At 41.9% G+C, this 273154-nt stretch overlaps 10 protein-coding genes and 1 long non-coding RNA gene across 48 annotated transcripts; 5 read left to right on the forward strand and 6 right to left on the reverse strand.

Moving 5' to 3' along the window:
- The first annotated feature begins 7675 nt into the window (after positions 1 to 7675).
- Positions 7676 to 26686, forward strand: LOC125902443 (complement C1q-like protein 2). Of its 5 annotated transcripts, none has more exons than XM_049598777.1 (3): positions 7676 to 7978; positions 21542 to 21664; positions 24071 to 24366. In XM_049598777.1, the coding sequence occupies exons 1-3, from the start codon at positions 7810 to 7812 to the stop codon at positions 24349 to 24351; spliced, it is 573 nt and encodes a 190-aa protein (XP_049454734.1). In that variant the 5' UTR covers positions 7676 to 7809; the 3' UTR covers positions 24352 to 24366. The 5 variants fall into 5 exon arrangements, with proteins under 5 accessions (XP_049454734.1, XP_049454731.1, XP_049454733.1 ...); XM_049598774.1 differs by lacking the exons at positions 21542 to 21664; positions 24071 to 24366 and adding exons at positions 13590 to 13712; positions 21777 to 22204 and having other exon boundaries at positions 7754 to 7978; XM_049598776.1 differs by lacking the exons at positions 21542 to 21664; positions 24071 to 24366 and adding exons at positions 13590 to 13712; positions 26391 to 26686 and having other exon boundaries at positions 7755 to 7978.
- A 10561-nt stretch (positions 26687 to 37247) lies between these two features.
- Positions 37248 to 41199, reverse strand: LOC125902406 (ras-related protein Rap-2b-like). Its single transcript, XM_049598717.1, has one exon. The coding sequence runs from the start codon at positions 40854 to 40856 to the stop codon at positions 40308 to 40310; it is 549 nt and encodes a 182-aa protein (XP_049454674.1). The 5' UTR covers positions 40857 to 41199; the 3' UTR covers positions 37248 to 40307.
- A 7063-nt stretch (positions 41200 to 48262) lies between these two features.
- On the reverse strand, positions 48263 to 105845 carry LOC125902371 (muscleblind-like protein 1). 28 transcript variants are annotated; one of them, XM_049598652.1, is made up of 14 exons: positions 105723 to 105845; positions 97775 to 98019; positions 96262 to 96421; positions 82317 to 83288; positions 61332 to 61547; positions 60916 to 61140; positions 58245 to 58484; positions 57168 to 57221; positions 55795 to 55948; positions 54866 to 54901; positions 53143 to 53231; positions 52724 to 52768; positions 51960 to 52031; positions 48263 to 51803 (listed from the first exon to the last, which is right to left on the reverse strand). In XM_049598652.1, the coding sequence occupies exons 4-13, from the start codon at positions 82491 to 82493 to the stop codon at positions 51975 to 51977; spliced, it is 1293 nt and encodes a 430-aa protein (XP_049454609.1). In that variant the 5' UTR covers positions 82494 to 83288; positions 96262 to 96421; positions 97775 to 98019; positions 105723 to 105845; the 3' UTR covers positions 48263 to 51803; positions 51960 to 51974. The 28 variants fall into 28 exon arrangements, with proteins under 28 accessions (XP_049454609.1, XP_049454610.1, XP_049454611.1 ...); XM_049598653.1 differs by lacking the exon at positions 96262 to 96421; XM_049598654.1 differs by lacking the exons at positions 96262 to 96421; positions 97775 to 98019; positions 105723 to 105845 and adding an exon at positions 95633 to 95769.
- Positions 105290 to 106068, forward strand: LOC125902376 (uncharacterized). The gene is made up of 2 exons (XR_007451088.1): positions 105290 to 105515; positions 105756 to 106068. It is a non-coding gene; the product is annotated as an uncharacterized LOC125902376 (long non-coding RNA).
- A 227-nt stretch (positions 106069 to 106295) lies between these two features.
- On the forward strand, positions 106296 to 118016 carry LOC125902368 (cullin-3-B-like). Its single transcript, XM_049598644.1, has 16 exons — positions 106296 to 106561; positions 109149 to 109346; positions 110709 to 110822; positions 112371 to 112531; positions 113211 to 113325; positions 113421 to 113649; positions 113741 to 113886; positions 114833 to 115009; positions 115127 to 115297; positions 115423 to 115530; positions 115756 to 115880; positions 116109 to 116205; positions 116327 to 116461; positions 116615 to 116801; positions 117142 to 117287; positions 117418 to 118016. Exons 1-16 carry the CDS (start codon positions 106502 to 106504, stop codon positions 117547 to 117549), a joined length of 2301 nt encoding a protein of 766 aa, XP_049454601.1. The 5' UTR covers positions 106296 to 106501; the 3' UTR covers positions 117550 to 118016.
- A 348-nt stretch (positions 118017 to 118364) lies between these two features.
- LOC125902373 (dehydrogenase/reductase SDR family member 12-like) lies at positions 118365 to 125705 on the reverse strand. Its single transcript, XM_049598679.1, has 10 exons — positions 125369 to 125705; positions 124154 to 124287; positions 123997 to 124079; positions 123821 to 123916; positions 122902 to 122983; positions 122576 to 122637; positions 122331 to 122435; positions 122027 to 122117; positions 120101 to 120238; positions 118365 to 119967 (listed from the first exon to the last, which is right to left on the reverse strand). The coding sequence occupies exons 1-10, from the start codon at positions 125422 to 125424 to the stop codon at positions 119810 to 119812; spliced, it is 1005 nt and encodes a 334-aa protein (XP_049454636.1). The 5' UTR covers positions 125425 to 125705; the 3' UTR covers positions 118365 to 119809.
- Positions 125706 to 125750: 45 nt separating this feature from the next.
- ap1s3b (adaptor related protein complex 1 subunit sigma 3b) lies at positions 125751 to 133367 on the forward strand. Of its 3 annotated transcripts, none has more exons than XR_007451087.1 (6): positions 125751 to 125911; positions 128805 to 128983; positions 129673 to 129781; positions 131597 to 131734; positions 132464 to 132575; positions 132681 to 133367. XR_007451087.1 is itself a non-coding variant. In XM_049598680.1 (6 exons), exons 1-5 carry the CDS (start codon positions 125909 to 125911, stop codon positions 132503 to 132505), a joined length of 471 nt encoding a protein of 156 aa, XP_049454637.1. In that variant the 5' UTR covers positions 125751 to 125908; the 3' UTR covers positions 132506 to 132525; positions 132681 to 133367. The 3 variants fall into 3 exon arrangements, 2 of the variants coding, with proteins under 2 accessions (XP_049454637.1, XP_049454638.1); XM_049598680.1 differs by having other exon boundaries at positions 132464 to 132525; XM_049598681.1 differs by lacking the exon at positions 132464 to 132575.
- A 1735-nt stretch (positions 133368 to 135102) lies between these two features.
- Positions 135103 to 138394, reverse strand: scg2b (secretogranin II b). 2 transcript variants are annotated; one of them, XM_049598646.1, is made up of 2 exons: positions 138299 to 138394; positions 135103 to 137783 (listed from the first exon to the last, which is right to left on the reverse strand). In XM_049598646.1, exon 2 carries the CDS (start codon positions 137764 to 137766, stop codon positions 135958 to 135960), a length of 1809 nt encoding a protein of 602 aa, XP_049454603.1. In that variant the 5' UTR covers positions 137767 to 137783; positions 138299 to 138394; the 3' UTR covers positions 135103 to 135957. The 2 variants fall into 2 exon arrangements, with proteins under 2 accessions (XP_049454603.1, XP_049454604.1); XM_049598647.1 differs by lacking the exon at positions 138299 to 138394 and adding an exon at positions 137888 to 137971.
- Positions 138395 to 157813: 19419 nt separating this feature from the next.
- Positions 157814 to 172698, reverse strand: acsl3b (acyl-CoA synthetase long chain family member 3b). Its single transcript, XM_049598645.1, has 15 exons — positions 172498 to 172698; positions 167910 to 168383; positions 166027 to 166204; positions 165821 to 165930; positions 165514 to 165652; positions 163877 to 164027; positions 163310 to 163433; positions 160979 to 161050; positions 160748 to 160887; positions 160239 to 160411; positions 159747 to 159821; positions 159475 to 159666; positions 159272 to 159386; positions 158952 to 159109; positions 157814 to 158402 (listed from the first exon to the last, which is right to left on the reverse strand). The coding sequence occupies exons 2-15, from the start codon at positions 168258 to 168260 to the stop codon at positions 158245 to 158247; spliced, it is 2136 nt and encodes a 711-aa protein (XP_049454602.1). The 5' UTR covers positions 168261 to 168383; positions 172498 to 172698; the 3' UTR covers positions 157814 to 158244.
- An 83-nt stretch (positions 172699 to 172781) lies between these two features.
- On the forward strand, positions 172782 to 214432 carry pax3a (paired box 3a). Of its 4 annotated transcripts, none has more exons than XM_049597917.1 (11): positions 172782 to 172906; positions 177251 to 177330; positions 178952 to 179028; positions 192096 to 192331; positions 192718 to 192847; positions 193106 to 193249; positions 202391 to 202590; positions 203187 to 203352; positions 205753 to 205973; positions 210678 to 210941; positions 213200 to 214432. In XM_049597917.1, the coding sequence occupies exons 4-11, from the start codon at positions 192194 to 192196 to the stop codon at positions 213215 to 213217; spliced, it is 1281 nt and encodes a 426-aa protein (XP_049453874.1). In that variant the 5' UTR covers positions 172782 to 172906; positions 177251 to 177330; positions 178952 to 179028; positions 192096 to 192193; the 3' UTR covers positions 213218 to 214432. The 4 variants fall into 4 exon arrangements, with proteins under 4 accessions (XP_049453874.1, XP_049453876.1, XP_049453875.1 ...); XM_049597918.1 differs by having other exon boundaries at positions 172906 to 173028; XM_049597919.1 differs by lacking the exon at positions 178952 to 179028.
- LOC125901906 (E3 ubiquitin-protein ligase RNF186-like) lies at positions 180807 to 189477 on the reverse strand. The gene has a single exon (XM_049597921.1). The coding sequence runs from the start codon at positions 181738 to 181740 to the stop codon at positions 181096 to 181098; it is 645 nt and encodes a 214-aa protein (XP_049453878.1). The 5' UTR covers positions 181741 to 189477; the 3' UTR covers positions 180807 to 181095.
- Positions 214433 to 273154: the final 58722 nt, after the last annotated feature.

Genomic DNA, 273154 nt, shown 5'->3' on the forward strand with positions numbered 1-273154 from the left:
GACAGACCCTTGAGATGCAGCATCTCATTTCCAAGGGGTTCTCTAGGCACAAATACAAAACAAAAACATACAGACAAAACTGTACTACATAAACTACAGATACACAGATGCAGATATCTCACTCACCATCTCCCACCCACACCCCCGGCCTTCAGCTGTTACACAAGAAAAACTGGGGTTGGATACAGTGACCTTGGATAGTTTCATAGTAGTTTTCACGACGACTTCAAAACATCTTTTGCACAAAGGAGTAAATTTCATCAAGCTTTGGCTGCTGTTACAGCCCGACTCAAAGGCTGTGACAAAAAGGGAGATCAGACGAGTAAATAAAAAGTCCAAAGCATATTTACAAAAAGCATAAACTATCCAAACACCAAAGAAACCAAAGGCTCTCAACAAAGCAGAAATACCACAACTAAAACGTCACCTATGTACAAGCATAGCCTCTCATTCAGCCAGCCAATCTCTCCACCCAACCCAGCGACTCTGGCGCCTGCAGCAGCTTTAAGAGCGGCAGAGGAGAGAGATGGTACCCAAAGGGACTACAAAGAACAATGTGCATCTCAAGAGCAAAAATGGTTTTGATAAAGCATCAGCCACAATATTTCCTGAGCCTTTAATGTGGCGAACATCCAAACAGTTTGACTGCAGGAACAAAAACCAACACATCAATCTGCACTTTTGGCAACACAAGGAATGAAGAAAACTTAATAGATTAAAGTCTGTGTAGACCAACAGAGGGACACTACGTCGGCAAATTTGGTCTTTAAAGAGACTTACATTTCCAGACCTCAGACCCCTACAGCCAACACAAATTGGCTACCTTTGCCCTTTATTTCAGCATCCTCCTCACTTTGACCTGTCACCCAGTCTCACCTCAGCAACCTTGGATCCATAGGAGCAAATTAAAAGGGAGGCTGGAGCAGATCACAGGGAAGGATAAGAAAACAAAAGCATGTGACAGCAATGGCAAAAAGATCTCTCCACAATTAACCGTTTAGGATCTAAGGTTTAAGCACACCCAACCCAGCTTAACCATTAGGGATATACAGGTATCAAACTTTTTTTTGGTCAGTCAGAATGCTACATGTCCACTTACTGACCCAGAAACACTTTAAAAGTTAAACACAGTACCAGAGTTCAAGTGTCCCTCCAAGTCGTCTGCAGCTAGATAAAGCAGTAATGTACAAAATGCCTTGCCTTTTCAGAATAAAAGCTACCCAAAACACACTGAACTGGAAATACACACAAGCACTTGAAAGTAGCACCAAAATGGTCCCTGCTTTAAATCTTTCCAGATGTACACAACAAAGAGGAGACCAAAGCTTCAACAAAACTCACCCAACCAAGGCATGAACTTAAGTTTCCACCAGAAATGCTCTCAACTCAACATTGAAAGGTAAGCAGCTCACTGTAATATAACCTCCAGTTTTCAATGTCCCAAGAAATGAGGGCACCAGATCATCCTGAGGTGTCATTTGACACCAAACCATGATCAAGGAAAAAAATCAGTTCCTAGCATCTGCACTCTTTTGCACAATGCACAGAATGTAGTGTGTTCAACATGAATATGACAAGAATGAACCTCACCTGCCCAAAATATGTGCAAAACCCAATCTGGAAAAAAGAAAAAGAAATGATCACATCAACATTTGAACCCAGAGCTGAAACAGCCCATCTGGCCAAAACATCATGGCAGCCAACAGTCTTACCATAAACCCCCCCATCCTCCCAAGCCTAACTCAAAGGCTGTGACAAAAATGGAGACCAGACAACTTTTTTTTTTTTTTAATTAAAAAAAAAAAAAAAAAAAGGTAAAAGCCTTGTTTAAAAGGCCTAATTTAGACTGCCATGTTTATGTTTGGTTATTTGGCATATCCGCATTGTATCCAGATTTATGTCAAGAAGTCTGGGTAGCAAAAAAATGCATGAAGAGTGATTTTTGCAAATCTGATCCTAATCAGATTTGGAGGTGGTTTCTGAAACTTGACCAGCATTATGTCTCCTCATCTTGGCCCTTTGCCCCCCTGTGTGAAATCTCATGTTTAAAATCTTGGAGACATATTTGATTTGGGATTGAGGTTTGACAAACAAATCAAGTCATGGAATTCAGTTTCATGCAGCTGCGTACAATCCCCAAACTCAGATCAACTCTCTCTACCTCTGACCTGGAGAAAGCCATCCATGCCTTCATATCCTCCCGCCAGGATTATTGCAACTCCTTATATTTTAGTATTTTGGTCAACGAGTCCAAAATGTAGCAGCAAAAGTTTGAACAAGTTCAGAAAAGAGGGAGCACATTACCCTCATTTAGATACTTTTTTAGATTCCATTGTTTGCCTACAAAGTGTTAAATGGCCTTGCCCCCTCTTACATCATAACTGAGATAATCTGACCAAAGACATCTGCCTGTCCCAAGATCCAGGACTAATTAAGTGAATAAAGAGAAAAAGACAAGTGGACTTGGACCAACTGTGTTAAATAAGCCCAAGTCCAATGATCTTTTTCTCTTCCTGGGTTCACAGTGTTGTTTGTTCCAAAAACAGCATCCATCCCACTTCCTGAAAATTATGACATTTCAGAAACTGTCGGGGAAAAAAAGTCATTTTTTAAAATGCCATATCTGAGCTCACTCTTTCTGCGTTGCTATGACAGTAAGCTCAAATGTTAGCTCTCAGTGTTTTTTCAATGCACCTGCTGTATGTACATGTTGCGAGGCTGAAGGAACTTTAAATTTGGATAAAATGTTATAAAACCGACAATGCCACCTAGGATAAAAAGAGCCTAGGAGTCTGTTAAAACATCTGTGCAGGTTCTTGGAATCAGATGAGCAGAGTTAAAAAAAACCACAGTCAAGGGCAACAATTTAACAGTTTATTTTTAAAAAAGAATTTAAGAAACCCCGGCCCAAAGTCACTCGTGGTCGTCTTCCCCGTCCTCTCTGTCCTCCTCCACAAAGTCCTGAGGCTGCAGACAGGAGTCCTTAAGGATTACAAAAAAACAAATGCAATCACTTTAGTGTCCACAAGTCATAAATAAGAGACACCCAGTCTAATAAGTCGGCTGTTGGTCTAATGGTAGTACTTCTTATTCCACAACACGTTGTAGAACACACTCAGTTGCACACAGCAAATTAAGAACCACTTGGGTAATAACAGAGCCGGCCCAAGGCATAAGCGAACTAAGCACCTGCTTACGGCCCCGTGACCACTAGGGGGTCCCCAAAAGCAATTAACTTCAAAAAAGAAAAAATAGATTTTTTTCCCCATGTGTGAGTGATGATTCATATATTATCAAATGTACGTTGTTGTACAAAAAGGCAATATTATGTTAACAGAGTGTAGTTTCCTACTGCCTCTCTGCTCTAAATGTCAGAGCTCTGCTAGTAACGTGTGCATCCAGCCCTGCAGTGCGCATCCAAGGAGCTAGGAGCAGGTGGAAGGCCTAATAATGTTGCAACAAAGGACATGCCCTTCAGGGGCAGAAGAAAGAAAAATGTAACGTTTGGTGTCAAGGAGATTTTGAAAAGTTTCCTCAAATTAGGAAACTCCCTAATTATTGCTGATATTTTGTTCCAACTACGTTAGCCTATAATAGCAAATTAGCTAGCTAATGTTAGTTCAAAACTAGAGAAATTTCTCTTTTAACTGGTAGGTTAGATAGCTTACTATTCAAGCTAACGTTTTTGTGTTTGTGTAATAGCGTAGCCTACTTTGAATAATTCTTGGTGTATATATTCTGGGTCACTTTTTGCATCAAAACGTTTTTGATAACAACGTTTGATAGCAAATGTTTAATAACAACTAACATTACGTGGTGACGTTTGCAAGCAATATGTTTTTGCATGAATGAATTAACTTAGTTAACTTATAGTTTGAGATATGTTGTTTGCTGCAGCGCATAGCAATTTATGTGAGTAAATAAACATATTCCTTTTACATCAACTCCCTATTATGCTCATAAGTTATATGAAACTTTCCCAGGAGCACTGTTAAAAGTATTTTGGAGGAGGCACTGGCTCAGCCCAGGGGCAGTTCACCTCCTCAGGCTCAGCCAAGGCTATGTAGAAGCAAAAAAGTCAAGGTCTCGAGCCGTGCCAGAAAGCTCGCGACCTCGCTCTTCCCCTCCCAAACGGACTTTCTTTGTCTTCCATTAGATATCAAAAACTCAAATACTCAGAGGTCAAAAAAATCACTGGAGACACGTAGAATCAGATGCAACTGAGTTTAATGTGCTCGCAGGCAACAAACACATCACAACTCAATGAGTCAAGCTCCGGAGCGAGACTGAAGTTTCTTTGTTTGCGCTCGCTCTTTTATCGTAGAATTTCTGCTGAGTCATCTCTTTCCCTTAATCCTTCCCACTTGGCTCTGATCGTAACGATATCCCACCTCTGCTGAGTCACTTTTTTCCCACCATAATGGTGTCATATTTCTTCTGAGTAATGTTTTTCCTAGATCTAAGACCGCCTCCTCTTACTAGGGTCATTCTCAGGACAAGCTGTAATTCCCCTAATTTTCCACTAGTGTTTTCTGAACCCATCCTCATGCTATTTTTAGAAATGATTCACAGTGAGTCCTAGGTACTTCTCCACCACAATGCTTAAGTGCTCAGTGAGTGTGTGTGTCATAAGAATACATGAAATATGTGTAATTTGTCAGTTGCACAGATTATATTGCTTCAACACATATCTTTTAAAGGTCAACTAAAAGGTACAGTATATGTCTTCAGTAAATCAGTACATTACACTACAGCTAATGAATCAGGTGAGGGAAAAACCGTCACCATATATATTTAATTTCTAGTCAAATTATCTCATTAAGATATACTAATATAAGATATAATCATATGACAAGGGACATGTTTTTCATCTTAGGTCCACCTCCATCCTCTGACCCATCCACTGTGCCCACTGTCTCCTCTGTGTCTGTTGCAACCTCAGCTCTACCTGGTAAGTTATCAACACAACAGCCTTTGTAATTGCTCACTGTACTGCAGAACATTCTGAGATGAATCATTTTTAACATAAGATATAATCATATGAAAGGGGACATGTTTTAGACAAATGGATATTATTTCAAAACTTCTCAAGCAATTTTCAGTTGTTCCACGGGCAGATTGTTTTCTTATTACAAGCAATAGCCGTACTATTTTACTTAGAAAATGAGCAGCATAATTTTCAAATGTAATATGACATCTAACATGACCAGCTTTTGTTGTTGTTTTTCATCTTAGGTCCATCTCCATCCTTTGCTCCATCCACTGTGCCCACTGTCCCCTCTGTGTTGCAGTTTATTTAAAACAAAAAATAAAGCAGATTGTGTTTACAGTAAATGACTGGTTTATTTTGTTACTTTTTGTTGGCCTCGATGACATTTGATATCTCACTTAGTACTATATCACTTTGAATATTAAGTATAAATCAACCCCCGGCTGCTCTTGTAGCTGAATTTGCTACCATTTCAGATTAAAAACCATCGATGGGTAAAACATGCCAGGCTGCTCTTTGAGGTTGTATGTGTTGATTCTCTGTGTGATAAAAAAAATAGGACACGCACATCCCCGAAGCCCACTGGGTTGGGTGCTGGATCACAAAGTATCAAAAGCATGAAAAAAGAAAAAGAATAAAGCGATCCGCACACCAAAAGAGCTCCCGGGAGCTCTTTTGGTGTGCGGATCGCTTTATTCTGTGTGGCCAGTAGGGGGAGCTGCTGACTTTGCCAAATATTTATTGAAAGATTTTTCAGCAAGTTTGCAAATCTGTTGTCTGTTTCCATGGCCTTAATCACTGTGGATTACCATCTAACTACAACAGAAAGTTCTCACATCTAGTTTTACATGTGTATCCGTAATGACAGAGTAGAACATGAAATAAAGTAGGTGTGTGAATGATCAATAATCAGTATTACTGGCAGTAATAGAGGGCCCCAAAATCAAATTTTGCTTAGGGCCCCATGGAGGCTTGGGCCAGCCCTGGGTAATAAATATAAGTTAAATATGTTCAATCCACCCACCCCACAGCACTCAGTGTCACCCACAAGCGTGTTGTTTATAAGTTTTACAGACCAAGAATAACCAAGACTAGATAGCAACTATGGCCTCGATAGTGCAAGGTGTCTCATTAAATGGTCCGAAGTGATCTCAATAAAAGCTCACTGTAGCGGCTAAGCCTAACACTTAAAGCCACTGAGGGGCTGCATAGACAGGCTAAAAACTTAATCGATGCGCTTGCTACTGTACGACTATAACTTGTGTCTAATGAAACGAACAGCGTCTGGCTACGCGTCTTCATTGGATGGTTTCTTTATTTCTCACCGTCTCCAGGATCTTCAATAACGTGCAAGAATCCATTAACTACAGATAAAGTCAATATTTATTTCACCAAACAAACAAGAAAACGTGACGGAGCACCTGTCAGAAAGTTCCTACTTATGTAGGAAGTTACACCCAACACAATGAGGACCCCTGCTGGCTCAATTTGGTGCTAACATACATTCACATAAAAATGGCCCAGACGCTCACTAAAAAGTCCCCACAGTTAAAAAGGCAATGCACAAAGTTAAAATGCCTGGTTAAATGAGTATGGAGGGTACTTAGCTGCAAGAGGGGTGCATCGCGACCACACCCCTGTATTATCCCACGTTGCTTCCCCTTCAATCCAGTCGACAATGAGGCTTATTCTCCCCGGTCGTGTTGTCCCGCTTCGCGCGTCACTTCTCAGGCCTGGCACCACGTCCCCGCTTAGCGTCCTGCTAGCTTCCTGGAGGTATTCGTACGGCGGTGGTGATCCCCTTTCCGCTGGTCTGCTCCGAGTCGCCACTCCCGCTGCGTGGTGTCTCTCTGCGTGGCGTCTCCCCTGCTGTCTGCTCTGCCACTGCTTAAACCATTTTGTCAGAGGCTGCTGCACACCTGGCGTCAATGCTGCTGATTGTTGCTGGAGGACGTGAGCAGTCCAGGGCCAGTTGGATAAAAACTACTAAAACCCACTAAAAAACAATTACACAACACAGCACTCACATACAGCCAATTCTAGTTGCAGTCCACTTAGTTTTTCTCTGGAAACATTTCCTTAAAGCAAATAATGAAATGATAACAGAAACTGGGATGGTACATGTATTTGAACAGGATGTTTTTGCGCTGTGCACAGGAGCTTTTTTAAGGGGAGTCTTCACATACGAAAAGAAAACTTACTACCAACACAATGAGCCAGGTGACTGTACTATTTGTCATAGAAGTGATGTAAATCAGCAGGAAATAGCTCAGTGCGCAAGGTCACATCACTCATCACACACATCACTCATTCACAGGCCTAAGCACTTCTGCTCCTCTACATTTCAAGGTGAAATATTGTTCTTCTAAATTCACTGTGATCATGGAAATATTATTGACTGGGCCTACCGTACAGGCTAAAGGGCCCAAGGTGTGAGTGGGACCCACCCTAAAAAATTAAGATTTGATATACAAAACATACAAAGAGCTAAAATATGATGTTTTGTTATAAAATACACAGCTTGAACAATTTCAATGCTGGACTTATGCTTCTGACATTTATTATTTGTACAGTGTGGCTCTACCACTTTTACCTCAGTGACGGACCAGAATACTTACTCCACCTCTGATTTGTTGTAAGAGATCAACAAAAAAAATATTAATACAGTTTCTAAGGAAGATCTCGTGGCACCTTGAGAAACAGGTTTTTTATCCTGCTAAATGCAAAGTCATGTCCGCCTCGACACTGTATATAAAGCAACTAGCTGGTCAAATAAAACATAACTGCTCATCACCCATTCAAGACAAGCAGAAGTGAAGATGAAGACTTCAGTGGCTACGCTGGCTTTATGCCTCCTCTACCTGCCTGTGGCCGAGGCTGTCCACGCTCATATCCTAGGCCATCCCTGTGACCACAGGATTCAAGACCTGGTGACCAGAGTGACAAAAGCTGAAAAACAACTTGAGCTTCTGAAACAAGAGAATGCAGGTAATAACACTAAGATATTTTTTCTCATTTCATTTTCGTGTCGTATCTTTTTCAGAAAGAGACCTGAGAACAAGAAACATTCTTAATCAGACAACCACACAACCAGCTTACAAAATCAACACCAAAAAAGCCAGATATATTCCATATAGGAAGCCAAACTTGATTTTTAATTTCTGAGTCAAAAGTCAAATATAAATCTTTGTTTTTATAAGATTTCATTTACTTTTTCAAGTATATACAACATACAAAACAACAAAAACAAAGACCTGCAATCTTATCAACAAATAAAACAAAACAAAACAAACCACAACACACATATCAGATAGACAAGCCCAACATCAGTATCTTTATGAATGATCAAGTTAAATCACTTAAATTCCATTCCTCTCTATCGAGTATCACCATCCTTTCCCAACTGAAATATCCACAACGGTACTGTCCTTTAAATTATTATGTCCTGTATTATTCATGTTTTTACAATTAAACCAAACATCGACAAAAGTAAACAATAATCAAATAAATATAAAGTGCTTACTGTTTTTATATACCCAAGGCTTGTATTATTTCTCCCCATATGATTTCAAATTGAGTTAATTTGTTATTTTCAATGGCTATTGTCTTTTCCATGTTCAAATAATAACACATCTCTTTTTTCCAGTGTAATAACATAGGAGGGTATGTGGATTTCCAATGTTTAAGTATCAATTTCTTCAATACAATTGATGAGAAAAGAATAATCCATCTCTGTGGGTACCTCACTGTATCCTGTAACATATCTTAAAATATACAGGCTGATGGATTGAAATTAAAGTTCACCCCCAATACTTCTGATAACCAATATTCCATATCAAACCAGACCTTATTACTTTTGCTACAGTCCCAAAAAGCATGAATCAACGTATCAATGTAAGTCTCATTTAAAACAGTTCCCCGATATACTACTATCATATTTATTAACTTTATCTCTTGTACAGTAGGTCCTGGACATTATTGCATGTATTGGATTAAACGCAATTTTCATTAGCCGTAATACCTGTTGTTAAATTCCAACATTCCCTCCATCTTATATTAATATCATTTCTTTTTAGATCTTGGTTCCATGAATGTATTCTAGTTTGCAAAGTGTCTACAGAATAGGATTTCTGCAGGATTCTATAAACTTTACCTGTAAATTTATTACCTGTTTCTGAATCAAATATAATTTCTTCCAGATTGCTCTCCAAATGCAGGTAAATCAAAAGTTTGAAACAGACTTCTAAGTTGCATATATCTAAAGAACTCTACAGTAGACGGATCAAATTTGTTTTGCATGTCTTTCCAGGAGCTAAATTTGTTACCAGTCATTAAATCACTAAGTTTCTATCCCTCTATCCTTCCATGTAGACCAGCTTAATGGTAAATTTAAATTTCTTACTATAAAATTGGCAGAACTAATGTTGGCATCCTTTGAAAATATATAAGTAAAAAGATTTTGAGGATAAACTTGTGCATTTTCAAAATGAATCCATTGTTCTGCTATTGTATTTTTGACTACATGTCGTAGATAAAATGCTTGAGTGGCAAGATGATATAATTCTAAATCTGGGAGATTAAAACCGCCTTCTGACTTTGGAAGATGTAAAACCTTCCTTTTAACTCTATGATTTTTGTTTGCCCATATGAAGTCTGTAATAATGGAATAAGCTTTTTTAAAGAATACTTTCGGTGGGGTAATTGGTACTGTCGAAAATAGAAATAGGAATTTTGGAAGCCACGTCACTTTAAATACATTGATTCTTCCCGTCAAGTTTATTGGAAGATTCATCCATTTACTCAGTTCAGATTTCATATTATTGAGTGATGAAATAAAATTTTCTTTATATATCCGTTGCTTGTCGTCACTTATTACACATCCTAAATATTTAATACTTGTGGTGCACTTAAATGATTGTTTTAAATCTTGCGATATGTTTTTATGCTTCCCTACCACTATTATTTCTGTTTTTCCCATATTAATTCTGTAACCTGAGACTGATGAATATTCAGAAATAATTTTAAGCAAAGGAGGTATAGACTTTTCAACGTTGGTTAAATACAACAAAAGATCATCTGCAAATAAGTTAATTTTATACTGTTGTTCTCCTATATTAACACCTGTAACTTATGGATTTTGGTCTATAGGTCTATAGTCTGAAGGGGACTCTCCAGACTTACCTGGTTTTAATATAACAGAGATTGTAGTTTGATACATAGATCTAGGAAGGACTGGATATTTTTGACATGTTTCTTGTCATTTGAATGAATAAGGGAGCCAATTTGCTCCAAAAAGTTGAGTAAAATTCAACATGAAATCCGTCCATTCCTGGTGCTTTCTTGAGTGCAAATGTTTTAATTGTTTGTATTATTTCAGCCTTGGATATTTTAATTGCCCTTTTTTATCTTGAGGGAGTTGTTTTAATTGTATTGTGTCTAAGAAAGAACTTGGATCTGATGAATGTTTTTTTCCTGATTTATATAGATTTACATAGAAGGATTTAAAAGTGTCATTAATGAGTTTGTTTTTCCTGATCAATGCATTTGAATCCTTATCTTTCAAAATTATAGTTGATTTGGCTTGTATCTGTTTTATTAAAGCTGCTAAGTGCTTACCCGGTTTAATTGCCATTAAATAAAAAGCTTTATTTGAATTAAATCTGTAGTTATTGGCCCGCTTTACCAGTAATAATTCATAATCTTGTTTGAGTTCAGACAATTTACCTTCAGACTCTTGTAAAGATTTTTTATGGGACTTTTCTAAAGCTGCACTCTCTCTCTCTTTTTCTTTGATTTGTAAATCTAATTCATTCTTTTTCTTTGCTGAGAAGGAAATAATCATTCCTCTAATATATGCTTTAAAAGCATCCCAAATTATTTCCGGGGTTGGTTTATCCTTTTGTTCTCCCTCCACATTTGTAGTAATGAAGTCATCTATTATGTCATTCACAAATCTATTCATTCTCCAAATTCGATCACTTTGTCTGTTTTCTGTTGGCACCACATAACGTGATACTGGAGAATGATATGAAATAACAATTTCATGAATTTTTGAGCCCAGTATATTATTGAGTGCAGATCTTGAAATGAAAATGTAGTCAGTTCTTGAATAACTTTTCTTGCTTTGCAAATAATACGTATAATCTTTTGTTGTTGGGAATAATAATCTCCATGCATCCTCTAAATTGTTTGATGAAATAAATTTTTTCAGCCTATTTTGAGGGTCTTTAAAACTTCCTTTTTTAAAACTATGCTGGTCGAGTTTATCGAATGTATGATTAAGATCCCCTCCTAGAATTATAGTCCCTGTCTGAGTGTTATCTAATATGTTCTGAATTTTATCTAGAAATATTAAATTTGCTCCTGGAGGTACATACAAAGCTATTAATGTAACCATATAAAGTACAAGTTCAAACAAGAAAACGGCCATCTTGGTCTTTATGTAATGATATCAATGAAAAAGGTATATTTTTATTGATCAAAAGACCTACTCCCCTACTGTTGCTGCAGTAGGTGGCATCGTAAGCCTCTCCCACCCAGTCTCTCTTTAAATATTCAATTTCACCCTTTTAAAATGTTTCCCTGTTTATGTTGTTGATTTTTGCAGAAATTGTTTTCATTTATTTATTGTTTTTATTTAATTTTCTCTATACTACATTTATTGTTAGTACCCCAATAAATCTATGCAGATTCCTCGTATGTGAAAACCTCCTTGGAAAGAAACCAGACTCTGACTCTGAACATGAGTCAGATTCAAGTGGCAGAAGTCCCAAAAACTGCAGTTCATCAAATGGCCACTTGAGCCTGGCTCCAAAACACATGAAATTTCCACAGACTCCCATGTTTAAAAAGCCCAGTTTTCTAATACCCGTTAACATTCTATTGGGGCTCAAAAGCTACACATATTTAAAGGCGGGAGCGCTGGAGTGACAGGCTGTCTGCGAGGTGTCACGCACTCTGTGAGTCAGATCTACCCCTTGCTCATCTGACAGCTGCACCCTCACATCCAACTTTGGTCACTGCTAGTTCCAGAAAAACCAAGATGGCGACAGTCAAAATGCCAAACTTGAGTCGTCAAAGTGGCAGTCTACAGGCCAACTGGTGATGTCAAGGTAGCTGGCATAGTAGTATGTAGTCAGATCTGGTTTGGGATAAAGCCAAAAGAATTTTGCATTTGCTTAAATGTGTGAGAGATCGTTATGTGTATAATGATTCCTCTCACACCTAATTTCCACAATCACCACCTCATGGGTCAGAGTTTCCCTAAATGTATGCACATTTCTTCATAAAGTCTTTCTTTATGAATCCCACTTTAGGCTTAGAAAGTGGTGTACGCACATTTCAAGCCCTTCCTTGTGTGTACACAATGGTTATAAATGAGGCCCCTGGTGATTTAAACCATTAGAGACATTGAATAAGGCACTTCACACACATTGTTTGTCCATTGAGTTTAAGGAGGTTCATTTATTGTGGTATGCATGCCATCTCTTTAGAGCTACAACTGAAGAAAAAATCTGAGGTGTTTTGGTAAGTAACTACTGGATCAAATAGGACTCTATACCCTCTTTCCTCTTTCTCAGTTGTACCTGCCTGCCCTCTTGTGGACAGACAAGGATATAGCAGCTATATCCAAGAAAACATTCAGTTTAAATCCTCATATTAAGCCTCAAGAGCCTGAAGTCTGATGAAGTTAGAATTGTAGATTACTATATATGTTTTTGTCCAGAAAAGAAACAGAAGCCTTTCAAAAACAATCATGAAGATGAAAGTGGATGCATGTATGCACACACACACACACACACACACACACACACACACACACACACACACACACTCATTCACAGACCCAAGTGTACGAGCATAATATAGGCTGAAAATGGAGATTAGATGTTGGGTGAATGTGTGGGAGCTGACAGCACCTCTGTGTGTCTGCCATGTCCTCCCACTCAATGTGAGAAGCAGAGCATTTAGTCTATTTCAGTCTGTGGATATGTGAGGTCTTTTCTTCACTGTTCCCTCCAAGACCATAGTGATTCATCTACACTTGTACACAGTCTGACTCCTGCAGGCAGCAAGGCAACGCTTCTAGAAAAATCTGACCCTCAAAGTGGAAGGCCACTGCCGTCAATCACGTGCAAATGCCTTCACTCACCCTCAAAGATCGGCATCTGTCACGTTTTACTGTGGCAAATATGTGTCTGTATCATGCTGTCTTATCTTTCTTGTGTCCTTCTACATCGTTATTGTTTTATATCTTGTTTTTCTGTTCTTATCTTAGAGCTACCATGATAGATAGATAAGATAAGATCTTTATTGTCTTCCTTAGAAGAAATTTGTTTTGGACCTTGAGGTGCCACCATTAAAGTAATAAAAGAATAAATGTTCAGAAAACAATATTAAAAAAAAAACTTCCTCTTACCCAAAGTGATAAGTGGTTAGATAGGAAAAATGTTTGTTCTGGTCCATCAGAGACGAAGAAAACAGCCTTTTATTTTGTATATTTTAAAGGGTATCTCCTGGATATAAAGCACAGTGGGGAGAGCTGACCAACACAAACACAATATTATAATAACTCCTCATTTTCATGTGATCTCTCAAGGTAAGCGGGTGGCATTTGGAGCAACTCTCGGCATTGTTGGACATCGTGGACCTTTTAATGCTGCGATCACACTGACCTACAAGAATGTGTACGCAAACACAGGCGCATACAACCCTGCAACAGGTAAACTTACTACTATATATATTAATAAAGTCTTTTCAGGGACCCTTTTAAGTTTGTTAAAGGATTGTTCAGCCAGGAAAAGGGAGGGCAGCTTAAAGCAGAAAGGTTAGAGGTTGAAGAATATTTGAGAAACACATATTCAGATTTGGAGAAGAATAGGATAGTAGGTTTCCCACCTGATATCCCTCCATTAGGAGGGATAGAGCATGAGATGGATGTCAGGCCACCTAGGTGGAAGGAAGTTCAGGAGGTGGTCAGGCGTGCAAAGGCTTCTTCGGCCCCAGGGCCTAATGGAGTCCCCTACCGGGTTTATAAAAATGCGCCTGATATCCTTAAATTTTTGTGGAAACAGCTAAGAATAGTTTGGGAAAAACAAATTATACGAAGAGCATGGCGTAGGGCAGGGGGTGTCCTCATTCCTAAGGAGAAGGAGTCTGTGGACCGTAGCCAATTCCGGATGATTTCTCTCTTGAATGTGGAGGGGAAGATTTTCTTTAGTGTAGTAGCGCAGAGACTAGCTAGTTACTTAGAAAGGAATAGCTTAATAGATACCATGGTGCAGAAGGCAGGAATACCAGGTTTTTCAGGGTGTTTAGAGCATACTAGCATGATCTGGCACCAGATTCAGGCAGCGAAGAGTATTTTTAGATCTTGCAAATGTGTTTGGTTCAGTTCCGCACAGCCTCATTTGGAGTGCGTTTGACTACTTCAGAGTGCCACAGGTAGTTGTTAACTTAGTGAAAGCATATTTTCAGGATATTAGGTTGTGTCTAAGTACAGCAGGTTTCACAACAGGTTGGCAGAGGCTAGAAATAGGCATCATGGCAGGGTGTACAATTTCTCCGTTAGCATTTACTATGGCAATGGAAGTAATCATCAGGGCTTCTAAGTGGGTGGTAGGTGGAGAGACGGCAGAATGGGTTGCATCTTCCACCAGTTAGGGCTTACACGGATGACATGACACTGGTGACCACAACAATGCCATGTACAAAGAGGCTACTAGAGAAGGTAAATAAGAACCTCAAGTGGGCCAGCATGAAAATCAAGCCTAGTAAATCTAGAAGCATCTCGATATGTAGAGGGAAATTAAGTGATAGGAAGTTTGTCATAGATGATGAGGACATCCCAACAATTAGGGAAAAGTCAGTAAAGAGCTTAGGTAGGTTGTACAATGTAGAGTTGAATGATAAGGAACAGGTGGTGAAATTTAGAAAAGATGTGGCTGAAGGATTGGATAGAATAGATAAATCAGAACTTCCAGGAAAGTTGAAGTTGTGGTGTTTGCAATTTGGGCTATATCCTAGGTTAATGTGGCCATTGTCAATTTATGAAATCCCAATATCTGTTGTGGAGAGAATTGAAAGGTTGGTTAGCTCCTACATTAGGAAGTGGTTGGGCGCTCCTAGGTGCCTAAGTAGTGTTGCATTGTATGGAAAAGGGATACTTCAGCTGCCAGTATCTAGTTTAACAGAGGAATTTAAATGTACCAAGGTAAGGACAGAGCTCTTGTTATCTGGGAGTAAGGATGTGGAGAGTTAGGAGTGTGGTTCCAAATCCAACCAAGGGGAGGAAGTGGAACCCAAGATCGGCAGTTCAGGAGGCAGAGGCAGCTCTTAGACATGCAGAGATTGTAGGTAATGTTCAGTTTGGCCGGGGAGGCCTGGGGCTTGGCTCAGGTAAACCGGTATGGAATACAGCAGGCCTCAAAGATAAAAGAAAGCTGGTTGTAGAACAGATACGCAGACAGGAAGAGATAGTAAGGGGTGCAAAGGTAGTGGCCCAGGCTAAACAGGGACAGTGGTTGAATTGGGAAAGTGTAGAGAAGAGGAAGCTTAGTTGGAGGGACCTGTGGAGTATGGAGGAGAATCGTGTTAGATTCCTGATAGGGGCTACATACGATGTGTTACCAACCCCCCAGAACCTAAAACTGTGGGTAAATGAGGACCCATCATGCCCATTGTGTTCACGTACTGCAACTTTAAAGCATATTTTGTCAGGCTGCAAAGTTAGCTTGTCACAAGGCCGATATACATGGCGACATAATCAGGTGTTGAAATGTTTAGCTGCAGGCATCGAAGGGAAACAAAGACAGGTGAATTCAGAAGGTGATAAGGATAGGAGCTTAGTAATTCAGTTTGTCCGTGAGGGAGAGAAATACAGAAGGGATAAGTTAGTGAGGAGGCAAGGGTGTGGCCGCCTAGAAGGTGCTTGTGATTGGGAAATGCAAGTAGATTTAGGGGGAAAGCTTGTTGTTCCTCAGGAAATAGTCTGTACCAGGCAGAGGCCTGACTTAGTGTTGTGGTCAGTGAGTCAACAGATAGTTTATTTCATTGAGCTGACAGTTCCTTGGGAAGACTCAGTGGAAGAAGCATATGAAAGAAAAAAGCTTAGATATGCAGACTTAGGAGCAGAAGCTGAGCAGCGAGGATGGAAGACTAGGATTTGTCCAGTGGAAGTGGGGTGTAGGGGATTCATAGCAAGATCAGCTGTCTCACTCCTGGGGGAACTCGGAGTGCGGGGACAGAGTTTGAGGAAGACAGTGAGGGAAATGTCAGATGAAGCAATTAAATGCAGCCAGTTTATCTATTACAGAAGAAATAATGTCAGCTGGGGGCCAGCAGGGGGAACTACTAAGCAGGGCACATAACTCCTTGAGATCAGGTGGAGAGATCCACTTCCTGTCAGGAGAAATCCAGGAAGAGGAAGTATTTAAGTGTGGGAGTGGCCTATTGGAATCCATTTTGTTTGAGGCCATGCGGCAAGGTGAGTGTGCTTGCTGATCCTGTAAGTCCAGTTAGCTCCTTTAACTTTAGCTTATATTGTAGTTATGCTATGTAGCGTGTGAAATAGAGTATGGTGAATGTGACAGGAAAGCTAGTATCAGCATTGCTTCTGCCTGGAGCTCGCATGTACGGAGCCTGGGTTTGGTTGAAGATGGCAGTGCTGTTTGGGCTGAGAAAGCCATGTGTAAGTAAGGAGGAAATCCAGGAAGAGGAAGGTTATTTAAGTGTGGGAGTGGCCTATCTGAATCCATTTTGTTTGAGACCATGCTGCAAGGTGAGTGTGTTTGCTGATCCTGTGAGTTCATTTATCTCCTTTAACTTTAGCTTACATTGTAGTTATGCTATGTAGCGTGTGAAATAGAGTATGGTGAATGTGCTAGTAAAGGTAGCATCAGCATTGCTTCTGCCTGGAGCTCGCATAAACGGAGCCTGGGTTTGGTTGAAGGTGGCAGTGCTGTTTGGGCTGAGATCACTGTCTAGCCTCCTGGAGGTATCATTGTTGTGAGGGCTCGTCTTGGGGAGGTAGACTGTACAGCCTAACCCGGCGGGGGAGTGTGATAGCCTAACAAGGCTTCCTTCCCTGGGTCTACCTCCTCTGTGGTAGTATAGGTAAGGTAAAGGAGGTTGTTCGGTTAGTGTGGGGAGCAGTGAGACCTGGCATTAGGGGAGTGTCTCTGGGATGCCAGAGATCACTGTCTAGCCTCCTGCAGGTGTCGTGGGACCAACTAGACGACACACCGGTGAAAGGAGGTTCCCACCCGATGACCCCAAAGACATGTTAGTTATCACTGCTCACTGGTCTGTATAGTTAAGCCTTGCCATAATAGCTTGTCGTAGGGCTTAGGAGGTTATTCACTGAGTGCTGATCCCTTTTTATTTATTTATTTATTTATTTTTTTAGAGCACAAACTTCTTGTGTTTATTTGAATTGAATGACTCTCAATAAAATGGTGATGTTACTCTCTTTGTTGATCATCCTCAGGTATTTTCACTGCTCCAGTCAGAGGAATCTATTACTTCAGCTTCTCTGGACATCACCTATCCACTAGAACAATGGCGCTGCAACTGATGAAGAATGGAGTACACATGGTGTCTGTGTGGAACCATGCAGCTGGAAACCGCTACGAGACAGCAACCAATGGCATGACTCTACAGCTTGAAGTGGGAGACCAGGTGTACATGAGACTCCTGGGAAACACCTGGATTTTTGACAATGATGCGAAGCTCAGCACCTTCACTGGTCATTTGTTGTTCTCTCTGTGAGATCAGTAAAGTTCAAAGTAGGAGGAGAGTTGAGGAGAGGTCAGCCACATGACTCATATATTATTGTTGCAGGTGGTGGTAATGATAAAAATACAAATCAAATAATCAATAGCATGGGATGAACAGCTACTCAAAATATTCGTGTGTGTTTAAAGCTTCATTGATCAGCTTTAAGCCTCTAATAGGCAGCAGCCACTCTGTCATCTTCTCTGTTAGCAACTTTAAAAAATGTGACAATGAAAATATAATGCATGTTAAGAGGAATCCCTGTCATAATTGTGTCCATTGAAAACTGTATATCCATTGATATGAATCATTAAATCATTAAAATCATTCATGCAAACAGTCATGTCCTCTTCATTATCATTTTGATATGAGCTACAATCATGACATACCGTAAGTGTTACTCAAATGCAAAACCAGAGTTTGTATTTTCACTTGTTTATTCCGAAATAATTAAGCTGAGATTTTGAGAAGAACACTTATTTGCCTTCTAAGATGGGACCACAAACACACATACCAACAAAATAACCTAATTGGCTGAGCCCTCATTTGTCACCTGAGGTAGCAGCACAAACCAAAATGCGCCAAATCAACACACAGTCTTCATCTTGCAAACATGGTGAGTTTGATCCTGAACAAGCCCCCTCTTGTTACAGCCTGAATCAAAGGCTGTGACACAAAGGGAGACCAGACGACTACAGAAAAAGGTAATAGAATTTTTTACTCTACAAAAGCAGAAATGAATAAAACAACACCAAAGTAACCAAAGGCTGTCGTAAGGCTGTCTGGAGAGAGGTGATCTCCCCCAGAGAGAAGGAGGGCCTGATGTAAGAGAACACACTGGGCCCAGGTGTGGCTCATTCAGATGATGACCCTTCTTTCAGCTCCAGAACAGCACACAGGAAAAGGGACACTTAGGCCTTGTTTGGACTGCCAACCCAAATGTTTGGTTTTTTTTGGCACATCCAGATTGTATCCAGATTTATGTCAGGAAAGAGGTGGTTTGAAACAATTTCTACAGATGTGTTGCAGTCCAGATGCTCTGGCCGCTCAAATGGGATTTCAGAGTGTCACTTTGAACAACAACATCAAAGAAGAGCGGGAAGAGCTGAACAGATCCGCGCTGCTACTAGCAGAGCAATAAAGAGGACAACATGAGGAACAACAGTCTGAGGATACACGCCAAAAAAAGAAAAAAAAAAAGACTGTAGTGCAAAATGACGGACCTTCGTCTCACCATCACCAACATCACCATCATCACCAACACCTACATTACTATGCAGTTACTGATGCCTATGTTGTAACCATAGCAGCCCATGCAGAAAGGTTTTTCATGTATGAACACACATATCAGATCTCATACTTGCAAATAACAGAGTGGACAGTCTAGCTTCAAGATCTGATTCAAGAAAAACAAATCTGATTTGCCTGCAGTTTGAACATAGCCTTCGTGCACGGGGGGAGGATGGTCATACTCCAAAGGTAATAGCTGGATCAATATTTTGTACTAATTGTACTGACATACTTAGTATTTTCATGGGAACTGCTGACAATAAGGACATACAGAGATATTCAGCCTGCCTTGTCTTTTAAGTGAAGAAAAACATTGAAAACTGTAGATACAAATCAAAGGGTTGTGGCTAAGGCAGTCGCCAAAGCAAAAACCCAGGTGTGGGAGGAGTTCAGGGAGGCTGTGAAAAGGATTCTCGATTGGCCTTAAAGAAGTTCTGCAAACCATGAGATGACTCAGGAAAGGAAAGCAGGGGTTGTCTGTGTGTTCAACAGGGAAGGTGAATTGCTCACCTGGACTAGGGATATTGTCGAGAGGTGGAAAGAGCATTTTGAGGAACTCCTGAACCCAAGCAACACGTCCTCTGCGGAGGAGGTAGAGTCTGAAGACTCGGAGGAAGCGTCACCTGTTTCCCTGGCAGAGGTTGCTGAGGTAGTCAAAAAGATCCTCAGAGGCAGGGTGCCAGGTGTGAATGAGATTTGTCTTGAGATGCGGAGGGCTCTGGACATTGCTAGGCTGTCTTGACTGACACACCTTTTCAGTGTTGTGTAGAAGTCAGGTACAGTGCCAATGCAGACTGGGCTGGTGGTTCCCATTTTAAAAAAGGGAACCAAAGGGTGTGCTCCAGTTATCGGGCTGTCATACTGCTCAGCCCCCCTGGGACAGTTCATGCCAGGGTGCTAGAGAGGAGACTCTGACTGATTGTCAAACCTCAGATTCAGGAGGAGCAATGCTGATTCTGTCCTGGCCATGGAACAATGAAACAGCTCTTTATTCTGTTTTGAAGGGCTGCCGGACGGGTCATGGGAGTTTTGTGGACTTGGAGAAGGCTTACGACCACATCCCCCAGGGAGTCCTGTGGGAGATACTGCAGGAACCTGAAGTATTAGGGTCATTGCTATGAGATATCTGGTCTTTGTATGACCAAAGTGAGAGCTGTGTCTGCATACTCAGAACAAAGTCTCAGCACAAAACAGTTTCAGTGGGCGTCGGCCTCCACCAGGGTTGTCCTTTGTCATGATTCTGTCTGCGATTTTGACGGACAGGATCTCAAAGTGCAGCCATGGGGATGAGAGTGTGTGGAGACCTCAGCATTGCATCTCTGCTGTTTGCAGATGATATGGTTCTGTTGGCTTCATCAGACCATGACCTTCAGCACCCAGTGGGGGGGTTTGCAGCCGAGTGCGAAATGGTTGGGATGAGAGTCAATACCTCCAAGTCTAAGGCCACAGTTCTCTGCTGGAAAACAAAATTAGTTTCCCCCGTAGGGTTGTTGGGCTCAGCCTCAGAGATAGGTCATGGAGCTCAGATATCCTGAGGGTACTCAGAGTAGAGCTGCTAATCTTTGGTATCAAAAGGAACCACTTGAGGTGGTTTGGGCATTTGATAAGGATGCCTCCTGGATGCCTCCTGTTAGAGGTTTTCTGGGCACGTCTCACAGGCAGGAGGCCCTGAGGTAGACCTGGAACACACTGGAGGGATTATATTTGTCATCTGGCCTGGAACCCATTGGGATCCCCCAGGAGGAGCTAGAAGACATTGCTGGGAAGAGGGACATCTAGAATACCTTGCTCAGCTTGCTGCATCCACAACCTGGCTTTGGATAAGTGGATGAAAATGGATGAAATCTATGGTTTTGTTGACCAAGGGTGATAAAACAATAACCAACAACACCTTTGGCCTGCTACTTACTTATCATTGATAAGAGTTTGTTTTTTTGTCCTGAAGCAGAAGAAAACACCCTTTGCCTTTCTGATAAATTCACGGGTATTTCCTTCTTCGTATGGTATATAAAGCATCGTGAGGAGCTAATCAAGACAGACAGAAGTGAAAGATGAAGACCTCCGTGGCTGTGTTGACTTTATCCCTCCTCTACCTTAGCATGGCTGAGGTGCAGCAACGGGATCACCGAGCAGAAGAGGGCAATAGCACAGAGATTCCCACTATCAAGCCAGCTTGTCTGTGTGCTGGTGACGTAACAGGGGTCCAGAAAAACTCTTGCCAACTTGTTGTCATGTTAAGAGAGCTGGAGGCCAAACTGAAAAACACTGAGAAACACTTAGAGGATCTGAGGGGAGAGCTCCAAGGTAAGAACATACAGTAACTAAACTATAGGTTTTAAGTATGTCTTGGGGTATGTATCATTTCCCATGTTTTCAGTGTGGTTCAGGTTTAGTTGACTTTAAATGCAAATGGGAAAAGTATGCTTTAAAAAAACAGACAAAAACAAAACTTTATAATAACTCTTTGATTCCATGTAGCCTCTCAAGGTAAGCGGGTGGCATTTGGAGCATCTATCAGCAGTGTTGGAAATGTTGGACCTTTTAATGTTGAGATCACACTGACCTACAAGAATGTGTTCGCAAACACAGGCTCATACAACCCTGCAACAGGTAAAGTTACCACAATGATGTGTATTCATACATGAATGGATTAATTTGGTAAATAAATACTGTCTGGATACTACTCAAATCAAATGGAACTCTCTTTGTTGACCATCCTCAGGTATTTTCACTGCTCCAGTCAGAGGAATCTATTACTTCAGCTTCTCTGGACATAATGTATCATCTAGACCAATGGGGTTACGCCTGATGAAAAATGGAGTGCAAATGGTTACTGTGTACAACCATGTGGCTGGAAACCGCTATGAGACAGCAACCAATGGCATGACTCTACAGCTTGAAGTGGGAGACCAGGTGTACATGAGACTCCGGGCAAACACCTGGATTTTTGACAATGGTAATAACCACAGCACCTTCATTGGTCATTTGTTGTTCCCTCTGTGAGATCGATAAAGTTCAAAGTAGGCCTTAAGGAGAGGTCAGCCACATGACTCAGACCATGGCTGTGTTAATACAGGTGGTGGTAATGTTACAATATGAAATGGAGAGACAAATCAAATAATCAATAACATGGGATGAACAATATTCAGGGCGACAATTACTAATTTTTTGTGTGTGTTTAAAGCTTCATTGATCAGTTTTAGGCCTCTAATAGGCAGCAGCCACTCTGTCATCTTCTCTGTTAGCTGTTTGCTGCCAGGCAGATAGTGTGGAGTGGGTTTATCTTTATTGCTGGAAGTGTTAATGATCGTAGCTCAGAAAACTTTAAATAATGTAACAATGACAAAATAATGTATCTGTGTTTACTGAAAACTGTATATTCATTGATATGTTTGCCTTTGTAATGTGTTTTATTAATAAAGCTACTCTGACTCCAGCCTGACAAACACTGTCATCATTACAAAAATGCAAACAGGCATTTCCTTTTCATTCTCATTTGATATGAGCTGAAATCATGGCATGCTGTAAGTGCAATGCAAATGCAAAACCAACCATTTTCACTTATTTATTCCTAAATAATTAGTTTGACATTTTGAGAAATGCACTTATTTGTTTCCTTACTTGGGTGACAAGATTGTGTGTTGAGTACAGATCTAGAGCTAGAAGTGATTAGCTTAGCTTAAAGACTGGGAAAAGGGGAAACAGTTGGCCACTTAGCCCAAAGTCCAAAGGTAACACAAGTACAAGAAGTAGTTACAGCACTTGACTCCTTGTAAATCTAAACCTTGTCATTTTTACATTTCTGTTTGAGAACTAATTAACCACAGGAGATACAACCTGTTCATCTTTGAGTTTTATAGTTGCTAGTAGGCTAATCAGTGAGAGTGACTCAAAGTAAACAACAGTGCCTGTGTTAATTGTATTGAAGTCACTCAGTGTAACAGTGTGGCTCATTGATGGTTTTCAAATAGTGTTTGGACAACGATGGATGTCTGTTGCACAGAGGAATAAAAGACAATAGTTGTCAGTAGATTCAGTTCATTGCTGATGTCAGTCTCCTCATGGGGATTGCTCACAATAACAAAAATATAAAGTTTTGCAGCTTACCTTATCTTTTAAGTGAACAAAAGAAGACTGTTAATACATATCTATGAGCTTGTTGACCAAGGGTGATAAAACAATAATCAAAACATGCCAGATACTTACCAATCATATTCTTGATAAGACTCCTTTTGTTCTGGTCCATCACAACAGAAAAAAACAGCCTTTGTTTTCTGCTGAATTCACGGGTATTTCCTTCTTCGTATGGTATATAAAGCATCGTGAGGAGCTGATCAAGACAGACAGAAGTGAAAGATGAAGACCTCCGTGGCTGTGTTGACTTTATCCCTCCTCTACCTTAGCATGGCTGAGGTGCAGCAGCGGGATCACCGAGCAGAAGAGGGCAATAGCACAGAGATTCCCACTATCAAGCCAGCTTGTCTGTGTGCTGGTGACGTAACAGGGAGCCAGTCAAACTATTGCCAACTTGTTGTCATGTTAAGAGAGCTGGAGGCCAAACTGAAAAACACTGAGAAACACTTAGAGGATCTGAGGGGAGAGGTCCAAGGTGAGAACATACAGTAACTAAACTATAGGTTTTAAGAATGTCTTTATGTCATTATGTTTTCAGTGTGGTTCAGGTTTAGTTGTCTTTAAATGCAAATGGGAAAAGTATGCTTTCAAAAAACAGACAAAAAAAACCTTTATAATAACTCTTTGATTTCATGTAGCCTCTCAAGGTAAGCGGGTAGCGTTTGGAGCATCTATCGGCAATGTTGGAAATGTTGGACCTTTTAATGTTGCGATCACACTGACCTACAAGAATGTGTTCGCAAACACAGGCTCATACAACCCTGCAACAGGTAAAGTTACCACAGTGATGTGTATTCATACATGAATGGATTAATTTGGTAAATAAATACTGTCTGGATACTACTCAAATCAAATGGAACTCTCTTTGTTGACCATCCTCAGGTATTTTCACTGCTCCAGTCAGAGGAATCTATTACTTCAGCTTCTCTGGACATAATATATCCACTAGAACAATGGGGCTGCAACTGATGAAGAATGGAGTACACATGGTGTCTGTGTGGAACCATGCAGCTGGAAACCGCTATGAGACAGCAACCAATGGCATGACTCTACAGCTTGAAGTGGGAGACCAGGTGTACATGAGACTCTGGGGAAACACCTGGATTTTTGACAATGGTAATAACCACAGCACCTTCACTGGTCATTTGTTGTTCCCTCTGTGAGAGCAATAAAGTTCAAAGTAGGCCTTAAGGAGAGGTCAGCCACATGACTCAGACCATGGCTGTGTTAATACAGGTGGTGGTAATGTTACAATATGAAATGGAGAGTCAAATCAAATAATCAATAACATGGGATGAACAATATTCAGGGCGACAATTACTCATTTTTTTGTGTGTGTTTAAAGCTTCATTGATCAGTTTTAGGCCTCTAATAGGCAGCAGCCACTCTGTCATCTTCTCTGTTAGCTGTTTGCTGCCAGGCAGATAGTGTGGAGTGGGTTTATCTTTATTGCTGGAAGTGTTAATGATCGTAGCTCAGAAAACTTTAAATAATGTAACAATGACAAAATAATGTATGTTAAGAGGAATCCCTGTCATATCTGTGTTTACTGAAAACTGTATATTCATTGATATGTTTGCCTTTGTAATGTGTTTTATTAATAAAGCTACTCTGACTCCAGCCTGACAAACACTGTCATCATTACAAAAATGCAAACAGGCATTTCCTTTTCATTTTCATTTGATATGAGCTGAAATCATGGCATGCTGTAAGTGCAATGCAAATGCAAAACCAACCATTTTCACTTATTTATTCCTAAATAATTAGTTTGACATTTTGAGAAATGCACTTATTTGTTTCCTTACTTGGGTGACAAGATTGTGTGTTGAGTACAGATCTAGAGCTAGAAGTGATTAGCTTAGCTTAAAGACTGGGAAAAGGGGAAACAGTTGGCGCCACTTAGCCCAAAGTCCAAAGGTAACACAAGTACAAGAAGTAGTTACAGCACTTGACTCCTTGTAAATCTAAACCTTGTCATTTTTACATTTCTGTTTGAGAACTAATTAACCACAGGAGATACAACCTGTTCATCTTTGAGCTTTATAGTTGCTAGTAGGCTAATCAGTGAGAGTGACTCAAAGTAAACAACAGTGCCTGTGTTAATTGTATTGAAGTCACTCAGTGTAACAGTGTAGCTCATTGATGGTTTTCAAATAGTGTTTGGACAACGATGGATGTCTGTTGCACAGAGGAATAAAAGACAATAGTTGTCAATAGATTCAGTTCATTGCTGATGTCAGTCTCCTCATGGGGATTGCTCACAATAACAAAAATATAAAGTTTTGCAGCTTACCTTATCTTTTAAGTGAACAAAAGAAGACTGTTAATACATATCTATGAGCTTGTTGACCAAGGGTGATAAAACAATAATCAAAACATGCCAGATACTTACCAATCATATTCTTGATAAGACTCCTTTTGTTCTGGTCCATCACAACAGAAAAAAACAGCCTTTGTTTTCTGCTGAATTCAAGGTTATTTCCTTCTTCGTATGGTATATAAAGCATCGTGAGGAGCTGATCAAGACAGACAGAAGTGAAAGATGAAGACCTCCGTGGCTGTGTTGACTTTATCCCTCCTCTACCTTAGCATGGCTGAGGTGCAGCAGCGGGATCACCGAGCAGAAGAGGGCAATAGCACAGGAAATCCTACTATCAAGCCAGCTTGTCTGTGTGCTGGTGACGTAACAGGGAGCCTGTCAAACTATTGCCAACTTGTTGTCATGTTAAGAGAGCTGGAGGCCAAACTGAAAAACACTGAGAAACACTTAGAGGATCTGAGGGGAGAGGTCCAAGGTGAGAACATACAGTAACTAAACTATAGGTTTTAAGAATGTCTTTATGTCATTATGTTTTCAGTGTGGTTCAGGTTTAGTTGTCTTTAAATGCAAATGGGAAAAGTATGCTTTAAAAAAACAGACAAAAAAAAACTTTATAATAACTCTTTGATTTCATGTAGCCTCTCAAGGTAAGCGGGTGGCATTTGGAGCATCTATCGGCAATGTTGGAAATGTTGGACCTTTTAATGTTGAAATCACACTGACCTACAAGAATGTGTTCGCAAACACAGGCTCATACAACCCTGCAACAGGTAAAGTTACCACAGTGATGTGTATTCATACATGAATGGATTAATTTGGTAAATAAATACTGTCTGGATACTACTCAAATCAGATGTAACTCTCTTTGTTGACCATCCTCAGGTATTTTCACTGCTCCAGTCAGAGGAATCTATTACTTCAGCTTCTCTGGACAAAATATATCATCTAGAACAATGGGGCTGCAACTGATGAAGAATGGAGTACACATGGTGTCTGTGTACAACCATGTGGCTGGAAACCGCTATGAGACAGCAACCAATGGCATGACTCTACAGCTTGAAGTGGGAGACCAGGTGTACATGAGACTCCGGGCAAACACCTGGATTTTTGACAATGGTAATAACCACAGCACCTTCATTGGTTATTTGTTGTTCCCTCTGTGAAAGATATGAAGTTCAAAGTAGGCCTTAAGGAGAGGTCAGCCACATGACTCAGACCATGGCTGTGTTAATACAGGTGGTGGTAATGTTACAATATGAAATGGAGAGACAAATCAAATAATCAATAACATGGGATGAACAATATTCAGGGCGACAATTACAAATTTTTTGTGTGTGTTTAAAGCTTCATTGATCAGTTTTAGGCCTCTAATAGGCAGCAGCCACTCTGTCATCTTCTCTGTTAGCTGTTTGCTGCCAGGCAGATAGTGCGGAGTGGGTTTATCTTTATTGCTGGAAGTGTTAATGATCGTAGCTCAGAAAACTTTAAATAATGTAACAATGACAAAATAATGCATGTTAAGAGGAATCCCTGTCATATCTGTGTTTACTGAAAACTGTATATTCATTGATATGTTTGCCTTTGTAATGTGTTTTATTAATAAAGCTACTCTGACTCCAGCCTGACAAAATGCTTTCATTAAAAACATGAAAACTGCAATTTTATTTTCATTTCATATGAGCTAAAGTCATGACACAATTGTGATTCAACAGCAAAAACCACAGTTTGCATTTTAACTGATTAACTCTTGAGCTTTGACAAAAAAAGGGGGGAAAAGTTAGTTTGGCACAATGTCTGAAATAATGTGAAATAATATGGTTAGAATTCAGTTCAATTCAATTTTATTTATAAAGCCCAATATTAAATATTAATATAAACCAAAAAATTAACTCATTGTTTTAAGGGTGGGGGTGTTACAGCTGTATGTGTTCTGTGCTGCTGTCCCCTTTTCCCCATTGTACATCTGCCCAGGTGTACTGCATTACTTAATGACCTCCTGGTATGGAGGAGGTGATTAGGAGCTCCTGTGCCAGCAGCAGAGGAGAGAGGCCTCTGGTCCTGCTGCTGTTAATAAATCCCATGGATCTAAGTCTTTTAAGGTGTCTTACATGGTTATTTTTGGTCAGTGGTGGCGTTCTGTTCGTCCCATAGGGCCACCAAAGAGTGGGGCGTAACAAAGCTCATATTCTTTTTTAGTGGGACTGACTCAAAGTCACCCAGTGCGACAGTGTGTTGTATAGTACCAAGAGAACTGGACCCAAAAGCTTGACTGACACATGAGGAATGAAGGACAGGCACAGACTATGCCCAAGAGGAATAAATGACATCAGGCTTTGGCTGCAGAGACATTAGATATGAGTTGGATTAATTAATTTTTGATGTACATCAATCAGCCAAAACATTAAAACCACCTACAGGTGAAGTGAATAATAATAATAATTTTATTACAATGCAATGTTCTGCTGGGAAAACTTAGATCCTGGCATTTATGTGGTTGTCATCTGACGCACTCCACCCACCCAAACACTGTGTCAGACCAAGTGCACCCATCATGGCAGCAGCACTCCTCAATGGCAGTGGTTCCCCAGCAGGACAATGCGTTGTGCCACACCACAAAAACTGCTCAGGAATGACCCGAGGAACGTGACAAGACTCAAGACTTTGACCTTGGGTTCATCCCAATATCCCTCCTCGAGTCCTCTAGCCTCGATCACTTGACCCAGAAATCAGTTGAGACTCGCCATCTTAGGACATCTCAATTTGTCAAATTCACTCTGAGGAGTCAAGGAGTCAATAGCCCCTTTTACACTGCCAGATTTTTTGCGAATGTTGGGCCGTTTTACCGGCAAGTTGCAAGCGTTTAGACACACAGACCCGGATTGGCGAGTTGATCTGAGGTGCCCAATTTTCTACCTCATAGGGTAGACATATTGACAGAACCTTTTTGGTTTAAAAAGAACAATGGCGGCCTTCCGCCACTGGAGGAGGTGTTGATGACTTGTGGGAGGAGCTGTTGATGACGCCGCACGTGCAACCCACTGGCGGTGGATAAACATGATAGCAGGAATGAGCAGCTAGTACTGATAGCAAGAGGGAAACACAAACCTGACACTGTAAAGATGAGCAACTAGGAATTGCGCACCCTCTTTGCCCTCACAAATGAAGAGGCCGTTAACCATCAGATGACGGGAATGGTGAAGGACGGGCCAACTTATGAGAGAATCGCTGAAGGACTGACCAGCCACGGCTTACCCTGGAGCAAGGTGCAAGTCATTAGTCATATGTCACAGTTTACGTCACACACTGAACTGCACGTTTTGCAGTCCCCCCCCAATTTCCTGAAAAAGGCACATTCTGTATAAACAAAAGTAGGTAGGCGGCATTTTGCTGCACTCCCCGATTTTGTTTTTATACTGCCAATGCTGAAAAAAGACTGATTGGGCTTTCCTGCAAATTTGCACAATTCCTATCTAAAAAGGGCTAAGGAGAGAGGAGGCTTTCAGAGGAGAGGGATGCGAGCATAAATATATAAAATATACCATATCCAGCCTGTCTTATCTTTTCAGTGAACAAAAAAATAAGATTGTAAATACAAAGCTATGGGTTTGTTGAACAAGGGTGAAAAAAAAAGAATTTGTTTGCTCTGGTCCATCAGAGCAGAAGAAAACACCCTTTGCTCTTCTGGCTTTATATATAAAGCACTGTGAGGAGAGCTGATCAGAACAGACAGAAGTGAAAGATGAAGACCTCCGTGGCTGTGTTGACTTTATTCCTCCTCTACCTTAGAGCTGCTGAGGTGCACCAGCTGGATCACCAGACCGGACAGGGCAACACCTCGAAGATTTCCACCATCGAGGCAGCTTGTCTGTGTGCTGGTGACGTAACAGGGAGCCAGGCAAACTATTGCCAACTTGTTGTCATGTTAAGAGAGCTGGAGGCCAAACTGAAAAACACTGAGAGGCACTTAGAGGATCTGAGGGGAGAGGTCCAAGGTGAGAACATACAGTAACTACACAATACGTTTTAATTATGTCTTGGAGCAGGTATCATTGACATTGTCTTCAGTTTGGCTCAGGTTTAGTTATCTTTAAAAGCACATGTGAGAGGGATGCTTTCAGGGCAGCTTTCTGTCAGAAATCTTTTCATTTTAACCCAAACTATGATCTTTCCTAAACCTAACCATGAAATGTAAACTTCTCTCAACAACTCCTCATTTTCATGTAGCCTCTCAAGGTAAGCGGGTGGCATTTGGAGCAACTATCAGCAATGCTGGAAACATCGGACCTTTTAACACTGACATCACCCTGACCTACAAAAATGTGTACTCAAACACAGGCTCATACAACCCTGCAACAGGTAAACTCACCATAACCAAATACTATCTTTGACTCTGGATACAATGTAAAGCAAAACATATGTAACTCTCTGTCAATCATCCTCAGGTATTTTCACTGCTCCAGTCAGAGGAGTCTATTACTTCAGCTTCTCTGGCCATAACATATCATCTAAAGCAATGGGGCTGCAACTGATGAAGAATGGAGTACACACGGTTACTGTGGTCAACCACCCAGCTGGAAACCGCCACGAGACAGCAACCAATGGCATGACTCTACAGCTTGAAGTGGGAGACCAGGTGTACGTGAAACTCAGCCAAAACACCTGGATTTTTGATAATGAAAATAACCACAGCAGCTTCATTGGTTATTTGTTGTTCCCTCTGTAAGTGAAAGGGGAATGTAGTGCTTGCTCCATAAACTGATGAGTATATCCAACATACTCATTTTATCTCTCATGTGGTTGCCAGCAATTCCAGAGAGCAGCTTCATTGGTTATTTGTTGTTCCCTCTGTAAGTGAAAGGGGAATGTAGTGCTTGCTCCATAAACTGATGAGTATATCCAACATACTCATTTTATCTCTCATGTGGTTGCCAGCAATTCCAGAGAAAAGTATCTGGAACTTTAGTAGCTAGACGCTTGACTGTGTTTGCAAGACACTCCGTAATTTTGTCTGTTAGCTGGTTGGTGCTGGGCAGATGATGTAGAGCGGGATTTTAGAGCTTCATTGTTAGGAAATGGTTGCCTTTAAGTGTTTAAGACAGCTGCTTGGGAAATTTGAATCATGAATTGCTTTTGTTTATTGTTTACTGATATCATGTTTGCAGCTATCAAGTGTTTTTATGAATAAAGCTACTCTGACTCCAGCCTGAAAAAATGCTGCCATCATTTAAAAACTGCAGACTGCCATTTCCTTTTCATTTAATATGAGCTAAAATCATGACATAATTGTAATATAACCAGTTTGCTTAATATATTAGCTTTATAAATGTATGTCCGATTCACACTCAATGAAAATGTAAATGTAGTCATAGTGGTTTGCAGTAGGGATGTCCTAGTCTCGCCACCAGACAATCAGAGATCTCCCTCTTCTGATAGTCTGGGGACACTACTTTCTAAAGTGTGTTTAACACACCGGCAAAAACGGCCGGCAACAAAACAATGCCTCTTGCATTTTTGAAAAGAACACGCCTTCTCGGAAATGTGTGCTCCCCCTTTTCTTGTCCGCAAGGAAACAAACACACAGAGAGCTTGAAAATGGATGCCGAGAGATTAAACTCCGTTTTATCAAATGTGTGCTCATCCGTGAAGAAAATATTTTTTCCAGGGGATTTCTTAGTTACAACATGATAGAGCTAACTGGAGTAGTTTCATGTCGTATCCGACAACGGGAGGCTTTTAACAGATGACGTCCTGATGTTAGCTTTGCTGCTGCTGTTAGCTGTCCCTGTCAGCTGCAGCCTGATGCTTTGTAGACATGGTGATTTCCCAAAACTGAATAAATACCACACATAGCAACACAAAGCTGCTTTGCTAGCTCAATCATGTTGTGACCAAGATATCCGCTGGAAAAAATAATTTTTTAATCACGTTCATTTTTCCCACTGAAGTCAATGGACTGAGGACCTGCTGTTAGTCTCCTAAAGGGGCGTGGTGGTCGCGAACCCCACGTGACACTGATACAGGAAACTGACTCGCAGTGGACCGTCTTGGTTTATCCACCATCTTTGATTGCATAGACCTCCATGTTAAAATGCCCAACTTTACAGCACAAATAAACATGTTTACAGCCTGGTACCAAAACGGCTTTGACTTCTATAGCTGATTTCAACATTCATCACAACTGTACAGGGGGTGAGTTGGTTTATAATTCACTACTTTACATTTTAATAAGGCCCAAAATTATGCATGTTCAAGGGCAGGGCCTCTTGAGTGACAGACTGTCTGTGAGGCGTCGCTGCAATCTGAGAGGCCAATCCAGAGCGTGGGTACCTGATCTGAACCTGAGGGGACCCGATGGGACCCTTTGAAACCCGACAGGTCGTGTCGGGTTCAGATAACAAATCAGAAATTTTGCTTGTGCTCGGTTCGATTTCGGCCCAATTGATATTTGTTGTGCTATGGCCTATTCAAGTGCTGGAATGCTGTGCGTAACAGCAGCCTTTTGATGGTCATTTACACACTGTGCATGTGTGATCACGGTAAACTGACAAGCTGTAACCATGACAACAATAACTATGTCAGGTAACAAACTGCGTCGGGCTCGGGTCGGGTTCGGACTTAGAAATCAGAAAATCTGTCGTGGTTGGGACGGGATCGGTTATAATTGTCTCTGACTCAGGTCGGGTTCGGTCAGGAACATGCAGCCCGAACCACACTCTAGTCTCATCCACCCCTTGCTCCCACTCCAGCCTCTTGTCCAAATATGGTCACCAAGATGGCTCCAAAAAAGCAAGATGGTGTTGGCCAAATTGGCAAACTGGAGGCCTCAAAATGGCAGTCCACAAACCAATGGGTGGTGTCACAGTAGCTATGTCCATTATTATATACATTCTATGGCAGTGTGTGTGTGTTGTCAGCTGTCACATTGGTTTGAGTCGACGTGCTTCAGTGGCTCAACACCAACAGAGGCGTGAAAACTCTTCAGTAGACGGTGTTGTATAGGAGGAAGTATCTGCAGTGGTTGGAAGGTGGAGGTGTTCTGAGAAAAATTATCTAATCTCTTTGAATGTTACAGTCTGTGTCTCAGACTCTGGGTCCAAACAGTTCATAGACTACTGTGAATTAGTGTCATATGATCCCACTAGCTTCTTTGCTCAAGTCAAATTATATGGAGCCACTGCATGCACCGCAGCCACACAAGTGACACTATTCATCCTTTTTCCCACCGTGTCACTCTCCTTCATTTTCTAATAAAGATTTCACATCAAAGGACATACTTCTCGGAGAGTTACAGGACTGTGGTGAGGTCCTGTGTCACGGGCACCCGAGGGAGGACGGGCTGTGACAGATGATGCAAATCGTTTATTTCTAAATGGTTAAGAGGAACTGCGTGTCTGTTTCAACATATCATAGATCTGAGAGTGAAGTTACCGCAACACAGGAAGCACTCTATCATCCACCCTTCCTTTACCCCATACGCTTAAAAAGCCCAACGTATCAGTACGCTGCAGCTGACTGATTTGCATGCAATGAAATGCTTGTGTAGAATGGGTTATAGGCAAGAGAGGCTTCAGACTAAACAGGTTAAATGTTGCAGGAGATAAGCTGAACGGAAAATTGCTTTTAACTGACATGTATTACACATGTTGTACTATGCCAGGCAGATTGTGAAATTCAGGATGAACAGTGAGGTTTGTGTAATATTGCAGTAAGCAGAGGATGCTGACAGATGTTAGGCAAAACCTCCAGCTGCGAAAACTGTATTCTGCTCTAATGCTAAATCTCAGCACAACAGAGCAATGTGCAATAAATACACAAGCACTTTAGCACTTAGATTCTTACAGGTTCTTTGTCAAACCACTGTATTGTCAAAGTCAAATATAGGCAGCACTCTGGGGGACAACAACCTAGCAGGGACAGAAAAACAGAGATCTGTAATTAATGACCATGCACACGGGACCTCCAGAACTCTATGTCACCAATAAACTCTGCTCAGTAACACAAAAATTCAACCCTCAAAACTAATCAACTTTCTATTAAACAAAGCTGCTTCCAGAAACAGCCCTCTTACCAAACTCATCTGTCTTCCTACAAACTAGATACCAGAGCAAAAACACAACACATTAGAGCACACAGCCAAAACCAGCACACAGCTAAACCAAATCACCTAATCAGCAAGTACAATCAAGGATGTGCCTGCTGTTACCAAAGGTACGAACACACTTACCAACAAATCAACCTGAGTGGACAGGCGCTCAATTGTCACATGAGGTAGCAACACAACTACACTGGGCCAAATAACCACAAAGCCTCAACCTCATCTTACCAACACAGTGATTTTCAGCTTCAGATGAGCCCCCACCTGTTACAACCTGGCTCCTAGGCTGCAACAAGGATGGGAAACGAGACGAGTTCACAAAAAGTTAAAAACACAGACACACAGAGCCAGATTGGCGAGCTGATCCGAGGTGCCCGATTTTCCGCCACGTAGGGGTAGACATATTGGCAGAACCTTTTTGGTTTATAGAGAACGAGGCGCCCTTCCGCCACAAGAGGGGCTGTTGATGACGCCACACGTGCGAGCCACTGGCGGTGGATAGACAGGAAACAGCTGATAGCAGGAATGAGCAGCTAGTAGCAAGAGGGAAACGCAAACCTGACAGACACTGTAAAGATGAGCAACTGGGGAGACAAGGAATTGCGCGCCCTCCTTGCCCTCGCAAATGAAGTCAAGTGATGGGAATGGTGACGAATGGGCCAACTTATCGCCCAAGGACTGACCAGCCGCGGCTTCCCTCCCACGTCACTGTTTATGTCACACGCTGAGCCACACATTTTGTCATCCCCCATTGCCCCGAAAAAAACACCAGAGAGATCGACCCAATCGATTAGTAGACGACCCACTGTACCTCCGAGCCACAGCTGCCCCTGGGGTCTAACTGCCAAAGAACTTTTCACCATTCGTCTTTATTGTGCACTATGTTAGAAATTAAGTCTCTTCTGACTGAACTTTTCTCACCTAGCACCACTGGACTCGCTGAAGTTACAGCTCAGCCGAGGAGGAAGCTATTTAAGGTTAAATCTCACGCTGTCACGAGCGCGAGCCTCTCGTCCATGAATAGATGCACGCTTCCTTCTGCACAGTGATATGGTTGGCTGGTGTAGTTCAGTAGAAAGAAAATGGTTCCTACATGAAACTGGTCACAACAAGGTCTGTGGATTATCTTCAGTAACCTGGTCACGATTATTGGAAAGACAAGCATTGCTGTTGAGTTTTTCAAATGTATTTTTCTTAATACTAAACAATGTTTGCCTGTGGTTGGACGAAGGCAGAGTGATGATTGACTTTATTTTATATTTTATGTTTGTCATTGTAAATAGTTTTATCTGTAGTTTAGTAGATTGAACGTAGTAACTCATCTGTTGAGTTGTGGTGATATAGTTGAAGGTTTGGTGTCACTGGTGGTTTGGGTGATTTTCTTTTGGAAAATGGGTTTATTTTATGTGTAGTTTTGGTCATCCACAGGCCTATACATTGATGCGACACACCCCCTGCAGCAAGACACTCAAACTTCTAATTGTTTTTATAAAAGTGCTGTCAGGGACTCTAAATTTAATAAAAGCCTGTTATGGCATTTTGACCCACACTGACTGTTGGCTTTGTTATTTAAGGTCACCTGTAGTTAGATCAAAGTGAGCTGGGGTGTTGCATACAGTTGATATCTCTACCACACACCAAAACAATCTGGACTGATAAATAGCACTACAGGTAACAGAATAAAAAAGGGATTTTTTTAAATCTATTTTGGTGTGAACTGTACCTTAAATATGTTTTCATGTTGTTTTTTGTGATGTTTACTATGTGAAGCAACAGACTGTAGCACTGTGGCCAAGGCAAATCCCCTCAGGGCCAGTTAAGTTTACTCTCTTTTAAATGCAGTCCTGCAAACGGACAAATGTACTTCATCAGGATCATGTTTTAGTATCTGCATACACTGTAAAACTAATACTGCTGTGGCTGGTTAAGATGGTTGCTTTTATTCATTTATTCATTTTCAATAACCACTTATCCAGTTGAGGGTCGTGGGGGGGCTGGAGCCTATCCCAGCTGACACTGGGTGAGAGGCAGGGTACACCCTGGACAGGTCACCAGACTATCACAGGGCTGACACATAGAGACAGACAACCATTCACACTCACACCTACGGCCAATTTGGAGTCACCTGCATGTCTTTGGACTGTGGGAGGAAGCCGGAGTACCCAAAGGAAACCCACGCTGACAGGGAGAGAACATGCAAACTCCACACAGAACGGACTCCCCCACCCTAGATCCGAATCAGGAACCCTCTTGCTGTGAGGCAACAGTGCTAACCACTGCACCACTATGCCACCCCTGGTTGGTTCTGACTAACATATATTGAGTTAGGTGGCTCACTATATAAATCTGTATTAAATCTGTGTACATTTGTATTCATGTTTTACACATTTGCACAGAATATTGGAGAGCTTTAACACTTTAAGGGGGGGGTGAGTAACAAGCACATTTCCCTCTGAAATGTAGTAGCAGAAAACATAAATGCTCAAAAAATCAGTAAGCACTGACAGTCACACTGCTCTTGCTCACTCTACTCATTTAGTTACGTAGTGTTTTACATCTGTGAAGCAAAGTGAACACTTTTACTTGATAGTATCTGAAACCAGTAGCTAAGCAACGAGCTCAGTTTGACACATCTATCTTACAGTTTCTTTTGTGCTCTGTTCCCTTTTTTATCTTAAAAAATGAAAATGATCCACGTGTCCTCGGATACTGCAGGATTTTTGCTTGTTTTTGTGATGACGACCAAATGTTTGACACATAATAGTTAAAGTTAGCATGAGCTTTGCATGTGATTCCTACCTATCTGCATGTTACAACAGCCACTATTACTTTGTTTAGCTTCTTGTGTGTGTGGATGAGAAGCTTCATCCATTTTAAAGGTGGTACAGTTTTCCAATCAGAAAGACACGAAGGCCTCCTACTTAAATTAACCATTAAAATAACATGCGCTGTATAAAGCTGGGGTAATTTGCTGTGATATTAGACTTGGACATAGTTGCTCGTAAAATTCCAGTCATCTCTTAAAGGAGATGAATGAATTACCGCACAGTGCTTACGAATTGTAGCTTCGATAACCAGACAGTTGTAGCTACTGCAGATAGCCAACATGAAAACAAAGTAAGCATTGCTGGACGCATTGAAGCAACCCTTTCACATCGGACCTGAATGGTATGAGCATGTCCTGAGACTGAATTCGGTAATCTGACCTTGAATCTCTGTGGTTAGAGGCATGCTTGAGGCAAGCAGCTCATTGGCCGGTCTGAGGAGTGGCTTACCAAATACCAGTCTACAGTATGTATGGCTGATTTAATTTGGCTGCAAACAGAAAAAGCCCTCTCTGTCCTCTGCTACGCAGCCTAGAAAACATGCGGCGGGAAGAGGGGAAACGGCTCTCCCCAGCAAAACACACTTACTGGAAACCCTACCCACTACCCAAACAACTGGACTGAGGAGTGTTTTATTCACATGGGCCATGATCACTTACTTAATCATACTAGCAAGGTGTTGAGTGCGATTTATCCTCAAACAGTAAACATTTAAAACCTGCAAGTCTTTAAGTTTTTGTAAACAAGTGTCAAATATGGCGTCCAGTGCAGTGCTGCGTTTATTACCACGATATCTAAATACCAAGAAAAGCCCAACCCAATCACCAGACTATCATACATTTGGACATTTCATATGTTGTGGATATGTTGAAACTTTATGTTTCTTTACATTTCAGTTTTCAATTTTATGTTGTGACAATGCTGTGGTTGACATTTGGTTAGTTTTATACACAACACCCAACTGTTGAGGGTTAAGAAAAGTTCAAATTTCACAACTGGAGATGTCCTGACTTCTCTCACAAGGTACCTGGTTTGAGGCCACAGACATGATTGGAAATGTCCCAACATCTTGTTAAAAAATATCTACTTTTATCGCCACAAATGCGTCTGGAAACGTCCTGACATCTCATACAGGATACCCGGTTTTAATGCCACAAACATGATTTGAAATGTCCTGATGTCTCATTAAAAAAATACCCTGTTTTATCCCCACAAACACAGCTGGAGAGGTGCAGCTGTCTTGTTAAAAAACTGGTTTAGTGTCACAAATACAGCTGGAAAGGTCCCAACGTTTTGTTAAAAAATAGCTGGTTTTATCACCACAAACACGTCTGGCAATGTCCTGACATTTCTTACGAGATGCCAGGATTTAATGCCACAAACATGATTGGAACTGTCCTGATAAAAAATGCCCGATTTTCTCATCACGAACATGACTGGAAATGTCCCGATGTCCCGTTAAAAAATACCCTGTTTTATCACCACAAACACGTCTGGATATGTCCTTTTGTCTGATTAAAAAAATCCCTACTTTTATTGGCACAAACACATCCGGAAATGTCCTGACATCTCTTAAAACATAGCCAGTTTTAATGCCACAAACATGACTGGAAATGTCTCGACGTCCTGTTAAAAAACACCTCGTTTTATCGGCACAAACACGGCTGGAAATGTCCTGACGTCTCATCAAAAATACCCACATTTGTTGTCTCGAACAGCAGTCTGCTGTTTGGCAGCTGTCTTGCCTTGCTGTCACTTAATCTAAGCTATGTCTCTTTAGAAACTGATATGATACATAAGAAATGCACAAATGAAACATATTTGTGGTTGCAGAAACGAACAATGCCAACGTGTAATTCTGGCGAGGGGGGTGGAGAAGCCACAGCGTGTCTGACACAATAGAAGACTAATCAACTGTCAACTAATCTATTTTTTTTTTAAATTAACTGATAAGTGTATAAGAAGTCCAAAAAGTACTGCAAAAATGTGCATCACAAGTGTCAAGGTGACGTCTTTAAACTTGTTTTGTGTGAAACCCAAAGATGTTAAACAGAGAAAAGCAGTAAATTCTCACATTGGTGAACCTGCAACTGCAAAAAATGTTGAAGTTTTTCCTTCAAATATTATTTAAAGGAATACTTCACCCTCAAAACGACCATTTGTATATCAGTTAGTCATAATGTTCTACCTTTCATTTGTGAAATAGCTTTGTTTTTCTTGCAACTATATGAAAACATCCCTAAAAAAACACAGTACTGGAGTCTGGGTTTAAAGAGAGCATAGAAACGTTTTAAATAGTGTTGTTTTGGGAAGTACGATAGGACACATGAGACTTGGATTAAACTGCACTAATTGTGTGAGAATTTGTAAACGGACGCTTTGATATAGTTTCGCTGGTCCCCGATCAATCATTAAATAAAAATGCTCGCCCTTTTCCGTGGAGGCATGAGAGATAAACAAAGTTCTCTCCACAAACTCAAAGTAACACATTGTGACTAACTGATTTACAAATGGTCATTTTGTGGACGAAGTTTTCCTTTAAACTAACACACTGACAGCTAAGTTAGTGGATCAGTTAATGGACTACTTGTTTGAACATTTCAAATTGTTTAAAGGGACAATCACATTCAAAGTACCCCAAAATGTAGACACTTTATGTTACCAGCAGAGACAAGCACAGCACACAGCGTTACGTAAAATGCATTTTGTATTACAAGTCTTTCAAACTGACAGGTGGATGGCAGCAGATTTCGTCCAAAGGGAGAATTACAATTACGTCAAGTCAAAAATGTCACTTGTTTTTTTTTTTTTTTTTACAAAAGAAAAACCTCTAGATAATACAGACAAACATGGCTTGCCATTCACTGAACCAAAATCCTAGTAGGTTAAAGTTACTCTGTTGTTCACGTCGGACTAGTACCTCGAGAAACGGCCTGAATCTGACCCTGAAACAGCAGGTTTGATACAAGCTCGGCTTCCTGACAGTAAAATAGGAAGAGGCTCTTCCCACTCTGACACCAAACGAAACTAGAATGTTCACTGAAAACTGCTAAAAAGTTCTGATTGCCATCAAGACGCACTGCAGAGGAAGTAGGGCTCATCAGTTGGCACAGTCACAGGAGTTTTCTTAGGGAAGGCACTTGACATGGGGGTCGTGGGGGTTCCCCATGCAGCGACAGAAATGCACTAAGGTCCTCGTTTTGTGCACACTGAGGAGGGACATCGTCAGCTAAGTGCAAGTTCCATGATAAATCCACTTTCACCAGCCCGGAGAGGGGAAAAGAACAGAAATATAAAGTCGTAACACAACTCCAACACAGTCCACAAATACAGTATCTCTGCGCCTCTGGGGTCACACTTGAGCTTTTGGGGAAATAAATCATGGGGATCTGATTTGAGTAACCTGTGCAAGGCTTGAGCGGTGATTGATACGTTTATGAGCGATATTTAAGCGCCTCCTGCCCTTTCATTTCAGCACAAAAAGACCCTAGAGGTGCCCTAGAAGCACCGCCACCTCCCCAACACAGATGGACCCAGCCCAGAAGATAAACAGTACAACAAATTAAACCGCAAAAAAAAAAAAACAACAACCAGAGAAGAGGTGTCTCTTAGGTTTCACAATAAGACATTCCCATTGAGGCACATTTCCAGAGAAGTGTCATATACAAAGCTATAAAAAAATCCCAAAACATTCAAGTACTTTGTCATGTAAACACTTTTCCAGACTATAATACATAATCGATTGTTGTCGTCGTCGATTTGTGTTTGTGTGCAACAATAAGACAACAGTGTGAGGAGAGAGAATAGTTTTGCAAAAAGCCTGCAGGACAAGTTAGAAGCTCAAATTCAGCCCGGATGCACTGTTTGACTATGTGTGTTTTAGAGCAGGACACATGAGCAGCACTGGTCGCCACCACTGGGAACAGTGGAATAGTTCATCTGTCTGACTATCTCTGCAAACAGCTCATCCACTGATCCTTTATTTTTGGCTGAGGTTTCCATAAACGGGCAGTTCCAGTCCTGGGCCAGCGCCTTGCCTTCCCCGGAAGACACCTCTCTCTCCCCCTCCAGGTCCACCTTGTTTCCCACCAGGATCATGGGCACCCTCTCGTATCTCTTCACCCGGATGATCTGGTCTCTCATGGGCTTGATGTCCTGGAAGCTCTGCTGGTTCACCAGGCTGTAAACCAAAATAAAGCCCTGGCCGTTCTTGATGTACAGGTCTCGCATGGAGGCGAACTGCTCGGTCCCCGCCGTGTCCAGGATCTCCAGCACGGACGGAGAGGAGTCCACCTCGATCTCCTTCCTGTAGAAATCCTCTATCGTGGGGTCGTACTTCTCGATGAAGGAGCCCGTCACGAACTGGACCGTCAGCGCGGATTTCCCGACTCCACCCGACCCCAAAACAACCACTTTGTACTCCCTCATGACTAAGGGGTAAAAAAAAAATAGGCAGACACCTCCTTTTTTTTTCCAGCGACGAAGCCTGCTCTGCTCCCACCCGCTGACCAGCCCCGATGTTTTCAAACCCAGCAGGCTGGGAAGGCTGCGCTCTCGCTCGGATAGGAGTCAAATCCCACGCCGGCAAATCCTCCTAACCTGCTGTGGAGCGCAGATCCGAGGAGAATGACCGCTCCTGGACATTAGCGTGGAAAATTAAAGCACATTTTGATGGCGCTGTATTGTGCAACGCTGCTGGGAAGCGTGATCGCTCCTCTCCTCTTGCATGGCGTTTCCTGCCCACATCCTCAGCGCGTCAAAAGCCGAGGCTCAGTTCCGTTTTCTTAAAGGAGCCGTCACCCGAAACCCTCAGTCACAGCCGTCAGATGACCGCACAGATACTGCAGCTGTGTGCATGTCTGACTGCGGCCCGGCCTGCTGACCTCTGTCCTCATGTAGCCTGCTTCCTGTGTGCACCAAAGGTCACTGCTCTCAGCCGACAGCATGTCCCTGTAGTTATGATCATTAGAGAGCATGTATGAGGTCATTCTGTAACCAATCTGCATATGTCATCGTTTCTTCACAGCATGGGCAGGGGAGTAGCACCAAATTCTGGGCCCTGTGCATAAGCAGTCTCTGTGCCCCCCCTCCAGCCTTCCTCTCTTGATCCATGTCACTCCCATCCAGCTTTTTTTTAATTATTATTATTTAACAAATTCTTTTTCTTTCTTGGAACTAGGGGTGTTCCTGGCGACTAATTTCCTGTCGAAAATTATAATTAAGGCCAGTTGACTAGTTTAAAGTGCAACTTGCAGGTTATTTTTTTTTTTTAAAAATATATACATAATCTTGTCTGAACATTGCCATATGAGAAGTTAATTCAGAATTTATTATGGTTTAAACGACATAAGGGCACAAATTCAGAGGAAAAAGTGGCTCTTTTTTAGCTCCTCTTCTAAAAACACTTTTTTCCCCCACATCGCCTGATACTACGTCACGAGAGGGACTCTGCGTCCTTGACCCTGCCTCTGTCCAATGCGCAGTAGTAGGTGGTAGTGAGTCTGAGCAGTAGTAGACTTGTGAGCTAGTATTTTTTCGGTTGTTAACAGTGCATTTCACCATTTGTGATTATGCCGAATTATTGTGTTTGTGCAGGTTGCACAAACTCGAATCTGTCAGGACATCGAGTCCATCATTTCCCGGACAGAAAAAGGAGTGGAGTTAGTTTTCGTGCCTGGGTGCATTTTGTGCAGGTGAAGAGGCGCAATTTCACGACTTCATCTGTGACCAAAAACGTGGTCGTGTGCAGCGCTCATTTTGGACAGGAGTATTATGTTCCTGGCGGAGCCTGCCCACCCTCACACATACCCCCGAGGCACGGCGTGGTCTCTTGGACGCCTAGCAGGCTCGTAATTATAAGCCTGTGGGCCGTCGTATGCATATGAATGTACATTTTCAACCTCTTCAGTCTCAAAACTAGTGCTGGGATCCATGTTTATTAATGTTACACTCAATCAAACTCAGCTGGACTCCCTTATGCTACATCACTTCCGGTTAGTGGGTTTTTAGATACGGAAGCAAAAACGACCCCAAAGTCACTGTAGTGTGTATATGTTTTTGTTTTAATCGAGTTTCTACATTATTTTCCTACACATTTATTCACCATGGTCTCCAACCTGCAAGTTGGGCTTTAAACGAAGGATTATTCTTAAGTACTTGAACATATAAAAAATATTGTGAACATTAAGAGCCCTTTGAAGCCACAGTCTTCAACAACCATGTTGGATTTTAAATGCCGCTGAAGTACGAGACACATTGCGCCGTGCGGTATGAATGTGAACATGACGGCAACTCAAAAGTTAACCACCAAAATAACATCTAAAATAAATAAATTGCCTCTGAAATGTGGCGCACATTGAAACTTGCAGGTTATCCGACAGAAATGATAGCAATTCACTTTAAAGTTCATAAAACAAATAAATTCTAATTAAATTTCAGCTGAAATGAGAGGCATTTTGCGCTGTGCAGTATGAATGTAAACCCTGCACATTATCTGATAACAACTCACTGAAGTTAACAAATAATATAACCCTAGCATTTTAAGTCTTGTGTGTGATTTATCCTGGCTTCATATGAGCAGAGGAAATCTCTGCTTGTCTCTAGGCTAATTTATACAACGTAAAATGCCATAGGCTTGTGCTAATAACATTAGCATGTTGTATTTGTTTGGAAAACGTGTTTAGTAGAAGACAGTTGTTTTGTCAGTGAACCTTGTGAGCTGTAATGGAGCAAAATTTTGCAACGTTACCTTTGTTAAATTTTCACATAGCTATAGGTGAACTTCAACAACGTAGCCAGCAGTCGGTGTGGGTCAAAATGCCATAATGGGCTAATAATAAATTCAGGGTCCCTAACAGCACCGTTATAAAAGCAATTAAAAGTCAGAGTGTCTTGCTACAGGGGCTGTGGCGCACCAATCTAGAGGCCAGTGCACTGGAAGTATACTATCTGTGGATAACCACAACTACACACAAAATAAACCCCTTTTCCAACAGAAAATCACCCAAATGAACTCCCACAGCATCAGCTACTCTCGTAACCGGAGGCCAACACCAACTGCAGCACCAAAAGATAAAACCATATGTTAATAAGTTCAATATACTTATTATATACTCAATATACAGCTAAAATAATTTACAATGAAAAACATAAAACATAAAATATAAAATAAATGTCAATCATCACTTCGTCCAACCACAGGCAAACATTGTTTAGTATTAAAAACACTCATACCTTTCCTCTGCCACTTTCCCTGGACTGTTAGGACCCTTTACAAAAACAATAAGCTGTTGGCAGACCCATATTTTGTAATTTTGTAATAAAAAATACAACTTCAATATTTACACTAAAAATACTTCAGGGTGTGTTTGCTACCGTCACAATGAAATCTATGTAAAACACAAGGTCTGTTCAGCTCACCAGGCAAGCATGTGCACAGGAGTGCTCACAGATCAAGAATGAAGCTCTCACACCTGTGCTCCATGAGCCTCTCAAGTCAGGTGCTCTCACCTTGATTAGCCAGATTTCTCCTGGGTCCTAGTCATATAAAACCAGGGACAACAGCAACATTTAACAAAAGTAACATTACAAAATACGGCTCCATTACAGCTCACAAGGTTCACTGACAAAACAACTGTCTTATACTAAACATGTTTTCCAAACAAGTATAGCATGCTAACATTATTAGCACAAGCCTATGGCATTTTACACTGTATAAATTAGCCTAGCGAGTCTTTACATTATTGTTTCTTACTTGTGAAATTAAAGTAAATAAAAGCTTTGTTTCCACTGAGGGAAATGGTTTCTCGTTATGACATTAAATATTTGCAACAAAACCACACTTTTCATCCAGGCTTCTCGAGAGCTCTCCTCCCATTTGGCCCTGGGTAATCAGTCCCACTTTCCCCCCCACTATGACACCCCTGCACATGGGCTACTGGTGGAGGAGGTACTCAGACCTTTTCCTTTTGTTAAAGTAGAAATAGTTTAATTTTATTTATTGTATTTGATATAGACACCATTGTTGCACTAGACTTGCTCATTTCTGCACAGGAATCTCATGCACTCAGTTGTAGCAAAATGCTGATCTGCAACACTTGCTCACAGGAGGCTTTTTAAAAAAGTTAAAATAGTAAAAAGAAAGAAACATCCACAAGTACATAGCCTACACAAAAATACACCCACAAACTGGCAAGGACACATTCACAAACACACAGAGATATGTCCACACAAAATACAAACTACTGTTGTGTCTGCTGTAACATTAAGTGTGAGAACAATGCTGCTTCTCTTTCAGCCACGATTTAACACCTCTATTAAAAATATTGTGTTACATTGCAGTTCAGTTGGTAGACAGTACCAAAGTTTTACTCACTGTAATACTGTAGTATAGAAGTGCTCCTTTAAAATCCATTGCACTGAAAATGTAAACGGATCAAAAGCAGAACCCATAATGCAGATAAATGGCCCCTGTACTGTGTGTGCCTGCTATTCTGCTGTCTGTTGAGCTAATTATAGCTAATTTTATATACTGTTGGGTAGTTGAATCCATGACATATTTTGCATCACATTTTATAAGATATTTATTTTGTGTGTAAAATCTTGATATGTACAAATTAATGTCGAAGACTAAAGTATAATAAATAATATTGCCTGTGAATTGTAATGAAGTAAAGATATGTTTTAATCTGCAATTACAGATGTGCTCAAAGATATAGATCAAAACCTTGACGGACATTAACCCTTTCCTCAGTGAAAATATATTTCTATTTAATACTTGTTTTATTCACAGGTTTCCAACTTATCAAACGTCCTCCTACAACCAGACGGACCCTGCATCAGTTTCATTGTAACTGCATTTCAAGAGCATTTTCCATGTTATATTTAAATTGTTGCTGAATAAATACAGATTTAATGTAGCATGTGTCACATGATCTTCTTTATTTTTTAAGTGGAAGCTGTAAAATGTGTTAATGTGACTACGCATGTAACTTGTAAATGTTTTTTCATTTACTATTTTAAGACGTTGATTGAACAGTTACATTTAGACAACACATTCTCACTCCGACCTCGTCACATATTGACATTTGGTCATGGACTTTCCATGTGCAAATACGAAGTCCAAGGTACCCTGGGTGTGTTGGTTGTTGGCGCTCTGGGACACCATGTCAAGTTCTGCCTGTTACATGTGTTGTGTTCTTTCAAAATACACTTCTGTTTTCACGGGAAATTTACCATTTACACACAGTCTCTTTCAAAATAAAAGCACTACGTTGGCACAACAACGTAAATTGACATTTTTTTCTTCCAGTAACAAAAACATGTGGTTAGATTTGGGGATAAAAGAGCAGGGTTTGACTTTATAATCTTACAGGAGGTGAACAGCGCTCTCTTGGGTGAAAGTTGGTGTTTCTTGGACCCATCCGCCACCCCTCCCACAGTCCCACACCAGTCGAACTTTCGCCGCCTTAACTTTCATTTTTCCCTGACGCCACCGGGCGCCGTTAAACTATGACAGCAACCAGCCGCCTATCATGCTGACGTCAGAGGACACCTTTTTTCGTTGGTTTCTGATGCTGCAAGTAACTGCCCATGACTTAAGAGTGAGACCGGGTTTGTTTAAATCACATTTCACTGGGATTTGCAATATTGACTTTCACCTGAGAAATTTGGACGTGATTTCTTAGTTCGGCTTCAAAATGACAACAGACTATTACTTCTCTATTCAAATTTCACTATTGCAGATCTCGGTAAAATATGATATAAATGTATACGTTCACGTCTTTAAATAGTTGGTGAAAAACGTTGAACCATTTCTGAATGTCTTTTTACTGGTGACCCGCACTATTTAATGTACGTTGCATTCCTCTACTGACATGGGCAAAATGTTTTTTATCTTAATTTTTTCTTTCTTTGACGAGGGTAGGTGAGAATTGGTTGGCAATTTTGGGCCTGAGACAACCTTGGTTTACGTCTGGATTACAGCCTGGCAAACACAACTGACAGTATGAATAAGATACACATGCCTGCTGAACCTTATACATGCTGTGTTGGACTTATAACACCTGTCAGCAGCTTTAACATAATACCCATCATTTATTTTATTATTTATATTTTCAACTGTGCAATTCTGACTTACTTGTGCAATAATTAGACTGTGCAATACTCTGGTATTATTACAGCATTTATACTGTACATTTCAACTAATATTTAATTCTTATACAATCTCACATTCATAATTAACACACTTATAAATCCCATTTCTCAGCATTTTCTCTGTGGTTATATTTAGTGGTACAATGCACACATTTTTACATATTTCTTATTTTTCTATTTTCTCTCTATGAATAAGATTGTATTATATATATATATATATATATATATATATATATATATATATATATATATATATACATAAAAGAGCAACAGCAACACACAATTTTCCCACCAGGAATCAAAGTATTCCTGATTCTCACCCTTATGTCTCACACGCAGTACAAGGGAAGGCATATTGTGAGTTCGTGTGGACCTCATTTAACCTTTTTATTATCACTTCTGACCCACATATTGCACGCAATGTCATTCAAACTGCCTTAAGCACAATGAATTTGACCTTGCACATCTGTCACACATCAGTCTCTGTGGAGCTGCTCCAATCTGTACCCTCAAGGTGACGACAGTTGTTCACGAGTTTGTCGCTCAGATAGTGTCACATACGACGTCCTAGATTCTCCCCTTCTCATATGAATAAGATTGAATATAATGGGAAATAAACACCTGCATGAGGGCATCAATGTTTATGTGTTAATAAATATTAAAGGGACAGTTCACCCCAAAATCAAAAATTCATATTCTTCCTCTTACCTGTAGTGCTATTTATCAGTCTAGGTTGTTTTGGTGTGAGCTGCCAAGTGTCGGAGATATTGGCCATAGAGATGTCTGCCTTCTCTCCAATATAATGGAACTAGATGGCACTCGGCTTGGGGAGCTCAAAGCACCAAATAATAGATTGTAAAAAAACTCAACACTCAACTCTTTCCAGAAATCATGACCTGGTTACTCAAGATGATCCGCAGACCTTGTTGTGAGCAGTTTCATTCAGGAACTACTGTCTTTCTACTGAACTTCACCTGCGACTGTATCGCCGTGCAGAAGGAAGTGTGCATCTACTCATGGACGAGGGGTTTGGCTCGTGCAACATGTGAACATTAAAGGTGTCCTCATCGGCTGAGCTGTAACGTTAGCTAGCTCAGTGGTGCTGGGTAAGCTAGCAGTAGATGCAAACTTCCTTATAAGAAAATAGTTCCTGAATGAAACTGCTCACAACAAGGTCTGTATTTCTTTAGCGCTTTGAGCACCACAGGCCAGGTGCCATCATGTTCAACTATACTGGAGAGAAGTCAGACATCTCTACGGCTGATCTCTCCAACACTTGGCAACTCACACCAAAACAATCTAGACTGATAAATGGCACTACAGATAAGAGGAAGAATATGTATTTTTGATTTTGGGCTGAACTGTTTTGTGTAGCTCGTGACAAAGTTTTGATTTGCAGGTATTGATTTGTTGAGGGCCTCAAAATTGTTTCATTCTACTGCTGTGGTATGATTATCTAACCACTGTCAGCTGTGTGACCGATTTGCTCAACCTAATGGTGTAGCGTGATCACCTAATCATCATCAGGTGTGTAACACAGGTGTGGTCCATATGACAGCTCAGTGTACCTGTGTCTCAATATGCTTGTTGAAACATCATCAAATAAAGAAATGGATATGGAGCCAGAGTGCGGGACACCTCACACATCAGCACACACAGACACAGTGACCACACACCTGTTGCATGAGCAAATCAAATATTGTTTTATTCAGATTTCAGATTCAGATTCAGAGTCAATTATGGCAACAATAAAATGTGCATAAACAAATCTGAAGACAGAATAGTACATTATTGTGTGGCAACTGTTAGCAAATACATAACTGGTGGTTGCACTTACAAGTAAAAAGCAGTCAAAGCGTTACATGTGCCCCCAGCAGGGAAGAGAAACCATGGCTCCAGCCAGGAGACTGAACATCTGGTTTGGAGAAAATGGTGCTTTGGTTCTGTAGCAACTAAACACAGCAGCCGCGAGTCAAAAACACGTTGACCAGTTTGACTGTTACATTCATGTCAAAGACTAATTTGCCAAATATGCATTTGGTGTGGTGAGCCTTCACCTGCTGAGTGCACAGCTATGATAGCAGGAACAACTTTCCGTGAGTCAGTGTCGACTGTAATTATATGGCTATGAGAAAGTATCTGGGGTGGATGAGTGCTAATATTTGATCATTCTATAAATAACATGTTTGCTTGGAAAATATTTTTTTTATCACACAAGAGTAAGATGACTTGTTTTTGAAGTATTATTTCTCCCCACTGTGGATGTTATCTACTGTATTTGAAATAAAAAACATATCTCACTGTGTATTCTGTAATCTGAATGTGTTATCGTTCTTTACATAACTACGCAGTTTATTTTGTTTACATGTTTGTACTTTTACATGCAGTCAAATCAAACTATAATAGAAGACAAATTTTTTGAAAGTTTTATGTACCATGGGAGCAGCAATACTGCATGACCAAGTCTAACAAATGATATATGGATATTATTGGATATGTCATCCCACAGGAGGGGTGGAGTTAGCATGACACGGGGATATCTATTCCCCAACGACATTCCCTGGCAATACTAGCCACTGATAAAATAAGACAAAAAGCGCATAGCTTTCTCTGAATGCATTGGCCAAGAAACTAGTGCCCTTCTTTGCAAGCAATTTTTTTAGCTGGTCTTCTAATTTAAGAATTTAAATTAATCTAACAAAATTCCTTATAATTATAGATCTTTTTTTATTCAAAATAATATCTCAATATGATACACATTTTTTTCTCTGTTCATTTGACTATATACAGAAGTGCAAAAAGTCAACCTTCGTCCCTTAGGTTAGAACTCATCATCTGCAGCATTTCGGACCTCTCCAGTCTGGAGAAGTCTTCGCTTTCTCCCTCCTAATCTCACTACTATCCACCAAACATCCAAAGACCCGTCAATCTCACTGCTCGTTTTGGCCTGACATTCAGGGCAAACTTAAGAAATATTCAAACAAAAGTACATATCTTTTTTTTTGAAATGGATACAGTAGAAAATAATTTTACTCTAAAACATGGACAATCTATATCTCAATACAATATATTTTCAAACATGATCTCGACATGTTACAAGGAAAATTTTAAGTTGGTTAAAACATTAGTTTTTCTGTTTGTCTGCTCAGAGATGCTGCGGTGGCAGCAAATTAATTGATCTCATTCCTTGTATCAAAAAAGTTTTTCATCAACAAAATTAACTGATAATGTAACATCATCTGAAAAAAGACATCCAGCTATATGAATGAAGTGAATATTTAAAACTGACTCAACACATTATCATTTATATGGTTTGAAAAAGTTATGAATGTCATATTACCTCAAAATCTACAACGGCTATATCAATGTTGTCAAGTAATATATAGTAAGGCAAAAAAAAGAAAAATCTACAACTACATACCTCAAATAGATTCAAATCCTTAAGTAGTACATAACACAGAAGTTCAATGAAATTTAAGAGAGTAATTGTTACTTTTACATAGAGAGAAAGAACATAAAAAGATCATAAGCGGCATGTGAGAGAACTATAAAACATCATTGGTGTTCTTTACCTGCATGGTGATTGAAAGTACATTTGATTGGGCTGGGACCCATTAATTGTAATCTAAGGCTTCTTTAGGTACATTACAATCGGTAAAGACACACTACACACCTCTGTGAGAACACAAAAGGGATGTGATCATAAAATTGACAGATGAATGAAAGGTAATAAACATGTTTCCTTAGTTAAGCCTCGTGGGAGATGCTTCTGTAACCCTTTGTGAAGATGATTGAGAGGAAAACTGTGCTTTGGTTTCTGTAGTCAGATCTACAAGTGAATGAGAACCTTCGCGCTTTGCTCGGAAACACAAACACACAACGTGTCGCATTGCCTCAAAAGCGAAAGTTCATTCAGGATGAAATTAAAACAGGGTGACCAGACAGACAATCATTCAAGTGCACATGTGGTTTTCAATGACCTAATAGACCTTTGGGCCTGTTGTTTTTAAATTCCCATCGATACATGGCTCAACAGTGCTTCTTGGAGACACAGTTTTAGAGTTGCTCCTCTTTAAAAGACGGAGAACAAGGTAACGCAATGTCAATTGAAGCTACACCCTCTACTTCACCAGGCTTTAGAGTCAATGGACTTGAGCAACAACTTAATTCCAAAACACAAACAACACTAGTCTACGAGAAGAGGTATGACAAACTTTAGAAAAAACCCTCCATTTTTGATTTGAAAAGAAAAAACAAACAAAATTAAAAACAAAAATTTGGCAAGAACCCCACTTCTAAAACTGATTAATTAGAGAAAAGTAAAAAAAAAAAAAGAAATCAAAACAAAACACTCACAATGGAGATTCTGAAACCAAAACAATACAAAAAGAGCCATACAAAACTTTTACCTTCGGTAAACAAATAACACTGCTGAGATAACACTCTGGTTTTAGCTGTATGGCCTTGATGGCACATGACAAGGTGAGAAAAGCTAGCCTGGCTGTGCTTTCAAGGTACACAGGTATGTTGGTTTACCCAGAACATTCATATGTCCAAGACCCTCATTTCAACATCTAGTTTCACTAGTAGCCATTAAAAAAAAAAAAAAAAAAACCCAACACAATACTGTACATGCCTAATTCTTTTGGCGAATAAAATTCCTGTTAAAATCATTGTGCCTTTCAGATTTCAATTCAAATTCAAGGTGCGTGTTTGCATTATACTTGTAAACTATGAAATATGGCTATCAATTAAAAACAAAATAAAGCAGAACAAATAAAAAAGGAAAGACAGATCTTGGTCTAACAACGTACCAGCACTGGATGTTGCTGTTATGCAACCACGCTCTTGACCTTCTGTGCGTGCGGTAATGATAATAATTAGAACAAATTGAGTGCTATGATTTAGTCAGACACAGAGGTGTTATGTGAACGCTTCCCCGCAGAGGGAGAGACACACTGACCCCGGCACCAAGATATCCTCCTCTCTCAGCTGGACGTTGAATTTGACAACAAATCCCTCTTGACGTTGATATGTGGGGAGATGGCACAGATCATGTGTTGCACCCTTGATGTTTACACGTGTGATGAGACCATCGTCGTGGACCGGCTAAGAGATGGCAGACCCTCCTTGTCGTCCCATTGCTTGACATTCTGAAGGTTATGTACATAAAGGCTGAACTCTTTTGGCTTGGACGGTGCCAGCACACATTCATTTGATCTGTAAGACATGATGGATTTCTCTTCAGTAAAAAAAAAAATGCATTAAAGCTTGTGTTGTACTTTGTGTACACGAACTGCAGCTAAAATTTTTCACTCAAAAGAAGCAAACTTTGTAATGAATGGAGGGAATGTGAGGATTGAAATAGGAACTCACTGTTCTTGAGAGGAACTACATTTGAGTCAAGTACTTGTGACTACTCAGATGATCTGCAGATATTATTGGAATCTGGGGGTAGAAAACAGACAGGGATCAAATGAAGCATCCCGAACCGAAAACACTCAAAGCGGATGTTGGCTGGCAACACAAAACACAGATCAACACATTTTAACCACATCCTCTCACATTAAGAGTTCATTACTGAAAGATGGAAAAAATAGAAAAAGCAATTTGGCTACAGTTTCAGTTGTGACATGTCATTAAGAATCAACTTCTGCACAGCAGGGTGGGGAAGAGGAGGGTTGAAGGGAGGGAGGAGATGAGGTGGGGCGGAGGGAAACTGTCAGTGAGGTGGCTCCCCCATGCAAATCTAAGTCCTCCATGTTGTTGACCTGCACACCTCAGTAAAATGCAGAAAACTGGTCCTGGATCAAGGCTAGTAACATGATGATTCATCCTACATTTTCACAAGTTTCTCCCTGGTATTGTGAAATTGTGCAATGTAACTAGCTGCTTACAAAACGCCTTCAACAGAACTGAAAGCAGAAGGTTGCAAATCTTGTTTGACTGTAATAATAATGAATATGTCCAGCTTTAAAACACGAGGAACATGGTAAAGCTTTGCTTTACAAGCTGGGAGCAGCAGCGAAAAAAAGAAGAAAAAAAAAAAAGCCAAGCACCAAAGGGCACAGATAGCGACTTTTGCACAAGCTGTGCGAATGGCTCTAAAAATTTTGGGAAAAAAACTACCTCATACATACCAATTGCATGTATTCGTTGGTAGTCAACTTTGATAAGGAAGAGTCCTCAAAATGGGAAAGGACAAAAATCGAGGTTACAATGAGGACAAACATTAAATGCAGTACAGTATGTTTTTTTCAGAAAGACAGATAGATCTGAGAAATGTATGAATATTGTGGTTAGAGTTAAAACTTGTCACAGCATGATATGTGTTTACATGTTGGACTCTAGTGTAGGCCAACAAGAGGGAGTACCGCCTTTTACCCAACCCACCCCTCGCTGTGAGACACAAGCATCCCCAGATCATCCATGAGCATTGAAAGACAGAGATGAGTGAGAGACAGACAGAGAGACAGACAGAGAGATAGACAGAGAGTAAGAGAGAGAGACATAGAGAGATACAGAGAGAGATAGAGTCTAAGGCGGTAAAGGTGCAAACCTGATTGGTGGAGGCAGTTGCGAAGGGGCTTGTGGCAGATGTGGTGGCTGCAGACACAGTGGCTGGAGTACCACCGTGCATCATGGGAACTTTTTTGGAGGGAAAATCATGTAAGCAAAAATACACGGAGGAGCAGTGTAGCCACATACACACCAGGCAAATGAGGGAAGGAGAAGGAGCAAGAGAGGGGGGGGAAGTCAGCGAGGGATTCGATTTAACTGGTTCCCTTTCTTCCCTCTGCCAACTCTGATAACAAGTCTTGTGATCTGAGAACTTGATGTGACACAGTGTAGTTGCCACAGCAGCAGCAGCAGCAGCGACTTACTTCCACATTTCTGTGTTTTATTTATAATAAAATGACCAACACTGTACTTTCTTGGTAAACTCAAAATGAGTGCAAACTTTAAAAAGTTCTACAGTAAACAATATAAATAAAAGTGCTGTCACATGAGTCTTTAAAGGGATAGTTAAGATCTTCTGAGATGGGGTTGTGTGAGGGACTTACCCATAGTCAGTGTATTTACAGAAGCAGGCTCGAGTGCTGATATGAAAGCTTAGCAATGCACTGCTATGGGTCATGGGTCAGCAACAAAACATATTTTAGCCCCCTAAATAGAGTCCCACCTAAAAGAAATCTATATCAGTTTAAGTGTGCGCTATGTCAAAAATATTTTCACTGCTTTACTGTGCCGGCAGACAGTTATTTCCAACGGGGAACTGAAGCTGTAACATCACTCTCTTCACAGCCAGATTGACAGTGATTTAACACTGCTGAACACAGGAGCTGCTTGTCTACCTCTGCCTCGATCAGTTATTTTGTTTGTGTTATTGTGTGACTTTGGCATTTAAAAGGGTTAGTTCAGACTCACCGAAGTCACACAATAACACAAACTAACTCACTAATCGAGGCAGAGGTAGACCAGCAGCTCCTGTGTTCAGCGATGTTAAATCACTGTTTTTCTCAATGGAGTCTGGTTGGTATGACGAGAGCATAGATGTGAACTGAAGACATTAACGGGCTGTCTGCTGCAAGCTAAAGTGGAGAAAATATTCTAAATACAGCATACACTTGAATTGTTATTTATTTTTTTCGGTGGGATTTTTTTTAAGTGGCTCAATACTGTATGTTTTGCTGCTGCCCCCACAGCAGGACACTCCTGCCCCTTCTCCAAACTGGGGGCATGCTGACAGAAATCTACTGTGTGTAATACACTGACTATGGATAAATATTCCATAAAACCCCACTTTAAAAAATCAGAACTATCCCTTTAAGGCAGAGAAGATAAGGGGGAAGGTTATAATTGAACTCCCTCCATTTTTAAAACCTTTTTTGAAGGATTTCAATAGGTGTCAGGTTAGACCAGCCAAAAGCCAAGTTAAGAGTGAGCATGAGAACGACAGTGGTCAAGCAATATATAGTAGGTGTACACAGAGAAATTAACAGTATTATATATCAGTTAAATTGATTATGAACAACATTAGCTGTCATACAGGTTATAAACAACATTTAAATGTCACAATATTTGTCTTTCCTTATGTGGACTCTTGCTTATGCTTCAAATCACAAAAAGTATCTTCACGCAACCAAAACAGCGACTCTCAGGTCACCAAAATCTGGCTATAAGTACAAAACAGTAAATCTGGCAGCAGGGGTCAATTTTGATGACGTGCGAGTCACAGACATGAAGTTACAGACAACTGAAGAAGGAAAGCTGGAACCTACCAACGCTGGCTGCAGGTGTCATGCACAATATTGAGCCTGCCCATCATGCAGTGCAACAGGAAGTGGATTGGATAGGGAAGAGAAATCAAAACAGCCCGTCACAAGGTTCGTTAGAGTGAGGGGGGAGAGATAAGGTGGGAAAAAAAAGGTTAATATCTCTTGGACACAGTCATCAGTGATTGGAAAAAGGCGAAGTGGTGAACTCATCGTATCTGTTAATCAAATGAGAGTGAGAATCTGAACTTTTGTCTCAAGTGCATTGCATATGAATGTGTAATAGAGTGATAGTGCGGTTGAGATTGTAACTATCAGGTATTAAACATTATATACACACTCTAGACAGAAGTGCGGAGAGCAGCAGATGTGTACAGAAGCCGGACTCTGCAGCCTGCTGTTTGGCGCCATTAACCAACCCATCCAGCCCCGTTCATCCCAGCCCAAGCCAAAGCCCCAGCAATGGTTTCTCATCAAAATATGAGTAATCACACCATGAACACTTTAACCTGACAAACTATAACTAAGTTCTGTCCTTCCTCTCAAACATTCATGCCTTCCTCATTCAGCCTGCAGGTGGAGCAGGTAGCTATGTGGAGTTTTAATAAAGCATTAGTACACAAAACACAGTCTAATCTATCTGAACAACTAGTGGCCATGCAGTGCCATACAAAGCATAATGCAAACATTTGTTGAAGCATTCTAACTGCACTTTGAGACCCAAACTCTGACTGGCCTAGAATGAAGTCTTTAATGGTGTGTGTCTATATTTGTAAGTCTACTCTATCTGAAGACAAAAATAGTCCACAACCAAACTGCTCTGTACTGCAATCTACCACGTTGCCCAACCCCAGACAGGCAGGAGCCAGGTTAGACTGATCCAGGCATCCTCTGGGCGGTCAGAGCACTAGTGGCGGTTGCTTTGGGAGCCATACCTGATGGGAGGAAAGCAGCCTGTTGCTGAAACTGCATGCTGGCCAGGGCCTGTTGGTACTGGAGCATGCCGGTGTTAAACACGGCAGAGGCCCCGTTGGCCTTCTCCAGGGCTGCCCGCTTGGGCAGGGGAGCCATGACACTAGGGGCGATGCCCTGCCCAGCCAGACGGAGGGAGGTCAGTGAGAAAGAAAAAAAAAAAAAAAAAAAAAGCAGAGATAGAAAGAAAGAGAGAAAGGTGCGTGGAAAACAGAGAGAGAAAGAGAGAGAGAGGGTGTGTTGGAAAGAGGCAAAAACGGGAAAGAAAACAAAAAAGGTACATACGTTAGAGGACATCATATAAACAGCATCACAACATCCTTGTGTGTACAACAACAACAACAACAATATCATCATATCATCAGTAGCAAGCAAGCAGCAGTCTGACACAAGTACTACACAAGCAGGAGCATGGTGCCTACTGGAGCTACTGGCTAACAAGCATTCATATATTCATTATTTCATCAGGAAGCTTACTTGGATTATTAACTTTGTACTCTTAGGACTGACTAAATGCAACATGAGCAAGCATTAACTATTAAAACAATAAGGCTGCTAACAGGAGGTGGAACAGGTAGGAAGCACAGAGAGAGGGAGGCTGCACTGCTAGCTCCATGATAAACTGTGTAAGCCATGTTTAAGTGATGGTTCACTCTCAGACAAGTGTCAAAAATGGTCTCAGGCCAAAGGACTTGAGTCAAATGTTAAAACGTATTTTTTTCGGGTGTGAATATTTACACCGTAAAGCGCTCTGTGTGTGGGTTTTATCTTGACATGAGGCCATCCTTGAGGTCTGAATATCTGTGACAAGATCTGATGATGGAGTGAACTATCATTTGAACTATAATCATCTGTTATGGTGGGATCACTCCCGTATGGTTTTAAAGACTGTTCCTCTTAGCCCCACCCTTATCCATCTGACATGCACTAGCGACACAGACATGCACACATTTGGTTGAGCTGCTCCACAACACTGACCACTGACTTGGACGTAAGACTGAAGCCATGCCACCATTATAAAAGCTCTACTTCCCTAGCCCTCGCTGACTTTTGTTAAATAGGCTACAGGTGATGAATTGATTGTGGCTCCTGATCACAAATTCTGCATTTAAATTCGTGTTTGAGGTGATTTCTTCGTAGTCGTTTGGTGCTGGATGCAACCTGAGCCCAGAAAGCCACAATCATTTTATCACGGGCAATAATGACAGATCAACAGGAGGAAAAAACAGACATTGCACTGAGACAACGACAAACAAAAATAGCTAGGTATCTTTGGTTAAAACACTGCTCTACAACAAAGCCACATGCCAAGCTAAAAGGTGAAAGGTCATAGTACCAGGTCAAAGGTTGCGTCGAGGGGTCGCTTCAGTGATTTGACAGCCGACTGAGTCTTAATTAGCAGGCAGCGAGCACATGATGGCAATGGGCCAATGGGGTTCAAGCGCATTAACATAAACCAGCAAGCAGAGGTGCATCATGGGGGCAGCAGTGCAGTTTGGGTATAGGTGAGAAAAAACAAAAACAAATAAAAAACAAATCATTGGAATGCAATATACAAGGGGATAACAGGACTAAGGCATGCACAGTGTGGACACTAGATCTACTGCTCAACAGTTAAAATGATCATCAATAATCAATGATAACTACCAATCTACATTAGTTATTGTCACACAGAGATGGATGAATATAGCGGTGAGAATATTATTCAATCATTTCTTTTTCAGTGGGTCTCAGTTATCGTATATATCAGACAGAAAATTACATGGAAGCACAATTCACAGGTTTCTGTTTCACTGTGCACATCATAGTCAGTGTCACATGACAATAAAGCTCTCAGCCTCGCTATGTCAATAAAAGCATATAGAAAACAACAGACAAGTGTGGCTGAACAAATATTCACAGGTGCTGTTACTGCGAGACAGCACAATGAGTTGTTTTTTATAATGTCAAGAGGAAGAGAAGTAAAAGATCGGAAGTACAGGAACAAAGGTGTCACAAATAAGACCTGGCCGTCAGAGAGAGACAGAGAGAGGAACTGCTCCTCTGCTTGTGGTCTTGGATGAGATGAACAAGGAACATGGCTTTTTTTGTTCCAGATCAGAAAAGAGACAAGCTAATTGAGAGTAAAGCACCATCGTCCGATCCTCCTTCATATCATCCTGCTGTGAGCAGATTTTACCCAAACCAAGTTGCACCTTTACAATTTGACGTGGCAAAAGCAGAACTGAAACAGCTAAATAACACCAACCAGGAAGGTGAGACACTTTCAAACAATAATATGAGCCACAAAACATATTTCCTACTGGGTGACTGAACTTATAGTAGCCCTGATATAAATGTAAGAACTAAATTGCTCCTTAAGCGTGGTGTTTGTGTGTGAATGAGTGTGGCCACAGTTGTACAGACTGCTCACCATGGCCGCGGCGGCTGTGGCCTGGTTCACCTGGTGCTGGGCTGCCTTAATTTTGGCCTGCAGATGGGCCGGCGGGTGGAAGTACTTGCACTTTTCCCGAGAGCATCGACCCTTGATGTAGTCCATGCACACGGTGACGGTGTTGTCGTTGGTGTCTATCATGGTGCTGTCTGCGGGGTGGGCGAAGCGACAGTCGTTCTCCCCCCGAGAACAGTTGCCCCTCTGATATTCCCGACACACCTGGAAACAAGAGGAGAGGAAGGGCGTCAGGAGAAGACCTGAAGTTACCTACCAGCATGTGGATACAACACAAGATCAGTCCCCACTGAGACAGGATGGATTACTGAACAGGCCTACTGGGCACAGGCCCAAGGGCCCAAACTGTCAGGGGCTTCCCTGGCCTTCACCTTTAATATGTCACTCAAATCAACACATACTGACCAGGAAGAGACTCAAACTGACCACAAAGAGTTCAAAAATATAAGAAATTACCTCAAAGATACAAAATGACCCCAGATACAAAAATGACCCTAAGGAGACAAAAAATGACCCTAAAGAGACAAAAATAACCCCAAAGAAACACTAAATGACTCTAAAGAGACAAAAATAACCCTAAAGACACACAAAATGACTCAAAAGAGATAAACATATCCTCAGAGAGACACAAAATTACTCCAAAGAGAGAAAATATAACCTCAGAGACAAAATGACTTCAAAGAGACACAAAATCACCTCAAAGAGACAATAGATGAACTTCAAAGAGACACAAAATCATCCAAAAGAGTCAAAAACAACCTCAAAGGGACACAAACTGACTCCAAAGAGGAGACAAAACAACCTCAAAATGGTACAAAATGACCCCAAAGAGTCAAGAAATAACCTTGAAGAGACGCAAAACTACCCCCGAGACAATAATAACCTCAAAGATACAAAAATCACCTCAAAGAGACATAAAATCACCCAAAAGAGTCAAAAATGACCCCAAAGAGACAAAAAAACCCTCAAAGACATACAAAACAACAACAAGAAAGAGGTAAAATCACTGCAAACTATGTGTATCTTGCTCCTGTGTAGAAGAGGTGGTAGGGCCTTTAGCAGATCTGTACCCAGGGGCCAATTATTCTACAATCTGCCTCATTTATAAAATATTTCCTGCATTGTGCATTTGCGTCGTTATGTAGAATACATCAAGTATGACTCATCAAGCCTTCACTCTGTCACAATAGAGAGTTACAAACATCCATTAAGCTTAAAAATGCATGAGATCTGCAGTCCAATAGATAGATTAAAATGCTTTGCAGGGTCACATTCCTCTCGCTGTGTATGCCATTTTCTATGCCATCCTCTGTGCTGTAGTCTTTCACACCGACCATGAGATCTGCACAGATACATACACACTGTACTTCCTGTTTAACTAGAACTGTGAAATGTTGAGTTCCTGTGCTTGGTCCTGAATAAACATCACACTAAAGAAGGTGCTGCAGCTTTAGCACAGGAATAAAATGCCATGATAATGTTTTTTTTAATAAAGACCAATGATGTGTTTGTCGGAGCTGTGAGTCTCAGACATGTTTCAAAGTCTATATGTGAGACACCAGAGGGCAGCACCTTCCTTTATATTACATGTATCATGAATGCATGGGTACCGGTTACCTCCTATTCACCCTGCTTTTCTGCAGTGTGTCAGCAGTGTGTGGTTGACAGATAAATGTGTGCTTTTTAATTTTACTGACATAATTTAAAAGAGGAAACCTGTTCTACATCAGGTACACTCTGCTGAACACACACAACTGATTTTTGATGATGTACAATATTTCTGAGTTGACCCTGATTCTTTTTTTTGTGAACAAGTGATATTGAGATATTTCCAGCGCAGCAACAACAAAGTTTTATTTTGGTGGAGGTCTCAAAAGGCTTTTTTATAGACTCAACACTTGGCCATGGCAGAGGAGGACGACACAGTAATTTCTGTGCTGACAGTAGCCTTGATAGACCTCAATGCAATGCTGGCGCACCGAATGTTATGCTTTGAGTGGGAGTTACGGTTTTACTTGACTAGAAAGAACGTGTTTCTTTGCTGTTGCTGTACTATTGCCGGTGCTGTGGAAATCGTCACTGCTCTCTCTACTCAAATAAATATTCAACAAGTTCAGGCTCATCTCTGGTGCTTGTCTAATGGTGTTTTGTGAAGCGTACGGTGTGAAAGCACAAACTGTACTAGAACTAGATGAGGCAGATTAAGTGGGAGTGGGTTCATGGAAAAAAAGTAAACAAGTCTTAATTACAAATCATCTCTTGGAATTCACTTGGCATCATGAGCTGGTGAAAAATTACAGCTTATGAGCTTCTGACGGTTTTATTTGCATTTCCCTTTAATTAGCTCCTACTTTACATAATGGTACCTGCTATTAATATTACAATTCAGTTTCTGAAACAATTTATGCACGTCCAATAAGGGGTGCCGTTATTCTTATGCTTGTTAAACAACTTGTTAACAACACTTGTCTTGTTTACAGGCTCATTATCATCCTGGGCGACTCCACTCCCACTAAGAAACACATCATGAAGTAGATTTTATTAGTTTTCCTGGAACTCTTAGGGGGAGTAGGTTGATTCTATGCTCCATAAAATGTTGAGGAAACCAGGTTCTTTTCATCAGTGTGTCTCTTACCTCAAGTCTATCTGTTCTCAGCAGTTTCTGGGCCGCAGCAGCGGCAGCGTTCGGGACTTGGCTGACGGTGGGGCTGGAGGCCATGAGGACAGGGGTGCTGGGCATGATCTCCTGGGGCATCAGGCCTGGTGACACAGGGCTCAGGTAGGGATTAAAGGCTGCGGCTGCAGCTGCTGCTGCTGCACTGGCATTGGTGGCCAGGCCTGGCGTCATTGAGAACATGGGCTGGAAGAGCGCAAACAACAAGCAACGGAATTAAAATACTACGGATAAAATGTACACATAAACCACAAGCTGTGAGCTCTCTGTATGGGAATAGAGACGGACTGACGGGGGACAAATCAAAAGACGGCAAGAGCCACGCACACAGTGAGGGAGCTGTATATGTGTGAGCCTTTACATGTATGTGGTCTCACCGTGGGCAGTAGCTGTGGTATGTTCATACGTGTGTGTCCTCTCACCATAGGTGGTAGCTGCGTGCCAGGCATCATGGCGTTGGCGAGCTGCATCTGTTGAGCGAGCATGGCCATGTTCTTCTGCTGGATCAAGTTGTTCCTGCCATTGATCTCCAGCTGGGTCTTTAGGTGGGGAGGAGGGTGCAGGTACTTGCAGTTCTCTCTGGAACAACGGCCCTGAAGTGACAAAATGGGGCAACAGAGTGAGAATGACACGTATACTGCATTGGCTGTATTCACACAGGAAACATGGTAACCATCAAATTAATGGACAAGTATATGTTAACACTACTGGGGTGAAGTTCTTTTGGGAGCATCTTAGATACAAACATCACTGACAGAGGATGTTTGTGGGTTTGTGAAGTTCACCTGAGCTTGTGAAAAGAATACTTCATCCTTGTAAACACTATTGAGGAAACTGTGACACTGTATGCTAGGATGTAAGTGAAAAATGTACTGTGATTTGACCTTGTAACACCCATGACGACCTTAGGTTCTTTGTTTCTTACAGAAAAACAAAGTAACAAAGAAAAAAGAATGCTTCATCCCCAAATGATCATTTATACGCCAATTACTCGCCCCACGTTATGTTGAATTTGTAAAGAAATTTTGTTTTTCCTTGCATGCCTCTACAGTGAACGAAGAATCCAAAAAGGCAAACATTCTTAATAAACTGAAGTCATAGGGGACCACTAGATCACAACATCCATTTACAAAATCTCGCACAACTCATGCAGTATAATCCAAGTCTCATCTAGCCAGTCGTATGCTCAGTACTTTCAAAACACATGCGTTTTCACTACAACATTACCATTTAAAACATGTCTGCAAAAACAGAGCATCCACACGAGTTGTCCTTGTGTTTTAAATAACACCATTTTAAGAAAAACGCACGTATTTGGGAACTACTGAGCATACGACTATATGAGTTGTGTGAGTTTGATGTTTTGATATAGTTTTGCTGTTGTTAATCGCAGACCCCCTCTACTTCAATTTATGAAGCTCTTTTTTTCATGTTTGGATTCTTCACTCACCCAAATTCAGTGTAACACAGAGTGAGGATTTAACATACAAATGGTAATTTGGGGGGTGAAGTATTCTTTTAAGCCATGGATGGCAATGTTGGTCCGAAACGTCTCAACAAATGTAGCAAATGCTAGCATGCAAACCTGCTAAACTAAGATAGTGAACATGATAAATGGACTTAAATTTTTATAGTGCGTTTGCAGTCTTCTCACCACTCAAAGTGCTTTTATACTTCCCATTCACTCACATTCACACACTGGCGGCCAAGGTTACCATTCAAGGTGCCAACTGCTAAACATCAGTTAAGCATTCACACACTCACAAGTCAGGGTTCAGTATCTTGCCCAAGGATACTTTGACATGCGGTCAAACCGCCGATCTTCCAATAAGAGAACAACCTGAGCCACAGCAACCCACACCTGCTAAACATCAGCCTGTTACTGCTGTCACTCACGTTAGCATTTAGTTCAAACCAGCATTGTTCCCACATCTATGGCATGGCCTTTCTCATCTCATCGTACTCCAACAGTCTGTGCTATCCCTCAGTACTGACTAATTAAAACAGCATATTGAGCATTAAGACATTACATTATGAAAATGGCAAACAGTCACGTTGTTGTTACGTGCAACATCTTAACATCTGAAATGGTGTAAATGCTCAATGTCAGACACTCTAATTCTCATTAGGCCCGGGCTGAGTCTTGCACTAATTGTTAATGGCTTGCTATTTCTGTTAGTCCCAGCAGGGACAAGTGTACGTGTGTGTGTTTGTGTGTGTGCTAACCCCAGTAGGTCGTGACAGACACTGTTGCTGCTCTCCAGACGTCCATCTTAGCTACATGTCTAAGTAACGCTATAAATACCGTCCCCTCATATGATCCGTGTATATATTGTATCAGCGGTCACCCGGAGGTCACACTTCAGAGTCTTCGAATAATTATCTCAGACAGGGATCCCTTTTTGCTGCCTGCTGTGAGTATCCAATTATACCTTCAGTCTGGAGAGGAGGAGTCTACGAAGATGTCTGACACACACACACACACGCACATTCTCATGCAAGCAAGAATGCGTATACGTCGGGGGTCATGTTCGGATAACAGGTGGCAGACACACGTCACGCAAACACAAGACAAACACACACACACAAACATATCCACAGTTTAAGAAAGACGTGTATTTACTTTCAGCCCTGCGGCACAGCTGACTGTGGCAGCCTGTGCTTTCCCTCACTGACAGAGCCGTGCCCACTGGGATTCATCCCTATACCCCGTCATGACTTCATTCCCCTTTCCCATCTCCTTCACTTTCACTGACACTGGAGCACCGGACAGGTGCGAGGGGAAGGGGGTGGGGGATAAGGAGCAGAGAGAGGGGGACACTTCGCTGGAGGGGGGAGGGGGCTCTTAAATATTTTTGTTATGTCCACTTATCTGAAGTTGCTATCTCAAGTTCTCATTGGAGCTCCTTTTAAAGTGATTCACTGAGGATTGTGTTGCACAAGGCAGGTGACAGTAATGCAGAATCCATGGAGCGGGACCACAGCCATGTCTCCTCCTACTCTGTGTGCCTGTTATCTTTCCTACTGTCTCAGTTACAGAGGGGAGAGCACAGATGAAGAGTTTGTCATGGGTCTGCTTCCATGTGATAGCTCGGGCGAAGAGTTAACTGATGTGAGATATTACGTCCTACTTTTAGATGATAGTGGAGGTCTATATTCAAACTCCTCAACGACGTGAAGCAGGAGGTATTTTCCTTTGATGGAGTATCAAACAAAAGACAAAGCGCACACAGACACATATATATGGCTATAAAAATGGCACATCTGGATTTAATGACCCCAGTGTGAGTGATACACCTTCAGTGAATCAGAGACACAAGCAGATATGGAATATATCACAGTTTTTTGTGAAGAATGGAATAAGGCTGTGACGATAACCGCATCACAGCAATGCCGCGGTCACGTTTTTTTTGTCATTTTTTAAAGTCGATATAATACAGTCACTGAAAGATGCACTACATTGGCCCCTCTTTCCGCAGTCACTACTTTGTAGCCTTGCTCAATGTCTAGTCCACAGCAATATCACATCACAAGTGCTAGCCTATCAACACAGAATACTGCTGTGCCACAGGCGGCAAAGATGGAGACTGGAGCTGCTCTGGTCAGTGAGTGGACTCGGAACTGTGTGCAGGATGTAAAGCCTCGATTTTAGCAATATTGTAAGTTGAGTTCAAGTTACACTGTGCGACATGGATATGAAAAATTAGGTCCAACATCAAGTCTGATGTATGCCGAGTGTACAATGACAGCGCCTACTGAATCGCAGGCTACAACGTACGTCCATCGATGTTAACACGCAAGAACAAAACTTCATCATCCATCTACGCCGCTGCAATAGTAAGGGAAACATGAAAATAAGTATGAATCAAGCCCGTCAAGCTCATTATAGTGGCATTTATGTTTCTAGAAAAAAGTCTGAAGAAGAAGAAGAAGAATAGAAGATATTACAGAGGTTGTAATGACCATCACAATCTCTCACACTAGCATGTAATAGCATGTAATTTCAGCTGAATGAGTCCAAGAACTGCAAGAGGAGGAAGAGGGAGTGAGACTGTGCCTGGATGCAGGCAAGAAACCAGATTATTAAAGTTTGGAAAAATGCAACGCAGGGACAGTACGATCGCTTTTTCATCGTGGTAAGAAAAAAGCCGTACTGTCACAGCCTGAGTATGAAATGAATAATGTTTATAAAACTTACAAACCTATACAAAAGGAGAATTTATGTTCACTGTTAAAAGATTAAAGTAAAATTCAACAGAAGCATAACTTTCCATGCTGAGGTGAAGGTCTCCCGTTAACTTCCAAGAATGACCATGAGCTGAGCTGGCATTCAGAGGAATTCTGACACTGACAACACTCAGAGGTGTGCGCGAGTGTGTGTGTGTGTGTGTGTGTGGAAAGTGGGCGAGTGTGTTGCACATGTGTGTGAGCAGAGAGGAGCTGAAAGCAGGTTCTAATAGCACTCATCCAGAGAGTGACAATGGCATGCAGCGAGGGGAGGGTGAGAGCGTGTGGAGCGAGTGTGTGTTTGCGTTACGTGAGTTTGTGTGTGTGTGTGTGTGTGTGTGTGTGTGTGTGTGTGTGTGCAGAAGGGGCTGCAGAGGCATGGAGGATCATGTTGCGTTCACCCCGCATGACCCGGCCCATCGACCGCCACATTTACAACTGCAGCAGTTACTGTGTGGGTTAAGGTGGGAGTGCAGTGTTTGAGAAAGAAACACGTGGCTTTGACTTTAGCACATTTGCCGTTTTGTCGAATCACGGAAAGAAAGATAGCATCGACTAACACCGGCAGCCATTTTGAATAAAGAATCAGGTCCCAGAAGAGGAAACGTCAAGCTGCATAAGTGGAAGAGGGAGAGAGACATAGTGAGTCTGTAGCGAGAGCCGGGCTGCGTCAGGGAAATTTTAGAACTTGCAGAAGAAGTGATTAGTGTGGGTCAACGCATGCAGCGAGCAGAGAGAGAAAGAAATGGAGATGCAGACGGAGAGAAGGAGAAGAAAGACGCTGCCTCTCTCACATCATGTTTGTGGCTGTTACTGTGACATCAGTGGCCTTGAGGAGCAGCTAGAGACGGTGTCCACGGCAACAGAGCAGCCAGACACTCCTGCTGTAACCACACAGTGATTCCTGGAATCTTCCCCATCGCTGGCAGATACAGGAACTCAGCAAAGAAAATACTACAGATACAACCGACCCTGAAACTGCAACTAATCCAGGAGAAGAGGGCGTCCAATCATCACCTCTCTCTGTCCTGCTGTGTCCTGGCCGTTTTTTTGTGTCTGTGCTGCTCATACAACCATCACGAAAAAGCTGATTCTCACTGCAGATAAATGATAAAGACATCATCTTTAACATCTCTTATCGCTGACTGGCTTTTTTGTCTCAATCAGGGTTTCAAAACTGGAACATAGAATTACATTATCTCATTAGGCAAACACAATTTAAGGGTAATTATGCAGATAGAAAATTGGATGTGCTACAGAGACCCATAGAAGGTTTAAAATCGTATTTTTCATGGCACTGTGAGAAAATACCTGATGAGAATGTGATTAATAGTGAATAAACTGATTTGTCACTGCTGTGTGATTATGCCAGAAATGAGGAAAACAACAAAGTGAGCAGGTTCAGAGCGATTCATCCACATCATTAGTTGATTCCCCGTGTCACTGCAGGTTGATGAGCAGAGAGTTGTTACATATTTATCTTCATCAACCAAACAGTGGCGCTCACAGATTTTTTTTCATAGGGGTGGCCACATGGAGCCACTGAAAATCTTCAGAATCAGAAAGCCAGAAGTGAATTTCAGAAATTTGATTCTGCTGTTGAAATGCAAAGGCTGAAAACTCTGTCAGTGTGCAAAATACTTTGATTTCTCATTTTTCAGTTTATAGACTAATACAGGTACAGTTAACATTTTGAGCCCCACAACAATCCTGTTTTAATGTGTTATGTATCTACATGCTAGGTGATTAATTGTTCTTCAAATAGGCTGGTATTACTTTTCCATATAAGGACAAATATGCAGCTTTAATTTAAAGGAGACTATTGATGGTAAGGAACAAAACATTTACTGGGAACAAGCCCTCTCAAGTTTGTACCCGTACCCGTGAGTACAACCAATTTTCATCCAGATATCTTGAGGTGAGAGTTCAACGGACATGAACACAGCCATGCCAGTGGTTCCCTCACCAAAATTTAACCCAAATTTGGTGCGTTACTTAGCCCCCTCCCTAACAAAGCCATGCCGACGAGGCTGTTACCAATGGATGCCTTGGGTTGTCTAGTTTCACAACATACAACTCCCTTTGGGCCAACTTAAAAAATATGTGCGCCACCGTTTTGTAAGTACAGTTTCATCAGCCTCTAATTATTTTCACCAGGAGGGACCAGTGGGGGGGCTATGGAGACCCATAGAAGGATGAAAACCTAATTTTTCATAGCACAGTGAGAAAAAAGCTGATGAGAATGTAAATAAACAGATCTGTCATTGCTCTGTGCCAAAACATCACCTGTGGATGTGCCAATAAATAGCACTTAAGGGAGCCAGAGTGTGTGGAATTTTTAAAAATTGTTTCTGTGCTTATGCCAGGAATTGGAAATAAGTTTTGGAGCAATTTGTCCACGTCATTATGTGATTCCTCGCTGTCAGTGCAGGCTGACCCTGAGCATTTGTATCATGGTGGTCATGGCCCTCCCTGGTCCCCCCTTCGGGACGCCACTGCATCCAAAGTGTGTGTCAGGAATGTTTTTTTAAGAGCTGCTACCATGCTAAGCATGACAACAAGTATTTCATTATAATAGATCCTGACCACGTTGTTTTGGTTTGTTTTATGATGTGCTGTTAAAAGGGTAGGTGTTATTAGCTGTAGCCTCAGCTGGCACCTTTTTCAGACTGCAGAAGTGTCTAAGTTAGGTTAATTTACTTTACTGTAATGTTTTGCATTGTACTATTTAAGTATCTGGCATTTTCTGTGAGAGGCTGTGACTTTATCTACATGAATTTGTAGATTAATACATTATGTTCTTATTACTTTATGCAGTATGAAATAAATTCTAAATTCTTAAATTCTTTTTGTTTCATCAAGGGCCACAATTCCAAAATGACAAAACTAAAATACATTAGAGAGAGCAACATACATACATTACTAACTATTGATTACTGATAAGTGTTTCAGATCACATTTTATAAAATACTGTACTTAGTATTTGCTTGTCATATATACTTATGATAACAGAAGTGCGGATGATGGATCACAAAAAATAACTTCATGTAACAACTTGATATATATTTTTTACAGCTATTTAAAAAGGTCATTAAGGATGAATCCAATTTATTATCAAGCTCTTTAAAAATGTAATGATATATACTGTGTTGTTATATTTCCAACTCTTTAGCAAAGCAAGCCTTGCTTTTCTCCGGCTGCACAAGTGAACTTCCCCTCCTCCTTTAAGTTCAGTCCAGGCTGTGTTTTGTATTATTAGTGGGGGTCTGTGTTTCTCCTGGTGAGATCAGACTTGCTAAACTCCAGGCAGAACAGGGAACAATAATCCCACTGGCTACCGTGCAGTCTGATTGATGATAAGTTGTAATAACATGTCCCACCCTGATCGCTCTCTCCTCTAACCCTCTGCCTCTCGCTTGTAGACACACACCCTGCTTTTGTGACTATGCGGGATTTAAACAAACAATGAACCAATGTGTAAAGAATGCTGGGTGGGGCTGCATCCCATCCTTTTGAGGAGAAGAGATGAGGCATGCAGCAAGATGTGTTCATGCGCATGTGTGTGCAAGAGAGGGAGAGTGAGGCAGTGGAAAGGTGAAGAAAAACTTGCCTCTACTTAAGGGTCAGAGTAAAATACGCCCAATACACCAGTGGTTCTCAGCGTTTTTGACATGCAACCCCTCAGTACTGTCAGTTTATAGAGCGCTGAATGACTGAAGGCCAAAATACCTTTTTTGTTCTGCACCTACACTTTGACCCATCCAGACCTCTCGGGTGGTCCAGTACAGGACTGTTTACTGACCTCAGGGTTAAAACAGAACATGGAGAAACATCTCAGATTGTTTTATTTGAATAATTCCTAGAGGTCTGAAGAGGTAGGGCTGCCTAGCTTTTCATATAAACACAAAAATTAAACAAAAAAGTAACTCAATTTTGTATAGCAGACATATAGTATTTTTTCTTTCCTGTCTTGTAAAATGTCTCAAGACCCCTCAGACCTATCTTATGGCGATCAATCTAAATTTCCTATGGGCTTCAAAGTTCAAATTCTCACTTGGAAAATCATTTTTGTCACACTAATATACAGCTAGTGTTTGTCTGTTTAATATCACTAATCTGAAGCATCGCCTCTGCATATGTGAACTGAATGTCATAATGTTGATCATATCACGCAGTTACAATGTATCCAAACCTACTTTCCCTCTTATGTTTGATGCCCCCGTGTTGTGGTGCCATGTTCGGGTGTGAGACTCAATTGTGCTGCTTTGTGGTGTGAAGCTACCCTGTTCTCTGCCCTGCGTTCCAGTGACTTCTGTCTAAACATACGCAAGAGATGAAAGCCCTTTCTCCTTGCACACACTGTGAATGAAGCTTTGTTTTGCTGGAGAGCAGCAGAGACTCAAAGGGCCGAACTCGGCGGTTGGTCTCTTTGTCTACTGTGCGCTCAGATATGGCATGAAATATAAAACATATCAAGCCAGTCAATAATCTGACGATGTGCAGATCGTCTTTACATTGCACCGGAATTTCCTGAGAGGTCAGTGAGGCAGCATGCAAATCACTGGGCCGAGAATATTCAGACGTGCTGGCGTGGTCTTACTGTTTGTGTGTTTGCAAGTATTGAGCCACCAAAAGCAAGGAGCAATTCACAATCGATAACACCCTTTTACAGTAAGGTACAATTGATTTTCTTTTTGTTTTTAGCCACTTAATTCTGCATTAAATTAGCAGTAAAGTTTTTAAAGAGGGCAAAGAAGACATTAGAGATCTGCACAGTCTTAACATGATGCGGCGTTGCATCTCGCTGTGACTTGCATTTCTATATCAGACCATGAACGCACATTCATACCCTTGTGATTATGTCTCTATATCTCCCTGCTGGGACTCAGTGTACACTGTGATCCATGCTGCACAGCTTAGTGGTCAGGGAGTTTATGTGACCTGTGGAGCTTATTGAGATATGGAGGAGGGAGGGAGTGTTAATCTATGATAATAGTTACAGTATGCCCCCGATGACGCATTACCACCCTCACCAAACAACGACGGAGAGAAAAGGATTATAGGCTACGACACACAGACCACACAGAGAGTGATAAGGTCAGCCAAATAAATGTACGATTCTGTGGACGGAAAGTTTGAGTGGATTTTTTAAGTTTTCGGACATAATTTAAAGAAATGCTGCGCAAACTGGAGATGACAGTTAATGTTCCAGTATAAATACACATATGCATTAGACACAGTGGTAGCCAGACAAACCTCACTATTTATATAGACACAAACAGAGAGACACACACACAGCAATGAGTTATTCACACTTGAGAGGGTGTTGGTTCTCAGAAATGCCTCAGGTCAGATGTCACGTACACAGGAGCCCTGGATCCAAACTTAGACCTCTCTGTTTTTCTCCTGACATGCCCCCCTCTCTTGCTATCTCTTTATATCTTATCACACAAACACGCTTTCATGTGACTTTATTTACACCGCTGTTTTCTCCAGTCTCTGTTCAATGCAGCGCTGCCTCTCCTCCCGTTAGGGCTAACAAGGTTAGTTCCGTACTTTTCATTATCAGTAATAACAGAGCAATCTCGCAGGTATCGATTTGAGCTGCAGCACTTTATGAAAGCCATCCGGTACTCGCAGCGTGAGTGTGTGAGGAGGCCTGGGAACGTTCATTTAATCATCTCCGAGCTCCACTTCCCAGTGGGAGAGAGAAAGAGGAGTCATTGCGCAGAAATCACAAGGTCCGGGTGGCGGCGAGGCGTCAGTAACGACACTATTGTTTCTGAAATGACTGAGGTGTGCGCTTTCTCAGTGTCTGGGGGCCTCTCTGGCTAAGGATCAAAGTCTGACATGTATCTCAATCAGCCATTTCGAAACTTGAAAGATGAGTAATCTGGTGACATGCAATACTAATGATTAAACACTGCTTGCTTGTACCTTAGCAGAACATCTACATTAACAGCAAATGAACTTATATGACTCCCCACCACATGGACATTAATAGTGTATTTATTAAAGTCATTAAAGCTACTAATATGCTTTAAGATGAGGATTAGGCTGCCATAACAACCCTACATTGCACTACGAATCACATTTGTTAGACAGATAAGAAAAAAGGAAAAAGAAAAGTGATCATATAAATCAAAAGTAACACAGGCACACAGAATAAAAAAAATCTTTTGACCAAGATAAGAAAAGTGTACTGTATGCCTTCCCGATCTTTCTCATCTCTTTCATGCAGACTACACCCTTGTTTCCACCTCTTCCGAGTGGCAGCTTAGCAATGCATCTAAAAAACTTCAAAAGCTGAGAGAAAGTTTAGAGGCATGTCACTACTCCTTTTCTCTTTTATACGCTGTTCTTTGATCCCGCCCGTCTGTTCTCCCTCTCTAACCCTCACCACTACCTCCATCATCTGCAGAGGGTTCATTTCCCTCTCAGTTTTGTGACACCTGGATCGCAGGAACACGCACAAAAAGTCTCTCCCATCAATAGTGGAGTAATAACCACCGGGCAGATGATTAATTTGGTTTGCAGCACTAACAGATTTAATCTGTCATGTATTGTGCTAATCTGATTTCACAGACTGTAATCCTATCCACAGCTCTAATCCCACTGTCAACTGGCCTAATCCTGTTTCTGCGTGCGATTATCTCTGTCGAACTTGGCACTAGCACAAGCAGGATGCTTTCACTCTTTTTCTGTCTCTCTCGTTGCCTTTCAAGAAGAGATTTTGCCTCACGTTAACTCCTCAAATTGATTCCCTCTTGAAAAGTGAGAAATAAAACCGACAGTGGAATAGGATGATTCTATTTATTTCTGAGGCTTGTTTCTTGCTCCACAAATTCTGTACCTGTGTTAATGTGCTATAATAAGGCAGGAAAAGCATCAACTGGAATGATTCTAGTTTATTCTTTCCTTTTCAATCACTCGGTGGCCACAGGTCCTTAAAAAGTATTAAACTGTGTTAAATTCAGATTGGATGGGTTTTAAATGTTTTTTAGTCCCATGACTGTGTGGATTTCTGATGTTGGCACTTCGGGAAACATCATTTTAACCAGAGGGAAACACTATTCGACAGGGGAACAGACTTAAACACAACACCTGCGTGCACGCAATGCCCCTATTTTCACCCTCCTCTATGCATTTAGATCATGCAATAAATATGCATCATTAAACTTCGGTCTTGCTAGCAAGCCTGCTGTTTAGTTTACTCTTTCTGTGCAGATGCAGATGTCATCAGTGTCATTTTACCTTACTGTTAATTTTGAACTGACGTCAATGCGTTTACTTGGAAAGAGCTTGTTTTACTTTTGGTGTGCATTTCCTTCGCAATCTTAAGTACTACATCGTAGGTAACTGGACGTTCCTTGAAGAAATTTCGACTCTCATCCAAGACGCTTCTTCAGTTCTGATGTTCTTGGCTGAGAGGCGAAACGTCTTCAAGAAACGCAAGCGAGTCCAGTTGCCTAGAATATAGCACTTTTTAACCATGACTTGGATGACTGAGAATATTCACCTACATTTCCTCTTAAATTTAATCTGAAGTGGTATGAAAAAGGTCTTAAATTTAACTTGTGTATATATGTACAGACCCTGTATAAGGGCAAGTTTCTTACCAAAATAAATGTACTCTTTTCCAATAAATGAACAGTCTGAATTAAGAGTGAGTCAAGTGAGAATAGCTACAACAACCAATCATATCTGACCAACAAATCAGCCCAAAGTCCAGTCCAGCATCATGTAAATGCAAGTAATGCTTGCATGAGATATAGATCAGCATATTATCTACCAGGTGCCACTATGAGTAATAGACAATGAGGATGCAGTGCAGTGTGAGGGAGTGTAAACAGAGAGCCCAGCAGTCCATTCATGTAACACGAAACTAATCAGGGCTAACACTAATTGGACCTCAGGTGGTGCCCCTGTTTCAGGTCAAAAAACAAGGACACATGATGGATCATGACTAGCCAAAATGGAGACATCATCTGTGAGTGCGCTGGTGATGTGTTTCCTCCTCACTTGTTTCACTTCCCAGAGTTTGAGCTCAATGTCAAATAAAAACTTTGTACAATGAGTCTGCTGCAATCAGCAAAAAGGGAAAGTAATTAAGACCAATGCCTTGGGTTTGACAGGCCCAGACACTGTGATTCTGGGAAGGAATGCGCTTTAACAACAACAACAAAAAAAAAAACAACTTAGACACAGAAAGAGCAATTGAGCAAGTAAAAAGCAGATGGACAGCTATCAGCTATGTTTTTCCTTGTTGCCTCACGTTCTCGTGCCTTTCACCACCAGCAGGCATTTCACCGTGTAGCTTCTCGTTCATGTTTTGGCATCAACATAGAGATAAGGGGGCAGGGTATAGTTGACTGATGGACCTAACAGCTGGCGAGAGGGAGGAGCGGCGTGAAAAGGTGTTGAGAGAGCTGAGTCTAAGTGAGTGGCTGTGCCCTCAAGCTCCTCTTCTCCACTCTCACCTGTCTAATGGGAGGATAATGGCTGCGCTGACTGACTGGCTGTGTGACTGTAAGAGGTAATGAAAAAGTCGACAAGAAAGAGGGAGAAACAGAAAGTTTGAGACGGGGATGGATAGAGGTAATTCGGAAAAGCAAAATCAGTTTTTAGGCTGACGGTACATTGAGACTAAAACTATTTCACCTTATAATATTCAGTTTTATTTTGAAGGAGCTTTAAAGTCCCTTAGATTCCCTTGAGAACAAACCCCGTTTTTAATACTAGTTTTGTTTGACCTATGATATCTGCAATTACATCAATTCACATCCAGACATTTTTGATTTTTAATTATTGGTGGCGGAGTCTGCCATTCCTGTGCTGGATTTAAAGTGCCTATCTAAAAACAGGGGATTCACAGGAAAACATGCATGCATGTAATCTTGGAAACGCTAGGTGTTTTTCAGTGCCGTTAGCCTCAAAACCACAAGCAATAAAACCGCCGTTTTCTGTAATATTTTCTTTAATAAAGCAATGTGAGTTTGTTTGGCTGCACTGTAAACTGATAGACCTTTTCGTCCTCTGTTGTAGTCAGTAGCCAATTTTACACTGCCTCTTCAAGGCAGGAGTTTACCACCGTTATGCCGCCTTCCTGTTCTGTAGAAAAGGTACAATCGCTGAATGGGGGGACAGAGTTGTCCTGCCTTTAAAGTGGCATCAGAGGTAGTAACAATGTCGAAACAGCGTCTGTGTTACCAGGACAGTCAGCAGGATGGGATCATGGGTAGCACTTGTGTGATGTTTTGATGATTCATTAAATGTGCAGATCACTGCAGGAGAATTAAAAGGTAGCTGTTAGCAGTTAGCAGCTAACTCAAAGAAGAAGAACGGCGGCCGAAAATGTCCACAATTTGGGAAAACAATGTCCCAAACGTCCGAGCAGAGAACGAGATCAGCCACTATATTGACAAAGATGGTAAATAATAGTTATTGTTTAGAAAGCGCTGCCAACACGTATGTTACATGTCACACTAGAGGTCATCTACATATCACGCCTGTCAACGCCTCTTTTGCTTCCATGATGTCGGCATGCAGTCTAAAATCACACATTGGAGCTGCATGATTCTGCCATGGTTTGGTGCTGTGTAAAAATGCAAAGGTGGCATAAAGTAGGGACTTCGTAGTGGCCCTATAGCACAATCTCTGTGTTAAAAGTTTTAATTGCAATGCCATTTTACTAAATGAAAATACATGTATTTTAGATGTAAGTGGCTGCATTTATTTTCCTTATACATCTTTTTTTTAAATTCAGTGAGATGCAGTTATACTGAAAAAATTAAGAAAAAAATTAAAATTAAGTTCCACATAGGGGTCATTTCTGGTGAAGACAGAAATGTTTTCATGCTTATGTCTGCAGGACGGAGCCAACCATAACATCTGGCTTGAAATTCCTTTGTCACAAGCATTAAGAAGCTACGCCTATGCAAAACTGGTTTAAAAATTAGGCTTGATGAGGGCTCATTCCTTTCTACAGTATGTATGGATATAAATAGCTTTTAATTTGATTGTGTAAAAGTTTAAATAAATGTTAATGTTTGCTCTGATGTAGTTTCCTGCCTTTAATAGTTGCTTGTAATCCCATTTTATACGTTTTATCCAATAAACTCCTGGAATCCATCAATACAAACCGAGTGACATCACCAGTACCTGCGTGTGCATGCATGTTGTTCGAGTTTAAAATTATGTAGAGCCGCAATCTCGGCTTTGATCTGTCAATGTTTGTGAACTGGTGAAGCAAACAAACCCTCAGGCTATGTGAGGTTTTATGGTATGTCTGTATGTTGAAGAGAGAGACAGAGAGGCGAGAGAATTCATCATTGTATCAGTGGTGTTATAAAGAGGCCCACTGTGATGGAGGGACAGGGACGGCTGACACTGAGAAGAAAAGACAGGCTGTTGTCGCTGATCTTCCGTCACATAAGCTCACAGAGAAGACGTGCAGCCAAACTGATCTGACAAGGATGCACACACCATGGAATGAGCAGACCAAAGAATGTCTCTGTGTATGTGTCTGTGAGTGTCTGTGTGTGAAGGCCTGGATTAGACTGGTCCAAACACAAATCGCTCTAGCATGAAAGTGAGACATACGAAAGAAAAAACCCCTCAACACCAGGACACGGAGATGTAAAAGATCCTACTTAGTGAAATAAAAGCCTCTGCAATGTGACTCAGCTCTTATCAAGTGAAACCTGCTCATTTTAATCAGAGGAGACTGAGCACAGCCAAACAGATGACACTGTGATATGAATAGCTCTCTTCTAGTAAAAGCCGAATGTTATGGATGACTGAATCCTAGCCTTGTTAATTTAAAGCAGAGAATTTTTCATTGTGGATGCACCCACAGATATCCCATTAAAAATCCAATTAGGATGGAGATCCCGTGCGCTGACTGCAGAGGAGAGGAGCCCATATGGATCCAGGAAAATGTCTGTCTGAACTATAGCTTCACTGCAGTACCCCGACTTGAGATGAGCACGGTGCTCCTGAAAACAAACCTTGCTGATCAGAGATGTGATGAAACTTTCATCCCGATAACACATTTGTCTTGGTCAGACGCTGACATTATAACACTCTGCACAGGTGTCCTATTTCCTTTTTTTCCCTCAGTCTCGTCTTTGGGCTTGTAACTTTTGGCGAGAAGCCAGTGAAGCAAGCAATGTGAGGATCACACGTCTAGAAGTGGCTTTGGATTCCACACGCCCATCTGCGGCTTTTGTGCAGATAAACAGTGCAGTGGGGTTGTGTCTGAATGTGGCACAGAGCTATTTAGACAACAATCCGCGGAGGGAGTTTAATCTGTTTATGTCAAATACTGTAGACAGTTTAACGTGTCTAATTATTTCCTCACAGGTTTATTTATTATTCTCACTTGTGTTTATTATGTGTTGGACAGGGTTCCCACAGCTTAAAGTAAGTTCACTTTAAGCTTTTTTAAGCCTGTATAAATGCCACTTGGAATAAAATTTAAGACCAATATTACAATAACAAAAAATAGAGATGAGTTTTCTTTGTGATTATTTGCTTCTCACTCTGTATGTGGTATTCCACTTAATAGATTTTCGAGTCTGAAGAACTTTTTGCATAAACTTTTTTGATCTCTGTGACATTAATGTGAGAAGCATTTAGTAAATTCTTTAAAAAATAATAAATAAATAACATAGATGTTACCAATTATTTCAAGATATTACAATCCAACATCAGAAAAAAAACCCATAAAATCCTACTTTCCATGTCTTAGCAATTTTAAGACTTTACAGATTTGATTTTAAATATTTTAATACTAATTAAAGCTGTATTTTTAGGTTAATTAATTAATTGCCTTTAAAGACCTTTTACAGATCCACAGGAACACCGGTTGTAGCATCCAGAAAAAAAACATATAACTTTTTTTGTTAAATAGTAATGGACTTGCGCCTGTATAGCGCTTTTCTAGTCCTTCGACAACTAAAAGCACTTTCAAGACATGCATATCATAACAACATAGGAATTTTAAAATGGGCTTTAAGCTAGGATTAAAATAAAACTATACTGAGATAAATGACACACTTAAACTAAACTCTGCTGCTATGGTTTTTGTCACTGGCTACATAAATGACAACTGTTGCCTACACATGGCCATGTGCAGTTTGTGACAACACTGTCAAATATACATTAGCCTTCTGAACTCACAACCATGTGCTTATACACACACAGACACACACACACAAAACATGACGTGTTGATCTTACTGCCCAGAGATTGGCTGGATAGTGTGTTTAAAATCATAAAAAACACTGTCGACTAGCAACACAGCTAATATTTACCCCACATGTCTGTCTGGCCAGCCACCTCTCAGCGCATGTGTGTGTGTGTTTAGCCTGACTGTTCCATCTAACCGCTGAACATAAACATGCTGTCAAAATATGGTCAGCAACATGAGAGGAAAGACAGATAGAGACACAGACAGCAAGAGAGACAGAGAGATAGAGACACAGAGAGAGATAAATAAGAGGTATTTGCCCGCCCTCTGCTCTGCAGGAATGTAATCTTGGCTCAGACCAGTGTGGTAACACAAAGAAACCCGCTGCAACAGCACTACTAATACAGATACAACACACACACGCACATGTGCATGTGCGCACACTTGATCTCTTTCTCTCAGACATGATGACAGTGGGTGTGTCACACTGGCAGGTACACAAAGTACAAGGTCTATGCTGTGTGAATGTGTATCCAAACTGTTCTCTACGGTTGACGGTTACCACTCCTTTTTTATGCCACTGACAGCAGTGTTGGGGGATAAACAAGGACCTGCTGCTGCTCCTGGGTTCAAACAAGGTCGACTGGTAATACCACTGCAGACCCTAAACTCACGCCACATAAGTTTATGAGTGTGTGTGTGTGTGTGGGTATATGGGTCTGACAGGGTGTAATGTGAACCACCCAGTTCAGGGATGGGTGTGGCCTGGAGTAAATGAGGCAAAAACCAGACTGAGCGGGAAATCGAGCAGCTACCAAGATGGGCGGAGAATGAAAACAAGCAACGCGGACTAGAATAGGCTTGCATCAAATGAAAATGGGATGGTACAGCACTTGAAATAAGCTGGCAGTTTACCTCTGCGTGGGTGGGGAAGAGCTGCAGTGTTACAGTTCATTTACTGTAGAGAGCACTCTATATTATTTCAGACTCATTCTAGTATAAACTAATGAGGGAGGCATTAGTTGGCTTGCTTCTGCAACCTGAGCTGACTATTATACAGCAATCTGATTAGGAATGCTTTAGTGAAGCAAGCAGAGAACTCGAGTGATTACAACTACTGAAGGTTAAAAGTAGGTTACTTCCTCAACACATCATGTACCTTTTAAACTCTTCTTCCTGTAGTTTTGTCAGACACGCTGAAGCTCAAAGGAGCATATGCTGCACCACACTTTCACACCTGCCTCATCGGTTATTCTGTTTGCATTTACATCAGAGCAGATCTTAATATTTAGCTGTAAATACGAACCGTTTATACAGATTTAGAATCAGCATATCTTACCTAGCCTGTCTGCTTAGACGTTAATCATTAATAGACAAAGTTACAAAGCTGACTTTAAATCAGGGAGTTCTGGCAGCTGCTATCCTTCTCCAAATATTTACCCCGCTCTGACATTGCTAAGCTGTCTGTGCTGCACCAACTAGATACACAGGCAACGGAAAGCGCTGCGCTCTGAGGTTAAGGCCTAAGTTTAAGGCCAGTGAACACCCACACATGCATATTGTAAGTGCATGGACACATACACACACAAACCACAAATTGGTTTAAATTCTGTGGCCTAGATGAAAACTTGGTTCTGACTGATTGTCTTGCTCGGGGGTATATGATCCACATCTGATTACTGCCACGAACATCTTCCCATGAAAAATGGTGTTTTAACTCTTTTTGCTATTTCTGGTACAAATATATTCCCTGCTCTGAGTCCCACAGCATGGACTGTACAAGCATGGTTTAGTGCAGGACACATGTTTTTTGTGTGTGAGGCTATCTCTCTCTCTCTGTGTGTGTGTGTGTGTGTGTGTGTGTGTGTGTGTGTGTGTGTGTGTGTGCACCATGTAAAAAGGAGGCCAGAGAGAAAGAAAAAGCGAGAGAGAGTGGCTGTTGGGAAAATGACTGGGTTTGGGTGTGACCTGCTCAGCTATGCACTGGTGATCATGTGAGACCTGTTCTAATTATACACTTCTCAAGAAGAAGGCCGATCCTCTCTCATGGGCAGAAGTGTGTGGGTGCAGTGTGTGTGTGTGTGTGTGTGTTGTGGGTGTAGGGGGTGCAGGACTAGTAATGGGGCATGATGTGGCTTCATGTTACACAACTAAATTGAGAATTTGTCCTATTTCAACCGCTGAACGTGTGTGAAAGTAGAGTAGGACATGTGATTTTTCAGTGTGTGGGTTTGTGGGTCTATGTAAGAGGAAAACCTTAACGATGTGGTGAATGTGTCACTGCCTATGCGTTTGTATTTTAGGTCTTATCTTCTGGCGTATATGTGCAGCTAACAGCTTTCACTTCTAATTTCCTCTATCCTTTTTTAAACTCTCTCTCTCTCTCTCTCTCTCCTACTGTTTCCACTGTGGGTTTCAGAGACCTGCTCTGTTTTTCATTACCAGTGGAAAAAATGGGGCGCACGGTTAAAAAAAGTATCACCCATCTCCATTAATACACAAGTCCTAGTGGAAAATGAGTCCAAACTACGAAAATAGGCCCCTTGGTTCCCTCAAAAAGCCTCCATTTTTCTGCCAGCTACTCCTTTCCAGTAGCTGACCTTTACTTCAGCGTGAACGTCAGTTTAAACATACGTATCTAGAGCCCTCCGCCTGTTGAGAAAAGCTCTACTGGTGTTGTCAGTGAATGTCGACATGTGGTCACCATGTCAAACTGAGGGGGGCCTGCGACATCTAGATAGTCAGGAGAACATTTGTGTTTCAATATCTTGCACCTTGGGGCTTCTTTTCATAGCTTTGACCACTATTTCTATTGGTTAACATTTGAATAAATATTTGACATCTAAAAAACAATGCAACATAACTTCAACTAAGTTCAACAGGGAAATAAATGAGCATTCAGGTGATCACAAAAAAAGCCAACAGTGTAGCTGCTTCTTTAGGCGAAACCGAAAATGAGCGCATAAGAATTGCTGGCCATAATCACTTCCTGCATTGGAAAGTTGTGTGCGCACCAAGCGGCAGCCTCCGGGGCTGAAAAATGAATCCCAATAGGCAACCATGTTAAAATGCCCAACTTTACAACAGAAATAAACATGTTTACAGCCTGATAGGAAAAACAGTTTTGGTCTCCATAGCTAATATCCTTATTAGTGACAACTGTATGGGGGATGAATTTATATATAACTCACCCGTTTACATTTTATCAAGGCTTAAAGTTAGCATTATTAAGGGTGGGGTCGCTTTGAGTGTCAGGCTGTCTGCTAGGTGTCACTATTGTCTATAAAATCAGATCCACTCATTGCTCCTCCAAAACCTCCAACCTGTCCAAATATGGTCCCTTCTGGTTCCAAAGAAACAAGATGGTGGCGGCCAAAATGCCAAACCTGAGTCATCAAACCAATGGGTGACATCACAGTAGCTACGTCCATTATATTTACAGTCTATGGTGTGCACACAACTACGACAAGCATGGTGCACCAAAGCTGAACTGGGAGGTGGGTCTATAAACTGGGATGGATGGTTACAACATATGGTTTGGGTATTCATTTTAACACCTTTGTTTTCTCTCCCTACTCAGTTTGTCTAAACTGGGTTTATTTAAAACCTGTAAGAGCATGTGAGTGCGTGTGTTTCTTGGAAGATCCCAGGAGACTGAAGACAATGATGGTGGAAATCTCCATCGATAGGAATGATGTCCAAAACCATGAAAACAGTACTCGAGATTTAATAAACAAGAATGACTTAATCAAACCTGTAATTTTGAAAATCACTCACACACATGCACAGGCGTTAGCACATTGTGAGGAAACTTGGGGAGAGTTCAGCCTGGGCTTCACAATGTTCCTCTGTCCACATCTGCCTGTAAACACTGTTCTCTGAGTCGACTCACACATGCTGTCCTCATCCTAACCCTGCCCTGTTCACACACTGCCAATGACCACGAGTCACCAATGTCTGCAGGGGCAGAACACAAACAAAAATAATTAAAAAAAAGACACACACAGCCAAACCTGTGAGGGTGTGTGTCAAAGCTGGAAATTTTGGGTTGAGGTACGCCCATCTCTAGAGATCTCGTGCTCCGATAAAAGACAGATTGTGAAAGAGAGAGAGAATGAGCTGGAGACAGAAACAGAGGTGTTTGCTTTTCTGCTTTCCTGCTGCTGCCTAAAAATGGAAAATTACTGCATACGCTGCCCTAAATTTGCCCCCAACTTTGCTCTAAAATACACACACACGCCTATAGAGACACATACATACAAACCCCCTCTAACTGCCCCTAGGCCTCTGCACAGGAAGTGGTTTGAGTGAGTGAGATCTACATGATGACGCTATCGCTGTGTTCCTCTCTAGCTGTTGAAACGTGTTGTGCTCAGGGCATCCATATGTGTTTGTACATGTGACAGCCTATTCATCTGTGTTTTCCTGTTCAAACACTGGCACACAGCACAGTTTTTCACTTCCAGAGAGACTGTGCTGATTTAGTAAATTCACGCAACACTGTTTATGTACAGTGTAATCAGTCGGAAATGAGGCTGACTTCTACGTGACTGCTGAAATAAGTGCAGTAAACACCACCAGCCAAAACACTTCAGCCTGTCCCAGAAAATTCCACAGTGCAGTGTTACAAACGCCTGACTTCTGCTTCCTGAATCGAAAAAGCTGCAACTCCCCCCTCCTCCTCCTCCTCCTCTCTACCCATGATCACATGTTCCAGTCACCTGACCAGAAATAGGTGGGCCCAAGGAGAGCACATGCCATGGCCAGATGGTGCGCTCTGGCGTGATATAGACTGTAGACAACAGCTATTTCCGGTTTGTAACTCCATATATTCACTCAAATTGCCTGTCAGACTGAACGTGCTCAGTCTCTTATCTGTGGCCAATCTGTCTGTCTGAGATCTGACCTCCAGACTTCCTGTTCAGCACTTCTCCTTCCTTACCTTGAGTGAGTCAAAGCAGGCGATGACCCGTCCGTTGTCCACCTGACAGCTCTTGGCTGGATGAGCGAATTTGCACTCCTGGTCCGAGCGTGAGCACGTGCCCCTCTGGAACTCCCTGCATACCTCGAGCGTCAGCCACTTTGTGTCACGAATGTGTGCCATGTTTGCCATCGCCATGGCGACACGCTGGCAAAAGTTATTCCGAGCTGAAATCTGTTCAAGCGTGAATAAAGTACCTCTTGTGTGTTAATCCACAACTTAAAGGTCTTTGTTTATTTATTCGTTGTTAAATTCTCTTATACGTGTTTGTGACCTTGAAATGAAACATTCAAAATAAAGTTCCTATTGATTGAGAGGGCTCCTTTTCCGAAGTGAAATGTTGCAGGACGAATGTTATTGGATGAATTTCCTGATCAATCAACCAAAGAGAAAGTGTTTATATCCAGGAGACGATAACCTACAAATGAAGTTGCTGCTCTTGGCCCGACTTTGCTTGCCGAACATACAACATTCACAAACAGATGAACAGGCCAAATCAAGAGCCCTCTGGTTAGGTGCAGTGATGCAGGCAACAAAGGTGATAGTCTGGGTGTAGCCTGCAACAGGAAGGTTAAGGACACTGAGGACCGAGTGGAGGCTTAGAGGGTTGAAGGCGAAGGTTAAAGGCAAGGTGGGTGAGATGCTGCGTGGGCCTGGTGGTGTGTTGCGCTGCTGTGGTAAGTGGTGGAGGGCAGTTGGCAGCAGGGCCGTCTGGTGAGGAGAGCTGAGGCTGGAGCCCGACTGCGTGGAGTGGATGGTAATGGCGGTGGATGGACGAGCAGGTCGGAGCGTAGGCTGCGAGGTGGGTACGGCTGCTGTCCTTGTACTTGTGTTACTGTGGCAGCAAGCGAGCGAGGCGGGGGGCAGGGAGGGTGGAGCTTCAGCTGTAGAAGCAGGTCGAAGCTGCAGCAGACATCAGGGAAGGCACTTCCTCTGGAGGACAGAGAGACACAGAGAAGGAGGGAGAGAAACATTAGGCTGATGATACACATCCAAAGAAAACTTTCAGGTTTATTTCTCTTTCATTCATCTTTCATAGGAGGTTCTGACCTGCCGCATTATTTAATCTGCCGCTAAGCTATGCAGCTGTGGGAATGAAGAATATGTAAAAATGTCAGAAATGCAGGGGTGTCAGCTAAAACAAATAAAACGTTCACCCGCCCTGCGCTCTAAACACACATGGCGCGCACACACACGCTCATCACGCCACACCACACACACACAGAAATGCACAAAGCAGCCATTCACAACTTTCCACCTCTTCTGGTCAACGCTGGAAAATCAGATCAAATCCTGTATCGCTTACAGTCGAGCACAGCAAAGCCGGCCATTGCGAATCTGTTTAGAGGTGAAAGAAAGGAAGAGAGTGAAAGCAGAGGGGAAGTCGAGGCAGGGCAGGAGGGAGAAGAGGTTAGTCATTTCCCTTCTTGCGAAGCGGTGTGAGAGTGGGGACCAATGAGAGTTTGCAGAGTTGCAGCAACATTCTGGGCTGAGCGCCAGGTGAGAGCAGGGGGAGGAGCAAAGAGGAGGCTGACCTGCCTGCTGCTAGAGGAAGAGAAAGAGAGGGACAGGCTGAACTAATCACTCCACTCGCTATTACTATGACTACTGATTTATCATAAACAATAATTTAAACAAACAGCCTTTCATGAAAGATCTTAACTAATATTCTCCATGAGCTAAAGCATTTTTAAATAAAAAGCACCATCATGATCACAGCAATGCTGCAATGACCTCACACAGACATGCCTGCTGTGATCATACCATGTGTATTTCCCTCATAAACAAAACTTGCCATTCATCAAATGCAGAGAGAGTGTTTTTTTAATACTTATTCGGCAGTGGGTTCTATTTTGAATCCATTGTACAGCATTTGCTCTGGGATTTTGAATGATTGGGCTCCCGTGGGCCCAGTCGGCTCTTATCGCACAGGCAGGGTAACTCACCACACCCTGTGTAGAGAAATCGCTTTTCCCAGAACAGCATGTGCACCTTCAGCAAAGCTACGAAGAGCTTCTAACTTTACAGCACTGCAACACTGCAACACGCTATATCAGAGTCCTGCAGCAGTACAGCCCAGGTCATGATGACCCAGCAACATGGATATATGTTACAGAGTGAAGGGGGAAACTGCTCAGTTTCACCTTGGGTGACCCCTACGCTAGCAAAAGTAGCATTACTGCTACAAATGACCTTTGGAGTGCAAACATAATCATAACACAAAAGCTACAACTGCCCTGCCCCCACAACACACATACCAAGCACACACACACAGAGCAAATGATCTTCCATATCATGCACTTTAGAGACTAAAATAAATGAATTTTTTAATTAAATTTAAAGCAAAAAGATATATCACCTCACTGCTAAATATTTTTAAATGACAGATAACATTTTATTAAAAGCTGCTGTTTCTTTTAAAAACAGGCAGTAATGTTGTTTTTGTCAGTTTATAGGTGTTTTCATGCCAATTTTTTTTTTGAATAAGCGTGGCTAGATTAAATGTCTTATTATGGAATAACAATTCAGAATTTTATCTTCATTGCTGTGTAAGTGTCAGGTCAGCCAAGTCTAACCTCTCTATGTAACCCTATATGGCCCAGGGCTGTGTTTTTAATATCATATAATGCTGATGGTACATGTATTTATTGCTACAGCTCAGCCTGACAGGACCGATAGCAACACACCTTTACTACCTAAATATACTTTGTAATAAGTTGAGTTCCAGTGAGGTCACATCTGAACACAGCTGGACATGAGGTAGAATACAGATATCCATTATAAAATGTTTTAAAATTGAAGGTGCCAGGGGCTGTCTTCAATCAAATAAGAGAATGTGATGACTTGGTGCATGAAAACGCCCCCTACGTTCCGTCTGGCTGCCTAATCTGTTTCTATGGTTTCTATTAGTGTCAGATGAGAACGTATCTTTGAGAAGGGGAGAGGGAGAAGATGTAGTATGGCATAAGACAGTGCCAGAGCGATAATGAGCGCTCATTATGATCCATCATGTCTGGACATGGGTGTCCTTACCCTATTGATTTCTTCATCTCTGTGGTCTTTCTTGTCAGTATGCCACTCCCTCTATCTAATTCCACTTTAACTGTCGGTGCTCTTTGTCTCCAAAGCATCCATTTCAAATAGATGGCTGTTTAATAGGATCTCTTCTCTAACCAAAGAATTGATACGGTGTTAATGAGTGGATACTGTACTTTGGTCTTCCTGATTTTTTTTCCACCCTCCCCATCTCCATCCATGCCTCTGTCTTTGTGCCCTCAATGTGACAGTCTGGCCTGCGTTCTCTTCCAGCATCCTCAGCAGCACTCCCTCAGACTCCAAGGTCTTGGAAGCTGGTGCAAGGTCAACCACAGTGGAGGAAGAGAAGATGGCGAGAGAAAGAGAGAGACAGAGAGATAGAGAGAGAGAGAGAGAGAGAGAGCACGACCGTATGCTTCCTATCACCCTTTAGAACACGTGGCAGAAACACTCCATGGCTGCAAGAAGAGGAAGTGTGTGTGTTTTCAATATCGGAGCATCACCATCAGCTCATGGTCATGTGACACCAGCATATGCCTCAACGGCACAAACGGTTTCTGACATGAAAAGCAAGCCTGCTCCATCTTTTACTTTCTATTGGTTATGAGTCACAAAACAAATCTGTTCTCAACGAGTCAAACACGCTGTCAAAATACGGACTGTGATGGATGGCGCTCAGCTATATGAGGTCTTCTTGAACACAGAGAGCTGTTTTGAGGCATGTCTCAACTGATTGAAAAGGTTCGAGCAATCAAAGCAACATGCTTGTTGCTAACCTGGACTGGTCTTGAACTTGTCATTGTGACTAACTGCTAGAGAAAAAAGGGAGTGGTTCACAGTTGTGGTGAGACTTCCTGAAAAATGGCCAAGTGGCACACTATTAGTTTACTTTAGCATAGCTTAACACCATAGGTCAAGAGCTGCCCAAGGCTCTATTCTGAATAATCGCATATGAAATACTACACTGCTAACTGCTGCAGTATGGCTGGAGATTAAGCGGAAGCAAAATGCTACTTATTATATTGCAACATCTGCTATGACAACCTCACCAACAAACATAGCTTCTAGCCGGGGCTCCTATTTTCAGCTTTGACTGCAGAGGAAGAGGCGTTCGTCTCTTTCGGTTCGCTGCTGTTTAGTAAAAGAAGTGGTTTCAGCACATTGACAGAGGTGGAGTCAGGGTGACAGTGTGCTGAGACAGGTCATCTCAGTGGAGGACGCCGGAGGAAATGCAACACCCCGGGCCTCGCTCCTGCTGCTCCATGTGCTCAGAATATAGCATGTCAATATTGCCCTCGCTGACCTCTATCCGCACACATACACACTGCTGCACATATGGACACGCGGACATGTTCTCCTCGCTGTCTCTTGATCTTTCTCCGTCAGACACACGCACGCTGAGAGGCTGAGGGCTGCTATACACTGTAGCTCTTGCAAACAACATACTGTACATCCCTGAGTAAGATGCTTTGTTTTGGGGTGATGCTATGTTGGTGGAGAGATCGCACCCAGCAAGGTCTGAATAAAATAAGTATAAGGGCTCAGGCAACAGCACATTGCATTAAAAAGACATGATGGATACACTTATGCTGTATTTCTTGGGTTTGTTATGAGTAGAGGGTATGGACGAAAAGAGCTCACACTGACCAAAATCCTCCACAGGGTGTTGCAAAAATAAAATTCATCATGTCTTGCTAATTTGAGTATCACCATTGTTTGTATTGTTAAAGCCTTTTAAAGTTTTTTTAAGATTATTTTTGGGTGTTTTATGCCTTTATTGTTCCTACAGCCGAAGATTGGACAGGAAATGTGGGAGAGAGGGGGGATGTCATGCAGCAAAGGGTCGCACGTTTGAATCAACCCTGGGCCACTGCAAAGCACTGAGCCTATGAGTCGCACGCTCTACCCAGTGAGCTAAAAGTTTGTTTGGACAATTTGCTGATATCACAAGTACAATGACAATAATTTCGATGCAATTCAACTCAGGGGCCCGCAACTGATACAAGACAATATCAGTAAATATCCTCATTGTCTTTTTCTTGGCTGCTTGCAATTATCTGCTGGCGCTAGGTGGCTAGCACTGTTTGAATCTTTAGGAAGGAGGTGCGCCTGGATGGAAATGATAACACAGACTACCATGGAAAATTCAAAATAAAGGCTTGTCTTAAAAATGATAATACAAATTGATGTTTTCACCTTGCATCAATATTATTGGCTCCTTGATTATTGAATCAATATAGTGTTCCAGATCAGTGTATTGTTACACCCCTGTTAAGAAGCTCCTTATCGTCATCGGTATCAGGTCGTCATCTCCCCTCAACTATTAGTTTAACTGACTTATTTGTCATCAGGTTAAATAACGGGGTTCTGAAAGTGAGTCTTAGGCCAGGAACGAACAACAAACAATGTCTATTGATTCCTCTGAGAGCAAACCTCCAGAGACAATTAGATCTCTTGTTTAGCATACATGGACAGAGCTATCCACACACACACACACACACTGACAAGACACACAAATGCAGACCTATACAAACACACAGACCTCTGTATATCCTGACAGAGGGTATTCTTAAGCTAAGTGAATATCTGACTGTGTGTGCAACACTGCATCTTTGTGTGTGTGGATGTGTGTAAGGATGTGGTGAAGTCAACGGACAGTGAGGATAATGGCCGGCCTTATGGTTTAATGAGTGGCTCATTGGCTCACATTTATATTGTCTATGTCAATGTGCTGGGGACGTGGTCAGGGTGATTTCCACATGTACAGGCAGGTTACAAAATTTAAGAGAAACTCAAATAAATGAGAGGAGGAACATCTCCAAATGCAAAGAATAAGTGGTCTGATGGGTACTAAAATTATGTGAGTCATATGCCATGACCTTAGCAGTCACCAACTGAACACCTGTGGGAGGTTTCAGACAGGTCTGTTAGATGAGGGAATATCTTTCAGAGGAATGTTGCTCATCCCCTTCAGTAGAATTCAGAAATGTGTAAAATCTACGCCAGGTTTTACTGAAGTTGTTCTGGCAGATCACAGTGGACCTTATTAAGACGCCTTATGTCATTCTTTTCCTCTTATATTTTCATCCATCTGTGTATACGGCATAGTTGTTATCCAATATATAGACATAAATATAAACAGGAGGCTGAGAGAAATCTTATATTGTTAACATAATAGTTGCTGTGGCTTGTTGACTTTTCCAAACACACTAAAGCATTTTTTCTTTTTAAGACAACAGCTTTGCACCTATCCATATCATACTTTTGTGTACACACAGAGCAGAATCTTTTTCAGTCCTGAGCATACGCCATCATGACTAATCACGTATGCCACATGCACATGTTGGTTTAGCTTCTTTATCAGTACCGGTACATTACATGCAAACATACCTCACCAGTGACCAATTTTATCTTCTGCACTAGTTATAATTCTAATCGAGTCAGTCATTTTCATGGAGGGCAGGCCATGCTAATGTAACCACATCCACTGGCTCATGTTGCGGCCTGCTTCTAATATACCGAGGCAAACAGACCCAGCTCAGTCACAATGATAGAAACAAAGGCAGCCATGTAGTTAGAAAGAGACTGTGAGTGAGAGAATGTGACCATTGGGGCCGGCGTGTGTTATTAAATGTTACAGCCATCTATCGCTGCTTCAGAGATGGAGAGGTTTAAGATGTCGAGGCTGTAAGCAGGAGCTGATGCAACTGGGGTGAAGGAAAACAAGGACAGGCTTGTGTTGACATGTGTACCTCTGGACAGAAAAACAAAGAAATAACTAGACGCTTATTACTGACTCCACGAGCAGCAGCTTCGACATGCTGCTCACTCTGCTTATTATTGCTGCTGTGTGGTTCAGATGCAGGTGGACCCTGGCTTTGTTTCCTCTTTACTGCAATATCTGAAAACAATTGTAACTGGCTAGCTAAAAGTTATAAAAATAGGTGAATATTGGGACAAGTTAACGAATCACCCGTGTCTCTGACAGGAGGTTGAAGTTGATTCATTTTACCATAGCTTTAGTGTCAAACTGTTGCTCAGAGGGGTTGAAATGTGGTCATAACACAGTAGGAACATACAGAGAAGCCCTCGTGTAATAAAGGCTTAACCTGTCAGCACAGATTCAGCCATGCACGTAATCCTGTCTGTAGGGCAGATCCTAGATCACAGGAAACACACATAAATCCACAGCAATTTGCACCTGAGTTCACACACACATGTACAACCTTACACGGAGTGAGCAATGTCATCTCTGACATTATTAGCCATAATATTCACGTTGCCAACAGCACGTTCCTCAGGCTTCTGCAAGACAGAAATTGATAGCAGCAGAGGTACCATGGGGACTTAGAAAGTCTTGACAATGCAATCTGCCACACATCTGTCTGTGTTGCGCATGCTTGCGTGTGTATACATACTTGTGTGTGTGCTACTGTCTGAGCCACCCTGAATCCCTCCAAGTCACAACAACAACATTCCTCATCATCGCCCCAACCACGGACACACCACCAAGAGGAAACCCAGAGAGGCGAGGGGGAGGAGGGCAGAGGTGGTGAGGAAAGGGACAAAGAGGGGAGAGAAGGAAGCCTAAAGTTTAAGCTCTGAAGATCCTCTGGCTTTCACAAACCATATTTTACCAGAATCACGTCCTGCTGTTATTCAGACAGTTTTTGGACTCTCCGAAAGAATCAATGCCTAAAAAAACATTTGAAATTATTGTTTCGGACAAATAGCCAGATATTATCGCACGTAGGCAAACACTTTCAGTCCGTTTACCTTCGCATGATCCACACAGACAAACTTAACTCCTGAAAGAAAGAAAAACATTACGGCTCAATCTCCCGTTATCTCCTAAAGCCTTAATAAAGTACGAAGCTACTTACTTTCACTCCAGTTTAAACATCGACAAGTAAAATCCCTCCACTTACTGGGTCTCCTTCTCCCTGTCTCTCTCCTTCTTGCCCCTCTTTCCTTCTGTCTTCAACTTTCTTCCTCTCTCTCAGTTACTCCCCCTCTGTCAGACGCATGAAAACACTCACTTAGTCACACATACACACACACACACACTAACGCACACACACTCCCACAGACAGAGTCACCCTCTAACACACTCTCTCCTCCCGCGACCCGGAATGCTTGGCAAGATCCAACTGTACTGAAATACTGTGCTCGCCATATAAGGTAGCAGCAGCTTCACATGTCACACGTAATTTACATGCAGCGGGGCGGGAGTTTGCCTTACACAGCACACACACGTAGAGACACACATACACACATGCAAAACCATGCTTCCCCCTTTAGGCTGACGCAGCAAGGGAGGGAAGAGGTACAAGGGAATCAAATTTTACCATTCCCCTTGTTAACCAAGCCCTGCAGGATAACTCCCAACATGTCCAATGTTGAGTCAGACGAAGGGAATGAAAGCTGAGTGGGCGATCTATTGATCCTCTCCACTGCTTCCTGGAACAACCGTGGCCCTCCAAACACACACACACGCGCACACACACCAGCAAATTTTCTTGCTAACTAGCGCTACCCTCAGGAAGTAGCTATTGTGTGACTGTCTGCTTTGAGCCAAGAATGTGTCTTACTGTGTCTGTGTGTGTACGTGCATGAGTCTCTATCTATAAAACAAGCCGTAACAAATCAATGTTAACCCTGTGGCCCACATACTGAACACACACACATGGCAGACACTAAGGCAAACAATCCCCATATCTCTACCAATGTTCCAATGCACAGGCGCTTACTTTGGAAAGTAAAGACTGCAGCACACACAGGAGGAAAGATCTAGATAGACCAATGAGACAAGGAGGAGGGTTATGAACCAAGCTCTTACCTCTCACATTGCTCTCCAGTTTGTGTGTGTGTGTGTTTGCTTCCGCGTGTCGATTGACTCTGTGTTTATGCGTGTGTTCAGACAGGCCGCGACAGCAGACCCCCAGGCACCGGCTGGACCATTCTCAGGCAGGCAGGCAGAGCGCAGCAAGGCAGAGCGACTGGCAGAAGACAGGCAAGCGAGTGAGCGAGTGAATCAGCAGCGAATGAGTGGAGGAGCTGTGCGGAGCCGAGCACCAGAGTGAGAGAGAGAGAGAGAGAGAGAGAGAGAGAGAGAGAGAGAGGGAGAGAGGAGGAGTGTTTGTCTGTGTGATTGTGTGTGTGTGTGTGTGTGTGTGTGTGTATGTTGCAGCGTTGGCTGTGTGCGCTAGTGTCTCCCCTCCCCTGCCTCTTGAAGTGGCTGAGCTGGGCTGTGCTGAGCTGAGACGGGCTGGGCTGTGTCTCTACTGACTCCCCAGCCTCTGGATCGTCTGTCTGCTGCCCAAGGAAAGTGGTGCTCGCTGGGTGGCAGTAGCAACAGCTGTGGAGGAGGAGGAGGAGGAGGAGGAAGAGGAGAACGAGGAGGAGGAGGGAGCCCTGACTGCACTGGGCATACAGATCCTGCAGTCCCCTCTCCCTCCCTTTCTTCCTCACTGAAGGCTAGCCACGCCCCCCCAAAACAACACCAGGAAGTGCTGGTTCAGTTACAGCAACACTGCCCTTGCCTATCCAGTGAAGCTGAGGACAGAGAGAGGGAAGAGGGAGGGAGGAAGGAAACATTGGGAAAGCACAGCAAGAGATAAAGAAGGGAAAATCATAGAAGCAAGGAAATGCCATGCAGAGTGACGAAGGGTATCAGAAGTAACAGCTGGGATTATGAAATACTGCCAGTGAGGACAGAGAGAGACAGAAACAAGTAAAACAATGTATTTAGTGACATATGGACGAAAAACGAGAAACACAGCAGTTGGAGAGAGTTAATAGTTTAAGGGATGTGCAGGAAAGAATAGTGAAAAGGAATTTACGCAGAGTTTGCTGCAGATTAGGTCTGGCTTCTGTCAGGATCCTCTCTTCTGCTGTGGCATGCAACCCTCAGACACCTCAGCTCAGCCTCACACTTTGTCCACACTAAAAAAGCAGCACCGATTAAACTGCACTAAATCCAGCTGGACTACGCCAGTAAGTGGTTATACATTGAGAGTAACAAAGAGCGCATAAATACTCTGGCAATTCCTATTCACATAGATGCAGACTGATGCAGTTCGGTTGCAGGTCAGCAACATATTACAAAAAGGCTTACCAAGACAACACTGAGGCAACTGCTCTTGCCAACTTTCCTGTATTGTTGTTGACCCGAGGTTTCTGCCGCCACAACCCCTGCATCCAGGGAAGAGCCAGCGAGGCTAAAGAAGCCTCCAAGAATTTGATTTGGACCTGATGCTGCAATATCCGGTAGCCATGGAGATAGTGGCCTTGGCATCTGCAGGAATCTTTGCAGATTTTGAGCTGTGTGCTGACGCCAAGTTTTCTGTCTGATCCTGCATATTGTCTGTGACTCACTTCATTTGATTGTGATCAAGGAGAGAGTGCATTCATAATGCTGCCTGGACTGAAAATAGCTCTTTAATGCAGTTTCATTTACAAAGAAAGCTAATTTCACACACTGCAGCCGAATTCAGTTTGACTGAGATCGCACCTGCATCCGTATTCGCAGGGAGATGGAGGAACCTTCTCTTCCTCTGCTGTATTTGCATATACATGTGCAGTATAGTGCTGCAAGAAATATGCCAGTGCTTCTCCTATGTAAAAGTGTCACGCCTGTCTTTCCATTCTATCCCTTCCTTCTCTCTTTGGACCGGTTCCTATTGCTGCACAGCTCTGTTTAATACAAAGCTGGTGATAAGTCATCTCTAATTTACACAGCAGGCCCTTAAACCCAGGGTGACAATCTGTGGTAGAGCCCCAGCTGCAGTGCTAACCCTTTACCTAGCCAGTGTCATGGTGCAATGTGCCTGCATACTCAAAACATGTTGTATATCGTGAACAAAAGAAAGATGTCACGGGATGCCATAGTACTACTTTTCTAAGTTGACCACATTTTGATGGACAGTGCCATTATTAGCTTCACCATCAAACTGCATGCCTTGATCTATTTCCAACCATCATTCATTAGTGATGGAAGGAGATCTATTTCCAACCATGGAAACAGCCCTGCTAGAACACATACAGTATGTCTGTTAGATTAGCAGAGCAATCTGTTTGACTGCTGATCAATGGAAGCAGCAGGTCACTCTAACCTCCAAATGGAGTTTTCCTTGACCCATAATGAAGAAACATGGTGATTGATGCTGCTCTGGCTCAATAGGAGACACATTAGCAACGCCTCCAAAGATCTGGGCTTTCTGAGAACCTCAGACACTGACGTGGAATTTCCCCACTTGTGCTGCAGCTGAGTGTACGCCAGTTGCTTCTGCTCCTTTCTGTCCCTGTGTATTTCTTAAACTCCTCTGCCCTGCTGGTCCATATTTCCTATTCATTATCATTCTTCATATGTTCTCTGTGAGTGTTTTCATCACATTCTCTCACTTAATGACTACATCTCAAGTCCACTAAATTTCCCCTCAAACAACCACAACCACTTGTCTATGTGTCACAGCCCACAGAGCCATATACAAATATAGAGCCGAGCTTTGCAGTTACCAGATGGCTTGCTCGTTCAGTTCCACGAGTTTTATTCTGCATATAATCTGATCAAATGTACAACAGGAGCCTATTTCTCCTTTCCTACTTCTTTTTTCTGTATCTGAACTGAAATCAGCCATACATTTTAACTTCCTGCTCCCCATGTCTTGTGTCTCACATAGATAAGAAGATGGCATGACCGTTGTTCTCTGTAGGAGATCAACAAGGCCGTAAAGCTGTTTAGATATGAGCCAAGTGCGACAAAAATCAACATCCTGGGGTTGAGCAAACTCTTCACACATACTCATGTTAACCAACTGAAAACAGGAAGAGGTGTGTGTGTATGCGGTCTGTTAAAGGGGAATTCCACCTATTTTACACATCGAGATCAGAACTAATCATGTGGAGAACGTCTGAGAAAGTAGGTCTCGATTTTCTGTTGCATCGCTTTTGATGGCTCTTTTTTATTATCTGTCTGTCGTGAGTTCTACAAATTTATGAAAGTGAAACTGCTAAAGAGCAGAGTAATTTTACAAGGAGGACATGAATATTCTGGAAACTCCCTAACACTATTCTACATCAGTCACATTAACCCTAAACCAACACAGTCTGGCATGAGTGACCCCTGTGCCTCTGTCAGGCCACCAAATCCTAACCCTTCACCTTAGGCCGCCCCATTTTCTCTCCCTCCTCCCTGATGAATGCAACTTTCCACCTTAAGCTTCCCTATCATCTCAGCGCTCTGCTATTTCCCAGCACTCTGTAAATGACACTGGCTGGCTGATGTGAACTCTCACTCCACTGAGGAAATGTCCCAGAGCTTTCGTGAGCCAAACTCTGACGGCTCATCTATCACTAAGGCCGCAAATACACATTACACTCCCATTACAGACCATCACAGCAACAACTGCAACAGTACACAGTCCTGTGGAAAGGCCCACAGCAGGGAGCTGCACTCAACGTCAGCCATTTTACTATGGCTTATTTTGGAGGCTGCAGAATGAGAAAGCAAAATATTGCTTTGAAGTAAACAACTTCTGCTTTTGTTAGGTGACACTTTAGAATACAGGAGGAGTATCCCACATACTCGAAGATGTTAGAAATATGCCGCTAATTACTATAAATATACATGAAAGTGGGACAAATTATGACAAACTACTTTTCCAGTGTGCATACTTGCAGTCATATTTCACTGCTGCATATTTGTGGTTTCTCTTAACTTCTCTCTACTTTGACGCAGTGAGGGGAAGCAGGTGCAATTCAAGCTGTCGGGTTTGAAATACAGAGAGGAAATAGCACACTGTCTTGTCCCCATCTGACACCATTGTGTGTGTGTATGCAACGTTCAAGCTTGAAGCTTATCTGGGAGATAAAATGAAAACGAATGGAAACACCCTTTGCAAAGAGGCCTTTCACTCCAGCTTCCAGCTATTTTTCTGTCTAAATGTAGCCTGCAGATATACTGCTGCAAATATCAAATAAACTCCACTCACATCCCAAACTTCTTACAAACCTTGTATCTCTACACAAAGTTACATCAAGAGTAAAACACTGCAAATACTGGCTTTCCTAGAGCTGACAAACTTTGCAAAACATTTGACGTGTTAAAAAGAGGGAATTATTAATATTTAGACAATTACAAAATCGTATAAAAACAAATCAATAGAAAACACCAAATAAAACCTAAAGTTGTCGATAGACATTAATCCTACAGAAAATGATATTACAGCTAGTGAGCTTACCTGTGTGTCTGTCTATCGCTGACGTGCCACTGGGACAGACGAAGCCACTTCAACACAGGTCATACAGGCGCAATGCACTATGGGATGAACTAACATCTTCATTTCTCTCTTCCCCTACTTCTCTCACTCTCAACTCTCTCACTCTCATAATAGCACCTTCTGCTTGGCAACGGCCATACCACAAATGTGGTCAGGTTTACAGCGAACCATCACTGCGCAACATCAAGTCTCCATGACAACCACTCCTTATCTAATTTGCATCTTCTGCTTGCATTATCTACTGATGCCAAATACGGTCACCTTGTTATTTTCCCCGCCTCTCTCTGCATCCCCTTTGTATAACTTCCTCTTTCCCTCCATTTTCACAGCTGTGTGTACTTTGTGTTGAATGTTTCGGTGCACACAGACATGTACGCATGCGTGCAGCCTGTGAGTGTGTGAAAAAAAAGGAAGTGCCTGTGACATTACACCAGTTTGCAGACCGAGAGATAAGCAGTGAAGCGGCTTTTTAGATCAGGAAGTGGGATGGCGTAAAGGTTGCTGTTGAGGGACTTACAAAAGAAAGGGGACCTGCAGTATGTTATCATAATCCTCACACGGCAGGTACATCATCACAAGATTTCACTTACTCCCTCGGTTCTTCCTCTGTGAAGTCGGCACGGGCATTTGGCATCTTCCTCTTCCTCTCCCCAAGGACTGTGTCTATCAAACTATCGCTGGAATGTTGAACCAGGCCCCTAGAGCCCACACATACAGCAACACTCAGCAGCACTCAGCACCTGTCTCTGACTGCCAGCAGAGAGAAAGAGACGCGGTCAATCACACTGGACAGCACAGCAAAGAGGAAAGAGCAGTGGAGAGTGGGAGGCGGACAAGCATTTTATCAGCAGAAAAAAACCCCACACTGAGCAGGTTGCATGTTGTGTGGGACAAATCAAATGATGGCTTAATTTCTTGAATGTAATATATTATAATTAAATCAATTATGAAATCTTGGCATATTTACCATAAACAAAAAAAGTCGAGACAAGTTGCAGCCTCCTCTGTCACCACTGTTATTGTGTTTTCCAAATATGAGACCACATATTGCAAAAATACTGCATGTTGCTTCCTGTTGCAAACATAATGTTGCTGTCACACTACATACTTCAAGCAACTAATAAGCATACATTGAACATAAGGAGGTTTTTCAAAGCAAACTCAGGTGAAATTATCTTCAAAGACGAAGTTGACAACTTCAGGGACCTTATTTCTGGTATTTTGGTGCCATTTTATGCTTAAAACAAGACTAAAAATGTATCTTAAAAAGGTGCATCTACACTACTTAGCGGCATTTCACAATTAAATTTGATACCATGAGGCAATAGTTCCCAACCTAGGGGTCTGGACCCCAAATTCAAACCTATGGGGTCACCAAGATTATGAAAAAGATCCAAAGATACAAAATCATGTCTACTTCCTTTCTGTGCTTTTTTTTTGTGAAATAACGAACAGTTAGACCCATTTAGGCCTCTAAAAATCCCCAAGAGGAAACTATATATAATAAATAATTTATCTTTAGTTGGTTGGCTGATACACATAGCCTTATTTGCTAAAAGAAAAGATTTTTGCTTAATTTGCTTTTTGCTTAATTCCAAGCTTTTCAGTCCATCAGACCTTCATCAGACTCAACAGAAAGATAAAGGTAACCAATCCCATTCTAATTATTGGCATAACGCAACACACACGTGCACGATGCTAGTGGTACAAGCTCCACCTCTTGGGAACTGTAGTATTTTAAGTACTGAAAGGAGTACTGTGAAGCAGACAAATGGAAGCCATACTTGTTATAAAATACAAAATACAAAAAGGGGTGGAACACAGCAAAGAAAAAAATAAATACAATCAGGAATCACCTTATATTCATACCATATATACAACAGGTCACAAGCCAAAAAGGTTGGGACCCACTGCCATGCAGCAATATAGCAGATTAATTTATGGAAAAACCAACAGAGCATATTGTCTTGTTTGTTTAGAGTAGTTATACTTTCATTATACTATTCATATTTCTTTCTATTTATTCAGATATTATCAGGAGATGCAACCTCTCATCCCAAGCTTTCTAGACATATCATCTCTCCATCTGCCACTTTAACTTACCCAGGCAGTGTCTGGAGAAGCTCCGAGGAAACATCAGAGGCCCTGAGCACCAGCCGGCCTCTCCTCCTCTGGGCTGCGGGGCTGCTGAGACTCTGGGGATTGGAAGTCAATGAAACCAGGCCTAATTTAGCCTCCGCTGCTCCACGAGCTGCCAGGAATCAGAGTGAGACTCCTTCCCTTTTTAGGGCTCCCTGGACACTGCAGTCTGCAAGTGGCACTACAACATTCCTATCTGCACTAAGAACCTGGAAGGAGAGACGGAGAGAGGTGACAGTCAAAATTGTTATATGGAAGCGCTGTTTTAATTATTAACTAGGTCTACAAGTCATAAACGTGCACTGTGGGACCTATGTAAATTTAAACAACGCTCCTAGTTATTGACTTTACTCACGCTGTACACTTTTTTTTAACCTGCCAGTTTGGACACTTTTACAATCACCTTATCTTTTACACCACTTTCACTTGATATGTGCGCAGCTTGGTCCTGTAAATGACTGAGACACTTTGCCCACTGTCACAATAGCTTGCCATAAACTCACACCAGTAATTAGGAGTGAAAAGGGGACTAATCAGATAATCTGTATTTACACAATCCACTCAGCCAGGCCCTGACACTGTGTCATGTAATCTTTAATAACCTCGGTCTGCACTGAAACTAGATGCTGCTGGCCAGGAAGTGTGTTTTTTTTTCTCCATCCTGATCCAGCTGATTTTCATGTGACAGAGAGAGAAAGAGAGTAGACACTCATCTTCCACTAACACAGGATACATAGCATTTTATTTTAGTGTCTAAGTTCAGACTGTTGCTGTGTGGTATACTGTAAATAAGCATGTAACTAAAGAAAACAATCATAAATAAATTAAATAACCATGAGATGCAACTATTTGCTAAAAATAAAATTCAACGTGTTGATGTTAGTTACGCTATAAAGTAAAAAGAGACAGTAAGGCAGCGGCACTCATGAAAATGATGGACACGTTGCTATCTGTTAACCATGGCAGCCCTGTGTATTTGAAATAAATGGATTAGATGAGGATTACTCATTGAGCCTCTACTCCCTTCCCATCCTTGTGTTTTCTTCTCGTGATATGACTGCACATGTATTATTGAAGACAGTGATCACATAAGACATGCTATGGAATACACAATAGGATTATCTATGGTGGAGAGACCAAGTCTCATCTTCACCTCCCACCTCCTATGGGGAGCACACAAATACAAGGCTGCCGTTTTTACTGCAACTCTGTGAAATGGCAAACGGCAAAGACCAATTCAAACCGACACAATCCTATTAGTCTATTCAAGGTCCCTGTCTGACCACCCTGCATAATGAGGAGATAAAGGCTACTGGGGCAATATCCATTAGTAACTGTTTTTATAAAGAGAATTAATCATGTCTCTTGTGTCATGGACAACTATTAATTCAATTAACCTCCCCTTGCAGGAATTGCATATTACAATTTTCCAAGGAACTTTAGTGATTTAGTAAGTCTGTGGCTCAAAGTCAAGCCCTTTACTAACTGTTACAATGGTTGTTGAGAGACCTGCATGTTTATACTGCCTCCTCCATATCTGAATCCAGCCTTCCCACTCCCATATATAGTGCAGTTAACTGGAAATTTTTGCAGCTCCTTGGAAATCCTTCTGACATCATCTATTTTTTTGTGAACAATGAGCTCACTAACTGTCATCACCTCATCATGCAATTAGATCATAACTAGCGGCTATTATGTGACAAGTGATTTCAATAAAACATCAAATTATAGTCCTCTGGTGGTATTTAAGTTGTGCATGTCATGCCAGTGCATTCAGATAATAGCCAGTGGTACAAAAGTGAATTAATGATATACAACAAGTCCTGTATCAGTCATCCAACTGCTCTGGTAAATATCAATTATTGTAATAGCTGAGGTTTACTCATTTCTTTTAAGATAACTTCAGATGCAAACCTGGGTTCCATTATGTTTTACAGTGCTGTTTGTTTTTAATCTGGGAAAAAAAAAATCAGGATTATTTTCATGAATTTATTGCATCTAAAGCCGAGGTGAACTGTTTTCTTCAAATGAGGTATGCAGTGTTGATCACATATCAGTGAAATTACTCTGCCACGTACACTGAAAATGTGACAATATTTAGATGATGCATGATGGTCCCTCAGAAGATATTTATGAACAAATTTGGAGATGTGATCAATTACATCACATCTGCAATGCACCCTCTGGGGTAGAAAAACAATGTCCATGCTTTATCAAGAGTTTAAAGGACAGGTTCACAATTTTTCAAGTCTTTCTTAAAAGAGCAGTCTGGTGTCCATGTGAACAGTGGTGATGCATTTACGTGTATTCTGGAAAAAAAATCCTACTAAGCTCTAAACATGGCTAATGAAAATGAATATTCCACTAATATTTACAATTACATGCAGCTTTGCATACTCAGATTTAAATCAAACCCTCAAACTATGGAAAAGTAAAATGGCTGGAGCCACTTCTTTGAATCAAAGTAGGATTTTTAAAAGTTTTCCACTGGTAGCAAACTTATTCAACTGTGCAAACACAGCCTCCCTCTTTCATTCCTCCAACCAGCTCCTTTAAAAGGTCAGCTTTGTGATATTTGTACATATCCAAAAACCTGTTAATATCCAGGTCTTTCATAATGTTTTAAAGTCAGTGTGTTTCTCCTTCTAACTAGAAATGTGTGCTTTTCTTTTGGGCATGCCTCTCTACCCCAGCCTTGCAAACTGTTGGCTGGTTTGTGTACAGCGCAACTGAATTAGCTGTATACATGTCCGAAGAATGCTCCTAAAACCCTAATAATACTGGCAGATCTCACATCTTTTAATCGGAAAATGCTTAATTTGAAAAAAGCCCTACTTCTCAACTCAATATCCAAACTGACCTGTATCATATCAGTGAAATATTAGTGTGTATGTAAATGGAGTCATTGAAATAGTTTCTGCTAGCTGCAATCATTCCTCCTGTTCATACTGGCCTTTGAGATGCCTAAGAGATTCTTTCCAAAAGTGCTTTCAGTGGAACAAAATTCACAGTCCTCGTCCGACACAAAATTGTGACCCTATCCTTGAACACAAACAAAATCCCAGGCAGTATCTCGTCTAATATGACAATATCAGTAATGAATAATTACATTTCCCAGTGCTGTGTAACTCCATGTGTGCCTCGCTGGGCTGAGGGTAAAAACAGAAAAAGGGTTCAATCACCAGAATATCAAATACATTTTCTATACAGTAAAGACCCTCCACTTGGTATCATAGCAACCAGTGAACTCAACATGGCACCTATTGTAATTCTAAAACTAGCTAAGCTGAGCGCCAGACATAATTATATCTCTCCTCAACCAATCACAGAAGCCTGAGCCATAAATAACAGACTGCTCCCCTACAGAGCACCAGTCTGTGCCGAAAAGTCAACAAACACTTTCTCCAGTAGCGGCTCTTGCTCACTACTGGATTGGCCATGCTCAGAAGAGGACAAACAAGAGAAGGAGAGAGACAGAGGCCTGTAGGTTTACAGAAAGAAAGAGCAAGAGATATAGAGTAGAGAGGAAAAGAAAAACAAATGTAGCCTATGATTACTGAGTCATAATGAGGGCTGTTGAATGGGACTGTGGCTATGAGCTATGTCATTAAAGACAGTGCCGAGTGGCTGGAAAACCTACAGGTCTCTATTTGAAACACTGGCATGCTGGAAGACAAGGACGTATAGCAGAGGACTCAAAAGTCCTTTCAAACAGCTTCTTCAAAGTTATTACAGCATTTCACAAATATTGCACTATGATCTCAATAGCAGAAGCTCTCTTGTAAGTGGCAATGGCTCCACTTTCAAGCCTTATTACCCTGTGTGTGTTTCTGCCAGACAGCTACCGCAGCGCTCTGCGAAACAGCTTAGTCCCCGGGGCCTTATATTTAGATTTTACGACCAATATTGAATTCTGACCTAAGATGTTTTCACCAGGGTGATTTAAGGTGTCACCTCGATGGGGCAACAAGTTATGGCTGCAATTACGTTCAGATCACATCACATCACATGGCTGGAGGAGGACGGTGGTACATTTGTTCCCTGTGGGTGATGAGTGATGGGATTGGGAATGTGCCCGCACATAACACATGTTACAAATGAACAGAACACTTGTTTTACTTAAGGGATTTGAGAATTTATCTAACCTCTCAATGTAATGTCATCATTGTCATTGTGGTGATGAGTCACAATGACAAAATGGCTGCATGGACGCAAAATGACCAAGCAGTTTGTGTAAAGATCAGATAATGCCTCATTTTTAAACTTGCCCCAAGGCTTTTCGAAACACACTCGGTTTTGAAGGAATGTGATAATGCATCAGAATATCACGTTTGGTCACATATCTCCTGAGATATGTAAACACAGCAAGATAGACGTGCCACGAGACATCCTTGGCATGTATCACATAATAAAAGCAGAGGTGTCCTACATTTCTCCTGCCCTCCTATGCTATTTGTTTTATCTCGCACCTCTCATACTGGGAGGTGATACTTTCTAGACTTCAGTGTGACATATCCAGTGAGTCATAATCTTATCCTTGTTGGTGACATATATTACGTAGGTGCACATGGTTGACTAGGATTAGGTGTGCTTCGGCCAGTTGTATCATATGTTGCCATGATGGGGTTAACTCCCTGTCACAGCTAGTCTTTTCCACTGTGAGGGGGGCAACATTTTGGGGGAAGCAAAAAGCTCTATACTTCCCACTGTTCAGACTTTATACCATGAAACACATTAAGAGCACAGTGTTGACCTTCAAAGCCCTCACCTTACCTGTGATTCTAAGATTTTTATCATTATTATGTTGTTATTACAAGATTTTGATGTATACAGTAATTGCAGTTAATAATAACTGCTTGGTAACATTATCACATGATCTGTCACCCCAGTACCTTAAAAATAATATTATTTATGCAAACCTGAAGGACAAAAGTGTTCCTACAGAGGTGAGGAGACTGTGTGCGATGCTACAGGCAGAACAGCCTGACCCCTCTCTCAGCTCCCAGGACGTTTTCTTCAAGCCTCCCTATTGGGATTCTGGTAGCCTACATTCCCTGCTTCAAGGTCGGCAGCAGTGGCAAATTAAATTACTTGTCCTGTTTTGTGGTGTTGGCGCCGGGTCAACAGCAACTTGGCTAAAATGATGAGTGCGGGATTCTGAAGGGAGCCGCATTTGTCCTGAGCCTCTGGTGTCATGTTTGCAAAGCAAGTAGCAGCGATGAAAAGAGCTGAAATCAAAAGCAGTGTATTAAATTCTGCTTCTGTAATCACTTGCAAAAAAAAATCAATTACCTCTGCTTTAAAATGCACCACTTTATACTGTTGTCCTTTGGGTTTACCCTGCTTTGGAGGATGTCTTGTGCTTGCACATGGAGTGAAGCTAGACTACATTAGGCCCAATTTGTTAAACTCACACAACAACTCACACCACCTGCTGGGCATCTAGGGTAGGATATGTGACAAAGTAAACGTTAAATATATTGATTGTTGATGCTGTTGTCATTGTGGTTTGTGTGCGTCTGACCACAGTTAATTTAACATCAATTTACATAGATGTCTTTCACTCAGCAGGGTCTTCTCTCCACAGTCAAAATACATTTCTGTCATGTGGGCTGTCAGAATTTCATGTTCGCTGTCTCTACAGCAGCATGCAGAGTTTATCTCTCAGTTGCTGAGGGGGTTGTTATCAGCAGACAAACAGCTTACACAACACACTGTGGAATGGGAGGAACTTAGAGTATGTAATGTGGTGTCAAAATACGACACGAGCAAACAGACGACTTGATATTATGCTACCCTGGGCTGTTCAAATGTGTGTCACAGGGGCCTGTTTGCAATGGACGAATCAATGAGGAGTCCACACATCACCATATATTAGATATAGTTGTGTGTTTTATCATACCACTGTAGGCTGATGTGTAATTTGCCCATGATATGAAATGTGCTCATTTTCACAATAACAAGAACATGACCTCTGAAGACACATTAGGGCTATAGCTGTAGCACTTCTGTGTGCAAAACCACAGTTCACATGACACCATCGTTGTTGTCAATATCAGAGAGGATGTGAGCTATGCACACCATTTTCTCATCCGATATATATATACCCAACACTGTAAGTCATTTTCTATAATGTGGCATTGTTACATGAACAATGGCTCGGCTGAGGAGAAATTGTGATGCGTGGTCAGGCTTCAGCTCATGAGTATTCCAAAAAGGAAAAGAGCTAAACATGAAAACTAAGAGGACAAGTACTGCAGGCTGGAGTAACATCATGTACAATGTGTGGCCATACTGTATGGAGCAGAGGGTTTCTTGGCACTTCTACAGGAAGTTCAGTCCCATAGTCATCTCAGACATCCACAGTATGTAGAAGGCATACTGATAAATACAGATAAATACACTGAAGCAAAAAAACGATACTAACAATTAGAAAAACCCACTGTTGATGTGTATAACTACATCAGAATGTGCAGTTTAAGCATTGTATAAAACTAGAAAGCCTCCTAGTTGATCGCAAAAACTTTGACATCCTTGGAGTATTATCTTTCATATTTGTCACTAAATATGACATTATACATCCAAACAGTACTGTCTTTATGAGCACATCCCCTCAGTGATTAAACTATTGCTCTTAAAGTGTTTATGTGTCCATGACACACATTTATAAGGCGATCTAAAGCAGAGCTAGTGCTGTAGTAGGAGTAATACTGAGGTGTAATCAGTTAGTATGCGTTGACATCACTGTTGCAGTCAGTGCTCCAACAGACTTGACAGTTTCAACCAGAAGAGGTCAGTAAAAACAATGGTTTTCTACTTGGTGTCAGGTTCCTCTTTAAGCATGTTGCTGGGGCACTAGACACTAGAGAGCAGCAGAGCAGCACCAGACAGACACTCAGTGACTCATGCGCTCTCCTCTTAACACCACACATAGATGTTCTCACTATGAAGTCTCATAAGTACACACAAACAGCAAACATCTATGTATTCATTGCACTTACTATCACTGTGTTATGAGCTAAAGTGAGTGTTTTTAGATTTGTGTGAATGTTGTAAGGCTGAGCCCCAATAATGAGGATATTGGTGTGGAAACTGAGTCTGTTTTGAACCTGTTTGGGTCTCTATGTCCATTTTAACCACAATGAGAAGTACTCTGAGTTAAAAGAGGAAGCTCACCCTATCTCTTTGACACAGACTGTTAGACCAAGGGCTACGCCTCTTCCAAGTACCTATTGTTGCTTTACGTTGAAAGACTAGATGAATATTTAACAGGAGGAGGGAAAGTGGTAGGCATCAGATCACTAAGAAGAAAATAACACTCTCCCCATCATGTGACCAGACTATCAATGGTCTGATGAAAGACTAGATTGCTGCTTTTGATTGGCTGCTTATTTCTCTGCTGGCCCAATGCTGAGCTTTGGAATCAACTTTGAATGAAAAAAGGACATAGGTGTATGTCTACTCTGTGTGTTCACAGGTCAGATGGGGTCGTGTGGTGGGTTGTATGGCTTTGAGAGGGATGCAGGCAGGGTGGTAAGGTGTGCAGTTGGCACCATGGACAGCGAACAGAGGCTGATACAGGTGATCAGTGCGATGCGGATGGAAATCAGAAAGCTGGAGCTGGAGAACATGGGTCTGAGGAGGACAGCTGGAGCTCATCTCAGAAAGAATGTAACTGTTCCCATCATGACACCAGAATGCAGAGGTATATATGCTATTATTAGCCCTACGTAGCTTTGACTGGACTAGAGTGCAAAATGTGCATATGTGGTGATTAATTTTGAGTTTTTGTGGCTTCAATCTAAGGTAGATTCTTGGTTTAATAGTCTGATAGCCTAATAGTTATTAATCCCATTTAACTTTTACAATAATATCCTTAAATTTAAGTGTCTTACTTTTCATATGGACTCACCTGCTGTTATATTTTCCTCATCCTGTCATTCAGAGAGCGTCGTCATGAAGGTGAGAAGATACTCCATCTTCCAGCCGCTGGTCACTCATCGGAATTTGCAGCTGGACGATGCTAAAACAGCAACTGGAAAACAGCAAAGATGAAATTTAGCATGATATTAAACTGTAATTTACCTGACACTGACACAGAATGGTCGTGTAACGTTGTGCTGTCTGTTTAAAAAGTAACGTTAGCCTGCTAGCTGTTGGGGAAGGCAAAGCTAGCTTAGCGCTAACTCTATTTTAGCACTTGAAACCGTTAAACAAAATAGTGCATCACTGTCACCAAATAAAGAATTTTTTCTGCCCTCGGTGTGTTTTTGTGAATAATTCTTATGTTAAATAATTCAATTTGACGCTAAAAGTTTCTTAAGTTCTTCGATACTTACGGCTTTTCGTCGAAATATTAATATCAAATGTACTGTCAACGTAACCGCTATGATAGGCAGTTATCAACCTGTGGCATGCACCTGTCAGTAAACTGACTTTACTCTCGCGAGATTTCGGCGTTGCGCAGTGGAGTACAGCCGTCCGCCATCACTGCATACAAGCTAACATTAGCCAAAAAACACTGAGAAGAGAGCGAGTGACAACAACACAACAGACACACAGACCGACCTAATTCCTGAAGGGGAGGTCACTCAGTTTCCCTGCCGCTTTCCTGGCGTAGAAAACAACCTAGCAACTGCCTTTCATGTAGTCTTTAAGTCAACTTAGCAACGAAAGTCGTTCTAACTAATCATGTCCAACCTCAAAGGCGGCACCAAGAAGGACACCAAGATGAGGATACGAGCCTTTCCTGTAAGTATTTACCGGCTCCGTGAGCGCTGAGACGCTAACTATGACACTCGAGTACCGGGGATGACAGGTCTCAGTGCTAGCAACTGCCTGCTAGCTAGCTGGTCAAACGAGAAAAACATGTCATTGTCAAATAAAAACTGATATTAGTTGGACACATTACCCCGAAGAACATTAGCTGTGTTATCAGTTCAGTTTATTTAAGGTTAGCTAGCTTCTTGCTCTGAAATGCTATCGTCATTTGACACGGGCTAGTGTTAGCATATGTAACGTTAAGGAAACTTCCTTAGTGACATATTAGCAAACGGTAGCTAGCTAAGTAGCAGGCCTGGTAACGTAAGCTAACCTGGCACTAGCTAAGTTATAGTCAGTCAGCAAGTATCATTACGCTATAGTAACGGCTAGCTCTTTTGGCTGTTGGTGTTTTGTTGCACCACGCATTTGGTGTAGGCTGTTACAGATGGCAATTAGCACATTAGCATGTAGTGTTAGCTTGAGAGCTAAAGCAACTTCAGCCTAACGTGAGGGTAAACATACATGCCTAAGGTAACTTGAGTAGTTAATGTTGATGTCAGCCCAGCTACCTACTGTTAGTACTAACGTTTCTGTCACACAACATCTGCTGATCACTGGGCTTAATGACACATTCACCCACTCAGTCAGTCTCTAATAATGAATGCAGTTGTCATGTTGGAAATGCAGTCTTGTCTAAGTTGCCTAGCCTTTGCAACATCATTCAATTTCTTGTTGAGATTGCTGGTGTGAAACACAGACAAATGCTTTTTCTTCTGTTAGATATCCAGGGTTATGAGTGGGTGTCTGGCAGAATGAGTCAGTGAGCAGATGAGTGAGTGAACACAGTTAATCCTTCCTCAAACATTGAGCTTAGATGCAAGTGCAAGACCAGCCAATTGGACCACAGTGTAGCCACAACCAGGTAATCTTAGTCAATATGATAAGAAAAATGAATTATGGGATTAATACTGATTGATCCCGTTACAGCTGTTGTAATTTTTGTTGCCATTGAGACATGCTCATCTTGTGATGTGAAAAAACTGACAAATAATTTGAGTTGAACTGGAATTTGGCCTGGTCAGCTGTCAAGCTAGAGTTACTGTTCCCTACCCACCCAACATTTTGTTTCCCAAATCTAATTCTATTGGTTGCTGATCTGACACTAGTATTCTCTTTCCCAAATTTTAAACATGTATACCTCAAATGTATCAGGATCATTTTCATGTAAAGTAAACATGAAGCTAAAGATTTAGTTGGCAGACATGACTGACTAAATGAATGCAAAGGATGTAAGCTGAAATACTGAATTTTATGATGACAGTGACACAAAACTGTATAATATGGATCAATCACATCTGGCTGTCACTCAGTTGGCTTATTAAGATCAGTATTGAGGCAGACAATGTTGAGGTCATCCCTTCAGATGTATGGTGGGAGACACAGAAAGTGACCCCCAACAGGGCTTGGCAGTTTTGGCAGAAATCACAATATATCATGGTTAAGATAATAACTGCATGCTTACCTTTTGCTCTCAAATTAAAATTTAAGATCCTAGAGGGTCAACTGAGGTTAGAAGTATTTTCAGTCCAAAGGTTGAACGTGTCAAAGGTCGTAGAGAGGTTTGAAACAATTCACAGCTTCTTCTCTCCATTATCTGTACAGCTTTTGTGGTACAGTTTGGGAGAAATTGTAACAATAAGGTACTTTATGTCTTGGTTTAGCATCTTTATTTACTTTCTTCAATCCATCATCGTGGACACTCCAAAAAAGAGAATAATTTGTTGCCAGGGTGTTTGGTAAGCCCACCTGTTTGCTGGGATCAAACAGCACTTGCTTTGTCTTAGGATTGTGAAACTTTTCAAGCAGTGTGGTCAGAACAATAGGACAGTATCACAACCTACACATTAGGACGAGTGGCTAACTTTCTCCATGATAGTTCCTCAATTTGTTTGTTATGGCTCTGTTTCTGCCACATGATTGACAGAAATGACAAGTATAAAACGGTGATATGATTGTGGCTTTCTCTTAACCAAAACTGTAGTTTCTATGCTGGTGCATTGAGATGGTTGGTCATATTGCTTTTAGAAGCTTACAAAGTTATCTGACAGCACGCAGAATCATCGAGACATCACCTGCATTCCATCGCAGAGGGAATTGCAAGTAACAAATGTGGCTTACTTCCATTCCTGCTCTACTTGAGCACCTAAGCTTTACTGTGAAATCATCAATTGGACGTGTGCTTTCAAAAAGCTATATCTTCTCTGTCCACACTGCAAGGTAGAAATTGCCTGCTCAGTGTGGAAGTATGTCTGTACATATGTTATTGTATGTGTTTTGAAATCTTCATGGACATAGCTTTAGAAAGCTTCAGTACTTTTATTCCTTTACAGTGCAGTACATATACTGAACCTGTATTATGGATCTTTTTCACAAGTGGTATACTATCTTGTATTTAGTGATATCGCAAAGAATAGTCCGTGGCTGGCATGACTGTCGTCGTCTACTTATACTATGTGGAAATAATAAGGAATAGACATTATCCAAGAGAACACACTGTCGTCTTTCTCCTTCCTAGATGACAATGGATGAGAAGTATGTGAACAACATCTGGGACCTTCTAAAGAATGCCATCCAAGAGATCCAGAGGAAGAACAACAGTGGGCTAAGCTTTGAGGAACTGTACAGGAACGCCTACACCATGGTGCTCCACAAGCATGGGGAGAAGCTCTACACAGGCCTGAGGGAGGTCGTCACAGAGCACCTCATCAACAAAGTAAAGAAACAGTTTCCTTTCTCATGCAGCTCTTTTTTTGAAAACCGAAAAGAAACTTTGTATTGTCAATGATAATTCATTAACATTGTGCCTCTTCAAATGACCATTTGTACCGCGTGTTGCTTGAATTTGTGAATGATACTTTGTTTTGCTTGCATGTTGCAAAGACGAACAAAGAATCCAAAAACGGAAAAATTTTGATGAATTGAAGTCATAGGGACTTTAACAACAGCAAATCTGTATTAAAACATCCATTACAAACTCAAACAACTCATGCAGTGTTATCCAAGTTTAAGTTATTCAGTCATATGCTCACTGCTACTCAAAGATGCTTTTTCGCTAAACTTAACTATTTAAAACACTTGAGCGTAAACTGTCTCAGGTGCATATGAGGAGCGAGTCTGGACATGCATCTGCATTTGAATCCTGCTCAACAGAATGTACAAGCAGAGTTGAAACACACACACTTGCCATGCGCATTATGGAAGTGTTTTAAATGGTAAGGTTTCAGCAAAAATGCATGTGTTTGGAAAGTAGTGACCATATGACTGGAGATATGAGACTTGGACTATACCGCAAGAAATGCGTAGGTGTTTGTGAACGGATGTTATGATAAAGTTTTGCCTTTGTTAAACATAGCCCCCCTTTACTTTAGAGAAGACAGAGTAGTTGTGCGCACATCCAATCCTGCTTGAGGTCAGGTGCTGGATAATAGGGGTCCATGCAGAAAGAAGAAGAAAATCCGCACACTGAAGTAGAGCTCCCAGTAAGTTTTAATGACTAAAAAAGTAATGTTTCTTTTTAGTCATTAAAACTTACTGGGAGCTCTAATTCAGTGTGCGGATTTTCTTCTTCTTCCCCCCTTTACTTTAGTTCATCTAGAATGTTCACTGTTTTTGGATTTGTAGTTAACCATTAAGGCGTATGAGAAAAACAAAGTTGTCTTCGCAAATTCAGTGTAACACAGGGTGAGTAATCGGTATACAGATTCTCACTTTGTGGGTGAAGTATTCCTTTAGGTCTCAAGTCTTAGGCTACTGTCACTGATAAATTAAAAACATAGAATTGCCTCTTGTTGGCAAACAAATAGCGGTAAAACGTCTAACAGTAAAGAATATGTTTGCAGGATGTTGACAACAAAATACACAAGCTTAGACACACAGTGTTTACCAAGCATAATACACAGACTGTGAATGGACTTTGGTTACTAAGTTTCCAGACAGCAATGACGTCCAAAGCTGTTGTAAACTCTCCATTTTCCTTTAAATAATTTCACCAGTGCTCTTGTGACCTAATGTTGATCAGTCACACAAGAGATAACTTGATGTGACCTCAATTCTGTCAATCTGTTTGTGTTTTCAGGTCCGGGAAGATGTCTTAAACTCTCTAAATAATAACTTTCTGCAAACACTGAATCAGGCCTGGAATGACCATCAGACTGCCATGGTTATGATCAGAGACATCCTCATGTACATGGTAAATAGGCTGGTTTGCTCTCTTGTCATATCCATTTTGTATAAGTTGTTCTGTAGCTATAGATGCATTGCTGTACAGAAATATTTAACATTTCCCAAAGCAGTGTTGGCTCTTTTTTTTGGTCACTGGGACCAGAATTTCTATGTTTGTCCTATGGGTTATGTCGCTTTGCAAGGGGATTATGGTGCTTGTTTCCTGTCATGAATAATTTTGTGCTTTTAAATAAATGGCCTTTTGTTTCCAACTCTGGCCAACCTTCACCTCCATCCTATTCTGGACTTTGTAAGGTGCTGTTTTATTTGTGGTCCTAACAATAAGCCTCTGTTGCTGTATTTATTTGTTTTGTTGGAAAACTGGCAGGACTAGTTGATTTGCTTTAGCAGCAAGTCCAAAATGTTAGCGGGGGTGTGTGTGAGTGAGTGAGCCCTCGAGATAGGCACAAGTGTAGGCTAAACAATGGCACAGTCAGTACAGAGACTGCAAAGCTCTCCTGGGGTTCTTTTGTTCTGCACTCTCCTTTTTCCTGTCCTGGCCTTACCCCGGACAGTTGGCTTTCCAGGGTTTGACTACGACAGGCTCCCCACGTCTGTGCAATGAGAGCAGCCTGCTGTTGTTACCTGCCTGCTGACCTCTACAGGAGAGCCAGACAGATGCAGCAAGTGTGACTTTGCTTTTCTCACCTGGTGTATTTACCTTTTAGAAGCCACTGCCTGTGTTTAGGCCCTGGAGACATTATTTGTCTAGGAGAGGTAGGGCCATTGTAGATTTCCATGCAGTATTCATTAATTTAAATGCTGAGCACACATGTATTATATTTCTAAAACTTTTTAGCCTGTTATCTGCTCTCTATATATTTTTCATAGTAATCTAATCTAAGAAATGCAAAGTCATTCAGTAGTCAAATGGGGGAAAAAAACGGAGAGGCATCAGAAAGCCAAACCCCATAAGCTCATAAAACAGGCTTTTGGAAATTGGCAGGCTTGACAATAAGCGCTCTTATACGCAAATAAAAAGACAAACAGCCACGCAAATCACATTATGATACCATGTAATATCCTGGAAGTTAGTTGTAGTTTGCACTTGTTAATATTTGTCATTCTAGATGTTTGCAAATCTTGTTACTGAATGGCATTGTAAATATTTTATCACCCACATCCCTCATAAATATTTATGCTTTCTGGATGGGACTTATGTTGTACCCCTGTGTTTTCTGGGAATAGTTCAGACACCTACCAGGCATTAGTTGCAACGCTCTAATGACCTTATAAAAGCTTTGCACCCTGGCAGTGAGATTATGTAGTTTATAATGAAAGGTTTGCTGGCAATAAAAAGAACCTTGCACTACATTGGATGTAGTTTTTTTTTACACTGGTCAGCACACAGGATATTTGCCTAAGGAGTGGGATTGGGATGATGCCTTACATATAGTGTTACCTGTGCTTTTAAATCTCTCAACATGCACACATCTATATCTGTTTGAGCCATATTACTTCTTTCCATATATCAGTACTTAATGTATTTTTCACCCCATTCTGTCTCGTCTCCCAGGACCGGGTCTATGTTCAGCAAAACAACGTGGAGAATGTGTACAACCTCGGCCTCATCATATTCAGGGACCAGGTGGTGCGCTACGGCTGCATTCGAGACCACCTACGGCAGACGTTACTGGACATGATTGCTCGTGAGAGGAAGGGAGAGGTTGTAGACAGGTATGCAGGAGTACTACCAGTACTGCTGCTAGTATACGACTATATTGTGTATTATTGCTTTGTTCAGTGCCTCCTTGCCCCGCTTTCGCTGTTGCGCTCTCTCTGTCATGGCATCACTGTGGGAGTGTGAGCTCCGCACCAATCACGTTGAGAGTTCGTCCACACAGTGACTGAGCTAACTATTAGCATCACACATCACATGTAACCTAGCAGGTTTAACAACAGAGTCAAGCCGTTTCAGTGTCTGTGTGAGTTTGTTAGGACCGATTTACAGTTTAGTGTTAGATGTTAGCCGCTGCTGCTGCTGTGTTAGCTCAACCGGGAAGACATTGAATTGACTGCTCTGATATAGGTGTCCATCTCTGCCTCATTCACCTGTTGAGGGGTGCTGTAGTTGTCTCCCAGGAGCAACATCATGGCATTGCCCTGTCAGCCTTGTACAACTCCAGCCTGGGCAGCACATTCACGCTCACGTTGTGCTAGTTTATTATATTTAATTTAATGGGTCAAAATTCTTATGGTCAGTTAACGATTAAACATATTATTGAGAACATCCCTAGTTTCAGCTAAATGATTATAATCCTTACTTTTTGTTGCTTATTTTTTGTAAATCTCGTTGCAATATATTATTTTCTGATTGCTAATATGGAAGCCTCGCCTTTTCTGTCATCGATTGCAGGGGTGCCATCAGAAATGCGTGCCAGATGCTGATGATTCTTGGTCTGGATGGCAGGTCTGTATACGAGGAGGACTTTGAGTGTCCTTTCTTAGATATGTCAGCGGAATTCTTCCAGGTAAGTCTGCAGTCGATTTTTCTTGGTGTCTCTATGTTTTTGTAATCACTGAAAATCTTAATAGTCTAAGAAACAAATAATTCCTGCTCTTACAGATGGAGAGCCAAAAGTTCCTAGCAGAAAACAGTGCCAGTGTCTACATTAAGAAGGTCGAGGCCAGAATCAATGAAGAGATTGAGCGAGTTATGCACTGTCTGGACAAGTCTACAGAGGAGCCCATTGTCAAGGTGGTGGAAAGGGAGCTCATTTCTAAACACATGAAGACCATCGTGGAGATGGAGAACTCTGGCCTTGTCCATATGCTCAAGAACGGCAAGACAGAAGGTAAAAGCTTCATTTTGTTGATGTTTCCAATAATTATGATTTTAAGATAAAGATGTAAGCATAATCTGTCCCCGTCATGTTTTCCTTTCAGACCTGGCATGCATGTACAAGCTGTTCAGTCGTGTGCCAAATGGCCTGAAAACGATGTGCGAGTGTATGAGCTCTTACCTGAGGGAGCAAGGCAAAGCTCTGGTGTCAGAAGAGGGAGAGGGCAAGAACCCTGTCGACTATATCCAGGTATGCTGGTTGAACAATGAGTCCACGGATATCTGCGTGATGATGCCTCGCAAGCAACCAATAACTTCACGCGTGATTGCAAAACAGGCATTTCAGGGGAAAGTGAATGACATAGTGGTGCAAGCTTCATTTCTCAAATGATTGCCGTAGTAGGAAGGTTTGATGATGTCATTCTGCATCATAAGTAGCCATGTGCTTCTCTTTGGAAGAGTGTGTAGCGTATTTTCATCGAAATGGGCATTTGTTTTCGGGTTAACTGTCCGTCGTAGAAACGGGGATTTGGTTTGCTGGCTCTGTTGACAGCTATTGCTGGTCGTTCTGTTGCCTGAAGGGGAGTCAGGAGTAACAGGGCAGTGATATGGAGGGTTTCATGGAGGAATAGTTCTTTTAAACCTCAGGATGTCCAGGGCTTCATTCCAGTATCTGTCGGCACCCAACGACAACGCTGTCACAGCACGTAGGCAAGCTGTCCCTGTCAGAAGGCGCCTGGCAGTCGGGCTGTATTGACTGACAACTGGGGCAGCCTACCACAGCAGCAGTACAGCCAGGCAGCCTTCAGAGTTTTAAACAGACCGCTCCAGCGCTATATGATGAGTAATCTGCTTCTGTGCAGTAAAGTATGATGTGGAAAAATCATGGATGTATGGGTCAGACGCACAGGAAGTCCAATATGATTGTTCTCATGGCCAGTGATCAGATTTATTGGATTTAGGACCACACATGAAAGTGGCCAAGATCTGATTGGATAGAATTGGATTTCTATGTCCTCTTTATGCTGAAAAACATAAATCTGTGTGATATGAAAGCAAAAAAATCTGATTTGGACCACATTAGCTTGTAATGTGAACGTAGCCTTAGATTTGGCAAGGCCTACTTGAAATAGTGAATGAGGGGGAAGTGTGTCTTAATAGATAATATCATCTCTTTGTACTTGCCTCCTCAACAGGGCCTGCTAGACCTGAAGACACGATTTGATCGTTTCCTCCTCGAGTCTTTCAACAATGACCGACTCTTCAAACAAACCATAGCAGGAGACTTTGAGTATTTCCTCAACCTCAACTCCCGCTCACCAGAGTACCTATCGCTCTTCATTGATGACAAGCTCAAGAAGGGTGTCAAAGGGGTATGTAGCTTCGAATTTTCTTCCAGTGCCTACCAGATATTTTTTACGTTTTTATGCCTTGCAAGAAAATCATTTTTACATTGGCTCATTATTTTTCTCCCTGTCTCGTTTGACCAGTTGACAGAACAGGAGGTCGAGTCGATCCTCGACAAGGCCATGGTGTTATTCCGGTTCATGCAGGAGAAGGATGTGTTTGAAAGGTACTACAAGCAGCACCTGGGCCGCAGGCTGCTCAGCAACAAGAGTGTGTCAGACGACTCAGAGAAGAACATGATCTCTAAGCTGAAGGTAAAAAAAAAAAATGAGAAAGTTTTACGGATATGTATGCATATCTCTTCTCCTGTTTCCCATTTCACTCTGTCTAAACCCCTATCAGCAGTTTCAGCACACTGTTCTGTCTTTCCCCTTCACAGACAGAATGTGGCTGTCAGTTCACCTCCAAACTGGAAGGGATGTTCAGAGACATGAGCATCTCCAACACCACCATGGATGAGTTCAGGCAACACATACAAACCACGTCGGTACGACAGTCAGACGCCTTTTCAGAGAAACAAAACACTAATAATTCTTCACAGGGGACACGTTAAGTTCAACACACGATCCACATGTTTATAGAAGAACGTTTAAAACACAGGATTGCAAGTATTGTATTGTGTGCCTGTTATTCTGATATGGAGATGTAATAACTGTTCAGTCATGTCAAGTCAAAGTGTATATTGAAAGAAACTTCCGTGCATCTCTCTCAGGCATCTCTAAGTGGTGTGGACCTCACAGTAAGAGTCCTCACTACTGGCTACTGGCCCACACAGTCAGCAACACCTAAATGCACCATCCCCCCCTCTCCCAGACACGCCTTTGAAGTCTTTAGAAGGTAATGCTCTGAAATTCAGTCAAGTGGTTTACAATACACAGGGAGCAGAGGTGTCATGATTCTCCTAATCCATGACTTGATTTGACTCGAGAATTTAAGGTCACAATTCGAAAGCTCACTTCGATTGATATTCAGTTTAGAGTCAGAATCATGACACCTCTAACAGGAAGGCTCAGTGTTGTTCTGTGTCGTTTCTAAAGAACTTAGTCCTGGCTTTTATTTAAACAGGTTTTACCTCGCTAAGCACAGTGGTAGACAGCTCACACTGCAACACCATATGGGCGGGGCAGACCTAAACGCAACTTTCTATGGAGCTATTAAAAAGGTATTTATAAAACGCCATTTGCTTTTTTTTTTTAATTATAAATCACATAAGTCAAGATACAATGTTGTTCACTATAATTCCAAAGTATGGCGTTTCACCATCCTTTCTACTTCATCTGCAGGAGGATGGTTCAGAGGTGGGTGTGGGAGGTGCTCAGGTGACTGGCTCAAACACACGGAAGCACATACTGCAGGTCTCCACCTTTCAGATGACCATCCTCATGCTCTTCAATAACAGAGAAAAGTGCACTTTCGAGGTGGGGACGCAGTGAAGCACCTTTATCTTAACCTCATTTTCCCATTCGATCTTTTAGTCTGTGTAGAGATTATTTCTGCTCACTGTATGACTTGTGTGCATCCATGTCCTTCCCCGTTTACAACCACGTCACCCATTCTGTCCCCGTCCACAGGAGATCCAGCAGGAGACAGATATTCCTGAGCGGGAGTTAGTGCGAGCGTTGCAGTCGTTGGCCTGTGGGAAGCCGACGCAGAGAGTTCTCACCAAGGAGCCAAAGTCTAAGGAGATCGAGAGCGGCCATGTGTTTACAGTTAACGATCAGTTTACTTCCAAACTGCACAGAGTCAAAATACAGACAGGTAAGCAAAGTTTGTGAACAACACATACAGTCACCTGGTGCAGCTTCTGTCCAACACATTGTGCTGTGTTATCGATTAAGAGGTTTCATTTCTAACCCTTTTTAATCAAATCTAAGTATTTATTAGCGTTTTAAGTACATTGTGTACAGTAACAGATCAACATTTAGCTCAGAACATTATTACAGTACCCAGTATCATTATTCAGCCTTTCAGAAACATGGCTTTGTGACATGGCAGTGGGCTGGGACTCTTCCTTTCTGCTTATGCAAAACCATACCTTGAGTGATCTTATCCATTTTCTCCCCAAACCTCATCTTGTCCGTTTCTCCTACTTTCCCAGTTGCTGCTAAACAAGGGGAATCAGACCCCGAAAGGAAAGAGACACGGCAGAAAGTGGATGACGACAGGAAGCATGAGATTGAGGCAGCCATTGTCCGAATCATGAAGTCAAGGAAGAAGATGCAGCACAATGTCCTGGTGGCAGAGGTAAGGAGCTTCCTATTAGAATACACAGTTTGGTCTGTTTCACTTAAATAACTGGCATAACTCTTCTTAATATTTTATTGTGACTCCATGTTCTCACGTTTTCATACACTTTGTGACCTTGTGTTTTCAGGTAACTCAGCAGCTCCGGGCACGTTTTCTTCCGAGCCCTGTCGTAATTAAAAAGCGTATAGAAGGACTAATAGAAAGAGAATACTTGGCAAGGACACCGGAAGATCGCAAAGTGTACACCTACGTTGCATAAAAGATGAACTGTGGATGGGAGGAAGAAGAGACTGGATTTGGGGGGGGGGGGGGGGGGTTGTTTGTTTTCTTTGGACTGTTGTTACGCATGGACTGGAAGTTTCTTTTAAAGACAAATGCTGGGAACCTGATTAATCCTCCCGTACAAAAACACAGTAAACACACGTAAAATGGGGAATGAAATGTCGGCACAGAGAAAAAAAAAGAATCCATCAAAACTTGTAGATGATTTTTAAATCAGGCCCAGTCTTCCTCTTCCCTGTGAGTTTTAACATGGATGGATCCAGCTTCAAGCTTTTCACTGTTTTACCCTTGTAGAGATCAAACTTGCAAAGAATCCCTTGGGAAAAATGTGAATGCACCACATTATTATTATTTTTTGTTTCAATACTGTATAAAAAAATAAAATTATTAAAAACAGCAAATGTGGATTGTTACAAAAGGAAAATAAAAATAATGAGTATTGATGCTCTGTAGTTTCTCACAGAAATGCTCTGCGGATCTTCTACATTTGACTCTTACATAACCTCATTGTTATCTCACACTGCAGTCAGTCTGAAAACATCTGTTCCGACCTTTTTCTGAGTCCAAAGAATCAACTGAATTTTATCTCCCAAAATGCTCACAACAGTGGCATCTGCTCCAGTTTGTTATATAAAGAAATACACCAAAATCGGCTCCTTGTGAGGACTGAGAAATCTGAACAGGAGCAGATGACTGATGCCACATTACATCCATCAGACTGGACTTCCCATTATTAACACTGCAATTATTGAACAACTTCAAAGGGGAGCATTATCTAGATCGGTGGTTCTCAATCAGGGGTCCTCTTGGGGAGTTCTGAGTGTCCCCAGAAAAATAGTTAACAGTTTATTTTCACTATTTAATACACTATAAAAGTGAGACTGGTATAAGTAAGAGACATCAGTGACAAGTCTGATCACAGGACTCACTTTGTGCACGCTTATCTCCTCAACTATCTTTGAAAACTACAGAATTCAGGTTTTAATCATATCTGACGACCAAAATCTTTTCAGATGGAGGTCACACAGGGTTCTGTGACCTAATGTGTATCACTTTTTGAGAATGGTTGAGAACCACTGATCCATATCACTGGCTTGAAACCTGGGATCCCAGCCTCCACTAGGGGTCACCAAAGCTTCACGGGGTGTTTTGAGGCCTTCCTGATTTTAAGGGTTACTAGAAAACTTGTTTAAAACCAGTGGTTCCCAACTGGTCCAGCCCCAGGGTCCAGATTTCCTCTTAGTCATTAGTTCAAGTCCACACTTGAATTTGGCCATGTCGTTGAGCTAGTTTGCTGTTAGTCACTCACTCTACAGCAGGAAACAGCACTTCAGAATAAACGCTCTGTGCCAGAAATGCACTGTACTTGAAAATAAAGTGTTTTTCACAAACTTGACATGCTTCAGAGTCACTTGCAGATCCATTCAGAATGAACCGGTGACCCACCGGTTGGGAACCACCGTTTTAAACTACACAATAGGCCCGTATCTTAGCACGTCATTCATTTCTTTGAAGAAAACTGAAAGAAATTGACATTTTTTAAAGTTTAGATTATTATTCAAGCTACAAACTCAAAAAGATCTCACAGGAAAAGGGTGCACTGAAGACCCGAATGCAAGCTATATTCACACATCCTCGTCCCACATTTTGGAAGAAACCCCTGAATTTCTCCATAAATAAAGCCTTTTAAGTATGTATCGTTAAAAAAAATTAAAATACATATTACAGAAAAAGAATTGTGCAAAAAGTTCCCAAAACAAAACATGAAAACTCTTCCTGTAGGTATTGCGTTCACTATTTAAGCTAATTGTACAGTTTATCAGTTGTTCTGTGCTGTTATTGTTACAGTGAATATAATGTGAAATATCTTTAAGATAGTGAGAGGTCAGTTTACTCAGTGATAGAAAAGGCCTCCCTGAAGGAATAAGTTTTGGAGCCACTGATCTAGATAATAGACAGGCATGTTTCGTGTTCAGTAACTGCTAATGAGATATTCAGTCTAAATCAATGACATTTGTCTTTAAGTCAATAGAGCCTGACATATTCCATGCAGACAGTTACCACATGATGACATCACAAATGTCATCACTGAACTATGAGCCATCCTGAAAATATGGCTGTGTAGAAATTAGACAAACAAGACTAAGCATGATAACTGTGGTTTGTTTTCCAGGAGCTGATGTTATTGTAACTAATGCTTTAATGGGTTACATATGGTTTAACATTTGAATCAGCTTTCAGACAAACTGAGGTCTGGAGGGACCGTTAAGCTCTACGTCAGGCTGTGACTGAACGGCTCTGGCCAAAGTTTCCAGCTGAGTCATGAAACTCTGGATCTCTTCAGCAGAGCTGTGAGTCCAGGCCAGAGGCATGTGGACAGGAACAGGTTTACGATCTGCAACACAAACAGTGCCTACTGTCAGAATTCACATAAGAAGACTGAAAACAAATGAAAGGAGCATCTGTGTGTGTGTGTGTGTGTGTGTGTGTGTGTCGTGGAAGAACCTGTCACACTTCATGCTGCTCACCTTGAAAGAACTGCCCGCTGCGTGTTCTGGCAGCAGCTCTAGACAAGGCCAACCACACGACAGTGTCGGCTCCTTGCTCTACGCCGCGCAGCCTGTCACCCATCATGTGGTGGAACTGAGGCATTGATGTGGAGACAGCTGGAAATGGAAAAAAACAGCCAGGATTAGTAGTGTGTGTGTGTACACTGGATTTATATATTTACCAAAGAGCAGCCGAAGAGTTATCTCTTTCTAATCAAGCAAATGGAACTGAAGATACAGAGAGACTGATATAAAAAAATTGGCATCTACCTCATGTCCCGTATTATCCTCCTGAGACCCTGTGTCCTCATATGGGACATCAAATTTTGGGTTAACTTGACTTTATACTTTATTCCTCTTAACTACAACCTGTCGTCCTTGTTCGTGGACACTTTTTGTGCCATCTAGTGGCAGTAAGAGCACAATACACTGATCCATGTAAAAACAAGATGGCAGCCGTCTCTGCCAAGTCAGTCTGCAGCTGATACCGGCACAAAAGTGGACAAAACCTGATCACATTTTATGGTTGGAACGTGTTTATTTATGATTAAGAGTGTTTGCAGTTTGATATGGCAACACATTTGACCAATTTTAGCGAAAGTAACACACGCTATTAATTAGGAAGTACTCATTTGAGACAATTGGGACTTAATAATCAATGAAAATGTTTGTTTTTTATTCTGATCGGGTCCTACTGATCCCAAATAAATCAAAGCAAATTTATCTATATAGCCCATTTAAACACAACAGTTGACCAAAATGCTGTACAAAATAAAAGAATGACACACAAATATATAGCCACATAAAATGTACACAAATATAAAACAGAATAAAACCGGTAAGAACAACTACAAACATGAAAAGATAAAATAAAATACTTTGATTAATTTGATAGGTAGCCAGTGCAGGGATGCTAACACTGTTGTAACAATGCTAGCACTGTCTCTTTCTCTGGCACCAGTGAGGAGTCTCGCTGCAGCGTTCTGCACCAGCTGCGGGCGAGACAAAGATGACTGGCCAACACCAAGGCACAGAGAACTGCAATAGTGAAGCCTTGAGGAGAGATGATGGATTTGAATTTTGCAATGATTCGAGGAGATGGCTAGGAGAAATTAAAAATACATACCAAACAAAAGTCTCAGGAGGTGATAGCTCAAAATCATATATCAGCTATTCCTTTAGCTCGAGGTGTCATTTCACTTTCAAAACCTTGTTTTTTAACACAAAATTGTGCTTAACATGCAACTGTTGGGCCAGCTGTCAGATTCTGGCTGAGAATGTGAGTTTAGCTGCTGACTTTGCTCTGATATACTTAAAAAATGCCACAAATGAGTAACATATTTAACATATTTAGGATTATTCTGGCAGAATTTAGCTTCATGACTGACTTAATTATTTTGTTTTGTTTCCATAGTGCCAAAATAAATGCAGAAAATGGGATTCAGATCGCAAATACAGGGTGTATAGTCACACACTGGGTGTTAGGGAATTTAATTTCCAAAGCAACCAAACAGGAGTGATAGTCAATAAGCAGATATAGCGCACACAATAACACTGAATTGCTTCAAGGCGTTGTTTGTAAGATTTCAAATGAAGACTAAATTAAAAGATTAAGCAATTCAGCCCTCCTGCGTGCAGTGTGTCTGCTTATTGACTATCAGTCAAATAATATATTTACTTGTCCAGGTCTAAAGATGGTGGACAACAGTCTGGTGAACTCTGGTTTGGTTGCTTTTTAATGTTACATCAAAAAATAAATGGATAAAGCTTCGGTCTTTAGACATGTACCATAGCACTGCCATCAGGACAGTTGTCACAGACAGGACACAGTGTGTGTATGTGTGTGTGTGTGTGTGTGTGTGTGTGATTTTTCTGTTCATTAAAAAGCTTTTCATAAGTCAGTACCTGGTGTATCGACCCAGCCTGGATGCATCACAGAGAAGTGAATGACTGGGTTGGCTTTGGCCCACTGTTGTGTCAGCACCACCTGCTGCCTCTGAGAAGAAACAACACATCGTCACCTCAGTTTAAAAACATGCCTCTACAATCACTACTTCTGTAAATGTGTTTTGCATAACGATATTATATCTTTTTTATTCTGTTCAGCCACATCACACAAATCCAAACCCAGTGAGACGGATAAAGTTGCTGAGTAAGGACTCAAACACGCAGGTTGTGTTATAACCTGGATGACATTCTCCTCTCCTACCTTGTTCTGGGCGTAGACCATGACACCATCAAAGCTGCCCTTCTCTGACTGCAAGTCATCGACTAGGAGTTTCTGGACCAGCATGCCGCCCGAGGACACAGTGATCTAACAGACAGGGAGAAAAGAGGCACAGTGTGCTGAGACAACAGCCACTACAGCCGTGGACAAAAGCGGCTTTATGCTGTCCGCATGATGCAGATGAGCACTTTGTTGGTGTGTGTGTGTGTGTGTGTGTGTGTTCATACCACCCTTGGATCCCGGCTCTTCTGTATAAGTGGTATCAGACTCTGGGTAAGGATGTACACCCCTAAAGAGATGGAGGAAAGTCACACGTATAAAACTGTTGTGTTTTTTGCCACTGTAATTTAGTGAAAGAAAGACATCCTGTTTGTGCGTCATAACCATTCACATCATTACTCTTCATACATTTTTTGCAAGTATGTAAGCAAAAACAAAAAAGGGAAAAACTCTAAACAAAACCACAAAATTATTTTATAGAAATACTTATGTCTTACTAAAGTCATTCTATTCTATTCCAGTATAGTACTATACCATCAGACTGAGGTCTCACCCATAGTGTTGGTAGCAAAGTTCCTCTCCAGGCCCTCAGCATTCAGCTCTCTCTTGTGCACCATACACCCTGCGTTATTTATCTGCCATGAAAGAAATGATGGAGAAGTAAAATCAAACAGCAGCAACATTACTGGTTTATGAAGATAAATATTTGATCAGGATTAAATGATCATTAAATGATTTAGGTGGATTCAGTGGCATCTAGCAGTGAGGATTGCAGATTGCAACCAGCTGTAAATTCTCCTGGTTAGATTCCTTTAGTGTTCATTGTCTGGGATGTTTTTACCAGGAGCTGAGTTATCCGCAGAGGTCTCTTCCTCTCCAAAACAAATGGATAGGGTGATTAAAACTGGTAAAAGCATTGTATAAAGCAGTTTTACATTACAAATCAGCATTTCTCTGACGCTATTTGGCATGTCAGAGGTGAGGGGTTTGCCCAACATGCTAATGTGTGGTTACCTTTTCTCTCTGATAACATAAGATCGAGATGTTCAGGAGGTTTTTACCAGGAGCCGAATTACCTACAGAGGTCTCCTCCTTTTCAAAACAAACAGATCTGATGATTTTAACTGGTTAAGCACTAAATACAGCAGTTTCATGTTACAAATCAGTGTTTTTCCGACACTGCACATCACAGATGGGCTTCCAACTTGGTGGGGATGCAAATCGCTTTATCTAGACCCAATGTTTGGTTTGTCTAATCCGGGCTACTGTTGAAACATAGCGGTGCAACATGGCAATCTCCATAAATGAGGACCTTCTCCATATGTAGGCTCCTTTTTAAGGTAAGGAAAACACAGCAATTTTATATCTTCAGGTGATTATACACTAAAAAAAAACATATTTATTCCATTCCTGCCAGTATATCCCCCTACATCCTACACACTGGACCTTTAAAAGAGACGGGAGTCACCTACCAGCACATTCAAGGATGAATGCTGCTTCCTGAAGGCCTCTGCAAACTCCCAGACTTTGCGTGTCTCCGACATGTCCACAACATGGATGTACACCTCCTAGAATACCCAGATGAGTATCAGCCTCTCCCTCACACATCATGGAATCTGTCACTGCGTTCAAGGTGAACAACACTCACCGTGTTCCCAGACTTATTGACAATGTCCGACCTGGCCTCTTCTGCTTTGTCCCTGTTCCTACACACCATGTGGACGGTCCCACCTGGAAACAACACGCCAAAGATTTTCTGTCAGTATAAAATGAACGGCAAAGAGAACACCTTTCTAGTATCTTACCTTTCTTGGCTATAGCCATGGCTGTGGCCCTGCCGATCCCACTGTTGGCTCCAGTGATCATAAAAGACCGTCCCACAACGGACACGTCCAGGTCTTTGGGCTCAAAGTCTTTACATGCTGCCTCATATCCCTTCCTGAAGGCACATGGGAAACACACGAATCGGTATGTGCAATGTTTTTGTAATCTTGTATTGACTCATTCTCTATTTCTGTCCATTTCCAAAGGATGGCTATGAAAAAGGGGCTCTAACAAAACTAAACACACCTAGAGAGGTAGAGATAAAGGCTAAAATGAAAACTTTATAAATAAAATGTTATGGTTGAATTATCCTAACAAAGTCCGGTCTAAAAGGTTTAACACTTTGCATCCATTTTTCCCAGAGTTGTATGAAAATGTCCGTCTTTAGGTGACCTTTTTCCATCATGTAAATCTCCACTGTCACATCTGTCCAGTCATTTATTGTCGGACCAACATGCGTCATCTATTTTCTGGTCAGAGCCTTTGTCCCTGCTGCCAGTAATATACCCATTATTTTGCCAATACCTTTTACTTTGGGGGGGTATAGTATAGTCTGTTGAAATACACATATATCTTGCCATTCTTCATCTCTCATCGTCAAGTCTCCTTCCTTCTCCCATCTGACCTTTATATATTTTGTCGAATAAACTTTTACACTGTGGAGAGATTTAAGGAGTTGAGAGATGACCCCTCGTTTAGTATCTGATATATAAATAGTTGAATAAAGGGTTGACTGGCTTCTCTGATATTCTTCTTTTTGATTTTTTGGTTGTAATGACGTCTTTATTGGAGGTATCGATAAAAAAAATGCTTCTCTGATGAAAAAGTTTGGAGGGACATAACTTCATCTCTCCGTATAATACTAGACATGGATGTTATGGTTAGTTTCAGTGGAGTCAGGTGATGCGAATGTCACCCACAAGACACATCAGCTGTCAATAGAGGTATTGTAATAGCACATAGAGGGCAGTTTGTGTGGTGATGTGTGCCATACGGTGATCAGACCTTTGGCAGCCCTCTGTTCAGCAGCCTTTAGGCTTACATACATGACATGAAAAACATTTTACAGGCTTAAATCCTATATTTAGACAGCCAACAAGCAGGACTAATAATTCAGGGTATATAGCAGACAAAGGATCCCCTGAAAGCAGATTCTTTACATCTCTCCAAAGACAGATCCAAATATGTTGACTGACCTTGTATATTGGTGGATCCCATTCCAAAACCAGATGGCATTTCGGTACAGAGACATGTCACCAATCCCAAGATGTGCCCCAGTTTGCCAGTCCTGGTCAACCACTGTGACAGATCAGCATCACATGAAGCAGACACAGAGGGAGCCCTTGCTGCTCTCTGCCGACACTCCTTGGACACAACACTTCAAAAACACTCAACCCTGACAGTCAAGTGACATTAGTTAAACTTTTATCGGCTCATTCATTAAAATGCACCGTGCAAAAGTCACGTGGTAGATCTCTAGATGCTGTGATGGGCTGCGTTCATGCAACACAAACCCACAGTAGCCAATCCAGATGGTTGTGAGGTGTGGTGACGCGTCCAGCAGGCACCGCTCCTCCGGCGGCCAGCAGGGCGGAGTTAACCAACTTTCACACTGACTGCTGGAGTCAACGACGGACAGATATGCGTTCAGCCGCACCAGCTGACCCTTTGTGAGGGTTAAAGTCATTGTCTTTGAATCTCCAGAAAGCGTTTATAGCTCCTGGCGCAGCAACAAGATGGTAAGTGTTTGGCGGGTGTTGTTTTTTACGCATGACTGTAAAGATAACGTCAGGCTGTTCACCTGTTGCACCTGTCGTCGCTGACAGGTAGCTAAAGCTAGGACCTACACCTACTCTACACCACTTCCTTTAACACGCAGGCCTGTTTGTCCTTGTCAGGCCGCCAAACTGCAGCTGTATTTGGTTTCTATTGTGAGGTTTAATTGTGTTTAATCTCATAAAGCGACAGCCGGAAGTAAGGTGTACGTTTCGTCAACCGGTCTCTCAGTCAAACAGGTTTCGTCACTTTGCCTCGGTCGGGTCCTGCCCTGGTGGCAGTTTAATGCTTTCCATTAATTTGCCTGTGGGCTCAAACTGGGGATACACACCTGGAAATACCAGTATGTACGTTTGTGTCAGTGTGGTTGTAGTTTTGTAATCCTGACAACGTCTCTCCAGCAGTGCTGTTCTTTTTCCTTCCACTTTACAAGTACTTCCTCATTTTAATGGAAACAAACTGAACTCCGACACTTTCCTAAAGTGGCTACAAAGTTAGAGAAAATGTTTCTACTCCCTACTTTACAACAGTGTGCCGTACTTTAAGGTTTTGGTTTCTCCAGCAGTTCATCACATCCATATGGAAATATGGGAAATACGTTGTGCATAATCATGGGCGGATTATATTAAGACAATAGGCCCCCGGGCACAGATATGCAAAAGGCCCCACCACCTCTCCTACACAGGAGTAACACAGACGTTTAGCACCTTTTTTCTTTTTTGCCTCGACAACTTTGTAGTTGTTTTGTGTCTCTTTTGGTCACCTTGTGTCTCTTAGTGGTCATTTGGTGTCTCTGTGGTCGTTTTGTGTCTCTTTGTGGTCATTTTGCATTTCCTTGTGGTCGCTTTGTGTCTCTTTGTGGTTGCTTTATGTCTCTTTGTGGTCGTTTTGCATTTCCTTGTGGTCGCTTTGTGTCTCTTTGAGTCGTTTGGTGTCTCTTTGTGGTTGTTTTGTGCCTCTTTGTGCCGTTTGGTGTCTCTTTGTAGCTGTTTTGTGTCTCTTTTATGTCTTTTGGTGTGTCTTTGTGTCATTTGGTGTCTCTTTGTGTCATTTTGTGTCTCTTTGTGGTCATTTGTGTCAACTTGTGGTTATTTTGTGTCATTTTGTGTCTCCTTGTGGTCATTTGTGTCAACTTGTGGTTATTTTGTGTCTTTTTTGGTTGTTTCGTGTCTCTTTGTGTCATTTTGTGTCTCCTTCTGGTTGTTTTGTGTCTCTTTGTGGTCGTCTTGTGTCTCGTTGTGGTCATTTTGTGTCTCTTTGTGGCTGGTTTGTGTTTCTTTGGGGTTATTTTGTGTCCCTTTGTGGTTGTTTTGGCTTTTTGGTCATTTTGTGTGTCTTTGCGGCTGTTTTGTGTCTCTTTGGGGTTATATTGTGTCTCTTTGTGGTCGGTTTGTCTTTTTTGGTTGTTTTGTGTTTCTTTGGGGTTATTTTGTGTCTTTTTGTGGTCGTTTTGTCTTTTTTGGTTGTTTTGTATCTCCTTGTGGTCATTTTGTGTCTCCTTGTGGTTGTTTTGTGTTTCTGTGGATTTACTTTGTGTCTCTTTGTGGTCATTTTGAGCCTTGTTTTAGTCATTTTGTTTTTTGCAGTTCCTTTGCATGTTTTCCCATTAGTGGTAATGTTAAGTTTTTACCCCGTCAGTACATTTTGATATGAGTGACATTTTGCAGGTGATGACGGGGGGGGGGGGCACTTCAGGCCTATTCAGTGCATTATAATGTTTACACTCCCTTATAATTAACTCTTGACTTCTTAGCTGTTTTTTGGGGGGGGAATTTTAGTGAGTTGAAACTTTGGTGCGTTGCTGCCTAACATGAGTTTAGGGATTATCTGTGCACTGGTGGGTCTGTTAGGGTTGAAGAGGTTATTTCACTTGCACAGATTAGTCCATTTTATTTTATTCATGTTTATTTACACTTAAACGTGCAGCACAAAACACTCTCTAGACCATTAGTTAATGTTTGACTAACCAGGCAAGCATAAGGGGAAAAAAGAGTAACAACAACGGATGATTTAAAAATGTGTAACATTGTAAACAGTGGGCAAATTTAAACTAAAGTAGAGCAGTGCAAGCCTTATGTGCAACATCAAGAGTAAGGTACAGTCGATAGATGGTAGATATTGATTAGCATGCCAGAGTTCCTCAGGCAGGTTGTTCCGCATCCGCTCAGTCCCCTTTAGTCTGTAAGTGTGAGGTGGGAACAGTCAGTAGGTCAGTGCCAGAGGATCTCAGCTTGCACAATGGTTTGTACAGGGACAGCAGTTCAGATATATATTCTGGGACAAGGCCATGAAGGACTTTAAGCTTGGAAAATCTTAACATCAAACCTAAACCAAATGTGCAGCCAGTGTAAGGTCATTAAAGCTGGAGTAATGTGTTGTCTAATAGCCTCTCTTACACCAACAATGAGAGGAAGACCTAAAGGAAGCTGTGTGTCAGTGTGGCTCCAAGAGAGATGGGGGAAAATTAATGTCCATTTTGATTTGTAGCCAAATCTATTTCCAAAGCTAGGAAGCACACTCTGTAAACATCCGAACCCGAATTCTTTTTGCTCTTTTGAAAATCGTAAAGGAAACGCCACCAACACCAACCACCTCTTCCTAAATCGTATGTTGACATTCACATTTTTTCCTCCTCTCGTGATGTGTTTGGTCAGTGGAGTTACTCTTTAATGAGCCATGACAACAGCACACCTCTTGTTTGACCCTTGGTTTGTGTGTTAGAGGGCACTCAGTGTCCTCTGCAGTGACTCACGTCTGTGCAGACATGAGTGGGTATTTGCAAATACAAGTTAGCTCCTTGGTTCATGCGTGCATCACGGTTGCCCCTCTGACCCTGCGGTGTGTTTGTGTCGTTAGATGCGCTTCCTGCTGCTCTTCAGTCGCCAGGGGAAGCTGCGTCTGCAGAAATGGTTCACGCCCATGTCAGAACGTGAGAAGAAGAAGATCACCAGGGACATGACCACGATGGTGTTGGGACGGCAACCACGCTCCTGTAACTTCCTGCACTGGAAAGACCTGAAGATTATTTACAAGAGGTGGGTGCTGCCCCTGGCATGTTTGTTCAACTAGTTTAAATTCATTTATCTGCTTCTTAAAGGTCCAGTGTGTAGGAATTAGGGGGATATATTGGAGTGTAATATTAATAAATTGAGCATAGCATCCCAGCTACCTCAGCTGATCTCAAGCAGCCTGATCAGCTGATTGATGGAGGGGAGTCTGCTGATAGATCGCATGATTCCTTTCTACGCAACCAGTTGGCAAATCTCATTCAGGGCACCCTGTTTAAACTGCTCTGGCCTGCCTACTGTTACTGCTTCCTCTGATAGGCTCTTTGCAACCCACCTTCACCCCAGCTCCTCCTTTTCATGCAGTGTCCGACTTAACAGTGTCATTTCTGTTTGTCACTGATGCTGCTCTGTTCTGTTTCCGGGGGGTCTTTGCTGCTGCTCTCCTTACCTCAGGCTTTCTATGGAGGCGCATGGAAGGGCAGGGCGGTTTGCTTTCTCTGCCTCAGGCTTTTCTCGCATGCGCATGGAAGGGCAGAGAGGTGGTGCAATCTGTAACCTCATCTCTAGATGCCACTAAATCCTACAAACTAGTCCTTTAAGCAGCAAGAACCCCAGTCTCTTGTCTACTCACAGTTAAACATGCTGTATATATAATTTATAATTCCTCTATATATTGATATCAGCTGCAAGTCATCACTGTATCACTTTTTCCTCAGGTATGCAAGCTTGTATTTCTGCTTGGCCATTGAGAACCAGGAGAATGAGCTGATAGCCTTGGAGGTTATTCATCGTTATGTGGAGCTGCTGGACAAATATTTTGGCAATGTATTTCATTGAGTTTCATCCTCTTTAATTCAATATGCAACTGCAGCCTGAAGTGTAGCTGTTGAAATATGATGGTAGCTTAAAGAGAACCTGTAGTGCTGTTTATAAATATAGATTAATCCTGTGTGAGCTGCCAAGTGTTGGAGATTTTGGCAGTAGAGATGTCTGCCTTCTCTCCAGCGTTTGGGTCTTTAAAGTGCTCAAAAAAGAGATGGGAGATGTAAACATTAATTGCGTCCTCCTCCTGAGCTGTAACTAGCTCACTGGTGCTAGGTGAGCTAGCTCAGTAGATGCTCGCGTCATTCTGCACGGCGTTACAGTTGGCGGGTGTAGTTGAACAGAAAGAAAATAGTTCCTACATGAGACTGCTCACAACAAAATCTGTGAATTAACTTCAGCAACCAGGTCATGATTTCTTAATACAACACAAATCAAATCAGATTGAAGTAACATAACAATGATTCAGCCTTATATAGTGTGTGTCACATGTCATACTGATCTGCTTAACAGTAGAGTGTTAACATGTACAAGGTCTTTATCTTACAGTATCTTAACCTTAAGACACCCTGGAGCCTCCTCACATGCCTGCATGCGGACAGTAAAGGACATTGAGGCCGCTGAAATACCAAACTATGACTGTGGATACATCATACATTCATACAATAACTATCATTGTACACAGTGACATTCACATACTTTCATATTTGATACATTTTCCAAGACATACTTCGAGCACCACAAGCCGAGTGCCATCTAGTTCCATTATATTCAAGAGAAGGCAGACATCTCTACAGACGATATCTCCAACACTTGGCAACTCCCACCAAAAACAATCTAGATCGATAAATAGCTCTACAGGTAAGAGGAAAAATATGCATTTTCCATTTTAGGGTGAACTGCCCCTTTAAATCAACCACATTTATTGATGAACTAGACCAGGGGTCTGCAACCTTTACTATCAAAAGCTCTCAAATAATCTGCCTGGAGCTGCAAAACATATTTGAGCCTTATAATGATGGTAACAGTAAGTCTAGATTTGCCCATTAACATTACTAATAGGTCTACATCAGCCTTTATTGATAAGTTTTACCAGAAGGTGGCTACTCTGCAGTGGGCTATTTATGATTGTTTGGCACTTTTAACTTTGCATCGTTGGCGGTAAAAGGGTACTCCAGCTTCCTCCGACAGTCCAAAGACATGCAGGTTAATTGGTGACTCTAAATTGGCCGTAGGTGTGATTGGTTGTCTGTCTGTGTGTGTCACCCCTGTGATAGTCTGGTTACCTGTCCAGGGTGTAACCCACCTCTCGCCTAGTGTCAGCTGAGATAGGCTGACAAATGAAAATTAAAATGTTAGAAAACAGCCATTATTAAGTGGAGGTGGTTTGGGCATCTGATCAGGATGCTTCCAGGGCGCCTCCTGTTAGAGGTGTTCCAGGTATGTCCCACTGGTAGGAGGCCCAGGGGCAGACCTAGAACACACTGGAAGGATTACATAGCTCGTCTGGCCTGGAAACGTCTCGGGATCCCCCAGGAGGAGCTGGAAAGTGTTGCTGGGGAGAGTGATGTCTGGGGTGCTTTGGCCTGCTGCCCCTGAGACCTGGCCCTGGATAAATATATGAAGATGGATGGATGGATGGATGGCCATTACTATTTCCTATATAACTTTTTGCCAAAGCCACAGGGAGCCACTGGAAAGGGGCAAAAGAGCAGGTTGCCTACCCCTGAACTAGGCTGTAAAGATCATATCACACTGCAGTTTTAATGTAGAAGAGAAAACAATGTTTTTATAATAATCGCACTAACTTCCTCTCAGGTGTGTGAGCTGGACATAATCTTTAACTTTGAGAAGGCCTATTTTATCCTGGATGAGTTTCTAATGGGCGGCGAAATACAAGAAACCTCCAAACAAATGGTGAACCGCTCCATCGAAGCCTCGGACATGTTGCAGGAGGTGAGACGCGCTGACACACTCTCCTACACAACACAAAAACAACACACAGCCTGGTTTGCATCTGTGGTGTGAGCATGTAACATCTGTCGCACGGCTCGACAAAATTTAGACAGAGGGTGACATGTGGATGTAGTTTAGTGTTGATTGTGTCTGTTTTTTAATGTCGGCGGCTATGGGGTACTTAGACGGATCCAGATGCCTGAAATTGGTTCTTTATAACACTTATCATGAATCAAGCTCCAGTTTGGGAACATGCTCATTTGTGTGTGTGTGAAATTACCGGCAAACATCCTCAGTAGTTAGTGTGATAATGAGTTCAATTAACAGTGGTGCTGCTGAGTCCCTGGTGTGGCTTTCCTTCTTGTAGCTTATAGGCTTGTGGATATTAGCTCCTTTATGTATAGATTTGTGTTTGTGCTGCTGTTTTTCCTCAACCCCCCCCCCCCTCTGTGTGTGTGTGTGTGTGTGTGTGTGTGTATCTCCCTCTGTGTCTCTCTCTCTCTCTGCCAGTGTTATTGCGAGTGGGAGACAGATTTCCCTGGAACGTGACGTAGGTTTAGTGTTTGGCTGATGCTTCCCCGCTCTCCCTGTAGGCTCATGGCTCTGTGTGGTACAGTAGTTAACTGGGTGTGTTCTGTGCTTCTGAGTAGGGCTGACTAACACTTTTTAATCAAGAGTTGGATTATGTGCAGCGTAGCCTCCCATTCATTTTGACCATTATCGCTTCAGGATGACAGCAGTGAGTGGTATGAGGTGGAGCTGTTTGGATGACCTTGAATATGGACAGAAAGGTTAGATGTTCCGCTTGTGTTAGTTGGTGTGCTCAGAACTTAATACCAGGGTATGTGTGGATGTGTGCCTGTGAATACTTCTTGTACTTCAATGCATTTTTACAAACAGCAGAACCTGACATTTAAACTAAACTCTCTGTGCTTTTTTTTTCCAGACCATGGAGGAGTATATGAGCAAACCTGCATTTTAACCCTGCAGGGGGAAACGGCACATAAAGGAACAGCGGGGAGGAATACAGGAACCAAATGTACTGTGTATGAGTCAAAGAAGTTTCTGAATATGGATATGGACTTTCCTTTGATTCTATTGAACATTTTCCCAAGAAGAAAGGGACATATTGAATATCTCGCCTTCTGCCTGAAGCTTTGCCCCAATGTAACTGCATTTTAGAGTGAGTCTAATATTTGCTCAGAGTCATGCGCTCAACTGAAGGAAGGGGGAGGGTTGTTTTTTCACATTGATTATTGTCATGTAAATGAAGTAGTAATAGAGGATCAGGGATGTAAAAACTGATTTTAGGTTTGTGAATGTGTTGAGTTTATATTTAAATCATGTATTAATATATTTGATGTGACACTACCAGTTGATTTTGGAGGAAAATGTGCTGATCTTCAACTATATTTGGAAAAAAACAGTCTCAAAAACAACAGATTTCAACAGACTGGACTGATTGTGATGAATTTCTTACTGTTTTTAATCTGTATATTTCACATGTGTGGGTCCGTTAGTCTTTAGAAGGAGCAGTTGGTAGTGTGGGTGTCAATATCACTGTTTTTTTTATCGTGCAATTTGTGATGTCGGAGCTTTCTGTATGATTAAAATATGTATTTTGATAAAAACAGTCTGCTTTGAGTCATCATTTTCATCAGAATTGTGTGACTAAAATTAACCAGACCTCGTGGCACTGTTTTCACACCTGGTCCTTTTCAGCCCTCTAAATGGACTCAAAGCGGTGACTCAGCATTTTGTGCACATATGTGAACACGCCAAGAGACCTCAGACTCCTCTGGAGGTGGTGGTCTGACTCCTGTCATATACTGTATGTTGGGTTTTTTTGTCCAGTAGTTGACCAATATACTGTATCATGTGACCTGTGTCACACAGCTCCTACATGAGCTCTTAAGTTGCACACCTGCTTCCAATGCATTTTACACCCTGATGAAGACTTTCTAATGCAGGTGTGTCAAGCTCATTTTAGTTCAGGGGCCACATACAGCTCAATTTGATCGCAAGTGGGCCAGACCTGTGAAACCACTGCATAATAACCTATAAATAACAACCCATTATTTATTTTTTTTTTTGTATAAAGAGGTCCATTCTGAAAATGTTCATCCATTTACAAAATACATGATGAACAGCCTGTAATATCCTCAGAAAAATCTGTGCAAACTCAACAGTTTGTCTCAGTTTTTCCACATTCAGTCAGTCGACTACTCACTGTCACTACATGTGCATTTTTTTTTCATAATTTACCCCTAAAGTAGAAGCAATTGAAGAAGCAGGTGAAGTCATCTGCTGCCTTACAAACCATTTACAACCTGAAGTTTTGTCAGTTCCTCAGCAGTAGGGTGCCACCCATATTGCTTTAAGATAGAAGTCTGACACAGATTGTTTTGTACTGAAGCTGCTGGTTGACAATATTACACACAATGTTCAACAACCTCCTGAGACCCGAACTTTTGCATGGTTTGCATTTTTAATTTCTCCTAGCTATTTGGGATCAGTCGGACCTGATGAGAACAAAAACCCAAACACTGTCAACAAGAATTAAGTCCCACTGTCTTCAATTGAGTACTTACTGTTGCTAAAGTTGGTCAAATTTTTGCCATATCAAACTGCAAATGCTATTAATCATAAACAAACGAGATTCAGCCATAAACTTGATCAGGTTTTGTCCACTTTTGTGTCGGGATCGGCTGCAGACTGACTTGGCAGAGATGGCTGCCACCTTGTTTTAACATAGATTAGTGTATTGTGCTCTTAATACCACTAGATGGCACAAAAAGTGTCCACGAACGAGGACAACAGGTCTAAGTTACGCAGAATGAAGTATAAGGTCAAGTAAATCCAAAATGTGATGTCCTCGTATCAGGAAGTATTCATTGTGAAACCTCTCAACCTTCACACGTGCACCAACATTAGTCATGCAAAGTCATCTAGTGGGCCAGATTGGACCCTTTGGAGGGCGGTTCTGGCCCCTGGGCCGTGTGTTTGACACCCCTGCTCTAGTCGAAATGCGTTTGTTTAAAGGATGTTTAACTATAGTCAGAGTGCCTTGGATGCATTTTTGGACTGCTTGCTGAGTGAGCTGGCCAGTCGCTGTTTTTTATCTTTAAGTGACTCTTTGCCCCGTCCTTTAAGAGCACCAGACTTTTTTTTTTAACTACTACTAACAACACAGAGCCTTAACTAAGTGCAGCACTACCTATTTTTCCTCATAAAACATAATAATAATAATAATTCTTTTGAGGGGGTGGGGGCGCCATGGGAAGCTTGCCCAGGGCCCCAGACGTGTTAGCTTCGGCCCTGCTTGCATGTACAGTGATTTTTAATAAGGCAACACAACTCAGCAAGAAGAAAAATAATACCGCTGATGCTTTATTCATCTGTGATTCATCACACATTATTGAACATGTACAAAATGGTTTAAAAATGAGCATACATAGCACAACCACTGGTAGGCCAACAAATACAGAGCTTCGTAGTATGAAAGGGTCGGAAGGCAGGCGACGGTCTGATATTTAGACTTGGAAATAATTATCCATAATAATAGTAATAATAACATTAAATCCACTAACCCTGAATATATCACGAGTCACAACAACACTCGTTCTCAGCCCAGCACGCTGCCCTAACGAAAAGTCCCTATAATATTCCTATAGTACTCCTGTCACCATACTGTGTGTGTTTAAAGGCCCAGTCAGCATTATACTTTATCATTTACAGATATATATTAACATATGCAATCGAATAGTTTGACATAGATGAAAAATAAGCGTTTTTACCATCACTCTGCTGATTATAATTGAAAATATAGGCCTGTTTACAAACACCATTAACGTAAACAAACCGTCAACAACATCACAAAACTTTAATAAGTTGGATTTCATTGTGATTTGATATAATTGGCAATCTGAGAGTGACAAATCAAACGAGGATACTTTTGTTGTGTTTTTGTTGATGCACGGATTGCACCTTTAATCTACGATATCAATATAATATTTCTATAATGTTCTTGCAGCAAGTATAGGGACTTGTTTTAAAAATGTTTTCGAACCTGTAAGATTGCTATAGTTCATTTTCGTTAGGGTGATATTACCAGCTATAGTTCATATGATAGAAATCTGTAAACTAGATCACGTCCACCAAACTTTATTTTTGAGACAGTATAAATACTATATTCATAATTTCGTGCGTCTTGGGGCGCCGGGCTACATCGCAGCCGCTGTTTTCTCACGGTGCTCCTTCTCCTCCTCTTCGTTTACGGTCTGTGGAGCCGAGGTCTTGGCCGTGAGCTCCTCTCTCCCCTGCATCTCTGTGGGCTCAACTTTCTCCTCTGTGGCCACCTCGGTATCCCTCTTGGACACTGGCCTCTTTTCAGCGTCCGCTTGGCCCAAGTAGTCCTTCATGACGCGCTCGTACAGCTCGTAGGGGAACTGTCCCTTCAGCTGCGCCTGGGTGTCCCGTTTGGTGATGGTGTTGGGGTACTCTGTGAGGATTTTGGCCGCCAGGTAGGTGGTCACCTCGTCTTCCACGTCGCCGTCGTCATCTTCATCATCTGCGACATCAGCCTGACGTTTCAGGGGCATTTTGTTGAGCTCGGATAAAAAGAGATTCTCCCTGCGCCCGGAGGGAGGAGGGATTTTAACCGGGCCTGAATTTGCAACAGGATTGGACGCCACTGGAATCCTGTCCGAGGATGGAGAGGTCTTCATGGGTCTCTGCACCACGGGGTACTCGTTGCTGATCGTCTCCACGCCGATGATGTCTAAAAAGTCCTCTCTGTCCATGTCATCAGGAGCGGCGGCGGGCTTGCTCTTCAGCGGCAGTCTGCGGCTGTAGTACCTAATCTTTGGGGTCGTGCCGGTGGTGTAGCGAGTCGAAGTCTGGGGTTCACGGTGGAGCTTCCTGAGCTCCTCTGTGAGCAGCATATCGATAAGGTCCTGTGGGGGGACGTGGAGCTTCAGGGAGAGCTGGAGCAGCTCCTTTACAGTCCGGGGATCCACGATGGAGGGACGGATCAGCCTCTTCCTCTGCTCCCCGGTCTTATCCCGCTTCTGCGTCTGGTCGCTCATCTCCAGCACCTTCAACAGGTAGTAATCAACCAGCTTGGTGTCATCATCAGCCTCCTCTTGGTTCGCCCGGCGTTGCATCTCCTCCCTCTCTGCTTCCTCCTGCTCACCGAGCGCCCTGTCCATCTCTTCGTGGCTCCCGTTCACCATCTCCTCAGTCTCCTCCCTCTCCTCCACGGGCACCCACTCCTCTCCTCCGGCCACGTCCTCGTAGGCCTGGCTCCTCAGGCTGAACCCGTCCTCTTCCTCATCATCGTCGTCCCCGAACACGTCTCTCTTCTGGCCGGCGATGGTGGGCATCCTCCCCAGCTCTTCAAAGATGGAGCGTAAATTGGCGAGGCTCTGGGGCGTGTACTGCTCGCCCAGGTCCTCTGTGGCCCGCTTGGAAGCGTCTGTGTTCTCCTCGTCCTCAAACATCAGCGGGTATTTCTTGTGGGGTCTGGGGAAATTACCGTAGTCTGCCGGTGCGCTCTCGGGGACTTCAGTTTCTTTGGTGCGGTGCCTGTGCGTGCGGCGGTCGTTCCTGGGCGCCGAGACGGGGCTGAGTTTCGCCTCCTTCCCGGCACGATCCTGGAGAGACTTGAGCAGGGCTTTCATCAGCTGCTCAGCGGTAATGTCCTGCCTCTGCATGCCGGGGGCAGGCTGACGGTCCCCGGGGCTCTCGTCCTGCTGCGAGGCGAGCTGAAGCAGCACCCTGAACTTGTCCACTTCGTCATAATCCACGGGTTCAGGTCGGCCCCCGTTCCGCTGCTTCAGGTTCTCAATGTACTCCAGGGCTTTGATCATGTCGGAGCTGGGTGGGTAGGCAGCCGGCTGCCCCTCACTCTCCCCGCCTCGGAGCCTGTAGTGGCGGGGGAGAGACGCAGCCTGCACGGCGCATCCATGGAGGAGGAAGGCGAGCAGGACCACGGCTCCCCCCGCGGGCAACTTGTGGTGGAAATGCAGCATTATAGGCAATTTATTACCTGCAAAACCAAGAGAGCACAACATCAGTAAAGCAAGTGAAAAACAAAATGCACCAAAATCAACCAGGATCTCTTTTTTCTTATTATTTTGGCGAAAAACTTACTCGAAGGCGACGCGTAAAAGCGTGCGCGAGTGTGTTTTTATCCGGGATTTGTGTGTCTATCAGGGAGTTACGCTCCGCAAATTGAATGAGACGATGGTGTGCGTGAGGAGATACATTCACATCACTGGATGAGTCATTCCCCGCGTTGTTATTGGCAACCTCAACATCCGATTCCCCGTTAACACGCACAAACCTTCATTAAAAATCCTCAGTAATTCGCTGTAGCAACAGCGCATTGTTATCATCGATTGTTGAGGATGCGTTTCATCACATTGGTAACCCCCTGTCTAACATAACATGTCGAGATCTGCGCAGAGCGAATGCACAAAAAACAATATACTGCAATCTAAGACAAACTGATATTCATTTGAAGTGGTAAAATAATTAAACAATCAAATATACGCGTCTTACCTTTGGCTATGAAGCTCAGACAGCAGTGAAGGTGTATGGCATCTCCTCAGGAGCGGTGCTGATCTCTTCTGTTTTCAGCACTTGGACAGCTCCCCTCGATATATGAGGCAACACCTGACCACCGCGTCATCGCACAACACACGCAATGGCCGGGTCTAAAAAATCCATATAAATGATTCAGGTTTATGATATGGCATACTAAAAAGATCGCTGTATTAAAAATAGTTCTCCGTGCTGTCTGTTGCACAGCTCTGGAGAAGATATTGAATGGAGAGAGTCTAGGAGCTGATGACTTGTGCTCATGTCTCACAAAGAAAGATATGTTTATGTGGATACCTTGCATGATCATTTTTAGGCTATTTTAAAAACATAGATATTAAATCTGAGAGACAATAAGAAATATTCATTTCCAGTTTCCAGTCAACATCCAGACACCAATTTTACAAGACTTTCTCGTCATAAAAATACATCCTACCACAAATTCCTTTTCACACAGACACAGAAAAAGCACTTTTACTCATGTTGGTGTTAAACATGCGGTTTTACCATCACTGCCACCCTCTCCATGGCGCGCAAAGAGTTAAACCCTCTAGCGATGACTCACAGGCTCAAACCACCGCGGAGTTGCTGTCGCAGTTCAGCCGCCTCCCCCTTCTCTCCCTGCCTATTTCTCTCCTCTGACAGAGACGGTGAAAAACTCCCTGCTGTCGGCTGGGGGGCCAAAGATCCGGCATTCCGCAGGCCGACATGATGAAGGGGACCACAGCACGGCACCTGCCGATAAAAGGTCAGGGATGGGCGGTGACAGAGTTATGGTGAGATCAAAAGGCTTTCTGAACAGGTGAAGTACTCCTTTTACCAGTCAACATCTGTGGTGACCATCAAAACATGGCGTCATCGTCATGTGCTTCATTTTAAGGGGCACTTTCACACTTTAAAGTTGTTGTAAACAAAAAACAGCTCACCACTGACTCAGTCACATTTAGACATTTCAATTTCTTGACGCAATTTCTCTGTGGAAGCAAAACAAAACTAAACATGCTAAATTACTTCATGATTTTGGACTTTTTTCTCCTATAGAAAAAATTAAGTACCTTGTTTTCTTAGATAGGCATATGGTCTCACCCTGAACTCGTCGAAATCTGGTGCTTGAGCACTGCAGTGACTTGTGGCGTCAGACACTGTCAAAAAAAAACTGCCCTTTAACGTAGGCATGATACATGGCCTGTTGTCGTTGCGGTTTAATGGTGCTCGGCAGCATCGGGGGGGAAACGCAGCAGGACAAGAACGAAAGGTAAGGTGGTGAAAGTCCAACACACACAGACTTTCCGCAAACAAACACTGACTTTCACCCGGGAGAGCTGTGTTTGCATCCAGAAAGATTCTAAAGCCAAACCCTGTTCTTTTCCAAAACCCAACCCTGTACGTTAGTTGTTGGAGGAAAAAAATGAAAAGTCAATTTGTGTTGTGCCGACGTAGTGTGTTTATTTTGAAAGAGACTGTATGTAGACGTTAAATTTCTTGTGAAAACAGAAGTGTATTTTGAAAGAAGACAATGCATGCAACAGGCAGAACTTGACACGGCGTCCCAGAGCCTCAACAACCACCCAGGGAACCTTTCACGTCGTATCTGGACATGGAAAGTCCATGGTCAATATGTGACGAGGTCGACGTGAGAATGTGTTGACCTACAGCAGTGATTTTTGGGTGGCTCAACAATGCAGATTATCATGGTATTTTTATGCCCAGAAGGTCGAACTTTTTCTGGACTTCGTGCCTCACTGAGCACCTTTCATAGGATTAGAAAGAGCGAGCAGTGTAGGCCTATTCAGTTCTCTCTATACATCCATGGGTGCTAACTCCATAAACAGCGCTAACTACAACAACAGTGCTGACAAAACATTGAACACTGTTAACCTGGGGTTGCACCAAAGGGTGGGCGTTATGCTTCTGTAACAATGCCATCCTACCACTGTGGGTTGGGTCAGTGTTAGCAGCAGTAACCGCCTTATTAGCGTTGTGCAGAGCGGTTGCGATTAGCTGGCCAGTGGGACACACTCACAGGGACTCACATGCACACACAACCAGACCATTTACCAGAACAAAGAACAGAGAAGCTCGGATTACAATGCTGACACACAGTTAGCGTGACTTCTTTCTTCCCTCAGGATGTCACCGATGTTCTGAATGTGGCATACAGCAACTTTTAAGTGAGATATTTAAATTTGATTTAATATTCGTAATCCAGCACTCTTGTTTCACACTTTCAATACTTTAGTCTTGTATCTCCCTCCAAGCCAACCAAACAGCCGGTCTATTGCATTAGGATGATTTTATGCTCCAGCAGCATCTCAAGTCTCCTTCATACCATCTTAAGTGATTCTAACTCTTGCACTCAGTGTCCTCTGACACCCCGCACACATAAGTGCTTTTCCATTTCAGACGTGCTCAGACTGCCCATCTCTACCCCCTGTCTATTTTTATTGCACATAATCACTCTTTATTTATTCCAAGTTGTAATCCTTTCACCTTCATTAAACTGGTAAAAGGGAAAAAAAAAATTCCCACAACGTCTGTGCCGAGCACACGCTGTGTCATCAAACAGAGACGACGACATTGGAGGTGCTTTTTAAGTTGAATGTGCCGTCAGCTGCCTGCTCTCCAGGGCTGAGGAGCTGCAGAGAGCCTCCTGACGTTAAAAGACACATCCATCTGCCTGGCTGCTGATGTGAGTGCTGGCTTGTTTAAGTTCCGCTCTGTGCGTGTGTGTGTGTGTGTGTGTGTGTGTGCGTGTACAAAATAGAAGGAGGAAAAAACTGAATCACAGATCAACAGACTGATAGAGAAAGAGATGGAGAGGCGTGGTGTTGTTTGTAGAATGTGTTGTATAATCCCACAGCATCACTCCTCTGACATCACACACGTCTCCATTCAGAAACAGCCTCCACCCTGAGGGACGGCTTCATCTCCAGGGGTCATGTCAGACAGCAGCGCGCTGCAGCATCCATCATTTAAAGGTTACATTCTCGTGCGCACCCATTAAGACATGGATAACAGAATATGCTCATTGTCTGCTATCAATTTCACTGAAAATGAACAAGTGCCTAAAAGCTATCTGAAGATGAATTTAATTGTTCAGGTCGTTCTGTGGCCGGGCCACTGACTGATGAAAATGTCATACTTCTTGGAAAGATTAAGGGAATATTTGTGCAGCTCAAGAGCCCTCTAATATTCGGGTTGTGTCCCTTTACAGCCAGGAGCACAGTGAAGCACCACAGGCACGCACGTACTTACTGTATTTTATATGTCTGAGTCAGAATGGTTGAGTTTTTTTTAAAAGCTAAAAATAACTTGTCATATGGCTGCTGTCGTGTGACTAAGTGGTTATGCACCACAACAAGAGGGATATGGTATGTCTTCAAACTTACCTCTGCAAGTGTCTACGCTATGGATCAGTCAGGAATCAGGCTTGTTTTTATTCATTTTATTGTATTAAATGTGAGTGAGTGTAAAATCCTAATCCAAAAAGTAACTAAAGCTTTTAAATAAACAATTATGAGGTAAATAGTACAACATTTTCCCCCAGAAAGAAGAGTAGACATATGAAGTAGCATGAAAAGGAAATGTACAAGTACCTACCTCTTTAGCACTGGGTTTCAATTCAGTCGTAGATAGATCCTTTATCGTCATTGTGTGTTACACAACCAAACTTTGTTGGAGCATTGCAGTCAGCAGCATGTGATTCTGTACACATGCACCAACACACACTTTCATAAGATCATCACATAATAAATACTGAGTAAAAACACAGAGTCCATTGTGGCACTTCGGGGGGAAGGTGTTTGAAGTCTGTTGGTGCGTGTGATGGGAGTTCTCAGTCTGCCCGAGGAAAGGGTGGTGAAGAGGGGGTGTCCGTGGTGTGTGAGGTGTCCTGTCTTATGTTTATGGCCCGTATGAGAAGATGGCCTGAGTGGATGTCACAAAGGTTTGGTTGTGTGTCAGAGGAGAGCATCCATAACGACAAGCTGCAACCCAGAAAAAATGTATGCATTGTACGTTTCTTCTAGTCATGGATATGTTACATTTGCCCATTATTATATAGCGGATACGTTGAAATTTTACATTTCAACAATGCTGTGGTTAACGTGGTTGGGTTTAGGCACAAAAGCAACTTGGTCATGGTTAGACAATGATCATATTTTGACTTAAAATACCCGCTTTTGGTGGCATAATCCTCGCTGGAAAAGCTGCAGTGTCTCAGTAAAAAAACAACAGCTTTTCACGGCACTATCCCAGCAGGAAAATCAGTGATGTCTGGGTAAAAAACAATTACTTATTATGGCACTATCCCAGCAGAAAACGCAGCGGTGTCTTAATAAAGACATGGCTGGAAAAAGATCATATTCTGACTGAAAATCCTTGCTGGAAAAGCAGCTGTGTCCGTAAAACAACCGCTTAGTGCTACACTATCCCTGCAGTAAAAAAACAGTAATGCCTCGGTAAAAAACAAATTTCTTTTCATGGCACTATGCCAGCAGAAAATACAGGAGTGTCTTAATAAAGACATGGTTGGAAAAAGATCATATTTTGACTTAAAATACCTGCTTACGGTGGCACAATCTTTGCTGGAAAAGCAGCGGTGTCTCAGTAAAAAAAACAACACTTTTCTGTGGCACTGTCCCGAAAGGAAACGTAGTAATGTCTGTGAAAAACAACAGCTATTGCTGCACTAAAACAATTAGTTTTCGGTGCACTATCCGGACAGGAAATGCAGCGCTTTTTGTGGCATTGTCCAGGCAGGAAATGCAGCAGATGTCTATTTAAAACAAGTATTTATTGCTGCACTATCCAAGCAGGAAATGCATCAATTTCTTGGTAAAATAAACAATTACTTTTCATGGCACTATTCCGGCAAGAAATACAGTGAAAGGTTGCTAAAAAGTACCAAAGTTTAGTGGCTAAAAAGTTGCTGGAAATACAGTGATGGTTCACTCAAACACAACCTTTATTGTTGTTTGTAGTTCTTGAGCAGTGACTTTGTAGTGGTCTGCATCTTGGCAGGTGTCTCATCTAACTATCACGCCATCCACCATCCTCTCCACCTCACAGTGACAAAGTGAGCTCATACACCAGTCACTAGAAACATTGATATGATGCATATAACATGTACAAATTAATGTGTTTGAGAAATTTACAATGCCAACATTTTTTTTCTGGCGCCAGGGCTGCAAATTCCAAATAAAATGTCCTTTGTAACAACTAAGATTTTCATCTGGATGAATACAGTAGAGTTATACTGAGGAATCTTAGCTTATCTACATTTCCATCTGTCTGTCTGTTGTTGTTGTTGTTGTTGTTGTTGTTGTTGTTGTTTTAATCTGTTGTGTAAGTTATACCAGCCCCCTGGGCACAATGAGGATTCTGAGTGATGGATCAGAGGTTTTTAAACTCAAATCCCAGCAGGTTCCTGGTGGTGGAAGATTCACTGTCTGAATCTGTGATTCCTCTCCGGGGCTTGATGTTCTGTCTGTGTGCATCGTTCCATACAGACCCACACAGTTACTTGAGACATTAAACACAGAGGAAACATTTCCAGTGACGAGTACGTCTCCTTCTCTTTCTCTCCTTCTCTCTATTTGATGAGAATTACAGCAGGAATAAGGGGAAATCAGACTAATTAGATTAAGAGTCCTTAGTGCCAATCTCAGTCTCTCACTGGCTTTATTTCCTGGCTCGCATTACTTTAATTCTCTCTTCCTCTTCAAACGAGCTTTATTGCTATAAAATACCACATCATTTGTTGGCAAAGCACTGATGACATGAATTGCTATTGTATCACCATTGTTAATGTTTGCCACCATCCACGGCGCCTCCCTCCTTCTCCTCCTCCTCCTTCAGTCTCCAAACCCACAGCCGGCAACTGGGACACTGCTGCTGTTTATCCACATGTCAATCAAAGCAGCGGGGAGAGAATGATATCAGCTCAACGACGGCTTGTGTGCGTCACAGTGGAGCAAAAGCACGTTCCCATATGTTCACGTGCATGTGCTCACTGAGAGCCGACGACAGAGGTAGCTACAAATGCACAAACAAGCTGCATCATTTTGATCCTTTGAGTGGGTTCAGATTCTTGCTCTCATACTTTATCCTCACATGGACCCATGACTCAAGCAGTCAAAGTTAAGGAGCTGCAAAGGCGAATGTCATAACAATCAAACATGATGCTGTTACATCAGGCAGTGTAAGAAAAACCATTCACTGATCACTGTGACAGAGTGAGAAAGGCGTCAGGGCCACATGTGGTCGTCCTCCCCCTCCTCCTTTGTTTGTTTTCATCCTCCTCCTCACCTCTTCACCCCCCCCTCCATCACCCATCATGAGGTGCGGAGAGAATGGCACGCCCGTTGTCATGGCTCACCTTCTTTTCAACCGACGTCTCCATGGTGACGCTGCCTCACAGCCTTTCATCTGCTCCCACCACCATCCTTTCCCACAGGTTTGGTGTCCTCCTCTCCTCCATTAGCCGCTTCCTTTCTCAGGCTAGACATTTTCTGCGGTGGCTTGCATTCATTACTTTTCTCCTCTGTTGTATCCATCCGGCTCATCTCTCCCCTTGCGCCAATTACTGTGGTTAAAGCGTGGTCCTTGTCTTCAGGAGGCAGGAGGTTTGAGCCAGGAACAGAGATAGGGGTGATTAGGGCTGCGATGTGTTGTCTGAGCCATTAGGACAGAGGAGCAGAAGTAAGGATAGAAGTGTGCTGTCTTGAGCAACATAGGGAGGAAAGAGGACGACTGAAGGAGAGTATGAAACGAATAAAGGTGGAGATTCAATACAAGCTTAGCCTTTTTGAAAAGGGCACACGTCCGCGTAATGCTACAGGAATGCAGCAGAACACCTGCACATCTCTGTATTAATGAGACTGAGTTCAGCACCTTCTACTAATGGGCAGTTTTTGATTTCATCTGAAGGAAAAGTTTGACATTTGGGACACAAATGTATTCACTCTCTGCTGAGAATTAAATTAAAAGGTTGATACCACTCTTATTTTTTTGTGTGGTATCGATCTTCTCAACTGACTCTCAGCACAAAAGAGACTTCCTGTAACTCTGCAGTATAAATGGATACTTCTCTTTTTATAGATATGTATGTTTGGATATTTTGTGTGTGTATTAGACAGTTGGGAGATGCTACAAAATGGGAGGAAAAACATGCAACACCCCAAATCTAAAATACACATCTTTTCCTCTTATCTGTAGCGCTGTTTATCAGTGTGGATTGTTTTGGAGTTGCTGAGTGCTGTAGAGATGTCTGCCTTCTCTCGAACGCGGTGGGGGAAATAAGTATTCAGCACGTCAATATTATGGTATTTGGGGGGGGGGGGGGGGGGGCAAATGCAGAGCTATTGGCTCCAAACATGGCGTGCTGTATGACATTGCCGAAAAGCTTGATTGAAGTTTGCCGTACAACATTTGGAGAAGTCTGTAAATGACTGGGAGAATTAAAAAAAAAAAATCAGCCTTTTTAGCAACAATGCGATGCGTCATGTTTGGAGGAGAAATGTCTCTGCACATGCACCCTAAAAATACCATACCATAGCTAAATTGAATTTCAGAAGTTGAGGCATCATGACATGCAGCTGTTTCTCTTCTCATGGCACCAGCAAATCCGGATTATCAAAGGGAAAATGAATGAAACCATGTAGGAGGGAATCTGTTGCCAACCACCAGGGACGATGAGGATGAGACGCAGATGGACCTGCCAGCAGGACAACAATTTATAACATACTGCAAGGGATACTGTGTTGAATACTTATTTACCTCACCGCATGATGGAACTAGATGGCACTCGGCTTGTGGTGCTAAAAGTGCCAAAAAAGTACAGTTGAAATTTAAACTCAACAGCAATGTCTCTCTCCAGAAATCATGACTCATTCACTCAAGATAATCCACAGACCTTGTTGTGAGCAGTTTCATGTAGGAGCTATTTTCTTTCTACCAAACTACACTCATTTATCGTATCACCATGCAATAGGAAGTGTGCATCTACTGCTAGCTCACCTAGCATCACTGAGCTAGCTAACGTTACAGCTGAGGAAGACGTCACTGAAGAAGCATTTCACTGCTGGAATGGTCTCCAAGAAAGTCTTTTCATAAAACTAGGCTGTCTATGCAGCAGAAAGATGCAGATACTTTGAAACTGCTGCTACATGACTGAAGAAAACAGAGGAAAAGGGCTGTGGCGCTTGCTTTTACTCAAGAGGCAGAAAACCTACAACTACCACAATGCACTGCGCCTCACTGGATCAATAAACGCTCCCACTGGTGGATGAGGTAATGTGAGCTTTGCTGCTTTTCCACAGGACACAAAATGGCAGCTCACAGGTAGCGAACAATCTTAAAATGCAGTTAAACAGTACACTAAAATTTGTCTCTGAAAACACTGTAGGTGATAAGTAGGCAACACATTGTTAGCATTTTGGTTTATATTTGATCAGCACTGCTTAGTTTTACTCTTTGATCCCAGTTTTTTTCAGGAAACAACAAAGAGAATATCATGGTACCCACTTCATGTTCACAAACTCTCGTATTACAGCCAAACAGTGCACTAAAATATGTTTCTAAAGACATTTTAGGTGAGAAATAGGCAATACAGTAGCAGAATATTGCTTCATATTTGATCAGCACTGCCCAGTTTAACAGTTTTATCTGAGTTGGAGAGAGGGGGGCAGGTCTCTCTCTCAAACCGCTTCTATACTCTTTGTATCTGTGGTGGCAGATATATGAAAATGCCAAAGTACAATGTGTAACTCAAGCAGCAGCCCAGGAGCCAGGGAGGGGGAGAGGAGCAGGAAGATTTTACTATGTTCATTTACACATGCTGCCCACGTTGTTATCTTACAAAGCTGTTTGAAAATTGTCAAAGTATCCCTTCAATGTTTATATCTCACACTCTCACAAACACGAGCCTCTTATCCATGAGTAGATGCACACTTCCTTCTGCTCGGTGATACAGTTGGCAGCTGTAGCTTCACAGAAAGAAAATAGCTCTGACATGAAACTGCTTTTGATTCCTATGGAATTGCATCACCCACCGAAGGGAAAGTGTACTGGTCCGGTGCGGCGCAGTGCATTCTGGTAGTTGTAGTTCTTCTGCCTCTTGAGTAAAAGCAAGTGCCACAGGCCCTTTTCCTCTATTTTCTTCGGTAATGTAGCACCAATTTCAAAAGTAATTGCGTCTTTCTGCTGCAAAGACAGCTTAGTTTTATAAAAAAAAAAAAAAAAAGACTTTCCAGAAGACCGTTACAACAGTAAAATACTTCTTTAATGCTTCTCAGCTGTGACGTTAGCTAGCTCAGTGGTGCTAGGTGAGCTAGCAGTAGATGCACGCTTCCTTCTACGCAGTGATACCGTTGGCGGCTGTAGTTTGGCAGAAAGAAGATAGCTCCTACAAGAAACTGCTCAGAACAAGGTCTGTGAAATATCTTGAGTAACCGCTCAATGATTTCTGGAAAGAGACATTCAAATGTCTTTTTGGTATATGTCTGTAAGTAAAATGTAATTTTTTGGTGCTTTGATCCACAAGCCGATTACCATCTAGCTGCATTATATTCAAGAAGGAGCAGACATCTAGAGCTGACATCTTCAACACTTTGCAACTCACACCAGAACAGCACTATAGGTACCAGGAAATGCATTTTAACTGGGGGGTTAACTGTCCCTTTAACCCTTAAGACACCAAGGTTCGTCTTGCTTTGCAGTTTTTAACGAAGCTCTACTCTTGAGCTCATTTTCACACTCCTACTTCCCCACATAAAGTCACGATTTCAGTCTTCGCTTCCATCAGAAACCTGATTCTTGTTCTCTCTCGTAGTGTCAGCAAACACTCCCCACTTTGTCGCACTGCTCCCTAAACTTACCTCCAGTTTCAGCTCCTATTTCCGCTCTGCCTCCCACTAACCTGTCAACCTCCATTTTTCCCATTATTACAACCCTCCACCTCACTACTTTTTTTTTTTTTTTTTTTTACTCTGCACGTACTAAGGGCTGTGAGTGTTCACCTTGGCGTTCTGACTCATCTCTTTTCAGCCAACTGACACTGCCCCCCCCCCTCCCCGACTGTGCATGTGGGGGGCCTGCATCCCTCACCACAGACACTAACATAATCTGTGCATGTGTGTGCTCACATTATGTTAGTGTCTGTGGTGAGGGATGCAGCGTGACGCACTGGCTGACGTTGTCAGAGGCAGAGGCAGGATGTGTTTTTTGATGAAGAAATCTTGACAATGAAAAGAGAGCAGAATGAGTAAGTGAGCATGCCAGTAATAATGCACATATTTGCAGCAAGAATGATACAAATGATCATTATTACATTCATGCTGTAAAGCTCCAAGTAGTCTTTCTGCCTCTAATTGGGTTTTCGGCTTTTTGTCTCCCTAATTGGCTGCAGTGTAACTTGAGATGTACAGCGTCTAGGCAACCGTGGTCATTTTTATGTTCATTAAAATCTGCCACCTCCTCTGTCCTCCTCTGCATGACTCCATCTCACCAGTGTCTAAATGTGATGCTGCAGGGTGTGTGTGTTTTTGCAGATGTGTGATATTGGTCACATAACAGCTCAGATAGAGACACTGTAGATTTGTTATCAATAAACCCACAGTTCTTACGTGCTGTTGTCCCTGCAGTGTGGCACGCCCAGCAAGATTGTTTATTTTTGTGTGAGATTCTTTTTAAATATGCTCTTTGTCATGCCAATGCTGTTCTATTTTTGTCTCCCCTCCTTTTCTTTCACAGTTCATTCTCTCATCTTTCCATTATGTCTCGTTCACCCACCCTCCTCTCCTGCCTGTTTTCAAACCTCTTCCTCCTCTGCTTTGTCCCTCCCACCATCCCTCTCTTCCCCCCTTTCCCTCCTCTCCACCCCCATTTTTCTTCTCCTGTGCTTCATCTCTGCGGTCTCTGTCTCTCCTTCCACCACTCCCTGTCGGCGGTGTGATGATGCCGTCCTGGCCGCCTCCCAAACCGCTTGCCCCTTCGCTCCACCACCCCCACACCTCCCTCCCTCCCTCCCTCCTGATGCTATAAATACCCAGCATCGGTGAGTCATCGCCCAGACGTATTGGTTGCCTCTCCCTCTGCCTCTCCATCACCCCTCTACCCCCCCTCCACTTTCTCTCTGCTCAAGCTCATTGCCAGGCCTCTCTCCCACCTCCACTTTGGCCTTCGCATCATGATGACCCAACTAAGCAGGGGCGTGTGCCTGGCGTGGTGCTGCTGGCATTGCTGAGCGCAGCAGCCAAAGGTCGGCTTGACACTTAAGGACCAAAAACAAAACCAGCAGGAGTGCACACAAGACGGGAAACCAAAAAAAGTAGAGCGTCACATCCACTAACTTTCCAATTAGGGGATGTGGCTCACCTTAGATGCCCCCTGAGTAGCTTCATAGTCAGATCAAACATGTTGTCCTGTATCTTCTTGTTCCAGTGCCTAATTACTGCTTAGTACATCAGAGGAAAAAGTCTTGTGTTTGGCCTTTTATAAACATGTTTGGCATGTTTGGATGCCTTTGAATATGGATTTCAATTTGAACTCTGTGTGCCTGAGCAGTGCTTTATCACACAATATGAGTTTTTAATGAAGGGCCTGCTAATGAGGTTCAATAGGTCAAAGGGGTTAATGAAAAAAACACAATGGAGACATTTTAGGGAGCTACTTTGCACATGAAAGGGCAGCAGAAAGAGAAAGAGGGTTGCTCACCTTTTCCTACCCTTCCTCAAACATCCACACTTCATATCCCTACTGCACCTGAGTATGTCGTGCATGTAAGTTGAACAGTCCAGTGTCATATCTCAGTCCCAGTCCTCGCTATACCACCATCTTCCAGCCTCAGATGTAATTATTCTCAGTTTCTCCGGCTACCACCCACCTCTCCAGAGTTATGAGGCAGCTCCGGTTCAGCTCCGCTCATCCTTGGGTACACTCCAATATGGCTTATTGGCTCACACTGGTGAGTGCACGCATCAAGCTCAAACACAGATAAAAGTTTTTTTTTTGCGCACTTCTGAGTCATATAAGTCGACAGGAAGAGGGAGCAAGCAAGGCATGCGAGGGAGACAAGGGAGTGAGAGAGTAGGAGACAAAAAAAAAAAAAAGTTGGACTGAAGTGTCAGAAAGCAAAGAGAAGACAATCAAAGAAAAGACAAAGACACACAAACCGCATTCACACAATATGGATAAGATGTCCTTCACACTTTCAGGGCTCCTTGGTGGTGCTGTTGTTGTTATCTTTGTGGTGGAGACACACTGTGTGTATGTGTCTGCGTCAGAATCAGTGGGCTAATGAAGGGAGCATTATGCCTCTGACGCACTCTCCGGTCCCATAGGGTTGGATGGAGGGAATAGAGAAGAGAGGAGGGGTTAGGAGGATGGCTCGTCTCTCTCTGTGGTCTTACAGATACTGTGTTATTTTAAAATGAAATGCAAAAGCAGCGCAGACAGGAGCATCATGCAGGATTTTACCCACCTATGTTGTTTCAGATTGCTTTAACGTGAGAGGTTTGTTGCTGCCAGTAAATGTTTTCTTTCTCTGATACATTGAAGGCTCAGGAAGCTTTGATTTCACTGCATTATGCAGCAGCGTATACTCACTGTGATGTGTATTGAAAGCCCAAGTGCTGAATTTATTAGCTCACAGTGTAACTTGTATGTATTGTATTTAAATTACTGTATACAAATTATTTAATCAAACATTTTATAGCCTCAAACCTGAACGCTGTGAAGCAGATTATGACACAACAAATTAAATTAATCAGAGTGAGAATGATTTCTGATTACAGCTGAAACATGTAGCCCATTAAAGGACCTATAGCCTATACAACATTCAGAGCATGTCTATGATTCAGAGCCTGGATTGTCTGCACATGGCTCTCAACATGAAGGCAGCCAGCAGCTAGCGATGCTAACGGCACGAACACTGCTAACAACGCCAACAGTGCTGGCAAGGCTAGTGGTGTTAATGTGGAGGAGAGGATGGGTCAGCATTATCAGCAGTAACCATAAGGAGGTCAAGTTATGTGGCCTGCGGTGAGGCCTAGCTGATAGCCTGTCAGTCAAAGTGACCACACCCTTAATTATGCAGAACTTTAAGCCTTAATAGCAAGCTCATAAAAAAATTCACCCCTGCAAAGTTGTCATGAATGATAAAATAAGCCATAGAGATCAAAACGTTTTTTTTGTACCAGGCTGTAAACATGTTTATTTTAGCTGTAAAGTTGGGCATTTTAACATGGGAGTCTATGGGGATTTCTGTCTTGGAGCCAGCCTCAAGTGGCACTTCCTCATCAGCTTCAGTCGTCAGCCCTGAAAGTTGTCGCTTGGTCTGGGCACGGTGCAGGGCAGCAGCAATTAGCTAGCCAGTGGGATACACACACAGGGACTCATATGGACTCACATACACGTGCAGGTGGACTGTCAACGACAACAAAGAACAGAGAAGCTCAGATTATGTGATATGTGGTTAGCTGTCACATATATTCTATAGATAAACATCTACAGACAAAGAGAAACAGCTAAATTGTTGATTCTCGACTAATAAGATGTTGAAATGTTTCACATAGGCTACTCTATAAACCAGTAGTTCCAAAGTGGTCCAGCCACGGGGTCCAGATGTCACCTTTTGGCCATGTTGTTGAGCTAGTTTGCTGTCTCTTCTAAGGAGCTGTTCATTAGTCACTCGCTGTACAGCAGGAAACCGCACTTCAAAATAAAAGCTCTGTGCCGGAAATTCACTGTATTTAAAAATAAAGTAGTTACACACCTGACCGCCTGCAAATAACTTGCCATGCATGCAGAATGAACCCACGACCCACCAGTTGGGAACCACTGCTATAAACTATCCGTGGGTGGATTATACCTATAAAGTGTTGACAGGAAACTAAGTTCTGTTTAGTTTGGATAAAAAAGGAATTAGACCCAGGGGTGTAAATATAGACAGTGCAGGCAGTGTGGTTGCACTGGGGCCTGTGAAGTGACAATGACAATGTCTTGGCCCTTATGAGTGACTGCCACCTTAGAACATCTCTGTCGTTATTATTTTATTTATTGTAAAATATTCAGTAGCATCTCTAACAAAATTATATGCATTTTTTATAATAATGATTGCTGGGTAATGTATATGTTGATGTTGTCAGAGTGTTAAGTCTCTGTTTGATCATGTGACGAGACGATATGTGCACAATAGCGTGCTCTTGGGCCCGTTGTAACTACCTTGTGCCACTGATTCGACCCCATCTGACATGTTTGTCATTTTAAAAAGAAAAATACCAACAATTCTCTCATTTAGTTTTCTCAGATTTGAATATTTGTTGGTTTTCTTTGTCAAACTACGATAGTAAACTGAATATGTTTGGGGATTTGGGGTTCTGGACCTTAGTTAACAAAACCAAAGACAGTATAAAAATAATGGGCATAGCCATCATGATGTCACCGAATGATTTGTGGACTGTGTTTGGCATTTTGGGTGTTGCCATCTTGGATTTTTGGAGCCAGAAGTGCCCATATGTGGATGAGATGGTGGAGCTGTGGAGGGGTGGATCTGACTCACAGACTGTGGTGATGCTGAGCAGACAGCCTGTCACTTCAAGCCTTAATAAGAAGTAAACAGGTGAGTTATAAAATAAAGTTAAGCATTTTAACACAGGGGCTCTGTGGGGACTGACTTGCCTTTGGAGCCAGCCTCATGTGGCAGTTTTTGGCACTTAAGCGTTGGCTTCATTTTTCAGCCTCAGAGGTTGCTGCTTGGACAAAACACGCAATTTAAATGTGACAAATTGGGCCACTGGAAACTGCATTTGTCATTGTTTTCTGAAATGTTATAGATCGAAAATTAACTGATTAATTGGGATACATTTTGATGGATGAATTGATAGTGGAAATAATCGTTAGTGGCAGCCCCTCTGTTGTAAGATCAGGACCTGAGATCCAAGATGACTTCATCATCTTCATCCTAAAACATGCAGACACTGCGCTATAATTCTGGAATCATGGCTCATTTAAATGCACACGGCAGCAGGTATACATGGCAGGATCAGCGAGCCGAGCTTCTTCTTTTAATAAATCATCTGACGCCAAGGTCAACATGATGTGAAAATTACAGTCTATGACTGTCTGAAAGGAGGAAAAAAAAATCCTTTGTTTACTAGCTCTGATTGAAGGTTGGCTCCCAGGACTGCATGTTCTGTTTGCATCCACACACCACACAAGTCTTTCACAAACCACATCCACTCAAACACACACTGGCCTTCGTTGCCATGGCAACTCTGGTTTCAAGATGATTCTAATCAAGCCGCTGATCGTATCAGATACACGTCGTGTCTTGCAGATGGCGTTCAGGTGTCGAGCACACGCCTCTAAAAACACACACACAAAGACCATCAGTGATTACAACACAAACTTCTTTATTTCATTACATAATTTTCAAGGCCAAATCACAAATAAATAAGGTAGGAGACACTTGCGATGGCCCGGCCCGGCTGGCAGGGCCACTTAACCACACAAAACAAGGAGGAGACCACCAAAAACTGGTCAGTAACAAAGATTATTAAATATGTTAACAGGAGACTTTACATCTGTACAATTATTGGTAGTTTGAATGAATTATTGATCCCCTCCACGCTAAAACCTATATAGGTTATTTATTTACAAATGCAAGTGAAAAAAACAAACAAACAAAAAAAAACAGGAGTGGTCTTTGCACCGCCCACTGCCTTTGCCTTGCTGTTAGTTCAAATGGACGTAGCAGGACGCAGCGCTGTGTGCTATCAACGAAACATGGGGGAGTGCTTCACATTCTTAAGACCCCTGAAGACAGCTCATGTGTGTCGGAAGGCAACTAGCCGCCTCTAGCCAGGCAGAGGAAAAGCAGCAAACAGCACAGTAAGCTACTGACGTTCCACTAAAATGTCAGGAGAGAACCGTTAACTTAAAAAAGGAAAGAAAGAAACAAGAAGGGAGGAACGGCCTCACCTGGTCATGATGGTGCTGTGTTTGTACATGTTAAAATAACCCTTTAGTAGAGATCTGATAAGAAGTTAGAGTACCTGACTGTACCTTTATTAACGCTAAATGCCTTCAGTACAAGCGTTCCAGGAGGGCAGCTGTGGGAGAGATGACCACTGACTGAGCACAGATAAACTCCTGTCTGTAAACCTAAAGAGAAGAAAGCCTGAAGCGAGGGTGCCACTCGTACTGAGTCTATAGCAACTAATGTTCATGAGTTCAAACAAATGGCAGTCGACAGAATCAAAGACCCTTTTTATATACATTGCTCATACAGTGTCACAAACAAAAACCAATTTGAAGATACAGAACTGCTATGAGGTCTGCTGAGTTTATGCTATATACTCACAATTAAATAAGGAGTGTATTACTTCAGCCTGGAGCACCACCCTCTCATTGCTCTCTAAAATATACAATATATTCAAGTGATTTTGGTACAGTTGCACACCTCATGCGGTTTCTACAAAGCCAAATATAAAATTTATCTCTTTACAGTCTTACTAGAGAGCATTATATTGTTTAGTACAGTATGTTCAAATGGGCTACATCTACACCTCCCTATCAGTGTCTCTCTACCGTCCTCGTATTTATTCCTATGGTTGTGTCCTAGTATGAGTAACAGGCCTAAACATTCATACACTAAGGAGGGGCTGCTGTTGGTGCATTTTTTTCCCTTCCTACATACTTAAGTTTAAAATTTGTGTATAAATATTGCACATTCATTTTGTATTTTATATTTATCAGTTAAAAAAAAAAGGACAAAAGTAACATTTCCTAGATCTATGGCCAGAAAAAATATGCACAGTTGTGCCAAAAAGTAACTAGGAGAGCAACCGCTGAGAGGCTAAGTAATGTAAATGTTTCTCTACGCTGCTGAAGTTCCCTTGGAGACATCCATACGGTGCATTGGTCATGACTGGAGTGATACGTGGCAGAAGTGGGGGGTTACAGTATGTGAATGAACCATAGAAATAGAATGACTAGAAAGGACATTCAATAAGCTGCTGTGGTTGTTTGACTAGTTCAAAAGTAAGCGGCAATTGTTAGTTGTAACGGTGACACACATCGGCCGTCATGTGTGTCACGCTCAAGTTTGAGAACTCCCTTTTGGCCTATTCTTACGCCTGTTGTTCTGATAAAATGGAAAAATACAACCGCACACCAACTCAAGTTTCTTTCTTTCACCGAACTAAGATTTCCCGAGAAGAAACCACTTCATTCACACTTGACAGAAGCAAAATAAAAACCTCAAACCATCTTGAATAATATCGTCTTTCACCAACCATGGTCTGATCAAAACGAACCTCCATAAAAAGATATCTACATGTGCATGCAGGTATCCATTCGCAATCCCAGTAAGTTTTAACCCATCGGCGGTTAGCTTCATCTATAAACAGATATCTGCATTCCTATGACAATGTCTGTATATAGAGATCGGCCAAGATGACTGGTGCACTGAAGAGGAAGCCCAGATATCCCTTTGCTACACTGGATAAGCCTAAAACATTAGCGCTTGCCCCCAGAGGGTTTATCGCCACAAGACGATAGCCGATGGGTTTCAAGATTGGGTTGAAATAAACATACACAGTTACAGTTACATATTCTAACAAAACACATAATTAATGGCAACAACACACAGAGGGATATAGTCATATTTTAAAAGTAACAGATTACTTATTCGAAGACATACTACTCCACTGCTCATTTGGTCATTACGGCAAACCTCACCTTAGTAAAGCCCCGTTTCCAACGAGCAGTATGTTACGGTGCAGTTCAGTTCGGTATGGTTTAGTTGTGGATGGTACAAATGGAAGCGTTTTGCACTGTTCCCCTTTTTGGTCCCCCCTCTGTTGGGGTACCTAGCACACAGATCTGGTACTAAAGGTGGAGCTGTGAACACTGCAGTCTGACTGGTCAGTAGCGGACGGTCACTCTGCTCAGGGCTGAGTTGTGGCTGGTTTTGAAGCTTCTGTAACCACTGTTCATACTGTGAGGAGTTTTATTAGTAAACTGTAACTATAAAATGAAAGGATGTTTTGCTGTCTGAGAAAAATAATTCACAGGGCCGACTGTTGGCGACTTTTAAGGTGGAACGTTAACTTGTAATGTTACTCAATGCATGAGCTGACAATGTGAATCCATCAGCACACCTTAAATTTCACTGTGACAACTTTGACCATCACTTTAGTTTTTATATGACACACACTTTTAGTGATGAGTGGATCTTCAAGTGTTTAAAAATATATATACATTTTGACTGATTATGTGAACTGCAGATATCCCAATCTTCTCTCCAAGAAAAAAAAAAAGCGTAGCGAAGTGTTGTTCCTGTTTGCTACAGCAACACTAAACCCCTGCGCTTGCCTGAGAAGGACTAAATGCATCCCATGGAGAGAGACTCTCACTGCAGCCTGTTTTATTTTGTTCTGAAAATGTCGGCGTGCAGCCTTGTTCTGTGGACAGTAAACGAGGTGCAGACTGATAAAGGAGGAAATACAGTGAGTGCTGGACGGAGCCGTAAGTGACAACAACCCCGCCCACATTTAAGGGCACTGTTTGGGATGGAAACGCTAGGGTCTAGGTACCATGTCTGAAGGGTTATTTTTGGTTCCAAAGGTACTATAATGAAAATGTTTGGTGGAAACGGGGCTTAAGTTTGCAACTTGCCGTAAGTTAATTTGTCATTAAATTAGTTAGCCCGCTAACGTGGTTGCAATGACCATGGCTCTGATCATCCTGCCAGGTTAATTTAAATGTCCCTTTAACTCTCATTCTATTTCTATGCAATGAACCAATAAAAAAATAATAAAATAAAAATAATAGGATATAGGTTGGGAGGCATCCAGGGGCTGCAAAGAGATGGGAAAGATAAAGCTGGGGGGCAAAGAGCAGGAGTGGATAAAGTCCCTGTGGATGCCTTCAGTGTTGATGTTTGATCCTGCTGCAAAGGCTGAGAGCAGAAGGAACTGCATTGCTTCTACTGGTCACGTCAGTAAACAAACACACACTCAAGTGTACTAACTCTGGAACACGGGAGAAAAAGACCAAAAAAAAAGCTCGTAAACACAGCTCGTTAAAATACAATTAGCGTAAACAAATTGGCAATAAAAAACAGGAGGATAAAGAAATACAAACCCTCAGAATATTACACCCATAAAATAACAATAAGAAAAAGTATGAAAACATCTTAATGCTCAATCTCTCATGGCTTTGCAACACCGACTCCTCACACACACACGTAAAAAAAAGCTCATGAAATGGGCTTCAAAGCTGACAAACCGAACATGAAGGAAACAACAGCGACATGTAAAAAAATAATCATGAAAAGATAGAGATCCCTGCATAGATTCCAACCTGAATGTTACTTAAAGCCCGGGAGGGATCCCTCTATCACGCTCATGCTGCCCCGTCTCTCTGCCAGGTATCTGCACTTCAAGTCCACGACCATGCTGAACTTGGGAAGCAACAAACACAGAGCGCTGACATTGATCCACGTCTAGCCTGACATTTGTTTCACTTCGAGTCATGCGGACGTCCTATTTCATGTGGTGCCTCGGTTGTCATAGCAACTCAAAGGGCTGAGTCCATCAAAGGGGAACGGGGAGTGTGTCGCACCTTGCACATCCGGCTGGCTCAGTTGTCTGTGAGGGACTCCTGCCTTTTTGGTCTCGACAGAGAGCAATACGCTGGATTCAAGAGTTCTTTCCTCTTTTGATCAAAGCCGAGGAGGAGGTGCATGAGTCGCTTTATGTTCCTGTAATTATATGCGTGTATGTGTGTGTTTGGTAACTGTATCTTAAGTATATAACTCTGAATACTCCTCGTAGTGGCTTCTGAGCTCCTTGTGTATGTGTGCAAGTATGTACTTGTTGTTTGGATTGTGTTTGTGTGGGTTATTTTCCACCGTACATCCTCTCAATGTCTTCCTGGTAGTGTGATTTGAGCTCCTTGCGTTTTAGCTTGAATGCATCAGTGACCAACCCGGTCTCCGGTGTCCATGGCTCGGCACTCAGACGGATCTTCTTGGGGATCTCGAATCGTTCCATTTTCGCTGGTCAGAGGGAGAGAGCAGAATCACAAGTCAGAGTGACACATACAGTGTAACACTGGTGCAAGTCTGGCACAAGGCAGACGCTGTAACAACCAGTCTGTGAACTGTGAAGTCATGACAGAGAGCACCAGCACCAGCACTACTTTGGTTTTGTTGAGAAGGTTTTATGAGACATTTTGTGCATAGGGACAACTACGCAGGTTGATTTTAGCGCTGCTCATCGTGGACTATATTGCTGTCATTGTTCATTTTAGTCAAACCATACAGTTTGAAAACGAGGCGCGGCTCCAACTAGAAAACAATGTTTTGATGCATTGGATGTGCTGAATGTGCATATTAAGGCAGTACAGGAGGAGGTGCACATTAATAATCCTCCAGGACTGTAACATGCTTATGTTCAACCCAAACAATGTGTCATGTGACACATGTGAGGTCAGTACACGTTCTCACCACAAACGAACTGCACAAGAGTTCGTCTGTAACTGGACCGAGACCTTGTTTGTGAAAGCACCCTAAGTGAAGACCACAGACAGGTTTTTTTCCACCTACCTGAGAGAGCAGCCTCAGTAAGGATGCGGAGGACCTCTTTCTCCAACAGGGGGTTGTTGCACATCTCCTCCCATGTGCCCGTCACCTGCAGCTGCTCCGCCAGCGCCATTAACTGCTTGTGGTTCGGCACCACGAAGCTGATCACATACGACTGGTCACTGAAAAATAAGTACAAGAGAATTCCACAAGTTAGAAAATAAGACAGAAAATCAGAAAAGACACTGGCTGAAGTGTTGGTGTGCTCGGTGAGACTGAGGTCAAAAGTCTGGAGAAGTCAAAAACAAAAACAGATTCAGAGGGAGTGTGTGCAGGATTTTTACCTGTTGGCATAGGCACAGATGTTGTCTATGAGTGGGCAGTTCTTCAAAATAGCCTCCACCTTTCCTAGAGAGACATACTCGCCCGCCTGCAGTTTCACCAGGTCCTTCTTACGGTCTGTTGAAAGAGAACACACATCACTATCCTAATAGATTAAACACTTCCACCACACACACACTCCACCACTAGCTTGTGGATTTCTTACCGATGATCTTAAGGCATCCGTCAGGTTCGAACTCTCCAATGTCTCCGGTGCAGAACCATCGCTGGCCGCTCTCATCCACAAAGAAGTCCTCACGGTTCTTTGCTTCGTTTTTGTAGTAACCCATCGTTACATTGGGGCCGCCGATCAAAATCTCCCCACGGGGGTTGGGCTTATCTGTGCTGTAGTAACCACCTGGAGGAGCACAAACCTGATTAGAATATCAGTGCGTTTGTCGGCTTCTTTAAAAGTTGGGCTGTCGCTATTTGACTCACCCTCCTCCCAGTCCTTCAGTGTGATCTCTGAGCAGACCAGTGGAGCACCAACCCGTCCTGTGCTGTAGTCCCAAACTTGGAAAAAAGCAAAGACTCCTGGTAAACATAGGTTATAACCACAAATCAAGCTCTCTATATTGTTAATTTGCTCGTCTCTTAAAGGAATACTTCACCCAAAATGACCATCTGTGTATACATTATTCACCCCGTGTTAAAGACTTTGTTTTCCCCGCATACCTCCATGGAACGAAGAATCCAAAAACTGAGGAAATTCTTGTTGAATTGAAGTCATAGGGGGCCGCAGTTAAAATAGAAAAACTATATGAAAACATCTGTTTACAAACTCTCACACAAGTCGTGCAGCATAATCCAAGTCTCATAATACAGGACGAGTAACTGATATGCAAATGGTTGTTTGGTGGGTGAAGTGTTCCTTTAATTTCCCAAAGGGCAGCCAGAACCGCTATTTCACATGTAATTCCACTCTCTTACTCTCGCTGATGGTGCCAGCTCCACAGGTCTCCGTCAGGCCGTAGCCCTGCCCCACGGGGCAGCACAGGCAGATGTTCATGAAGCGCTGTGTGGCAGCTGAGAGTGGAGCTCCGCCAGAAAGCAGCACCCGTGTGTTCCCTCCCAAGAGCGCACGCACCCGTTTGAACACCAGACTGTGTGGGGACGAGGTACCGAAAACAAACAAAAAAAACACAGCATGGAGATGATGAGCGGCTGGAAAAGCTATTCAAACAAAGTTATTCTGCATAACATCCGGATATTGACTTATACTGAAGAATGCCCTGAGCAAACACAGTATCAGAATCAATATTATGTAATGATTCACATCTGTAGGAGAACAATTCTCTTCACCTGTTGACTCAGTGTTAACAAGAATTCACACTAGGTTATGATTAGCCATGTAGTGACAGAGGGTAATGTTTGCTCATACATCACAGGAGAGGTAAACGTCTCAGTTCACATATATGGGAGTATAATATGTGTTTTACCTGTCACAGAGAGGCGTGCTGTAGCCTCTGGAGATCTGCTCCATCTTGTAGTTGTAGGCCAGCACAAAGAACGTCTTCTGGATTTTGCTCATCTCCTCCACTTTGGTCATCACATTCTTATAGATTCGATCCATGATCTCCTACACATAAAGCTCTCAGTTAATAATTATGACATTTTAAGACTGCAGCTGATATTTGTTATTGACTTTGTGAAGGGACAAAAAGACTCACTGGTACAGCAGCCATGAGGGTAGGTTTCAGCACACTGGTGTCCCCTTTACTGCCCTTCTTTATCTTGGTAGACTGTGAACATGAAACACAACAATCGATTGACTCTCAGTGACCTACTGACTGTCACTAAGTGTGAAAAAAACAACAAAATAAAGTCAAGTCCACGAATGTTTGGTCAAGGGAGCTACAACAGTTTAAAGGGACAGTTCACCCCCAAAATCAAAAATGCATATTCCTCCTTTTACCTGTAGTGCTGTTTATCAGTCTAGATTGTTTTGGTGTGAGTTGCTGAGTGTTGTAGATATAAGCCATAGAGATGTCTGCCTTCTCTCCAATATAACAGAACTAGATGGCGCTCGATTTGTGGTATTTAAAAGTGCCAAAAAATACATTGTGAAAAACTCAACATAGTGTCTCTTTCCAGAAATCATGACCCAGTTACTCAAGATAATCCACAGACCTTGTTGTGAGCAGTTTCATGTAGGAACTATTTTCTTTCTCCTGAAATACAACCACCAACTGTATCACTGCACAGAAGGAAGCATGCATCTACTCATGGACGAGAGGCAGCACCAGTTAGCTAGCTCAGTGGTGCTAGGTGAGCTAGCAGTAGATGCATGCTTCCTTCTGCGCTGTGATATGGTTAGTGGGGGCAGTCTGATAAAAAGAAAATAGCTCCTACACAAAACTGCTCACAACAAGGTCTGTTCATTATCTTGAGTAACTGGGTCATGATTTCTCTTTCCAGAAAGAGACATTGCTGTTTTTTTCAAATGTATTTTTTTGGCGCTTTGAGCGCCACAAGCCAAGTGCCATCTAGTTCCATTATTTAGGGGAGAAGGCAGACATCTCTACGGCCCCGATCACACAGAAAGAAGCTCACCGCCCTGGCTTTTTTTAAAAAATTGCATGCAAAAAAAAAAAAAAAAAGCTTGCTGCGCCTTTTTATTGTCAGGCAACCACTCCATCACGTCCTTACTAGGGCATTAACGACTTTGATTTTTTTCAGGTCGACTTATCTGTCAATAAAGTCGAAGTCGAGTCAACAAGTCATTTGATGACGTCATCACATTGACACGGCAGAGGAAAGTGAAGTATCTCCACACATGTGATGTGTGTCTAGGCCCGAACATACTCGGGACTCCATGGAGGTCCGCGCGGACTCAAAGCAGACGTCCGCAAGCCCTGTGCATGCAAAGCTCAGATTTTACGACTGCGCCGCGCACCAGTGACTGCTGGGCATGTATTTTTCACATTGCAGGGATTTTTCACAGACATTTTTACAGGAAACTACAACGCGGAAGTGCGCTCGACTATGAAAGCCTGAATGACTGCGGACATTCCTCGCGGAGTCTGCTCCACATAGTGCACCCGAGTATGTTCACTTCAAGGATATGTATTTAAGCCAATCAGAGGCAGCGATTGCATTCCGTACACAAGCACACAGAGAGAGGGAGGGAAAAAACACATGACTTGTCGACTCCTCCCGGGGGGTGTCGACTTGTGCCACTGACGTCGACACGTCAACAAATCGACTTTTCTGTTAATGCCCTAGTCCTTACATTAACCTTTCCATGATATTAGACTACCAGTAATTAGTATCTAATTCCTAAAATGTTGAGGCAGAGGGTTCTTGCTGTAGCTCTGGTTGAGGGTGAGAGGCTGTCAGCACATAGTTTGTTGGGCACAGATAAACAGAGATCTGTGTGGGTACATGAGACCCTAAAATGGAGGGTGGATCACAGGGAGTACCACCAGTTGGTCCAGGAGCTTCACCTCAATGATGGATGTTTCCTGGCATATTTTAGGATGACTCAGGGGCAGTTTGACAAACTGCTGCCTATCGTTGGGCCGCATAGCTCTGGGTGTCCAGCAACTACTACCACCAGTTTCTCCTCCATTGTTTACCAACTGTAAACTTGTTGTCATGACCACCACAGAAGGCCCGCCTCTCAAATAATCTGACTGGAGTTGAAGTTTTTTCAACTTGAGGAGTTCAGAGCGCTCCGGCAAAAACACCAGGTGCATAGAGTGTAGAAACGTGCGGCGCGGCGCAGCACAAAATACACAAGCAAAAAGCTTCATTCTCATTAAAAACAAACCTTCCAAAAAAAAAAAAAAAAAGCCACCTTCAACTGCTGAAACACTTCAAAAAATGTACTTTTAATTTGGCATGAACTGTCCCTTTAAGAAGGACTTAATAAATGCATGAATGATCCTTTCCATCTTAGCTGGAGATATAGACGACATCTTATATATGTGACAAAAAACTGACTGGAACAAAAACATTTTGGCCACAAGCTGTGTGTGTGTGTGTTTTTATACACTGACCTGGTCGGCTAGAGTCTGAGGGGAGGAGTAGCCGATGCGACAGCCGTGAGAGATGCACACCAGTTCAGCACTGAGCTCTAAAACGTGTGCCAGCGGCAGGTAGCCAATATAGGTGTCTGTTTCACTGCCAGCACAGAAATAACAGCAGGTTAATTTCCATAATATACACAGAAAAGAACATAATGAGGCGGTGTTAATTGAGTATGTGAGGAAAGATGTGACAGTGCATGTGTTTCATAAGCAGTACAGAGACAAGGAGGAGAATGATATGTTGGTAGATCTGGAGAGCTGCAAAACGCTAATTTGCTTTTATTAAGATAGTGAAGGCATAACCCTCCCTCCTCTCCGTCTGATTGGCTCATATACGTTGCCTATTGTTAGTTGGGCTGGCCAGGGCTAGGTGTGACAAGTGAGACTGGTTATAGTCAAAGTAAGAGTATAGGTGTAAGCCAATCAGAGGCAAGGTAAAGCAGAGTTGGGCGGGTCATGCCTTCACCATTTTGAGAAAAATAAATCTGCCTGCGGAAGACAAGAAAAAGAGACAAAGTCAATCTGATATTGGTGTACTTGAGGTTAGGGATTCGCTCAGCCATGCCAGTGATGCCAGCAATGATGTTGCCATGGGAGATCATGACACCCTTGGGGATGCCTGTGGAGCCGCTGGTGTACATGATGACCGCGATGTCCAAGGGCTCTGGCTGTCTGCGGTCTACTGCGACTGCAGAGACAGAAGAGCAGAGGGCTGATGGTTAGACAGGAAATGGATCACACACCAACACAAACATTATTAGTCAAACAGAGTTCCCACACCTTCTTAAACGTCAAACACAGCATAGTCTGAGATAAGGATCAAGGTTAATTACTGTTACGACACCAAGAATTTTTTTAACGAGAATTAGCGGGCTTTACAGGAGCTCACAGACAACAATTAAAAAGAGAGAAAGCTGCGTGAATGCATGCACACTTCTCATTTGTGCTGTGTTACAGTGACGATATCAAAATAACTTTAATTTCTATTATTGCACAGAATATAGAAATTCAAACACCTTCAATGACTCATAGGAACCCTGGTTGTAATAAGTTATTATGAAGAAACGACTGTTTAATTGAGTGGAGAAAAAAGTAAAAAAATTTTTACCCATTTCTAACAACTGTATGCTGTGAAAGGATCTGAATATTTTTTGTGGGGCTTCCACTAATGACAGATTTCATCATCATCATTTGATTACTTTCTCAATTTAAGTGGGATTTATACTTGTGCATCAGTTCTATGCAGAGCCTACGCCGTAGCCTACACACATGGCCTACGTCGTTGTGAGAATTTATACTTGTGTGGTGGTGTCTTTATCACTCTGCATTTACACCACCACAACACTAGTTGGCAGTGAGGTTTCTGTGAAGTGCTGTAAAGTTGAGTTGATTGAAAACACACATTAAACACACATTAAACATGGCTTAATAGAGACAGTTTCAAACACAAGCACACAAATCAGCTTCACTATAACTCGCAGCATTCACAGACAAAGCACTTGTCTTTATCTGGACACATTTTCCCCACAAACACAACAAGCTAATATTTTTAGCACACGCCTATGGAATTTTACACTGTATAAATTAGCCTAGCGGCTAGCAGACTTTTCTCCTTCCTTTTCCTTTATCAATATTCGGCTCCTTTACAGCTTACAAGGTTCACTGACAAAACAACTGTCTTACACAACACGTTTTCCAAACAAATGTAACATGCTAATGTTATTAGCACAAGCCTATGGCATTTTACATTGTATAAATTAGCCTAGCAAATAGCGGTGATTTCCTCTGCTCATATGAGGCCAGGATAAATCTATGTGATTGTGAATTAAACAGTGTACTCTATTTGCAGTATCCAATCTATTATATTCCAGTGTTTTCTTTATCAAATACTATTTGAAGAAAATTATAAAAGACAGCTCAAGTGATAGCTGTTCCACAAATATAATTCCTGTTTCCCTTAATTTTCCTGAAAAGCCAACTAATCATCAACTAATCGTCATTATGGCATTGCTGGCGAGTGGTGATTTGACCTCTTGCTGACTCCCTCATGCACAGCACATTACTGCAATTACACATCAGGGTGTTGGCTTTGTATTAAGCCTCTGTCAGTGTACTTCCATTTCCCCCCCGACCAAATTAGAAAACCTTTTTAATCACACTGCACAAATACTAACTGTTTTCAGGCTTGGATCCCATCTCCTTCACAGCGTCCATGTTGTACACCATGATGCCTCTGGGGATGTTTGGCCAGCTTGTGGGTTTACAGTCAACTACAATGATGTACTGCAGCCTCGGCACATCGCACAGTATGGCCTGGGACACGGAGGAGGATGTAGGAGGGAGAGACAGGAGTGAGTAAGAGGAGAAAAGTAATTATGCAAATAGAAGCAAGCTTCTTATCAAGCCCTGATGTTACACAGAGTAAACAACCTGCACAGCCTTGTTTAACACGGCTGACATGACACAGACAGAAGCGGGTACCTTGAGACGGCTCTGCAGCAGGCTACTGCTCGTGATGATGTGCGTGATGCCGGTCTCGTTCAGACCGTGGGCGATGGCCGTGGGTCCGAGAGTGGCGTACAGGGTCACAACTGTCAAATTAAAATTCAGCCAAGTGGGTCGGTTATCTCGAGTGCATCACAGTAGGCTGTCTGAATAACATACACGTCTGATGTTCCGTCACTCACGTGGGAAATTGTACATGAAGCAGGCTTGTGCCGCCACGATCCACTCCGCTCTGGTCTCACAGAAGATGGCGATGTTACACTGGGGCCTCTGGCCGAGTGCTGCCAGACCACTGCCAAAACACTTTGCTGCCTTGTACGCTTCCTCGTATGACAGCCAGTTATAGTTCCCTAGAATAACCTGCACACAACATGCAGCAATATTGAGGATTATTTCCACACAACACACCAAACAACATGAAAACTGATGTATATGCAAACACACAGCTTCAAAGCAACTTTTCAGAAGCAGTTTAAGTCAATATAAAAATATGAAGAGTATAATTTAATGATTTTAAGGACATAACACCCATGATATGAGCACTGTTTATCTGCATTATACTTTAAAAAAGGTAATATGCAACACCAACACTGAATCTGACAGAGGTCTGATGTTGTTGCTGGTACACCACCGCCCTTCATAGGCAGTCATTCAGCGCCATCTACAGGGCTTTTGCAGCCTTGCAGGTGTTAATGAGGAGGCTCTCAGTTGTGAGACAAAGCACCAGAAACACTGCCGCTCTTCCACCCACATCCCTCACACTGTGCACAGTGGCAGACTGCGCTGTCAGCCCAACAGACACAAGCAAACTTCCTGTAATCCCACAGACTCACCTAAACTTATACCACTCTCAGCCTAGATGTGAAGAGCAGTACCACCCACTGACTATGTCCTAGTTCCTGACAATGGAGGTGCGCCGATTTCCAGTTTTGCCGGTCCGGTCCAGTGTGCAAGCTTAAACCAGTTGAACTGGCATTTGTCATAATGACACGCCATGGAAAATTGAAAAGTAACTTACATCCGCAACCTGTGCCAATGACATTGAATCCAAGTTGTGCTGCATTATTAATAAGCAACATCCCATTGGATTACCACAATATTATACTTGTTTATAAAAGGAAAAATGGAGCCACTGGTGTCTAGACCACGTGCAATTCACTGCCGAGCAGGGGCCTGCAACATGAAGGAGATCAAGAGTTTGTTTACTAGAAAGTTCATGTGTTTTTTGGGGTGATGAGACAACATGGCAGAGTTAGTGGGTCTGTACCATTACAATGAGTAGGTGGAGTCTGCGCACCATTTGATGGGTATTGTAGCCAGGCGATCAGCTGAATATGTCACTAAATTTGAGTAGTGACAGCGGCGTATACATCACCACGACCAAATGGCTCATACTAACACAAACAAATCAAGGTAGATTTATAAGATAGAGAACGTCACTGTCCATGCAGGCAATTATTTGTCTACAAAAGCTACCATGGCTTTTGCCCGTAGGCAACGTCATTGTCAGCTGACCATCACGTGGTCGCTGCCCCTGGTTTACAGATTACACTCCATTAAAAGAGCTTTCCTGGCTGGTATGTGTTAAGCAGTGCACCGGCGCACTGAAACGGAGTGGACTCAGTCCCTCCAAAAAAGTAAAACTGCACCAGTGTGGCAACATTTTGGATACGTCACCAAGAGGTGTCCTAACTGGCAGCGAGCGACACAGTGCGCCGTTTTGAGCGAAACTTTGTAGGATGTTTCTAATTATTCCTGTCGCTCACTTTGAAAGCGCTGCAGTGGACGAGGAATGGCTGACTCCTGAAGTTGAAATGAAGAGTCATCTATAGGATACCTCCTTATTTTACTACAAAAACCTTAATAAAGTGGCAGCTGGTTGGAGGGAGATCAGGGAGGTGAAAGTTTCAGTATACCGGTTTGTTCTGGTGTGTTTTGGCTTATCATCAAGCCAGTTCGATAATTTTATACAACCCAACCCTACCTGACAAACCAAACATTTAAAAGAAACGCAGGTGATACACAATCTTTCCCAGTGCACAAGACTAACAGGTCTGTGACTCACCTTTTTGAAGACCTTGCCATTAGGCTGGATCTCGTCCTCCTCACTGAGCACCTCCCTGGTGCCCAGGCAGTCTCTCTGCGGAAACCGACTGGCAGCAAATTCAAACATTTTGTCCAGGGTGTCCACCCCAGGGTGCAGCCATGCCACCAGCTTCTCTTGACTGTTGATGGCCCTGTACGGCCCGGCTGGGTTTCCGCTAACTGAGCGCGCCTTGATCCGACGAGCCCGTTCCAAGTTGGTGCCAGCTCCGGAGAAGAAGTACCAGGGTATGAAGGTGATGACGGAGTAGACCCAGACCACCGAGCGGAACACCTGCAACAGCAGGGGGTTCAAATCCTCCTTCAACTTCATCTTTGAGGATGAAGTCAGCGCTGGAGATGAATCGAGCCAGACAAGCAATGGTAAGCTGCGCTGGTCACTGCTCTGGCTGAAGGTAACAGGCGGTGCTTCTTTGGTGCAGCAAAACAACCAGACCTGCAACACAGAGACAGAACACGAAACTTTAGTAGTCTGGAATAAAAGAAGAATCAGCACATTTAAAACTATCAAGATGCAGAAAATCTACTGCCTCCTGGTAAAAGCATCTTTGCCTTCCTGCAGATCATCTCTGCCTATTCTTAGGCCGGCTCTCAGTCAGCATTATCTATCTCACCAGATCTGCTGGCCCTGCTGCACAGACCCAACCTCACAGAGACAATACAACACTTAACATCATCAAGATTTAATAAAAGTGCTGAAATGATTAGTTAATCAGATGATAAGTTGAAAGACGTGAAAATTTGCTGTTTTCATTTCGTTTCATTAAAGAAAACATTGCCCCTCTCACACCATGACGAGGCATAATAATGTTTGCAAATCCAATATTATAGCTCTCTTGCTTGACTGTACTCCAAAAACCCCTGGATCAAATCCGACCGTCTCCCAGAGCTCAGCTATTCTAGTGCATCCTCAGGGCCAGAGTGTAATTTGCATTGTGGCCCTGTTGCCACTGAGCCAGAGTATGCAAGAACTAGCAGCAGTGACTCACTCTGCAGCTTGGAACGAGAGGTCCAGGGGGTCACAAGGGAGACCGGCATAACCTGGCCAGCTAATATAACAGCACTGAGAAGAATCTAACACTGACCGCTGATGTGGGCCTGTGCTTATGTAAACACAAGCTGCAGGAACCAACCTAAATATTCCTTCCTATATGTCTAGCGGCACATCCGAGAACACTTAAGGAAGTTCTTAGCTAAAAAAACAAATATTCTTTTCCTGTAGCATGCTACACCTCAAAGGTAAACAGAGACACGTGGGCAGAATCTCAGTTAGACTGTGAGTCCTCAGCGAGTGTCCAATTAGGCTATCCAACACTGGTCCCCTGCACTGCACCACAATCTTATGCTCCAGTAGGGACTGTGACACTGTTTTATGGCCATTGGCCAGTATTATATTACACTGCAGGGGCTGATTTGGTCTCACACAACAATAGATGATTGCCTCTCACCATCATTTGAAAGTTATGGAGTCCCATTTGTGCCAAAATTATGCCTATTAACGTTGAACTCTACTTCAGTTGTGACAAAAATGTTTTGCCAATGTGTTTGTGTCGATTGCTCACATGACAAAACATTCCTTAATTCAACTTTACACTGTACTTGTGTCATCTTGTTGTGCTCCCTGTCATTTCACTGTTTTGTTTTGCGTGTTGACCACATGTGTATTCCTCCCTGTCCTTTGACTGTCATCATGTGTGGTACAACTGTGTTGTTGTGAACGATGTCCCGATGCGTCATTGTCCCCGTCGTTTGACTGTCGGTTTGCATTTTGTCCTAACATATCGTCTGATAGTGTTGTGATGAATGTCGCACTGCTATCACGATATCCGCAATGTTGCAATACCACGCTTCGGACAAGCTAACTGCAGTGGATGACAGACAACCGCCCCAACTCCTATGTTATGTTTTTCCTATTTTCCATGGGAGTGTTGCATATTTAAACTCTGATATAAATGTTAGTAGTATGCAAAAAGGTGCCGAGCATCTATTCTGCACTGAACACTGGTCGTTTGCTGCTTTTTTCTGGTCCAGAGACATTTTTACTTCCATAGATATTCTGTATCATAGTAACCAGGCACAACCAGTGTCACAGCTGAAAAAAAACGCATTTACTCTGCATTGCAAACAATGAACAAGTGTTTAATTTGTTTTACAAATGTGTCATTTTTGTCAGTCAAAATGCAACAATACACCTAATAACAGCCTTTCATTAAAGATTATTTACAAAACACTATAATCAGGATAAATGAAGTCATTTGCAAAAACAGCAAATAATGACAGTGACACCACATATCTCACTGTTGAGCCACGCTGCATCACCGCAGGGGAAATTCCTTCACTGCGAGGGCCCTTTATCGTTCTGCCTGCACTTGACAGTGTTGTTGAATGTCATAGTTGTGGTTTCTTCTACCAAACCTGATTTTAGCCTTACTGTACTGTACTGTACTGCACAAAACGTGCAATGGGTTCACACAAAAGTAAATAGGCACATGGTAACCATAAAACAGCCACATTACAAGGAGAACAACACATCTTCTGGTGGCGCTGCTCTGCTCACGACCCGGACTCTGTTGCAGCTGCTTTCTGCCTTTTTTAATTGTTTTTTTTAATTCATCTAAAATTATGTGGAGGCAACCTAAATTTGGATTTTAAATAAGGTTGCTTGATGCTTTGGGGTGGTGTGTTTTCCTCATGGGGCTCTGTGCAATACATGAGTGGCTGATGTGAAATACTGTTAATGTAGTGTGTGTTTGTATGTTGTTTTTTTTATGGTGTATGCTTTTCATTTCTTCTGGATGATTACTGTAAGGCAGCAATACTTGTGCAGCTCCTGAGTCCAAGTCAAATTTCCCTATGGGGACAATAAAGTTTATGATGTTATATTGTGTTCTTTATCAGGATGGCAAGCTGAACAACACAGTGAAACGACAGAGAGGGCGACACATCTGGTTGACACACAGAAAGGTGAGCAATCAAAAGAAAGAAAATCAGTTGCAGTGCAGCTGAAAGTTCAGTCGACGTAGACGGTGCACATGTGACATATTTCTGGCACAAATGAAACCCCATACAAAGTGAGCACATTGGTACGTCCGCCCATATCCATTATAAAATTGTATTTTTATATAGTGCTGCTGGGTAAAATGAGAACGCAAGCAGCAGCTGCTTTTACTGTCAAGCATTTATCCTAATACACATTGCACAAACCCTCTCAACCTCTCAACGTTTCACCTGTTTTGCAGCAGCTCACATACCAAAAACCAACCGACATAATCAGACTGTAATTGGGCCTCGCAGACACACAAAGAAGTCACAGCCGCTGGCACATCAGGAGGTTGAAAACTCACTCTGTGTCTGTTTAACACTTGCAACACCGGTTGAGTCACTGTGTGCTTTGATAAAGTACACACACACCTGTACCCTGTAGCTATTGCAGCAACACCACAGATGATAAAGATGACACAAAGCTCATTAGAAAATAATGTAATTAGAATATAACACACTGTTATGACAACTAACCACATATTCATCTTCACAATCGACACTATCACTATGACTGTAATGCCGGCTCATCTGTGCAGGGCTGTCATGCAACAAAACTGGCAGGTGCATATTGTTTAAAAAGCAGTATAACTCAAACACACATACAAACAGATGCGTAAAGGGTTTGGTATGCACTCAAGTGTTGAGCAAAGGTGGAAACTGGGCTTTCTGCCAATATACTTCACACTAGAGATAAAGACCACATCTTAAAACAGCTTTTCAGATTAATAATCCATAATGATTTGATATATCTATATAGCTATAATTTGATACTAAATATAGTTTATGCAAATTGCAAGTGTCTGAGTGAGCATCAGGACAACAGGATGATACTGAATTATAAATCTGTGCCTCTATCACTGAAATCTGGAGATCATTACACGCATTTTCACCAACTAATCGTTTGCAGTTGAATCAGAAAATGTGTCACCACAGGCTGTATATCCTCCTTAAGCACGGACTGTTATATTTTTACTATTATATTTGTCCTTCCTGTGTGAAATGTGGTGTCGATGTTTTGATTTCTGTGTCCTTATCCCCATATATCCTCTGCCAACGTCAGATAAGATCAGGACACACTGTTGTTATGATAACCGGTGCATAATTGTAAATATTATGTACGATACAACCAAAGCCTGACTATGTAAACAGTCTGTTTTCTAATCAGCTAATAGGAGGACATTTTCCACCCCGCGGGCTCCGTCTCAGAAGCTATTCAAAGCTAGCAAAGCAGCATCAAGATTAGCAACTAGCGGCTAGCTCGAAGACGCGCTAGCAGCTAGCATGTAGCACCCCAGCTAACCACCGCAGCCACTGCTGGCCCGCTGCTGCAGCAAAATCAGTCTATTTATTAATATTCTGTGATGAATTAAAAGGCGACACAAGCCTCGTATTGCTCACACATTAACGACACAGTCGAGGCGATGTGCCGCGTTGCTGAGCGAGCCGGCTAACCGTCAGTTAACAGCCATCAACATCTGCAAAGCGTTCACACAGCCATACATTCTCACCTCTTTTCTCAACCGCAACGTCTGAGCCGCTGCGGATTGGATCAAGTCTTTTTTTATCCTTGTGACCACAGCTCTGACATTATACTGATGTCACCTGTTAACTGTGTGTGTTTGCTCATAAAGCACAGCCGCCGCTCTGTCACAAAACGCATATAAAATTGAGTAAAACTGTAAATCTAAGCATCACCGGGCCACTGCTGCCAGCCCGGAAGCGAGTGTGTGACGTCAGGATATTTCCCAGTCAGGGATTGGAGCGCTAGAGGTGGCGCGTGCTTGGAGCAGCGGGGACGTCAGTGGGGTTACTAGCGTTCACCCGCTGTCTGGGAAGACAGTTTCTGCCACGATGACCCGGGTTAGACCCGGTTCACTCGAGCGGGTAAATGGTTATTCGATCTGCCTTCGTAACCAGGTTCGTTAATAATGCAATGTTATCGAGTATGAGCTTAATTTTGTCACGGAAGACCGAGACACAGCGCTCGAGTGTGCGCACGAGACAAGAGGAGACTGAAACTGAGCCAAATTGTCTATGTGGTAACGTTAACTATGTCACTAAGTATGTGAAACAGTAATGTGTGTTTTATATGTGTGTGTGAGGCTACAGACGCCACTCTCTCTCTGTGAACAGTCCCCACCGGATCCTCCCACCCGCTTCTCCTGTATGAAACATAGTATAAGTGTTACTAGAGCAAAACCAAAACCACCGAAACACCACTTTCCTCCATTTGTGGACGAGACTACGTGACTAGGGTCCAACGTTGTAGCAGGAGTAGCCTATAGCAGATGCAAAAGCAGTGGTCCCTGAAAGTAGCTATGCATAGGCCTAAATATAGCTCTGAAGAAAGGGGGCAGTTGGTTTGGCTTCCTGACCTGGGGCAGTATTCACAAAGCTTCATAGTGAGTTGCCCCTTGAAGTTAAGACTAGGTCCTTGTAAAGATAAGAAATTCACAGAGCATCTTAGTCCTTAAAATAGTTCCTAAGGTGACAAACTGTTAGGAGCAGGGGGGATGACTTTTAAGAGGCTTAATCAGAGGAGAAAATGGTGGAAACACAAAGAGGCCGGAGGAATATTCTCCAGACTCTTATGACAGTGAGTAATTGAAACGCTACAGATTAGATCATGCGGGGGTAATATGTGTGGTTTATGTCATGAGGGATACACACATTATCGACCTAATGATCACAACACTAAGATATCTGGAAAACTGGAAAATGCAGCAGTGATGGCTTGAGTCTGTCTCAACCCTCTGACAGTGAAAACACTTTCACAGTCAGCAGTTCATCTCATTTCCACTGGGTGTCCACACCTTGCAGGTTCACATAAGGGCATGTTTGTGACAACCAATCACATCTGTTAAAAGAAAGCAAAACACCTAGCAACAGGGTCAACCACACCTCCTCACTGAGGTAAAAGTTCCTGTTTCTTCCTTGCTCAGTGTTGTTCTGAGAAATTTCCTAAATCACTCCTAAGCTTGGACTCCTTACTGAGCATTTTTTAGGCCAAATTAGGAGCTGTCTGAGAGTATTTTCAGAATCTTTGTGAATACGGCCCCTGATTTCCTCGAGCAGACTGTTCCAGAACCGCTCTGTCCCCTTTAGTTTTCAGCTGCCCAAGGACCTCAAAGGACGTCCTGGCCTTTACGGCGCCAAGAGGTCGGAGATATAGCTGGGAGAGAGGCCATGAAGAGCCTTAAAAGTAATCAGTAAAATCTTAAAATCTGTTCTAAACCACACTGGGAGCCAGTGTGAAGAGGCTGAAACTGGAGTGATGTGATCACGTCACTTTGTTCTGGCTGAAATCACTGAACCCAACAGGCCTATATTTGGGACAGACCTTTAATTACTTTCACACAAAACTGTTGCTCAGCAAAGATCATGAAATTCAATTAAATTGTTCATTTAAACCAGTATGAATATCACTTGTTTATAATTAAGCTTCAGATAATATATCAATTATTAATCATTAATTTCATCTAGCTCCGAGAGATTGCGCACCAGAGAGAGATTAAGTTACGGCCAACACAACACAACCGTATCCTGTTACAACAATACTCACAACTTGAATTAATTTTTATGAAAAAACCCTTTTGATTATTTTGATCTCAGGACTCTTATGGACTAAAGGAATATTAATAACACATAATTAACACATCATTTAAGATAGCAAACAATGGCTTTCATACATCTGAAGAATTTCAATTAAAAAAAACAGCTGTCTGGTAACCAGACCAGGCGTCTGATTGAGACAGGCGTTTATTCGTCATAATGTGTAGCCACACCAGGCTTGTAAAAGAGACTAGGTGTTTAAGTGAAGTTTAGAGATAGAGTAACAGAGCAAATTTCAACCTGCACATTTATTTTGTATTAATTAATGTAATTCTTTTTGTAGAAATAGTTACACAGGGCTTTATGAGAAAAGAAAAGATTTCAAAGGATGTCATAAAAATGTGTCAAATAAAAGTTTTAAGTGGAGAAAATCCAGCAGTATGTTGTCATGAACTGGAAGTGCTAATGTACATTTTCCTCATCTTTACTCAGTAGATAGCTCACTGTAACTCACGCTGGAGCTTTGTGCAGTAGCTGTTGTGCACCAGTAACAGTTGTAGTGAAGCGTATAAACAAAGAGATGCTTTATAATGTTTACAACAATTAAGAACTGTGGTTGATAGTATCGCTCATCTTTGAGAAGAGTTACTGATTCAGGGGATGAAAGAGGCGCCTGCTGTCAGTTGTTTCTGGAAAAATTTCCAGTGAAGTTTGGAGTTACAGTGCGGTGAAAGTTTCCCTTCCTCCCAGCTGTCTGTCTCACCACTATTTTTGGCCTTGCCTCGTAGCTCTTTGTACTTCTCCCTCAGCTTGTCCCCTCTGGCCTTGTTTCTTTTCTAGTCCTCTCATTTGTACATGTCAGTGTAGGGTGATGAGGGAGGAAAGAGCAATCCAGATGAGGAAGATGGGTGTGGAGGAGATAGATGGAGGCGGAGAAGCTGCCAGTGAGGACTACCTCAAACCATCTCAACCAATACAGATAAAGCCATGAAGATTTAATTTAGTCACTCTAAACAGAAACAGTCAAATACACAGATTGGTAGAAAAACAGTTTCTTTTTTCCTAAACTGCAGTCATCTGACCGCAACCATCCCCGAAAGAGCCGAGCAGTCATATGGTTACTGTTGAAAATCAATCAGCTGCTCTCGTGACAGTAACCAGTGGTCATTTTCTGGTTCACTTACCAGTGCAAGAAGAAGCAGCTACCAAAAGTAGAAAGTAAAATCTCTCCCGTTATTACTTACAGTACCCAGTACATTTGATCAGGACACTGAACCCCAAAATATCTCTTAGGTCACAGCCCAGGTGATATAGGGTAAAACTTTTAATTAATAGATATCACCATTAAACTTTCTCAGACAATTGTGTTTTGTATTACAAGTTTTCTTAAGTTGCATGATTAAAAAATGCAAAAGAGGCATTACTCTATTAAATATGCACTTATATGTATACATATTAAGGACGAATATCTGAAAAATTGGGGGAAAAACAGGTTCAGAATTCTTGTTTCATTTTGTTGACATATTTAGTGTCAAAGGTTTTTACAGTGGGAATTTTGGAAATGTCTTTTTATCACTATAAATCAGAAAATACTGTCAGTAGACACAAAAACAAAATTTCACCATGTTTTTAGGGATAAAATGTTCTATAAATCAGGCTATGAATGATGTATGAACAAACCCCTTTGTAAAAGTCTTCAGAATATAAATGAAAATATTACTGGAAAGTTTGGTGTTTGAAAGTTCTGCCAAAGTGGACATTTTTGGTTCAGAGTATGAGAAAAAAAATTATTTAAAAAAATAGCCTTGAATTGTAAAATTACATACATTTTTGGGTAAAAAAAAAAAAAAAAATACGACACTGAAGCTGAAAAGGGTTATTTTTTTTTTTAAAAGTTTTACATTTTATTGTAATTTTTTAATTTGAAAAAAAAAATTACTTACATTGACAGTTATTTTTTTGTATTATACATTTGTTTTGCTTTGCTTTTTTTTTTTTTTTTTTTTTTTAGAAATTGTATGTTTAGATATGCAAACTAGACATTATTTTTTTTAAATATGCACTAAATTGACCTAAATTAAACACTTGAATGCAATGGTTCCCAACTGGTCGGCCACGGCCCAAAAGTGGGTCACGTGTCCATTCTGAATGGACCACAGGTGACTCACAAACATGTCAGATTTGTAAGAAAAAACCAAAAACCAAAAACACGTTTTATTTTTAGGTACAGTGAATTTCTGGCACAAATCCTTTACTCTGCAGTGTTGTTTCATGCTGTAGAGTGAATCACTAGTGGACAGCTGCTCGACAGAGACAGCAAACTAGCTCGACAACATGGCCATACACAAGTATGATGCTGAATTAAACTGTGTGGACCTTTAACTAATGATTAAGGATAGATCTGTCCCCTGTGGCTGGATCAGTTGGGAACCACTGCTTTAATGTGTATTTTCTTTCCACTAGTCAGTCAAAATCTCAAAACTGACCAGTGCATGAAAAAACTGTTTTTACCTCTAACTTGTTCATTTACCTGAACAAACAAAAGTTTTATATGTAATTCAGAATTTTAAAATTGAATCAGCAGGCATATGGTTTCTTTTTCGTCTCTGCATTCTCACTTTTATGCACCAGAGGGAGTCTTTCTTTCACTTTAGCTTTGTGCTTCACTCTTCTCTCTCTTTCATAATGCCCTTTGTTTCAACCTGACAGAGAGAAGATCCAAAAGTTCCAGACAGAGGAAAGTCTTCACTGACATCTGAAGAGCGACATATTGAAAGTCAAATGGCAAGGTAAGCCATGTTTGACACTTTGACCCCGGACACTGATCCCCTCTCACTGCTCTCTGGAGTGTTTGCATGCTTGTTAGGCCATATGTCTGTGCACACACATATTCTGACAAATCCATACACGCAAACACACGAGTTCATGCCTTTTCCATCTCATAAACACATGGCATTCACACAAGCATGTGATCACATGACGGGTCCAAATGTGTACAGACAGAGTGGTGATAATCGCTCTCCTCGGGCTATGTCTTTGAGGTCATCTTGATTCTTGATAGGACACAAACCATAAGAGGGCAGATGTTGTAAGCGAAGGGGACACTTTCATCTTCTCTGTGAAATTCGTGTGTCCAATCTGATAATGACACGAGGACGGACTTTGCGCACACTTAAAGGGCAAGACACAGGAAGAGGAGAAAGTGGAACTGTCTGTCTCTGGATGACCCTGTCTTTCTTGACAGCGTGCACGGTGGCTAATGGCTGTTCATTTTGGATCCACCTATGAAAACCACTCACTAGTGTCATGTGACTAGTTTGAGTATTAACTTAATGATATGTGTAAGTCCTTGCTGCTCTCAAAGAGACTTCCACACTTTAAAAAGATTCAAAATGGAAGACTTAAATGAAACATTTATGCTTTTGCAAGAGGTGTATCACTGTTAAATTCCAATCTTTTAACGTAAAACAACTAAACTAATAACTTTTGAGCCCCTGGCTGATTATGAATCCCCTTGACGTCCAGTTGGACTCATTGGGAAAAGAGGGGGAAGGGGTTTTGTAGGGATTAGGGAACAAAAGGATCCTTCTCTGTCATCAAAGAGGATCTGCTCCCAACTCATCCCCTGCTCTGTGGCGACAGCTTTTTATTTTTTTGGGAGAGGGAGTGACGGCTGGAGGGAGGAGGGAGGGCAGGCTGTAGCGGGAGAGTTTGATGGTAGTAGGGGCTGCAGATTTCAAAGTAATCTTTAACTTTAAGCCCTGCAGTCCCTGTGAAACGAAGCCCTCTGCCCCAGACATAGTGTTGCCTATGGCTCCCCGCTGGAAGCCTGCCACCCCTCCTTTCTTTCCCAAGCTTTTGTCATGGTGGCATTTAAGTGGCATTACTCACCGACTGGATGACCAAGTGAAGCAGTCCCTTTGGGAGAGCTGAAAGAGATGGATTTTAATTCCTGGGACCAGTGTCGCCTCTTAAAACAACACTAAGTGGAGATAACTCCCGCTGCGTTATTGTGATGCGGCTAAAATAAATGGAGACATCTTCTTGAATCATAACTAATCAAATAACCCAAACTGGCTCCCAGTATAATGTTCTTAAACATAGGAAATGATGGGCGAGAATGTGTTGGGCCCTGATTTATAGAAAACAAATCCACACAAATTAAATTAGCTGTTGTTTTATTGCACACTTCCCTGTGAGACATTCGAGAGTTATCTGGGGGTGGAACAAGTCGTGGAGTTTATATGTTCCCACAGTATATATGAAAGCAAACTTAAACCCATGATATGATTTAAGACCCCTAGGAGGTCATCTGCACTTTCATTGTTTCACTGCTTTACAACACTACTTATTTTGACCCCCTACCCCAAAGTTATTTCTCTCATCTTGTGAAGGCTCATGTCCCCTCAGGGTCATTGGCCTGGAGATCCCCTGCTGACCTGGTCCTCCACAGGGAGTCAGTGTAATCACACAGAGGCGGTTATGGGGTAAGTGGGTTCTGTCATTGGCACAATAGGTTGTGTTTTTAGTGATGGTGCTGGCACAGGAAGATCATAATAAATCAGTCACATACAGTACACATATACGCCTGCCTGCACTGTAGCTCCAAGGCACCTTCTGAAATCTGTCATTTCAGCGCAGGAAACAAGTGTGGGAGGAGAGAAAGGGGAGGATGCGCTGTAATGATCAGTTTTCCTATCATTCAAGTCAGTATCTTGAATCTGCTAATGTGTCCATTAGCAAGACAATCAAAGTGCTGTTTAAATGATTTGAAGCCTTCGGTGTCAGCGTTTTATATGACATGCCTGTACACACCATCACAGTTGCATTTGACTCAAACAAGAAGTGCATTCCCTTTAAAGAGGGTAAACATAAAGAATATAAAGTTGCGTACAAAAGGTGCATTCTGGAAAAAAAGCAAACAATATGCTGCGTACCATTGACCTCAAAGGTCAGGGGTCAGAGCTGGGGATGGCATCACACCCAAGTTGATCGTTGAAGCCCCAGACTCCCTCAACTAAGGATTGGATAGACGTAGTCCATCAAATAAATACAGTGGAGAAATTGACATATTCCCTCTGAATACAACAAGATAAATTCACCAATATATCAGGGTTAGGGTGGCTCAACTTTATCAAACCCCAAAGACCAGACTTTGTGTGAGACTTCTGTGCATATTTTGAATACTGCCACTCTTCCCATTTGTTTTTTGTACCAGCATTTAATGCCTGTGAAATGAGCCCGGTTTCACTCTGAAGTAGTCACATCCAGTGCTTGGGCAGTGACTTGCAGCATCAGAAACCAACAAGAAAAGGTGTCCTTTAACATCAGTATGATACACGACCAGTTGCTGTTATAGTTTAACAGTGCCTGGAGGCGTCATTGGGAAACGCAGCGGGACAAGGATGAAAGTTAAGGGGTGGTGGATGGGTCCAACAAGCCCCAACTTTCACCCGAGAGAGCGGTGTTCGCGTCCCGTAAGATTCTAAAGTCAAACCCTGTTGTTTTTTCCTAAACCTAACCATGTGCTTTTTGTTGCCTGAACCCAACTACGTGTTTGTTGTTGGAGGGAAAAAACATCAATTTTTTGGTGACATACTGACGTAGTGTGTTTATTTTGAAAGAGACTGTATGTAAACGTAAAATCCCTGTGAAAACAGAAGTGTATCTTGAAGCAAGAGATCCTAACACGGTGTCCTAGAACGTCAACAACCAACACACCCAGGGTCCCTTGGACCAGCGTATGTGGACGTAGAAAGTCCATGACCAAAACGTCAATATGTGATGTGGTCAGAGTGTGAATGTGTTGGTTTTTGTTGCCTAAACCTATCCACGTTTTTGTTGTTGAAGGAAAAAAAAAAAGTCAATTCACGTTGGTTGTTGACGTTTCTGGGACACCGTGTCAATTTCTACTTGTTACGTGCATTGTCTTCTTTCAAAATACACTTCCGTTTTCACACGAAATTTTATGTTACATACTTTCTCTTTCAAAATAAAAGCACTACGTCCGTACATTATCGCGAATTGCCGTTTTTTTCCTTGAACAACAACAACGTGTGGTTAGGTTTAGGAAAAAAGAACAGGGTTTGGCTTTAGAATCTTACGGGACATGAACATCGCTCTCTTGGGTGAGAGTCTGTGTTTGTTAACTTTCGTCCTTGTCCCGCTGTGTTTCCCAGACGCCAACAGCGCTATTAAACTATAATGGCAACAGGCCGCGCATTATGCTAACCTTAAAGGGCGCCTTTTCTTGTTGGCTTCTGATGCCACAAGTCACTGCCCAAGCGCCGGTTTTTGATGACTTTGGACCTGAGATCGGCTCGACGAGAAGGATCTCGATAAATTCTTATTTTGAAATTTTATTATGTTTTCCTACGTTTGTAAACAAAATAACAAGTGTGAAATACTCCTTCAGGTAAATAGAGATGGCTGTCCAGTGGAATGTGACGTCATTTATAGTAACAAACACTGACATTTATAAGGATGTCCGAGCACATTAAAATAAACAGATTTCCCGTTTATGATACTGACCAGGCTGAATTTGTGCCAGAGCGTCACATTATATTAGAGGTGAAGGAACTCAAGTTGCTCGCCTCAGTTTCCGGTCGGTACTTCAACATGCACATTAACCAGGTGAGAATGAGCGAGAACAGGGCGAGGACACTGGCGACAAACAGACAGATGGGACCGACGGGCCACGGAGCGTGATTGAAGTTATGCACAAAGATGAGGCCCAGGAACAAAAGCACCACCATGGACAGGAAGGAGAAGATGGCGCACACGCAGCCGCTCGCGAACGCAACTAGTTTGCAAGTCTCACAGTTGCTCTCCTGTGACGGGGATGGAGACATGCCCGGGACATCTGTGTGTGACAGGTCCGCAGGCTCCTGCTTCTTAAGCGGGAGCGACTCAGTCAACGTGCGGTCGTCCGGGAGGTTGTGAACACGGTACTCCGGCACCGGAGTCCGGTGGCGACACACGGGGCAGCCGATCCTCCATCCTCGACCCTCCAGGGAGTGCAGAGCCTCGAGACACTCCTGGCAGAAGGTGTGGGAGCAGCCCAGCACTTTGGGAGTGTGGCGGTCCAAGTCGAAGCAGTTGTAGCATATCTTGCACTCGTATTCCTCACCGGGGAGCGAGTCGGTCACGTCAGGTGGAGCTGAGCCACAGTCGCCTCCTGTGCTGCCCGCCTCCGCCATGTTCCGTCTATGTGGGCTGCAGAAACAGCTTTATTCAACCACAATGTCCATTTGCATGAAGGACCAGGAGCATACTGTGGAGTGTTTCCGGATGGGAAAATGCCCGGATGGTAATAAAACGTTGTAAAGTGATAATAAAAAAAAAAAATCCGATGTGAGTCAGCCCTGTCAGCTGTTGTGCCTTCATCCGGTTGTGTGATCACAGACTTGTTGCGTAACGGGCACGGGGCACAACATGGCACTCTATAGGCTCGATCCAGATCATATTACCAGTGCTAAACCCAGTTCAGTGCAGAAACCTCCAGCAGATAGACTTGTTCAAATTGACTTCCCAACCTGTGTCACAACTGTGGGCCATATAAAGTGGATTTAATAGACACTACAGAACACTGTGGGTTTGTTGTGTCCCTTTGCTTTTCAGCACCACGGACCGTGGACAGCGCCGAGCAGTGCGATCAGCAGTGACACCCTCAGCTGCAGCTCAGAGGAGAAGCAAGGGGACATACATGTTAAAGTCCAGTCAATCTGACCCAAAAATGGTCCCAAAATAGGAGAAATTGCAATAGTAATGTTCCACAGTTAGTCCTAATACCCTCCTGCATCATATATTAAAAGTATACCTTCATGGATTTAGTGGACAATCTTTTTTCAAGGTAAAAAGCAAAGTTTTTAGTACACATATCCCACATATTTGGTGCCTTTTATTAAGTTTTTGGCATCAATCTTTTAAATAAAACATCTTTTAAGAGGATATTCTGAGGTATTATACCTGTATTTGAAGTACAACTACCCAACAACCATTTTATTTGGCCAAATTTTTATATTTCATATCTATAAGTTGTAAGTTTTAGAGTTATGCAGGGGACTGTAGTGCAGGGGAGGTGAAGGTTTGGGTCGACGTGGAGATATAGAGTCTTATTGTCATCATCTTATTTCTTCAATCACTTAAAACAGTTTATTAAATTGTAGAAAAAACGCAAAAGCAGTATGAAATGCTGCACCTCATGATGACGCACCAGAAAAAGACATTCTGTACGTCTTATAATGATAATAACAAATTTTATTTATATAGCACCTCAAAAACACAGTTACAAAGTGCCGTACAGTAAAACTGAACACAATTAAAACTAAAATCAAGATAATAAATGGGCATTAAAATCAGTAAGATAGCAAGACAGCTCAGATAAAGTCAGGATGTGCTTTCCGATAGAAGTATGTTTTCAGGAGAGACTTAGATGAAGCCAGTGACTCATACAGCCTTATATCCTCAGGCGGGTCGTTCCAGAGTTCGGGGCCCTGGTGGCAAAAGCTGTGTCCCCTTTGGTCCTCAGTCTGGACTCTGGGACAAGCAAAGGACCTCTGCTCGAGGATCTCAAACTACGTAAAGGTTCATAAGGGACTAACAGGTCTGAAATGTAATCTGGAGCCAAGCCATGAAGAGTCTTAAAAGTAATTAAAGAGGCTGAAACTGGTGTGATGTGGTCATGCTCCCTGGTTTTGGTTGAAAGCTTTGCGGCTGAGTTCTGAACAGTCTGAAGTTGTTGCAAGTTTTTTTTTTGATAGATGGAATAGGATACACATGCGGTGCAATCGTGGAAACTTTTATTTGTTTGTGGTTGAAAACATTATGGGAAATCGGTGGTGATCGTGTTTTATGGGTCCAGATCAGAATTTACATGAATTGGTACTGCCCAGGATGGCAAATTCTAGTTTGGTATGCCCTTCTCAAGAGGCAGCTTAGACGCAGATATCAGCCTTCAATGGCACCAACAGCTAAACCAAAGTCCTGTTTCAAGTTTGGTCCCATTTAAGGTCTGAGTGCTGATATGCTTCATGGTTTTCATGGACAAATAAATCTACATGTGCAGAAAATTGAATGTTAATATGCTTTATAACCTAATTTTACGGACTTTTCTGACTTTGTTTTGATTCAGAAAAAGGTCATTTTTGGGTAAGGGTACAACCTAATTGCACATAAACATTCAGGGCAGGTCATATCTGATGGTAACATCCTGAAAAACTAATGCTTAGACATATATGAAAATATAATGTTAAGAAGCACTTCTTTGTGTAATGCAGCGACATTTCAAGCCCTGAATTTACCTTGATTTACTAAGTACATAATGGTATACTTTTAAAATTAAAATTTGAATGTCCCAAGAGATCACAAAACCTTGAATGATTACTATTGCAATTTTCCTGGGTCAAACCACAGATTGACTGGAATATAAGGGCTCAGATTGAAATAAATAAAGGGTCTACAGCAGGGATGTCAAACTCATGTTAGTTCATCGGCCCGTATCGGCCCATTTTTAACTGGCCGGGACCAGTAAAACAATTGCATAATAACCTACAGTGTAGGTTTAGTGTAAAGAAGTCCATTCTGAAAATCATCAGCATAAACCACTGCATGCTGAACTGAATTATTGTGATTTTGTTAAGAGCAAACAATGGCTTCTTCAGGTTCGCTCAACAGAATCACATGAGCACTGACAGGTGTGCTAAATATACACAGGTCACATGACTGATTATCACAGTTATTTCACTTTTCATTCTCAATATTTTTGTTCTTCAAAAACAATTGTCAAAAGATCATTTTCAGTTCATCCAAAAAGCATTACATAGATCAAAAAACAAAGCAGGATTCATAAAGAATACAAGACTTACAAGAATAATATGCAACTTAACCTCATCCCATTATGTAGATGATTGAGATGAAGATTTTATGAAGAGAGATTGACTGCAGGTCCTACTTCTGTCCCTCTACTTTGTTAGACTCAACGAGGGAGTGACAGGGAAATGACAAGGGACCTGTGGGCTCAAATATAAGTTAATATTTATATCACAGAAAAGGACTCAAATCCTGTGTTTCAATAAGTCTATTTTGAAAATGTTCATCCATATACAAAACAAATGATAAACAGCTCGCGATATATAGACTACTCACTTTCCTTACATTGACTTTTTCTCATAATTTACTGTATGTTTGACACCCCTGGTCTGCAGCATATGTGTGTCAGGAAAAAAATCTTCATGGTAAATCAAAGGCGAGTGACCAAGGGTGTAGGTTTGGTTTCAACATCATGGGGGACACATATGAGTGGGCAGTCTTGTATGCACCAATTCATGGTGGAAATGTCTTTATTTCGGGCGTCAGGTGACAGTTCAAAATCTGATATTATAATGGAACTTAATGCAGTAACGCTCTCTAGTATTCTGTATTGCTTTCAAATATTTATCCTCCTGTAGATCAGCTTTTTCATTTAATTTTATCTCTGCTGAGTCAACACACACGGACATGTTTTACCTGGTCAAACTCCTTTTGTTGGGGGAAGTAACCTTAAAATGTGCATGTAGCAGCTGTTCACGTCAATGATGCACGACTTAATTTATAAATTAATTTATAAGCCCCTGGACTTTAATAGCAGCATGGTGGTGCAGTGGTTAGCATTGTCACTTCACAGCAAGAGGGCTCCTGGTTCGAACCTGGGGTTGAGGGTTCGAACCTGGTGTGGGGAGGCCCCTCTGTGTGGAGACTCTATGTTCTCCCTGTGTCAGCGTGGGTTTTCTCTGGGTACTCCGGTTTCCTCCCACAGTCCAAAGACATGCAGGTTAATTGGTGACTCTAGATTGGCCGTAGGTGTGTGTTAGCCCTGCAATAGTCTGACGACCTGTCCAGCTAGGATAGGCTACATTGCATTGTATGTTTTCTTATTGTGCAAACCATTCTCATGTGTTAGTTACCATTTCCTGGTGCAGGCTATTTTTCAGGACATTTTTAACATATTCTGCTTTTAAAAAGTGACGGGGACAGAATTGGACATGTCAAAAAGCGGTGGCAACATGTCCTTGGCACCTCAGTGTAAATGGCACATATGACTCCCATGAAGGCTAAATTTAAAATCAGAATCAGAATCATTCAACCTTTATTTAACCAGAAAAACCTCTACAGAATAAGATCAGTCTGTATGTTTGATCTGCTAACTTCCAAAGATGGATCATTTGCTGCAGGGCAGGCATTTATTTTTGTTTAAAAAAAATCTTGACTGAGTTTTTCAAGATTTAGGCTGCCCCATATGAACAGTTTTTGCCTCTGTTTGACCTTTTGACATTGTTGGAAGCATCTATTTAATGCCTGTATCCAAACCAGAAATAAACCACATTCATGTTACATTTAGATGTGCCTTTAGGGGCCATGAAACATACTTTGAAATAGTCTTGTCAAAGCAAAAATAACCTCAGAGTCTGATTCATCTGCTGGAAAATCAATCCATTAATGAGGGGATTAAGTCATCATCAAGTAGTGTGACACCTTTCCTCTGTCAGACAGCCTAATGGTGGATTTTGACCCGATGGTGCAAAGACAACATGCTGTAACAGCATCCTGAAGTCATGCACAGAGAGAAATTTTCATGACATGAAGTTATCTGTCTTTAGAGGACTCCACTGTTGGTGGAGAAAATGCAGTTGGTGGGTTTCATGGTGTCAGAGGCCTCATGCTGTATGACATGTAGGATGTGTCCCCATCAGCTGAGCTAACACGTGCCCTCTAGTGGCTGAATGTATGTGTGCATGTTTGTACAGTGACGGTAGGTTTGGGAAGTAGCAGATTGAGTCTAACTGGATTACAGTCACATACAATTACATGCAATTAATCACATTTTGACAGTGTAGTAACTGTAATGAGTTACAGCTATTGAAAACAGTAATCAGATTTAAGATGCTTTTGGTACATTTGGCCTCCTTTAAAAGGTAAACTGGGACAGAGAGGTGGGGATACAGAGGATGCTGTCCTCATGTTATTATCATATGTTAATGAGGGAATTAATGCAGTAGGTTGTTTTGCTCTACATATCTATAAGTAAAATAATTCACAGGTAATCAAATTAATGTTAATTTAGATCTTTTAAGGAAGGTCCAATTTTTTCCTATAATAGAGCAGGACTGCAACTAATGATTACTTGTCAGTTAATCTGTCAGTTATTTGCACAATAAATCAATGAGTGGTTTGGTGTATAAAATGTCAGGAAATGGTTAAAAAATGATGATTAGTGTTTCCCAAAGCCCAAGATGATGTCCTTTAATGTCTTGTTTCGTCCACAACCCAAAAATACTCAGTTTATTGTCAGAGAGAAGTAAAAAAAACCCACAGATTATTCATGTTTAAAAAGCTAGAAACAACATTTTTCAACCTTTCTGTCTTTACAAATTACTCAAATTAATTGACTATTAAATTGCCAATTATTTTAGTAGATGACTACGAATATATATTTTTTTATTAATCGTTGTATCAAGATATTTGACTTTTTTTCCTATTATATATTTAAAAAGCAAAACCTAAGGACATAAAATGTGTGAAAATATTGACTTTACTTAATTTCAGACACTTTCAGCAAAGGACAGGATTGTGTCATACATAGTTTGTGATTTTGCATAATACACAGCCATTTCTACATCACATATCTATCATACACAGTTGCACACTTCCTCTTTACATAATATTGTACTGAATATGTCTCACATCTGAAATATGTTTTTGCTTTTATCAGACTGTATCCAGTTTCTCTGCTGAAGTATGAAATCCACTTCAAGGTGTTGTCACAACACCAGATACAATGTCCCTTACACACACACATGCTGAAGCAAAGGCCTAGTGTATTGTAGGACAGATAAGAATCTTTACAGGCGGCAATGCTGTATGTTCATCATGGGACCATTAACTACTAGCTGACTATATTCACTCCTTATTTGCCGCACTATTAAAGTAACCCCGCTCGCCCAGAGGCTGTATGGTTAACAAATGCTCTGCCTCTCTTTTTCTTTCCTCCCTCTCACCTGGGTGCACCTTAAGGATCTTTGTTATGATAACCACACTCAGTTTGAGCTCCCCACTGAAGTGTTGTGGGTCATATGTATTTGATAAGATCAAACACAGCAGAAAAACAGTACCTCTTTTAGGAGGTACCTTGTAACAGTAACATCCCAAGGCTACTAATCACAGAGTAGATTTCCTTATTCCGAAGATGCTTATCTAAATGTCGGCCAGCCTGCCCACTCCTCTAATCTGTTTCTCCTATTTCACACAGTGTCCACTCTGTTGTCTTTGTGATGCAGAGTTCTTTTGAGTGGTCTCTGAGCTGCTGCAGGCTAATGAAGACAAAATATAACTGGTGATATATCACAAAGAGCAATTAAAATCAGATGCAGTCCAATTATCCTTGAAAGGCCTCATATAGACACACTCCCTGCTCACATCTATCCCGCGAACATGAAACATGCATTAAGATTTAATACGTAAAGAAATAATCTCATATGGCATTTACACCAAACATCATAAACGGAAAACTTGTTTAATGGTGGCTTCATTCCAACAAATACAGTGTTGTACCGCAGCTTTATTTAGGAACTGTTTGTGCAGCATGTGGCGAAGAAATAGTATAGTGCACTATTTCCAAATCTGTGTTTAGAATATTGCAAGAAAGAAAGAATTGGCAGAGGTTATCATGCTCTGTGTCAAAGCCTTGACTATAATTAGAGCACTGTGGGCGACTGCAGTGTAGAAACAGATATCCAAAAGTCCCTCACAGCAGTGGCATGATTCTCTCAAGACTCATAAAGGTGACGCACACCGTTTTACAGCAGTTATTTTCACACACTAAAAACCTCTATAAAACCCCAATTAATAATGCAGATGAGGGTTGTCTACTGTGTCATTCTGCTCGCCACAGTAAGCTACTTCTCTGAGGAATGCATGACTGACTATTTTAATTTTAAGAATGAGTTTAAGCCTCTTAGTTCAGCTGTTTACACATGTGGAGATAATCACTGTGATGATCTGATTGCCCACAAACATCTGTCTATATGTGATGTGATGGTGTTTATCATGAATACTGAGCAGTGTTGTAAGTCTGGAGATTTTTCCAGTGGTGACGCCGACCTTATCGCTGCAGGGCCACAGCCAAGATCAGAGCTGCCTAAGGGTTATAAGGCTATTAGACTAGTTTTATCTTTAGTGGACGCAGAGCTAATTATTCTGCTTTTTCCCCCAGTGTGTACGGTTTCAGAAATACAGCCTCGAAAGCCCCTGGCTTATTCCGCGCGTACGCCTGGTAAATTCAACACACCATTTCTTTTCGGGGCCATTTTGTGCTTTATTTTTGATGCATTTTGTGCAGCACCACAGCACCACCGCATTTCTGACTCAGCTTACCCCACTAACTGATTTGACACGGTAGATCCAATATCCTTTTCATGATAGTCAAACTTTAGTATGATAACTTTCTCCCCCCCCCCCTCACCTCCCCATTCCTTCTTTTATGGACATATAATGTTTCCACATGTTCTCTGTCCACTGCGCCTCTCACATGAAGTCTTACAGGAGGAATAAAACTATATTGGGCCACATGCTGTGGGACACTGGGACAGAAAGACGACGTTCCAGCTGTAACAGTGGAATTAGAAGAAAACATGGATACACAAATGTCATTTGCAAACAGAAATCTGTCACAACAGCTGGCGTCTTCATTCTCTACATGAGCTTGTGACAATAATCTTTTATTAATCATTGTTTTTTTAGACAACAAAGCAGCAAGTATTGACAAATCTGCTGGTGATCAATGAATTCCCTCCCGGAGTGTCAACCCTGGCATCAATGTGTCTCAGAGAGGTCATGACTATCCAGTCACTCATGGCATGCAGGCTGAGGAGGCCTCTGAACACACTCAGACAATATATGGTCTTATTCCTGAGGGGGGGTGGGGGGGTGTATCGGTCTGTTAAACACGCCTAATTATCATAATTATCACAACTCTACAAGCTTCAGAAAAGTCAAATGATCCCTCATGTGGTTCCGTGTGTCCATAATCGACCATTTGCACGGATGTGTTACACTGCCGTGTGGCCGAGCCACGGGGCCGCGCTGCACCTATTGTTCAAGTCATGAGCTGCTGCGTGGGGTGTGGTGGAACTCATGGAAAAAATAGATCCTGCTCTCCACGCTGAGGATCCACCGCATCCACGCCATTTTTTCCTCTCATGACCATTGTGTGTGTGTGTGTGTGTGTGTGTGTGTGTGTGTGTGTGTGTGTGTGTGTGTGAGCGAAAATCTGCTTTCTACACTTTTGATGAATAACACAAATTTAAAAAATAGACACTTCCTCTTTCAAACTTTTTACCACCCAAATTTACCTGACGTAATGATCATAATATAATGCCATGATTATAATAATAGTATTAATAACAGGCCTGATAATAATGATAATAGCAAACATATCATACAAGACTTAATATTTAATTCTATGAGGCGTTTAATATGGGCCTTTTAAATAAATGTCATTGCTATCTTTATAATATTCTTTATAATACACTCACCTGTTGCAGTCTCGTTTCATCACGGGTATGTGAGGTATTTCTTGCATCCGTTGACAGACCGGGGAATATTCGTGTAATTAAAACTGAAATCGATGGGGAACATTCTTCCAAACGCACCTTGAATGCATCACATTAAGGCAGCTCTACAATTAAATATCGCTGTATAAAATCCCGACAGCTGATCATTTTTTTAGTCTGTTAAATTCCATAGATTTCAATTGTTTCATTTGATTTGTAATTTACAAAGAGTTAATAATAATAATAAAAAAACATGTAGGCTTAGAAATGTTGACAACCAAAGCTCCTACTTTCAATAATAATAATAATAATAATGATCATAACAATAAAATAATAATAATAATGTCCGTAACAAGAATTATTATATTTTGTATTTTATTTTATTTTATTTATTTAACAGGGAAAGTACAGCTATAAACTAATTGTCATCCGTATAGTCCCTGGGCAGGAAACAATAATTTCTCTGCTAAAAAACACTATGATATAAAAAACCCCACACAATTACATAATTTATTTAAATTTATTCATCTATTTAAGGGACATTTTGTGTGTATATGTGTGCATGTGTGTGTGACTCTCGTCACTGTAAACATGCTTTATAAGAACGTTTATATTGCAGATAACTTATTTTATTCACTAGTTAAAGCTTTAAATGACATAAGTGTTTCTTTTTTTTTTCTATTGTCCAACATAAGGTAGTAGTTTTGTTTGTTTTATACTGTATATTATCAGCCTTACATAATTAAACTTTCCTATAATACTCCCAGCAGTGTCCTGACGCCTCACACTTTCATCAGAGGCTGGGAAACATAATCACATGTATCCTCGTTATTTACATATTTTCATCACTAGTTGTGCCACTTGGTGAAAAGTTTGGTAGCTGAAACTTGTGACACCACAATCTGACCCCGTGAGGTCAACCCAGACAGAAGGGGAGCTCCTGCCGTCCAATCACAGAGCTCCCCCAGCCCCTCAACGTCCGGGTCTTCGCCCAATCAGGGGACGCAGCGCGGAGTCAGAGGGGACAGCGACCACAGATAAAATGTTTGACTTGCATCCATCTCTCTCAAACCATCCTCTGAATGCTCGCAGGACTGTTAGCGACCTGCACTTTGATTTAACCCCTCAGCTCAGCCCTCAGCGGCCGCTGGATACCTGTCAACACTCCTGCAGAGGACTTCCAGAGTCTCTGTCGAGGCAACCTGTTACTGAAGGAGAAGCGCTGCGGCTGTAGAGAAGGCGAAATATTACAGCAGACTAAAGTTTTGTGGGATTAAAAGCGACAAAACAAAGGCAGCTTCGTTTTAAAGAGTTCCCTGACAGAAAGTCAGGAGTCATGACAGCGCTTGCAGGAGGTTTACCGAGAATGATGAGACCGACTCCTCACCAGAACTACCCGCGGGGAGGATACTCTCTGGAGGGTAAGACACCACCAGTTGCTGCTCACAGTCTGGAGGAAATTCAACTTTTCCAGAGCTTCAGTAAAGCTGACAAAGTGGAGTTTTTAAAGGCTTTAAACACGCAAAAATATTACAATTAATTGTGTATTTAATCTTGTTGTAGTTTAAGTTTTAATTGTAGTTTTAAAAGAAAAAATAGACCGGGTTAAGTCTATTTCCAGGAGCAATACAATGTGCTTTTTTAATATTAATTTTATATATTAAGGCTGTTTTTTACTGTGATTTTTATGCCTTACTTTGTCACATTAATTAGGCAGGACATACCTGATCATTTTTGGAAATAAAATTATTTTTGCAGAAATTTTCTTTTTTTTTCCAGGACTGAATATTTAGCCTACAACATCAGTCTTTCATTTCCATATTTATTCAGACTTTAAAAGTGTAACTGCTCGTAGATGATATCCAACTTGTCAGTGAGTTGTTTGTCGTCAATAAAAAATAACTTTTTTAATATATAAAACAAACACAAAGTCTACAAGATATTAAACTTCCTGCCCTGCTGTCCAGTCTCCACTCCGTTAGGACAGGGTCGGGTCAACCAGCTCGGTGGTGTCTTCATAAACGGCAGACCTCTCCCCAACCACATCCGCCACAAAATCGTGGAGATGGCCCATCACGGTGTCCGGCCGTGCGTCATCTCCCGACAGCTGCGCGTGTCCCACGGATGCGTCTCCAAAATCCTGTGCCGGTACCAGGAGACAGGCTCCATCAGGCCGGGGGCCATCGGAGGCAGCAAGCCAAAGGTGAGAGACATACGGCCTAAATTTAGAAAGACAATTTATATGAAATTTTAGAGAAGAGCCAGGTTGGTGTGCGATTTTAATTTTTTATCTTGCAGAGAAATCTAATTTTAAATGGGTACAACTCACACTTTTGGATTTAAAACAGAGGCTAAATCATCTATAATTAAAACAATTAATCCAAAAAGTATTTGGAGACATAATGCAACTTGAACAAGTCCTGTTCCAAGCTAAATATTCTTTTGAATTACTTTGTCACGACTTTATATTTTGCATCCACACTCTTAAATTCAGCAAATAATTAAATTTAATCTCGCCTGTAATGGAGGCCTTGGATCTAAACTTTAAATAAAGTGACTAAATGTTCTTCTCTTCTTCTCCCATCGAAGCAAACCGCTTCTCCAGAGGTGGACAAGAAAATCGAGGAGTACAAGAGAGAAAACCCGGGCATGTTCAGCTGGGAAATCAGGGACAAGTTACTGAAAGATGGCGTCTGCGACAGGAACAACGTTCCCTCAGGTAGGAGACTGTTTCTGGAGCTGTAATATATATATTTAAAAAAAAATAAAATAAAATAAAATAAAAAAATCAGGAAGGATGTGAAAATAATTGTCTTATATTTCATAAAATGAAATAAAGAAAAACTCAGTGAACAAACGAAAAGAAATTTACAGAATTTGTAAACACAGTCAATGTCAAAACTTTGCAAAAAAATATTGATTAACTTCTAAATATAATAAATATATTTTTCTTTTTTTTTTTCTTTTTTTTTTTCAGTGAGCGCCATCAGTCGCATCATGCGCTCTAAATTCGGCGGAGTCGGGGATGATGATGAGGATGATGACGAGGTGGTGAAGAGGGAGATGGAGGAAAACGAACCACGGACGAAACACAGCATCGATGGCATCCTGGGAGACAGATGTGAGTGCTGCGTTATGGTTTTATAAAAAGGGAAATGTTTGCTGTGTGTTTTGCTGTCCCAAAAAAAATGTGGGGAAATTGAGGTGCGAGAAAATCCTGATGTGGTTGGATTTCGATTGTCACCAGCTTCGACACAAAACTACTACTAATAATAATAGGAAATAATTAAGTGTTATTTATTAAGATGTAATTAATCACAGAGGAATGATCACACCAACATTTTTTAGTTACCCCTCAGACAAAGTGAAACACATGACGGTTCCAGGTGTTTACGCACTGGCTTCTGAGATTTAACCAATGCGCAGAGATTTTTTTTATGAGTGGATAATCAAACATTTGTCTAACTTCCAAGCCTGAGAAACTTTTTTCTTTTTTTTCTTACGCACACACAATCGGACACTTGAGGATGAACTTCAGGGGACAAAGCACGGAGAGTCCATTGAGACTCACACCTCAGTTTGACGAGCACAAAAGCCAAACTCCAGTGAGCGGCTCAGTGGTGTACAAAAAGACGCCAGGGCCTTTCAAAACCCCGGGAAAGAAAGGGAGGAAAAAAGTACACTGACAAAAGGCCGGGAGAAGACATTATGAACCCGCAATGAGCGATGAATTATTCAGGGACACCAATAGGCCCGGTGCGACCTGGTTTATAGACTGCTCAAAAAAGTGCCAATTCTGGGGGCTTTTCCCCAAACTGTTTACAGTCAGTGATTCAGAAATAAAGATAGGGGGGATCAGCTCAGAGTTTAGGCAAACACCTGTTGATTTACGACCTGTTGGGGTGTGAGGAGGTGTTGCTGCTGTAGGGAGGGTTGCTGTTGGAGACATAATGCAGACTATAGTTAATTATTGATGACTCCACCTCTGGAAACAGTGCTAGTGTTTTGGGGGATATCCGCATTTTTATTGCACAATTTTTAGATATCTTCAACATTAAGTTAACGCATCTGCCAGTTTTTTTTTCATCCCTGCAGTGTGTTAAATGTGGCCTCGCGTTATCAAATTGAACGGTGCCGTTACTTTTTGCGCACGGAGCTTTTGTCACAGTCTTTGCGCAGTGAGCGTGACGCCTCCAGCCAGTGAGCGCAGGGAAAACCCTTCTCTCCACTAGATTAAATCCAAACCTTTTATTTGTCTCCACTTTCATCTCTAGACAAAGTCCGCCCCTTTCCTTTCCGCCCAGGGCGCACACATTCATGCAATATCTGTGGGCACTTCCCTCTCCCTCTTCCAGGGCGCAGACGCATCCCCAATACTGATTGAGCAGTTGACTTCTCCAACTTTTAAAACTCGTTACTGCATAAAAAGTAAATAAACAATCAACAAATTACTCTGATTGCAGCTTTGTTCATCATCCTCTTTAAAATCATTTTATTTACAAGTGTGCTGCAAGTTTCCAAAAACACATGAGGAAAAAAAATGAATTTGCTTTTAGGCTGAATTCTGTGAAAGAAACAAATAACAGTTCAAATCAAATAGGTGACATCCTCAGCTCTGAGGCACTTTCCCCCATTGATATACAGAACAGCACTATTTCATTCTTGTGTCTCTTTGTGGAAGTAGTTGTTGTTTTTCTCTTTTATAGCTCTTCATTAGAATGTGAAAAGGCTGGTTTTTGGGGACTGAGAGAGTGTCTTCTGGCCAAATATTGATTAAGTAGGTGTTTGCAGAGGCTATTGTTGCGGCAGAGAGAGGCCTGTTGCTCTCTGCCCCTTTCTCCTCTACCACCATTGTTGGCTTTCCTTAAGTGCTAAGATCAAAGCTGACTCATTTAGATTTATTTGTCTGGGAAAGGGACTGCTAAGGTTTGTGGGATAAAGTGTACCGGGGCCGGAGCGTTGTGGGAAAAAAGGATGTTTGCTGGGATGAATCTGAAGTTGTTTACATCTCCTTTAACTGTTGAGTTATGGAGGTAGAATAGACTCCAGTCAGTGTGGAGAGTTTAAAGAGCATGCATGGCTGAGCTGCGGCAAAAGGAGAGTCGTTTATCACATTTGTCCATAAAGCAGGAGTAAATCCAACTCATTTTAATTGGAAGATTGGATGATGCAACAGTGCCAAAAATTGTTTTTGTCACGAGTGGCATTAAATTAATTGACAGCATCCTCTCCTCTATTTATTACTGTTAGCACTTTAGCCTCATTTAACTAATTAAAGCAATCAAAGTCATGAAAGAGGAGTAGCCACTCTCGCAGGATCCGTTTATGGCAGTGGGGGTGAGAGGGAGAGAGACGGAGGAGAAAAAGAAAAGCTCAGAAATACAAACAGTCAAAGGGATAACTTTTCTTTAAAGGGAATCCTGCGGTGCCAAATTGAATGAGCCCAGTTCTTTCAAATCTGCCATGGTGAACGCAGTCAACATGTAATAATTGGTTTCATTGAGGTGCATTCCAACAATCTGCTGCCATTCTCCTGCCTCTATTGTCCAGAGGCAGGCAAATAGCCAGAGGGACAGGAGGAATCAAGTGCTGACAAAACATGAAAGATTTAGCTGCTTTTGTCAGAGGAGCTGAGTAGGACTTTGTTTGTGTAAATAAACTGGGTTACTGGCTCCCCGTGACTCTGGCATGGATTTTAGAGCGATGGGGAAAACTTAGAGAGTGAGGACAGCAGAGAGATCATATTTGTGTTTGAGAGTTTACCATACTTTAAATCAGTTTGTAACACGTTTCCAAAGTGGGGGGGTGATGACGCTCAGTAGCTAACTTCCACATGAGCCATCTAATCCAATTTTAAAGTTTCATAACTTATATCCTCGCGAGGCATCTAAGAATATAAACAGATAGGTCTCTCTCACACGCAGGGAGCAGAGGCAACCGAGCAGCGCGGCAACAACCCACAACTGTAAACAGAGAGGTGGATGTTGAATTTTAGTGTCTTTGTTAGGGGGGTCCCTGCATTTCCATGGTGAATAAGTTAAAGATTGGAGGTTTGGAGGAGACAGAAGGCCTCAATGCAACCAGAGGAATGTCTGCTACAGCCACATTTCCATTTTCCTCTCAGGGCTGGATAATGGAGAATTTTATATGTGGGCCTCACTCTATGTTTTCCTGTGTTAATAGTGCGTATAACGCAAGTGTAGCCCGAGGGACAAACCAAAATTCACAGTATATTTCTTCCCTTGAGAGGGATAGATAGATAGATAGATAGATAGATAGATAGATAGATAGATAGATAGACAGATAGATAGACACTTTTACTTTCTGTGTTGGCATGACTTTCAAGGCTCCCTCTTTCTCCAAAAAAAACTAAAGAGAAAAAATCCACACTGGCTGATCTGCAACTGAATGCGGACTCTATGCTTCATTAAAGCCTCTTTCTCTGTTGGCACCCACATTGTGATCCTCCAATATTAATTCAAAGGACAATTAATGAATGCAGGCCAACTTTGAAGTAATGGGCTGGGGTCCTGCCCCGAGCCGGCCCCTCGGCGCTGATGTACTCTCCGCATTCTCCCCACTAACCCCAGAGACACTGTGAAGTGACTGAAAGAGAGGCAGCGAGCAATGGAAGGTCAAGGAGAGGAGCCCCAGTAGAAAAAGGGAGCTCTCTATTTCCTTGGAAGTATTAGCCAAGCAAAACTCTGTGATGGGGAGGATAAAGGGGTGTGAAGAGAAAAGGGGTCGGGGGCGAGGGGACTCTGCAAAGAGGAGCACAATGGGATAGTTAATTGAGTAAAGCCAGACAGCGTTGTCAATCACTTAACTTTGTTTAGCCTCTAGTTTTTGTGGAGCTGTTTCATCCAGCACATTGCACATTATGGACACGCCAGCACAACTCTGTTGCTGTTTTGATTAATGTCTTTTTTTACCTCTCTGTGAACAAAGAAACTCACGAAAAAAAGAACAGAAATTTATAAGACTTTTAAAAATATTTGCTCAAAGCATTTATCTCACACATTTGTCCAAACTCAGGCGTTAAAACAGCAATAAAAGTTGAAAATGTGCACGCAAAGCCCATAAAACTATAAGAAATACACCTTTAACGAGTGTTTGCAGGGTGAAAAAAAGAAAGCGTGGAATGTGAAGATGTCTTCTCTCTCTGTTGAGTGTGTGAAGTTGTGTTGCAGGGTCAATAGTGAGGCCGTTTTAACTGCAGCGCTGTGCAGTAGCTGTGAAGAGGTCAGGGGCTAACCTAGGGTCACTTGACTGTTAAAACTATCAGGCCCCAGGAAAAGGAGGTTATAATAATGTTTGGGAAAAGATGACAACTGCCCGACTCCCTGAAATCACATCGGTGAATAAGTGTTGTAATAACCCAGAGGTGTGGACTCGAGTCACACGACTTGGACTTGGATCACAGCTTTGATGACTTTAGATTCAACTTGACAAATTCAAAACCTGGACTTTAAAACCAAGACTTTGACTTGAGGCTTTTAACTTGAAAATACTTGATACCTAAAAAGTATGTTATTTAAAACGTGTGCCACAAATACATTTATTTCCCTTTATTTCCTGAATCAACTAACGCTATTCACTCCCAACAAGTCGACACTTGGTTTGAACCAATCTGACAGCAGCAAGTCAAGTTGCAGGAGCCATGAAGAACTAAAGTTACGTTACTGAGTGCCAGTTGGAAAAATGACACCAAAGATAATTTAATTTCTGTACAAAAACTATGCAGTGGTCAACAAAAAACAAATTGCAGCACGCAAAACGAGTCGAAAACTTTCAACAAACTTGTTTTAACGAATAAAAACAACCCGATTTTTGTAAATTTGATATATTATTATTCTGTTGTTTTATGTGGCTTGTTTAGGACTCGAAAAACCTGAAGCTTAGGACTCTGGACTTGACTTGGGACTCGGATATGAAGCCAAAACAATGACTTGGTCCCACCTCTTCACTTTAAAGTGCCTAGACTTGATCTTTTGTGTGAATCCAAATACAGATTTTGCTGGTGTCTGGAGAGAGCATGCTGGTTATTCTGAGCAAGGTGATTGGTTCGGTCGTCTGTCTGGCCTAAACGAGGCCGGGCTGAGTCTCCGTTTGACTGGAACGTGCGGCAGACTGGCCTGTTGCTTTGTCCCCGCGTGGTTTCTGTGCCGTTGCTTTGTCCGTGCCCCGAGGGTGGAAATGCCACCGTGAAACTGTCACCTAACTGCGCCGTGGTGGAACTAAATAATAACCACCGCACACTGGGCACACATAATAGCCATGAAGGGCCATTTGTGGCTTTTTGTCACCTCACCAATATTAGACAGAGATACATCTTTCAAAGTCATATCGCCAGCTCTTTCTTTGTCCGTTAAGTGCCAACCTCCTGCGCGTATTCACTCCATTTCTTTTCTGTCCATCACATCATCATCTCCCTCTCTCTTTTTCTCTATCTGCACCCCCCTCCTCTCTTTTCCCAGGCAGCTGCGGGATCCTGGGGGCTCTTTAGCAAGTCAAGTGAGCAGCCCACTCGCTCCCATTTTTCCCTTAACTGTTAACCCCAGCTGAGCCCATAAGCTGTCAGTTAACTATTCTTTTCCTCCAGTGCATCTGCTCGCTCTGGCTCTATGTGGCACGCCACTATTTTATTCAGTGGACCCACTCGCTCTATGCTCTGTGGCCTGAAAGGGCCAGATCTACTTCCCTGGGCAAATAACTAGTTCATTTGTCTCTTCTGCCCTTTGTTTTGTGTTGCGAACACATGTCACCAGCTCAATTACCTTCTCTATTAACGGCCCCTGGAGGAAGGGCTAGCCAGCCCCTACCAAGACAAGGCTATAAACTGCCCCATATGCTCCGCTTCTCTTTCTCTTTGGCTCTTCATCCCTCTGCCTTCCTTTCATTCTTTCTGCTGATTTCTCGCTTCTTCGCCTTCCGTCACTTTTGATTCGCTCTCATACTTTGTGTCACTATTTCCACTTGATTCATTTTTTTTGCCATCTCAAGCTACGTGTGAATCTGCGTGCACGTACGTACATGGATGTGTGCGGCTGTGCATGTCTCTTCATATTAACATCTCTCAAACCGATGGGAAAGGGGGGGTGAATGCTTGGCAAGGCGAGTCCTGGCCGATGTAGACTGCGCAGTAAACAAGAGCAGTCTTTATTCTCGCAGTTGGAATCCTCACTTGGTTTTTTTGGCCTGTTTGAGGCACTGCTGCGGCAGGTGATGCTAATGGAACTGGACGTTCCCGAAGTTCACATCTGTGACCCTCTGGAGTTTATCTTCCCCGCCTGTCTGTCTCCTCTCTTGATCGATAAATGGTTCTGTTTACTGTCAGTGGACGCTCTGTAGCACTGTCCTCTTTTCCTGCTGGTCTTTGAGTGTGTGTACTATGTGTGTGTGCGCTTGTTTTTTTATTTAACAGTCTCTGATCAGGGGAAAGGAACCTGTTGAATTCACTTGTTGAATACTCCACTAAACTGTGCTAATACCCTCCAAACTATGTTAAACTGATCCACCATCCACTCTGCTATCTAAATTAGCTTGTTATTAGTTGATTAACTTACATCTTACTTTGTTTTGAAATGTCTGTTTTATGGATAGCTCCGCAGCAGCCCCAATTTCCGCTTGAGGGATAATAATCTATCTTTCTATTAAGATTCTTGTCAGGGCCGCAGCCAAACTGTGAGCGGCTATGGAGTATTTTCAGCTCCCCAGTGCTTTAGCTGCAGCGTAAAATTTGATTTGGGTGTTTAAGTAAGGAGGTCGAGGCCTCCCTTTGTGTGTTTTAGTATCCTCTTCTGCCGTTTGTCGCGGGGAATGTGTGGGAACAGCCCTCTGCGAGTCGGCTTCTGCATCAGCGTGCCTCAAAATCGATCCCCTACCCTTGTTTGAAGATGTCAAAGACGTGGCTGCAGCGACGGGTGAGCACACAGAAAGAGAGAAGTGAAGTGAATGGATGAGATGGAAGGGACAGGTCCGCTTTTATGAATGACCAGCACCCCCATTCTCCTTCGCTTGGCACCCCACACCCCTTCCCCAGCATCTTCTTCAGGTGCCTCCAGCCTCCCATCTCCTCTCCATGTCAACCTCTTCAACTCCCCCATCCATCCCCCAACCCAGCTCTGTGCCCCTCAGGCCGTGGAGGGAGGGGATGAAGGGGTGCTCCCCTGCTGTGCCTCTCCACAGCCCCCAGTGGCCCTTCTCTGGACCCCTTTGTGCCCCCTCCACTTCTCCCTCCCACCCTTCATTCCCCCACTCAGCCCCTGGCCTTACAGCCCCCCCCGCACTCCCCTGCTGGGCAGGTGACAGACCCCTGAATGCAGGCCCGGGCGTCCCTGATGGCTCCTACAGATGGAGCGTGGTAATCGGTCCAACAGAGGCCTGCCACAGGCTTTTCCCTGCTAAGATACAAAGGCTTGGCCTCATCACTTCCAAAAAAAAAAAAAAAAAAGACAGCGAGTGTGAGAGGAAGAGAGCAAAAGAGAAAGTGCGAGCCAGAGGATGACAAAAGCAACAATGTCATTTGCCATTAAGGGAGAGTCTGTGACGGAGTGTTTTCTCTGTAGTTACTAATAATAAAAACAGGGAGGGGAAAAGAGAGGGAAAGATAGAAATAAAGGGGGCATAGGAGGAGAGATCCACCCCCACCCTGCAGTTAACATGAGTTACAGTGCCAATGGGGAGCTTTCTCCTCAGAGGAGTTTTATGAGCTCCCCTTCCCTCCCTCAGGAATCTTTTCGTTTCTGCGCCGTCATTGGTTCTCCGTCTTTTTCTTTCTTTCTCTGTTCCTCCATCATTAAAATGGTAATGACATCGCATGTTACTTTTCTTGCTGTTTCTCGCAGTCCTCTCCTCTAGCGTTGTTTACCTGCTGATTAATGGAACTTCCACTTACTAATCCAAACAATATTGATGTGTAAAAATGTGCTTATAGGAAAAAGTATCAGGTTTTCATGCTGTGTGGCCTTCTGGTTATGCCTGTTGTACTATAAAATCTGCTCCAACTGGTCTCTGGCCACATCCTTACCTAAACAAACCACATCCCAAAGTCACAGTGCACGTTCCAGGAGTATCTAAGCATCCAGCCAATCCTCTGTGAGACTTTCTGCCAGCGTGGCGCCCTTGGTTCAAATGTAATAAAGAGCTCTTCTCAGCATCAGAGTCCTGTGTGCTGGCGGCCCTGCAGCACAGCAGCATTCCCAGGGAGCAAATCCGTGTGTAATGCCTGGTCAGACACACACTGGCAACCCGGCACAAACATTTCCTGCTCGGCTCCAGAGGCTCCAGAGGCAAGGGGAGATCCCTGCTGCCCCCCTCCATGTCTGACTTGGCACTTTTTAATTAAAGCTTTAAATCTGGAGGGCAGAAGGAGAATGAGCAGTCTGGGGGAAACAGACAGTCCTCTGCTGAAGCCTTTCTGTTGCCTACACCTGTCTCTCTGCTTTTGAGTCTCTTACTTCTCCTCTCTCAGCTTAGGTGTTGGCTGCACAGTAAAGTGAGAGTCGAAAAGGTGCAGTGAACCCTCATCATGAGGTTTAAGAGGTCCCTCTGGGGTGGATTTGGGAGTGGATTCCAACTCTTTCAGTCTTGTGTCCATCTGTGTTTGACACATTGTCATAGACTGCGTTCATTGAGTGAAAGCCCATAGTCGGGACGCAGCTGATGCATGTTTGTGAGTGTGTGTATGACTGAGAAAGAGATGGGGGATTGCAGACATGTAATGGCGGACAATAGCAGACTGTCACGCTAGTTTGTGGAGCCTAATCATTATTTAATAGATGGGTAACCTCCCCCCCGAACAGCAGCAATAGTCTTCTGTCTCTGGTCTCAAGCCTTCATTGATTCCCTTCTTCTGCTGAATTAGATCCCAATGGCTGTCTCCCAGTTACCCGGTCGCTCTCTCCTGCCCTCAACTGAACAAACAGATTAAGAAGCACCTGCAAAAGGCTGCCTGCTCTTTACTATGGGACCCTATCGGCATAGCGCACAGCATGGCTAAGACTCGGGGAGACACAGTGTCCCAGGGAATAGATGCCCCAGAGGGATCTAGCCCTCTTTAATCCATGTTCAAGCAGCCTCTGGCTTTTGATCCCCTCAGGAACCACTGAGTAGTTTAAGGCAGCAGGAGGACACAATCTAAAATTTGCTCTGTACTCAGCACAATCTATTGTCTCAAATCTGTTTCAGCTTTGCCCTTAAGGTTTATTCCGTATCGGTCTGCCTCCCCTGAATGCTGAAGTCTGTTTGTTTTCAATTGCAGCCAGCCACTCAGATGAGGGCTCCGACGTGGACTCGGAGCCAGGCCTGCCTCTGAAGAGGAAGCAGCGCCGCAGTCGGACCACCTTCACGGCCGAGCAGCTGGAGGAGCTGGAGAGGGCCTTCGAACGCACGCACTACCCCGACATCTACACGCGGGAGGAGCTGGCTCAGCGGGCCAAACTGACAGAGGCTCGAGTTCAGGTTAGGCACGCGCTCAAACACAGTCTGTCCCAGACACGCCGTCTGATGGCGAAGAAATGGATCTGTCTGTCACAGATACGTGTCTTGTGGCCGTTAAATCGCCTAGGGATGTTGCCACACATTCCTTACTGCCATTAGACATGTGTCCCCCCTTCCTCTGACACCCTCGACCCGCTGCCTGACCCCCTCTGCACATGTACAGACACAAACAAACACAGACACACTGCTCCCACTGTGTTTGAGGACAGCTTTCTATTCTTGTCAGACTCTACCACAAAAAGGGGCTATGTAAAGACCCCAAAATAGATGTCTGATTCAGATAGTGTGCTAATATAGGCTTTAACAGCTGTTACACTCTGAACCCATTGACTTGCAGTAGCACACAAAGATGTGGTTTCACTGCACGCTCCAGATGTTAAGATCTCTATCAGTTCAGCTCCCTGTAATGGATCAGAGCGGCCTCGCATATACACACACACATATATACATTCACAAGCATGAAGCCCTCTCACATGTACATACTGGACAAGACAGCTTGTTTTGTTGGGTTCACAGAGAAGATAAAGAAACTTGTCTTGTCTCTGTTCTTCTCTCAGGTGTGGTTCAGCAACAGAAGAGCCCGGTGGAGGAAGCAAGCAGGAGCCAATCAACTGATGGCATTTAACCACCTCATCCCCGGTGGTTTCCCTCCGTCAGCTATGTCCGGCCTGCAGCCCTATCAGCTGTCCGACAGCCCCTACACTCCCACCTCGATAGCTCAAGGTGGGTTCAGCTGAACAAGTTTGAACATACTTTAAATTTAAGCTTTAAAATGTTTTTGCATAATTAGAGGGTGTGCCTACGACCCCGACTTCTAACCAGGGGCATATCAACATATTACTCATCAACAGACAAGGGAAACTTTGAGAGGAAAATATGCTTTAGAAAAGCAAGATTTTTATAGGTATCCACAACTACGGCACTATTATACTCAACATGTTAAAAATCACCCATCAGATCTGGATGACCTGGTGCTGAAAGTAGTTTTAGGATCATACATGTCTGCATTAAACAAATTCTATCCAGACTATATCAGGGTTTATGTCAAAGAAATCCCATTCCTATTTAATTATTTTAGGTAAAGCTGACTTTCAACCTGGACACTTTAATGAATACTTATCTAGTGTTTTGATATTCACTGGTAAGAAAACTATTACAAGACGATGGCTGCTTTCTGACCCCCTCCCAATAGAAGAATGGATAGATATTATTTATGAAATATATATAGTAGAAAAAACTTACCTTCTCACTTCGCCTACAAATAAATAGATTTACAAAGTTATGGTCAAACTGGATCCCGTATACACGACAGTCACTGCCACATTTTTTGGTATGGATGCCTGGTCTCCAACCAACTTAAAAATTATGTGCTGGAATGTCTCCCAGTTTGATAATGTATACCTTTGTCACACATCCCCTTTTTTACAATGTGAAATAATTAAAGGGTACACACTGTTTAAAAAAGGATAATGAGGAAAGAAGGTCTTAGGTATCTTCGTATCTGCAAGTATATATATACTGTATTCTCTTTTTGATAGTTGGTTATTTGCTTGCAATGACCCCTTTAATAAAATTAAAATAAAATTAAAAAATAATGGGGAAAAAAATAAATAAAATAAAGTAAAATAAAATAAAATAAAAAAAATAAGATAAAATAAAATAAGGGTGGCATGGTGGTGTGGTGGTTAGCACTCTCGCCTCACAGCAAGTGGGTTGCCCGTTCGATCCCGGGCGTGGGAGCCCTTCTGTGCGGAGTTTGCATGTTCTCCCCGTGTCAGCGTGGGTTCTCTCCGGGCACTCCGGCTTCCTCCCACAGTCCAAAGACATGCAGATTGGGGACTAGGTTAACTGATAACTCTAAATTGTCTGTAGGTGTGAATGTGAGCGTGAATGGTTGTCTGTCTCTATGTGTCAGCCCTGCGATAGTCTGGCGACCTGTCCAGGGTGTACCCCGCCTCTCGCCCAATGTCAGCTGGGATAGGCTCCAGCCCCCCCGCGACCCTCAAGAGGATGAAGCGGTTAGAAGATGAATGAATGAATGAATGAAAATAAAACAAATAATTAAATAAAAAATAAAGAATTTGGAATTATCTTAAGACAGCAGCAGATGTGCTCTTGATAAAACCAAAATGGAATTTTAAAAAGCAACTCCATCTGCATCTTCTTTTCCTTGTTTTACAAATGGAGATTCCCACTCAGCAGTTAGCAAAATGCAGTGCAGTACTGTAGGTTATGGCTCTGATACCCTCCCCTCCCTCAGCCCCTGCACATGCCTTTCACTGACAGTGTAAGCATGGAGAAGATTTCAAAGATTTGATATTGGAGGTGGAAGATGGTGCTACTTTGTTATTATTATTAAACATTTATTTACCATGTTAGGACACGCTTAGATTCAGTATAATATAATACTGCGTTTGCGCTGTATAAACACATTTATAGATCCATGGTCAGTGTACTAACTACAGTAGATCCTTACTCCCAGTTTGGAGAAGCAAACAGAAGTACCGCGCACAGAAGCTAAGCAATGTACTGCTGTGGACGCCACGTTCAAACAAACGGACCCATCAGAGGCAGCAATCGACCAGCAACTCCTTGTATTCTGTGAGGTAAAATTGTTGTTTCTGTCAAAGGAGTCTCATGGCTGTTTCAGTGTATGCTATATTTAGATTATTTCAACCTCTTCACCTTGCTGTCAGACAGCCCTTTGCGATGGAGAACTGAAGCCATTTTATCGCCCTCTTCAAAGCCACCAGACACCATTGACAGAAGCAGTAATTTTACCTCACAGCACACGGAAGTTGCTACCTGCCGCCGACTGGATTTATTAAGTTTGTTTATGTTATTGTGTGACTTTTGTAACCGACTAATGTGGCCTCTATAGCAGTAAGAACGTCATCATGCAAAATCTATGTTAGGTCACATGGGAAAAAGATTTTAGAAAGGCTTGGGAAAGTAGAATTTTCATGCTAAAATATACATACTTCAACCAAAATCGAATTTTCGGATTTGAAAACTTAAGGAACACTACTGCAAGGCCACACAATGATATTAAAACCAAAATAATAATAATAATAATAATGCTAATATAGCCGCTCTTTAACTGTTATCTTTTGTTCTCTGCAGCGTCCGAGCAGCCCAGCACAGTCCACCGACCGCAGCCTCTGCCCCCCACCTCCGTGCACCAGAGTGGGCTCGCCTCGTCAGCCGGCTCCCAGGATGGAAGCTCTGCGTACTGCCTGTCCTCTGGACGTCACAGCTTCTCAGGATACTCTGACAGCTTTGTGGCGCCAACAGGACACACCAACACTGTCAACCCCACCATCGGCAACAGTCTCTCGCCACAGGTTTGTCTCCACATCCATTTTTTTCAATAGAATATAGAAATATAATGTCTACTTCATATACAAACACGCACACCTATCCACACACATATGTTATCATATCAGGAAACAGAACACTAATAGTTCCTCATGACATTTATGAGACACACCATATGGAAGGATAATGATACACACAAACACACACCGCGTGTGCATGACCCAGGAGGTGTCATTGCAGTGACATTGATGAAAACCTTGTTAAACTGAGAAACACGGTAGCTTTTCATTTTTGTTTATTCTGATGGGTTGTTTGATGAATTTGAAATGTGGCAAACGTCAGTCTTTGGGGAGGGAAAAGGGACGAGACATGAGGACGGATGTATGGATGTTGGACGATGACACAAATCAAAACTGAAAAGACAATTATGGTCGATTACACAGTCATCAGTGTCCATCAGTGGCTCCCTACCAGCCTAGAAGATGGACTAACAGGCGGAAAACGAGCTTTTAACCGCCACAAAGGGTGGCCGGCCCACATGCAATGCATGCTGGGTACTAATTCCCATGAGAGAGAATCTCACACTCCTGTCAGGCACAGATAAAAAACGGCCTCAGGCAGGTTTGTTTCAACGCGAATGCCTGAGGATGTATATATATTGAAATAAAGAGAAGATCTTTGTTGTGGCTGCCAGGGTGCACGGTCAGGAAGTGGTAGGTGGCACCATTGTGGCTGAGTATAATTGACTGCTTTGATATATGAGCAATAGTTATGGAGTAGAATTTGTTGTTTTCTCCTCAAGAACTAGCCACATTTACTTTATTTTATTTTCACTGGACAGATAAAAGTAAAGCAAGGTAGGAGAGAGTGAAGATAACATGAGGAGAACTGTGAGCGTCAGTGGCTGGTGGTTTTAATCTTAGCCATCTGAGCTACCTCGTAATTTGTTGAAACATAACTGGCATGCTGCGAGTAGCTGCCGTCCTGTAACTGAGAGTGCATGTCTGCGGTGTGAGTTCACACACCCACAGGGTCACGAGTGCCTTTAACTCCAATAAAGAGGCCAAAGGTGCCATGGCCTCATGGATGGTTTCAGCATTAACCTTAGCGGGGCAGGCTGGTACAGAACGGACAGTTCATCTTGCGTAGGGACGGCGGCGTGCCTGGAATGTTTTCTCAGTCTGGAATAGCAATCACAGAATGTTCCAGTGTCTTAATTGATTGGAATGAAGTAATCTATCCCCTCGTAACAAAGTGTGTAATTTATGCAAATGACTCACTTTGTTGGCTAATTTGTTTTAATTCATGTATTCATTGCAGCTGTTTGAATGTATATTGCAATGCAGTTTTCTCTATTTCAGATTAGGATAGAATTAATTTCTTGATTTTAACTTAATAAGAGGGAGGAAATGAGGACTGATTAAATTCTGTGACATTGATAGTTAATACATGAAGACCTCTCCGCATTTAGAAAAGTTTACCGCTTCAGTTTTCTCGCACAGCCTCACAGCTCGGTCCGTTGTGTGTGAAATCCTCTTTGGAATTATCTGAACTCTGAATCTGTCTCTAAAAACTACTCTACTCTACTACTGTGTCCATCAGGAGATCCAGGGGTTCAGTTAACTCCAGATATGGTCACATTAGAGCGCCACGGAGTTTTGATATGGATAAGGTTGACTTTAGATAGGTGATATTGTTGTCTGAGCAGTTAGCTCTGTATTTGGAGCTTCAGTCGGGGCCGGTGGTTTCCCCTGTGGTGCGGGGTCTCTGGCGTCTCACCGTTGATCTGGTGCATACCAAAGGAACCCTTTCTCACCAAGCAAGCGAGCGGCCGGGATTTGCACCCCCCTGAGACCTAATCCCCGGAACAACCTCAAAACAGACACCATCGGGAACTGCTGCCGTTTCAGTTGCAGACAGAGTGTACGTGAGCGCATGAGCTCGTACATAGACACAGAACCTCTGACACAGGCGTGCACTCGCAGACACATACCACACAAACGACTGTTTATATGTGCAGGAACATGTGTGATGTTGTGAGAAAATATGGCCAAACACCACTGGATAAGCAGGAGAAAATCTATTTAATGAAGTTTATTTAAGTTTGTATATTTATTAGCAGTAATTAAATATTATATTTTTTCTGACACTCTAAGGAAAGGATACTTTAAAGGAATACTTCACTCACAAAATGATTGTTTGTTTTATCAGTTACTCACCAAATGTTACATTAAATTCATGAGAAAATCTTTATTTTTCTCACATGCCTCCACAATGAAGGAAGAATCCAAAAACTAAGAAAATTCTTGTGTTTAACATCAGCAAAACTATATCAAAACATCCATTTACAAACTCTCACACGACTTGTGCTGTATAATCTAAGTCCCATTCATCTAGTCATATGCTCAGTACTTCCCAAACACATGCATTTTCATTAAAACCTCACTATTTAAGACACTTCTGCATAAAAAGTCTCATGCACAGATGAGTAGGGGGACTGAACTCTGCTCAGTGAAATGCACAAGCAGAGTAATCACACGCTTGCCCAGCTGTGCTACACTGTGAGACTATTTATGTGGTTTCAAATAGTAGGGGAGACCGGGGTTATATCTAAACAGTTACATACTTCAACATAGGCTATTTGACATTTTAACATAAGTTCCTGATCATATTATGATGGCGATTAATCTGTTCCAATCTCACTGTTTAATGTAATGTTATATTCATAATGAATTGTTGTGAAACATTGGCTTTAATAAAGGCTAGAGTTTAAATTGATGGTTTAAACATAAGGGGCGCTGATGAGCACTATTATAGAGGTGGTATTAATTTCAATTTGTTAAATCTATATTTTTTTTTTTCTAAAACCTCATTGATAACGGCAGGAACAACAACCCCATACATTGTGACAACCAACCCTGTGATGGGGTGTTTTGATGGTTAATTACGTCTTGTTACAATAAGTTGTAAAAATGAAAGGGATACCCATTTCAAGCCGAGACCCTAAGCTTTCATTTAATGTAAGAACGACTGTTGAAAGATGTTTTAATGATGAGCAATTCACACAAGAGTAAAAAGTGTAACAACCAACCCTGGTCTCCCCTGTTGGTTTAGCGAAAATGCATGTGTATGGAAATACTCATTAAACGACTCAATAAACGAGACTGGGATTACACTGTATGAGTCATGTGAGAGTTTGTAAACAGATGTCTTGATATAGTTTTGCTGTTGTTAAACGTAGCCCCCTTTTACTTCAGTTCATGAAAAATTTTCTCAGTTTTTGGATTCTTCGTTCACGGCAAAGGCATTCAAGATAAACAAAGGTTTGTGGGGCAAGTAATTGATATACAAATGATAATTTTGTGGGTGAAGTATTCCTTCAACCGTTTTAAAGCAGCCTGAAGATTTATGGGTGACTGAACTGAATTTGTATTTTTGGGAAACCATGCACCTTGAATTTATAAATACAGAAATATGATGGAGTGTGTGTGCAGCAGACATTTGTACTTGACAGAATATCACACATCCTCAGCAGTAAGAGAAGTAATGGTTTGGTGGAAGGCCGCATTGATGCGTTTGTCAGATGTGTGAGGACAGATCACTCTGACAGCTCAACTGTAAATTACATACATTAAACACACCTGAGGTTGTCTCACTATATGGGTGTGGGTGTGTGTGTGTGTGTGTGTGTGTGTGTGTGTGCCAGCTGGCTGTCACGTGGGAAAGCCCTTGATTTTACATCACTCAGAGTTACTTACTCTCCGCCTTATTTTCTTTCCAGTTATTTTGGTTTTATTCTTGATTTTACATCCATTTTCTCCAACATGGATTGTAACTCTTTAACTCGTAACTCTTGTTCTCACTTCAACTTCGCTTTTTAGAAACTTTCATGACTTCGCTTCTCACGCAAACCTCCGTGCAGCTGTTCACGATGTATCACCGATACCCCTACACCTCTGACATCAGAGCAAAAAATGCTCGTATTACACATGACCGTGCACACACACACACCTACTGTTAAATACACAATTCCACACATAGGAGAGGTAGCTCTACCACACATACACAAACACATCCTACCCCTCGTTCCCACGTACCCTTTGGCCTCCTCACCCCGGCCTCACAAGGACACGGTGATTTTAGGGCATCAAGAGAAAGCGAGAGGGAGTGAGACAGACGATAAGAAAAAACACAAAACATCAGTGGACACATAGGAAACGGGTTTTAATTCTGCTTAAAACACATCACATTCGCACAGATTTATCGTTTGCATATGTTTCTTATATTCTGATCAGCCATCGTCTTAGACTTCTTTTCATCAATTCCATTTGTAACACTGTGAAAAAAAAAAAAGTGTCATGGTAAAGAAAAATACAGTGAAAAAATATCACTCTACATCCATAAATCTGACAGGATAACAGAAACCACTAGTGAAGTAAAGGATTGAACTTTTTAGCCACTGTCAGCTCCTCAATCAGTCAAGCAGAGTAAAGGGAAACCACATGTGTGAGGGAAGCCGGTGATAATGTATTTCAGTGAACAAGGAGAGGGCCAACACTTTGGGCCACCTGAGTGGAGTGAAAAAGTTGATTGAATTATGTAACCAAAAACAAAAATGGAGTGAATAAACTGACTATGTATTTTTAATTTTGAAATTTGAATGGTAAAGTGTGACTAATCTGTGGTTTTTCTATTCTAATCGCCAAGTTTTCCTCCATGTCTCCCTTCAGGTAATGGGCCTATTGAACCCAGGTGGAGTGCCACATCAGTCCCAGAGTGACTTCGCCCTCTCCCCACTGACTGGAGGCCTGGAGCCAAACGGAGGCATGGCCGCCAGCTGCCATGGTTCCCAGCGTTTGGAGGCTCTACCAGGCCTGACCAGTATGCCCACGCTGCCTAGCACTCAGTCTTACTGCCCACCTTCCTACACCTCCCCAGCCTATGCCATGGACCACCATCCAACCTACCAGTATGGACAGTACAGTCAGAGCAAGGTAAGCTTGAAATACACTTTAAAGGGACAGTTCACCCCAAATCGAAAACACATATTTTTCTTCTTACCTGTAGTGCTGTTAATCAGTCTAGTTAATCATTGATTTGGTGTGAGTTGCCGAGTGTTGGAGATGTTTGCCTTCTATCAAATATAATGGAACTAGATGTCGCTCAGCTTGTGGTGCCAAAAAAGTACATTTGAAAAACCCAACAGCAATGTCTCCTGCCAGAAATTACTAGATAATCCACAGACCTTGCTGTGAGCAGTTTTCATGTAGGAACAATTTCCTCTCTGCCGAACCACAGCCTCCAACTGTGTCACTGCACAGAAGGAAGTGTACATCTACTCATGGACCAATCCTCCGGAAACAGCACTGGGCTTGGAAGCCAATTTTACACAGTGGCCAAATGTGGAATTACAACATCCGGGTCTGTCACATGATGCCATGGCCAAAAAGACTTCTTCCCATAGACTTAAATTGGGAAAGAGACTATTGTAAATCAGTGGCTACATTTTTTGAGTGCCACAACCTCCGCTAAATTACTTGTTTCACTATCTGGATAAAGCAGCATGATTAAATAGTTTTTATCCCCATTCAAGCTTAGGTGCCATAAGTCTCTGTTGCGCTTGCTCTATGGTCCCCACACTGCGGAACGTCTAAGTGTTTTAATATGAACGGAGCCCCTCTTCCAACGCTGTATCCAGTGTTCTTTATGCATCCACATCATGGACAAGAGGCTCATTCTCATGACAGAGAGAGGCGTAAACATTAATGGCGTCCTCCTCGGCTGAGCTGTAACATTAGCTAGCTCAGTGGTGCTAGGTGAGCTAGCAGTAGATGCACACTTTCTTCTGCATGGTGATAGGGTTGGCGGGTCGTTCCGACATCAAACTGTTAACAACAAGGTCTCTGTGAGTAACCAGGTCATGATTTCTGGTGAAGACACATTGCTGTTAAGTTTTTTAGATGTATTTTTTGGCACTTGAGCACCACAGGCCAAGTGCCATCTACTTCCATTATACTGGAGAGAAGGCAGACATATTTACAGCTGATTTCTCCAACACTCGGCAACTCACACCCTCAAAATCTAGACTGACAAATAGCACCACAGGTAAGAGGAAAAATATGTAGTTTTGATCCTTGGGTGAACTGTCCCTTTAAATGTTTACTTAACTGATGATTTCATAGTGATTTAGGGGGTTTGATTTCTATATTTAAATGCTAAATGATCTATAATTTATCAGAGGTCATGTCCTTCTATAACCTCTGCTCTGCCTATGCGATTTAGTTTATATTTTCTACCTCACAACCCACGTTAATTACGCAGACCCCTCTGATGAGCGAGCTTCTCAAATCACTCTGCGCTGCGCTGAAATTACATGTATGTTAGAGAGCGCTAGTGGCCAGGTTACCTCAGTTTACATTACCATCACCCGACTGTCCACGTGGCCCGATGCAGAGGCATGTCCGGGTCTTATCCCAACACGCACATTTTTCCCTCGCTGTCCTTTCATGACCCCCGTATGATGAGCTTGCCCATCAAACCCTCAGTATAGCGCACCTAGCCATGTAATGACCCCTTTGTAACAAAGATAGCCGCCCAAATGAAAGGAGCCACTTCCCCAAAGCGTGTTTGACAGGAGGGAGGGGAGAGTGCCGTGTGCTGCTGGGGCTGATCTGAGGTACACTACCACATGTTGACTGGCCCATCAGTGGCAACATCTTGATGTCATTAATTTAGCCAGTCCTGGGAGAGACCCACATGTAGCTTTTGGGGGTTTGGGGAAATGTGTTGTGTGTATATCTGTGAGCGCAGGCATGTGTGTGTGTGTGTGTGTGAGTGTGTGTGTGTATAAAAGGAGGCTCTTTAACAGGGGGCGATTATGGCCCTTGGCAGGCCAGGATTAGAACCATGTGTCCCACTGGAGGTCAGATTTAGAGTTGTTATTGATCAGTGGAGCAGAGCCACAGATCCAGGGTAAGGCTCAGTCCCAGGCTAGTTTTACCGACCACATTAGGTTCAAAGAATGTCTGAGAAGATTCCCAAAGCTCTTCACCTGTTTTCAGAGTTTTATTATCTAACCTAGGACCCCCAGTTTCCATTCTCACCTGCTCTCATGCTCTTAAACACATCATCCTAACACCTCACCTTTCATTTAACTTCACGTCTACTTTTTGCTTCATGGATTCAAGCTGTTGAAGTTGAATAAAACGCAAAGAATCCCTTTAACCCTGCTGTCTTTCCCTGTTTTCATCAGGTGCCTTTCATTATATGAAGCCCCCGACATGGCCTGAACGAACAGGAGGCTTCCCGGGCAAGTCTGACATTCATCGCCAGAGAACAACCCCCCTTTCCACATGCTGCCTTTGCCAAATCTCCCCAGCCCCAAGGACAGCGAGAGCCAGAGAGCGGTTGGGTGGGTGAAAGGGGTTGAGGTGTTCTCCTTCAGCAAGAAAAACCAGTTGAGAAGGAGGTGTAGCGATGGCGATGGAGGGGGTTGGCTGGAATAATTAGGACCAAAGGCGCAGCCTCTCCTGTTACCTGGCAATCGCTTTGCTTGTGCATCACGTCACGCTCCGAGGACCAAGCGCGGCTCGTTGTCCACGCTTAAAGAGGAAAAGAAGAGGGCGGGTGGGGAGAGGGGGAGTAAATACATTCAAGATTCTGTATTTGATTTTTGTAATAAGTGGCAGAGAGGTGAACTTGGGAAGCCCCCTGTGCTTCTGAGGTCCAACTTGATAGGGGAGGGTGTATGGTTGATGGTTATCAGAAGGCCAGATGGTGATAACGTGTTGCACTCAGCCGCAATGTTCTTCTAAAGATCTCTTCATCACAGTGTCTTAGGAAAATAATATTTACTGTACATTGATGCAACTCACGTTAAAGACTTTGGAGATGGAAACATGACTACACCGGGAAAACCAGCCGGAAGGCAAGAACGGAGGTGGAGGTGGAGTTATAGGGAAACCACTGCAACCCAAAGAAAGTGCAATACATTCATACCTCATGTGATGTAAATTACCACGGATCAAATGTCCCTGATTATACCCTCAAAAAAAAACAAAAAAAACCCAAACCCTCTCTTTTTAATGTCATTAATTTTGGGTTGTGTGCATTGATCAATCAGGGGAAATCATCGAGCGATGAAAGATAGCAAAACGTAGTCGTGATGTCATAAAGCCAAAAAAATTCTCTGCCAGTGAATACATTATTCAGTTTGACAGTTAATTTTTTATTTTTTTCAATTTTGCATGTTGAATTAGTTTTCACCAGGAACTTGCAAACGTTGGTTCCATTTCTTATTTATTTAGTGTTGTTCCAGTGTTACGTCTCCTCTGTACGTTTTGTATTAAGTGCTCTTAAGTGCTTAAGTGAGTCTTACACAATGTTCATTATACGTGTTTTTTTCTTTTGTATAATTTCCATTTACATTGGCGTAAAATGATTTTTGTTGTAAGAAGTTTTGTGTACAATACAGCACTATTTACTATTTATAATAAACTATCTAAAAATGTGGAAAGGTGTGTGACTTTGAGTGTCATTTACGGCAGTGGTTCCCAACTGGTGGGTCGTGGTCCAAAAGTGGGTTGCGGGTCTATTCTGAATGGACCGCAAGTGACTCGCGAATGTGTCAAGTTAGTAAAAAACATGCTGTATTTTTAAGTACAGTGAATTCGTGGTGCATAGCTTTTATTTTGAAGTGCCGTTTCCTGCTGTAGAGTGAATGATTCATGGACAGCTGCTTGACAGAGACAGCAAACTAGCTTGACGACATGGCCAAACGCACGTATGATGCTACATATATTTAACTGTGTGGACCTTGAACTAATGACTAAGGGGGAATCTGGACCCCATGGCTGGACCATGTGGGAACCACTGATTCATGGGATACCAAAGCTGTAGGTTCCATTGGGAAGACTGAGGTCATGTCCTAATTTAAAGCTGTAGACGGTAAATTTATAAAATTAATTATTTGTCGTATTAGCTAAAAATGTGACTTTATCCACATGGCAGTACGTGTGACAGATAATCAGTGAAGAAATCTTATTCCTCTGCCCTTCCTTGCGCTTCTAATCACATTACTGCTCTCACCTCAAATGTTTTTAAAAACATATTTTAGTGTACTGTTTAGCTGTAAAATGAGAAGGTTTGTGACCAGGCTGCCATGATTACTAGGATATAGTTTACTGGAGTACCAAGCACCGCCCACCAGCCAGACTAATCTTCTCGTTCTACAGCTAAACAGTACATAAAATACATTTCTGAAAACATTTGAGGTGAGATAAATGCAATATAGCAGAATCTTTGTTCATATTTGATCAGCATTGTCTAGTTTGACCGTTTGACCGCAGTTTTACGAACAGTGTTTAACATGATTGTCCGCTGTGTTAGACATTCCTCGGTTCTGATTGGTTGTTTTTGTTCAGGCACGGCAGGTTCTAGCAAATGCCATCAGAAGCAGTAGAAGAAAGGAGACACATGATTTTTCTTTACAGATTATCTGTCTCATTTAGCGCTGTGTGAATGTAGCAACAGTTTTAGCAATTATGACAAAAAGTCATTTTTATAAAAGCTACTAACTGTAGCTTTATTCTTTGTTTGTTTGTTTGAGTTTACATTCTATAATTAAAACCTAAAACCTTGTGGGTATTTTATGAGGTGATTCCAGTATTTTAGACTCAACATGTTCACATTAAATTGATTTTAGGCCAATAGACAAATGAATAAATAAACAATGGCTTGAAGGCCTCTGCATTTATTCTCCAGAATTTTACTTTTGGCAGTGCGGGGACGACTTTAAAACACTATTTAGACCTTCATGTCTAAACTTGCAAATTAAATTTAATTAATGTGTAATATTTTAGTTAGTTTTTTTTTTTATTTCTGTGATTAACTGTCAGTTAAACTAATGTTTCTTTCTGTGTTTTTTTCTGGCACATACCGGCTGTTTCCCCTTTATTTAAATCTGGATGAGCAGGGCAGTGACAGTACCTACTGTCTGAGAGCTGCACCCCTCTTCAGTGCTGGAGGGAGTATTTAGATTCTTCATTTAAGTAAAAGTACTAAAACCGCATCGTAAAAATACTCTGTTACTAGTAAAAGTCCTGCATTGAAAATGTAACTTTAGCAAAAGTACAACAAGGAAAATGTATTTAAATATTAAAAGTAAAAGTACCAATCCAGGAAAAAATAGTCAATTTAATAAATCAAATAATAATGAAAAATGAATAAAAAAATTAAAATTAAAAGAAGAAAGTCCCTATATTTGATAAGCTAGAACCATGAAATAGTTCTGCATGAAAAATGACTTTAAAAATTTAACAAAATAGTTGCTGAGTCATTTTCTAATCAATCAACTAAGCATTTTAGTTGCTCATATGATTTGTGCGCTAAAAATCTTTATTCGTTAAGTAACTAGTTGCTAAAGTTATCAAATAAAAACCACATTTCCCTCTGAGGTGTGGTGGGGTAGAAATAAAAAGAAAAGAAGTAGAAAACTACATTCAGTTTCTACTGAAGCACAGTACTCGAGTAAATACACTCAGTTACATTCCACTACAGCCGCTCATGCCCGCTGCTCGAGCACTGAATCATAAATATATCCCCTTTCATAAACACTCCTTTTGGACAAATTCCTGCTCCCTGGGGGCTCCTTCACACCCCTTAATGACTAAAGCAGAGCTGCTGTAAATTATATAAGCACAGCGGCCGTAGTCACACCAGGACATCAGTCACTGACATGGCTGCGCAGGGTTCACAAGGGTTTTGGCTCTCGCTGCCAAACAGAAAGGAAAACACTGTTCACCCAGTTGGCAGACTCCTCAAAAGGTTACAGATATCACGGGTGCATTTTTATCACTCCCTGTTTTTTTTTTCCTCCTGTGGAGGTTTAGGGATCAGGTATGCAGCTGTCCATGTCATTCATGGAACATGTATAAAGTGTGTGTGCATGAGAATACACTGGATGCTTGTTTTAATGTTTGAAATATGCATGTGTGTGTTAGTGTGTTTGTTTGCATGTTTAGATAAAATCAAGGCAAGATCACATTTCACTATTTTCTTTACTCTCCACAAACTTTTCTTTTTCTTTTTACAAGCGCTCAACTTGTAAGACACAATGAGTGAAAAAGCCAAAGGGCTTGCTTTGGAGTGGAGTGTCAGTCAAGCAGCAACACACTGGAGACAACTTAACCTCTGACCCCAACACTCTTTGAAATGAGTAGACTACTTGACCGGAGCTGACAACAATCCAAGCGTCTCTGCAGCTTCCAAGACCCTAAATTGAAAGTGAAGGAAGGAGCACAAAGAGGATGGGCTGGAAAGAAAAAAAAAAGATAGAGGGGGGAAAAGAGAGTTAAAAGGGAGCTTTAGAAAAGACTTTGAGCCAGAATGTGCTGGGAGAATTGTGATCTCAGAGTGTATGAGTGATTCATATTCATGTCTGATGGAAATGACAGACATTTCTGCAGGAATCATTCGCAACATGAGGCCATAGTGGTGCTTTTATGAGATTTTGGCCGCTGTAACAGAACATAAAAGGAGTGGGCTTTATCTGTGAAATACCGCCTTATCAAGTCTCTTGAAGAGTGGGTGGATGACTCACAGCGTGCCTTTCCTAAAGTAGTGGAGCCTGCCTCACACTCTTTGCATGTGTAGACCTTTCTCAGTCGTCCTGGTCCCTTTTCTGTCTCATATTTTGCTTCTGTCACCGCTTCTAGCATGAAACACATGAACCGGACCCTGCTGCTGTCTCTTCTCTCCAGATGCCAGCAGATTGTGGAGGACACTAGTACGGACATCAACAGACAGCAACTCAACCTGACTGCTCCCAGCACCACAGTGAGCCTTCTGTCCAGCACCAGCACCAGCTCAGCGTCCACCACCTCCAGCTCCAGAGAGTCCTATGACAACGCGTACTGCTACATCCTGTTTGTCATGATCTTCTACGCCTTCCTCGCCATGACACTTTTCAAGTGCCTGGGCAGCGACGAGGAGAAAAAGGACCCCTACGAGGAGTTCATGAGCGCCGGGGAGCAGTCAGCACAGAAATTCAACACAGGCCACATGGTGGAGAAGTTTTACTTTGAAGACGAGAGCTGCCTGTGAGCCTTTCTGAGGAGAAGGAGGGAGGCTATGAGCGCACGGGGGGATGTTTTGACAGTCACCAAGCCAGAAAAACGTCAGTGCGGACTACTCAGGCAAGACCTGCTAGTGATTTCGGCAAAAAAACCTGTAGTAAGTTCATTCCCCCCCCCCCCCTTTCCATCTGACAATCAGAAATCTCACGCAAGCAGGCAGGCAGGAGGAGACGGCTGCCTCTGATGATCTGAGAGAAGGGTGGAAACATGGAGAAGTGTGGGTCAATGGCAGGCCGGAATCTCCTCCTGTGAGGCCCAATCAGGATCAATAACACCGGGGCCTTCGACATGCACACACCACAGGGGACCAGGGATACCTCCGCAGACTGATGGTGTGGACAACATGGACACTGGGTGTGTGTGTGTGAGAGAGAGAGAATTGACCTGCCATTGGATTTTCCATTCTCTGAATTCAGTTTAACTTAACTGAACACACTGAACAAATTAGACAAGGGTTATATATTATTTTAATGCATTCAAGATAAACGTGTTTATTTAATAAAGTTAATAAAGCATTTATTTAAATCTGGACACACTGTGTGATTGTAATGTGTAGGGGAGAGCGGAGTCGGTTGGGACACTTTTGTATTGACACACTTTAAACCTTCCACTTCTCACACACTGCTTGAACAGTAATGAAAACAATTTAATCCCTGAACAGATACAGGTGTCTGCTCACAATTAGGCATGTTTTTTAGGGCCTAACCTGAATATGAAAGGCACAGTTTTGTGCATTTTCCCCAAATTCCGCTTCACTGGGACAGCTGGGGCACCGTCCTCTGGGCTACAATATACATTTAAATGAAAGAAAAAAAAATGCAGTCTAAATTTGATCACCTTATGTTTACAATGCCACGTGTTCACGCATTTCTTTGAGGAAAAAAAATCGAACTCGCAGCTGCTGCGGCAAGCACATTGTCTTTGTATATGGGATGCCTGCTCTACCCACTAGGCCAACGGGCACCCCACAACTACTAATATTTTTCACATTATAATTTAGAATTAATGTGGAAAGTTTTTTTTTTTTTTTTTTTTTAATTAAGGGTAAATAAGGTACCAGTGTGCATAAAAAGCATAAAAATAGAGTTGTTAATTAAAAAAATAAATGAATAAATAAATTTCCATGGATCCCTCAGGTCCGAGCTAAGCCCCCCAGTGTCCTCAAATCCTAGAAACACCCCTGGTGGGTCTTTTTCAGTTAAAGCCTTTGTCTTGTTTTTGTCTGTTTTTTGTAAATTTGTAGTCCAGAAAATCAGCTTTCCAACGATATGGGTTTTTTAGGTATGTGACCTAACTAAAAATAGTACGGAAGAATTTTTTTTTTTCATTTTCATTCATTCATTCACTTTCTGTAACTGCTTATCCTGTTGGGGGTTGCAGGTGTGCTGGGGCCTATCCCAGCTGTCACTGGGCAAGAGGCGGAGTACACCCTGGACAGGTCACCAGACTATCACAGGACTGACACAGAGACAGACAACCATTCACACCTACGGACAATTTAGAGTCACCAATTAACCTGCATGTCTTTGGACTGTGGGAGGAAGCTGGAGTACCTGGAGGAAACCCACGCTGACACAGGGAGAACATGCAAACTCCACACAGAGGGGCTCCCCCACCCTGGGTTTGAACCAGGAACCCTCTTGCTGTGAGGCAACAATGCTAACCACTGCACCACCATGTAAAAACAAACAAACAAAAAGAGCAAAAAATGTATTTACATGCCATAAATTTCAAAATTGTGACTAAAATTTGAGGATTAGTCTGAAGTTCTTCACTTTGAAGTTGAAAGTGAAGAGGGTGTGTATGAGCATGATGAATGACATAGACATGGTTGCCAAAAAAGCCCTGTCCCAACCGACCCCGCTCTCCCCTAATGTCACTTTAAGGTGTACAGTAATTGCAGCACTTTCAAAAGCAGCCAAGAGAAGTGCCTCCAACATTGCAGACCCATGCAAACAGTGTTCAGAAACAAAATAAAAAATGACACTCCACTCTCAAATTGGTTTTAATTAGGACCAAAGCTCCATGCAATAGCCAGGACCGAGCGACATTCCTTTGCCATTACATTGTAACTGATCTTTGGAGACTGGACGCAGGCTGCTCCAACCTCCCGGTGACCCCATATGATCTAAGTTTACAAAGCTGTGGCGAAACGTGAACCCGAGACTCACTCTGCAGAATTAACTTCAATTGCGCAGCGGGACTGTGGAGAGGAGCTCGCAGAGAGGAACACACGCTTCTGATTTGCACCACACATCCCTAACGTTACCTTTACGGAGCAGCAGAGAGGACACTTCAGATTAGCAGGCTGGCAGCTGAGCAGGTCCACCAAGATCCCGCAGATGCACAGGCATCAAAGACAGAAATTAAAAGAAGAAAGAAAGTCATTTACATTTCTTGCATTAAATTAAAACATCCGGGTCAAAGGTGACACTGCTGGTCTAATTTGAACTATCCGCTCCGAGAGGTTTCGCCGGCCCCTGAGGCCACGTGGACCTGTTTCTTCTTCTTCCCTCATAATTAAATTTTTGTCTCATCCTCCCCTTGAAGTGCTGGGGTCACCACTTGTAGATCTAACCCCAGCCAAACAGCAATGCCTTGATGTTTGCAGCCAGCTTCCCTAAATATTTAACTCTGACCAGACTTGACCGGCTTAAATTAGGAGCTGATTAAGTTTTTATTTTCTGCTTTTAACAAACAATTCTCATATTCTCTCAGTCTGTTTTCTAGCTGCAGAGGAAACTTCTTATTTCTTAATTAATCATTAAAATCTAAAATGGAAAATACTGGAAATATTTTCTTGATAGTTACATTTTATTTCACGTGTTTCATTTTGTAAATAGGCTATTGTTGCAGGAGGAAATAATGAAGTATATCTAATTCTGTGAGAGGTTTTTACATCGTGATGCTTGATGACAATGATCATTCATTATATTCTTTTTTATTTATGCATGCAATTTATTGTAATTTAACCCAATAAAACCACAGCAGTGCAGTTAGACTCAATTACACTTTTGTGCAACATTATAAATCACCTTTGGACGGCACCACATGATCATGTTATGTCAGTAAAACAATATAACAGCATTAAAACAGCACAATTAAGACATGTGCTTAAGTCATCAGATTAACTACTGACAGCACATTTGAACTATATTTTGTTCATGCCAGAGAGGCTGTCTGAACCCACAGTCAAGTTACTACATGACACCATACTGAATGTTATAGAAAACCATCTGGAAATTAATTAAAACAAGAGATATTGCAGGTGGCAGCAAGGTGTAACATCATGGAATACAGATAATTTAGCTAGCTCACCTATCTATGGGTGGGGGATTGCTGTAGCACCCTATCACCTATTCTTCCTGCAGCTGCACCCCCACATGATCCACTGGAAAAAATGAAGCTATTTCTCAGATGGGTTTGATTTGTTTCACCATCAGGATGCAGTTTTCACAGCTCTCCTGGAGATGGAGTTCAATCAATCAGTCAAACTTTATTTATGCAGCACTTTTTATACAAACAGAATGCAACACAAAGTGCTCAATAAATCAATCAATAAATAAGTAAATAAATTAGTTAAAATAAATAAAAAGTAAGAAAATAGAAGAATATGCCAGTTGGAAAAACAGATTAATAAAAAATAAATGAATACGCAATAATAATAAATACAAAATTAAAAAAAAGGTAGGTCTTGAGTTTCCTTTTAAAGACATAAACACTCTCTGCGGCCCTCAGGTCTTCAGGCAGGCTGGTCCACAGACGTGGACCACAGTTACAAACGATACCTCACCGTGGGGTTTTGTTCTAACTTTGGGGATGATTAAAAGGCAACGACCAGAAGACCTGAGGGTTCACACGATACAAAAGGTTCATATGAGTTGGGATACAAACAGAGAGAAACCACACACACTGAATACCCAAGGAAACAGTATATGATGGATGTTATCTTCTGATGCTGTAACTTCAGGATGACTTTTTTGTAAACTGCATGTGCTCATACTAGACACAACTTCATTTTTCCTTGCTCCTCGTGTTTAAACACAAACTTTTAAGTGAAAACAATCCTGCCTGGACATTTTCAGAGAGAAGAAAATGTATCTTACCTTTCAAATTGATAACTGCATCACTGAGATGGGCAAACATCTGTTTCACTGAATCTACCTGAGCTGATGGGCTCCTGCAGTCTGGCCTTTGCCCAGAATCTGTGGATATGCCGCCATCTGCTGGTGAAGATGTGACACTACTGGTCTGCCCTGCTGTGAGTCCAGGGAGCCTGACAAAAGCCTGAGGTGTTACTGAGCGTACAGAGACGTGACAGCAACATAACAACTGAGGACTGTTGTTGACTCAGACACTGAGGACAATAATACATTTTAGCAGCAAGAAAAAATATATGTCAGCAGATTTGAGTTATTGAAAGAGCTTCGGCACAGAAAATCTTAATTAATAGTAGACATTGTGTATGTTGGAGTCCTGCTGTCATCTCTTGGTGTTACTTTAGTGTAAGGTGCTGGAGTGGAGGGGACATTGGTGCTGTGGTTTGCTGCCATCTACTGGTGTAAAAGTCATACTGCTTTATTGTTACACAGGATCAATTTGGCAGTGCAGTAAAACTGTAGTCATGATGTAGGGGTTGTACCACACAGATATTTCTTTAAACTGACTGACCCTGAATGCTAATGATGAGGTGGGTGGTTCACATTATGTCTAGACCATCATCAGGACAGATCAATCATAAAAACATACTGTGTGTCCTGCTGTGTGTTCAGCAAGATCTCACACTATGTAGTGGTAAGCATGGACCAAGGAGGAGACACAAGGTTCAGTGGGTGGCTTAATAAAGTAGCCACAAAATATTGTAAGTTAAAGCTGTATATCAGTCACCGACTGGCTTTGTATATGATTAAAAGGCTGGAGAGGTGCCAGTTCACCTCCTGGGCACTGCCGAGGTGCCCTTGAGCAAGGCACCGAACCCCCCCAACCGCTCGGGGCGCATCACCAAGGGGCAGCCCCCCCACTCTGACATCTCTCCACTTTGTGCATGTATAGGTCCTGTTTGTGCATGTGTGTGTCTTTCGGACCTGTGTGTAATTGACAAGCAAGAGTGAAAACATTGAATTTCCCCTCAGGGGGATAAATAAATAAAGTAAAGTAAGTAAAGTTTTACTCTTCATTGTGTGAGGCAGCAAACATGTCAGGAGCAGGAAGTACAAACCAACATGACTGGTGAGAGGGGCCAAAGGTAACTCATGCACCCAACAAGACTGATCCTACTGTCTGCCAAAATAAGTAAAATATGTTATTGTTGTTGGAGTTTTCAGATATTTTCTTTTTACGGCGATTTTTTTTCCGTTTCACTGATAGATAACAAGATATACCAACAACTTGTAGACAAGTACAAAGTTTTGTACTTGTTTCGTAGCCAAGGGCGCAAGTTTGATTTCGACAGGCCACGGTGGAGACTGTAAGAAGCTTAGCTGCTGATGTGGACTTTGTTTGCAGTGCTTACTCTGATGACAGCAGCAGACTGTGGTCCTGTTTATATGACAACGATTTCAACTGAAAACGGTAAACTTTAGTTGCGTTTTGGCCGATCGTTTACATGACAACGACGTTTTAGATGCCTGAAAATGCAACGTTTTGAAAACGGTTTCCAGAGTGCAATTTTTTGGAAACGGCAGCGTCTCCATTGTCATGTAAACTTGCAATATGCAGTTTCTCTGAAAACGGAGACTTTTCGCACATGCGCATTACGGTTCCTGTCACTAGGCATGCGCGAGAAAGTCGGCTGTCACAACAACAATGCCGACCTCTGTTTGTGCTGCTCACCCTGTTGATTTGAAGTGAAGTGTAGATGTGTTATTGTAGCAACTCCACCTCGTCGTCCATCCAGACAAAGTTATCTGTGCATGCTTTCGCCATTGTGTCTTCTTTGTTTTGGTTTGTAATCACCGTGTTGTAGAGGAAGGCACTTCAGCGCAGGTGCATGGCGTGCATGGTGTTGCTTTGCAAATTTACACTGCCACCCATTGGCCTGGCGTACATACTACAGCATTTCCAGTAGATTTTGCGGCTCCGTGTGAACGGGGATCATTTCAATAACGTCGTCATATAAGTGCAGAAGTTTTTTAAAACGCAAAGGACAGACTTTTCCGTTTTTAGAGAAACCGTTGTCATCTAAACAGGGCCTGTGTGAACAGAGGAGCTGCTATGAAGAAGAGTAGATTGAGCTAGAACTGGACTAGAAGACAAAACACCTGCTGATGGTTTGAATAAAAGACAGATGGAGGAGCAAAGTGTTTGTTCTAGTTGTTTGAGAGATGATGGGACTCTCAAAGAAACAGATCCAAACATTTTAAACACAACAAATGGACCACTGTCAGGAGAAATGGTGGAGGCCTGTCTGGAGACAGCCTGTCCTGCTGGGGTGTTTCAAGATCCAGACACCCCTCCAGTGGCATCTCCAGTGCATGTCAGCCAGAGTGTGGCACAGAGGGCTGGTCATGTGGTCCTGGAAGATAGGGAGCTAGTTCTTTTGGAAAACCATGAGCCTGAGCTAAAGTTCCACAACTACCAGTTTATTAGGGGCCAGGGCCAATGTTCATTACTTAATGGACGAATAGGTTTCATCCCAGGCAGGTCACTGTGTCAAAATGTCAGCAACATTTGAGTATTGAGCATTACATTTTTTTCTACCAGCATTATCAGATAGTCCATTTGGAGTCATAATGTCATGTGTATGCCGAAGCGCCCATGTAATCAGTGCACATTTATACACAGCTAAAGAGTATCACCTTTGAATAAATAGCATGCATGACACTGACACAATGTTAATATCTATGTCTAATACACACAAATAATGTTTTTGAGTCAAACAAAAAGAAACCCACTCTTAAATAAGTCCTGATTAGAGCCAGAGCTCAGCAGAAGTGGCAGTGGCATTTTCTAATAGAGGATAGTAATTCTCCCAAAGGGGCGAAACAGCGCCACGGTAGCTGTAGTGGCCGGTTAGTGAAACTGCACCCTTACAGTCGAGGCAAACGTGGAGTCAACACGGAGAGAGAAGATGAAGTTCTTTTACTTTAAAGTAAACTACTGTAATGTAACTCAGTGACTGCGACACAACAGACGCATTTCCGGTGAAGAGATTAAAGTGAGCTGTGACGCAAGTCGCACCGTGGCCTCGCGACATTAAAAAAAAACAGAAAGAAGCAAAGGTAACGTTATTTACCTGCCAATTAAACAAAGTTAGCTTGTTTTGAGTATTTTAAATGTTATTCTAGTTGGTTAGCCGAGGTAGCAACGATGGAGAGAAGAAATGAGGAGTTATTTCAACAAACTTTTTCAATGAGCATCACAGCAGCACGTGCGGTGAGACCTTACGTGGATACTGACCACCTGACCTCCATGACAGAGAGGACAAATGACCTGGACGTCAATTAAAGTAAGTCACATTTATACTCGGTCTGTCTTTTTGCTTGCTAGTGTCTGTAACTTAGGTTTTCAATGTTTCTTTGTGGCTTTCTGGCGTTTAATTTCTTATGTTTTAGTCAACTTCACATTGTTGGACTCTTAAGCTGTTGTTGCTGAAGTTGTGGTGGTTTTATTTTGTGCTGAGTCATGGTTGGCTGCTAATGAAGCTGCTGTTTCATTGCTGCTCTCTGCACAAATAGTTGAGACATTAATAATTCGGTAATTCCCTAATATTGCATTGTTTGTTGTTCACTCACTGATTTGTGAAGGAGTCTGTCCTAAAGGTCTGCTATAGTTGCCTCTAGGAATTGACTCATCCTTGGTTTGTGCTGTGCTGTAAAATGAGACATAAGCAGTGGCTGCCCTAGGCCCCTAGCACATTTGGTGCCCTAGATGACCCCCCTCCCCCCCCCCCAAACGAAAGTCCATTCAGTCTAATGGGAATCTCCGTAATATCCATGCCTGCGAATCTCCTTCCCTATGTAATATTTTGGTCCTAAATTTGCCTTGAGTTCGTAAAAAAAAGATTAAACTTTTGCAGGGCATTTGAGAGAGACTGTATGACAGTTTTCCAGCTTTGCTAACACTCTGCTAACTGGCTAACAGACTGTTTTCTTCAATTCAGTTGCCTGTGTTGATTGTCAGGTGAGTTTGTATGATTAAAAACAATTTGTTTAACTTGTTTTAACACATTGTGAATCTGATTAATGCTATTCTACTAAAATCTGGTTGTATGATATAAACAGTCAGATCATCATGACTCGTTCAGCCGTCCGTACGTCTTTGAATGAAATATTTCACAAAACATGCCGCATACCTGGCAGACCCAACATACTCATTTATTTGTTGCCATGCAATATTGGTCCTGTTTTTGTCCCAGTGACAGGATGGCACAAACGGACAAAATTAGCCTCTCTCCCAGAGCTTCACGTAATTTCTACCAGGTTTCTACCCATATAAAGAAATGCACTTTCTTGCGTTGGACACCAGAGGCATCATCTGTATATTTTCGGATCTATGGAAACCAGTAAGTGGAAACGGGGCGTCAAAGTATTTAACTTTTATTTCCGAAATGCAATGAAACAACCTAGCTAACATGAAAAACACTGATACAAATATTTGCTAATTTGCTTTCAGTAACATTTTGTACATGTGTTATACTCATGTAGATCAATAATCATTTGAAAATTACAAATTGACTAGTTCAGAAGAATAAAATAATATGACATTGTAAAATAATAAAATGTACAAACTAACTTTTTAATTTAATACACCGATTTTAGAATGGTGGGCTGATACTGACACAAATGTTTAAAATAACAATTTTGCCACTAGCCGATACCTTTATTCTTCTGTTGTGGCGGGGAAACACAGAAATCTACACAAGAAATAAATGAACAGTTTTAAAGTCACTGAGACCGTCATTACACTACCTTTGAATGAGTACAAATTCAATAATACACATTTATGAAACAACCTTTAAAATTACATTGATTCATCATAGTTCCCTCTTTAATATCCATTTTATATCACTGTGAAAACTTCGACACATTTCTCCTTCAAACAGCTGGATTATTCAAGTTTCTTGCGAAAAGCTACATTTTACAAGATTACATTAAACACACCATGAGAACACTATAATTCATCTTTGCCCAAAACTAATTTTTACTGAATAGAGCTTGAATGCGTCACAATGTTAATCAATGCAGCCATCGTGCAAGTGCAAGCACAAGTTGGCAGTGGTCTTGTCTAGGATATTTTGGCTTCACTTTTATGCTTGGGAGGAAGTGGAGACATGTTGTTTATCTTATACAGTCATTGGTTTGTCCGTTCAGGGCTACTGTTGAAAAAACATGGCCATGGAAGAAGAAGTGCTTCATATGTAGATATAAACAGCTCATTCTAAGGTAAAGAAAATAGGGCTGCTCAATTATGGAAAAAATCATAATCACGTTGAAAACATGCTGTATTTATTATTTATTGCCCAAAATTCAACATACCATCGCCGCCATCTTGGCAAGCCCATACAAGTTGATCGACGAACTCGAACAAGATTGGATGAGAGTTTGTGCGAGCGACAGGTGAGCGACGAGTGGACGGATCATCACAGACAGACAAAATGGTTTGTGTGTGTGCTTATCCCGGTGGGAAGAACATGAAAAAGGACAACCTGGAGACCTTCCAAAGATTCAGATCACGTGACATCACGCTTGTCAGTTGACTTGTATTGACTTTCCAAGATGGCAGCAGCAGGCAGTTCGGTCTAGGTCGGTAATACAGTTGTAAACAATCTCTCTGATAACCTCAGAAGTTCTCAACGCTTTTAGTTTGATGTTAGGGCCTGTCACAGTCGACCATTGAAGTGTGGGAGTTGTAACTGGCAGTGGTTGTTGATATTTTGATATTTTGTTGATGACAAAATAAAATCACCAGGCGTCCGTGATGGAAAATTAAACTAGATTTCATTAATTTTGAAATCGTTTGAAGTCAAAATCGTAAACACGATCACCAGATGATTAATTGCACAACCTTAAAAGAAAACACAAAGATTTTTGGTTTCAGGTGATTACACACTAAAGAAAACATAGTTATGAATATTATATTTCATTTCATATATCGCTCTAAATCCTACACACTGGACCTTTAATGTCAACATAAACTTTTTAAGTAGTCAGTGTTTTTAATAATCAGTTGTGATACGAACCTTTGTCAGAGTATAAGGTTTATAGTATACATTTGTATGCTAAAAATTAAAACGTGTAAATCATATATCTCTGATATTAGTATTATTTTAAATCTGCTGTCTAACGTTAAATAGCATCCTAAATATTTGTGATTTGTCCTAAAGCTGCAAGTGATTAGTTGATTGACAGAGAATTAATTGGCAACAATTTTGATAATTAAATGTTTTGAATATTATTTTAAAGCACAAAATGCCAAAATTCTGTGGTTCCAGCTAATCTAAATATTGTGTCTTGTATGAAAATAAACAGAATATTTGGGTATTGAATGTCACCTTTGGCTTTTTAGACCAAATTACCAACCAAGTAAACAAGAAAATAATCCACAGATTAACCGATGAATAATAAACCGAATAATCCTGGGTTGCAGCCCTTTTTATTGTATTACACCACACTGGAGAGGTACTACAAATCTGAATTTGTTAACTTTTGTGTTAACACATTGTGTTACCTTCCACTTTATTAGGATGACCTGCTGACTCGACGTCTGAACCACCCCGCTGCTTAAATGATTGTTAGCTTCAGAGTTAATTTAACTGGCTCATGTGGTTTAAATGGGCCAGAACCGCCACTGCCAGCATAATTAAACTTTTGGCTCATCATCCTCCTTTGAAGTGAGGGAATACCACTTACAGACCCCATCTAGCCAAATAGCACTGCCTCGACCTGTTTCTGGCTGCTCGGCCTGCTCTAAGTGCTGAATAAATATGTGGAGTCATATCAGTTTATTACCTAAGGCTTTACTGATCATTGCATTACATCTTTAATAGCTTATTCGGTTTTAAGAGACGGTTGTGTTGTTTCTGAGAGTTGTGAAGCCTGTTGTTGGAGTACAGCTGCAGCCACACTGTTGCCTCCATTGGCTGAATCATGGGTCATTTCTCAGGTGGGTTTGATGTGTGTGATAGTGCAGCCCTCACAGCTCTGATGGAGAAGGGTCTGGGATATAAACTGTGAGAGAGAGAAGACACTCACTGATTAGGTGACTGACATAGGTGTGTGTAGTATTGTTTTTGTGATGAAAGTTGCTTGTACTTACATTAGATACAGCCTCTAAAATGACATCTTTTTCCTCATGACGGGATAAAACAGAAACTTTTAGGCGAACTGTCACTGTTTGGGCATCTGTAGAAAGATAGTTGCAAATAAAAATGGATTTCAATCTATTAACTATGTAACTGAAGCACAGAGATCCATGTGACCGACTGTACCTGAAGCTGAGCTGGTGGAGGAATCAGTGTTTTTGGTGGAGACTCCAGATGTGCTGCCACCTGCTGGTGAAGATGTGACACTACTGGAATGCAGAGTTGTGCTGGTTTCTGTCAGTGTTGTACCTGCTATGAGGACAAGGAAACTGTTAGTGAGCAGCAATTTAACAAACATTTGCCAATATTTTTTAGCAGTAATATAAAAATAAATGTATTTCTTCAAATGTGAATGTTTGAAATGGCTTCAGCAGAGATCATAATGACCAACCTGTCGCCGTGGAGCCTGGGGATGCTGAAGTTGTGACGCCATCTAGTGGTGTAGATGTAGTGCTGCTGCTTCTTTGGCTGGTTGCTGTTGTAGCAAACACTGTGGACACTGAGTTTGTGCTCACAGCTGATGATGCAGTGGTGCTGCTTGCTGTACTGGGTGCTGTTGTCGAAGAGACTGCGGATGATGAAGATGGAGGCACATCTGTCGCTGCAGATGTACTGCTTGTGCTTGTGCTTAGTGGTGTTGTGTCAGATGCTGTGGGTGCTAAAGGTGTGCTGGTAGTGCTGCTGTTTGGTGTGCTGGGTCCTGGAGAGGTAGATTCTGTAGATGATGTTGTGCTGACATCAGCTGGTGTAGAAATGCTACTGGTTGTTGTGTCAGAGGCTGTAGATGCTGAAGTTGTACTCAGTTCTGCAGGTGCAGATGCTGCAGTGCTGCCTGTTGTGCTGGGTGCTGTAGTGCCAGAGACAGTGGATGCTGAGGTTGTAATATTTTCTAGTGTAGTGGTGGTATTGTTTGTTGTGCTGGGTGCTGTAGTGCCAGAGACAGTGGATGCTAAGGTTGTAATATTTTCTAGTGTAGTGGTGGTATTGTTTGTTGTGCTGGATGCTGTAGTGCCAGAGACAGTGGATGCTGAGGTTGTAATATTTGCTAATGTAGTGGTGGTATTGTTTGTTGTGCTGGATGCTGTAGTGCCAGAGACAGTGGATGCTGAGGTTGTAATATTTGCCAGCGTAGTGGTGTTATTGTTTGTTCTGCTGGGTGCTGTCGTCACAAGAACTGATAAAGTTGTGTTGATATCTGCCGGTGTAGATGCCCTGCTGCTCGTTTGGCTGGTTGCTGTCGTAGCAGACACAAGGAAGGCTGAAGTTGTGCTCACATTCAATAGTGCAGATGTTGCCGAAAAGGCTGTGGATGATGTAGTTGCGATGTCATTTGCAGGTGTAGCACTGCTGCTTGTTGTGCTGGGTGTGCTTGGCTGCCCAGTGGTCAAAACTGCAGTTGGAAAGAAAGATTTGCAGTATCAGTCTTAAACCTCATCTCAGTCTTAAATCCTAAACTAACAGTGAAACTTCATATTGTTTGGCTCACCCTCACTTACGTTGCGTGCAGGTTGACCCGTAGTCAGGACAGCAGTCATTGAAAACCACGCAGGCCTCATCACAATAACACCCTCTGAAACAGTTGGAGTTTTGACCGGAGCAACACAGCACGGGTGGACCTGCGCAGCCTGCAGCACACACAGCACGACTGTAAACAATAACTGTAATTTCACCACATTATTTCAACATCACTTTGGTGTCTCACAAAATCACGATTGTCTGAGTGGATGATCATGGGCACAGCTTGTGCTGCAGCAAGTACTGTAGATATAATGGTAGTAGCAGTTGTAGCTCAGAGTCTCTAGACTGAGGGGCCTGTGAGATATTTTGTGGCTGCGTGGCAGAGCTGTTAGTGCCCAGGGAAAGGCTGGAAAGGATTGCTCCAAGTCAGAATGAGAGCGGTGAAAATGTTTGATACATTTTGGGTGGATGCAGCTTGGAAACATAGAAGGGATGTTGCAGATCATAGATGGGGTTGAGGTGGAAGGAGGCTGAGTATGTTGCACTGGAGGAATGGGAGCAGGGAGTTCAGTGTATGAGGTGGTGTTGTGGATGTTACCTGTTGGTCCTGTTTGAGCTAGAAAACGAAAAAAGACATTGACATGTCATTTCATGGGAATGCAGGAAAAACAGCATATAAAAACCTCTTACACATAGTGGTCACAGCTATTCAAAAACCATCTGCTTGTATATGCCTGGCGTTCAATGCTATAGTTGGACCTCAGTGTGTCGTGCCATCTACTGCCACCCACTGGCCATTTGTTAGAAGTACAATGCAAATTTCTCAAAACCAAGATGATCATAATAATAATAATGATAATGATAATGATAATAATGATAATAATAAAAACATTATTTATAAAGCACTTTTCAAAACAAAGTTACAAAGTGCCAAAAGGCAAGTCGCCGTAGTTATGTTTCCTTGTATTAATACATATACAAGTATGTTTCCTTGTATTAGTTTGCCCTCTTGTGGACATAATGCGAAAAATTTTTTTGAATGGTTCGAACCTATGAGTTATTTTTAGAAGGAATATTCAAATGTCATTTTTGAGCAATTTTGACAGCCCTAATGAACAAATGTCTGGAGTCTCAGGTAAAAAAGAGGAGCCTATATACTTTTATAGGTCAGTAGAATCATTTCATCATTCCAGGGCTGTATTTACACTGGTTTTGAAGCAGAGCTTCTAACAAACACAGAGATCGTCTACACATTAAACACATGATTTTATCACTATTTGAAATTATGCAAAGTTTATTTTAGTCCACTGCTGTTCTACACTGATTCCATCACTGCAGCTTAAAATAAGGAGACACCTATGTGATGAGAGCTATTATAAAACAGATAATATTTTATTAGTAAAATAATCCGATGCTCATAAATTTTCCGTTTTAAGATTACAGAGTATCGTTTACATCCCAGTCCACTGACATTTTATTGTCTGGCAGTCCCAGACACTTCTGGTAGCGTTTAATCGCATATGATATGAAGTAGCCTACTTCATTCACGGTTCTGATGATGTCACTCGCAATAAACACCCCCGCCTGGTTTGACAGGAAAACCTAGAGTTGACTGAACTAGTAAATAACCACCTTTGTAGTACTGGTTATCCACACGGATAATGTTAGGGTTAGTCAAACCAGATAACCAAAAGATATCCTGGGTAAATTGAACTGGCTTCGCAGTACAGGCCTCTGATCTCCTCAGGCAGGTCATGGTGCTCTGACTGCAAAGGCTCTGTCGCCTTTGTGAATTAATCTAGACCTCGGAACAACAAGTAAAGATGCGTCTGATTTCAGGGTATGAGACGGAACATAGGGCAATAAAAGATCTGTTATGTAACTTTGAGCAAGGCCGCTCACGGCTTTGTAAGTAATCAGTAAAATCTTAAAAGCAATCAATCAATCAATCAATCAGGTACCCAATGTAGGGAAGCCAGGATTGCTGTGATGTGGTCATGTTTCTAGTCCGAGTGAAAAGTTGTGGATGAGCTGGTGAAATGTCACAAAAGCTCTGCAGCTCAGGAATATCTCGCCAGTTCCTCTACAGTAGGAGATCCTTGAAGGTAAATAAAATTTGGTAACGTCAAGTAACCTCTAAGGCAGGGGTGTCAAACGTACGGCCTGAGGGCCAGAACCGGCCCCCCTAATGTCCAACCCGGCCCTCTAGATGACTTTGCACACCTAATGTCGATGCACATGCGAAGGCTGAGAGGTTTCAGGAGCAATTCAAACAATGACCAGATACTTCATGTAAAATACTGCCCTAGAGGATTTTCCACTCCAACCAGAAAACAGCTCTCTGAAATAACAATGAATACTGACTATGGTCAGATTTAAAGATATTGAACATGTGCAAAATATTATCAACCAGCAGCTTCAGTACAAAAGAGTCTTTATCAGATTTCTATCTTAAAACATTGTGGGTGGAATGCTGCTGCTGAGGCACTGCCAAAACTTCAGGTTGTAAATGGTTTGTAAGGCAACGCATGACTGAACCCGCTTCTTCAATAGCTTTCACTTAAGTGGAAAATTATGAAAATAATTCACATGTAATGAAAGTGAACAGTAGACTGACTGAATGTGGAAAAACTGAGACATACTGTTGAATTTGCACATAATTTTTCTGTCTTCTTTGTTTGGTAAATGGATAAACATTTTCTGAATGAAAGAAAAATTTGAGGGGGTTGATATTTATAGGATATTATACAGTGGTCAAAATGCAGAGATCAAAATGGACTGTTTGTGGCCCCTGAACTAAAATTAGTTTGACACCCCTGATCTAAGGACTAAAACAATTGCCAAATTTTTCAAGCATTGATTTTGTGTTTGGAGGAAATTGCGATTAATCAGCTGTCAACTAAATTGGACACCATGCATCACTGGCTGTATTTCAAGAAGCCTACAATTAATACTATAGCTCTAACGTTTTTGTTCTGAAAGACACTTCATGTGCAGTGACGTTCCATACTTAAAGACTAATAGTAACACTTAGGAAAAAACTTCACTGAAGTGGTCACAATTAAAGCATAAAAGCCGAGCATTTGCTTGTGAAGAAAGAGGAGGAGACTGAGATGGATGTCAATGGCACTGGTGTTCAGTCTTCCTTGTAAGATGGTTAGCTCGATTACAACAGATAGAGAATGGTCCCCAGGTTTGACAGAAGATCACAACAAATTCTTCAAAATGCTTAATCAAACCTTTACATAATTTAACATCTTTCCTGAATTAGTAATTTGTTTTTCCTCATGCTTATTTATGAGAGTATTTTTCACATTGAGGTCAGTACAATTATCAGAAATACTTTAATGATCCCCGAGGGGAAATTATTAATTATTATTATTAATTTAATTATTAATTAGCACTGATAAATGACCTCTCACAGACATATAATATGATAACAGGTGGATGCTGTTTACCTACTACTTTTATTGCTTATGACCTATAAACTGAGTTAATGACTTAGCTAAAAATAAACTTAGCACCCAAGGACAAAGACCTGATTCAGCAAGAGCTGTTTTTCTATTTACTGCACTTGTGAGGCACACTGAATTATTTACCATTATTTTTTGTAATAATTTGCTGAGTCAAGTCGTATTTGAACTATTTAATCATTTGGCAATAGATCAGGTTTTTACAGTCAGGTCAAAGATCAGTGAAACACAGCTCACTGGTTGCATAACTGTAACTGTGTATCCTAAACTGTCTATGAGTTAATTTTGTATTATGAGATGACTATGCCATGACTTAACTTAAACCATGCAGTATTAAATGTGATAATGTGCAACTCACCATCATAACAAGGCAGCAATCCCAGCAGGAGAAAGACGTACAGTGCAGACCAATGCATGACTGACTGTGAGAGGCTGCTGAGTGTAAGGCTCACTCATAGATGTACACTCCCGACAAGAATGATCCTTTTGTCTGCTAGAGGAAAGCAACTACCTTATCTTCTCAGAGTAAACTCATGTTACGGAAGTTCTGTAATGATTTTTTTTTTTTCTGTAATGATTTAGAACAAAGTCAGACTGTAGAAATGTCAGGAATGCAATTGGAGCTACACTTGAGACTGGAATGACTAGACTAACGGCGACACAAACGTAACCACAGTGCATGTTTATTACAACATTGAAGACTTTATTGAAAACCTAACAAAGTGCTGACATTCAAATACACATTATGACCAAGTGCAAGCAACATTTTATGTAATCATTTATTGCACACTGAGTTTCTTTCCAACAGTATCTGAGAGTGAAAAATAATCCATTTGTAGTTTTTTATACAGTATACACGCAGCAGTAAGAACATCATCTTTGAATAAATAGTATGATTGGCAATGACACAAAAAGTCAGATATATTGTCAGAGTTCAAAGATATCTTTTTAAAAAATGGCCTTTTAAAAAATAGACTTGAAAGCTGGACATCAGATTTTTGAAACAATGCAAAATCCCTGAACAAAGTGGGTGCAGTAGTAGTCTTGATGATATGCTTTGTGTATACTGTAACAGCAAAACAGTTGTCACCGTCCTGAAGAGCCGAACTTACAGAAATCTTCATTCACATGGGTCGTGCTTTTGCCACATCATGTTTGGCAGCTTAGTTTCAGGAAAAGAAAAAAAAAGAACTTTCATTCTGTCTGTTTTTGTCATGTAAGGTGAAATATAATATCAGTGAGAAGTTTTCTTGTAAACTTCTACAGTGATGTTTCTACTAGTGATTAAAACTCCCACAGGGTATTTTAAAGGGAAATTTCGGTTTATTTCAACCTGTCTCCTATCGTCCTAAAATTGTTTCAAGTGACTAGTGACATAAAAATAATAGTTAGCATGTTAGCCGTTAGCCTAGATACAGCCGGGGCGCATTAGTAACATCAGACCTGTTAAAACGTAATTGAACGGGCACACTTCAAGTGCAAAGTTAGTCCACTAAACAAGCTTTTTTTCCACAAAGACCGCCTCATATCGTTAGGATAAATGTCAGAGAACATATAGAAAACAACATGTAAATGTGTTGTCTTACCTTACCGGTGTGCTGCTATGTTTGTTTACCATCTAGCTCTGCTTTCCAAAGGGCTGCCGAAATATCGTGAGAACAAGCAGCGATCTCATACTGTGCGTGAAATCTCGCGAGAAGAAGCAGCAACAGCTGGAAGGCAGAACCAGACAGTAGCCTGAAAAGTTCATTCATTTATTTTATGAAAGATTTATAGAATAATGGCTGACTTTTTGCCAGACTTCGACTTTGTGGAGGAGGAATTTGATTTTGCAGAGTTTGATGGCCGCCCTTATTTATTTGAGCCAGAATACACTGAGGAAGAGCTTCATGAAATTGAAGAACGGAGGAGGAGAGAGAGAGAGGCGCCACAGGTAGAGGACGAGAGAGGAGGAATGGCTGCCACAAGGCTGCGTAGCTCTGGAGATTGGTGGTGTACCTGTGAATGCTGTGCCCCAGTGCCCACAGAAGAGGAATGCCTCCTTTGCAAGGAATGGGACCGGTTGCAGCCTTATTTTCAAGGTCTGGATGTGACCGAGGACGGGACACCTCCACCTGGAGTAACGTTAGTATCCAGCTGGGCTTTATCTAGAGCTCACGAGATATATTTAGGCCGCGCTTTGGAAAGCAGAGCTCAATGGTAAACAAACATGGCAGCACACCAGTAAGGTAAGACAACATGTTTACATGTCGTTTTCTATATGTTCTCTGACATTTATCCTAACGATATGAGGCGGTCTTTGTGGAAAAAAAGCTTGTTTAGTGGACTAACTTTGCACTTGAAGTGTGCCCTTTCACTTACGTTTTAACAGGTCTGACGCTACTATGCACCCTGGCTGTATCTAGGCTAATGGCTAACATGCTAACTATTATTTTTATGTCACTAGTCACTTGAAACAAATTTAGGACGATAGGAGACAGGTTGAAATAAACCGAAATTTCCCTTTAAGTGCCGTGTCTCATCCTTACATTTATCACGTATTCACACTCTCCAGCTCTCTCCAAACTCTTGAACGCTCCTGGCACGGGTACCATCTGGCTTCATCAAGTCATTCTGCTTTTGACCGTCAAAGTTCCCACACAGACCTCCCACTTTCCTTTTATATGTGCGATCTCTGTAGGAACAACATCTACAATACAATTTCAACAATGACTCATTTATTGACATGGGATGGGATGATAAGTTGTGGTTTAAGGATTTGTTAAGGATCCTACAGACTCCAGGACTACTGCTAATTCTGTTAGACTTATAATGAGGTGAAGACGAGTTACGTGCTGTGCTGTGTCCATCAAACTTCACTAACAGGCCAAAGTCGGTCCTCAGTTTTAACACATTGTGAATCTTTTTTTTTAAAGATTATTTTTGTGGACTTTTTGCCTTTAATGACAGGACAGAGCGTGAAATGGGGAGACAGAGAGAGAGTGGGGACTGACATGCAGCAAAGGGCTACAAGACGGATTCGAACCTGCGGCCGCTGCAGCAAGGCAATGCCTCTGTACATGGGGCGCCAGTGTAAGTACCGAATGTGTCCGGGCTGCCAGATTTGTCCGGGGTCCCGCGCTAACTGATGACGTCACTCATTATGATTGGCTTTATGGCAGTCACAAATCCTGATCCAGATGATGCCTCTGGTGTCCAACGCAAGGAAGTGCATTTCTTGACAGATGGATAGAAACCTGGAAGAAACTATGTGAAGCTCTGGGAGAGAGACTAATTTTGTCCGTTTGTCACCATCCTGTCACTGGGACAAAAACAGGACTAATATTGCATGGCAACAAATAAATTAATATGTTAGTCTGCCAGGTATGCGGCATGTTTTGTGAAATATTTCATTACAAGACATTTGGACAGCTGAACAAGTCATAATGATGATCTGACTGTTATATCATACAACCATATTTTAGTAGAACAGCATTAATCAGATTCACAATGTGTGGGGCGTCGGTAGCATAGTGGATAGTGCCGGTGTAAGTACCGAATGTGTCCGGGCTGCCAGATTTGTCCGGGGTCCCGCGCTAACTGATGACGTCACTCATTATGATTGGCTTTATGGCAGTCACAAATCCTGATTGGTTGTAGCCATGGTTGTGGCTGGAAGTTTGAGGAGATGGTTGTAATGTTAGAGAGTTTGAGGAGAGAAGTAAAGATAATAAATCGAAAGTTTTCTCTTCAGCTGTATGCTGAATGAAGTATTAAAACATTAACCTGACAAGCGGCAAACATTAAAGGGGCAAAAAGCGAAATATATCATTTTTTTAATTCCTTCAATCTAGAAATGATGGATTTCGTTTATTGCTCCTTTAACGAGATCGTCTCGGTTCGGATTAGCCTTCTTACGAGATCGGCTCGGTTCAGCTTAGCCTTCTTATGAGATAGGCTCGGTTTGGATTAGCCTTCATTTAAGTTAGCATTAAGCTAACGGCTAGCAGCTAATAATAAAACGGCTAAAAAGAAGATAAATGCATAAGAAACATAAGAAATTACTGTTAGATTGGCTCGGGGTCGGAGGGCGTTTCACAAATCAATGTACAGTGTTTCACAAATCCAGGGTTAGTGTGTCATACACTATATTTATGTGTAGGCTATCTGTATACAGTATGAAAAATAAATAAACATAACAGCATGTCAATGGGCCTCATTCACTAATATGTGCGTGGAAATGTTCTTACTTTGCGCACAAAATAAGTGCGTACGCAAAATCACCGTGGGATTCATGACACCTGCGCACTGGCCAATTTTGTTCTCAACACCTTGCGTATGTGTATGAATCAGAATCATTCTAAATTGACAGGTGCGTGCTCGCAATTTGTGATTAGCATACAACCACGCCCCCATTTCTCCATATAAGGAAACCGCTTGCCTAGAGTTGATTCATGAATGAAGGAAGCGGTTACGCGAGGAGAGAAGTAATAAATATCACAGTTTGTTAGAAGCGATGGCGCCGGGTCTTACAGGAATGCCATGGGTCATTGCAAGATTGTGGACACAGCATGCCAGGATGATCTTGCACACCTTCTCAGGGGTATAAAGTAGTTTGCCACCGGCCAATATAACATTTTAGCATTAACGGAATAGAGACTTACTAAAAATACTAACTAAAAACAATTGAAATAAAAGACTAGAACGAAAGATGCTCACCAACAAGCCATCCACTTCTCACAGCCCCTGCCTCCAAACGCATTCCCACTGTACTGTTTTGCAAAATAAATGAGTCGTGGGTGCCTCCTGGCCAGCGGGCCACAGCCTTAAGGATATGGCAGTCGGCATTACAGATCATCTGCACGCTGAAGGAGTGATAGTTTTTTCTGTTCATGCTGTTAATATTTTAATTGTTACAATGATGAGGGTGAATGTGTATCAATTTCATGGTTATTTAATACATTTGGCCAATATATTAGTAAATTAATGATTTTAAAAAATGTTAATTAAATCTCTTTTTAATGAATGTGGTTTTATAGACTCTGCATGTACTTAAAAGGTATGTGTTTGCATTTTCTAAGTCAGTTCGGCCATCCTCATTTGTGCGTACGCATGGTCTGAAGCAGTTCTAAATTTGTTCGCAGAGTAAGAACAAATTTGGGTAAGAAAATATTGATGAATCCCGGATTTGTGCGTCAAATGATCGTACTCACAGTTTAAGCAAAGATTTGTGCGTACGCAGTGTTTGTGAATGAGGCCCATTGTAACTAACTGTTGTTAGTGTTAATGTTCTATCTTTCTTTGTTTTGGGACCCTGAACACTGGCTCCACTGACCCTTGGAGCAACGCTGTTATGCTGTCAAATATGTTCACATATTTGTGAAACATTGTACATTGATTTGTGAGACGCCCTCCAACCCCGAGCCGATCTTTTAGCTGTTTTATTATTAGCCGCTAGCCATTAGCTTAATGCTAACTTAAAAGAAGGCTAATCCGAACCACGTCGATCTCCTTAATGTTTGCCGCTTGTCAGGGTAATATTTTAGTACTTCATTCAGCATACAGCTGAAGAGAAAACTTTTGTTTTATTATTTTTACTTCTCTCCTCAAACTCTCTAACATTACAACCATTTCCTTAAACTTCCAGCCACAACCATGGCTACAACCAATCAGGATTTGTGACTGCCATAAAGCCAATCATAATGCATGACGTCATCAGTTAGCGCGGGACCCCAGACAAATCTGGCAGCCCGGACACATTCGGTACTTACACCGGCACTATCCACTACGCTACCGACGCCCCACACATTGTGAATCTGATTAATACTGTTCTACTAAAATATGGTTGTATGATATAACAGTCAGATCATCATTATGACTTGTTCAGCTGTCCAAATGTCTTGTAATGAAATATTTCACAAAACATGCCGCATACCTGTCAGACCAACATATTCATTTATTTGTTGCCATGCAATATTGGTCCTGTTTTTGTCCCAGTGACAGGATGGTGACAAACGGACAAAATTAGTCTCTCTCCCAGAGCTTCACATAGTTTCTTCCAGGTTTCTATCCATCTGTCAAGAAATGCACTTCCTTGCGTTGGACACCAGAGGCATCATCTGTATATTTACGGATCTATGGACACCAGTAAGTGGAAACGGGGTGTCAAAGTACTGCACTTTTATTACCGAAATGCAATGAAACAACCTAGCTAACATGAAAAACACTGATACAAATATTTGCTAATTTGCTTTCAGTAACATTTTGTACATGTGTTATAATCATATAAATCAATAATCATTTGAAAATTACAAATTATCTAGTTCAGAAGAATAAACAATAAAATAATATGACATTGTAAAATAATAAAATGTACAAACTGCACCGATTTTAAGATTCTGGGCTGATACTGATACAGATGTTTAAAATAACAATTTTGCCACTAGCCGATACCTTTATTCTTCTGTTGTGGCGGGGAAACACAGAAATCTACACTATCAAGAAATAAATGAACAGTTTTAAAGTCATTCAGACCGTCATTACACTACCTTTGAATGAGTACAAATTCATTCATTCATTCATCCTCTTGAGGGTCGCGGGGGGGCTGGAGCCTATCCCAGCTGACATCGGGTGAGAGGCAGGGTACACCCTGGACAGGTCGCCAGACTATCGCAGGGCTGACACATAGAGACAAATAACCATTCACGCTCACATTCACACCTATGGACAATTGAATGAATGAATTTGTACTCATTCAAAGGTAGTGTAATGACAACCATTCACGCTCACATTCACACCTATGGACAATTTAGAGTCACCAATTAACCTAGTCCCCAATCTGCATGTCTTTGGACTGTGGGAGGAAGCCGGAGTGCCCGGAGAGAACCCGGGCTGACACAGGGAGAACATGCAAACTCCGCACAGAAGGGCTCCCACGCCCGGGATCGAACCGGCAACCCTCTTGCTGTGAGGCGAGAGTGCTAACCACCACACCACCGTGCCGCCCGAGTACAAATTCAATAATACACATTTATGAAACAACCTTTAAAATTACATTGATTCATCATAGTTCCCTCTTTAATATCCATTTTATATCACTGTGAAAACATCAACACATTTCTCCTTCAAACAGCTGGATTATTCAAGTTTCTTGCGAAAAGCTACATTTTACAAGGTTACATTGAACACACCATTAGAACATTATAATTTATCTTTGCCCAAAACTAATTTTTACTGAATAGACCTTGAATGCGTCACAATGTTAATCAATGCAGCCATCATGCAAGTGCAAGCACAAGTTGGCAGTGGTCTTGTCTAGGATATGTTGGCTTCACTTTAGTGCTTGGGAGGAAGTGGAGACATGTTGTTTATCTTATACAGTCATTGGTTTGTCCGTTCAGGGCTACTGTTGAAAAAACATGGCCATGGAAGAAGAAGTGCTTCATATGTAGATATAAACAGCTCATTCTAAGGTAAAGAAAATAGGGCTGCTCAATTTTGGAAAAAATCATAATCACGATTATTTTGGTCAAAACTGAAATCATGATTATGTAAACGATTATGTTTTGACTTTGAAAACATGCTGTATTTATTATTTATTTCCCAAAATTCAACATACCATCGCCGCCATCTTGGCAAGCCCATACAAGTTGATCAACGAACTCGAACAAGATTGGATGAGAGTTTGTGCGAGCGACAGGTGAGCGACGAGTGGACGGATCATCACAGACAGACAAAATGGTTCGTGTGTGTGCTTATCCCGGTGGGAAGAACATGAAAAAGGACAACCTGGAGACCTTCCAAAGATTCAGATCACGTGACATCACGCTTGTCAATTGACTTGTATTGACTTTCCAAGATGGCAGCGGCAGGCAGTTCGGTCTAGGTCGGTAATACAGTTGTAAACAATCTCTCTGATAACCTCAGAAGTTCTCAACGCTTTTAGTTTGATGTTAGGGCCTGTCACAGTCGACCATTGAAGTGTGGGAGTTGTAACTGGCAGTGGTTGTTGATATTTTGATATTTTGTTGATGACAAAATAAAATCACCAGGCGTCCGTGATGGAAAATTAAACTAGATTTCATTAATTTTGAAATCGTTTGAAGTCAAAATCAACACGATCACCAGATGATTAATTGCACAACCTTAAAAGAAAACACAAAGATTTTTGGTTTCAGGTGATTACACACTAAAGAAAACATAGTTATGAATATTATATTCCATGTCATATATCGCTCTAAATCCTACACACTGGACCTTTAATGTCAACATAAGCTTTTTAAGTAGTCAGTGTTTTTAATAATCAGTTGTGATACGAACCTTTGTCAGAGTATAAGGTTTATAGTATACATTTGTATGCTAAAAAGTAAAACATGTGTAAATCATATATCTCTGATATTAGTATTATTTTAAATCTGCTGTCTAACGTTAAATATCATCCTAAATATTTGTGATTTGTCCTAAAGCTGCAAGTGATTAGTTGATCGACAGAGAATTAATTGGCAACAATTTTGATAATTAAATGTTTTGAATATTATTTTAAAGCACAAAATGCCAAAATTCTGTGGTTCCAGCTTCTCTAATCTAAATATTTCCAGAGTCTTGTATGAAAATAAACAGAATATTTGGGTATTGAATGTCACCTTTGGCTTTTTGGACCAAATTACCAATCAAGTAATCGAGAAAATATAATCTACAGATTAACCGATAATGAAAATAATCCTTGGCTGCAGCCCTTTTTATTGTATTACACCACACTGGAGAGGTACTACAAATCTGAATTTGTTAACTTTTTGTATTAACACATTGTGTTACCTTATTAGGATGACCTGCTGACTCGGCGTCTGAACCACCCCGCTGCTTAAATGATTGTTAGCTTCAGAGTTAATTTAACTGGCTCATGTGGTTTAAATGGGCCAGAACCGCCACTGCCAGCATAATTAAACTTTTGGCTCATCATCCTCCTTTGAAGTGAGGGAATACCACTTACAGACCCCATCTAGCCAAATAGCACTGCCTCGACCTGTTTCTGGCTGCTCGGCCTGCTCTAAGTGCTGAATAAATATGTGGAGTCATATCAGTTTATTACCTAAGGCTTTACTGATCATTGCATTACATCTTTAATAGCTTATTCGGTTTTAAGAGACGGTTGTGTTGTTTCTGAGAGTTGTGAAGCCTGTTGTTGGAGTACAGCTGCAGCCACACTGTTGCCTCCATTGGCTGAATCATGGGTCATTTCTCAGGTGGGTTTGATGTGTGTGATAGTGCAGCCCTCACAGCTCTGATGGAGAAGAGTCTGGGATATAAACTGTGAGAGAGAGAAGACACTCACTGATTAGGTGACTGACATAGGTGTGTATAGTATTGTTTTTGTGATGAAAGTTGCTTGTACTTACATTAGACACAGCCTTTAAACAATGACGTCTTTTTCCTCATGACGGGATAAAACAGTAAATTTTAGGCGAACTGTCACTTTTTGGGCATCTGTAGAAAGATAGTTGCAAATACAAATGTATTTCAATCTATTAACTATGTAACTGAAGCACAGAGATCCATGTGACCGACTGTACCTGAAGCTGAGCTGGTGGAGGAATCAGTGTTTTTGGTGGAGACTCCAGATGTGCTGCCACCTGCTGGTGAAGATGTGACACTACTGGTATGCAGAGTTGTGCTGGTTTCTGTCAGTGTTGTACCTGCTATGAGGACAAGGAAACTGTTAGTGAGCAGCAATTTAACAAACATTTGCCAATATTTTTTAGCAGTAATATAAAAAATAAATGTATTTCTTCAAATGTGAATGTTTGAAATGGCTTCAGCAGAGATCATAATGAGCAACCTGTCGCCGTGGAGCCTGGGGATGCTGAAGTTGTGACGCCATCTAGTGGTGTAGATGTAGTGCTGCTGCTTCTTTGGCTGGTTGCTGTTGTAGCAAACACTGTGGACACTGAGTTTGTGCTCACAGCTGATGATGCAGTGGTGCTGCTTGCTGTACTGGGTACTGTTGTCGAAGAGACTGCGGATGACGAAGATGGAGGCACATCTGTCGCTGCAGATGTTGCAGAAAAGGCTGTGGATGATGTAGTTGCGATGTCATTTGCAGGTGTAGGTGTAGCACTGCTGCTTGTTGTGTTGGGTGTGCTTGACTGCCCAGTGGTGAAAACTGCAGTTGGAAAGAAAGATTTGCAGTATCAGTCTTAAACCTCATCTCAGTCTTAAATCCTAAACTAACAGTGAAACTTTCTATTGTTTGGCTCACCCTCACTTTGCGTGCAGGTTGACCCGTAGTCAGGACAGCAGTCATCAAACTCCACGCAGGCCTCATCACAATAACACCCTCTGGAACAGTTGGAGTTTTGACCGGAGCAACACAGCACGGGTGGACCTGCGCAGCCTGCAGCACACACAGCACGACTGTAAACAATAACTGTAATTTCACCACATTATTTCAACATCACTCTGGTGTCTCACAAAATCACAGTTGTCTGAGTGGATGATCATGGGCACAGCTTGTGCTGCAGCAAGTACTGTAGATATAATGGTAGTAGCAGTTGTAGCTCAGAGTCTCTAGACTGAGGGGCCTGTGAGATATTTTGTGGCTGCGTGGCAGAGCTGTTAGTGCCCAGGGAAAGGCTGGAAAGGATTGCTCCAAGTCAGAATGAGAGCAGTGAAAATGTTTGATACATTCTGGGTGGATGCAGCTTGGAAACATAGAAGGGATGTTGCAGATCATAGATGGGGTTGAGGTGGAAGGAGGCTGAGTATGTTGCACTGGAGGAATGGGAGCAGGGAGTTCAGTGTATGAAGTGGTGTTGTGGATGTTACCTGTTGGTCCTGTTTGAGCTAGAAAATGAAAAAAGACATTGACATGTCATTTCATGGGAATGCAGGAAAAACAGCATTAACCCTTTTACAGAGTGGTCACTATGGCCATACACTGCCACCCACTGGCCAGTTGTTGTAAGTGCAACGCAAATCTCTCAAAACCAAGATAATAATAATAATAATAATAATAATAAAGAACTTAATTTATATATAGCACTTTTTAAAACACAGTTACAAAGTGGTAAAAGGCAAAGCAAATTAAACAAGATAAAAATAATAAAAACAGGATACACAGTTTCTGTTTCTGTTTCAAGATAACAGATTATCATTTACATCCCAGGCCACTGACATTTGATTGTCCCACAGCCCCAGACACTTTTGGAGCCGGGAAAGTGGACGCTGGTCTCACATAGAAAAGAAGCGGAAAAACAAACAAAGAGAGCCATGGCAATGCAAGTGGAGGAATTGAAAGACAGAAGTTTGAAGAGGCACCGGCTTCATAGAAATCTCTGGTGTGGGATCATTTCTTCAAATGTGAATGTTTGAAATGGCTTCAGCAGAGATCATAATGACCAACCTGTCACCGTGGAGCCTGGGGATGCTGTAGTTGTGGACGCCATCTAGTGGTGTAGATGTAGTGCTGCTGCTTCTTTGGCTGGTTGCTGTCCTAGCAGACACAAGGGGGGCCGAGGTTGTGCTCACAGCTGATGATGCAGTGGTGCTGCTTGCTGTACTGGGTACTGTTGTCGAAGAGACTGAGGATGATGAAGATGGAGGCACATCTGTCGCTGCAGATGTACTGCTTGTGCTTGTGCTTAGTGGTGTTGTGTCAGATACTGTGGGTGCTAAAGGTGTGCTGGTAGTGCTGCTGTTTGGTGTGCTGGGTCCTGGAGAGGTAGATTCTGTAGATGATGTTGTGCTGACATCTGCTGGTGTAGAAATGCTACTGGTTGTTGTGTCAGAGGCTGTAGATGCTGAAGTTGTACTCAGTTCTGCAGGTGTAGATGCTGCAGTGCTGCCTGTTGTGCTGGTGCTGTAGTGCCAGAGACAGTGGATGCTGAGGTTGTATTTGCTAGTGTAGTGGTGTTATTGTTTGTTGTGCTGGGTGCTGTCGTCACAAGAACTGATAAAGTTGTGTTGATATCTGCCGGTGTAGATGTAGTGCTGCTGCTCGTTTGGCTGGTTGCTGTCGTAGCAGATACAAGCGGGGCCGAGGTTGTGCTCACATTCAATAGTGCAGATGTTGCAGAAAAGGCTGTGGATGATGTAGTTGCGGTGTCATTTGCAGGTGTAGGTGTAGCACTGCTGCTTGTTGTGTTGGGTGTGCTTGGCTGCCCAGTGGTGAAAACTGCAGTTGGAAAGAAAGATTTGCAGTATCAGTCTTAAACCTCATCTCAGTCTTAAATCCTAAACTAACAGTGAAACTTTCTATTGTTTGGCTCACCCTCACTTTGCGTGCAGGTTGACCTGTAGTCAGGACAGCAGTCATCGAACTCCACGCAGGCCTCATCACAATGACACCCTCTGAAACAGCTGGAGTTTTCACCGGAGCAACACAGCACGGGTGGACCTGCGCAGCCTGCAGCACACACAGCACGACTGTAAACAATAACTGTAATTTCACCACGTTATTTCAACATCACTCTGGTGTCTCACAAAATCACGATTGTCTGAGTGGATGATCATGGGCACAGCTTGTGCTGCAGCAAGTACTGTAGATATAATGGTAGTAGCAGTTGTAGCTCAGAGTCTCTAGACTGAGGGGCCTGTGAGATATTTTGTGGCTGCGTGGCAGAGCTGTTAGTGCCCAGGGAAAGGCTGGAAAGGATTGCTCCAAGTCAGAATGAGAGCAGTGAAAATGTTTGATACATTTTGGGTGGATGCAGCTTGGAAACATAGAAGGGATGTTGCAGATCATAGATGGGGTTGAGGTGGAAGGAGGCTGAGTATGTTGCACTGGAGGAATGGGAGCAGGGAGTTCAGTGTATGAAGTGGTGTTGTGGATGTTACCTGTTGGTCCTGTTTGAGCTAGAAAATGAAAAAAGACATTGACACGTCATTTCATGGGAATGCAGGAAAAACAGCAATGACCCCTCACACAGAGTGGTCACTATGGCCATACACTGCCACCCACTGGCCAGTTGTTGTAAGTGCAACGCAAATCTCTCAAAACCAAGATAATAATAATAATAATAATAATAATAATAATAATAAAGAACTTAATTTATATATAGCACTTTTCAAAACACAGTTACAAAGTGGTAAAAGGCAAAGCAAATTAAACAAGATAAAAACAATAAAAACAGGATACACAGTGTTTTAAATGTTTGTAGATTTTCTGTTTCAAGATAACAGATTATCATTTACATCCCAGGCCACTGACATTTTATTGTCCCGCAGCCCCAGACACTTTTGGAGCCGGGGAAAGTGACGCTGGTCTCACATAGAAAAGAAGCGGAAAAAACAAACAAAGAGAGCCATGGCAACCGCAAGCGGAGGAATTGAAAGACAGAAGTTTGAAGAGGCACCGCTTCAGAGAAATCTCTGGTGTGGGATCATTTCTTCAAATGTGAATGTTTGAAATGGCTTCAGCAGAGATCATAATGACCAACCTGTCACCGTGGAGCCTGGGGATGCTGTAGTTGTGACGCCATCTAGTGGTGTAGATGTAGTGCTGCTGCTTCTTTGGCTGGTTGCTGTCCTAGCAGACACAAGGGGGGCCGAGGTTGTGCTCACAGCTGATGATGCAGTGGTGCTGCTTGCTGTACTGGGTACTGTTGTCGAAGAGACTGAGGATGATGAAGATGGAGGCACATCTGTCGCTGCAGATGTACTGCTTGTGCTTGTGCTTAGTGGTGTTGTGTCAGATACTGTGGGTGCTAAAGGTGTGCTGGTAGTGCTGCTGTTTGGTGTGCTGGGTCCTGAGAGGTAGATTCTGTAGATGATGTTGTGCTGACATCTGCTGGTGTAGAAATGCTACTGGTTGTTGTGTCAGAGGCTGTAGATGCTGAAGTTGTACTCAGTTCTGCAGGTGCAGATGCTGCAGTGCTGCCTGTTGTGCTGGGTGCTGTAGTGCCAGAGACAGTGGATGCTGAGGTTGTATTTGCTAGTGTAGTGGTGTTATTGTTTGTTGTGCTGGGTGCTGTCGTCACAAGAACTGATAAAGTTGTGTTGATATCTGCCGGTGTAGATGTAGTGCTGCTGCTCGTTTGGCTGGTTGCTGTCGTAGCAGATACAAGCGGGGCCGAGGTTGTGCTCACATTCAATAGTGCAGATGTTGCTGAAAAGGCTGTGGATGATGTAGTTGCGGTGTCATTTGCAGGTGTAGGTGTAGCACTGCTGCTTGTTGTGTTGGGTGTGCTTGGCTGCCCAGTGGTGAAAACTGCAGTTGGAAAGAAAGATTTGCAGTATCAGTCTTAAACCTCATCTCAGTCTTAAATCCTAAACTAACAGTGAAACTTTCTATTGTTTGGCTCACCCTCACTTTGCGTGCAGGTTGACCCGTAGTCAGGACAGCAGTCATCAAACTCCACGCAGGCCTCATCACAATAACACCCTCTGGAACAGTTGGAGTTTTCACCGGAGCAACACAGCACGGGTGGACCTGCGCAGCCTGCAGCACACACAGCACGACTGTAAACAATAACTGTAATTTCACCACGTTATTTCAACATCACTCTGGTGTCTCACAAAATCACGATTGTCTGAGTGGATGATCATGGGCACAGCTTGTGCTGCAGCAAGTACTGTAGATATAATGGTAGTAGCAGTTGTAGCTCAGAGTCTCTAGACTGAGGGGCCTGTGAGATATTTTGTGGCTGCGTGGCAGAGCTGTTAGTGCCCAGGGAAAGGCTGGAAAGGATTGCTCCAAGTCAGAATGAGAGCGGTGAAAATGTTTGATACATTTTGGGTGGATGCAGCTTGGAAACATAGAAGGGATGTTGCAGATCATAGATGGGGTTGAGGTGGAAGGAGGCTGAGTATGTTGCACTGGAGGAATGGGAGCAGGGAGTTCAGTGTATGAAGTGGTGTTGTGGATGTTACCTGTTGGTCCTGTTTGAGCTAGAAAATGAAAAAAGACATTGACACGTCATTTCATGGGAATGCAGGAAACAGCAATGACCCCTCACACAGAGTGGTCACTATGGCCATACACTGCCACCCACTGGCCAGTTGTTGTAAGTGCAACGCAAATCTCTCAAAACCAAGATAATAATAATAATAATAATAATAAAGAACTTAATTTATATATAGCACTTTTCAAAACACAGTTACAAAGTGGTAAAAGGCAAAGCAAATTAAACAAGATAAAAACAATAAAAACAGGATACACAGTGTTTTAAATGTTTGTAGATTTTCTGTTTCAAGATAACAGATTATCATTTACATCCCAGGCCACTGACATTTTATTGTCCCGCAGCCCCAGACACTTTTGGAGCCGGGGAAAGTGACGCTGGTCTCACATAGAAAAGAAGCGGAAAAAACAAACAAAGAGAGCCATGGCAACCGCAAGCGGAGGAATTGAAAGACAGAAGTTTGAAGAGGCACCGGCTTCATAGAAATCTCTGGTGTGGGATCATTTCTTCAAATGTGAATGTTTGAAATGGCTTCAGCAGAGATCATAATGACCAACCTGTCACCGTGGAGCCTGGGGATGCTGTAGTTGTGACGCCATCTAGTGGTGTAGATGTAGTGCTGCTGCTTCTTTGGCTGGTTGCTGTCCTAGCAGACACAAGGGGGGCCGAGGTTGTGCTCACAGCTGATGATGCAGTGGTGCTGCTTGCTGTACTGGGTACTGTTGTCGAAGAGACTGAGGATGATGAAGATGGAGGCACATCTGTCGCTGCAGATGTACTGCTTTGTGCTTAATGGTGTTGTGTCAGATACTGTGGGTGCTAAAGGTGTGCTGGTAGTGCTGCTGTTTGGTGTGCTGGGTCCTGGAGAGGTAGATTCTGTAGATGATGTTGTGCTGACATCTGCTGGTGTAGAAATGCTACTGGTTGTTGTGTCAGAGGCTGTAGATGCTGAAGTTGTACTCAGTTCTGCAGGTGCAGATGCTGCAGTGCTGCCTGTTGTGCTGGGTGCTGTGCCAGAGACAGTGGATGCTGAGGTTGTATTTTCTAGTGTAGTGGTGTTATTGTTTGTTGTGCTGGGTGCTGTCACACAAGAACTGATAAAGTTGTGTTGATACCTGCCGGTGTAGATGTAGTGCTGCTGCTCGTTTGGCTGGTTGCTGTCGTAGCAGATACAAGCGGGGCCGAGGTTGTGCTCACATTCAATAGTGCAGATGTTGCTGAAAAGGCTGTGGATGATGTAGTTGCGGTGTCATTTGCAGGTGTAGGTGTAGCACTGCTGCTTGTTGTGCTGGGTGTGCTTGGCTGCCCAGTGGTGAAAACTGCAGTTGGAAAGAAAGATTTGCAGTATCAGTCTTAAACCTCATCTCAGTCTTAAATCCTAAACTAACAGTGAAACTTTCTATTGTTTGGCTCACCCTCACTTTGCGTGCAGGTTGACCTGTAGTCAGGACAGCAGTCATTGTTCTCCACGCAGGCCTCATCACAATGACACGTTCTAGAACAGTTGGAGTTTTGACCGGAGCAACACAGCACGGGTGGACCTGCGCAGCCTGCAGCACACACAGCACGACTGTAAACAATAACTGTAATTTCACCACGTTATTTCAACATCACTCTGGTGTCTCACAAAATCACGATTGTCTGAGTGGATGATCATGGGCACAGCTTGTGCTGCAGCAAGTACTGTAGATATAATGGTAGTAGCAGTTGTAGCTCAGAGTCTCTAGACTGAGGGGCCTGTGAGATATTTTGTGGCTGCGTGGCAGAGCTGTTAGTGCCCAGGGAAAGGCTGGAAAGGATTGCTCCAAGTCAGAATGAGAGCGGTGAAAATGTTTGATACATTTTGGGTGGATGCAGCTTGGAAACATAGAAGGGATGTTGCAGATCATAGATGGGGTTGAGGTGGAAGGAGGCTGAGTATGTTGCACTGGAGGAATGGGAGCAGGAGTTCAGTGTATGAAGTGGTGTTGTGGATGTTACCTGTTGGTCCTGTTTGAGCTAGAAAATGAAAAAGACATTGACACGTCATTTCATGGGAATGCAGGAAAAACAGCAATGACCCTCACACAGAGTGGTCACTATGGCCATACACTGCCACCCACTGGCCAGTTGTTGTAAGTGCAACGCAAATCTCTCAAAACCAAGATAATAATAATAATAATAATAATAATAATAAAGAACTTAATTTATATATAGCACTTTTCAAAACACAGTTACAAAGTGGTAAAAGGCAAAGCAAATTAAACAAGATAAAAAACAATAAAAACAGGATACACAGTGTTTTAAATGTTTGTAGATTTTCTGTTTCAAGATAACAGATTATCATTTACATCCCAGGCCACTGACATTTTATTGTCCCGCAGCCCCAGACACTTTTGGAGCCGGGGAAAGTGACGCTGGTCTCACATAGAAAAGAAGCGGAAAAAACAAACAAAGAGAGCCATGGCAACCGCAAGTGGAGGAATTGAAAGACAGAAGTTTGAAGAGGCACCGCTTCATATAAATCTCTGGTGTGGGATCATTTCTTCAAATGTGAATGTTTGAAATGGCTTCAGCAGAGATCATAATGACCAACCTGTCACCGTGGAGCCTGGGGATGCTGTAGTTGTGACGCCATCTAGTGGTGTAGATGTAGTGCTGCTGCTTCTTTGGCTGGTTGCTGTCCTAGCAGACACAAGGGGGGCCGAGGTTGTGCTCACAGCTGATGATGCAGTGGTGCTGCTTGCTGTACTGGGTACTGTTGTCGAAGAGACTGAGGATGATGAAGATGGAGGCACATCTGTCGCTGCAGATGTACTGCTTGTGCTTGTGCTTAGTGGTGTTGTGTCAGATACTGTGGGTGCTAAAGGTGTGCTGGTAGTGCTGCTGTTTGGTGTGCTGGGTCCTGGAGAGGTAGATTCTGTAGATGATGTTGTGCTGACATCTGCTGGTGTAGAAATGCTACTGGTTGTTGTGTCAGAGGCTGTAGATGCTGAAGTTGTACTCAGTTCTGCAGGTGCAGATGCTGCAGTGCTGCCTGTTGTGCTGGGTGCTGTAGTGCCAGAGACAGTGGATGCTGAGGTTGTATTTTCTAGTGTAGTGGTGTTATTGTTTGTTGTGCTGGGTGCTGTCGTCACAAGAACTGATAAAGTTGTGTTGATACCTGCCGGTGTAGATGTAGTGCTGCTGCTCGTTTGGCTGGTTGCTGTCGTAGCAGATACAAGCGGGGCCGAGGTTGTGCTCACATTCAATAGTGCAGATGTTGCTGAAAAGGCTGTGGATGATGTAGTTGCTGTGTCTTTTGCAGGTGTAGGTGTAGCACTGCTGCTTGTTGTGCTGGGTGTGCTTGGCTGCCCAGTGGTGAAAACTGCAGTTGGAAAGAAAGATTTGCAGTATCAGTCTTAAACCTCATCTCAGTCTTAAATCCTAAACTAACAGTGAAACTTTCTATTGTTTGGCTCACCCTCACTTTGCGTGCAGGTTGACCTGTAGTCAGGACAGCAGTCATCGAAAACCACGCAGGCCTCATCACAATGACACCCTCTGGAACAGTTGGAGTTTTCACCGAGCAACACAGCACGGGTGGACCTGCGCAGCCTGCACACACAGCACGACTGTAAACAATAACTGTAATTTCACCACGTTATTTCAACATCACTCTGGTGTCTCACAAAATCACGATTGTCTGAGTGGATGATCATGGGCACAGCTTGTGCTGCAGCAAGTACTGTAGATATAATGGTAGTAGCAGTTGTAGCTCAGAGTCTCTAGACTGAGGGGCCTGTGAGATATTTTGTGGCTGCGTGGCAGAGCTGTTAGTGCCCAGGGAAAGGCTGGAAAGGATTGCTCCAAGTCAGAATGAGAGCGGTGAAAATGTTTGATACATTTTGGGTGGATGCAGCTTGGAAACATAGAAGGGATGTTGCAGATCATAGATGGGGTTGAGGTGGAAGGAGGCTGAGTATGTTGCACTGGAGGAATGGGAGCAGGGAGTTCAGTGTATGAAGTGGTGTTGTGGATGTTACCTGTTGGTCCTGTTTGAGCTAGAAAATGAAAAAAGACATTGACACGTCATTTCATGGGAATGCAGGAAAAACAGCAATGACCCCTCACACAGAGTGGTCACTATGGCCATACACTGCCACCCACTGGCCAGTTGTTGTAAGTGCAACGCAAATCTCTCAAAACCAAGATAATAATAATAATAATAATAATAATAATAAAGAACTTAATTTATATATAGCACTTTTCAAAACACAGTTACAAAGTGGTAAAAGGCAAAGCAAATTAAACAAGATAAAAAACAATAAAAACAGGATACACAGTGTTTTAAATGTTTGTAGATTTTCTGTTTCAAGATAACAGATTATCATTTACATCCCAGGCCACTGACATTTTATTGTCCCGCAGCCCCAGACACTTTTGGAGCCGGGGAAAGTGACGCTGGTCTCACATAGAAAAGAAGCGGAAAAAACAAACAAAGAGAGCCATGGCAACCGCAAGCGGAGGAATTGAAAGACAGAAGTTTGAAGAGGCACCGGCTTCATAGAAATCTCTGGTGTGGGATCATTTCTTCAAATGTGAATGTTTGAAATGGCTTCAGCAGAGATCATAATGACCAACCTGTCACCGTGGAGCCTGGGGATGCTGTAGTTGTGACGCCATCTAGTGGTGTAGATGTAGTGCTGCTGCTTCTTTGGCTGGTTGCTGTCCTAGCAGACACAAGGGGGGCCGAGGTTGTGCTCACAGCTGATGATGCAGTGGTGCTGCTTGCTGTACTGGGTACTGTTGTCGAAGAGACTGAGGATGATGAAGATGGAGGCACATCTGTCGCTGCAGATGTACTGCTTGTGCTTGTGCTTAATGGTGTTGTGTCAGATACTGTGGGTGCTAAAGGTGTGCTGGTAGTGCTGCTGTTTGGTGTGCTGGGTCCTGGAGAGGTAGATTCTGTAGATGATGTTGTGCTGACATCTGCTGGTGTAGAAATGCTACTGGTTGTTGTGTCAGAGGCTGTAGATGCTGAAGTTGTACTCAGTTCTGCAGGTGTAGATGCTGCAGTGCTGCCTGTTGTGCTGGGTGCTGTAGTGCCAGAGACAGTGGATACTCCTGTTTGAGCTAGAAAATGAAAAAAGACACTGACATGTCATTTCATGGGAATGCAGGAAAAACAGCATTAACCCTTTTACAGAGTGGTCACTATGGCCATACACTGCCACCCACTGGCAGAAGATCACAACAAACTCTTCAAAATGCTTAATCAGACCTTTACATAATTTAACATAATTTCTGAATTAGTAATTGTTTTTTCTTCACGCTTATTTATGAGAGTATTTTTCACATTGAGGTCATTGCAATTAGCACTGATAAATGACCTCCCACAGACATATAATATGATAACTGGTGGATGCTGTTTACCTACTACTTTTATTGCTTATGACCAAAGATACTGTGTTATAACAAGATGGCCCACCTACAATATACCCCCATTGTATGAAATGGTATACATTTCCAGTCTCCTAAGTAGGCGTTGTCCCCCGTAGCCCAATCAAAGGCGATGGAGATCCGCCAATCAAAGACGAGTATCCCCAACCTCGCTTGGTCATCGCGGGTCATTGTAGATTAGCTGGGCTAACCGTTAGCGGTGTCTGTATTAACTCAGTAAACGGTCCATAAAAAAAATATTTTTTTCAGCGGATATCTTAGCTACAACATGATTGAGCTAGCAAAGCAGTTTTGTGTTGCTATGTGTGGTATTTATTCAGTTTTGGGAAATTACGATGTCTAGAAAGCATCAGTGGCTGCAGCTGACAGGGACAGCTAACACTAGCAGCTAAGCTAACATCAGGACGTCATCTGTTAAAAGCCTCCCGGTGTCGGATATGACATGAAACTACTCCAGTTAGCTCAATCATGTTGTAACTAAGAAATCCACTGGAATTTTTTTTTAATCTAGTATCTTTGGTGAAACTGCACTGATTTCAGCACCAGAGAGGAGATAATCAGTTGCCAGATCTCGCGAGAGTGTGTTGTTGAGACAGAGACAGGTCTTGAACAAAGTAAATTTTCTCCTGATTTGTCCGTCTGAAATTTGCCTTTTTGGTGTCGGAATGTTCTGAAGATATGTGGTATATAGCCTGGTTCCAGACCATAGACCCCACCCACTCAACTGAGTAGGCTTGCATCTCTGGTCTGGCATACTGCAATGAATTTGCGATTTGTCTCGTCCAAACGATGGATGGACCAATGAATGCTGGGGGTGGGGGCGGGTCTAGCCAATCAGCGCCACGCTGATGTCAAGCTGTACGCCGGTGGGTAACTGGTGAGGATAGCAACAATGGCAACCGCTACAGATCCTACAGACCACATTAACGATGCTATCGAGGTATTTCGCCACTACTCGCGTTAATGGAGGATCAAATTAATGAAGCTGCTAAACTGGATTACCGGTGATGCAGCTGGGCGTGCACGACGACGGAGACATTTTAAACGGGCAATGCTCGCTTGTTTTCGGCACCCCCGAGGCATGGATACTAATGACGTCAGATTCTGGGTGAGTCGTTGATCTCTACTGATTGGTTAGGGAAAAATCACATTCCCCTTTGTAAATCGCCTTCAATGGAGGCAATGTCAGACTGAAGGCTCTGGGAGCTTCAGTCTGACACTCAGGCTAGTGGCTTGTGATAAATGGGTCCAAAATTTGCTTCCGTGACTATGGGGCGAAAGAATCGGCCATAATCTGTAATCACGTTCATTTCTCCCACTGAAGTCAATGGACTCAATACCTGCTGTTAGTCTCCTAAAGGGGCGTGGTGGTCGCGAACCCCACGTGACACTGATACAGGAAACTGACTCGCAGTGGACCGTCTTGGTTTATCCAGAGATATTGGATAAAGGAGATACCCCACCGTACGCTTATCCAATGTTAAGAAAACGGTTACTCTTCCTGTCTCCTAAGTGGGCGTGGTTAGCTGTCCCTTCAGTCAGAGCCTGTTCTCCCTAATCTTGCTTTATCCAATATCTCTGGTTTATCCACTGTCTTTGTTATGATCTATAAACTGAGTTAATGACACAGCTAAAAATAAACTTAGCACACAAGGCCAAAGACCTGATTCAGCAGGAGCTGTTTTTATATGTAAAGTAGAACTGCATTGTGAGGCACACTGAATTATTTACCATTATTTTTAGTAATAAATTGCTGAGTCAAGTCGTATTTGAACTATTTAATCATTTGACAATAGATCAGGTTTTTACAATCAGGTCAAAGATCAGTTAAACACAGCTCACTGGTTGCATAACTGTAACTGTGTATCCTAAACTGTCTATGAGTTAATTTTGTATTATGAGATGACTATGCCATGACTTAACTTAATTAAACCATGCAGTATTAAATGTGATAATGTGCAACTCACCATCATAACAAGGCAGCAATCCCAGCAGGAGAAAGACGTACAGTGCAGACCAATGCATGACTGACTGTGAGAGGCTGCTGAGTGTAAGGCTCACTCATAGATGTACACTCCTGACAAGAATGATCCTTTTGTCTGCTAGAGGAAAGCAACTACCTTATCTTCTCAGAGTAAACTCATGACTCATCACTCACTCATTACGGAAGTTCTGTTATGATTTGATGACTGGAATGTACTAGACTACCGGCGACACAAATGTAACCACAGTGCATGTTTATTACAACAGTGAAGACTTTATTGAAAACCTAACAAAGCGCTGACATTCAAATACACATTATGACCAAGTGCAAGCAACATTTTGTGTAATCATTTATTGCACACAGAGTTTCTTTCCAACAGTATCTGAGAGTGAAAAATAATCCATTTGTAGTTTTTTATACAGTATACACGCAGCAGTAAGAACATCATCTTTGAATAAATAGTATGATTGGCAATGACACAAAAAGTCAGATATATTGTCAGAGTACAAGGATATCTTTTTAAAAAATGCCTTTTAAAAAATAGACTTGAAAGCTGGACATCAGGTTTTTGAAAGAATGCAAAATCCCGGAACAAAGTGGGTGCAATAGTAGTCTTGTTTTTAAACCATGATATACTTTGTGTATAATGTGCCACATCATGTTTGGCAGCTTAGTTTCAGGAAAAGAAAAAAAAGAACATTCATTCTGTCTGTTTTTGTCACGTAAGGTGAAATGTGATATCAGTGAGGAGTTTTCTTGTAAACTTCTACAGTGATGTTTCTACTAGTGATTAAAACTCTCACAGGGTTTTTTAAGTGCCGTGTCTCATCCTTACATTTATCACATATTCACAGTCTCCAGCTCTCTCCAAACTCTTGAACGCTCATGGGTACCATCTGGCTTTATCAAGTCATTCTGCTTTTGACCGTCAAAGTTCCCACACAGACCTCCCACTTTCCTTTTATATGTGCGTGGTAGAGTGATCTCTGTAGGAACAACATCAACAATACAATTTCAACAATGACTCATTTATTGACATGGGATGGGATGATAACTTCTGGTTTAAGGATTTGTTAAGGATCCTACAGACTGCAGGACTACTGCTAATTCTGTTAGACTTGTTTAATGAGGTGAAGACGAGTTACGTGCTGTGCTGTGTCCATCAAACTCCACTAACAGGCCAAAGTCGGTCCTCAGGTAGATGCGAGAGGAACGTTCCCAGATTTTCAGACCAGCAGCTGGTGAGGCGGGAGTATTTGTTCTCCTTCCATCCACCTGGAGCGAGATAGAGAGGGGGATGTGTTAATGCAGTTAATCATATTTAAGTAGACTTAAATATGCGTGGGTTCTCTCCAGGTACTTCAGCTTCCTCCCACAGTCCAAAGACCTGCAGGTTAATTGATGGCTCTAAATTGATTGTAGGTGTGAATGTGAGTGTGAATGGTTGTCTGTCTCTATGTGTCAGCCTGTGATAGTCTGGTGACCTGTCCAGGTTGTACCCCGCCTCTCACCCAATGCCAGCTGGGATAGGCTCCAGACCCCCTGCGATTCCTAACAGGATAAGTGGTTATGGAAAATGAATGATTGACTAAGTAGACTTGTCTGATTGAGTATTTCTTCTTCTATGATTATGTGCATTTTGTGCAGGAATTTGCGAAACATACATTTTTAGTCATGCTATCAGCATGTCTCATGAGATGGTTTTTCATACTGTTATATTTTGATGACTATTGGATGGATTATCATGAAAATTGTTACAGATATTTATGGTACACACAAGTGGAATCTTACTGACTTTGGTCATCCCCAGACTTTTCCTCTGGCACCGCCATGATGGTGGCATTTTTTTTTTCTCAATTTTTAGATAAATGTCCATACAACTAGGCCTATTTGATGGCTCGTCATGAAATTTTGTAGATATTCATGTCACCTACGGAATGACTTGTAATAATTTTGGTAACCACTTTTTTAGCTATATCCTCTCACTGGGTCAAAGTTTTAATTTGTAGAACAAATACCTGCAAAACTAAAGACTTTCAGCCTCAGCTTGACTTTGTGTTTAGTGCTAATTGGCACACTAAAGTGAGATGATAAACATTATACCTTCTCAAAATCAGCATATTAGCAATATTATCAGCATGTTAGCATGTTGATGTTAGCATTTAGCTCAAAGGTCCACTGTGTGTCAGTACTAGAAATTTAGTAGTCAATACCAATACCAGTAAGATTCTCAGCTACTTAATGTGATACCACGGCTAAAAACAACACAACAAAAAAATCCTATGTACTTGAATATACACTCCTTTTATTAAAACATTCAGCTTTAATCTAAATTTCATTCTAAGCCCTGATGAGCAGCCTCAAACGCAAAGTACTAATCAGCGTGATTAATTAGATTTTGTCGCATAGAAACATATTAATTAATATATAGCCTGCAGTATATTAACATATTCTTCCTCTGTTGTTGTTGTTGTTGTTGTTGTTTAGTACTTTACATGTAAGATGACGGTTGGTCTTTGTGGTAGGCTATTTATCCCATCCTCCTGCAAAAAGTGACAGTGACGAGCGCAGTGTTTTAACAAAAGTTGAACATTCTTTTCAGCCTCGTGACCAGTAAAAACGCTTAAACATAGCAGCGCAGAATAGATACTCAGTGCCTTGTCAGGCTGCTGTTGTTTGTTGCAGGGTGTGTAAGTATGCGATGCGCTGACTGCAAAGAATTAAAAAATACACTGGCCTCAGGAAAAAATGCTTTTCTTTTTGATGAGTCGAGACAAAGCTGTTGCTGCAGCTGCACTTGTTGCTGTCTTCCAGGTGTTGTTGTAGTTTTACTGGGCTGGTAGGCGTCTTGATTCTTCCTTTGGCTTTAAATGACAAACTAGAAAACTTTTATGCATTTATGCTGCCTCACAATCATGAATAATAGCAAACTGCTGTGTCTACAATGTGGGATGACTTTGAGTACCACCATGCTTACAGAATTGAGGTATGGACTTGATACCAAAGTATCGGTTCTTCTGACATCCTAGTTAGCACAACCTCACAGAGCTGCTAGCATGGCTGTAGACTCTTGTTCTAGCTTGACTATATTTAAAATTTTTAGATAATGTTAAAAGTCGATGTTCTAGTGGTAATATCGAAAACATATTTTTCACTCTTCAGACAGTAACTGTGACCTTGGTAATGTCAGTTTATTTATTATGGCTTTGAGCTTCTTTGAACAAATGATTATATGCAGAATTGTATTAAACATCCAGAAAATAGCCTAAAGGTATGGCAATTTCAAAAGTGCTACTGCTTAAATACGCTAAGCTTCTTTGGATACTGAATATTATATACTGTGTTTTCTTAAAATGACATAGCTCGACTGAAAATTTTGATGATCTTTGGGTCCTTTGAACCCATCTCTCAAAGAACAGTGATTTATTTTTGAAGAAAATGTCTCTATTGTTCCAAATCAGGTAACTGTGTGGTGAGAAATTGTATTTAAAGACCATGCTAGAAGGACCTGTTCATGAAATGCAGATAATTTCACAGGGAGTTTCTCAAGATTGTAATTACAACATAAAATAAAACTTAGGCCACCAAATCTAGAGAAAATGTGATGGGGAATAAAGTTCCATATTGAAGTGTTTTGTTTTTTTTTTATAAAATGCTTAGTCCAGTTGATCTTGAATGTATTATTTAGTGTAGTAAAATCCAGTTTAGTTTAGTTTATTCATTCATTTCAAACCAAACAAAATAATATAACACATACAATATAACAAATCCACAGGACACCACTGATAACAAACAATGTAACAACCACAAACGAACAACAACAACACAGTTTGAAAGATGCAAGCTAGGCCTGTAATAACACATTTTGCTGGGCGATTAATTGCGTCAGAAATTATTATATAAGTGATAATATTGCGTAATATTGTGCTTTTAAGACCATTTTTATTATTGTTGTAATTTTGCTGTTTTTAGACCATTTTTTAAACTTATATAATGATAATAAATGCATATTGATGCAAGTACACCCTTTTAAAGAGAAATAAACATTTATTTAACAAGAATATTTAGGAATGCAAAAAAAGAAAATTTGAATATCTGAAATAACACGTAAAAACATTGAAATAAATAAATAATAATAGACTGTCAGTCTCTCACTCTCAGGTGTGTGCAGTTAAGTTGGTCGATTCGTGTTTTTGTTGAGATGGTTTTAGAACAAACCTCACAGCTCGCCCAAATTACTGAGCGCCACCCTGTCATTTGGTTTAAATCCAAAACACTCCATACGTGGTATTTGGTTTTTAAGGTCCCTGTATTCCTCACCATCAACTCACTTTTTATTTTCTCCGCCTCGTCTCCACCTCACGAAGATCACACTGTGTGTGTGTGTGTGTGTGTGTGTGTGCGCGCGTGCGTAAAATGCGCCTATTCAAACTGCAATTTTTTATCCCACTTCCATTAAATTATAATAAATGCATTTTATTATATCTGGGTGTCAGTCTGGGCTTTGGCCTTGGAATTGATCTTTTTTTAAAAAAAAAAAAAAATTGGAAATAATATTAATGTATGATATTTTTTAAAGCTACCTTATGCAAAGCACATTTTTTGCGCTAAGGCTGGTTCACATCACACCCACTTTCACCCTGATTTTGCTATGGAGACTATCATAATCTTTTGAGTGTTCACACCTGGTGATGTTTTTCTGTTAGCGGAAGCTCAACTGTGTTACGACTGTGTGCACACCACAAGATTTCTCCACCGAGCCCTTGCTGACAGAGCTGCAGATAATGCGGTGATGTCACCAGACTACTTTTAACTTGGAGACAACACATGGTAAAGGCATGGATATTCTTTCCAGTGTTGAATCAGATCTGCCTCCAGGGCCTGGGTCCAAACACAATGCGCTCCCATGATCCTGGATGCCACCATTGTTGTTGTTGCTTGCCGGCTTGTCCTCCTCACATTTCTTCCATCCTCTGCGTGCTGAAGTGGGACGATCCCCGCTCTCATTGGCTGATGCTCTTTGTCAGTCATGTCAGACTTCTCAAGTTTTCTAGCATGCCAGATATCCAGTCCCAGTCACAGACAAGGGGGGTGACTTGCTCGTAGGCTTGTTCACACACAAGGATTCATCGTGGCAGACTATCTGCTAACTCACTCCGACCCAAGGTGGCTCTCAAGATCCTCTGTACGTCAAAATCGCCATGAAAATCGTGTAATGTGAACTAGGCTTTAGCGGTACAAGTATGATTATTTGACAATGCACAAAAAATAATAATGCATAAAAATGCTGCTGCTAATCATTGACATATCCCAGGCTGCAATATTCCAAACAAAAAAATCTACTTTGCATGTCGATATAGAGTTTGCCAGTAAAGTGAATCATGAATATCTGATATCAATAATTAGGTCAGATGTAGGTGAAAAAAGTAAGCTCAATGAAAGTAGAATATAATATTAATGTTTAATATTTTTTATAGCTACCTTATACAAAGCGCATTTTTTGCTTACCCCTACGAATATGCAAAACCTAAACAGCCCAACAGAAAACAGGTAGTGGAAACACCTGAATTTCGCAAAACCTCTCAAATATCACTAAAAAGTTTTTACGCTCTCATGAGGTGGATTTTCAGACATGCTGATACAGATGTATGTCGCAAAAGTGTAATGGAAACACTTTTAGTGCATTAACACATCAAGTGACCCCACTATGTCACCGGATGGGTTCTTTTCCATCCAGTTTACAGCGGCTGCCATATAACCAAAACAAAATGACACGGTACATGTGTACACAGGGAACCGCTATCATCCGCTGCCTTTGTCTTTTGTTAAAAATGGTTACGCCAACAGCAGTAGATGCAACCAAAATCACATTGCCAACATCAGTAAGTTTAGAGTAGACATTCATGTCACCGACAGAATGACTTGTAATAATTTTGGTAACCACTTTTCAGCTATATCCTCTCATTGGGTCAGAGTTTTAATTTGTAGTTTCTGAACAAATACCTGCAAAACTAAAGACTTTCAGCCTCAGCTTGACTTTGTGTTTAGTGCTAATTGGCACACTAAAGTGAGATGATAAACATTATACCTTCTCAAAATCAGCATATTAGCAATATTATCAGCATGTTAGCATGTTGATGTTAGCATTTAGCTCAAAGGTCCACTGTGTGCTAGAAATTTAGTAGTCAATACCAATACCAGTAAGATTCTCGATACTTAATGTGATACCACGGTAAAAAACAACACAACAAAAAAAATCCTATGTACTTGAATATACACTCCTTTTATTAAAACATTCAGCTTTAATCTAAATTTCATTCTAAGCCCTGATGAGCAGCCTCAAACGCAAAGTACTAATCAGCGTGGATTAATTAGATTTTGTCGCATAGGAAACATATTAATTAATATATAGCCTGCAGTATATTAACATATTCTTCCTCTGTTGTTGTTGTTGTTGTTGTTGTTTAGTACTTTTACATGTAAGATGTGACGGTTGGTCTTTGTGGTAGGCTATTTATCCCATCCCTCCTGCAAAAAGTGACAGTGACGAGCGCAGTGTTTTAACAAAAGTTGAACATTCTTTTCAGCTCTCGGTGACCAGTAAAAAACGCTAAACATGTAGCGCTCGGCGCAGAATAGACACTCAGTGCCTTGTCAGGCTGCTGTTGTTTGTTGCAGGGTGTAAGTATGCGATGCGCTGACTGCAAAGAATTAAAAAAAATACACTGGCCTCAGGAAAAAATGCTTTTCTTTTTGATGAGTCGAGACAAAGCTGTTGCTGCAGCTGCACTTGTTGCTGTCTTCCAGGTGTTGTTGTAGTTTTACTGGGCTGGTAGGCGTCTTGATTCTTCCTTTGGCTTTAAATGACAAACTAGAAAACTTTTATGCATTTATGCTGCCTCGTTGGGTCATGAATAATAGCAACCGTTGTGTCTACAATGTGGGATGACTTTGAGTACCACCATGCTTACAGAATTGAGGTATGGACTTGATACCAAAGTATCGGTTCTTCTGACATCCCTAGTTAGCACAACCTCACAGAGCTGCTAGCATGGCTGTAGACTCTTGTTCTAGCTTGACTATATTTAAAATTTTTAGATAATGTTAAAAGTCGATGTTCTAGTGGTAATATCGAAAACATATTTTCACTCTTCAGACAGTAACTGTGACCTTGGTAATGTCAGTTTATTTATTATGGCTTTGAGCTTCTTTGAACAAATGATTATATGCAGAATTGTATTAAACATCCAGAAAATAGCCTAAAGGTATGGCAATTTCAAAAGTGCTACTGCTTAAATACGCTCAAGCTTCTTTGGATACTGAATATTATATACTGTGTGCGACTCTCTTAAAATGACATAGCTCGACTGAAAATTTTTGGATGATCTTTGGGTCCTCCCTCTGAACCCATCTCTCAAAGAACAGTGATTTATTTTTGAAGAAAATGTCTCTATTGTTCCAAATCAGGTAACTGTGTGGTGAGAAATTGTATTTAAAGACCATGCTAGAAGGACCTGTTCATGAAATGCAGATAATTTCACAGGGAGTTTCTCAAGATTGTAATTACAACATAAAATAAAACTTAGGCCACCAAATCTAGAGAAAATGTGATGGGGAATAAAGTTCCATATTGAAGTGTTTTTTTTTTTTATAAAATGCTTAGTCCAGTTGATCTTGAATGTATTATTTAGTGTAGTAAAATCCAGTTTAGTTTAGTTTATTCATTCATTTCAAACCAAACAAAATAATATAACACATACAATATAACAAATCCACAGGACACCACTGATAACAAACAATGTAACAACCACAAACGAACAACAACAACACAGTTTGAAAGGGGGATGGAAGAAGCTAGGCCTGTCAGGATAACAAATTTTGCTGGGCGATTAATTGCGCCAGAAATTATTGCGATAAGTGATAATATTGCGTAATATTGTGCTTTTAAGACCATTTTATTATTGTTGTAATTTTGCTGTTTTTAGACCATTTTTTAAACTTATATAATGATAATAAATGCATATTGATGCAAGTACACCCTTTTAAAGAGAAATAAACATTTATTTAACAAGAATATTTAGGAATGCAAAAAAAGAAAATTTGAATATCTGAAATAACACGTAAAAACATTGAAATAAATAAATAATAATAGACTGTCAGTCTCTCACTCTCAGGTGTGCAGTTAAGTTGGTCGTATTCGTTGTTTTTGTTGAGATGGTTTTAGAACAAACCTGGCACACCGGCTCGTCCAAATTACCGAGCGCCACCCTGTCATTTGGTTTAAATCCAAAACACTCCCATACGTGGCATTTGGTTTTTAAGTTCCCTGTATTCCTCACGCTCAACTCACTTTTTATTTTCTCCGCCTCGTCTCCACCTCACGAAGATCACACTGTGTGTGTGTGTGTGTGTGTGTGTGCGCGCGTGCGTAAAATGCGCCTATTCAAACTGCAATTTTTTATCCCACTTCCATTAAATTATAATAAATGCATTTTATTATATCTGGGTGTCAGTCTGGGCTTTGGCCTTGGAATTGATCTTTTTTTTTAAAAAAAAAAAAAATTGGAAATAATATTAATGTATGATATTTTTTAAAGCACATTTTTTGCGCTTAAGGCTGGTTCACATCACACGACTTTCACCCTGATTTTGCGTTGCGGAGACTATCATAATCTTTTGAGTGTTCACACCTGGTGATGTGTTTCTGTTAGCGGGAAGCTCGCCAACTGTGTTACGACCTGTGTGCGCACACCACAAGATTTCTCCACCGAGCCCTTGCTGACAGAGCTGCAGATAATGCGGTGATGTCACCAGACTACTTTTTTTAACTTGGAGACAACACATGGTAAAGGCATGGATATTCTTTCCAGTGTTGAATCAGATCTGCCTCCAGGGCCTGGGTCCAAACACAATGCGCTCCCCATGATCCCGCGGATGCCACCATTGTTGTTGTTGCTTGCCGGCTTGTCCTCCTCACATTTCTTCCATCCTCTTGCGTGCTGAAGTGGGACGTATCCCGCCTCTCATTGGCTGATGCTCTTTGTCAGTCATGTCAGACTTCTCAAGTTTTCTAGCATGCCAGATATCCAGTCCCAGTCACAGACAAGGGGGGTGACTTGCTCGTAGGCTTGTTCACACACAAGGATTCATCGTGGCAGACTATCTGCTAACTCACCTCCGACCCAAGGTGGCTCTCAAGATCCTCTGCGACGCCAAAATCGCCATGAAAATCGTGTAATGTGAACTAGGCTTTAGCGGTACAAGTATGATTATTTGACAATGCACAAAAAATAATAATGCATAAAAATGCTGCTGCTAATCATTGACATATCCCAGGCTGCAATATTCCAAACAAAAAAATCTACTTTGCATGTCGTATATAGAGTTTGCCAGTAAAGCCGGAACTCCGTTAGCGCTTTTAGCACTTCCGGTTCTCTCGTTTAAAAGTCAATACGTTTTTTGAATGGGATTTTGGTAAAATGCCTCAAATAAGGTCTGTGGTTAACAAAAGCTTAACCGAGTTTCAGGTTTTGTTCTACGACATAAAACATGTCAGTAAATACCCTACTTGTGAATTTTGAGGGTTTTACGTGTCGTAAAAAAGGCAGTTGCTAACGAGTTGCTCAATACGACTACAAACCCTGTCAGGGACAGTAAACGTCATCACCCCCGAACAGACGAGAGTGCTGGCAGTCCGCCATTACAGCTTCTTATTTAGCTTAAACAGTCCGATTTCCCCATTATACAGTGTTTTTAAAATAAAGCGTCCGAAATCAGTTGAAAGCTTAGCGGCAGTGACGTCAAGAGTCATGCGACCCTGGAGTAGTCATGTAGTCCGTTAAAGCCTAACGTTAGCTTTTTACTTCTGCCGATCGCATTTAAGCTTCAAATGCGGTATGAAAGGTGTTCATATGTGAAGATTATCTCGCTGAACAAAACCCGTAAGTATCATAAACTTGTGTTAGCCACAGAGCTTATTTTCTGACATAATCCAAAACGCAATGCAAAAATCACATTCACTTTCTCTTCCGGGAACCAGCGCGATGCTAAACTTCCATGTTTTGACGTCAGCCCTGGCACACTCTATTGAAAATAATTCATATTTTCTGTTCTGTTTATTGTTTTTTTTTCATCTAAAAACATGATGACATCATGACCAAAACCTGGCATTTAAAGGGTTTAAATCTTGAATCATGAATATCTGATATCAATAATTAGGTCAGATGTAGGTGAAAAAAGTAAGCTCAATGAAAGTAGAATATAATATTAATGTTTAATATTTTTTATAGCTACCTTATACAAAGCGCATTTTTTGCTTACCCCTACGAATATGCAAAACCTAAACAGCCCAACAGAAAACAGGTAGTGGAAACACCTGAATTTCGCAAAACCTCTCAAATATCACTAAAAAGTTTTTACGCTCTCATGAGGTGGATTTTCAGACATGCTGATACAGATGTATGTCGCAAAAGTGTAATGGAAACACTTTTAGTGCATTAACACATCAAGTGACCCCACTATGTCACCGGATGGGTTCTTTTCCATCCAGTTTACAGCGGCTGCCATATAACCAAAACAAAATGACACGGTACATGTGTACACAGGGAACCGCTATCATCCGCTGCCTTTGTCTTTTGTTAAAAATGGTTACGCCAACAGCAGTAGATGCAACCAAAATCACATTGCCAACATCAGTAAGTTTACGGAGTAGACATTCATGTCACCGACAGAATGACTTGTAATAATTTTGGTAACCACTTTTCAGCTATATCCTCTCATTGGGTCAGAGTTTTAATTTGTAGTTTCTGAACAAATACCTGCAAAACTAAAGACTTTCAGCCTCAGCTTGACTTTGTGTTTAGTGCTAATTGGCACACTAAAGTGAGATGATAAACATTATACCTTCTCAAAATCAGCATATTAGCAATATTATCAGCATGTTAGCATGTTGATGTTAGCATTTAGCTCAAAGGTCCACTGTGTGTCAGTACTAGAAATTTAGTAGTCAATACCAATACCAGTAAGATTCTCGATACTTAATGTGATACCACGGTAAAAAACAACACAACAAAAAAAATCCTATGTACTTGAATATACACTCCTTTTATTAAAACATTCAGCTTTAATCTAAATTTCATTCTAAGCCCTGATGAGCAGCCTCAAACGCAAAGTACTAATCAGCGTGGATTAATTAGATTTTGTCGCATAGGAAACATATTAATTAATATATAGCCTGCAGTATATTAACATATTCTTCCTCTGTTGTTGTTGTTGTTGTTGTTGTTTAGTACTTTTACATGTAAGATGTGGTTGGTCTTTGTGGTAGGCTATTTATCCCATCCCTCCTGCAAAAAGTGACAGTGACGAGCGCAGTGTTTTAACAAAAGTTGAACATTCTTTTCAGCTCTCGTGACCAGTAAAAACGCTTAAACATGTAGCGCCGCGCAGAATAGACACTCAGTGCCTTGTCAGGCTGCTGTTGTTTGTTGCAGGGTGTAAGTCACGCTGATTGCAAAGAATTAAAAAAATACACTGGCCTCAGGAAAAATGCTTTTCTTTTTGATGAGTCGAGACAAAGCTGTTGCTGCAGCTGCACTTGTTGCTGTCTTCCAGGTGTTGTTGTAGTTTTACTGGGCTGGTAGGCGTCTTGATTCTTCCTTTGGCTTTAAATGACAAACTAGAAAACTTTTATGCATTTATGCTGCCTCGTTGGGTCATGAATAATAGCAACTGTGTCTACAATGTGGGATGACTTTGAGTACCACCATGCTTACAGAATTGAGGTATGGACTTGATACCAAAGTATCGGTTCTTCTGACATCCCTAGTTAGCACAACCTCACAGAGCTGCTAGCATGGCTGTAGACTCTTGTTCTAGCTTGACTATATTTAAAATTTTTAGATAATGTTAAAAGTCGATGTTCTAGTGGTAATATCGAAAACATATTTTTCACTCTTCAGACAGTAACTGTGACCTTGGTAATGTCAGTTTATTTATTATGGCTTTGAGCTTCTTTGAACAAATGATTATATGCAGAATTGTATTAAACATCCAGAAAATAGCCTAAAGGTATGGCAATTTCAAAAGTGCTACTGCTTAAATACGCTCAAGCTTCTTTGGATACTGAATATTATATACTGTGTGCGACTCTCTTAAAATGACATAGCTCGGACTGAAAATTTTTGGATGATCTTTGGGTCCTCCCTCTGAACCCATCTCTCAAAGAACAGTGATTTATTTTTGAAGAAAATGTCTCTATTGTTCCAAATCAGGTAACTGTGTGGTGAGAAATTGTATTTAAAGACCATGCTAGAAGGACCTGTTCATGAAATGCAGATAATTTCACAGGGAGTTTCTCAAGATTGTAATTACAACATAAAATAAAACTTAGGCCACCAAATCTAGAGAAAATGTGATGGGGAATAAAGTTCCATATTGAAGTGTTTTTTTTTTTTATAAAATGCTTAGTCCAGTTGATCTTGAATGTATTATTTAGTGTAGTAAAATCCAGTTTAGTTTAGTTTATTCATTCATTTCAAACCAAACAAAATAATATAACACATACAATATAACAAATCCACAGGACACCACTGATAACAAACAATGTAACAACCACAAACGAACAACAACAACACAGTTTGAAAGGGGGATGGAAGAAGCTAGGCCTGTCAGGATAACAAATTTTGCTGGGCGATTAATTGCGTCAGAAATTATTGCGATAAGTGATAATATTGCGTAATATTGTGCTTTTAAGACCATTTTTATTATTGTTGTAATTTTGCTGTTTTTAGACCATTTTTTAAACTTATATAATGATAATAAATGCATATTGATGCAAGTACACCCTTTTAAAGAGAAATAAACATTTATTTAACAAGAATATTTAGGAATGCAAAAAAAGAAAATTTGAATATCTGAAATAACACGTAAAAACATTGAAATAAATAAATAATAATAGACTGTCAGTCTCTCACTCTCAGGTGTGCAGTTAAGTTGGTCGTATTCGTTGTTTTTGTTGAGATGGTTTTAGAACAAACCTGGCACACCGGCTCGTCCAAATTACTGAGCGCCACCCTGTCATTTGGTTTAAATCCAAAACACTCCCATACGTGGCATTTGGTTTTTAAGTTCCCTGTATTCCTCACGCTCAACTCACTTTTTATTTTCTCCACCTCGTCTCCACCTCACGAAGATCACACTCTGTGTGTGTGTGTGTGTGTGTGTGTGTGTGCGCGCGCATGCGTAAAATGCGCCTATTCAAACTGCAATTTTTTATCCCACTTCCATTAAATTATAATAAATGCATTTTATTATATCTGGGTGTCAGTCTGGGCTTTGGCCTTGGAATTGATCTTTTTTTAAAAAAAAAAAAAAATTGGAAATAATATTAATGTATGATATTTTTTAAAGCTACCTTATGCAAAGCACATTTTTTGCGCTTAAGGCTGGTTCACATCACACGACTTTCACCCTGATTTTGCGTTGCGGAGACTATCATAATCTTTTGAGTGTTCACACCTGGTGATGTGTTTCTGTTAGCGGGAAGCTCGCCAACTGTGTTACGACCTGTGTGCGCACACCACAAGATTTCTCCACCGAGCCCTTGCTGACAGAGCTGCAGATAATGCGGTGATGTCACCAGACTACTTTTTTTAACTTGGAGACAACACATGGTAAAGGCATGGATATTCTTTCCAGTGTTGAATCAGATCTGCCTCCAGGGCCTGGGTCCAAACACAATGCGCTCCCCATGATCCTGCGGATGCCACCATTGTTGTTGTTGCTTGCCGGCTTGTCCTCCTCACATTTCTTCCATCCTCTTGCGTGCTGAAGTGGGACGTATCCCGCCTCTCATTGGCTGATGCTCTTTGTCAGTCATGTCAGACTTCTCAAGTTTTCTAGCATGCCAGATATCCAGTCCCAGTCACAGACAAGGGGGGTGACTTGCTCGTAGGCTTGTTCACACACAAGGATTCATCGTGGCAGACTATCTGCTAACTCACCTCCGACCCAAGGTGGCTCTCAAGATCCTCTGCGACGTCAAAATCGCCATGAAAATCGTGTAATGTGAACTAGGCTTTAGCGGTACAAGTATGATTATTTGACAATGCACAAAAAATAATAATGCATAAAAATGCTGCTGCTAATCATTGACATATCCCAGGCTGCAATATTCCAAACAAAAAAATCTACTTTGCATGTCGTATATAGAGTTTGCCAGTAAAGCCGGAACTCCGTTAGCGCTTTTAGCACTTCCGGTTCTCGTTTAAAAGTCAATACGTTTTTTGAATGGGATTTTGGTAAAATGCCTCAAATAAGGTCTGTGGTTAACAAAAGCTTAACCGAGTTTCAGGTTTTGTTCTACGACATAAAACATGTCAGTAAATACCCTACTTGTGAATTTTGAGGGTTTTACGTGTCGTAAAAAAGGCAGTTGCTAACAAGTTGCTCAATACGACTACAAACCCTGTCAGGGACAGTAAACGTCATCACCCCCGAACAGACGAGAGTGCTGGCAGTCCGCCATTACAGCTTCTTATTTAGCTTAAACAGTCCGATTTCCCCATTATACAGTGTTTTTAAAATAAAGCGTCCGAAATCAGTTGAAAGCTTAGCGGCAGTGACGTCAAGAGTCATGCGACCCTGGAGTAGTCATGTAGTCCGTTAAAGCCTAACGTTAGCTTTTTACTTCTGCCGATCGCATTTAAGCTTCAAATGCGGTATGAAAGGTGTTCATATGTGAAGATTATCTCGCTGAACAAAACCCGTAAGTATCATAAACTTGTGTTAGCCACAGAGCTTATTTTCTGACATAATCCAAAACGCAAAGCAAAAATCACATTCACTTTCTCGGGAACCAGCGCGATGCTAAACTTCCATGTTTTGACGTCAGCCCTGGCACACTCTATTGAAAATAATTCATATTTTCTGTTCTGTTTATTGTTTTTTTTTCATCTAAAAACATGATGACATCATGACCAAAACCTGGCATTTAAAGGGTTTAAATCTTGAATCATGAATATCTGATATCAATAATTAGGTCAGATGTAGGTGAAAAAAGTAAGCTCAATGAAAGTAGAATATAATATTAATGTTTAATATTTTTTATAGCTACCTTATACAAAGCGCATTTTTTGCTTACCCCTACGAATATGCAAAACCTAAACAGCCCAACAGAAAACAGGTAGTGGAAACACCTGAATTTCGCAAAACCTCTCAAATATCACTAAAAAGTTTTTACGCTCTCATGAGGTGGATTTTCAGACATGCTGATACAGATGTATGTCGCAAAAGTGTAATGGAAACACTTTTAGTGCATTAACACATCAAGTGACCCCACTATGTCACCGGATGGGTTCTTTTCCATCCAGTTTACAGCGGCTGCCATATAACCAAAACAAAATGACACGGTACATGTGTACACAGGGAACCGCTATCATCCGCTGCCTTTGTCTTTTGTTAAAAATGGTTACGCCAACAGCAGTAGATGCAACCAAAATCACATTGCCAACATCAGTAAGTTTACGGAGTAGACATTCATGTCACCGACAGAATGACTTGTAATAATTTTGGTAACCACTTTTCAGCTATATCCTCTCATTGGGTCAGAGTTTTAATTTGTAGTTTCTGAACAAATACCTGCAAAACTAAAGACTTTCAGCCTCAGCTTGACTTTGTGTTTAGTGCTAATTGGCACACTAAAGTGAGATGATAAACATTATACCTTCTCAAAATCAGCATATTAGCAATATTATCAGCATGTTAGCATGTTGATGTTAGCATTTAGCTCAAAGGTCCACTGTGTGTCAGTACTAGAAATTTAGTAGTCAATACCAATACCAGTAAGATTCTCGATACTTAATGTGATACCACGGTAAAAAACAACACAACAAAAAAAATCCTATGTACTTGAATATACACTCCTTTTATTAAAACATTCAGCTTTAATCTAAATTTCATTCTAAGCCCTGATGAGCAGCCTCAAACGCAAAGTACTAATCAGCGTGGATTAATTAGATTTTGTCGCATAGGAAACATATTAATTAATATATAGCCTGCAGTATATTAACATATTCTTCCTCCATTGTTGTTGTTGTTGTTGTTGTTTAGTACTTTTACATGTAAGATGTGACAGTTGGTCTTTGTGGTAGGCTATTTATCCCATCCCTCCTGCAAAAAGTGACAGTGACGAGCGCAGTGTTTTAACAAAAGTTGAACATTCTTTTCAGCTCTCGGTGACCAGTAAAAAACGCTAAACATGTAGCGCTCGGCGCAGAATAGACACTCAGTGCCTTGTCAGGCTGCTGTTGTTTGTTGCAGGGTGTAAGTATGCGATGCGCTGACTGCAAAGAATTAAAAAAAATACACTGGCCTCAGGAAAAAATGCTTTTCTTTTTGATGAGTCAAGACAAAGCTGTTGCTGCAGCTGCACTTGTTGCTGTCTTCCAGGTGTTGTTGTAGTTTTACTGGGCTGGTAGGCGTCTTGATTCTTCCTTTGGCTTTAAATGACAAACTAGAAAACTTTTATGCATTTATGCTGCCTCGTTGGGTCATGAATA

Source organism: Epinephelus fuscoguttatus, linkage group LG15, assembly GCF_011397635.1.
Source record: "Epinephelus fuscoguttatus linkage group LG15, E.fuscoguttatus.final_Chr_v1".
Taxonomy (NCBI): domain Eukaryota; kingdom Metazoa; phylum Chordata; class Actinopteri; order Perciformes; family Serranidae; genus Epinephelus; species Epinephelus fuscoguttatus.

Coding starts and splice junctions, on each gene's coding strand:
- LOC125902406 (XM_049598717.1), bottom strand. CDS start 40,856: ATGAGGGAGTACAAAGTGGTTGTTTTGGGGTCGGGTGGAGTCGGGAAA.
- LOC125901906 (XM_049597921.1), bottom strand. CDS start 181,740: ATGGCGGAGGCGGGCAGCACAGGAGGCGACTGTGGCTCAGCTCCACCT.
- LOC125902443 (XM_049598777.1), top strand. CDS start 7,810: ATGAAGACTTCAGTGGCTACGCTGGCTTTATGCCTCCTCTACCTGCCT. Junction 7,979..21,541: donor TCTGAAACAAGAGAATGCAG/GTAATAACACTA, acceptor TAGCCTCTCAAG/GTAAGCGGGTGGCATTTGGA. Junction 21,665..24,070: donor CTCATACAACCCTGCAACAG/GTAAAGTTACCA, acceptor GACCATCCTCAG/GTATTTTCACTGCTCCAGTC.
- LOC125902373 (XM_049598679.1), bottom strand. CDS start 125,424: ATGTCTCTGTACCGAAATGCCATCTGGTTTTGGAATGGGATCCACCAA. Junction 122,984..123,820: donor ATTCATCCTTGAATGTGCTG/GTAGGTGACTCC, acceptor CTTTCATGGCAG/ATAAATAACGCAGGGTGTAT. Junction 122,638..122,901: donor CTTTGCTACCAACACTATGG/GTGAGACCTCAG, acceptor CCATCTCTTTAG/GGGTGTACATCCTTACCCAG.
- ap1s3b (XM_049598680.1), top strand. Junction 128,984..129,672: donor CTGAAGATTATTTACAAGAG/GTGGGTGCTGCC, acceptor CTTTTTCCTCAG/GTATGCAAGCTTGTATTTCT. Junction 129,782..131,596: donor TGGACAAATATTTTGGCAAT/GTATTTCATTGA, acceptor ACTTCCTCTCAG/GTGTGTGAGCTGGACATAAT.
- pax3a (XM_049597916.1), top strand. CDS start 191,465: ATGACAGCGCTTGCAGGAGGTTTACCGAGAATGATGAGACCGACTCCT. Junction 193,250..202,390: donor TGGCATCCTGGGAGACAGAT/GTGAGTGCTGCG, acceptor TTTCAATTGCAG/CCAGCCACTCAGATGAGGGC. Junction 205,974..210,677: donor GCAACAGTCTCTCGCCACAG/GTTTGTCTCCAC, acceptor GTCTCCCTTCAG/GTAATGGGCCTATTGAACCC.
- acsl3b (XM_049598645.1), bottom strand. CDS start 168,260: ATGAAGTTGAAGGAGGATTTGAACCCCCTGCTGTTGCAGGTGTTCCGC. Junction 163,434..163,876: donor GAGCGAATCCCTAACCTCAA/GTACACCAATAT, acceptor CTGTGCTGGCAG/TGAAACAGACACCTATATTG. Junction 161,051..163,309: donor CTCAGACTCTAGCCGACCAG/GTCAGTGTATAA, acceptor TCATGTTCACAG/TCTACCAAGATAAAGAAGGG.
- LOC125902368 (XM_049598644.1), top strand. CDS start 106,502: ATGTCCAACCTCAAAGGCGGCACCAAGAAGGACACCAAGATGAGGATA. Junction 106,562..109,148: donor TGAGGATACGAGCCTTTCCT/GTAAGTATTTAC, acceptor TCTCCTTCCTAG/ATGACAATGGATGAGAAGTA. Junction 110,823..112,370: donor GAGACATCCTCATGTACATG/GTAAATAGGCTG, acceptor CTCGTCTCCCAG/GACCGGGTCTATGTTCAGCA.
- LOC125902371 (XM_049598653.1), bottom strand. CDS start 82,493: ATGGCGATGGCAAACATGGCACACATTCGTGACACAAAGTGGCTGACG. Junction 58,485..60,915: donor TGAGAACAGATAGACTTGAG/GTAAGAGACACA, acceptor TCTTGTTTCCAG/GTGTGTCGGGAATATCAGAG. Junction 55,949..57,167: donor TCGACGCAACCTTTGACCTG/GTACTATGACCT, acceptor CTGGCTGGGCAG/GGCATCGCCCCTAGTGTCAT.
- scg2b (XM_049598646.1), bottom strand. CDS start 137,766: ATGCTGCATTTCCACCACAAGTTGCCCGCGGGGGGAGCCGTGGTCCTG.